Source organism: Phyllostomus hastatus, unplaced genomic scaffold, assembly GCF_019186645.2.
Source record: "Phyllostomus hastatus isolate PE091 unplaced genomic scaffold, TTU_PhHast_1.1 phas_scaffold_345, whole genome shotgun sequence".
Classification (NCBI taxonomy): domain Eukaryota; kingdom Metazoa; phylum Chordata; class Mammalia; order Chiroptera; family Phyllostomidae; genus Phyllostomus; species Phyllostomus hastatus.
Genome location: NW_025334024.1, coordinates 24,345,216 through 24,596,712, shown reverse-complemented (window position 1 = coordinate 24,596,712; position 251,497 = coordinate 24,345,216). Strand labels below are relative to the sequence as shown.

The window sequence follows — 251,497 nt, the reverse complement described above, 5'->3', positions numbered from 1 at the left end:
CTCACTGAAGCCTGCGGAGCGGCCATCCGGCGGTTCCTAGGAAGCTTCTCCATGGCAACACGAGAAAACAGAAGGCTGATCACTGGAGCGGACCGTGACCTTGGTTTCTGAGTTCTGAAGGCAGGCGGCTGGAGTGTCTCTGGTGGTCTTCACCTTGAGGTATTTCAGAAGGGCCCCTGGGCATCTCGGATTTTCAGGAATTCCACATAGATTTCTGGAATACTTAGCACATACATAAGTATAACTAACATAGCCCCAGCTGGTGTGGCTCAGTGGATTCAGCACAGGCCTGCAAACCAAAGGGTCACCAGTTCGATTCCCAGTCAGGGCACCTGCCTGGATTGCCAGCCAGGTCCCCGGTGAGGGGGTGGGAGAGGCAACCACACATTGATGTTTCTCTCTCTCCCTTCCCCTCTCTAAAAATAAAATCTTAATAAATACAATGTAATTATTTCCTTATTTTGCAAAGCTTCCCGTGTAACTTTAGCATATTAAATAGGCCTAATTATTTCGGTACCTCTCTTTAGGAAGGAGAGAAACAAATCTCCTGAGATGTCCCAGGGGCCCTCCTGAAATACCTCCAGGTTATTTCCAGGTTAAGACTCTATTTATCATTTAAATTTTGGGAAGTTTGCCAAAACAAGTCAGAAGGTTTGGACATTTGACTAAACAGGATCGTAAGTCAATGTGAAGCAATACTTAGTTATCCGTTTAACCAAAGTGGCGGGAGATTTCATACACAAACACAGAAGTTTGCATAAATGTTTGCATGGCTCAGTTCTTACTGTCGAGGTGGTTAAGCAATCAAGGACGTGATTAAGGCAACGTAAAACAAAATTATTTTGATAAAACACAGAGTCTTTGCTTCCTGGGCGGAAGCCCTTTTCCTGGTATCAGTAGCAGGCCAAGAAGTTCTCGTTAACAGTGGGGAACCACGGGGAACCACCAAGCATTTGCATTGGCTGGCTTTGTTATTTGACTTCACTTTTTTTTAAGATTTTATTTCTTTTTAGAGAGGGAAGGGAGGGAGAAAGAGAGAGAGAGAGAGAAACATCAATGTGCGGTTGATGGGGGTCAAGGCCTGCAACCCAGGCATGTACCCTGACTGGGAATTGAACCTGCGATACTTTGGATCGCAGCCCGAGCTCAATCCACTGAGTACGCCAGCCAGGTGACTTCACTTTTAAAATTTATTTCAGTCTCACTCAGCCTGACCTCACGTAAAACTTCCTGTGGCGAGATTCCATTGTCATCGGCTTTCCACCACTTTCTGGGACCCACCTGGAACACACTCTTGTTCTCACATCCACTCAAAAAATGACCGGGACAAAATCGCTTCCCTCCCCTTCACAAAAACGCATCTCCGAATCTCGTACCATGCCAAGGCCCCTTCACCGTCTTGGGTGGAAAAAGCTAATTCATTTTGGAGGAGGGGACCACCATTCGGCGAGGGGCCTGGCACCTGTCTCATAGCTACACGCGTGATTCCACTCTCCCCGGATGTCAGCTTGTGAGGATTACATTCCAAATTCCATGGGCCCAAAATAGGTCCAGGAAGGTGCTCCTGAGGACAGCTGACAAGTTTGCAGACTGGCCCACGCCCCACAAGGGCAGAGAGGGGCCCTTCAGACAGCGAACAGATGAGGCCTAAGATGCGGATGGTGTGTGTGGGGCGAGAGGGCGGGGGGTGGGAGCCATGGCAGAAATGTCAAAGCTTCCACAATGGTTACTGATGCAATATAGTAATGCACTGTGTTCTATTAACTCTTAGGAAAATATTGGTTTGGATCTTCCTTAACTTTTTAAAGGATTTTACTTATTTATTTTAGAGGGAGAGGAAGGGAGGGAGAAAGAGAGAAACATCGATTGATCAGCTGTGCTTCTCACATGCACCCAAACAGGGACCTGGCCCACAACCCAGGCATGTGCCCTGCCTGGGAATCAAACCAGCAACCTTTCAGTTTGTGGGGATGATGCCCAACCCACTGAGCCACACCAGTCGGGGCTGGATCTTTATTATTAAGCAATGATTAAATAGCTAAGAATGAACAAAAAAAATCCCCAAATTTCAGCTCAGGCCATAACTGTTTATTAAAGTCTTCATTTTCCAAGATTTTTTTAAAAGTCTTATTTCTATAGAAGAAACACTCCCCCAAATGAACTGATGGTCATACAAGTTTGGGGACCTCGGGTTCAGCCAGGTTCATGGGTTTCTTCCCTGGAGGACTTCCAGGGTCTCTAGTAGGGCGATGTATCTAAAGGGGGTGCGTGGCCGGGTCTGCAGTGCCCCCTGCAGTTACTGTGAACACCTCCCGGGCACTTGAAGTTAGAAGTGATGTTGTATGTAATAACAACGGAGATGAATATCCTCTACATCACCAAAAGGGAGGTGAGAAGCCACGCGCATCCGCAGACTGACAAGGGAGAGCTCGGAAACCAGAAATTGGAATCATCTGACAGGTGGATGATGCATGGGTCATCGGCCAGCAGTGATCACGGAATGCAGTGGATGGCTCGTCGAAACACGCGAGAAAAAACATGCTGCACAGAGACAGACTAGTTTCTGTGGAGAAGTAGGGACGGAATGGCCACCCCCTCTAGTGCGGAGTGCGCCGATTTACCATCCAAACCTGCTTTTATTGGGCTCGTTTTGCATAATAATTCAGGAAAAGTACAGTACTCACTAGGGGGAAGTAAGGAACCATAAAAAACAAGGAAGTCTGAGGGTCTATTTTGAGTCAGGGTCAAAGAGCTGTAAGACTTTGAGGAACAAACTAACTTCCTCCTTGGACCCCTCTCATTCAACTGAGAGCATTCTAAACAAAGAAGGTTTCACAGTAATTTACATGTTCTTTCTTAGGCCTGATCACCTGGGGAATCCGCCCTTTTCAGCACAGAGCTGCACCACCCTGTCATTGTTTCAGGCTTAGGTGGAGCATGGGAACTAAGGTAACCAAGAGACAAGGAGATTTTCTCCCAGACGAAGAGAACTCAGGCTTTGTCAAAGCCGAGGAGCGAGGGTCCATCACCCCCTTTTGCTGTAACCCCCAAAGTCCTTCTTTGGGGGGCCTCCCACGTGATCGTGCCTGTCTTAGATTGTTCCCCCCTTGGGGAATCTTACTCATCTTTGGCTAACTGACCAAGCTTTGGGGTTCAGTTATGAATGAAGCAGCAGAAGCAGCGCTCCTGCCAGGGAGATAAGCTTTTGTCTCCTTGCTGGCTTACAGTTCCAAGGGCGTTCCCTTAGCCTTAGCCTAGGCGGGGGTTTCAGCTTCTGATACCAGGCAGGGCAGTTCCCAACATGTGGAGACCTGGGTGTTGGCTGGCTGCTCATGGTATTTTCCCCTTGGAAAGAAAGAGACGGACAGTCCACTCGAGTCTTATTTGATCTGGATAAGCAGACAAGTCCTTGGCTGAGTGAATGGAAGTCTCACTTGAGTCATCAAAGCAGAGAATTACGCCTCCTCCATCGACACCCAGACTTAAGCCAGTTTACAGACTCAGAACTCCTTGGAGGAAGGGGGCTGGGTCCCCTTGAGGAAGGACTTACATCCCCTGGAACAAAATGTGTCTGGTAGTATATCTCCCAGCCTTCCCCCAAAAGAGCCTACAGCTTTTCACCAGGCGACTGTGCCCTTGGGAAAAGGAAGCAGTCTGGGGACTACTCGACGCTGGCTCTACACTGACATTAATTCTGGGAGACCCAGAACCTCACTGTGGTCCACCGGTCAGAGCAGAAACTTAAGGAGGTCAGATGATCGATGGCCTTTTAGCTCAGGGTCATCCCTCACGGAGTCCGGTGGTCCCTGAGCACATCCTATAGGTGGGCATGTCCCCAGTTCCAGAATCCATCACTGGAATAGACAGACTCAGCAATGGGCAGGACGCCCACACTTGTCTCCTGACCTGTGCAGTGAGGGGCGGCATTATGGTGTCAAAAGGCCCATGGAAGTCACTAGAATTGCCTCTACGCAGGAAAATAGTCCATCAAAAGCAGTGCCCCATCTCTGGAGGATCTGCTGAGATCAGTGCCACCAACAAGAACTGGAAAGATTCAGGGGTGGTGACTCCCACACCTCCATTCACCTCTCCTCTCTGGCCCGTGCAGAAGATGGTCGGATCTCGGAGAACGATGGTGGATGATCATACAGGTGTGTGCCCGCCAGCCCGGGCCTTCCTTGGCTTCTGGCAGCATCATCCCGACATCTGCCTCCACCTTCCCATGGCCTCCTGCCCTCTCTCTGTGTGTGTCTGTGTCTTCCCAGGGCCTTATAAGGACACCAGGCATTTTATTGACTCCCACAAAGAATCTCCTTTCCAAATAAGGCCACGTTCTGAGGTTCTGCGATGGACATAAATTTTGGGAAACACAATTTGGTGCATGGGAGGGGGGAACAATTCCACCGAGAAACACAGTCATGATTGCATTGAACTGGAAGCTGAGGCTGCCACCTGGCCACTTTGAACTTGTCAACAGGCAAAGAAGGGCATTCCTCTGTTGGCTGGGGTGACTCTCGGGAGGAGACGGGGCTGCTGCCATACAATGAAGATGAGGAAGAGGATGTTTGAAATGCAGGAGAACCCCCAGGATGCCACTTAGTCCACCCATACCCTGTGATTAAAGTCAGTGCAAAACCACAACACGCCCATTAAGGCAGGCTGACTCGGCCCAGGCTTCTCAGGAATGAAGGTTTGGGTCACCCCACCAGGTGGACAGCCATGACCAGCTGAGACGTTTGCTGAGGGCATGGGATGGGCAGTGGAAGAGGATCGTTATAAAAACCTGCAACAGCCTCATGACCAGCTACAGAAACAAGGGCTGTCACGGTCCTGAACATGTCTTCCTTGTTGGTCACGCGTGTTTGCACCCAAACCTGTAATATGCACGAACATTAAAGCGAATGTCTTTATTTTCCTTCCTCGCTTCTCTCCTTAGCCCTTAACCTACAAGGAATGAGTGGTGCTTAACTTTACATCAGAGGATTTAAGCTGCAGGAGCACAGGGAGAAGAGTGACCACCACCGTCCTCGCCTGGGAGAAGGGCCAGCGTGGTCGGGACCACACGCGGGAGGGACAGCTGCTTCACCGGAGCTGGGGGCGTGACCTCGGGCTCGTCTGGACCTGGAGACAGAGGGTGGTGTAGGAACCTGTGCAGGGAGCCAGCCGAGGGGTCAAAGGGCGCCCTGAGGAGGTTGAGTCCATGAGCCAGCGTGGCTGGGCCCGGTTGTGCAATCAGACGACACGGTGCTGCTGGGAAGGGACTTGGCAGGTGTGATTCGTCCACCATCAGTGGACTTCCAATAAAGGGGCTCGTGTTTGATAGTCCGAGCAGACTTCACCTGGCCAGCAGAAAGATCTGCAGAGCAGCAGCAGGCTTTCCCTGAGGGAGGAGCTGTCGCACCCATGGGCTGCAGCACCAGCTTCCCAAGACGCCCCCATCCCACCTACCTGGCCTACGACCTCAGACCTGCCTAGCCAGCCTCTGCAGCCAGATAGGCCTGCTGCTGAAATCAATGAACAAACAAACAATAAATAACAGCTCCTATTGGTTCTGTTTCTCTGGTAGGACCCTGACTGGGGTCAGGGGTCAGGGCTCTCTCTGTGTTCCCTGAGCACAGCCATCTCACCTGCACCAGAGTGAGGCCCAGTCTAACCCCTCGTCCCAGAGAGCCTGAGCCGTGGCCGAGGCTGGGGTAGGGGGCTGGCCCCAGGCCCGCAGCCCCTCCCCACTGCCCTATGCCCTGGTGAACCAGGACGCCACGAAGGTGATCCAGACCACCTTCTGGCACACCAGCTCCCCAGATTTCAAGGGCTGTGATGACCTTTGGCCAAGTCCAGTACGTTCTGCACAAGTGAGTCAGGCCAAGGGTGTGGACAACCTGGGGGTTGGGGAGACGTAGCCCGAGACTTGGCCCAACCCCCAGAGAGGGAGGGCAGCCCAGAGAACTCAGGCCTGTCCAGCTGACTTGGTACCAGGGGCAGAAGGCTGATACAGCTGTCCCACCCTGCCCCCAGCCACGCTTCTTCAACCTACTGCCCCTCCTCCCAAAGTGCCCTGTGGGCATTTATTGAAGTACATTGACCTCTCCAACAGCCCCAGTGAGAGTCAGGCCGAGGAAGGGCCCTTTCCTGCTGTCCTAGGCAGAGGGTGTCTTCCTGGGGGCAAAAGGAGGCAGGATGGAGAGACCTCTTGGCAAAATGGGTCTCCTGGCTGGACCCGGGCTGAGGGTGTGCTAAGGGTCAGGCACTTCATAAACAACGTCTCATTGTATATTCACCACACCCCCTAATATCCCTGCTCGTAAAACGAGGAAGCAGGAGCTCAGAGAGGTTAAGCAGGCTGGAGGTCGCACAGCGAGGAAGGCTCGGGTTCAAACCCCGGCTTAGCTCAGAGCTTGGCTCCTGGAACAAGCCCACCCTTGGGGCCCCTCCTGCTGCACGGGAGTCTGGATATCTTTCTGAAGCCCCAGGGGTTTGGAAGACACCGTTTAGGGGCCTTATATTTGTCTTAAAAACAGCTTTTTTCTCTCCAAACCCCACGCCCCCTACCTCCCTGCCCACCCACCCCCAAACCAGGCTCAACACAGGTGAATCCTGCTTTACACAGACAACCAGGTCCTGGAGTGGGTGTAATGTTTTATCACCACTAGAGGGCGCTGGGGACACCAAAATGCTGCTTTCCCTCCAGGGCCTCTCAGGTTCAGCAGGGCTGTCCCAGCCCCTCATTCTCTGTGTGAACTTGGGCTTCAGTTTCCACCTCTGTATAACGAGGATAAAGCCATCCTAGACCTAAGGCACGGAAGTCAGAGATGGCAAGTCGCCTGAAGAAGTTAAAAGAGATATCTTGAATGAACCTTCAATACTTCTCTAAGACCAGACGGTCATGGAATAGATTTAACTACCGCATAGCTGTTGTCCAAAACGGGCATGGCAGGAATAGGGATACAATTTGACTGGCCATGACTGGTGATCAGTGACGCCGAGTAATGGCTGCAGTGAGGATTCCCTACAGCATCCTCTCAAGAGGGAACGGAACAGAATTGAGCGGAACCGAAAGTGGGGAGGGGAGGCACAGCTGGATTCCTGTTGCTGGGTACAGTCTGTCGCAGAGGGACACGGTCTGGGACAAATCCCAGCTCCGGGGCCGCCTTTTAGGCCTCGTTGGTGCTCGGAGCCATCCTGCCTCTGTCCGGTGGGCACAGCCACGGCGGCTGCTCGCGGGGTGGCTGTGAGGACCAGACCAGGGAATGCATGCAAGCTCTCCGCACAGTGCCGGGCACGTGGCAGCTGCTTTCATTGTGTCTCACTCTGCAGTCTGAGGCTGCACCCGGAGCGTGCCTGCGACTCACCAGTCTCCTGCCTCCTGGCCTCCAGTCTCTGCCCTCCGGGCCCAGCTCCCAGGGTCCTTGCTGAGTTAGATTCACCTCTGATCGTGCCCCTGTGGTGCAGACCCTCCCTCGTGCCCACCCCCGAGACCCGAGTCCTGATTGCTCACTTGCACCCAGGGCCTGGCTGAGCCCACCCTCCTCAGTGGAGGAGCCCCCCACTGAGCTCCTCTAAGCTGCCACTGGCCTTGCTCAGCTCTCACAGACCCTCCACCCAGTGCAGTCAACTCCCCCAGTGACCTTCAGGTCAACACACAGCTGAAGGCGTGTCCTGCTCCCTCTGGGGAGGCAGGGAGGCCTGACTCCAGGCTCCGGTGTCAGCAGAGAGCAAAGGTTGTGCCAAGGGAGACTCACCCTGGGACACTTGCTGGAGGAAGGGGGCCCAGAGCTGACTAAGCTCCTGGCTGGCCTGGGCAACCCCTGGGCACTGCCTGGAGGCCAAGGCCGCCCTGTCATGCTGAAGGACTCTGCAGCCTGGGACTCTGGCAGTGTGTAACCCGATGTCCCAGCTGCTACGTACGTTTCCATAAGCTGTTCCTGCACCTCCAGGGCAGTGTGAGTAAGTGCACCATCACTGTGGCCGCCTTTTCTGCTTGTGCCCCAACCTATTAGCTGAGCCCCAGGAGTGTGCAAGGGTGGTATTTCCTCTGCCCCTCCCGAGTCGAACCCCGACAGGACATGCCTGTGGGCAGCCAAGGCTGGGGGTTGATGATTTCACCGACCCCACCCCTTTGCCTTAAAGGCGGGGAAAAGTCGCCACTAACAGCTACTGAGAAACTGCTGTGTGCAGAGCACTTGCCCAAGCCCTCCGTGTGAATTCATGATTTAACCCTCATAACCCAACCCTAGGAGGTAGATTTTGTTATTACCCCATTGTTACATCTGGGCAAACTGAGGCACAGAGAGGTTATGCAGGAAAGAATTGCTACTGGCACCCCAGGCATCACACGAGTTGGTGATTAAAATTCCTAGCCCAAGCTAAGCAACTTCCTGGGGACACATAGCTTGCCACAGACAGGTTCCTTGGTGGTCACAGCCTCCGCATGCTCTGCCCACTGGCAGCGATGTCCACCAGGCACTCCTCGGTGCACAGGTCCAGTAAGGACCCATGGTCCTCCTCCACCTCCAATAAACCCTTGCCCTTTCTGGGGGAGCCTCCCTCCGGTCAACTCACTTCCCCACCCACTGCAATGAGGTCTTCAGTCCTTCTCTCGCATCCTCCAATTTCCAGCTGCCGCCTCCTGTCAATCTCCCACCTCCTTCCCCACAAACAGCCTTGCCCCCTACTTCCCGGAGAGCTGGCCAGTGCCATCAGCAGCACCCCTCCCCCGTCTTCCTGCTCCCAGTCCTGCCGACCCACCCACCTTCCTGCTGTCTGTCTCCTGTCCTAATAGGGGATGGCCCTTCTTCCCTTATGAACCGCAGACCTATCCTTTCTAGATGCCCGTGGATTCAGCTCTGTCAATGCCTCTCTCCTTCCAGGTCCACAGCCTAGAATTAGGCACGCCCTTAACCTTCTCTTCTCCCTCATCCCTATTATGGAGCCCTGTCCATTTTGTGTCCTCAATATTTCTTGAGTGGGCACACTTTTCTGTCTCTCCATTTCCATCCTAGGCCAGGCTGCCATGACCTCTTGTGGGGACCCATCTACAGCTTGCTGGTGGGTCTCTGCACCCAGACATCCCCTGCCGTCTGTTCCCCACAGCAGCCCCAAGAAGCAAATCTGATCGTTCATGTGTCTGCTTAAAACTCATCAAGGCTAAAGGCAGTCAGAATAAAGGCAAAATCCTCTGGCACGGGCTCTGGGTCCTGCATTTTCTGGTCCCCGTCTACCTCCCAACCTACATGTTTCGGACCCAGCGTAATCGTGCAGCTTACAGGTTGATATCTTCCATCAGCTCTGCACATTTCTCAGTCGACACCTCTCCAATTATTGCCCCTCCTCTATCCGGGCTATTCTGGACTTCTTGAATTTCCATTGGACATATGTTTGGCCTTCTCATACCACCTTCTACATCTCTTAGTTTTTCTGTCCTAGTTGTTAAGGTGGTCGGCGATGCGGGCTGTGAAAGAATTCACAAAGAGAAGAAAGCACAAAGAGTGAAAGCTTTCATTTTTACTTTCCCAAGGGAGGGAAAGGGCTAGCTTCTGAGAAATGCACCAGCACCTGCCCCGATGGGTTGGGATGCTGAGCTTTTATTAGGCGATTGGCTGGTTCCCAAGCAGGATGTTGCAGTGGGTCTCATATCGGCTGAAACTTGTTTCAATGTTATCTTCGGGAGCTGGGTCTGAGCCTGGTCATTGTGCACTGATATGTCCTGTTTTGTAAGTTCCCAGAGCCTCTGTGCCTTCAGAGCGCTTGCAGTAATTTCCTAGCCCTGAGGATCAAGGCTCATACAACAATCAGGGTCAGTCACGCCTTACGGGACCCAGCCAGCTCCGGCAAAGAGGGCCTGAAAAGGGGGCTTTTGCCTGTTATTCCCTTCTCTGGTTTTTGAGATGGCTTCATTCTCAAATGACCTGACCCGGTCTGGTTCTGGGGAGTAGGGATGAAGGTCCCTTCTTCTGGAACTGCTTCCTGTGGACTATGGCCATGGAGGTGTCCCTGCCTGTGGATCTGAGTATGGATCATTGAGAGGGAGAGGGTGGAACTGGACAGCCCAGAAGGCGAGAGCTGTAGCCGTGGGCCATTTATGAAAGGAGTCTCCTAGAGCTTGGATGCTTGTTTGGATGGAAGACATAAGGCATCTTAGGAGACATGGCCCAAAAGTGACAATAAACAGAAAAGCTACAGTAGTATCTAGGAAAGGAGTCCTCCAAGAAAACCAGGACCAGATATTGGCCTTAAAGTCCCAAAAAGGGAGAGGCGGAGCGGCAGTTAAATTCTGCGTGGCTGACACTGCATCAGTAGCTCTCAGCAATGCCAAGTAAAAGGATGAAAGAAGAAAGGATAGAATAGCTTGGGAGGAAACTAGAAAAATTAGGATTTAACTCAGTTTGTGGGTGACAAATGGACACAGCACTTCCACTGAAACACGATATCTCTCCTGGAAATCACCCTCACTCTGTCAAAGAGATTGCATTAAGTGCAGTTTCCGTTTGGACTGATTATCCGCACGAACACAGCAGGAAGAGTAGTCGATCGCGCAGGCTCTTTCAGATCTGCTTTGCTGGGATTTTACAAGGAACCTTGAATTGAGCTTTCGTCAGCCTCTCGGGGCAAAGAAGCCAAGCCACGCAGCTGCCACTTGGCTTCGCCTGAAACACCTACTAGTTTGGGCGCATTCCTCAAGTTCTTGAAGTTCCCCAAAATGTCCTCAGGTTCCTTAATTGCCACCTTTCAGGAAAGCGACCTTCATTCCTTACCGGGAAAGACCGCCAGGAACCACGGGACCAAGCAATGTACCCTGCAGACCATTTCTCCAAGAGGCTCTTATTGGCTCCAAAAATCGGTCTCAATTCCTTAAGGCTTTCTGGTGACATCCAGAGTCCAGGCGTGACTCTTTCGATGATGACATTCCAGACGAAGACTTGGGTAATAAAGCCACATTTGGAGACTGGCACTACTATAAAGAGAACAGATTCTTATTGGATTTATGCAGACAAACAGATTGCCAGGAAAATACTACTCCCTTGTTAAAAGTTGCTGAATTCTGGAGGGATTAGGCAGGGAGAAGAATATAAATGTCTTAATATTGCTGACGAGGGCATAATTTGCAAGTTATTCTAGGGAAAAAAGTTTGCCCTGGAAAAGTTATATCTGGACAACAAAAAGATTTGCAATTAGCAATATTTTGAATCAGCTTTTGTTTGTTTTGATTATTAGCCTGTATTTCCAGGAATCCCATTTTTCCTGAGGGGTCCATAAATCTTCATTTACTCCAAATACATGACCTGCTTAGATACCTGTAATTTAACGTAAGTCCGAGTTCTTGTCCTGAACCTTCCCAAAGATACATTTGCAAGTGCGTTAGAGTAACGCAATGACTGTTTATAAATGCCCGCATTTAAAATGACAGGGTTATAGATTTGATTATAATGCAATTGCTAAAGAACTTTGCTTCTTTGTAAGATACGGCATTGCCAAGATAACAGTTTCTTGGTGAGGAATAATTACTATGAAATGACATAAAAGAACAATATGAAGCCCATAGTTTTGGATTTAACACACCATCTCAGTATCTATGCAGACCAAACAGGAGGTGAGATTTCAAAACACTGTGCAGGGCTTACCGGAAGTGTGCGTGCCGAACACCGGAAACAAGGCGTAAACTCCATTGTGGGGGCCACAAACGCCCGGATCGCCACTGATCGACGCCCCCACAGGGAACCCCCGGCTTGTCCGGTGTCGCTGACCAGCCGGGACCCCTGGGAATTTCCTGTTTGAACTTGGCTTTAAGTTTTTGCAAGTTTCTTCCTAAGGTAAGTTGGAATTTCTAGAAAATCGATTTTGATAGAAACATATGCCTGCAAACAGAGGATAGTTATCACTATTCTGTTTGGCAAAGCTTCCCATGTAACTGTGAGCATATTAAATAGGCCTGATTCGCTCAAAAACGTCTCTTTTATAACGAGGGAGAATAAATCCTTGAGTCATTCCAGGGGCCCACTGGCACAACCCGAAGTCATTTCTCGGGTAAAAGTTCTTTTTAAAATGTAAATGTCGGGAAGGTTCTCAAACAAGCTTAACTAAAAGATTATAACAAAACCTTGTTCTAAAACAAATATGTATATGTAATTTTTGTAATGACCCTAAAAGACATTAATCAAACTTAGAACTGGTTTTAATGTCAAATATCTTGTCCGGAACATAGGACCCTGCTTAATTTATATAAGCACTTACTATCTCGGGCCAATCAAATATCGCCCCCTCGTCCTGCCACCCGGGAGCAGAAAACGCACCGCACGCACTACACGGACACACATGTCAGTGAAGTCCACACGCATGAAGACTGAACCCATAACGACCACACGTAATTTTTGTAGAGAAAGCACAAGACTTTCCTCATTTGCTTTGGACCGCTCTGAAGAAGACTGGGAAAGGGGACGGGAGGTCCTGAATACCAGCAAGGAGCCCCCCAGGGATTCTCAGTAACGAGCGAGCCTTCAGATCTATTTGCCAGTGGAAGACATGGAGAAAGTCTTGGCTCCGATCCAAAGAGTCCGCCGCAGGCGAGAGCCTGGGCGGGGCGGCTTGGCCCCTCAAAGGTCAGGAACCTGGAACAGGAGGTAAGTTTCCCAGCTGGAGAGGACCGGGAGTTACAGTGGCGTCAACAACTCTGGGTGCCACGCCCGGCATCAGAGAGTATCACCGGAGAGCAGGTAGGTGGGGGCGGGAGCATGGGAGCCTCACTGAGGTGTTTTGTTTTTTTTTTCTTTACAAATTTAAAACCTTCACCACCTGCACAAACCTTTCTGCAACCTTCACACACTTTTTCTCCATTCAGAAATAACTGTCTTTACAGCGATTCGCTTTCCATCCGTGTCCTTCGAACTTGCATCCTCGTGCCTTAAGCCTTCTATTACAGAAACCAAACAATTTCTTTCCATCTTCATGTGCATTTTTAGCTTTTAAAAACCTCAGTTGCCAACGATGAAAAGTAAGCAACCGGCCTTCCCTAGGCTGACTGGTATGGACACATTTCCTGACCTTTGGAAACACAGACCCCTCTCTCTACGGGCAAACACACTCTCACTTTCAAGGAACACGCCTCCAACAAAGCCCAGGACATTAATGGATCTGCAGCTCCAAACCCACTGTACAGCCTCCTGGTGATAAAAAGCCAAAAGCAGGTGAACTGAACGCTTGTAATCAATGTTTCAGTATTTCCTGCTATTTCAAAATGCCTAGATATTCAATAACTTATCAGAATTAGAAAGGAGTAGATGGAGTAAATTAAATGGATTTGCTCAGATACAGCTAAGGTTTTCCCCCTCTCGATAAGAATGATCTCCCCCAGATTTGTATTACCAAAGATGGCCTAGACAGCAGTTCTTGAAGAAGTCCAGATGTGTGCATTTCAAAAACGTAGGGAAAGAAAAGCAAGCTTCTCCCAGAAGGACTTTCGTGTCATCAGGCGAAGGGGCGGAGAAGAGGCCTCAGGTCGAAATGCCACTTTTCTCTGCCTTGAGTGGAAGGCCCCACCGTTCCCACGACCTGGCAGCTTCCAGGTCTGAAGGGGGAGGATGCAGAATGTTTTACAGTCTGGGGCCAGGTGGGGGCGGTGAGAGTTTCTCCCTCTCTGTACCCTTTTTTTCATTCAACCTGTGGGCACATGGGGCCAAGCTTAATTCCCAAGGGGAGTTGAGCGCAGGGCGTGGGTTAAGCAGGTGGGGAATGGCGGCACCCTCCGCCCCCCTGCTGGGGCGTATTGATGAAAAGGGTGTGGCCTTGAGGGATCAGAGCGCCGCTCTGTTGGGAAACAAGTACAGCGTTTATTCCATCAGGAGATGGGCACTAGTGGTGGTGGTGGTAGAGTGAGGCAAATTCGAACAAAAAGGCACAGTTAGGAGAAAGAGGCCTGGGATCATCCCTGGAATCCCTGCGGAAGATTAAAATCGTGTCTGCTCCTGAGAACGAAACCTAAGGAGCAGGTCGAGTTGGCGACAGTACAGGTCAAGACGGAGGATAGTATTAAAGTTAAGAGATGCGTTCATGGGCCAGACTTCCCGGTCCCCAGTTTGTATGGAGGCCAGGCGGTGCTGCAATAGAAAACCGAGCACTTGGGCTTGAGGTTGTAAGTCCCAGAGCCTTCAAGTGCCGATGTGGACATCCCACTGGGGAGTCCTGGGGCGGGGCGGACGGAGTGTTGCCCATGGTAACCGGGAAGGCCATCTCAAGGTCCAGAACAAACTCCAGGTGGGCGGGGTAAGGTTTGAGAAGGACGTCGCCAACTCCAACGACCTGGAGGTCAGAGGCCAGAGCCGAGAGTCCTGGAGCCCACGGGCAGACCGAGCACCAGGTTCCCTCCCAGAGCCAGACATCCCTGGACCAAACCAGCAGGGAGACATTTGGAGGCATCCGTCCCTCCCAGCCGAAACCCTGCGGAAGTGACAGACCCAGGACCCGGGTTTTACATGAGGACAGTGAGAGGAGCAGATAAGCTATCACTTTCGATGGGATGTTGTCTTCCCAAGATTGGCCTCGAGCAGGAGTGAGAAGGAGGCTGCCCGCAGAGTTCAGAGAGATGGGGAAGGATTAGAATCCTCCCTCTGAACCTCGCAGAGACAGGGTTGGGGGCTTAGCCCGGGTCGAGCTTCCGCTGCCCACTGCCCCCCTAGTTGCACGTCTCAGGAAGCCGGAGGAGGGGGAGGCATACAGAAGGTCCCCTTACGGGCCACCAACAGGTTAGGGTGGTCAGTGGCATGCACTGTGAAAGATTTCACAAAGAGAAGAAAGTGCAGAGCGTGAAAGCTTTCACTTTTACTTTCCCAAGGGAGAGAAAGGGCTAGCTTCTGAGAAATGCACCAGCACCTGCCCCGATGGGTTGGGATGCTGAGCTTTTATTAGGCGATTGGCTGGTTCCCGAGCAGGATGTTGCAGTTGGTCTCGTATGGGCTGCAACTTGCTTCGATGTTATCTGTGTGGGAGCTGGGACTGGGCTTGCGCTTGCACTGGTACGTCCTGTTTTGTAAGTTCCCGGAGCCTCTGTGCCTTCAGGGAGCTTCCTGTGATTTTTTCCAGCCCTGAGGATAAAGGCTCATACAACAATCAGGGTCAGTCATGCCTTCTGGGACGCAGCCAGCTCTGGCAAAGAGGGCCTGAAAGGGGATTTTTGACTGATTAATAGTTTCTATCTCTTTATGTTTCTGCTAAGTTCTGAATAGTCTCTTCAACTATCTCTTTCAATTCACTCATGCTTCTTATAGCTGTGTCTAATCTATTTACTCATTCTCTGAATTTTTTTTCATTTTAATATCAATAACTTTTCTAGAAATTCTATTTCTTTTCAAATGTAACCATTCTCCCCTGCCCCGCCTGGAGTCCCGTATTTCATTAGGACTCTATTTCTTTAATCATTGAAAGATCAGTCCCTGCCCTGGCTGGCATGGATCAGAGGACTGAGTGCCGGCTTCTGAACCAAAGGTTCTCTGGTACGATTCCCAGTCAGGGCACATACCCAAGTTGCAGGCCACGTTCCCCAGTAGGGGGCGCTTGAGAGGCAACCACACATTGATGTTTCTCTCCCTCTCTTTCTCCCTTCCTTCCCCTCTCTCTAAAAATAAATAAACAAAATCTTTTTTTAAAAAAAAAAGAGTTCCTTTGCTGTTTCTGACAGGTCGTTCTAGCGGATCCTTGGGGTGCTTGTTCTCTTATTGGCTGTGTGTGTTAGACCCCTCACATGGTGGATGGTTTCCTTGCGTGGTTTGTGGTTTTTGGTTACTTGGGAGCTTGTCTTCAGGGGCATTTGTTTTGTCTGCAAACAGACCCTGGTTTCTGGGTCCCCTCCGTTTCCCCAGAGGACGGTTTTGCACGTACTCCCACCAGGAAACCCGGGGTTGCACCCCGTCCGCCTCGGAACGCGCAGGGTTCGGTTTCAGCCTCCGCCCAGGAAGCCATGCACTGCGCCGCCGCCGCTGCCGCCGCCGGCGGTGTGCGCAAACACTTCAGAGCTGCCTGCCTGTACGGGGGCGTGGCTTTTCACTCGATACCACCCCGGCAACAGTGCTTGTGACTTCCTTTGGTGGGTAAAGTTTACACTCTCTTGAACTGAGGGGAGATATTTTCATCCCTTCTCCCCCTCTCAGTCTTCCGTTCCGAGGCCGCGAGAACCCCGGGCCGGCGTGGCTGGATCCCACATCCTGGGCGCCATCTCTCTCCGGACCACTGTGCTTACAGCTTGGGCTCTCGGTTCCCTCTTGCCTCCAGCATCTGGGATCGTCCCTTTCTTAAATAAAGCCTTACATTTTAAAGCAGCCACTGGATCAATTTATTTTATTTTATTTTATTTTTTAGAGAGAGGTGAGGGGAGGGAGAAAGAGAGGGAAAGAAATATTAATGTGTGGTTGCCCCTCATGTGTCCCCTCCTGGGGACCTGGTCCACCCACAACCCAGGCATGTGCCCTGACTGGGAATCGAACCAGCGACCCTTTGATTCACAGGCCAGCACTCAATCCACTGAGCCACACCAGCCAGGGCCACTGGGTCAATCATTTGATGGAGAGAGGTGTCCTTGAGCCCATCCCAACACTCTACTCATGGGGGGCTTTGCTGAGCAGCCCAGGCCACCTTCGGCCACACTCCTCACCCCCTGGCTGCCCGCCCCTTTCCTGTTCTGTCCCCGCTCCCTCCACGGGGCCTTGGCACAGGCCCAGAATGCTTTCCCTCTCCCTTCCTGTGTCTGATTCCTCCTCATTCTCTGGGCAAGCCTTCCTCCCCTCCCCCCAGCTAGGTTAGATCCCCTCTCCAGGGTTCCCAAACCGTAGCCTGGGGCATCTCTCCTTTAAGTGCTTCTCAGGTGCCCTGGCTGGCATGGCTCCGTGGATTGAACGCAGGCCTGATGTAAGGGTTTGCCAGTTTGATTCCCGGTCACGGCACATGCCTGGGTTGCGGGCCAGGTCCTCAGTTGGGGGCGAGCCAAGAGACAACCTATCCATGTTAATCTCCCTCTCTTTCTCCCTCCCTTCTCTTCTCTCTAAAAGTAAATAAATAAGTAAACCTTTAACAAAATAAATAAATAAGGTGCTCCTCAGTGGCCATTTCACATCTACCTCTGGGATTATCTGAGAGACACTGAGCTTCCGAAAGGTAGAGACCACGTGTCCGGCTCTCAGCTCTACCCTGCTCCTGCCCACCCAGGGCGGGAGCCCGTCAGTGTTCCATGGCCATCAGTGTGTCAAAGAAACAGCAGCAGCTTCGGAGCTCTGCGTGGGGTAGATCCTGGTCTAAGCTCTTTCTCTCATTCGGTCTTCACTATTAGCTACGAGGTAGGTGCCCTTATCATCCCCGTTGCGCAGATGAAGGAGGTGAGGCCCAGAAGGCTCAGTAGGGGCGTCCTTACCGTGCCCTGACTGGTGGGCAGGGTGAGGGATTTCTTCGCTCTCACACAGATGAGCAAGCCAAGGGCCACTGCCCTGGATTGAGTGTCGGCCTGTGAGCCCCTCAAAGGGTCACTAGTTTGATTCCCAGTCAGGGCACGGGCCTGCACTGCAGACCAGGTCCCCAATAGGGGGCACAGGAGAAGCAGCAACAACCACACACTGATGTTTCTCTCCCTCTCTTTCTCCCTCCCTTCCTCTTTCTCTAAAAATAAACAAATAAAATATTTTTTTTAAATTTTATTTGTTTATTTTTAGAGGGGAAGGGAGGGAGATAGACAGAGAGAGAGAGAAACATCAATGTGCGGTTGCTGGGGGTCATGGCCTGCAATCCAGGCATGTACCCTGGCTGGGAATCAAACCTGGGACACTTTGGTTCCCAGTCCATGCTCAATCCACTGAGCTATGCCAGCCAGGGCTAATATCTTTTTTTTTTTTTTAAGGAAAAAAAAAAAACAACAAACAAGGGCCAGAGAGGGCAAGAGTCACACCCAGGTCACAAGGAAATTGAGGGTGGGGTGGGACCTAGGGCTGGAACCTCAGAGCTGCTTCCTCTTTTCCTAGCCCTGGAATCCCAGAATTGGCCCTGTTCCTCCAATGGCAGTGGCCACAGCTGCTCTGAGGGCTGCCTGTCCTGGCCATGGGACCCCCCTCCTCTCCTGCCCTGTCTCCCACGGCTTTTCCTCGGCTTCCTCCCCAGCCAGGCCCGAGTACCTGTCCACTGCCTCGAGATGCCTACGATCTCCTGTCAGGACAAAGGCTGCCGTGGTCCCTTCTCCCTTGATGACGGCGGGAAAGCTGTTTCACTTTCAGGGTGTCCCCTGGAGGTGCCTGCCTAGAAGACCTTCCCAGCAGACAGACTTGTCCACAGGTGCATTCGCCCTCTGCAGGAGGGGAGCTCCATGTCATTGTGCAGATGCCACAGGCCAGGGAGGGAGGCTGTGGGAAGGCTTTGAAAGGGCAGCTGGACCACTGGCCATTGGGGACTGCCATCAACCCCCTCCTGGGGGTGACGTCTCACCTTTCTCCTTGTCCCCCTGGTCCCCTTTGTTCCATCACTTCCTCATCTCTGCCTGTTTCCCTTGTCTGACTTGGGCAAGTTCCTGCACCTTTCTCCCCTCTGGGCCTCAGTTTGCTCATCTGCAAAATGGGGTAATACTCGCACCTGTATATGTAGGGTTAGACTGAGGATCAGATGAGATGCACCAGTAGGTAGGGTCTGGCACCAGGTAGAGGGCCCAGAGCTGCGTTAATGAGACCCACTACTGTCCCCTCCTTTCATTGTAGAGAGCAGCACAGGACAGGACACAGGGCTCCTGGGTACTCAGTGTCCTCCGCCGCACAGCCAGCATGTGCACTTACCCCATCCTGTCCCACCTCCCCTTCCTCTCCAAGGGGGCGGGAGAGCTAAATTCAGCCCCGGTCGCCCTGACCCCATCCCACAAGCGCGCCCGCCCCGGGTGAGCCAACCCTTAACCGCTTCAGTTTGGCGTGTATGAGAGGGTCCTGCGCCCAGCCGCGTCCCTTGGGGCTGTCTCTGGATCCCACAACGGTCACCAAACCCCAGGAGGCCCCGACGCGCTGGCTGGTGCCCGAATCCCCACCCCCGCGGGCGGACTGGCACTTTGAATCCACGTGATTTCCCGGCAGCAGCAGCCGGCTCCAGGCGCAGGGCTAGCTGTGTGGCTGGAGGTGCCTACTTTCAGTTTCGTGTAGAGCGCGGCGCGGTGAGGAGCGCAGCTGGTGAGGCTGGTGAGTGCGGGCAGAGGCCGAGGGCGCGGCAGTCCGCGGGGCGGGAGGGTCGAGTGGTTGCGCAGTCGGGGTGCGAATGCCGAAGCGAGTGGGGAAGAGGGCATGCGGGGGGCTCTGGAGTGGGAGGGAGGTCCCGGTGGCCATCGGGTGAGGTGACCAGGTGGGTGGCCAGCTAGACACGGACGGAACTGACGGGACAGACAGAACTGACAGGAGACACAGGGACGCCGGTTGATGGGACTGACGGATACCCACACCAGCGGGACCCGACCGACGTCCCGATCTCCGTTTGGGCAGAGGGGAATCCCATGGCCGGGGCAGTGCGCCGCTTGCTGCCCCGCGGAGTTCGGGGAATGAGTTACGAGCAGGGAGGACAGCGGTCGAGGTGACCCAGGGCGCAGTCCATCCGCCGCCGCGCCCCCTTGCCGTCCCTGCCTCCCCACCCTCAAAAGCTCCTGTCACTCCCTGGAGCGTCAGCTTTTAATCGCTTTCTAAAGAGTTACAGACGTAACACTGCTCATTATGCACAATGCAGACTTTTTTTAGCCTAAAAAGCTTTTTTTTTTTTTTTTTTAATGGACAATTCTAAACGTATGCAAAAGTAGGAGGAATACGGGCGGGCAGAGCCGCAGGTATTTGCTGGGATGGATGTGACTGAAACACTGGACCAACGGCCACACTTCAGCCGTCACCCAACCGGGACCGCCCGGCTTCCTCTCCACCACGCCTTGTTTTTAACTGAATGGAATACACACATCAGAGCATCTCCACCGAGATGTTTCAGAATGCACTGAGAGATGAGCCCTTTTAAAAACGAAACCGTCGGCATGCTTTAAATATTTTAACAATAATTCCTTCACGTCGAACTGTCCAGGCTATTTCTAATGAGTGTTCGAACCTTGTCAGTAATAGGCGAATGCGTGCTCATCATTTCGTTACTTGCGTTGTGCACTTCCATGCACACGCTTTTTATTTTTGAAAGCCATTTTTCTCTCTTGGGAGGCCAGGACCTGGAATTTGCTGGGGTGGCCATTTGGCACCTGCATGGTAGGTGGAGAGAGGGGGCTCTCAGCACCTTGTATTTGCTGGGTGATGGTGGACTCACTACCCCACACCTCAGAGATATTTCGGTCTGGTTCCAGACCACTACAATAAAGCAAATGTCTCCATAAAGCAAGTCACACACCAGTTTTGGTTTCCCAGTGCATACAAAGGTTAGGTTCACACTATACTGTAGTCTATGACACGGACAATAGTATTATGTCTTAAAAAAATCAATGTACAAGTGTCGCAGGTTCAATTCCCAGTCAGGCCACATACCTGGGTTGCAGGCCATGGCCCCCAGCAACCGCACATTGATGTTTCTCTCTCTCTCTCTCTCTTTCTCCCTCCCTTCCCTCTCTAAAAATAAATAAATAAAATCTAAAAAAAATCAATGTACATACCTTAATTAAACAATACTTGAGCCCTGATGGGTGTGGCTCAGTTGGTTGGGCATCCTCCCACAGGGCGGGGGCATCATTGGTTTGGTTCCCAGTCGGGGAGCATGCCAGGTTGCAGGTCCCCTCCCTGGGAGGTGGCTCATCAGTGCTTCTCTGGTACATCCATATTTCTCTCCCTCTCTTTCTCCCTCCCTTCCCCTCTCTCGAAAAATAAATAAAAATCCATTGTAAAAAAGTACTTGAGCCCTGGGTGGTAAGGCTCAGCTGGTTGGAGCATCGTCCCATAAACCAAACGGTGGCAGGTTCGATTCCCGGTCAAGGCACATGCCTAGGTTGCAGGTTCAGTCCCGGCTAGGGGAGGTCAGAGTGTGCACGAGAGGCAACTGATCCAGTTTCTTGCATTTATCTTTTTCTCCTTCACTTTCTCCCTCCCTTCCCCACTCTCTAGCATGTCCTCAGGTGAGAATTAAAAAAACAAAACAAAACAGAAAACTTGACTGCTAAAAATGCTATGTGCCCTTGGCGGGCAGTGACCTTATTGCTGGGGGAGGGGCTTGCTTTGATGTTGGTGACAACGCAGGATCTTTGCCTTGGGATGAAAAAGGAAGCGCGGGAGACAAGGCATGACCGTATTTCATCGCTCGGAGCCTCACTTTCTGTCCGTAGAATGGGGGTTGATAGTATGTCCAGCAAAGCGCATTTCGTGGGTTGCGAGAGGTGAGTGTGAGGTGCGCCCAGCACACGGGCAATCGTAAGTGCCGCGTGAGCACAGTGGGCCCTTGATGGAGGCGAGGGAGCCGAAGGGCAAGTTCTTGGTGAGTCTCACGCTCAGCTGAGCCTGCTGCTCGGTCACATACGGAGGTGACTGGGTGTATGCAGGGCCAGGTCAGTCCCCTCGCACCCCAACACAAATACCCCAGCCCTGCCCTGCCTCGCCCCTCTGAGGAAAGGGCAGCAGAACTGCTTAGTAGGTCTCTTCCCATCTGTTGTGGATTAAATCTGTGTCCCTGGAAAAGACGTGTTGAAGTCCCAACCCCCGGAGCCTCAGAATGTGGCTTTGTGTGGAAATAGGGTCTCAGCCAATGTGACTAGTTAAGGCAAGGTCCTACCGGAGCAGGTAGGCGGGCCCTTAATTCAGTACGGCTCCTGTCTGCCAGAGGGAAAGGTAGATATGAAGACAGAGACGTTCAGGAAGGATGCCACCTGACCCCGGAGGCAGCGGTGGGAATGAGGTGTCTGCAAGCCAAGAACTGCAGGAATTGCTGGCGCCCAGGAGAAGCCAGCAGAGGCCAGGGAGGGCCCTTCCCTAGAGCCTTCACAGGCACCAGGGCTCTGCCATCACCTTGACTTCAGACTTCTGGCCGGCCTCCATGAGGCAATATGTTTCCGTCACTTTATTGCATCCGGTTTTATGGTCCTTTGTTACAGCCGCGACAAAGCTAGGCCCCACTGACTCACCATCCTGGACTCTCCTCTGCCTTCCGCACAGAGCTGTCCTACCGACTAAGCAAATTAATACCAGTGCTGATTCTTTGTGAAAACTTCTCGTGGGTGTTCTGAGGATGTGAACTACTGGTTTTCTTTGCTGGGTTTATTGTCTGAGTGTTGGCTGGCTGGTGACGCAAACGTTACCTTGGCTGAAACTCGGTCTGCAAGATGTCAATGTAAGAAATGTCTAGACCTGTAGAGAATTTGGGGGTTTTTTTTTTGAGCCAAACCAACAACAGTTGCTGGAAGCAAAATCTCAGTGAACTGAGAAAATGCTCCGAAGCTTTTGCAGCCTATTTTATGTCCTAAAATCAAAGGAGCAGATGGTAGGAGGGTTACGTGAACTCCACTGGTGGTAGATTAGGGAGGTAGGAGAAAGCCAAGGGGGAAACCTCTGGGGTTGAATAAAAAGTGAAACAGAGAGACAAATACCTCTTTGACATTGGTGGGTGCGGGATGGTTAATATACACAGCGCGTAGTCCTGGTTGGTGTGGCTCAGTTGGTTGGTGTGCCCTCCCGTAGACCGAAAGGTCTGGAGTTCAATTCCCAGTCAGGGCACACACCCAAGTTGTGGGTTCGATCCTTGGTTGGGGCACGTTCAAGAAAACAGCATATTGATGTTTCTTACCCTTTCTCTCTCTCTCTAAGAAGCAATGGGAAAAAATGTCCTTGGGTGAAAATAAAAAATGAGCGTATGATTTTTATATGTGTCTTTAAGGAAAACATACAGGAGTAGATTTGCAAGGTCAAGGGAAATACACAGTTTGAACTTTGATAAAATAGGAAATTAGCCTCCTAAAGTGTTGTACTAATTTTCACTCCACACCCTTCCCAACAAACTTTTTGCCTTATCAAACTTTTCCATATTTGCCATCTGGGAGATGAATAATGGTATCTGTTTTTTCCCTGTTTCTCTTCCCATGAGAGATGTTGGGCATCTTTTAAAATATTTAAGGGTCGCTCATAGTGCCTTTTCCATAAACTGTTCATATCCTTTGTCCACTTTTCCATTGGGTTGTTGGTCTTTTTCCTATTGAGCTGTGAAAGCACTTTCTATATTAAGAAATTAGCTCTTTGTCTGTAATGTAAGCACACCGTCATTTTTAGTGGCTGCTTTGTTGTCCAGAGAATGGCTGAACCACCTTCACCTTTGTTAAACATTTAGATGACTTCTTGGTTTTCCTGTTTTGTATAAAAAACAAGATGTGACTTCTCACTTCCCTCTCTTGGCAGCTCCTCTCAGGGAAGGAATTCTTTTTGGGAAAAGATCTCGATAGGGTTGGGGTGGGTGTGGCCGGTGTGCAAAGTGGTCGGCAGGAACCAGGATTTTTCTCGGGGGGCACAACTCTTCAGTGACCAAGTGTGTGGGATGAGGGGCTATATTTGCTCCTAAAAGGAAGGGAGGAGGGGGAGAAGGGGAGCGAGGCTAGACCACACAGGGAGGAGACCCCCTAAAACTTCTCGGTGGAAGGATGGCCAAAGGGCAGCTTCAGTCCAGTGCGGCCCCTGCTCCATGGGAAGCGGGTCCGGGCAACCCAGACCCCACTGGGGCTCCGCCCTGCAGTCATTTACCTGCTCCATCTGCTCCGTTTCTTCAACATGACAAGCCCTGTGACCAGAGCTGGCAACAGCTGGGAGCTTGACAAAGTCCCCACCCCCTGGAGCCGAAGTGCCAATAGCAGCAGACAGAAACAAGTACAGCGAGATGTGTGGTAAACATCAGGTGGTGGGGACGCCCTGAAGAAAGACCAGGTGGGAAGCAGGGGAGGGGACAGGTGGAGGGAGAGGTCAGGCCTTGCCTTCTGCTGGGAAAATGGGGGGCTGCTGGAAAAGGGAGCCGTGCACCGTGATGGTGCCTGGAGAAAGAGGGAGCCAGGCAGAGGCGATGGGAAAAAAGAGGAGGGGAGGGGGCAGTGGAAAAAGGGGAGGAGGAGAGGTAGGGGAGTGTGAGGAGGAAGGTGAGGACTGGTGACTTCCTGTGACTGAATAGTTTGCATGTAATTTAACTAAAGGCTGGAGGAGACCACACCTTCGCCTTCACAACCCCCCAGCCCTCCCCTTCGGGGAGGTCTGTCCCCGGGGGCCACGGTGTTTCAGGCGACCCCGGCATCTGAGTCAGTTTATCCGTGCCAGGAAAGGTGGGGCCACCCTGCAGACTGCCAACACGGGGAATGTCCCCATAGCTAGAGCTTTGCTCACATTCTGCATGGTTTCCTTCTGCTGGGTTCTCAATGACTGTGTGTGTGTGTGGACTTCTAAAGGGATAGGGGGACGTTACTTTTATCCCTCTGTTGTTGTAAAACACACGCAACATGAAATCTCCCGTCCTCACCCCTTCGAAGTGTACAAGGCAGTGGTATCCCATTCGTTTGCACTGCGGTGCGGCCATCACTGCCACCCGCCCCTGCAGTCCTCTGCACCTTGTACAACTGAGACTCGGTGCCCGTTGGGCAATTATTCCCCGTTATTCCTCCCCACCCCTAGACCCTGGTAACCACTGTTCTACCTTCTGTCTGTATGGATTTGGCTGCGTTAAGTTCCTCACGGAAGTGCACTCACGCAGGGCGTGTCTTCCTTTGGCTGGCTTATCTCACTCAGCATGATGTCCCCAGTGTGCATCCGTGCGTGCTGCAGCCTGGGTGAGGATTTCCTTCCCCTTCAAGGCTGGATAAATGTCCTTGGAGTGCGTGTACTTCAATTCGCGCACCTGTCCCCTCCTCGATGGGCACTGGCGCTGCTCCCGTGTTCTACCTGTTGTGGATAATGACACTATGCCACGAGTGTGTAAATCCCTCTCTACGACCCTGCTTCCAGTCTCTGGGGTCTGATGACTGAAGCAGTGGAATTGCTGGATCCTATCCTAACCCTATTTTTAATTTTTTGAGGAGACCCCATACTGTTTTTCACAGCGGCTGCGCTGTTTGGCTTTCCCACCAGCAGCGCACAAGGCATCCAGTTTCTCCACACCCACGCCAACAGTTGTTTTCTGGTTGTTGTTGTTTTTTATAATAGCTTTGCTAATGGGTGTGAGGTGGTATCTTATTGTAGTTTTTGATTCACATTCCCCTAATGATTCGTGATATTGAGCATCTTTGTATGTATTTATCGACCATTCATATACCTTCTTTGGAGAAATGTCTGTTCAAGTCCTTTGCCCATTTTCGAGTCGCCTGTGTGATGTTTTGTTGGCAACTTTTAGGAGTCCTCTGTGTATTCTGGATGTTAATCCCTTATCAGACGTTTGTTTTGCAAGTATTCTCTCCCATTCTGTGGGTTGCCTTTTTAGTCTGTAAATAGTGTCTTTTGATCTACACATTTTTAAATGTTCGTGGAGTCCAATTTTTCTGTTTATTTATGTTTGTCGTCTGCGCCTTTGGTGTCATTGCTAAGAAATCACAGCCGGATCCAGTGCCATGAGCTTTCCTTCTGTGTTTGCTTCTGATGAGAGTTTGATCGTTGTAATTCCTACAGTAAGATTCTTGATCCATTTTGAGTTCGTTTTTGTGTGTGGTACTAGGGTCCGACTTCACTGTTTTGCATGGGGATGTCCAGTTTCCCCAACACTGTTTGTTGAAAAAAGTGTTCTTTCTCCATTAAAAGGTCTTAATGCCCTTTCAAAACTCATTTGACTATATATGTGAGAGTTTATTTCTGGGCTGTCTGTCCTGTTCCATTGGTCTTTATGTCTGTCTTTATGTCAATACCACACTGTTTTGTAGTTGCATTCTGTTACTTTGGTGAATTAATTTATTAGTTCTAAAAGGTTATTTGTGTGTGTATGTCGTCTTTAGGGTTTTCAACGCATAAGATCATATCATCTGCAAACGGATAATTTTACTTCTCTCTTTCCAATTTGGAGGCCTTTTATTTCATTTTCTTGCCTAACTGCTGTGGCTAGAACTTCCAGTACTGTCTTTAGTACAAACAGGGAAAGTAGGCATCCTTGCCTTGTTACTGATCTTAGAGGAAAAGTTTCCGGTTTTTCTCACCGTTGACTAGAGTGCTGTGGGTTTTTCATGTATGGCTTTTCTCATGCAGAAATAGCTTCTTTCTATTTCTAGTTGTTTGCATGTTCTTACTGTGAAAGTGTGTTGACTTTGTCAAATGCTTTTCCTGCATCAACGGAGATGATCGTGTAGATGTTTCCCTTCATGTTGTCGGTGTGATGTATCTCATTGACCAGTTTTCATATGTCCATCCATCTTTGCATTCCAGGAATAAATCCCAGTTAGTCATGGTATATCATTTTTTTCCCATAGGATGCTGATTTCATTTGATGAGTATTTTTGGGGGGATTGTTTCATCAATGATCATAAAGGATATTGGTCTGTAGTTTTTTTCTGTAGTGTCTTTGTCTGGCTTTGGTATCAGGGTAATATTAGCCTTCCAGAATGAGTTAGGAAGTGTGCCTCCTCTTCAATTTAGAAACAATTTAAGAAGGATTGGTATTAGCCCTGTTTTAAATGTTTGGTGGAATTTACCAGTGAAGCTATCAGGTGTGGGACTTTTTTTATTGTTGCTGTTGGGACCTTTTCAGTTGATGATTCATCTACTTATTAGTAATAGGTCTATTTTCTTCTTCTTTGTCATATGGTGTGGGTAGATTTCATGTTTCTAGGATTTTGTCCATTTCTTCTGGGTTATTCAGTTTCTTGTAATCCTTTTTATTTCCATAGTTGATAGTAATGCCCCCACTTTTGTTTCTGATTTTAGTAATTTGAGTTTTCTCTCTTTTCTCTTAGTTCATCTAGCTAAAGGTTTGTCAGTTTTGTCAATGTTTTGAAGAACCAACTTTGGGTTTCATGGACTTTTTTTTTCTAATTTTATATTCTCCATTTCATTTATCTCTAATCTTAATTTCCTTCCTTCTGTTAGCTTTGGATTTAGTTTGTTCTTCTTTTTAGTTTGTTCTTCTTTTTTAGTTCCTTAAGTTGTAAAGTTAGGTGGTTGATTTGTTTTTTAATGTAAGCATTTATAGCTATAAATTTTCTTATCTTTTTGTTTTTCTTATAAATTAGTTTTGCTGGGTCTTTTAAAAATTTTATTTATTTACTTTTTGGAGAGAGGGGGAGGAAGGGAGAAAGAGAGGTAGAGAAACATCACTATGCAAGAGATACATCGATCAGTTGCCTCTTGCATGCCCCCAACAGGGGACCCAGCCTGAAACCCAGGCATGTGCCCTGACTGGGAATTGAACCGGTAACTTTTCAGTTCACAGGCTGGTACTCAATCCACTGAGCCACACCAGCCAGGGCTAAATGCTCTTGTCTTTTAACGTAAACATTTATTTATAGTTATCCATTTTCTCTTTGGCATTGCTTTCATTGTGTCCCCTAAGTTTCGGTGTGTTGTGTTTTTATTTTCATTCTTCTCTAAGTACTTTCTAATTCTCCTTGTGATTTTGTCTTTGATCTATTGGTTGTGTAAAAGCATGTTCTTTAATTTCTACACTTTTGTGAGTTTTTCCATTTTTTTATGTTATTGATTTCTAACTTCATCCCACTGTAGTCAGAGAAGATACTTTGTATGATGTCTCTGTTTCACAATCTATTGAGACTTCATTCGGGGCCTAACATGTGGTCTATCTTAGAAATGCCCCGTGTGCACTTGCGAAGAATGTGCCCGTCATCGACGGTGGGTGGAATATTCTGTCTATGTCTGCTGGATCTAATTGGCGTACTGTGTCGTGTCCTCTACTCCCTTGCTGTCCTGTTTTGTTGTTCGTCCACTACTGTGCGTCAGTATTGAAGCCTCCAACTACTATTGTAAAACTCCCCCTTCAATCTTGTCACATTTTTGTCTGTCGTTAGGTGTGTAAATGTTTATAATCGGCCCATCTTCTCGCTGTATAGGACCTTTTACTAATGCATAACATCCTGCGTCTCCTTTAAACTTTCGTTTTTATTTAGAAGGTATTCTGTCCGATAGTTGTGTGGCCACTCCTGCTCTCCTTTGGTTGCCATTTGCACGGAATATCTTTTTCCGCCTTTTTCTTTTCAACCTGTTTTGGTCTTTAAATCTCAAGTGAGGCTCTGGTAGACAGCACAGAGTTGGGTTATGTGGTTTTATGTGTTCTGCCAGTCTGAAAGTTTAATGCATTTAAATTCAAAGTAATTACTGATAGGAGGGGCTTCTGCCATTTTGCCATTTGTTTTCTATATATTCTATAGCTCATTTTTTTGCATTTCTGTCTTCTTTTATGCTTTGTTAACTTTTAAAAAAGGATTTTATTTATTTGTTTTTAGAGAGAGGAGAAGGGAAGGAGAAAGAGAGAGAGAAACACCATGTGAGAGGTTGCCTCTCACATGGCCCCCACCAGGGACCCGGCCCACAACCCAGGCATGTGCCCCGACTTGGAATCGAACTGGCGACCCTTTGGTTTGCAGCCCACGCTCAGTCCACTGAGCTACACCAGCCAGGGCCTTAATTAACTTTTTATAGTGACGTGTTTAACTTCCTTCTTAATTTTCTTTTGTGCATATTCTATAGCTATTTTCTTTATGGTTACCATGGGGATTACACTTAGCATCTTGAAGTTATGACATTCTAATTTGAATTTATAGCAGCTTAACTTCAATAACATGCAAAAATTGCTCCTTTGCAGCTCCGTGCCCACTCCTCTCAGTGGCTGGTGTCACAGAATTACATCTTTATATATCAAGTGCTCAAAACATAAACTAACAATTGCTTTAAATGCAATAATTGCTCCTAATTTATGTAAAAACAAGATTTCAACTTATGAGCCAAACTTACGGGAATACTAGCTTCTATGCTAATAATTGTTTTTCTTTACATGTATCGGCCTCTTAAATCCTGTAGACAACAAAAAGCACAGTTACAAACCATTGTTACAATCATACTAGCTTTTATAATTGCCTGGGCACTTGCCTTTACGGAGATCTTTGTTTTTCTGTAGGGCTTTGAGGTACGGTTTAGCGCCCCGTCATTTCGCCCTGCCTTCCTCCGGCATTTCTTGCAGGGCAGGTGTAGTGGCCCCAGACTCCCTCGGCTTTTATCTATCTGGGGGGGGTCTTGATTTCTCCCTCACTTTTGAAGGACAGTTTTGCCAACATATGTCCCTTTGTTGACAACTTTTTTCTTTTAGCTCTTTGCCTTTATTGGCCCACTGCCTCCTGGCCTCCAAAGTCTCTGCTGAGACATTTGCAGGCAATCTTGTTGAGGACCCATCATGAGATGCTTTGCTCTCTCCCACCGCTTTCAACACCTGCTCTTTGTCTTTGTCCTTTGAAAGTCTGCTCAGAGTGCGTCTTGCTCGGTGTGGGTCCCTTGAGTTAATCATACCTGGGGTTTGTTGCGCTTCTTAGATTTATATTCATTGCTTTCAACAAGTTGGAGAAGTTTTTAGTCATTATTCTCTCAAATATTCCCTCTGCCCATTTCTCTCTGCCCTCCTGTGGCTCCCACAGTGCAAATCCTGATCTGTTTAACCGTGTTCCGGAGGCCCCGTTCACAATCCTTCAGTCTTTCCCTTTCTGTTCTCCAGCCTCCATAATTTCCATTGTCCTCGCTCAAGTGTCCCTGGTTCTTTCTTCCACCCCCTAAATCTGTGTTTGAATCCCTCTGGTAAATTTTTCATTTCAACCATAGTACTTCGCAGCTCCAGAATTTCTTTCTTTCTTTTTTTTAGTTTTCTATCTCTTTACTGATCTGTCCATTTTGCTCGCACATCATTTTTTTTACTTTCTCCACATCTTCCTTTAGTTTTTTGAGCATTTTAAAGACAATTATTTTAAAGATTTTATCTACTATGTTGTTGCGCGTGGGTCACCGGCCAGCAGTGACCACGGAACACTGTGGATGGCTCGACGATAAACACGCGAGAAAAAACACACATGCACAGAGACAAACTAGTTTCTGTGGGGAAGTAGGGACGAAATGGCCACCCCCCCTAGTGGGGAGCGCGCTGATTTACCGTCCATACCTGCTTTTATTAGGCTCATTTTGCATAATAATTCAGGTAAAGTACAGTACTCATTAGGGGAAGTAAGGAACTATAGAAAACAAAGAACTCTGCCGGTCTATTGAGTTGGGGGGTCAAAGAGCTGTAAGACTGAGGAACAAACTAACTTCCTCCTAAGACCCTTCTCATTCAACTGAGAGCATTCTAAACAAAGAAGGTTTCACAGTAATTTACATGTTCTTTCTTAGGCCTGATCACCCCAGGGAACCCGCACTTCTCAGTACCGAGCTGCACCACCCTGTCATTGTTTCAGGCTTAGGTGGAGCAAGGGAACTAGGTAACCAAGAGATAAGGAGATTTTCTTCCAGACGCTGAGAACTCAGGCTATGTCAAAGCCAAGGAGCGAGAGTCCATCACCCCCTTTTGCTGCAGCCCCCCAAGTCCTTCTTTTGGGGGGCCTCCCAAAGTGATCGTGCCTGTCTTAGGTCGTTCCCCCCGTGGGGAATCTTACCCGTCTTTGGCTAACCGACCAAGCTTTTTGGGGTTCAGTTATGAATAAAGCAGCAGAAGCAGCATTCCTGCCAGGGAGATAAGCTTTTATCTCCTTGCTGGCTTACAGTTCCAAGGGCGTTCCCTTAGCCTTAGCTAGGCGGGGGTTTCAGCCTCTGATACCAGTCAGGGCGGTTCCCAACATCTCCCCCTTTTTTAGTTTTTGAAATCAATTGTGGTCGTTAAGCCTGTGAAACCTACTTTTGCTGTTTTCGAATGCAAATCAGAAAAAAAGCAACATCTACATACATCATAAGGCAATAATAGAAATATAAAGCAGAAACTAAATTCTATGGGTTGTGAATACCTAAATTTCTAAATTCAGTGCAAGAAAACATAATAAGGGAAAAACAAAAGTAATAGGTCTGATTACATTTCAATCTTTGTGAGAAATCACATAGATATCAGGAAAGGCAAATCACATGGCAGTTTGAGCATAATGCAAGCCTGACTTCTTACAGGAGGATTTCTTAACAGGTGCAGTTCTGCGCACCGACTCATCACCTACTTTGTTACATGGGTGTTGAGTTTTAATTTTACGTCTGCCAGAGTGGTTTCTCATACCTTCTCCCCTGTTTTCAGTTAGGACTGCTAAGGGTTCCATAAAGGTGGCTACCTGCTGGTCCCTGATATGACCCTGGGAAAACAATTTGCAAATACACCGAAGTACACAAATTAATATCACAATCAGTAAACAACCAACAGCTCCAAAAACCCAAATTCTCAAATTAATTCCATCAAACCATGTTTTAGGATTTAGCCAATTAATATTTTCATTAAGGGCTCGAAAAATGTCCTGTTTGGTTAAACGTTGAATGTCCTGCAGCTGATGATGTAACTCCAACTGCAATTTATCAATTTGTCCTTTTAAGTTAGTGGAGAAAGCTCCCCTCAAGCGATGTTGTATATCAGTCCAAGTATGTTGGCTGGAATTCCACTGTAGCGGTGTGACACACAGTCTGGAGAAACCAGGGTCACAGGTTAGGTGTTGACGAGTCACGAGAGCGTCCTGGCGTTCGCCAATCCAGTCCAGTACTGATTCAACTGCAGAAAGGCGGGTCAGGATCTCCTGATCTATTTGAGCCTGTTGGACTAATTCTAAAGTAGCACTGATTAAACAATAAGTGCAACCAGGTGTTAACAAACTGTCGGACTCATAAAGAGGGCAGTGCATTGTTAAATGCTATAATGCCATTTGGATTCATTCATTTTTTGGTCACATTCTGGAGATGACAGATTTGGAAAGAGTTGGAAGGCACAATTAAATCATAACCACTATTAACGACTGGTCTTGTTAGATTTATGCAAAGAAACCTTATGTCATCATTCACTCCTTTAGAATGCCAAATTCTGGAGGGATCAGGTAGGGAGAAAAAATATAAAGTGTGAAGGAAAATCCTTTTCCTTCTGATATCTACCAGGCTTCTTAAAACTTTCACTTCCACAGACCTTCTGAAACATTCACAAACTCTCTATTCTTTTTCATACACTTTCTGATATCCACCAAGATTGCATCTCCATGCCTTATACCTTCCATCACTAACACACACCACATAATTCTTTCTTAAAACGTTTACTTCCAAAGACTTTCTGCAACATTCACAAACCTTCTAATCTTTCTTTCATACCCCTTCTGATATTCACCAAGATTGCATTTCCATGCCTTATACCTTCAATTATTAACTAACATCACATAACTTCTTTCCTAAAACTTTTACTTTTCCATTTATCTTTACAGTTTCCCATTTACATTCCTACAGTGTGAAGTTTCAACCTTCCCTGGAATCCTCAATTTCCTTTTCAGAGCAGATACAGAGTAAAATCCATCCTTCTCTGTGGGGGTGAAGGTGGGGCCTCCGTGATCTGCTCACTCAATTTGCACACCGTTTCACTGTCAGAATCAGATTCCTCATCAACAGTCTAGCTCTGTTTTCTTTGTCCAAATGAACTCAAGAGAATCCCTGACAAGCCTCCAGATTACAAAGGTGTGTACACCAATAGATATACCACTGTTTTGCAAAGATTTCAACCTTTCACCCACTTTTTCCCAAACATCAATGTCTAACGTCCCTCTATCAGGAAATAAAGGACAATATTTTCTTATGGATTGCAAAAGCTGAACCAGATGCTTTTCTTTCACCTTATATTTTGCTTCTTTAAGAACTTGTTGTAATATACGCAGAAAAGCTTTCTGCCCTTTATATAAGTTACAACCTATGTTTACCTTCCTTTTTTTTTTAAAGAAAAAGCTTCCTTTTACTTATTTTTAATTGGCCAAAACAAATCACCTGATTACTTTTTTCAAGGCAAATCTTTTTTTTCCCCAAACTTGAGAATTAAATTACCATTTACCCAATTACAGGCGGTTGTGAAGAGAGAAACGACCTAGAAAAGAAGGACCTACTTCCCTGAAAATTCAACGCATCCTACGGCATTCCCAAGAAAGAGTACGGGGTTGTTGGCCCTTACCTGGGATGGTTGCGTGCAAATCCACCTGAAGTTGATGTGTTGTCCACAGCGATGGCTCGTAGCCGCTGGTTCCAAGTGGTCTCGAACGGGGTCCCACCTCTGGTCCCGAATCGCTGCCCCACGTTGGGCGCCAGCTGTTGCGCGTGGGTCACCGGCCAGCAGTGACCACGGGACACTGTGGATGGCTCGACGATAAACACGCGAGAAAAAACACACATGCACAGAGACAAACTAGTTTCTGTGGGGAAGTAGGGACGAAATGGCCACCCCCCCAGTGGGGAGCGCGCTGATTTACCGTCCATACCTGCTTTTATTAGGCTCATTTTGCATAATAATTCAGGTAAAGTACAGTACTCATTAGGGGAAGTAAGGAACAATAGAAAACAAAGAACTCTGCCGGTCTATTGAGTTGGGGGGTCAAAGAGCTGTAAGACTGAGGAACAAACTAACTTCCTCCTAAGACCCTTCTCATTCAACTGAGAGCATTCTAAACAAAGAAGGTTTCACAGTAATTTACATGTTGTTTCTTAGGCCTGATCACCCCGGGGAACCCGCACTTCTCAGTACCGAGCTGCACCACCCTGTCATTGTTTCAGGCTTAGGTGGAGCAAGGGAACTAGGTAACCAAGAGATAAGGAGATTTTCTTCCAGACGCTGAGAACTCAGGCTATGTCAAAGCCAAGGAGCGAGAGTCCATCACCCCCCTTTTGCTGCAGCCCCCCAAGTCCTTCTTTTGGGGGGGGCCTCCCAAAAGTGATCGTGCCTGGCTTAGGTCGTTCCCCCCGTGGGGAATCTTACCCGTCTTTGGCTAACCGACCAAGCTTTTTGGGGTTCAGTTATGAATAAAGCAGCAGAAGCAGCATTCCTGCCAGGGAGATAAGCTTTTATCTCCTTGCTGGCTTACAGTTCCAAGGGTGTTCCCTTAGCCTTAGCTAGGCGGGGGTTTCAGCCTCTGATACCAGTCAGGGCGGTTCCCAACACTATGTTGGCTGCTAAGTCTTTTTCAGAGACAGGTTCTGTTGAGTTATTTTTTTCCCTTTGAATGGGCCACACTTTTCCATTTCTTTGTATGTCTTGTAATTTTGTTGTTGTTGTTGGACCCTGGACATGTGAATTTAATAATATGGTAGCTCTGGAATCTGATTCTCTCCCTTCCTCAGCGTTGCTGCTTTTGTAAAATATTGTTGTGGGTTTGTTTTTTTATTGTTGTATATTGTACCTGTGCCACAGATCAGCCTGAGGTGTAGAGGTAATGTCTTCCTATGCCTTTTCTGAGCCGTGTTTGGGGGGGTGTGCCGTCGCTTTCTGATCTCCCTGATATGTGCGGTTGTTTTTGAGTGTCCCCGTCTTTGTTGTCTGGCTCCTGGAAGGGACAAAGTGAAGAAGGAAGGAGGAAGTGGGACACTCACAGACCCTTTTAGTTTCCTGGAAGTCACTTTACCTGGAGGGGGCGGGGCCTGCGACAGAGGAGGTCGGTGTGACAACGATGACATCCTGCCTCTCTGTCTGCTCCTCCGAGAACACGAGCAGCCATCGGCACTCAGAGCACACGACGCCAACATTGGGAAGTCAGCGTCCTTTGTGCCCACGCCCGCCCCTCCGAGCTGTGTGCGAGCTGCTGCGGCACATGTGCTGCCCAGCTGCCCGCCCCGAGGCTGGAGGGTGGGGCCTGGGGGACTGCTACTCCACCAAGAACTGAAGTGACTGGGATGAGTCACGGTCTAAGCCTTCTCCCAGAGACTGCGAGCCTTCAACAGACAGCTCCAAAACAGTTATACCAGAGAGAGAGTCTGCCAGTGACGTTCCCGTCCAAGAGGGAGGCAGATTTCTAGTCGTTTCCACTCCTCCACCTTCCCCATATCCTCTCCTGGACGTTTACTTCTCAAGTGTTTGAGACCATGTCGTTAAGTTCATCTCTTAGAAGGACTGTCCAGACGCAGAGGCTGCAGGCAGCCGGGAAGCATCCTGATTCCCTCTCGCCCATCTCCTGGGGGAGAGATGGAGCCTGTACCAGCCCCAGGCCCCACACCCCTAGGAACCCCTGGCCTTGGCGACTGCTTCTGCCCGTCACGGGGAAGTGGAGGGAACATTCACACCTTGGGAACTGGTTCTCCGAGGCCCTCACATCACATCACAGTGTCTTGCTTGATGAGAGAAATAGCTTGCCATTATGTGTGTTTCTTGGGAGTCTTGTGGACAGCGTTCGCTGAAGTTGAATCATAGAGATAGTCCGTTGCCTCTTCTCAGTTCTGTTTCATCCTTCCTGGTTAGTCAAGGAGAAAGCGCTGATGTCCCCAACGCCTCTCACATTCTCGTTTCGACCGCGGGGCCCCAGGCTTGCAGTCAGAGCCCCGGGAAGGGGGCAGCACCCAATTCCAGCTCGACAGCTTCACTCCGTTTTGTCTTCCTTGGGTTGCTCTTCGGAGTTACCTTTCACTCCTGGGGGATGATACTGTAGAAACCAACCTTAAAAGTGAAAGGACTGCTAGAAAAATTTTAAGAAAGTGATATTCTGATTCTCAGATAAGGCAAAAATATTCTCAGGCATGGGTAAGAAGCCTTGGAAATTATCCTCCTCCCCCTAAAGGGTGAGACGGTGGGGAAACTTCGTGTTGCATACTTCTGCAACGTTTCAAACTTTTCCAGTGAGCCCAGAGTATGTTTTATAAGCAGAAAAATAATGAGCATCGATGCAGACGATCATTTACTTTGGAAAGACCGCTTGCTGATGGTGGTGGGGCGCTTCAGGTGGAAAGGGCTCAGCCTCTGGGCTCAGTCTCAGTGTGAGGCCCGTGCTTTGCTTCTTGGCTTCTCGGAGTCCGTTGATCCCTCTTGGAAAGGAGGAAACACCTGCCTTGGAAGGTTCTCTAGGGCCCACTGAAGAAAGGCGGGTGGAATGCTGCGGCACGATGCCCAGTCCACGCTAATAGCTCCGTGTCCCCCATGGTGCCGTGCGCGCGCGATAGGCATTAATGTCTCCAGTTCTCATCGGACCTTGTGAAGTAGATGCAGAATCATCGCCCCCACTTGGGGAGACGAGGAGACTGTGGTACAGAGAGGTTAAGTAACTTGCCCTAGGTTGCACAGCATTAACTGTTGAATCGGGATTTGAACCCAAGCCTCCTGACGCCGGGGGCTCTTTTATCAGCTCTACAGACCCCTGTGAGATAGACTCGCTTGACACACAAGTAAATGGTGGCTCAGAGAGGGTAGGGACTCGCCTGGCATCACCCAGCAAGTCGGTTTGGGGCAGTGGGGTTCGGAGCCCAGGCCCTAACCTAACAACCAACCCCCTAAACCCCCTCTCCCCCAAGTCTTTGTCCTGGCCATGTTCGATGTGTCTGGGCACTGTTGGTCACCATGGGAGAAATGCTTCAGGTGACCCGCCCCGGAAGCAAAACTCCTCTTTTAAACTTCAGAGAGCCCAGCCTTCTGGTCATCGATCTTCTGTCTTCTTTCACTTAAAAAAACGTATCCATTTGAAACCACCTGAGTCATATAGGACTACTGTATTTTGCCGTGTGTAACATACTCTGTGTGTAATGTGCACCCACGTTTTTGGCCTGAACTTTCAGGGGAAAAAAGTCTTTCGTTTTAATTTTTTAATTCAAATATTTATTTCTTTATATTTAGAAACAAAACTGATGATCGTTTCCAGGGTATTATTTTGTGGGTGGATATTGTTATTGCTTTCTAGAGTTACACTTTAAATGCATAAGTATAGATAAAACATTTATTTATATATATATATATATATGGAATTAGCACTACCTATGTACAATGTGCCTCCTTATTTTTCCCTCCAAAATTTGGGCAAAAAAGTATACGTTATATGCAGCAAAAGATGGTAAATCCCCTTGCAAAAGGCAAACCACTGTGTACGTAAGGTTTTCAGATTCTCCCTCACTGCTCCCCGCCTCAGGTTCCTTTCCCAGTCTGAGTAACCAGTTCGGTGCATTGCCTTCCAGAACGTGGGGCCTTCGTGTAATAAAAATGATACTTACATCAGGCCTACTCACTGCCTGGCCCTGTGTGCGCACTGTACATGTAGTAACCCATGTTAGCCCCGTGACGGCCTTGCGAGGTGGAGGCTGTTATGACCCTATTTTACAGATGAGACTGTTAAGGCCCCGACAGGTTGCGTGACTCGCCTGATGCCACGGAGCCTGTGGACGGGGGAAGGTTAGTCCCAAACCCAGACAGCCTAGCACTGCAGTTCACGTCTTTAACCTCTATGCCATTAAAGACAGTTTAGGATAGACCCGTGAGAAGAAATGGGGAGTGGTGTTTGTTTAACGCTTGTTTTTAAGATCAGTGATATATTCTGTGAGTCGTTACGCAACGCGTCTTGTTTACTCAATAACACATCCTGAAGGGCCAGGTGTCCCAACACAATCAGTGGCCTCGTGCCCATAACCCGCTGGTGTGGCTGCACCAAACTTTGTGGGGATGTGGATTGGCCAGACACGGCGACAGGATGTCCTTATCTGGTGCTCCGTGTGGCTCCCCATGTGGCTTTCTGTCGAGCACTTTGTTTGTGGGGTCAAAGAGGAGGTGCGCTGTGCATATATGGACTTCACTGCTGATTGGCCCTTCAAAGCGGGCCGACCCAGTGCCAGGCCGTGAACCTGCATTTCAGGACCCAACTTCTCTCCTGTGCGCCTGGAGCCGCCTTCCACTACCTGCCCACCACGTGTCCCCCTGAACTTCAGAACCAGCACAAGAATCCCCCGGGTTTCCTCAGCTACGTGGGTGAGAAAGAGGGGTTTTCTGGCCCTTAGTTTCATTTTCGGTTTTCTGTGGGCGTGGGCGTGCTGAGCCTGGACCTCTGTTTGAAGAGTTGGCAGACCCACGGAGATGGGGCACAGGTGCCGGGGCAGAGGCCAGAGGTGGAGGAGGCCTTGAAACTCAGCGAGGGGGGTCAACAAGTGTTAGTCATGGGGAAATACCCTCAAGCTGTCTTCTAAACATGGCCTTCCTGGTGGCCTTTCCATCCATGGCCTCTCAGAGGAAAAGAATCGCTTGGCTCCTGTTCGCTGGGGAATCAGAGGTCCCGGTGTGCAAGTGCCCATGGAGGCAGCCTCTTCCCACCAGGAGTGCAGCGGCAGGTGTCCTGGCCTCACAGTGGCCTGGGAAGCTTCCAGAAGTACTGATGCCTTTGTTCTGTACTCAGGGGCTGCGCGGTGATTGGGCCAGGGGCAGCTCATCGGAATATTTTAAAGACGCCCCCGTGGTTCCCAGCGTGGTTCCAAAGTGCAGATCCCCCGGGCAGCAGCCCCTGGAGGCCCAGGACTGCGCCAGGTGGGAGCCTTGTCACAGAGGCCTCGCCAGTCTCTTCCTGTGGGTGCTGGGCCCAGACTGGCAGGGCCGTGCGGGACAGGCAAGGCCACTAGCTGTCCACCTGCTGTCCTAGGCAGCCAGTCCAGGGCTGGCTCCAGGGCCCTCGCCCCAGAGGAAGGTGCATCTGGAAACCCTAGAGGGTCCTTGGGTGGGAAGTCCAGGCCCTTCCAGCGGGGAGGTGGCTGTGGGAAAGGAGGAGATTTCGTGATGAAGGCTGGGACCCGGGTTCCCAGTTTGCAGGGACAAGGAGAGAGAGGCCTTGGTGGGTTCGGAACACGGCCCACCCAGGCCCAGGCCTGAGGCCCAGAGCTCGCTCCCCGGAGCACCTTCCGCCCCGAGATGGCTTCGAGGTGAGGAGATGTTTGTTCAGCTCCCAGCCCTACGACTCTCAGGCTGGCGACGTCGGCGGGTCCCCTGAATGCTGGGTGCCTCAGTGTCTGCGTCAGTAAAGCACTGTGACCATGCATTTCAAGTCCTACAGGACTCTGCCATTGTGAGCGACAGTCACCCCTTACATCATGGTCCCCCGTGGACGTGTGTGGTGTCCAGGACCCCTCTTGCCTGCTCCATCAGCTTTTGTGGGTGAGGGCGGAGATAGCCGCTAACGTCTCCCTGAAGGGGCACCCATGGGGCCCCACGAAAGGAGGCGGTTTCTGAGGTGCGCTGCAGTGACCTCCTAGGGGGAGCCTGCTGGGTTGGCTGGCCCTGCCTTTGCTACTCATTCGTGGAGAATGCCAGAGAGGCCTTCCCCTCACACGGCCTCAGTCTCCCCACCTGTAAAATGGACCTGGCGTGGACCCCACAGTCAGGACCCTCCCAGCTCTGCAGCTCTGTCCCCCTTTGCCTCTAGACTCAGGAGCCCCGCAAAGACTCAGACTGTGACCAGTGACCCCAGGGAAGGTGGAGACTGTGACCTCTCTGTGGCCAGCCCCAGGGGGGCTCGGCGTGGAGGATTCTGCCAGGACCTGGGGGCTTAGCAGGCGCTGGTCCGCCCCAAGTTTTCAGGCCTGGCCTGCTGCCTTGGCCCTGAGAAAACAACTTCAATGGCACTTTCTCTGCCTTTAGAGATATTTCTGTTCAAGTGTCTGTTGTGGCTGTGGAGTGCCTTTCTTATCTTCCCCACCAGCAACCATATCCTTTCCGGCCCTGGGGTTAGTGCCTCCGTATTTCTGTCCCTCTTTCCCAATGCCTGTCCTCGGTGGCTCTTGTCTGTCCCTCTTTCCCAATGCCTGTCCTCGGTGGCCCTTGTCTGCCCCTCTTGCCCAATGCCTGACCTCGGTGGCTTCTGTCGCCCTGGCCCGGGAGCCCACGGCAGAACTCGGGGTCTGCCATGGGGACAGGGCTTCCGGCCTCCCACAGACTCTCCTCAGCCTGACACCCCCTGGCCCTTACCCAGAACAGGTAAGGCCAGTGGTGCCCCCCTTGGAGAAATGAGGAAACAGGTCCCAACAAGCCTGGGGACCTGTTCACACCTGTCTCTCCTTACCGCAAAGCCTCATGGGGGCTCCCCCTTAATCCAAGCCTGGAGAGTCAGAAAGAGGAAAGAGCCAAAGGGACAGTGGCCAGAAGTCTGTGACTTGAGTCGTATTGTCTCCTCCATCCCTCTCTTCCTTCTGTGTGCCCTGAGCCAGGGGCCGGGCCTCCTTTGGGAACAAAAACGCCACCGGTGATGACAGCTAACGGGTCCTGAGCTTTCCTTGAGTGCCGGCCCCGTCAGGGCTTTCGCTTTCACATATCTGAGGGCATCACAGAATCTCATCTCCCATCCGCCAACATCCTTACCACCTAGAGGTTACTATCACCCCCAGAGCAGACACTGTGGGCACTCCCTCTTGCGTCTGCTACATCCACGATCCGCCATAGGTGGAGACAGTAATGGCTGCACCTTCCCCACAGGATTACCCTTGGCTGACAGTAGTTGCCTCTGACACCCCTCCCTCCTCCACCCACTGGGCGATACCCATAGCCAGTGACTGGCAGGTGTGAGACATAATCCCCCAGTCCTCTTGCTGCTGGGCAGGACAAACTCTTAAGTGAGATAGACGAGGCCACTACGTGGCCACCTGCTGTCCTAGCCAGGCCAGGACTGGCCTGGTACATCTGGGAACCCTAGAGGGTCCTTGGGTAGAAAGCCCTTTGGTTCACACTCCAGAGCTCCCTGTGGGTCAGGCTGAACCCAGACTGTTCCTGAAGCCACATCCTTGCTTAGCTGCTTCTTCCGCCCTATCCTGCCTCCCTCACCCCTCAATGGATAACTTTTATAGACACACCCGTCCTGGGCTCTGCCTGTAGGGCCTGACCTAGGACACCCCCAGTCTACAGATGAGGATGCTGAGGTACCAAGGGATAAAGTAGCCTGGTGGGGGTTCCGCAGCTGGTAACTAGGACAGATGCAGACCCAGCGCCCGGGGCCGGGGGGTCCACTCTCATCCAGAGTCAGACGCTGCCCCTGCCCTCCCAGTGTCCCCAGCCTGCTGAGGGGTGGTGGTCTGCCCAGAGGAAGTGACAATGCAGAGTGGCAAGACCTCCCTACACTGGGGAAGAGAAAGGAGATAGCACTACGGAGTGACGCCCCACTGTGAGCCTGGCTGGGTTGGGACGGCAGCCTGGAAGACTTCCCTGAGAAGGGAGGAGGCGTTCGCAAGGTGGGACAGAAAGGGAAGGGCATTTGAGGCAGAGAAAGGTCCTTGAGCAAGGCAGGGTGTTGTGAAAGGACCAGAGGACCAGGGGTGGGGCTGGGAGTGCGGTCACAGCCATGGCCACAGCCACGGCCATGGCCATGGGGGTGTGAGGGCCAGCGGGGGCCAGGAGCCGGGCGGCAAGGACCATTTCTGCATGCATCCTTCGAACCTTTCTCGGACACCTGCTTTGTGGAAGTCATAGGAACGTGGCGTGACTTTCCCTTGGAGGTGATGGGAAGCAGAGAGGATGTATAGAGAGAAATGAGGTGAGACCAGAGCAGAGTCATAGAGACAACAGGGCCAGGAGTGTATATGCATGTGTGTGCACGCGCTTTCCTACCTGTGTGCATGCACACGTGAGCATGGGTGCATGTGTGCAGGCGTGTGGGCTGGAGGCGGAGGCTCCCCAGACAAAGGGAACAGCCAGGGCAAAGGCCTGGGGCTGCAGTGAGGGAATGGCCTGAGTTCTCCATGCCCCTCTGACCTCCAGCCAGTAAGCACCTCCAGGGAGCAGGAAGGAGTCCCCGAGAGCACAGGGTGGGAGGGAGCTTCCATGCAGACCCTCAGTGAGACCGCCGCCCAGACAGGGCCGGCAGACTCGCCCCTGCCCTTCTCCCCCTCGCAGGCTGGACCTGGTGGGGCGACACCACTGGACTGCAGCGAATCCGCCCGCCCGGGCTCCCTTTGGGCGCCGAGCGTGTGGCCCTAGGCAGTGCACCGCCACCCTCGGAGCTGCCCGTGGACACACAGGCGATGGCAATTGGTAGAGGGAACAGTTCGGATGGAAGGCCAGGGACCGTGTGCTAAGAACATTCTTGACAAAATGAGCAATTTTCTTAGAAAAAAAATATCAATTGGCCAAGTTAAAAATAAATGGAAAACAACCTCCACAATGAGAGGAATTTGAAAGTTACCAAGTTTGACTTTTTAAAAAAAACTGTTCCAACATCTTCCTAGTGTGGAGAAAATCTTTGGCTCTCATGCAAGGTGAGACGAGGCGTTTCCTAGAGACAAAGGTATGTGGTGTGGTCCACGCTTGAACTTGATGATCTGACCCCCCCCACCCCGTCCCCCCAGAGGATGTGGGGCCAGGGCAGAGGAAGGGAGACCAGTTCTCCCGGGGCAGGAATCTGGGTGAGAGATGCCGGTGCCGGTCTAGGCGGCAGCGGTGGAGGAAGTGAGGTTCTGTGACACCCTGGGAAAAACCAGGCCGCTTTTGGCCTGAGCCCCGGGAAGCACGAGGCCCCCCTGTGCCGAAATGAGGAAGGTGAGGGCAGGAGCTGGCACTTCAGAGGGGAGACCGGGCACCCAGGCCCAGCCAGGGCTGGTCTTGGAAATTCTATTTTTTAAAAGGTTTTAGTTATTTACTTTTAGAGAGGAGAGGGAGGGAGAAAGAGGGAGAGAAACATCAATGTGTGGTTGCCTTTCACGCAACCCCTCCCCACTAGGGTTGGGTGGACCTTGCCCGCAACCCAGGCATGTGCCCTGGCTGGGAATTGAACCGGCAACCCTTTGGTTTGCAGGCCGACACTCAGTCCACTGAGCCACCCCAGCCAGGGCGGGACTTGGAAATTTTAAACGCACACCAGGCATCCAAGAGGAGCCGTTGTGAGAATGAAAATAGATAAAGTCCAAAGGCTCGTGCCTGCCATTCAGCAAATATTCACTGCATTCTCTGTTCAACTGTTTCAACCTCGGTGCCCGTGAAAATGGAGTTCTGTCTCCACAACACACATAAAAACATTCAGCTGAATCGTAGAATAAAATATGGCCTCCAGATGCATGAACTGTGAGCTGGAAGCGTCAGCCTCTGCCTGTCACACTCGCCTCCCTCCCTGCCTTCCCGAGTCCGCGCTAACGCCGTCGGTCACGCTGCCCACGGGACTTCCCTCTCCGCGAGGCCTCGCTGGTGCTTTCTTGTGCTGACTCACCGTCATGCACGCCTCGTAAGGACGTGTTGGGGGCATGTCTGTTCTGTGTATTAATGTAAATGTTCTTGTGTGTGTGTGTTTTTTTTTAATCCAAACACCCCCGTGAAGAAGTTTGAATGGTACACGGTGGTCCAAAAGGGCAGTGTAAAGGGCTGTCCTTTGCCTGTGTCCCCAGGTCCCCTCTCCAGACAATCTTGTCACCAATTTCTCAAGTTGCCCTAGAGTTGGTCTTTATGTATGCAAGGGCACACTCACACAGACACACGCACGCACACGTAAACACAGGCTGCAGTCTTCAACATTTGGATTGACTTACGAGAATACACTGGAACTTTTTCCACTGAGCACAGTGTTTTCGTGGTTCACGCCTGTGGCTGAGTAATATTCCATGGTGTGGAGCTACGGAAACGGAGCTCCTCGTGACGCTGGTTACACTGAGTTTTGCGTCCCAGCCTAAGGTGGAAAGACCCCCTGAGGAACGCTGGGAAGGACCACGAAGAGCGCAATTAGCCTCAGCAGGGTCCGGGCCCTTTACATGCTGCTGGTGAAGCTGACTGCGGCCTGCTCGGGTGTGGTCTGACGCTGGTCACTGGCTGCGTCAGTTCTGGGCCCTCTCAGGTGGGACTCTGGCGCAGCCCCGTGTCAGACGCTGCCTGGGAGTGGCCCGGGGCGACCTGTGTGGGGCTGCAGAGCGACCCACGGTGTGTGGCTGCGTCTGCTGGGCCTGGGTGTGCGCGGGAAGGATCAAGCTTCGTGCCCACGCTGGCTTTTACCAGCACCAGGGGTGGGGTCAGCATAAGTCCCTGGGAAACCTGCAGTCCGCCTCCACCCGTCTCCACCCGTCTCCACCTGCCCCCGCCTGCCCCCACCGCCCGCGGCCTGTGGGGCTCAGTCACTGAAACAGTGGCGTGAGGTAGGACCACTCAGCAACATCCCAGGTCACACCAAGTCTAGCTGCCACCTGCCAGGTGCTTGTGTACCTTTGCGGTGGGGCGGGGCCTCAGAGAGCCGTCAGCAGGGGTTATCGGGCCCTAACAGGCCCAGGTGTGTGCGTGTGACGGGAAGGCTCTGCACCTGTCCTGTCAGGAGTGCTATGGAAAAATGGCCCCGGTCCTAGAGCCGCACAACTCAGTCTGTCCTGGATTCGGCCCAGACCTCCACCAGGAGCCCCGAGGGGGGCGGGGCCAGCAGATCTCCCACGGTGGGGCGGCCAGCAAGTGAAGCTTTATCTCGATGGGCTCCTAACTCTCCTCTCTTCTTCTGTTAGAGTTTGACAACTGCGTTGAAAGAAAGGTCATCAGTGCCCTCGGTACCTGTCCAACAGAACCTTTCTTTTTTATCTCTAACTGCAGTACTGGTCTCTGTTGTGTTCAGATCTGCCCAGTTGAGGTGGATTTATCTCAAGTTCTGGAACTTGGTAGTTACCTTCCCCGTACGTCTCGGGTACACAGCCGGCGCACGTCCTGGTCTTCAGCCTTTCTTCTCCTTCCGCGTACTGTCTGGCCATCCTTTTTCTCGTGCGTTCCGAGGTGTCAGGCGGCAGTCCCTAAGGTTGTGCTCTGCACGTGCGTGTGCCGCAGCACCGATCACTGTGCTCAGGGCAGGCAGGCAGGCAGCGGTCGGTGCCTCTGGGTTTTCTCTTTCCAAACAACGTTGAGTCTCCGTTCTTTAAAACCTACTTCCTAATGTGATTAGACTGAGACTCGCAAACCCTAAGCTTTCCAGTTTTATTGGGAAAGGCAGGCGGCAGCTGAGGTGAGGGTTACGCCAGTTCCTCCCAGCAAAGGAGCTGTAGCGAGTCGGCCGTGTTCGAAGGGCACGCGGGGACACCACGAGTCCCTGGAAGGTGCGTGTCCGAGTTGGAGGAAGAAAAGGGGGAGGAAAAGGGACCTCCCCTGGGCCAGGCGTGGCAGGCAGGCGGGGACCCCAGGGAGGGCGAGCAGGGCCCCGCCCAGGGGCGAGAGGAGCTGGGGTCGGGAAGAACGGGTCTGTGCGCGAAGGCCAGGGGACGTTCCGGGGTCACGTGTCCGGCGAGGGGTCTGCCCAGGCGGGGAGGGGCTGGTGCCTCCCTACAGCATTCCTCTTGGACTCTGGAGCACAGGACAGAGCACCCTGTCTCCTCTCTCCTCAGGGGCCTGCCCCGCGGGAACAATGTGCAGATTCAGCTCGATGCGCAGAAACAGGACTGGCCCGGCCGCCCACGAGACCCTCTCCATGACACCCTAGAACACCTATGATGAACCGGGAAGCCAAGTAGGTGACCTTTCCCCTTTGCCTCTCCTGTTTCTCCCATCACTCCCCGCCCACCCCCGGTGCAGATGTAACCCCAGTGGGCTGTCCCCAGCACGACAAACCTGCCCTTGGCTGCCATTCAGCCTGAGGGTGGAAGTCATTGACACAGAAGGTCTGCAAGGGCCTGAGATGGCATCCAATCTACCCATTTCATAGATGGTGTAACTGAAGCCCCAAGTGTCTTAGCCAAAGCACATTCCGTTGACGTTTCCAATGTCAAGGGGGCAGGGAGGGAGATGCAGTCCTACCGAGGGCCCGGAGAGGAGGAAGGGAATGAGAATTAGCTACAGAGCGGGGGCAGATTGCAGCCTCCTAGGTTCGGGGCCTCGGGGCTGTCTACTGTAGCCGCACCTCCAAGGCTGCTTCCCACAGGAGCCTCAATGACTCCCGTTTTCTCCCAGGAAGCTTGCCCTTCAAGGGCTCAACGTGTCCACCGCAAGGGGCTCAAGCCCCAGTGGGGGAAAGAAAGGCATTGTGTTAGGCTGGCAGGAGGGGCAACTTCAGGATCAAGAACCTCAGAAATTATATCCTCCAAGGCACTCCTTATGCCGCCTGGCACTTGCTGTCCGGAGTGGTTTCTTCATGGGCAGCAGGGACTTTGGCCACGGCAGCCCGGGACGGAAGCCCCAGGCCATGGCCACCTGCCATTGCCCGGATCACACCAAGGTCAGGGACTCCGCCCTGGTCTGCTACCACCGAGGTCTCCAGGGCCTTGGGAATTTGCTGCCTCAGGCTGAGAAGTCTCAGTTCTGAGCCTGGCTCTGCCATGGACATGCAGTGGGACCTTGGGCACGTCCTTTACTCTTCAGTGGCCTTGGTGTTTCCACATGCTCAGTGGGGAGGGGTGATCCCCGCCTGCCCCACGGATGTGAGTGGACTTCACCAATTCTAAAGTGCTGTGCCTGAGCAAGGAGTTATTTTTATTAGTCTGGTTGGGGAGGGATGGCCAGAGGGGGGTTGGTCGGGGGGACACATGCCCAGCAGGCCTCTGCTAGGGTCAAGGGAACAGCTAGGGTCTGAACCCCAAGACACATTGTCCGTGCCCCCGCCTCCGGGGGTCAATAAGGTTGGCTCCTGGTGGGCCTCTCAGCCTTTTCAGAGTTAGAAGTAAGTGGAGGTCTCTGGAGTGAGGATTCAGTGAGGCACGTAAAGCACTTAGAACAGTGCCCAACACATAGTCAGTGCTTTCTGAGTGTTTGCTGCAGTTATTAAGGAAATAGTACCAGAAGGTACATTTGGAAAATTTTTAGCATATTTCTTTATATGACAACCAACCAGTTAGTCAACTAATCTCCACTTCCTGGACATTCGGGCGGTTTCCAGTTTTTAAGTGGTATAAATATTCTCGCAGTACGCAGCACTGTGGTGAACATTTGATGTCCCTCCGTGATTGTCTCCTAAGGCTGGAATGCCAGAAATGGAGTCGCTGAGTCAAGGGGACTGCACACTTTTAGGCCCCTGCTGTGTGAGTGTCTGCACCTTGTTCTGGAACTCCTGCCAGCAAGCTGTTTGAGAGTTACAGTTTAGAAGGGGAGAATTTGCCTAAATTTGCGGAGAGAGAAGAGGGTTTGCATTGGCTAGGATCAGATTTTACTGTGAGTAGCAGAAAGCCATAAATAGTAGTGCTTTAAACAGAAAATAGAAATGTATTTCCATGTCGTGTCATACAAGTTCCATGTCAGAGAGTCCAGGGCAGGTGGAAAGCGTTACCCTCCATCTCCCTAAGCCCTGGCTTCCACCTCGTGATCCAGTATGGCTGCCCGAGGTTCAGCCATCACATCAACATTCCAGCCGACAGGAAGAAGTAAAAAAGGATATACAACACTTCCACTGACATCCCATTGGCCAAAACTTAATGACATCTCACTGCAAGGGAGACTGGGAAATAGCCTATTCCAGCTAAGCAAGGAATATTCAGGGGTTCCAGTACTAAAGAAGAAAGGGAGAGTGAAGTTAGGGGGACAGATAGATCAGCTCGGACAGAGAGCATCACAAGAGGGTCCATGGAAACATAATGAGTAAAGCATTCTTGGGCACCGTCCACGGGGAACGAACTAGACCATTTCAGAGCCAGCACACAGGCGCAGTTGGGAGAAGGGGACGGATGCTGAAGAAGGAGGTTGATCTCTGGGACTGACCCCGGGGCAAAGGCTTTGGGGCTCCACAGAGAGGCCGCTTGTCTGCCTACTCTCCGCCCCTCCGATGTGTGTGGGCGGAGTTCTGTACTGTGCCCTTTGGCTTCCCCCCAGCTTAGGTGTCCCACTGCTCACCTGTCCCCCAGTTCACCTGTCCCCAGCTCACCTGCCCCCAGCTCTCCTGTTCCCTCCAGCTCACCTGCCCACCCTGTCCCTACAGGGTCAGCTCCTCATGGATCCCATTAGCTTCCATCTGGACACCAGGGACCAGTGGGTTTGTCTCGCGAGGCTGCTCAGCAATGACCCCGAATGGCTGAGTGCCAAGGTGAAGTTCTTCCTCCCCAACACGGACCTGGGCTCCGGGAATGAGGCCCTAGACCTCCGAAAGAGGGTCCTCCTGCAACTCAGGGAGCTGCACGCGCAAGGTCCGGCCACCTGGCAGGCGTTCATCCACTGTGTGTGCATGGAGCTGGAGGTGCCCCTGGAGCTGGAGGTGCTGCTGCTGAGCACTTGGGGCCACGAAGGAGGCGGTAAGGGCATGCGTGAGAGGTGCGGACAGGCCCCGGGAAAGCGGGGGCCCACCTGAGTCACACCGAGAAGGCATGGCTCAGCCAGGATCAAAATGCCCTGTTTCTGGACACTTCCCAGAGCGAATTTCCTAAAGCTGCCACATCGGCAGGAGACCAGGGCAACTCCCTCCACCTGTACCACCCCAGTTGCCCGGGGAGGCAAGAGGCAAGAAGAGAAAGGGTGGGTGGTGGGTGACTCCTTCCAGCCAGGAAATTCCAAACAGCCCATAATACCCAAGAGGTTTCTTCTTGCGACGTGGTCAGAAGCAGTCCCAGGGAGAAACCTCACACCTGTACTGACGGGCAGGCAGACTGAATCTGTTCAGGGCAGTGGGTGTTTCTTGGGCCCCTTCTGTTTACACAGCACCATGGGGACACGGTGAGAACTCACTCCACAACTGCACCTCAAGGCAGCGTGCAGGAAATGCAAGGGGCTCTCCAGTGCACAAACACGAGCATGTGCACACACATGCATAAACATGCGACACACACATGCCTGTTTGGGTGCAAATCTACATGCATGCGTGTGTACATACATGTGTACACACGCATGCATACATTTGAGCACCTGGCTGCTTTCTCGGCCCACCTCCAGCTGCGCCCCCCACAGGCCGCTGAGGGTAAACTTTACTTCTCCCTTGCTGGGGGACCCATGCTTTGGGGTGAGCCCTGAGCCCCGAAGACCGGAGCTGGTCCCAGCGCATCCCAGCGGTGTGTGATGTCCTCCCCTCTCTCACACAGGGTTTCTCAGTCCCTTGGAAACTGGCGAAGACAGTGAACCTGAGCCTCGGCTCAGCCACGGTGAGGCCCTGGGTTGGGGAGCAGGAGGCGGGTGGTGAGCAAGTTCCCACATCAGACCTGGAGGAGGCTGGTGGGGACCCGTCACAGCCATGTCCCATAAACCCTCCTCCTCATCCCCCGATCCTTTTGCGCTTGTCCGCTGCCCCTCACCATGGCTCCCACCTCCTCCCCTTCTCTGCCCCTCAAGGCTGTGGCCTGCCCCAGGGGTCTAGCCTGGAGCCTCCTGGGAGAGCTTAAATTGACGGTTCCTTCACTCTGCCAGAATCCTCCATTTGGCCTCACCTGGGGAAGCCTGGTCCCACTTTCCTGTCCCCAGGCCTCGGGGCCTCAGGCTGCAGCCCCACTGACTGTGGTCCCTCGCTGTTTGGACAGCTGGGTCCTGACAGGCCGTGCGCTGCTGGCCACGCCCAGGGAGCCTCCAGCGGTTTTCTGCTGGAGCATAGAGGGGCCCCCGACCAAATGCGGACCACCTCACCGATTCTTGGGCCACAGCCCGTTCTCAGAACATTTCATTCTTTTTACTGCAGCAACATACACACAACAGAAAATTTGCCACCTTACCCATTTTTGAGTGCACAGTTCAGTGGTATTAAGTGCACCCTTGCACCGCTGTGCAGCCTGCGGTTGATCACCACTACCCGCCTCCAGAGAACTCTTTTCTTCTGGTAAAACTGAAACTCCGTCCCCGTCCAACGGCAACCCCCCTCTCCCCCTTCCCCTCGCCCCTGGTGACCGCCACCTTGCTCTGCGTCTTTCTGGTTTTGACGACTCTAACTGCCTCGTGTAAGTGGAGTCATTTTGCGACTGGCTTATTTCACTCAGCCGGTACTCAGGGTTCATCCCTGTGGTGGTGTGTGTCAGAATTCTCTTCTTTTTTTTTAAAAAAATTATTTATTTATTTTTAGAGAGAGAAGGGAGGGAGAAAGAGAGAGAGAGAGAAACATCAATGTGCGGTTGCTGGGGGTCATGGCCTGCAACCCAGGCATGTACCCTGACTGGGAATCGAACCTGCAACACTTTGGTTCGCAGCCCGCACTCAATCCACTGAGCTGCGCCAGCCAGGGCTTGAGAATTCTCTTCCTTTTTAAAGCTGGTACTCCATCATGTGGAGAGACCACAGTTTACTTGTTTAGCCATTGATGGGCAGACGCTTGGCTCACTCCCATGTTTTAACTGTTATGAGTAACACTGCTATGAACTTGGGTGAACAGCTGTTTCTTAAAGACCCTGCTTCCAAGTCTTTTGTGTATGTACCTAGAACCCAGGGTCTTATGGCTGTCCCATTTTTAATTTTTGGAGACACCTCCATACTGCTTTCCACAGCAGCTGCCCCGTTTTACATTCCTGCAGCAGCACACAAATGCCCCAAGTTCTCCACATCCTCGCCAACACTTACTACTTTCTGTTTTTAGTAATAGTAACCATCCCAATGGGTGTGAGGTGGCCTCTCACTGTAGTTTTGGTTTGCCTTTCCCTAGAGATTGGTGATGCTGAACATCTTTTCATGTGCTTATTGACCATTTGTATGTTTTCTTTGGAGAGATGTCTGTTCAAATCCTTCGCCCATTTTTTAATCTGCTTGATTGGTTTTATGTTGTTGTTGAGTTTTAGGAGTTCTCTATATGTTCCAGATATTAATCCCTTCTCGGATATACATTTTGCAAAATATTTTCTCCCATTCTGTGGGTTGCCTTTTTACTCTGTTGATAGTGGCTTTTGATGCACAAAATTTTTATTTTATTTTATTTCATTTTATTTTATTTTTTTAAATTTTATTTCTTTTTTAGAGAGGGGGAGAAAGAGAAAGAGGGAAATAATGATGTGTGAAAGAAATATCTATTGGTTGCCTCTCACATGCCCCCAGCTGGGGACCTAGCCTGCAACCCAGGCATGTGCCCTGACTGGGAATCAAACTGGCGACCTTACAGTTCACAGGCTGGTGCTCCATCCACTGAGCCACACCAGCCAGGGCTGATGCACAAAATTTTTAAATTTTTATGAAATCCAAATCGCCTATTTTTTCTTTAGTTGCCTGTGCCTTTAGTGTCCTACTCAAGAAATCGTTGTTAAATTCCCACATAGTGAAGTTTTTGTCCTATGTTTTCTTCTAAGAGGTTTATTGTTTTAGGTATTCCATTTAAGTCCTTGGCTCATTTTGAGTGACTTTTTGCATATGGTGTTAGGTAAGAGTTCAATTTTATTCATTTGCCTGTGGATATCCAGTTTTCCATTTATCAAAAAAAAAAAAACCCAAAAATGGTCATTTTCCCATTGAAATGGCCTTGACACCCTTGTCAAAAAAAAAACAACAACATTTACATACAAAGGTTTGTTTCTAGGTGCTCTATTTTATCAGGTTGTATGACTGTCTTAATGCCAATACACACTGTTTTGATTACTGTAGCTTTGTACTAAGTTTTTAAACCAGGACATGTAAGTTCTCTGGCTTTGTTCTTCTTTCTCAAGAGTGTTTTGGCTATTTAGGGTGCCTTGATATTCCATGTGAATTTCAGGATGGGATTTTCTATTTCTGGGAAAAAAGTCACTGGGATTGTGGTAAGGTTGCATCTGCATGGAGTCTGCAGCTCACTTTGGGTGGCGTTGATGTTTTAACAGTATTAAGTCTTCCGATCCATGAACCTGAGATCTGTTTCCATTTACTTATGCCTTTTTAAATTTCTTTAAGTAGTGTTTTGTCATCTTTGTTATATGAATCTTTCACCTCCTTGGTTAAGTTGATTCCTGGTATTTTATTCTTTTCGATGCTGTTGTAAGTGGAATTATTCTGGTTATTTCCTTTTCAGATTGTTCGTTGTTTGTGTATAGAAATGCAACTGTTTTTTTGCAGGTTGTATTCTGCTACTTCGCTGAATTCATTTATTAACTCTAAAAGAACTTTCTTTGGTGGAGTCTCTAGGGTTTTCTAAGTGTAAGATCCTGTCACCTGTAAACAGATCATTTTACTTCTCCCATTTGTTTCCTTTTCTTGCCTAATTGCTAGAACTTCCAGTTCTGTGTTGAACAAAAGTGGTGGAAGTGGGCATCTTTGTCTTGTTCCTGCTCTTAGAGGAAGAAAAGCTTTCAGTCTTTCTCCATGGAGTGTGATGTTAGCTGTGAGTTTAGACCTTTTATTTCTGTAGACGCATCAACTTTTTACTTACAGCCGTGCATGGTAGTAACATCAGGCTTTAACAGAAAATAGCCACCCCATAATCCCAGCTCCCCAACAACTCAATACTGTTCGCCCTGGTCCCCGGTGCCTTCTGGCACTTACCACTGGGCTGCCTTCACTTGGCTCCTGAGTGTGGATATACCTGCCTGCCTGCCTGTTTGTGGAAGGGAGCCCCTCAGAGGTCCTGGGGACCTCCTCAGCCCCAAAACCTCACCCCTTACTCTTTCCTTTATGTCTTCCAGGCCTCAAGCGGCCTCACCAGAGCTGCGGGTCCTCACCCCTCCTGAAGCATTCCAGGAAGCAGTACCTAGGTGTGTACTGAGGTGGGGAGGGACTTGAACCGAACACAGGGTTTGGCTTGCCTTGGGGCCAAGACACAGATCCTGGACACTGTTCCCTGATGACAAGCCTCCAGGGGCCTAGTGACCCTCCTATCCCAAGCTGCCATGCCTGAAGGATTGAACGTCCTGGGTGGGCACAGGAGCGGGTAGTAGGCAGAGGAACGGGCTGAGTCTGGCAAGGAGGGCCTCTCCTTCAAGCCACGAGGGGGCTTCTCCGGAGATAGTTCAGCGGAAGGAGCTGGAAGCATCCCAGCAAGTGACAGCTTTATTACGGAGCCTCCTCCAGGGACCTCTCTGCATACGCTTAGTGTTGAGTGGGCCCAAGGGAGGTGACCCTCACAACCTCATGCCTGGGCCCTCCTTGGCCACTTTAGGGGTGAGCAGGGTACCAGGGAGACCCCCCCCCACACACATACACACACAAAGCAGAAGCCCTTGGGACCCATGGGGGGACATGGAGGCTGCTGAGCACTGGCCGGGCCAGGGGAAGTAGGAGAGACAGAACTTCTCTCATTTCCCACCAGTTGTCCATAAGAGTCTTTGCTCTCTGCCAGTTGTCCCACCAGCTGGGAAACCCAACACCCATGGGGATAGCCAAAGGATTCACAGGCAGTCAGAAGATTCACACGGATATAAAACAGACTACCACCTCGGGTCCCCCGGCAGGGCTCCTGGGTCCCCCAGCAGTGTCCCCAGTCCTTTCCCTGGGCCACCTGAGGTCTCCCAATGACTCAGCATTTCAAAAGTCATCCCCTGGAACAGTAGGGGCCCAGCTCCCAGGAGCACCGTCACAGTTCCCACCGTTCTGATTGGTCAGTGCCTGCACTCACAGGTTGTTAGCCCTCGTCCCTGGACGTTGCAGAACTGAAATACTGGGGAGGAACCCATATTACTCAGATGTCCCAGGGGAGGTTGTTCTTCTGATCAGAAGTACCCCTTTTCCCTTCTGCATCTTGTTAAAAACTTTACACCACCTATGTCTTTGCAAAGCAAAGAAAACCGTGATCCACACTTCCCCGCCAGACATCCTGTTTAAATGGCTGCCAGAGACTCCGCTTCTGCAGAAACAACTCCTCCCTGGGATTTGGGTGGCACACGAGTCCCCATGTGCTCTTGCCAGCCCCCCTCCGCATATACACAGCCAAGGCTGCAGACTCCCAATAGCCAGGACTGGGGCGGGGAGGCTGGGGGCTGGGGAGGTCTCCTGCCCTCACGCCATCTTCCTGCCCCCAGCAGAGTTGGCCAGGAGGTACCTACAGCTGCTGAGGACGTCCGCCCAGCAGCGCTGTGACGGCAAGCTCCCCGGGCCAGGGCAGCCCCTCGCCTTCCACCAGGCCTACATCCCCACGATCCTGCAGTGGGGCCGGGCCACCGCACCCTTCAACACTCAGGAGGGGGCCTCCATGGGGAGCCCCAGGGCAGAAGACGGCATGGACGTGAGCCTCCAGGACCTGTTCAACACCAGGACTGACAAGGGCCCGAGGGTGACGGTGCTCCTGGGGAAGGCCGGCATGGGCAAGACCACCCTGACCCGCTGGCTCTGCCAGAGGTGGGCCGACGGCCAGCTGGACCGCTTCCAGGCCCTGTTCCTTTTCGAGTTCCGCCAGCTCAACCTGATCACGAGCGTCCTGACGCTGCCTCAGCTCCTGTTCGACGTGTACCTAAGCCCCGAGGCGGGCTCCGACGCTGTCTTCCAGTACCTGGAGGAGAACGCCAGCGGGGTGCTGCTCATCTTTGACGGGCTGGAGGAAGCCCTGCATCCCTGCTCCGGCAGGGCTGGCCCCAAGGCCCCAGGCCCGGCCCTTGCCCTCTTCTCCGGCCTCTGCCGAGGGACGCTGCTGCCCGGCTGCAGGATCATGGCCACCTCCCGTCCAGGGAAGCTGCCGGACTGCCTGCCCACGGAGGCCGCCACGATCCACATGTGGGGCTTTGACGGGCCTCGGGTGGAGGAGTACGTGGGCCGCTTCTTCGGCACCGAGCCGCTGCAGGAGGCGGCCCTGGAGGAGCTGCGGGCCAACGGGCGTCTCCGGCGCATGTGCGCGGTGCCCGCCCTGTGCCGAGTCACCTGCCTCTGCCTCCGCCACCTGCTCCCGGGCCTGTCTCCGGGCCAGTCCGAGGCCCTCCTGCCCACCGTGACTCAGAGCTACGTGCAGATGGTGCTCGCCCTCAGTCCCCACGGGCCCCGGGCTACCGACTCCCTGATGGGCCTTGCGGAGGTGGCCCTGGAGGCCCTGGAGATAGGGAAGGTGATCTTCTCTGCCACAGACATTCCTCCATCCGTGATGGCCTTCGGGGCTGCCCTGGGCCTGCTGACCTCCTTCAATGTCTGCACGGGCCCCAGGCAGCAGCAGATAGGCTATGCCTTCACCCACCTCAGCCTGCAGGAGTTCTTCGCTGCCCTGCACCTGATGGTCAGCCCCAGCGTGGAGAAGAGCGTGCTCGCCCGCCACGTCACCCTCAACTCTCGCTGGGTGCTGCGGACCAAGGCGAGACTGGGGCTCTTAGACCACGTCCCCACCTTCCTGGCGGGCCTGGCATCCCGTGCCTGCCGACCCTTCCTCAACCACCTGACGCAGCGGGGCGAGGCGTGGGTGGCCTCCAGGCAGGCCGAAGTCCTACAGGCACTGAAGAAGCTGGCCACCCGCAGGCTCACGGGGCCGAAGGTTATAGAGCTGTGTCACTGTGTGGGTGAGACGCAGGAGCCTGAGCTGGCCAGCCTCACCGCCCGCAGCCTCCCCTACGACCTTCCCTTCCACAACTTCCTGCTGACCTACACCGACTTGGCTGCCCTGACCAACATCCTGGAGCACAGGGATGCCCCCATCCACCTGGCCTTTGAGGGCTGTCCCCTGGAGCCCTGCTGCCCTGAGGCCCTGGCAGGCTGTGGGCAGGTGGAGAATCTCAGGTGAGAGGAAGGGCAGGGCAGGACCGGGGAGGGAACTGGACTCGTGGGCATGTGGGGCCAGCCAGTCTGGCAGCCCCCTGCTTGGAGGCTGAATAAGAATCTTGAGTATCAGAGTAGACAGGCCCTTCCATCCCTCCCTTAGCCCGGGACGCAGCGAGGGAGCGCCGTGCCTCGCCAGGACCCCTGAGGTCCAAGCTGGCTCTCCTCCTGTCACGGCGTCTGGACCACCAGTGCTCCTCTCTCCGTCATGGGCTGGGGCCTGTGGTTCAGGCTGTGCTGCCGGGGGCTGGGTGACTCCGGGCAGATGATTCCACCTCTCAGTCTGAGTTTCTTCCTCCTGAAAATGAGTCAGTCATAATGCCTACTTCCTAGGGCTGCTGTGAAATGAGGCACGAAAAACTCTTTTTAGCACACCCCTGGCACACAGCAAAGGCTCAGTATGTGTACTGGCTGGAGAAGAGGCTAAGCTGCAGGAACAGAGAACCTCCCACCCCCCTCCCGAAACGCAGTGGATTAAATAAGGGAGCGTTTCCTTTCACTCTCACGGGAGACTCAGAGTCCAGGCCAGAGGGGATGGCTCAGCTCCAAGCGGTCACGCAAGGACCTGGCTCCTTCCCTCATTGCTCCGTCATCTTCTTGGGTGCATTGGTGTGCATGGTCAGAGCTGACTCATGGGCACATCTGTGCTCTGGCCTGGGCGGGGCAGGGGGGGGTAGGAAAAGAGAAAGCATGCATTAGACAAGCCCAGTCCCAGAAATAGGGTGCATCTGTCCGCTCGCATTCCAGTGGTGAGAACGTGGTCATTTGGCCACACTGAGCCACAAACGATGGCTGGGAAATGCCGTCCCTTGCTGGGAAACCGCGTTCCCAGTTGTAGCTCCGTGTATGGAGGATGGGTATTGGTGGACAGTTAGCAGTCTCTGCCATGACATGTATTCGTTACGACTGCATCCATTTCAACAACAGCAACAACAACTACTACTATTAACGTGACTGGGTTCAGTTCCTTCTGTCGGAGATAGGTGGGTCATGACCTCCAGCCCTGCCCAGCACTGATCACTTGCCGCCTTGCCTCTTCCTGTGGCAGCTTTAAGAGCAGGAGGTGTGGGGATGCCTTCGCCGAAGCCCTCTCCAGGAGCTTGCCAACAATGAGGAGCCTGAAGAAGCTGGGGTGAGCCAGGACTTGGAACCGAGAGGGAGCCTCAGCCGGGGGTGCCGGGACCCTCTTTCCTTCCCTCAACCCCACACAGGGCGGATTTGGGGCCTACCCCCACTTCCCATCCCCATTTCCCCCCTCCATCTTTGCTTGCCCTGCAGGTTAGCAGGAAGTAAGATCACTGCCCGAGGCATCCAGCACCTGGTTCAGGCTTTGCCCCTCTGTCCGTACCTGGAAGAGGTCAGGTGAGTGGTGTCCAGCAGGGCTCACTGGCTGCGGGAAGAGGTCACTGCTCAGGTCTTGCATGTCCTGTGGGGTCTGGACAGTAGGTCTTCAGTGCAGCTCAGAAAGAGGGGAGGCATCAGCCCAAGAACAAGCTGGGGCTGGACCCTAAAGACCCCAAAGAAGTACCTGTGTCATCCAATATTTGGGGCCATTTTGAAGGAACTTGAGTTGTGAGGCCCCCTCTCCCCTGCCTGTGACCCCGGGAGGAGGGATGGCAGTGTGCAGGCAGGTGTTGGCACTGTGGGACACACACATGCGTGAGATGTATGCATACTTCTGCATGCATCACATACGTGTCTGGGCATGCGCTTGTCTGCTCACAAGTGTATGCCTGCCCCACGTGCATGCACATCTTAGCTGTGCATATGTGCGGCACACACGTGTGCACGCACACTTAGATCCACGTGCACATCTAAGTGCATAGGCCCAAACATACTCCTGCCCCGTGTCTGTGATGAGTGGCCCAAGGAGGGTGGGGCCAGGGCACCTCCCCAGCAGCTCCCTGGCAGAACCACGCAAGCTGGCACCTTTGTGAGATTTAGAAAAGGCACCCCTTCATCCCAGCAGGTGCAGCCCTGCACTGGGGTGCACCTCTTGCTTAGCGGGGCATCAGCTGGGCCCCGGTCCCCTCTGCCCCCTCTGCTGAGAGTCTTCGTGTGTGATTACTCTGCGTGGTGGAAGAGAAGATTAAGGTTGTGCCCAATAATTAGAAAAGTGAAGGTCAACAAGTTCCGTTTTTCCAAACACTTTTTCTGACCAGAGTGATCACATACAAGGTGCCCTTGAGCTCCTCAGTTCTTCTGTCCCTCCAGCTTAGGAACCCAGGCGGGGCTGGGCTGTGGACCCCATCTGGCTGGTGAGGAACGTGAGGTCAGGAAGGAATGCCTTTGGCCCGGGGCTCTGGGGAGTCCGGGCCAGAGCTGAGGCTGAAAGTGGCCTCTGCCGAACTCCAGTCTAGACTGCTCACCACCTGGGAGCCAAAAAGCCCTGCCGATGAACTTGGGCCTCAGGCGCATCCCAGTTGTGTCCCCAAGAGCAAGGTCTGCTGGGTCTCCTCGTCCCACCTCATGAGCCTTCAGCCCCACATCTGGATCCCTTGAGCCACCAGACAGGAACCCCCCGTAGGGACTGGACAAGAACAGACATGAGGCCAGCAGAGGGCCTCTCCTTCTAGTTGGACGTGTTGGATACCGTGGAACCGGTCACCAGCTCATGCTGGGCCCCACCTTCTGTCCCCCCCGCCCCATGAGGGTGGCCATGCCTGTCACCCACCGACTGGAGCTTCTAAGTGCCCCTCCCCCAGGACTGAGGGACTTGGCCTCCCTGCAGCTTTCAGGACAACCAGCTCAAGGACCAGGAGGTGCTGCAAATCGTGGAGGTCCTCCCTGCCCTGCCACGGCTCCAGAAGCTCGAGTAAGCGGCCCTTCCACCCGAGCCCCTGCCTGAGTCACCCTCCAACCTGGGAGAGAGAGAGCAAAGCTCTGGGCCCCATGGGATAGGGGATTCACTTCTGATGCCTTTGCCGCAATCATTCAGCCTGAGCCAGAACAACATCTCCGTAGAGACCCTACTGTGCTTGACCAAAGCGGCGGTCACGTGCCGGACTATCAGGACGCTGCACGTCAGGTGAGCAGAAGGATTGGGCGCCTGACGCTCAGGGCCTTCAGAAGAGGGGGGAGGAGAAAGAGGAGCCCCCTAGTCTGCAAGACGGACCTGCGTGAGTCTGTTTCACTCACTTCAGTGTGTCCAGAGCCTCACTCAGGCCTGGCACCTGGTGCTCAATAAGCAGTGAATGAATAGACAGAAGGACAGGCTGACAGACGAGGAAGGAATGACTCCACAAATCTAGGAAGCATGGGCGTGGCCCGAGGAATGCGGCTGCGTATTGCTCTCCATGGTGCTGAACTGTTTTGGGTCCTGGGGTTACGTGCTGTGCCTCCCAGTCCTAAAACACAGCCACTCCTAAAAATCTCTCCCAGTTGCTCATTGTTATTATCTTGTAAAAGTTGTTTTCCTGGCTTTTTGAGGCACTCGGGATTCATCACGCAAGGACACAGTCACTATTTTATGTGTCTGATCTGGAACACTTTTTCCAGTTCTGTTCTGCTGTCAATCACAAAATCAGCCTTCTCTGGTCGTTGGGGGCAGCAAGGGGTGCGTGGGCTGGGGGTGCCACGCTGGTTTCCAGCCCACGGGTTTCACGGCTCAGTGTTTGGCCCTGCAGGAAGACGGAGCTCATCATCCTTCTGTCCCCACCAGCAGAGGCGGCTGCAGAGCCACGTGGGTAAGAAGGGAGGGAGGGGCGGGTCTGGACTCGTCCTGAGATGTGATCTTGCTTCAGGAGGTCGTGGGGAAGGGTGGCCGGGGGAGCTCGGGAGAGCTGCAGCGTGGGGGTTCTCCTCACTGCTGCGGCCCCGAGAAGCGAGTGACTTCTCAGAGCTGGCGAAGGACGTGAGCTTCCTGCAGCATCTCTGGGCCACATCGGGCCCCTGTGCGAGGGAGCACCCCCAGAAGTCTCACAGACCCTTGGACTGGGGGCAGAGGGAGGCATGAAGATACAGTTACAGTGGTATTACTATGTGCGGGAGAGTCTTCCACCTGAAGAAAAGGGGGGGAGGCAATTATGATACTTACATCTTGGAGCTGTTCTGAGAATTAAGTGACATAATACATGTAAAGTTCTTAGAGCACTCATGGCACCCAGCTGGCACTCAGGTGCGGGCTAGTCCGGCAGTGCGTGGACCCCAGCTCGGCCAGTCCTGGATGGGCAAAGAAAGGGAGGCTGGCTTTCCGTGAAAGACCGTTCCACCCGTGCCTGCCCACCCCACGCCCAGCTCAGACTCGGAGGCAGGTGACGTTGTGTGTCCTGGAGCACGTCCTCTCCCTACTCTGAGCCTCGGTTTCCCCACCCATACGATGAGTCAGTAGGACCACTGACTGTCTAGTGAGGTGATACCCACCCAGTAGCCCCTAGCTACACGTGGCTGTTTAAGTTGATATCACTTAACATTAAGTACAATGGACATTGCAGCCCATCAGTCACATTAGCCACATTTCACATGCTCCGTGGCCAGAGGCGGCTAATGGCTGTGGTAATGGGTGGCACAGTTGTAGAAACATATAACTTATATAACTTGTAGCTCAGTATATAGAAACCTCCACCGTCGCTGGAAGTTCTGTGGGATGGCACTAATCTCCAGGTCTGTGAAAACCTGGGTCACAGTGTCCCAGCCTCTCTACAGCCCCCAGCCCGCCCCTGGCCCCATGGAAGAGAGCCTGGCGTTGCGGTGGCTTTTCACAGCCTGACCCACGTACAGTCCCTGCTCCTGACCTTCTGAACCCCAGACGGTGCGTCTACAGAGACCATCGCCCCTTCCCCAACAGCACTGTGCCTGTGGTGGACACTCGATCACATGTCACCCCATTCAGTCCTCCATCACTCCATGCATCAGATACTGCCACTCATTCTAGAGCAGAGGAAACGGAGGCTCAGAGGGGTGGCGTGACTTGCCCGAGGCCACACAGCTACAGATGGCCAAGCCAGAATTTGAATAAAGGTTTCATTTGACTTCAAACCTTTGGCTCCTGCTGCTTTGCTGAATGATGCCTTCAGCACCTTCAAGCAACCGTCTTTGTTACTCATTCTTGGTGGGTCGTGCTAAGGAGTCTTCAGCCCCTAGAGGCCAACGGCAGAGCTTGGACTCCTGAGCCCGGGCCAGTGCTGGGTTTGTTTTTGCCAGATCCCCAGAGCTGCAGGGAAATGCCAGCCAGAGCAGAGAGGCTCAGAGGAGAAGCCTGACCCTCAGGTACCGCAGCGGGATCTATTGCCTTAAGGGGAGGGATGTGACCGGGTGGAGGGTCCCTTCCCAGGGGACGCACAGCAGGAGCAGGGAGGACAAAGGGAAAAGCAGGTGAGGGGCAGGGAAAGGACACAAATTGCCCGCCCTGGCCTGAACAGGGAGCATCTGGCATAACAAGAACATAATTAACCATAATTTAATGGGCCCCTGCTTTGTGCTGGGCACTGTGGTATTTTACACCCATTACCTCCTGGTTACTCCTGAAAATTCCGCAAAGTATGCATGTTATTCCCACTTGACAGAGGAGGAGACTGAGTCTCAGGTGAAGCGCCCCATCCAAGGTCCCCCAGTTACCGAGAAGCAGGGCCGGCATTAGCCAGCCGGTCTGGCAGCCTCCTGGCTCCCCCGGCTCCCGTGCCTAGCAGCGGGGCTAGGAGACAGAGGAGGCGCCCTGTAGTTCTTGCCCTGAACCCCTCCGGCCCCGCCCGCCCCAGGCTGCAGGAGTGTCAGCTGACCGTTTTTGATGTGGAGATGCTCATAGCCCAGCTCCAGGAAGGCCCCCGCCTGGACGAAGTAGAGTGAGTATCTTGGGAGGCTCTGGGGCAGGAGATGGGAGGAGAAGGCGGCGGGGTGGGGTACAGGAAAGGCCTCGGCTTGGGGTGGATGGTGTGGGGACGGCGCCTCACCAAGAACCGGAGGGAATCAGACCATCACAAGAGCTACTGCATTTTAGCGCCTGCCCTGTGCCAAGCGCATTTACATGCACCCTCTCCTGCAATCCTCCCACCTCTAGGGCTTAAGTGCCACGATTGTGCACATTTTATAGAGGAGGAAGTTGAGCCACAGACAGGGACGTTTACTCAAAGTCACACAGCTAGGGCGAGTGCAGGCCCGGGTTCAAGTTCAAACAGTCTCACTCCAGGCCTCATCCTCATGACCACTGTCACTGAGACTGGCAAAGCAGAAACCTCACCACACCTACATCTGTCTTCCCAACCATAGCCCCTGGGGTCCCCTCACCCTGTGCTCCTCCCAGACTGCAGTGAGACGGCCTCTTTTCTGGCTGGAGAAATTCCCATGATGCCCCGCTCCCGGGCGGAGCCTTTGAGAGAAGGGCTTGGAGGTGGGTGGAGGTCCTGTGATGTCACCGGGAGGGACCCCTGCCAGGACCACCCAGGAGTCAAACGGCTGTGAGGGTGGGGTGATGGAATGCCAGCGTGTGTTTGGAGGGGAGGGGCCCCACCCCAAGTTACCATGGGTGGGTGCAAGCGGCTTCGCCGACTAAAGCCTAGTTATATACCCCGGCCCGGCCCACCGGGAGAACCAAGACAAGATTAGAAAAGGTGGGTTTACCCAGCTCACATGCTTCCACCCTCATGGCCGCCGCCAGCCAGCCCCTGCCGCCCCCCCCCCCCCCCCCCCGTGCTGTCACCCACAGCCAGGGCCCCATCACCCACCTGGGTATGTGGGCCAGCCCCCTCTCGGCTCCACCCACCCCACACCCAGTCCATCATCCTCAGCCGACCTGCGCCCTCCACAGCTCTCCAAACCGACCTCTTCCCGTCCACACCCCCAGCCCACACCGCCCTCCTCCGTCACCTGGATGACCCACCAGCCCCCTCCCTGGGCTCCCTGCTGACTCCCTGGCCACCTCTACCCGGTACGGTGTCAACTGCGTTTCACTGCTCCCTGTCCCCTTCCCTCCCTCCCGCTGCTCCAGGCAAAGGCCCGATCCTAAAATCTCATGGGACCCAGAACCTGCTCCCAACCCCCCAAACCCCACCTGGCCCCGCCCCCCCCTCAGTCCTCCACCCAGATGTCCCGGCTCCCTCACAGGTCCTCACCATGCCTTCACCCTGTTCCTGTGACCCACCCCTCCCACCCCTTGCCTGCTGAGCTCCTAGTTTTTCTAGCAAGCAGCTCAGACATCAGGGGAGCCTTCCCTGATCCCAGACCCTAGTCACAGGCCCCTCTCACCATGGAGTTTACCACAGGCAGTGATTATGTAGGCTGCAGCGGAAGGAAATGGTTGTGGGTGGGGCCTTGACGTCAGGCTGCCTGGGTTCGAATCCCAGGTCCACCTTTGAGCAAGTGCCCTCACCAGTCTGTGCTTCAGTTTACTCCGTGAGATGAGGAGAATGCTGGTGCCTACCTCACGGGGTGGTTGCCAGGATTGAAAATCTAATCGTTGCAGAAGCACCTGGGACAGCATCCAGCAGGCCTTAGGCTGTCTTTCAATGTTCGTTGTTAGGGAGGTTCACTAACCGGAAGGATGCTTTGCTAAGTCAGTGAGGGGCCGCCTGTGCGCCCAGGGTTGAGGGGGGACCCACCCCAGCAGCCCAGGAAAGCGGTCTCCTCTGTCTCAGCCTCTCAGGGAACCAGCTGGGGAACAAAGGCTGTCAACTCGTGGTGCAGGCCGCCTCCCAGCGGCGCGTCGCCCGGAGGCTGGAGTGAGTGCCGCCCGCCCTCTGTTGGGTCACAGGAGGGCCCTGGAGAGTCCCCGCCGGCCCCTGCCTCCTCTGAGCCCCGTGCCCACCGTCACCCAGGGAGCTGCCCCCACCACCCCTCCTTACCCCCAACTCCAGCGACCTGGGGGTGACTCACCACGCATCGCTTTTGCCTCTGGCATGAGCCACTTAGTCCCCATTATTAAAACCCCATGGCCTGTGTTCCAGCTGGTTTTTACAACTGCCTGGGGTGGGGGGGTGGCGCATGGGATGCAGGGTGGGGGTGTGTTGCATCGAGGCAACAGTGGGGTGTTGGATTGGGATGTTGGGGTGGGGAGCGGTGTGGTAGGGTGGGGGCGCAGAGTTGGGGTGAAAGGGTGGGTGGTGGGGGTGAGCTGTTGGATGTGCGGTGGGGTTGCGTGGGGTGCAGTGGGGTGCTGCTTGGGTGGATGCGTGGGGGTCTCAGCCCCAAGTGGGGGCTGGGGTGGGGGCGTGTTGAGGTGGGGTCGCTGGTTTGTGGGCTTGGCTCTGTGCTGAAATCCCGGCCCTGTCACTGAGGAGCTTTGTGCCCCGGGGAGAGGAACGTGACGTCTCTGAGCCTCGGTCTCCCCTTGTGTTAATTGCGCTTTGAATGGTGGTTCTCTTACACGCCAGGAAACCGAGGCTCAGAGAGGCGAAACCAGTGAGTAGGTTCTTGTCGCTCCAGCTGGAGAACCTTATCCTCTGAGCGGGGCAAGGGAGCCAGGCATCTCTTGGCTCACCCGCGTGGGCCAGAATCCTTTGAGACCCCCCCACCCCCGGTTGAGCACCCAGGACATGTCAGGAATGAAGCCATCCAGCTGCTGAGCCAGGAGGAGGGGGCTGGAGCTGCCCGGGGCTGGAGACTTCAGCCGCCTGCTGATGGCTGCCCCCTCCCCACCTCCCCACAGCCTCAGCAACAACGGGCTCTCGGTGGATGGGATACACGGCGTGCTGAGTGCCCTGAGCACGTGCCGGACCCTGGCAGACCTGCACATCAGGTGAGCACGCAGCGGGCACCCGTCACCCAGCCCCACCTCCAGCCCGGGGCGCCCGGCTCCCCCACCCGCCTCAGTCCTGGCTGCCCCCAGAGGGCAGAACGGGCTGAGGCCACGGTGCAGCTGCAGCGTTAGCGTGGAATGGTATTTAAAGGGCACGTAAATGCTGGAACTCGTCACGTTTATAATAAAGCTTCTCAAACACACTCAGAGCTGGGGAAGAACAGTCTAACAGAACATCCTGTTCCCACCAATAACTATCAACATTTCGTTGCTCTTGCTGCGTCTACCCCTCGGAAACCTAACTTTTAGGAGAGAGTTTGCCATTTTAACCCCAGTTTTTAAGAAAAAAAAAAGAAAGAAAGAACATTCACTGCATTAAAAAACAAAGATGTGAAGGACCCACTCCCAAATGTCGTCAGTGGTCGTTGAATGTGGGAGAGATCGTGGGTGATTTTCCTTCGTGTTCCTTTTACTTTTCTGTATTTTCTAAGTTCTCCGTGGCCATGAAGTATGACTTTTTTAATTAATTAATTAATTTATTTATTTATTTTTAGAGAGGGAAGGGAGGGAGAAAGAGAGAGAGAAACATCAATGTGCAGTTGCTGGGGGCCGTGGCCTGCAACCCAGGCATGTACCCTGACTGGGAATTGAACCTGCAATGCTTTGGTTCGCAGCCCGAGCTCAATCCACTGAGCTACGCCAGCCAGGGCGAAGGATGACTTTTGTCATGAGAAAAGTATATACGTAACGTTTGGTTTGCAAGGCGAGGTTAGGGATGCGCGGCTGTGAGCTGCAGCCTCGTGTGGATTCCCCTGACCTGGCAGTGACCTCGCCCTGCTGGGTGAGCACCTTCCACCGAGGGTGCCACCCATGGGTGCCACCAGTGGGCACAGGCAGAGATTCCGTTTGAGGCCCAAACCAGAGAGACTACAGACTAAAGTCTTCTTTCAAGGACTTGTCAGGAAACGAGGGCTGATGAGTCTGTGAAATCTCTGTGGAGGAAAGACTTCGGGCTCCCGGAAGCTCCGAGGAAGTCGGGGGAGGGTCTGGGGGAAGGACCGCAGCTCAAGGCTTGGGGACGGCACCTTGGAGGTCCCTCCAGGCTGAGCTGAAACATGACACGGAGCAGCAGGGACCCCATAAGCCTCTTGCTTCCTCCCTCTTTTCTCTCTGCAGCCTCAAGCACAAAACCGTGGTCCTCACGTTTGCCCCAGCGCTGGAGCAGCAGAAGGTGACCCAGAAGAGGTAGGGCCTCAGTGCTGTCCCGCCCCACCCTGGCCCAGTGCCACCCTCTCCCTGGCCCCCCAAGCTGCGCAGTGCCACTCAACTGCCAGGGGACCTTGGCAAAGTCACAGAGGCTCTGCCAGCCAGCAGGCTTAGAGGGGGGTGCAGCCCTATGGGGAGGGTCAAAGGGCAAACCGCTGCCCCATTTCCCTGGTGGAGCCTGAGTGAGCCCTGTGATTCAGGGTGGGGGGCACTCTGGGGCAGGGGTGGAGCGGCCAGAGAGGACAAGGCCCTTTGGCCTGAACCCACAGGGCCGCCTGGCCTATGCACTGATTTTGGTCAGAACTTCTGGCTGCCTTAGTCACAAGGACCCTTTAGAGAGTGTTGGCCTCCTCCAAGGTGCCTTCCTGGATTGCCCCAGCCCAGCACACAGGTAGAGACTCAGCCCTTTGCTCCTCAGTGTCCACCTGCAAGGTCTTCTGTAGCGTCTGAGCTTTCGGAGACTTGCTTGAAGCTGAAGCTGACGTCTCTGAAGGCACTGAGGAGGAGGAGGAGGAGGATGGGGTTAATGATGCTAACAGCCAAGGTGAACTGAGTGCGTACTAACTGAGCACCAAGCACCAGACTGAGAGCATTCGCATACACGCTCCCAGTAAGCGCCTAAGCGATTTGCCCCAGTTACGCAGCCAGCAAGCAGAGAAGCCCGCTTGGAGCCAAGGTCTGGCTCTCTCCAGGCCCGTGTACAGATTGGATGGTGGGGAGCGAGGCTGAGGATGCACTTTGGAGACAGCGGGCGAGGCGTTTGCTCAGCCAGCCTGGCCTTGCTGTGTGTCTCCCCAGGTGTCTCCCTGCCATGTTTCCTGACACCCTCACGTTCCCGATGCCCTCTGAGCTGACCCCGTGCTCCCCAAGGGTCAGGTACAGTGATGACCTGCAGGGCTCGGGTGTGGGTCCAGCCTCCTCCCTTCCTCTGCACAAAGCCTGTCCCCAGCCCCCAGCCAGGAGGTGTTCCCTGGAGGACCCGACCTGCTGTGCCCAGCAGCCGGGGCCTGGCTTCCCGGCCTCTCACCTCTCCTGCCCAGCCCACCACAGGTGGGGCTCACAAGGCAGCCCCCGCACTCACCTTCCTTACCCGGTGACCCCGTCCCCTTAGTGCCCCCAACCTCCGGTCGCTGAGGGGTTGTGGGAACTCTGGATGGAGAGGATGGGGAGCTTGCAGCCCCTTCTTTTCAGATCCTGGGTCCTGGGCTTGGAGGTTCAGCTCGGCCCCCCAGGGCACTCATCGGTACTGGCCCTCTCTCTTACTCTCTGTCCCTCTGTGGCTCCCTCCCAGTCTGACTATCTCTCTCAGTCCTCATCCGTCTCATTTTCCGTGGCCCTTGTCTCATTGTCTGTCTGCCTTCCTCTGGCACCATGTGTGTGTGCATTTGAATGTGCATCTGTCTGCTCTCTTCTCCCTGTCCCCCCCCCCCACCCCCGACACCTTGGGTCTGTCCATCCTGGTCTCTCTGTCTGTGTCTCTGACTCTCTGGTTCTTCTCTGCCTGTGGGTTGTGACCATCAGTGTGTTGTGTGTTGGACTCTCTTTGTCTGTCTGAGTGCCAGATGCGTCCCAGCCCTCTCCTGCAAGCCTTGCCCTCTGCCTGTGTGTCTGGGGCGGCGGCTGTGGCCTCCGCCGGGCAGGGCGTGGCTGCAGGGCTGTGGTTCTGTCCTCTGCAGGCTGGTGCACTGCGGTTTGCAAGCTGAGCACCTAGAGCAGCTCCTCGCCGAGCTGAAAGAAAGCTGCTGCTGGGGCCACCTCGAGTGAGTGGCTGCTCCTGGGCTAATCAGCTTGTGGGTGTCGTCGGGTTTGGTTTTGAAGATTTAGATCAGCGGTTCTTTTCCTGCTGCAGTCCGGAACCCCCTAAAGAGTATGGTGAAAGTCCTGCCTCTCCCCACTAGATGAAGGTCCTTCTCGTTTGACTCCCTCTGAAGCCCCTCCCTGACCCCCTCGGGGTCACACACTTTGGGATAAAGACCCTGGGGGAGACCCCAGCGGACCCAGAGCGACCTGCTAAGATCTGGCCTGGCAGCCCAGTTTCAGGAGGAGAGGAGAGATGGTGTAGGGTGGAGAGACAGAGCTCCTGCCCGTCCCCACCCCTCCCTCCACTAACCTGTTCTCCCTCTGCCCCCCTCCCAGCTTATCAGGTAATGCTCTGGGGGACCAAGGTGTGGACCAGCTGTTGTGGTGTCTCCCAACACTGGGCTCGCTGCAGTCCTTGAAGTGAGTAAGGCCTGGGCAACGCCTCTGAGGCTCGTCCTCCTCAGAAGGAGGGGATGTTTCCGGGGGGCGGGGTGGGGGGGGCATTCCTCCTGTGTCTTCCCATCTCACTCTGTCCTGAGGTTGTGCCCAAGATTAAACAAGAAAACTGGCCTACTCCCTGACTCTTGCTCGGTGCTCAGTAAGGGGTGTGATTCTCATTAAAATAGAGACTCAAAGATCCAGCTTCTGATGTAAGGTCTCCCTTCTGGAACCTGCCTCTAGGAGGCCCCGGTTGCCTGGGGCAAGGCGGGCGTGGTGGGGAGCAGGAGCTGATGAGTGGAAAGGCTGGCAGCCATCCTAGCCCTCGGGTGCAGGGCGGGGCTGTTTGATAAGGAGTGAGCTGGCTGACAGGCAGGCAGGGCGGGTTCAGACCGCACAGGACATGCAGGCAGGGCGCCCAGGGCGTCTGGAGGGCGCTGAGCACCTGGCAGAGACAGGGGAGATCTTCAGCGTGGGAGGGGGACTCTGGTAGGAGCCCCCAGACTCTGCCTGAGCAGGCAGACCGGAGTTCCTGGGCCCTGTGGCTTTGGTCCCCACATCCCTTCCCCACCCCCCTTCTGGGACAGAGTGAGAGGAGCTGCGGGGAGAGGCCACAGGCCCTGGGTTTCCTGTGTGGCCTCAGGCAGGTTCCAGCAGCTCTCCGAGCCCCTGCCAGCCAGTTAACCCGTGACCTGTGCAGGGGGTGGATTTCGTCTGCAGCCTTAGGATGAGGGCTGTGGCCCGAGGGCCCTTCCTGCTGAACAGTCTCACTGGGATCCTGGGAAGGAAGGGAGGTTGCCTCAGTGCAGGGGACCTGGACCTGGGTGGCGGGGAGGGCCTCACCCCTGCAGGCAAATTACATGCTGATTGCAGCAAACCCCCACGTGATCTTCTCGGTATTGTGAACTCCTGGTTTGACTCAGGGCCTGTGAGCCTCTGCAGTCACGGACCAGGACCCCCGTCCTGAAGACTGTGTCATTGGCGAATCAAAACCATCATGACAGACTGACAGATTAGGAAGGAAAGGAACTCCTTTGTTCCTGCTTTTTGAGCAAGAGGCCCCTCCATTTTCTTTTGTCCCTGGGCACCACCCCTCCTAAAAGTGTTCCCCACATTCATCACCGACAGAGGGAACCGCTGGGTTCTAATCTCAGCTCTGTCACCAGTATGTCTTGTAACTGAGGGCACCACCTGGCTGCCATATGGGCCTCAGTTTCCCTGTCGGTAGAGTTGGAAGAGGCCCTCTGACCATCCAGAATTCAGTGAGTTCCATCGTCTGGAGTCAGGGGCAGCCCTCCCCCCAACCCCGGTGCTCTGACCACAGACAGGGGGTTTCTGAAAGTCCTGGGCGGCCCTGTAACACCACCCCTGCGATTCTGCAGTCTCAGCGAGAACGGCTTGTCTCTGGACACCGTGTTCAGCTTGGCCTGGTGCTTCTCTTCTGTGCAGTGGGTGCACCACCTGGACATCAGGTGAGTGCGCCTCTGGGCCCCCCTCAGTTCCCGCCACACCCCCCACCCCGCCCCATCTGCTGCATTCACGGTGGAGCATCCTCACGGCCTGCGGGATGCCCAGTCGGTGCACGTGTGATGGGTGTCTGCTGAATGAACGGATGAATGGATGGATGGATGGGTGGAGCCCCAGAGACACTCAGATTCCTCCATGAGACACAACCCATTGACCCTCTTACTCACTGTCTGGATTGTTCTGGGCCACTTTGAAGAAAGCTGGGAGCTCCCTTGTGCCCACTGAATGCTCAGGGACCTGCTTTCATTGTGGGGTCCCTGGAGCTGACAAGACTGCAGAAGGGAAAAGGCCCCCAGCCCCACAGCTCCGGGACACCTGGTGCGGATCGTCCACACTTTCACAGGAAGCCATTCCTCGCCCTCCCCTCCCAAGAGTGGGAGGTGTGATGGTAGACACGGGTTCAAGCCCGGGCTCAGCCCTGCCCTGCAGTGTGGCTTTGAGTTGCTCGCTGAGCCTCTCCCACCTCAGTTTCCTCATCTGTGAAATGGGGATAAGGATACTTCTTTCTCTCACAGTGGTAGCGTGAGAGGCAAAGGAGGTCATGTCGCTGGCATGCGCTGCACATGCCATAGGACACGTGGTGGTTGTCAGTAGAGTTCTAGTGGCATGTGCTGGGAACACGGTCCTCCCCCAGGCCCCCTGGCCCTGGCCAGTCTGCTCTCTTGCCCCTTCCTGGGAAGCGGGCTCCTCGCCTCCTCTCTAATGGCTGCCTCCTCTCTGCCTGCAGCTTCGACAGCCAACAGGTCATCTTGAGAGGTGACGGAAGAACCAGGTGAGGACGGAGAGCTCCGAGGGGGAGGTGGGCTCCCCTCTCCCTGTGGTCCCCATTTCCTGCAAGAGCCCCCCACCCCAGGCCCACTGCCAGCTCTCGAGTAAGCTGCACCCCCTCATATGAATGTGCAGTGATCAGCTGCCTTAAATCTCTCTTGGAAGAAGCCAGTGCAGACGGGGGGGGGGGGAGGGGTGGGTGCTCGATGCCACAGCAGAGCAGGTGCTCACAGGGGGCGGCTCTGTGAACAGGAAGAAGGAACACTGGGTCCTGCCCCTCGGGGACTTTTGCAGACCTCGGGCTTCATGTGACTCGCTGACCTTTCCCGCTCTGAGGCTCGTGTTGCAAAAACCGTTGATGCTCTGCAGAAGTTTCCATATCGCTGTTGTAAACAACGAACAATAGTTAGTTTTCCGCAGATGTCCCCGGCTGCCCCCTAGTGGGGCACCCCAGTTTCCTGTGCGAGGTTGGCAGACGTAGGAGCCCCCTAAGGTGGGGCTGGCTGGGCTGACGTGACAGGGGACAGACGGCATCGCCGTGCCCGGTGGCTGGCTGGAACCAGGGAGGGCCCAGGGCTGGGGTGACCTTACTTCCTGGTCTAGGGTCTCTATTTCAGGGGACCCTCTGGGTTTTGGGGGCCAAAAGATTGGAGGTTCAGGGAGATAAAAGTCATGGAAAGGCCACATCGGTGATCAGATCCAGGAGGGGCTCTGTCCTGGCTCCCCCTAACCTGGCCAGGCGCCTCCTCCCTGGACAGGTGTAAGCTGCTGTTTTTCTCGCTGTGGCTTCCCTGCCCTCGGCCTCAGTTTCCCCATCTGTACAGTGAGGGGTTTGATTGTCATGAGGGTTCCTTCCAGCCCTGACTGCTGAGTCTCGTCTTCCAATATGGATGATTTGAACTTCCTTCTCAAAAGGTTTCCCCGCACTCCAAGGGACCTGTCGGCTAGTGGGCTTTCGCTAGTGTTCCCAGCCAGAGCCCAGCCCTCGGGGTTCGGTCGGCCCTGCACCCCCAGGAGCTTCTGGTACCGTCTTACTCACTTCCTGTTTTGGGGTGACCACCATGGGGTGGGGGCTCAGGGAGTGAGGAGAGCCTGGGGGAGGGGTAGACTGGGGACCGGGAGAGAGCGGGAAGAAAAGCTGAAAGAAGGGGAAAGGAAGGGACTGAGTGTGAGCACCACGGCGCCAGACACCCGGAGCTGGCTGTCGGCGTTCCGATCTCCCCGAAGACCCCTGGCTTTGCCATGAGGGGCTGTGCAACCCTGGCTGGGCGCCTCCCCTCTCCTGGCCTCGATTTCCTCCCCAAGCTGGGGTTGTCCCCAGGGGGCATGGGTGTCCGGGCAGGTTGGCCAGATCTCACAGGGGCCCAGAGGAGTGAAAACTTGACTGTTGGGGCCGGAGCCTATTCAGGGAGCGTGGGGGCGCGTGAGGCCGTGGAAAAGGGGTTCCACTGTTGGCCTCAGAGAGTGGGAGGCACTGAGGGCTTTTGGCCCCAGAGAGGCCCGGCCGGGTTTGCACTGTTGAAAGAGGAGACCCAGGCAGGGCGGAGAGGGATGGCGGGGAGACAAGTAGGGAAAGCCAGAGGGTGCTGATGTGGCCAGGGGAGGTGCCGCAGTGGCCCGGACTCCGAGGGCAGGACTCGGTGGGGAGCCCTTAGGGGAGGAGGAGGGTAGCTGGACACTCAGAGGTTCAGACTTCGGGGAGCGGGGGCTCTGGGGGACTTGGGGGTGGAGAGTGTGGCCGGTTGGGGAGCAGCCTGCAGCCTGGGGAGCAGCGTTCTTGGGAGGAGGGGAGAGCCCTCTCTGAGCCCCTGCTCTGCCCGCCTGACTCTTCGCAGCCTCAGAGAGTGTCAGCTGGAACCCCCGAGCCTCACCAGGCTCTGTCAGACTCTGGAGGAGTGCCCAGGACCCCTGGAAGTCAAGTAAGTAAGGAGGGCGCAGCCCCAGAGGGCACAGCGCAGGCATCTGCGCAGTGACCTGGGGAGTGCGGGGCCCGGGAGGGCAGTGTTTCCATTAGAACCCAGGTGAGTCCTTTCTGTCCCACCAGACCCATAGCCCCGCCCCACGGGAGCTCCCTGCCCATCAATAGAAGCCTCGCTGATCTTGGTAGCCCAGCTCCTTGCTGCTCCTGCTCAGAGAGGCTGTGCCGGGCCTGGGGCTACACCTCCCCCACTTGCTCAACTCAGGGCACCCGGGGGCTCCATCGGCCCCTCCATGCCTGGGGCCCCACCCTGTCTGGCACCCACCTGGGCCTATCACTTCTGAAGGCCCCACCTTGGGGCATCCCCCTTTGGGTGACCGGCACCCCCACCCAGAACCTCTGGGGCTGTGACCAAAGCCAGGACTCAAAACTAGGCGTCCTGGCTGAGTCGCCCTCACACAGGGAACTTTGGACTTGAACTCACTGGGCCTCGCTGGGCCCTGTAAATGGGACAGTCAGCCTTTCCTTTTGCTGTCATCATTGTAGTTTTATTCCCGTAATTACCTTAAGATAAAGAAACACAAGACAAGCCTGCCTCACCTACACAACCCCTTCCACTCATCAACGTCGCCATTGTCCTCGTGACCTGCTGCTCCCGGTCGGTCCGCACACCCAGCTGTCACCCCTTGGTGCTCACGGACCAGCCGACTTCTACCGACTTACTTCCCATCGCACCAAATGTGTTTTTCCATTTTGCTAGTCCCTCCCCTGCCCCCACCCCTCACCCCGTGATTTCCAGCTCCGACCTCAAATGCCCTCTGGGCCTTGTAACAGGCTTCTGGACTTGCACAAAACCGTTCCCGTTAGAATAGTTTCAGACGTGATTTACAGAAAAGTGGCAAAGCTGGTCCTGAGAGCCCCCTCACTCGGTCGTCCCTGTGTGTTGACACTGCCCGTTAACACGGTCCGTCGGTCGCAGCTGGGAACCCAGCCCTGGCGCGGGACTGCTGACTGCACTCCGGGCTCCTTTCGGATTTCACCAGTGTCCCCGCCAAGGCTCTGTTTCTCACCCCGAGTCCCATCCGGGTCCCACTCACGTCCAGTCGCCTGCTCTTTGCCTCCTGGGGCCTGTGACGGTTTCTCAGTCTTTCCTTGTCATTTGTGACCCTGGCAGTTTTGAGGAGTCCTGGTCGGGTGTTTCGTTCAATGTCCCTCAGAACGTGTTTGATGTCTCCCCGAGCTTTGACTGGGGGTTGTGGGTCTGGAGCCAGAAACACACAGAGGCAAAGTGCCCCCTCCTCCCCTCCCCCAAAGGTGTGTGCTATGGACTTGACTTATCACGGCGGACCTTGACCTTGATGGTCAGATTTTATTTCTGTACAGTTACCTTTTCATTAAAAAATACTTCCATTGTGGAGACTATCAAGTAAACGCATGTATAAAATCAGGGAGAATGCCGTTGTGGAGACTTGGTTTCCCCCCGACCTGCCTCAATAACTTCTCTCTCCATGGCCCCAACACACACCCGTGCACACGCCCGTGCACATGCTCGCACACGCACGCACCCGCACACGTCATTTTGAAGCAATTCCAAGGCGCCTTATAATTTCCTCTGTAGATATTCAGTGTGCCCAGCTAAAAGACCAGCGCTCTGGTTTTTAACCCACCACAAAGCCAGTATCATTGCAGAACAGCGAGAGCTCATCCAGCCGGTGCTCGCAGAGCCACATTCTAGACGCCGGGAACTGCGGGGGGAAATACGGGCTACCTTGTTATGCATGGTGCCGTCTGGGAGCAGGGGACGCTGAGCTCAAGAGCAGAATGGCTTTCGGTGGCCTGTGGGTTCCAGAGTCTATGAGACAACCCATAAGACACAAAAGGTGAGGGGTTTGCGGTTGTGCTGGGAGCTGATTGGTCAGTGGAGGTGGTGAGTCATTTCTTTGGGTCCTGAGGACAGCTTTGAGGTCTTTTCCAGTGTCCCCCATGTCCGATCTCCTGGGAGGGGAGCTGGGGGTCTGCCTGCTCCACCTTAGGGTTCAAGGAGCTGAGCTGTAACTTAGTGGAGATGATCTCTTTAGCCTGATTATTTCCCAGGTCACGGCCACCGTCTTCCGCCGCCTCAGGGGCTGCTGGTTATCCAAGGAAAAGGTTAGGGCTCTTAGAGGCCGAAGGAGAGGCCATTTCTCGAGCTGGGATTCAGTCCCAACTCAGTCTAAGTCATCAGGACCCTGCAGCAGCCACGTCATGTTATGTCGAACCCAAACCATCAGGTCCCCTGTCGGTGTCTCATTGCGCCTGATTGTGTGTTTCTTACCCCATGTTCACTTTTTGATGCAAACCCTCCACGGTGCACACGCGCCGCAAATCATTCAGCCGCACCTCCCCTCCCCCGCCCCCCAACATCAGCCCCAGAATCTGGCTAGACATCCAGGCTGCTTCCCGTACTTTCGGTTTTGGTTTCTGTTTTGGTTTGGTTTCTTGGTTTTGGGGGTTTTGGTTTTGTTTTGTTTTGTTTTGTTTTGTTTGGCGCTACAGCTAGTGCTGCTAAAAAGCCCTCTTCCCAGAAGTCGGGGAAAACTGATGGGTCATAACACAGCACTTCCCCCACGTACAGGACCTTCCTTCTCCTCCGGCCTCCTCCGTGGTGACTCCAGTTCCCGGTGTTCTGAGGGGATGTTTAGGCCGCAACCCTGGCGTGGGGTCCGTTTCTGGAAGGCTCTGGCTGCACGGCCAAGCTCCCAGCTGTCCCCAGGGCTTCCGCACCTGACTCAGATGTTGTGTTTCACAGATTGTCCGGCGTGGCCCTGAGCGACGAGAGCCTGGAAACCCTGCTGTGGCACCTGCCGAGGCTCCCCCAGCTGAGCCTCCTGCAGTAAGACTGTCTTCCCCATTTTTCCGTGCACTGCAAAGCCGTCCCCTCCCTCCCTTTACCTGTCACAGCTGGGAGCCTGAGCTGCTGACTGCTTCCTGCTCTTCCCCCACCCCGTACCAACTTTTCGGGGGAGTGATCGGACCCCTCTGAGCCTCAGTTTCCTCATCTGATAAATGGGATTAGCACTCCCCAACCCCTCCCCCAGGGATGGGGCTCTAACGAGACAGGTGGGCTGTCATACTCCCCTCCCCGCCCACGGAAAAGTCACCTGCTCCTAGAAAGGGACTTCACGCCTGTGGGTCCTGTGTAGCCACGCACTGTTTGTAAAAGGTCACCACCCAACGTGGTAAACGGGGAATTGAACAGCATCCCTAAAGTCTTTAAAATTCGACTTTGTAATTTCAGCTCAGGCTGGTTAGAATTTAGAAAGGATTGGCTTTAAATCTTCTAGTGGGGGACGAGGGGAAGCTACAGCTGAGATGGAAAAATACAAGAGGAAATGAAATTGTATCGTTGATCACAGCCATACGGGTTCTGATGCTAAGGATCTCCGGGACTCCCGGGGCGGCTCCTGTTCCAGCCAGGGTCCCCACGGTCCCTGAGTCCCGCGCGGAGGGAAGCGGGAGGCGGTGACCTCCCAGAGGTGGGCACGTGCGGCAGAGCTCACGCCCAGCCCCAGGGCACAGCCCCTCCGGCCCCACCCTGCCAGGGGAGAACCCGTCAGGAAGGGCTGCTTTGGACACAGAAGGTGGCGGGTTAAAATGGACAGGAGCAAAGCCTCAGGCCAGAGAGGGACTTCCCGACGCCCCGGTCACACGGCATCTAGTCTGGAACGGTGCGGCCGGCCCGCCTGCCGCCGAGACTCGCACTTTGTGTTCCTCAGTCCAGAGCGCGTGTGCGCTGCTGCGAGCCTGGCTCTGTTCGGGGTGCTGGAGACGCAGTGGGGGGCAGGGGACCAATGCTACTGCCTGCACCTAGTGAGGAAAGGTCTGGGAGGCTGCGAAACATCCTGCAGGGCAGCTCCCTGCAGCATCGAGTTATCCAGCCCCCAATCTCAGCGGTGCTGAGGCCAGGAAACCGCTCTGAGCGCTGATGCACCCTACCTCCCAGCATGACCCGCCTATCAAGTCTGGGCCCAGGGGAGAAACAGTGTGTTAGCACCCAGGGGTGTCGGCTAGGCCAGGGGCGTCCGGTCTTTTGGTGTCTCTGGGCCACACTGGAAGAAGAAGAGTTGTCTTGGGTCACACATTGAATACACTGTGACATGTAATAACAACAAAAAATCTCATCATGTTTTAAGTAAATGTATGGTTTTGTGTTGGGCCGCAAGCAGCCCACGGACCGCAAGTTGGACACCCTGGCTAGGCAGTGCCTACACTCGATGTCATTAAATCGTCCCGACACCTGTAGAGGAAGGGGTACTATGAGTGGGGTCCTGCTGGCCAGGTAGGGAAACCGAGGCTCAGAGAGCTTAAATGACTCACGCAAGGACACACAGCCAGTAAGCAGAGCTGGCTCTCAAGCCCAAGTCTGTGTGACCCCAAGTCCCTGTGTGTCCCTCCCTAGTCCCTGCCTTCTTCCTGTTGCTATGCTGACCCGCCCCCTGGTTCCTTCCCCGCCAGCCTAGCCAAAGGCCTTGCCCACGGATCTTGCTTGACTCCAACTTGCTGACTTAGGGTCCTGCCCCTTTCCTTCTCAGGCTGAGCCAGACACCTCTGTCCCCAGGGAGCCCCGTCCTGCTGGCTGACCTCTTCAGCCTGTGCCCACAAGTTCAGAAGGTGGACCTCAGGTGGGCATTGCCCTGGGACAGCTGGGCTAGTCTTGGAGGGTTGTGCCTGAGGTCGGGAGGTGTGAGGGGTGAGATGCAGGCAGTAGGACCCAAGCAGAGGCTCGGCTCCTGCAGGAGGGGTACCTCCTGGGGGCATGCTGAGGCCGTGGTCAAGAGTGGCTGACCCAGGTGCTGTGTGCTGCAGGTCTTTGCAGGAGGTGACCCTGACCTTCAAGTCCAGCAAGGAGCAGAAAGGCGGGTGCTGTGGGTAAGTGCCCCGGGGCCATGCCCCAGCAGCCGGTGGGTAGCAGGCACCAGTCGACCTGCCTGATAGGACAGACAGCAGAGGATCTGCAGGGTGTTCCCCCAGAAGGACTTGCGAGGGGACCTGATTTCTCCCGCGTGAAGAAGCAGGGGTCCAGAGAGGCCTGGCCTTTATCAAGGGACACATCAGACTGGACCAGAAGCAAGAACTCGAGAAAAAGGACTTCACAACCTGCCCTCCAGGCTTTAAGTCCCAGCTCCAGGGCCCTGGCTGGGCAGCTCGGTTGGGTCGAGCATCATCCTAATGCACCAAGGTTGCAGGTTTGATCCCAGGTCAGGGCACATATGACAACCCATGAATGCATAAGTAAGTGGAACAACAAATCTCTCTCTCTCTCTCTCTCAAATCAATATATAAATACAACTGAAGAATGTTTTTAAAAACCCCAGCCCCACGAGGACCTGGCACTGGGGCCAGTTTCCGAAACCTCTCTGGTCCTCAGCGTCTGCAGCAGGAGTGGGGAGGCCCCCACCTCGGGCATCCGCAAGGACTGGACGAGCGGATGCTAAGTGAGGCGTGAGTGTCCGAGGCCCGAGTGGCCCTCCCCTGCTGACTCCTGGACCAGCCGGGGCTCTGTGGTTGTCCCCGTGAGAAGGGGCAGGCCTTGTGCTGGGGGCAGGGTGATGGTGCGGAATGGTGACCTCTGAATGCAGAGGTAACATTCTTGGTAACTATTTGATGTCAGTGGCTCCCCAAGAGGCCTTGGACCAGAGCCTCCTGAGCTGTGAAATAATAAACAGCAGAGCTAATATTTGCTGATCATCTGCAAGGCACCACTCTTGTTTTTTGAATTATGATTGATTTGAAAGAGAGAAAGAAACATCAATTTGTTGTTCCACTTATTCATTTATTGTATGTTCCCAGGACCGGGGATTGAACCTGCAACCTTGATGAATCAAGGCAATGATGCTCTAACCAACTGAGCTACCCGGCCAGGGCTGCAAGGCACGGTTCTGAGCCTTATGCTCATCACCTCACGGCTGTGACCGCTGTGCCCGTCACGTGTGGTAAGGGGTGCAGCTGGGGACTGGAGCCCAGGCCACCCTGCAGCACTCCTAGCCCAGGGCAGACAGACTATTTTGGTAAAGGGTTAGATTATACATATTTGGGGGTTTGTGGGCCACGCAGTCTGTCACAGCTACGCTACTGCTGTGACCAAAAAGCGGCACAGGCAGTTCATCAGCAACGGGGTGGCCGCATGCCAGCCTCACTGTGGATCGGACACTGAGACTTGAATGTCATATCATGTTTGTGTCATGAACTACCATTCTTTTGATTTTTTTCCTCAACCTTTTGAAAACGGAAAAATCATCCTTAGTTTGCAAGCCACATCAAAACAGGTGGCCTTAGCTGCAGTTTGGGGACCCCCATCCTTGCCCGACACTACCCTGGCTTCTAGAATGTCTTGGCCGTTTCTAAGTCAGCGGTTTCCAAAGAGTAGGACAGAGGGTAGGCCGACTTCGCCGGGTCCTTGCTGAGGCCTCTGGTCCCTCCGTCTGACTAAGGCCAAGAAGAGGTTCCCGAGAGGGTTGGTGGGTCTTTAACGCCCAGCGGTGAGCTCCCGCCCTGAGAGCGAGCGAGCCCTCTGCAGGTGTGAGTGTGCACCTGGCCGGGACTTAATGACTTGCGGTCGAGGTCTGTCTGTGGCATGCGATGCCGGTTTCCCACCGGCGTAAGTGACACAGGGTTTCCATGCACAATGCATGAATCAAATAGAAAGAATGAGGTCCTTTAAAATCAGGAAGTAAAAATAGCATAAAGGGGAATTTAAGGCTGTGGGAAAAACTGTGAAGGACAGTAACGGCTAAAAGTTTGAAATACTAATTTTAGAAACATCCTGATTTTAAGATTTTTTTTTTCCAGTAACTGGCGGGTCACGACCTCGCCCTTTGCCTTAGTGTATGGCCTCATTTTAGGCCTTTCAAGGGCAGATTCACCGTTCCTTTGAATTCTGAAATCAATTGCTCTCTGTGAGAGCAGACCTCGCCCTGTTCCCCCACCCCCACCCCGCCCCACCCCTGTCTGTTCATTAAAATGACCCCCAGAGCTGTGTTCTCCAGCTGGAGCCTGAGTCCGCCACCTGGGGACCGTCGCCCCTAGAGTTCCTGGTTCAGTGGGTCTGGGCTGCATTCCCAGGCTTTACATCTTCACAAGTTCCTCCTTGGAGAGCCGCCTCCCCAGAGGGCACGTGGGCAGGTGGGGGAGCAGGTGGGACCTCCTGTAGGGGAGGTGCAAGCGTTGGCTGCTAGATATTCCAGAGAGTCCAAGCGTGGGTGAGCCCACACCCGGCAGGAACCGGGGCTGGGCAGGTCTGGGAGGCTTTGCGTCCCAGCCTGTTCCCCCTCCTCCAGCAGGTTCACGGGCTGCGGCCTCAGCCAGGACCACGTGGAGACACTGTGCTGGTTTCTGAGGAAGTGTGAGGACCTCAGCCAGCTGGAGTAAGTGGTGGTGGGTGGAGGGGGAGAGCAGGCACAGAAGTTTGGGAGCACGCACCTGGAGGGCACTGGAGGGTGGTGTGTGTGTGTGTGTGTGTGTCTCCATGTGTGTGTGCACTCAGCACTTCTCGGGACCAGCTATCGGGGTGCCCGGGACTCTGGATCACATCCTAAAAGTTCCCCTGCACCCATTTTGTCCCTCCCAACCCCTCACTCCTGCCCCGGTGGAGCTAACTCAGAGCATGCCCTCGATCCCTCAACAAGGGCCCCAGGAGCTCCTTGGCCTCACGTTGGTCAAGGCATTCAAGACAATGGAGCTCTACTACTGGCTGATGGGCACTCACAGGAAGGATCCACCAGCTTGCCTGGCAGGGGGTAGAAAGCACCAAATGCCTCAGCCTGCGGAGGGTTCGGGAGCCAGCTAGGTGGGGACCCACCATTGAGAGGTGTGGCCAGTCTTGGTACCATTGAGAGGTGTGGCCAGTCTTGGGTGCCCATACAGTATAGCCCACGCACGGGCAGAAAAATACTAATAATGGCTAACACCTGTGGAGCACTTGCTCCACTGTTCTAAGTGGATATTCTTTTATCCTTAGACATTCTTCCATCCTTCCAACGGACCTGGGCACTATCACCCCCATTTTATACGTGGGCGAGCTGAGGTGCAGAGAGTTGAAGGACTTGTCCAAGGTCACACAGCTAGTACAGTGCAGTCTTTCCAGAGCTGTTAGGAGTTCAGCTTAGGACTTATTAGAGTTCAAGAGAGCTGTATACAGAAAAAAAATTTTTTAAATTAAATTCCTGCCATGACGTGGCCAAGAAGAGAAACAGGGCTGATGGAATCATGTATTTTAAGGAAAGAGGAATAAGCAATGTGTCTTCGAGTTTTTGTGTGTTTTTTCTAAGATCTTATTTATTTATTTTTAGACAGAGGGGAAGGAAGGGAGAAAGAAAGGGAGAGAAACATCCATGTGTGATTGCCTCTCATGTGCCCCCTGCTGGGGACCTGGCCTACAACCCAGGCATGTGCCCTGACTGGGAATTGAACGGGCGACCCTTTGGTTCCCAGGCCAACACTCAACCCACTAAGCCACATCAACCAGGGCCTGTGTGTGTGTTGTTTTTTTTTCTTCATTGTAGAGATACTTTTTCTTATGTTAAAGATTATTAAGGGGCTTCATGAGACAAACTAGTATTTACAGTTCCTCAGGAAAAGGCAAAATAAACAAGCCTCAAAAGTATCATCATCAGAAACAATATGCATTCAAAGACGCAGGACAAAAATCAGCTATTCCAGAGCCCGCTGATCATATTGTTTCTGAACTGGTGAAAACCGCAACATTACAACGATGGGAAGTGAGAAAGTGTTCAAGTGCCATTTCTGACACCGTATCCCAAATCGAAAGAGGAACTCTGCTGGGCAAACTCGTGCCCGAGCCTCTCTTTCCTAAACTGATTCTTGATCCTCAATGGCCGCTCCCAGCGGACGCAGGCCAAGGGCGTAGTGAGAGCTGGGTGGTTTTTCTCTAAGTCTTGCAGCCCGCCGGAGCCCTGGGGGCAGCCGGCAGGTGCGGAAGGGAAAGATGAGGACTGGTTAACTGGAGTGCTGGGGGTGGGGGTGGCGGTGGGCGTGGTGACGCCAGCAGTGAGGACGCGATGAAGCTGGTGGCGATGGGTGACGCCGGCACACCGGCAGTGCTGACTGGTGGTGGTGACATGAAGGTGATGACGAGAGTGCCGCGGGGGCAGAGTGATGTAAGCAGAGGGAAGACCCCCATGGGGGAGACCCAGCTGACCGCCAGCCGCCCCCTCTTACCTCCTGCAGCCTCTCTGCCAACCAGCTGGGTGATGACGGGCTCAGGTGCCTCCTGAAGTGGCTGCCACAGCTGCGCATCTCCGGTTCACTCAAGTAAGTGACAGGGAGCCTCAGGGACAGCACGGGACAGCAAAGAGGAGGACTCCCGGGGGCCAAGAGCATGAGCTGTGAGGGATCTTTTGAGACATCCCTGGAGAACTGCAGAGGACAAAGACTGGGGAGGTGAAAGGGGGGATTCTTTTTTTTTTTAGACGGGAGGGAAAAGAAGGGGGAGAAAAACATCCATGTGCAATTGGCTGCCTTTTGAATGCCCCCTACCGGGGTCCTGGTCGGCAACCCAGGCATGTGCCCTGACCGGGAATCAAACTGGTGACCTTCCAGTCCACAGGCTGGTGCTCAATCCACTGAGCCACACCAGCAAGGGGACCAAAGGGGTGATTGTTATCTTGATGCCTCCCCACCTTCGGCCCATTCCTCCTCCTCTCATTGCCTACCTTGGGGAGAGCCCCGACCAGGCAACCAGGAGAGGCTGCGACTAAAGCCTGATGACTCCAGCTGCCTCCAGGCAGGGAGACCGTTCCTAAGCAGCTGAGGCATGAGCTTAGCTGTGTCAGCTCCTGTTGCACCCTGAATCTCCTCTGATCAGACCCACGGGTCACAGATTTGGAGATGTTCCCACCACAGGAGGGTCCTCCAAAAGTCATCCGCACTCTCGCCCGATCCCTCAGTACCCGGGAGGCGGGCCGCCAGAGCCAGGATACAACCCACTGCGAGGCGGCTCAGCTGGGTGCTCTGTGTGGGCTGAGCTGCCAGCCTGGCCTCCCCAGTGGCCTGTCCCCGACCACAGGGACAGCAGGCACAGAGGGGGCAGCTCTTGAGGACTCGGGGCCTGGTGTCTCTCTTGCCCCGCTGGCCTCTCTCTCTCTCTCTGGACCTCCATGTCACCACGGGCAGCATGAACGCTTGGACAGGGAGATGACAGCTGGAGGAGGGACACGGGGGCTGGGAAGGGATCCACAGAGGTGCTGCCCACACACCCCACCCTGAACCTTGTCTCCCTTCCAGTCTGAGTGGCAACAGCATGTCCCAGGAAAGCGCCCTGTGCCTGTTGGAGACACTCCCTTCCTGCGCACGTGTCCGGGAGGCCACCATGAAGTAAGCCGAGGGTGGCGCCGCTTGCTGGTGGTGGGGAAGCAAGACCCCCACTCTTGGTGGCCTCCGTCGGTGTGACTTGGGCCAGCCTGAGTGTCATAGTTCACTCTGAGACCCGCGTGCCATGGGAGGAGGACCGGGGAGGCCCCGGGTGGGAAGGCCAGCTTTTAGTGTGCTCACGGGATGGGTTGAAGGTCTCTGCTGGTCGGCAAGGGCTTGCCCCCGAGCCCCAGCCCCTTTCTCTCGGGCACCCCCTGGCCCCTGGAGCCTGAGGGTACCGGCAGACCCCTGGCTTCCCCACACCCTTCTCTCTGCAGCCTGGGCTCGGAGCAGAGCTTCTGGGTCCACTTCTCCCCACAGAAGGAGACTGAGAAGACACTGAGGTAATTGCTGGTCTGGGGTGCAGGGGGCGGGGGGGCAGGGAGTGGAGGGGTGGGGACACAGGAGGCTGACCCTGTGGAGGCTCCATGCCCACTGCCCCTCACCTGCTCCCCAGACCCCACACTTCCAGCCCCAAGGCGGGGCCTTCACACTGCATTTGAGTCTCCTCCCCACATCCTGACTCTAAGTCTGGGGGCTCCTGCGTATCACGGTTCCGAGCTTGGACGCTGCGTCACCTGAGCGTAAATCCCAGCTCCACCACTTACCCACTGTGTGGCTTTGGACAAGTGACTTAACCTCTCTGTTTTCAGGTCCTCATCTGTAAAATGGGGATAACAGTAGGACCACCCGCCTTAGGGTCACTGTGAGGATGGAATGAGTTAAAATGTACAAAGTTCTTGCAAAGGGCCTGGTTCATCTGAGTGCTATACCAGCTATTATTTTTATTTATTATTATTACCCCACAGTAGCCTTGGGCTCTGTCTCTCACCACCACTGCACTGGGTCAGCTCCTCTCTCTGTCTGACCTCGGCTGTGACCGTGGCCTCCAAACTGGCCCACTGCCCCCAGCCAGGCCCCCTCCAGCCGTTCGCCCCACAGCCCCTGGGGGCATCTCCCCAGCACACGCATCCCACCTGCCGCTCCACTGCCCCAAGCCCTTCAGGCAGGGGCTCCCCATGGCCCCAAGATAAAGTTCAAATCCTTCAGCCTGGTCGTCTCCCTCGCAGTCTGATTTGACTGTCATGTCATCGTTCTTCCTCACCCCTACACCATGCCTGTGCACGCAACACCCCACCCCACACCGCACAGGCGCACAGCACACACACCAAACACACAAACCGCACACAACACACAGGCATCCATACACACCAACCCCCATGCACACACGTGATATACACCCACACCACACAATTTGCACACCACACAATTTGCACACCACACACGCACAATTCCCATACCACACACACGCTACACACCCACACCACACACAGCACACACGCATACCATCCGCACAGCACACATTCAGCCACAAGGGGTGTTGCTCCTCGCTCGCAGCCTCCTGCAGCTCCCCTGCCCCCGGCACTCGGCCCGACAGGCTCGCTCCTGCCTTTCCTGGGAAGAAATGCCCCCCAGTCCTTTAAGACCCAAATGTCAGCTCCTCCTGCAGAGCCCCAGGGGCCCCTGTCTGTCTGAATGAACCGTCCACGGACAGCGGCCCAGGGCCTGTCTGCGGGCCCCGCGGAGCCGGCACCTGGGGGCAGGGCCGCAGGAGAATCCCAGGCTCTCCTCCCTCCAAGGGAGCCTGGCGCGAAGTGCGAGTTGGGGGTGGTCGTGGGTTCGGGGCCGGGGTCAGGCCGAGCTGGACTGAAACCCAGCTCTGCCTCTCCTCTGACCGGCTCCGGGTCCCCGGATGAGCCCGTTGCTCTGCCAGTAAACGAAGCTGTTGGAGCTCAGTGAGATTCTACGGGTCAGGCGGGCTCGCCTTGCTCACCTGCGAGGCTGGCGCAGGGCCCGGCCTGCAGTCTGGGCTCAGTACGTGCCTCCTCCGCGCGCTTCCTTCGAGGCCGGGCCCTCCAGAAAGACAGGAAGCTCCCAGGGCAGGAGCTGCACCGTTGGCCTTTTCTCAGGCCCCTGTCCGGGCCTTTGCACTCAGTTGGGGCCCCCTACGTCCTGGGGGCGCGGACTGGGAGGAAGGAGGACTGCGGCCTGGACAGGCCCCACCCAGGCTCTGCCCTCCTCCGCCCTCAGGCTGACCGAGTGCACCTTCAGACCCGAGCACATGACCAGACTGGCCGCGGGCCTGAGTAAGGCCTGGCAGCTGATGCAGCTCGAGTGAGTGACCGGGCCCAGCCCTCGGGGCAGCTGAGGGGCGGGGCTCCCTCCCGGAGCAGAGCCACCGCTAAGACCTGTGTCTGTCCCCAGGCTGATCCGGTGCTGCCTGAGCCAGGACAACCTCGCTCTCCTCCTGAGCCTGGTGAGGCCAGAGGGACTGCTCAGCCTCAGGTAGCGTCCTCCTCTGGGCCCCTGGGGGCAGGGCGGGGGGCAGGGGTGGGCTCTGGAGTGTGGGTTCCCCCTGGGTAGAGGCCCTGGCCACTTCCTGCACCCAGAGCCCTGCCACCTGGTCACAGAGCGGACCCTGCCCCTTCATCCCAGAGACCCCCCCCCCCGCCCCCAGGCACTCAGAGAAGCCCCGCTCTTCAGGGCGGGGCCTAGGCTGGGGGACTGGGAAGGACAGAACTCCAGGGGACGCCCAGCTGAGGTCCAGAGTGACACCCGCAAACACCATGTTTGCTTGCGTCTTCACTGTGGTCGTTTTGTCTAAAACTTCCAGGAAAAGAGAGAAGAGAACCAAAAAGTAGAATCGTTTTTGAAAATTCCTGTTCCCATCACCTAGGGTTGACGATGGTTCATATTTTTCCAAATTGGCTTCGCTTGCCCAGTTTTGGCTGAAGGTCTCATAAAATATCGCTCAAATATTTCACCATGAATCTTTAAAAAATAAGGACATTTTCTACATAAGCACAGTTCAACGAGGGCCCCCTGCAAAACTCAGTAGCAATTCCTCAGTGTCGTGTACTCCCCGGTCCAATCGAAAATGTCCCTTGGTACCCACAGGGGACAGGTGGCCTGTTGGACCCAGGATCCAGTCAAGGTTCACACTTGCATGGGGTGGGGGAGGGGGGTGGCTCGCAGGACTCTTCCTCTGTGTCCCATCCCCCCCACCCCCCACCCCGCCCCCAAGTTCCTCTTCCACGTCAGCGGCCTGCCGACCAAACCGGCCTGCCGTGCCGCACGCTGGCCCGCGCTCCGGCCCTGTCTGGCGGCCCCGTCCATGTCACCGAGCCCGCCCCTCTAACCCCTGGCTGTCCTGGAGCTGGGAGGGGGCGGAAAGGCTGGCTGTGCTTCAGTTACGTGTTCGTGTCAGAACCAGAAGCTTCGGGTCCAGTGCTGGTCCCTTCTCACTGCGGCCTGGGACGAGGCACACCAAGTCTGCTTGCTCCCCAAATAACGTTTTTTTTAAAAATCGTGGTGTAATACAGTAACATAAAACTGGCCACCTTAGCCGTTTTTAAGTGTGCATTCAATTAATTCAGTGATGTTGAGGACACTCAACCAGTCTCCAGAACTGAAACTGCAAAGCTGAAACTCCGCCCCCACTAAACAGTGCCCCATCCTGTCCCCTCCCCCAGCCCCCAGCCCCCCGCAGCCACCACCCTCCTTTCTGTCCCTGTGGCTGTGATGGCCCTGGGAACCTCACGGAAGTGCACCTGTGCGGTATTGGTCACTTCGTGACCGGCTTTTCCCACTCAGCAGGCTGGGCGGGCGTAGGGTTCGGCCGTGTGGTAGCCTGTGTCCGTTTTCTTTCTATTTAGGGCTGCCTAACAGTCCACGTGTGGGCAGACCGCATTTTGTTTACCACTCAGCCACGAGGGACACTGGGGTAGCTGCCACTTTTTGGCTTTTGTGAATAAGGCTGCTGTGAACATAGACGGGCAAATAGCTCTCTGTGTCTCTGCTTTCAGTTCTTTTGGGTCTGTACCCGGAATTGCTGGATCACCCAAAGTGACATGTTAAAACACACCTTTTCTTACTCTAAAAATAATGTATGTTACTTGTAGACATTTGTGGAAAAGTCCGTAAGAGCCTAAGAAGAAAATAGGACTTTATTTACAATATACAATATAACTTCAGAAGTAGGAATATTTTAAACAGCTCTTTCCGTGCATCTAAGTTAATGAATACACATTTAGAAAGTCCAGAAAATATCGAAAACTGAAGAGGAAATAAAATAAAATCCATCATGAGAATGCCACCATCCATCTAAACAGCTGCCATTAACATTTAATATGTTTTCCTCTCTTCTCTCTTTTTCTCCCCATATATATGTTTAAAGTGTTCCCTTTTTCAAATAGGAGATTGGAATCATCTTTTATACAGTTTTATTTCCTTCTCTTCGCGGTGTAACATTGTGCAGACCTTTCGTTTAATCTAAAAAGTAGTATTAAAGAAATAACATTTTGCTGTTTGGATTGTTGCCATAACTACTGGAATGGGAATGTTCATTTCATGTTATGCTTATGCCTGGTTGTATAATTTTATAGTTTTAAGATAAGCCACTCCCCCCCCGCCCCCCGCCAAAGCCTCTAGCACTCCCTCAGCACTCTCCGCCCTCCCACCGCTTCTGGGGTGGGGGGGCCTTCATCTGTGTCCGCTCCCGTGACAGGGTGGAGGAGCCGTGGATGGCCAGAGCGGGGCTGCTGGCCCTGTGCCGAGTCTGCGCCCAGACCTTAGGCAGCATCACCGAGATAAGGTGAGTCCAAGGAGGGGGCCCCTTGGAGCTCTTCGCCTTCTCGTGACCATCGGGACCTGCCCTCCTCTACACATCAGTCTCTTGTCCTGTGAGATCTCTGGGTCCCCAAGATGGCAGGTGCTCCAGGGACACATGGGACGGGGACACATGCTTGTTGAGGCTCGTGCAGCAGTCAGGCTGCGGGGCCGGAAAGAGGCGGGCAAAGGGCTGCTGGATGCCAGGGACCTGGCTGGGCCCCCACGCTGGTTGCCTGGAAGCGGCCCCTGGGTTACAGGAACACAGAGCATCGTGGCTCCGTGTCTGGGAGTGACGGGATCTGGGAGCTCAGGCCCAGCCGACCGGGCAGCCTGGATTCCAGCTCAGCCGACTCCGGGCGCTGCTGCGGGCCTCACGCCAGCTACCCCCTCCCTCCTCAGTATCTCCGAGACCCAGCAGCAGCTCTGCATCCAGCTGAGATTTCCTTGGCAAGAGAGCCCAGAGGCCATGGCCCTCAGGTGAGACCCAGTACCGGGGGCTCCAAGGGAGTGCCTGGCGATGGGGTGGGGACCGCTGCTTCTGAGCACCATTCCTCGTGCCCCTGCTCAGAGTCCTCGGATGCCCCAAGTCCCTACAGGACCTTGAGGTCTGGTTTCATCCGCCTCCCCACACAGTCCATCCCTACCCTGAGCCCCAGGCTCAGCCCCAGTCCTCCCTACCAGCATGCAGTTCCTCAAAGACCACCTCGCCCCTGTGGACCTCAGGGCCTTTGCAGAGGCTGTTCCCTGCCCAGAACGTTCTCTCCTCTCTTCCCCTCTCTCGCCTCCTTCAGTTGGCTAACTGCCCCTCATCCTTCAGGTCTCGGGTTAAATACTACCCCCTCAGGAAGGCCCCTCCAAACCCCAAGACTTGGTCAAGTCCTCCCTTTGGGAGGAACTCAGTCCTGCAGTATGCATTCTGGGAGACAGACCACAGCTGGGTCTCAGCCCCAGCTCCCCTCCCGGGCCAGGTGCCCGTAGGCAGCGGACAACCTGCACGGCCAGGCCAGCTCCCCGGCTGCACCTCTCCTGCACAGCACTCCCGTAGTTGAATAGTACATCTAGTGCATCGTGGGGCTGTGTTTGGTTAGCATTCACAAACCCCCTGAAGGTAGTCTCCGCAGGCAGGGCCCGAGTCCCTGATGCCGACTCGGCTGTGTGCAGAATGCTGCCTCCCCCTCCCCCTCCAGGCTGGCTCACTGTGACCTCGGCCTCGATACCTGCCACAACCGTCTCGTCAGGCGGCTCATGCACACGTGCTTCTCGCTGGAGCGGCTCAGGTCAGCACCCCGAAACTGTCTTCTCGGGTCCGCCCCAGTGCCCACTTCAGGCCACACATGGGAGGCTGGCCAGGCCAGCATGGGGGTGAGCAGAGCCGGGGGCAGTGCCAGACCCTGGCATTCTTCCCTGTGCGGGAGAGAATTGCGCTTGGCCAGTGGGGACAGCTCTGGGGTGGCACACGGGAGCCCTGTCCCTCCGGCAGCTCTCGGGTGGTCCTGCACCCTTTCTTGGCCTCCCCACCTCGAAGCAATTGATGATCCCGGAGGCCATCCACCCTGATCCTCTGGAATGTGCTTGGCTCTTTCCAGCTTGTCCCAGGTAAACCTCTGCACGGCCAACTCCCAGCTGCTGCAAAGCTTGCTGTCCTTGAGGCTGAGGAAATTCCGGTAGGCAGACAAGACTGTCACTCGGGCCCACACCACCCCGCCCCGCCCCCACTAACCAGTTCTCCCGCCTGAGCTCAGGAACTGCGAGTCCAAACCCTGTGGGCTGGGACCCCAGCTCAGCCCCAGAGAGGCATCGGGGGTGTGCTCATAGACATGGTCACATGGCAAGAAAGTAATTCCCTTTTTCACGTCCTTCCTTTCTCTTCTTTTTCTTTATTATTTGGAAAGAATCACAACCTAATAGAAAAGTTACAAGAAGACTGAGAACTTCCATATATCATTTCCCTAAATTTATCCTCTGTCAACATTTTTCCCCCATTTGTTCTTTTCTTCCCTCCCTCCCGCCTCCCTCAGCCCTCCCCTCCTTTCTCTCCCTCTTTCTTCGATGCCCCTTCACCCCTTCATATTGCAGTGGGTTTCCCAAGAGCAAGGACACTCCCTCCCATATTCCAGTGAAGGCATAACATTGAGGACACTCAACACCAGTTACACTTCTATTGTCTAAACTACAGTTGAGAGCCTGGTGTTGCCAGTTGTCGCAACAATGTGGTTCCTGGCATTTCCCCCCTCCAGCCCTGGACTCCATCCAGGGTCACACACTGCATTTCGCTGTCCTCTCTCTTTCGGCACCCTCCCCTAGCTTCGGAGCAGGTCCTCCGTCCTTCCCTGCCTTTCACGATATTGTCATGACATTTACACGTCAGTTACTTTGTAAACCGTCCTTCTGCTCCTGGGTGTCTGGTGTCTTCCTCCCACTGAAGTTCAGGTTCTGCATCTTGGGCAGGACTATCACAGATGCACTACTGTGTTCTGCTCAGCATGTCACCTCCGGAGGCACACGGACGTCTGTGTGTCCCCTTCCTGGGGATGTTAACTGTGGTCACCTGGAGAAGGCAGTTTCTGCCAGGTTTCTTCAGTTGCCAAGCTGCAGCTTTCTTTTCCCTTTCTAATTAACACGTCGCTTTCATGGAAACACTTTAAGACTGTGTAAACATCCTGTTCTTCCTCAAACGTTCACCCACGGAGTGTTGGAATGTTGGCATTCGTTGGGAAGCTCTTGCCTGAAATCAGCTACAGGATGATGGCTGCAAAATGGAGCTTTTCTAGCTTTGGGTTCTGTGTTAATCCGACTGGCTGCCAGTGCATCTGTAGCAGCTCTCCAGGACTCGCTACTTTTTTCACTGTTCACATAAAGGCGCAGAGCTCCTGGAACATGACAGTAACCAGCCAGGCTTTACTGGCAATGCCCGATTATGGGGCATCAGTGGTAAAGTGGCCACTGGAATGACCAAGGTGCAGGAAAATGCTGAGCTAGCCCATGCTCCTGTCTCCAAGCTACATCTTGACTTAATGGTCCCCACGGTGGGAGAGATTTATGAAAGAAAGGAAGGCCCCCCCCAGTGCCCCCCAAGAACCGCTCCCCACCCACTTCCCTGCCCTCTACCATGATACTCAGAGCTCCTGCCTGACCTGCTGCCCTTTGACCCCCACCAGGCTGGCCTCCAGCTGTGTGAGCCCGGAGGGTCGGGCCAACCTAGTAATTGGTCTGAGCCGCTGTCACCAACTGGAGGAGCTGGAGTGAGTCTTGGGGTGGAGGGGGCTGGGGGTGGGGAGGACAGAGGGGCTTTGGGAGGCTGGGGGTAGATGTCAGTGGGTCACTTTTCTCCCTGACGGAGCCCAGCCGCTGTGGGCGTGGCCTGGGGAAGGCTGAATGTTGTGTCCTTGGCCCCGGCGTTACCAGTCCTTCAGAGTGACCCTGGGCAGACAGCAGTGCCTCTCCAGGCCCTCCCCTTCTCTGCCCAGGGTGGCCGAGGGCATCGGGGTACAGGGAGAGCTCAGGAGAGAAAAGATCACTGTGTTGGGGGGGTGCTCTTGTGCCCCCGGCTCTGCCTTCCTCTTTTGTAGCCGCATCCAAAGCACCATTTCTTAGCTGGGTCTATTGTGACTGCTGTGTCCCCCTCCTCAAGGGCCCCGCAGCCCCACTGTTGGAGCCAGGAGTGCCCCCCGGAAGCCTGGACAGGAGGGGTGGTCTAGGATCAGCTCCAGGGGCTGGGCAGGCCTGTCTAACCCTCCCCTCATGCTTGGTCCCCGACAGCTTGTCGAACAGTCAGCTGGGCGAGGAGGTGCTGAAGGGAGCCCTGGAAAACAAGCGCCATCTGAAGAGGCTCGAGTAAGTGGTGTGGTTAATATGGGGGGGGGGTGGTGCGGCGGAGGGGGGCGGGGCGCGGAACGCTGTTGGGAGCATGTCTAGGAACCTTTGCATCTTCTGTGAACACAAACTGTGCAAGGTCTGCCCTGGCCAGGGTGGCTCTGTTGGTTGGAGTGTCGCCCCGTCACCAAAAGGTTGCGGGTTTGATTCCCGGTCCGGGCACGCGCCTGGGTTGTGGGCACAATCCTGGGCCCTGGTGTGCACAGTCCCCATTACAGGCACACGCAATCCCGGTCCAGGTGCCTGCCGGAGGCAGCCCACCCATGCCTCTCTCTCCCCCTTCCTCTCTCCCTTCCTGTCTGAAAGCAATGAACAAAAGTGTCCTTGCGTGAGGATGGATAAAATAATAATAATAATAATAATAATAACAATAATAACAACAACTGTGCAACCCCTGAATGGACCCCGGTGAGCTGAACGCCCTCCTTTTCTCTCCCTTACCTGGTTCTGGGCGCTATCAAAATGCTTGGTCCCAGCAAACAGAATACTCACTCCAACCCACCCAAGCCAGAAACGTATTGGCTCACGTCACCAAAAATGACAAGGCAACTGACTTCAGGTTTGGCTCGATCCAGCTCTCCATCGTGACTGCAGCCTCAGGCAGGCCGTCCTGCTGCTACAGGCCTGCTTTCCTCCCGCTCCGGGCAGAGGGAGCACCTTTCGTCCAGAACCTGCCTCGGAGGCCCCAGGTTGAGTCTCGGGTCACATGCCCATTCCTAACTCAGTCTCCGTGGCTCTGAGCTCAGTGCATTCTGATTGGCCACATCTGGGTCACGGGCTCACTCGGTGCTCTGGGCTTAGTAGGCCGCGGTATTTCAGGCTGCTGTTAACAACCCAAGGAAACAGAATCTGGGCAGAAAACACACCCACAGATGTCCGCTGCCGTTTGCCCACCATCGTTTTTCCAGGTTAACTGTCATCTATCATTTGGAGTCCCCAGATTCTTAGAAACAGCAGAAACAGCCTCGGTCTAGAGGACAGCTCCCCGCCTTGCACAGACTTAGGAGCATCTAGATGGAACGCTTAACGGGGCATCTTCTGCTTTTAATCTCCACGGTCTTCTGGTGACCAAAAATACACACAGTTTCTAAAAAGTTCCGTCATGGCAGAAATATGAAACACAGGGCGTGGACTCCCCTGAGAGCGACGCCCCCGGGGAAACTTCCGTGAAAGAGCAGTTGGTGAACTTTCCTCCAGAACTGTTGTATTTGATTTGAATGCAGTTTAAAAATAGCCTTCTGCCTTGGTGCCGACTAACAGTGACATTCTGCCACTTCGGCCCTCTTGGTCCCAGGGATGGGGGCGCGGCATGAGGGAGACCTTTGGCCTCAAGGTTCCCTTGTCTTCCCGCCCAACTGTTCCTTTGGCTTCCCCACTCTGTGCCTGCCCCTCTGCTCAGCCTTCCCACCTTCTGGAAGCTTTTATTTGGAGGGTTGGAGGCCCAGTGAGGTCATTCATGGGTTGGGTTCCTTCGAGAGTGTGACGGATAGGCATTCAGCTGGGCCCCTGAGCCAGGGCCCGGAGCTAGAGGGGCTGCCCCGTCCAGCTTCATCTGTGCCACTGCTGGGTGGCTCCGCCCTGACAAGCAGTTCCCCTCACACCCTGCCACCTGTCCCTCCGAAGTGAAATGGTGAGGGGCGTGGACCCTGGTTAGGCGCCGCCCCACCTGGGTTCTGTTAGAAGTGCCCGTGAGAGAGAGCAGGAGGAGCGGGATGGTCTGCCCCAAGTGCCTTTATTTGACGCTGCAGTGCAGGGGGACTGAGTCCGGGTGGGCGAGGGGCGGGGGTCCTGGGGGAACAGGGGAGGGGTTAGTCTCTTGTTCTTGTGGGCGGTTGCCTCAGGCTTTCTGGATGGGAGTCAGGACCAGGGGTCAGGTGAAGGGCCGGGCCGCTCCCCGGGGCAGGAAGGTCGGTCTGACCACCAGCCACTGCGGCTGGCGCCAGGTGCCCACCGTGTGAGATGGGAGAGAGCTCCGATTAAGTCTCGAGTTACGGAGCGAGTCGGGACACCTGAGCCATGGAGAGTGTGGCGGGTCGGAAAACCGGCCGGACCCTTCAGGTTCAGTGCTTGGTGGGGCGACTGCCTGTCCCGCTTCGCCCGGGGCGGAAAGTCCCACGTTCCAGAACACCTTCCGTTCCCAGCAAACCAGGACAGTTGTCCCCTTTCAGCGCTACCCCTTACTGTTGGGAGCTTGGGCAAGTCACTTCACCTCTCTGTGCTTTTCTCCGTGTTTTAACTTGGGGGATGATCGCTGTACCTGTCTCCTAGGGTGGTCGTGAGCATGAAGTGCGATGAGCACATGTTATGAAACAGGGCCTGGCGCAGAGCTCACACCAGACAAGTAGGGGCTGTTACTGTTATGACTTTCTTCTCCTGCCCAGGCTGGGGGCCTGGAGGACGGGGGCCCCATGAGTAACACCATGTTGGGGCCCAGGAATGGGAGTCCTGCAACCTCGGGTTCTGTTTCTGATGCCGACACGTTGTGTGTGTGACCTTGAAGGAGCTTTGTAACTGCCTGAGCCTCAGTGTTCCCTGCCTGTGAAATGGGGGCGATGACAGACCCACCTGTCCAGAGGGCCCCGAGCGCAGGGCTCGGCCCCGAGGGTATGCTGGATGTGTGGTCGCTGTGGTTCCCGATCAGGAGCTGGGCCCAGTGCGACTCAGAAATAGCACTGCCGCTGGGAGGGCCTTCGGAATGATCCGCGCAGAGGAACGGTGTTTAGGTTCCCCAGGGCAGTTTTGCCGCGCATGAGTCCTTCTCACTGGGTAGACAGCAGTGTCCGTCCTGGCGGTCCCTGGGCATCGCCGGGCACTGAGGCCTCAGGTGACTGCCCTGGACGGGCCTCGCTCTGCACCTGGGGCCTGACCCCAGCGATGCCAAGTCTCCTCTGGCCTCTCCTCCTGCAGCCTCAGCCACTTCCCGCTGGAAAATTCCACCCTGACTGTGCTCACTCAAGCACTGCGCCACATGACCCATCTGCAGAGCCTCTGGTGAGTGACTGTGTGACCCCATGGGAGTGAGTGGGAGGACCCAGCTCTGTCGGGACCCCTGCCCCAGGAAGCACTGGGGCACCTCCCTGAGGACCCCCTGTGCTCCTGTCTTTGGGACATCCCCATGTCCTGCCAGGTGGGTGCCACAGCTCTTGCCCCTGAATGCCACCAGCTTCCTCCTGGCTACAGAAGTGACCCTGGGGGGTTGGGGCCAAGTCCTAGAGCAATGTCTCATGTGCAGGGTTCACCCTGGCTCTGGCTCACACTTCTGATTGGTTCTGTGGGTCAGGGTTGCCTAGATCCTGCGTCTCTAATGCATTCCCACGCCAAAAAAAAAAAAAGTTTCCAATATGTAAAAAAAAAAAAGTATAATTTTTATTCATTTATACCGAACAGCCAGCCATTGTGTTAGCTGTTGTCATTTTTTTATTTGACAATCTAAGGGAAAAAAATAGGTCACTGCCCCTGCCTATATAGTCAGGTAGTGCATGTTTTAAAAATCCTTGCAGCCCTGACTGGTGTGGTTCGATGGACTGAGTGTCAGCCCATGAGCTGAAAGGCTGCTGGTTCGATTCCCCATCAGGGCACATGCCTGGGTTGTGGGCTAGGTCCCCCAGTGTGGAGCATGCAAGAGGCAACCAGCCCATGTTTCTCTCCCTCTCTCTCCCTTGCTCCCTGTTTCTAAAAATAAATAAATAAATTCTTTTTTTTTATTTTTAGAGAGAGGGGAAGGGAAGGAGAAAGAGAGGGACAGAAACATCAATGTGTGCTTGCCTCTTGTGCGCCCCACACTAGGGACCTGACCCACAACCCAGGCATGTCCCCTGACTGGGAATCGAACCTGCAATGCTTTGGTGCGCAGGCCAGCACTCAGTCCACCGAGCTACACCAGCCAGGGCAATAAATAAAATCTTTAAAACAATTTTCGTTTGAGGCACACCAGATGAAAACCGCTGGTCCAGACTCAGAGCTGACGACCTCGACAGTGTCCCCCTGTGCCCCTGGCCACTTTGATAACCAAATATCACATACTCTTTTCATGTGACTTTTCAAACTGTAAAACATGATAACTAAAAACAAACCCAATCAGGACACACAAGGCATTGCTTTGTTTTCATCCGAGTCCCACCCCCGCCCCACAGTGGGGTGGAGTGCTTAGGAAATGAGGTCAGAGGGTTTGGGGGAGCATGGCATGAGGGAGCAGGTCATTTCACCCATAACCTAACTGAGCAGAAGGCAGTTGGCTAAAGTTGAACTTGCAAAAGGAAACAGCCCTCCGATGAGTATTTAACGTGGGCTAGGCTCGCATCGGCTTTAGTTTTCCCCACTCAACAGAGGCAGGCTCCGTTGGGGCTCAAAAGGGACAATCCCTGGGTTTCGGGGGAAGCCCACTGCTTGCACAGATTAGAAAAAGACGCCTGGGGACGAGACACCCTTTACCTGAACTGCGGGGCCCAAGGGCAACTGGCGTTCCGCCGGGCTGGCCGGGCGACCCCTGACCAACATGTGGCCTCGGCTCCCGGGCCAGCGGCCCTGAGCTTGCACTTCCGCCAGGCCTGGGAATCACTGAGACTCTTTAAACTAGCCCCAGCTCCTCCCCAGGCCTCTGTTTTCTCACCTGGACATTGGGGACAGTCGTGCGCACCTTGCCTGTCCTCCTTCCCCCCGAAGTTCTATGACGGACGGACGTACAGGCTTTGCAAGCTGTAGCGTTCTTAGCACGGCACCCGAGAAGCCCTTCGCTCCTGACGAGGGCCTCTCGCCTCTTCCCTGCTTCTCCAGCCTCAGTGGGAATGGCATTGATGACAGCGGCTGCTACCACCTTTCCATGGCTCTCGGATATGCCACCAGCTTGGAAGAACTGAGGTGAGTTGTCTGTCCCTCCCCACCCCAGACCCAAGACAGCTTGGGTGGGGGAAGATGACCACAGCAAGGGGCTTCTTGAAGACATTCGTCACTGATTAGTGACACTCGTCCCCTTCGCCCACTCCTACGCTGTGTAGCCCCAGACGCAGAACCTTGGGAGACACGAGGATAGGAGGTGAGGGTGTCGGCTGCAGCAGGAGGGACTTAGGGCACACAGACATCAGGCAGAACATCTCAAGAGTTTGGAGTCGTCACCCGACACAGTGTGAGGGGACTTGATCCGCACGAGCCCAGGCCCTTCTCTAGACGCCAGCCTCTCCCTGGTCTGGGAAGGGGATGTGGACCAGATGAGACGGGGGCAGGCAGGCTGGTGGTTCCAGTCCTGCTGTCCTCTCTCCAAGCTTGAGCCACAACCAGATCGGAGACAGTGGTGCCCACCACGTAGCCGACATCCTGCCCATGCTGCCTGAGCTCCGGAAGATCGAGTGAGTGGCCAGCCCCACCAACCGACAGGGGCCCTCTGTGGCCACCCCTGGTCTGGGGAGACGCTGGCTTTTGCCTCAGGCAGCTGCCATTCCTCCCTTACCTTCAGTGCCCAGCCCCTGCCCCTCTCCGGGCTTTTCTGCCCCATCAGGCTGGGAGGTGGGTGGCGGGGATGCTGTGTCCTAGGGCCCGAGCAGCCGTGAGGGGTGGGGAAAACGGGGGTCCAGGATCTGACGTCTGCCCCTTCCTCAGCCTCTCAGCGAATGGCATTGGCCCGAGAGGGGGAGAGCGGTTGGCAGAGTCCCTCGCCTATTGCGAGCACCTGGAGGAGCTGATGTGAGTGTCCCCCACAGCCCAGCTGGCACAGGGCAAGGGTCTGGAGGGGCCAGCCTGGTGCTCAGCCTCCGCCCCTGTCTCCCTCCAGGCTCAGCCGCAACCCCCTGGAGGACCTCACAGTCCGGAGGCTGGCCCGGAGGCTGCCCCGGCATCTGAGAGTCCTACAGTGAGTGTCCCCTCCCTGTGGTGTGTGCAGGGCTAGCTGGGTGGGGTCTCTCCGGAGCGCTTGGGGGTCAAGAGGCCCTTCGGTCGCGCTGCCCTGGCTTTGGGCAAACAAGCATGTTCTGGGGCTAGCTGCCCCCTCTCCCGCCTGCTCCTGCCCTGCCTCTGGTGTGTGGGGCAGGAAGATCAGGAGCCCCAGCCCAGTCCCGGCTCGGCCAACCAGCCCCTGTGTGCCCATGGCCAAGGTCCTGCCCTCGGAGTCGCAGTTTCCTCGTCTGTAGCAGGATTACAATGATCCCAGCTCAGCGTGCCCTGATCCGGTCTCTGAGGGGGAGCGAGCGAGCCTCGCCCTTTGCCGGGGCTGGAGGAACGTGCCACGCAGCATGGCCCTGGCACTTTAACAGTTGGCAGCCCTGGTCTCATCGGAGCCTTCGCAGCAGCCCTGTGGGGCCAGGGCTTCTAGCTGCTGCATGTCCAGGCAGCAGAACTGAAGGCCGGAGAGGTGTGCAGGGCTTGCCTTACTAACACATGGAAGAGCCAGGCCTTGAACTTGGGATCTCGGACTCTGAAGCCAGGGCCCCTGATCCCCCATGGGTGGGTCAGGCCCTGGGTGGGTAGGGAAGAGGCTTGGGATGGCCATTACCCAGAGACCATCTAAGCAAGCTCTAGCAGTACAGCCTGAGACAAGGCTGTGAGTCTGGGATCCAGCCCCCCACCCCCCACATCTGCTTCCCCAAGACTCCTCTCACCATCTCCCCTCTCCCCAGCCTGCGGTCCAGCCGTCTGGGCCCCTTGGGGACACTGAGCCTGGGCCAGGCCCTGGATGGATGCCCACACTTGGAAGAGATCAGGTGAGTAGGAGCGGTGGACCCTGGGGTGCGGGGTGAACCGGGAGCGTTGACGGGGGGGTGGCGGGGGGCCTCTGCTCACAGGTGTCTCTCTGCCCTGCAGCCTGGCGGAGAACAACCTGGCCAGACAGGTGCTGCACCTCCGTCTGAGGCTCCCGCTGCTCAGGCAGATCGAGTAAGCGGCCTCCCCCCTACCCGGGGAGCTGGGGCTGAGGGTGGAGGGCCCGCACTCCTCGACACTCACAGTAGGGGGACAGGGCCCCCCCGCGAGGCGGGGAGGGGGGCTCGGGAGGAGCCCTGGCCTCAGGAACCTCCCTCCGACCCCCTCCCCTCCCCCTCCCCTAGCCTGGTTTCCTGCGAGATCGACGACCAGGCTGCCAGGCCCCTCACCACCCGCTTCGAGCTCTGCCCGGCCCTGGAGGAGATCCTGTGAGTTCTGGCGTCCGCGGCTGGGCCACAGCCTGCTGCTCGGCCGGGCACCCGTCCCTGGCTCCCAGGGGTCCTCCCGCTTCTAAGTGGGGAAGGCCATCCTTGCGGAAGTGTCCCCTCGAGGAAGTGTTGACACTTGGGCTGCGAGGGAAGCTGGGCCAAGTCATTCAGCCTCTCGCCTGTGTCCCCACCTGGGGGGTAGCAGGAGGGGACCTGGACCAGACAGTCTCTAAAGGCCCTTTGCCCCTGACCTTCCCTTTGAGGGTGGCTGGATAGACCACCTCGCCTGCTTTATGGAACTTTGATTTACAAAGCACCCGTTGGTTGTGAAGGACGGCAGAAGCCAGCAGGCCCCGACCTGCCCACTGGCCTTGCTCCCGACCCCCTGCCCTTGGCAATGAAATACGCCCAACCTTGGGGCCTTGCCGCATGGCCTCATGGGTAAACTAGCCCAGGACCTTGGCTACTGTACAGGAGAAAAACGTGATTTCCTAAAGCACAGGGCACGGTGATTATAAAATTCTAGGTTTGCGCCCTAAAGATTTTAATGCTTCTCATGACTTGACACCAAAGAGAAAGTCTCCCATCAGTGCCAACTCTTCTTGAACAGCTAACACTGCTGAGTCTCCCTTTTTGGCCAGCAGGGGGCGGCCCACAGGCTCGGCAGCTTAGGGAGGATGCAGGTTCCAGCGAGAAGTCAATACTGTAGTTTGCCCTGAGCTTATTATCCTTGTAACCACCTTCTCCTTCAGGCCCTCCCCATAGGCTTTCTGTTGGCAGTAGCGATAAATGTTTCCTAAGATCAATTTCTTAAAGTTAAAAACCAGGAGGGAAGGGAGAGCCGATTTAAGGGAAAATATGAAACAGACGATGATATAAGAGGTGCGTGGGTGGGACACAAGTCACGACGGAGGCAGCCGCAGGGCGCAACTGTGATGACCCTGTTTCCGCAAACTGAGGGTTCCGAGCTCCCGGGAGACGCAGGCCCTACGCTGTCGGGGTTCTTGAGGGGCGATCAGCTTGGCAACAGCTTGGGAGCCCCCTGCCCGCCCTGAGGAGTCTTCGGGGCACACCAGCACCCCATCGGGAACCACCCCCTCCCCGTTGGCCCCAGCCCTCCCCACCTGCCACCTTGTCTCCACCCGTGCCCCTCCCTGCCCTCCTCGGGCTGACCCCGGCCCCTGCCCCGCAGGCTGTCCTGGAATCTGCTTGGAGACGAGGCGGCCGCCGCGCTGGCCCAGGTCCTGCCTCGGATGGAGCGGCTGAAGAGAGTGGAGTATGAGGGGCACCTCATTGTTGGGGGCCTGGGCCGGGGCAGGGGGCGGGGACAGGGGGGCTAGGCCTGGGGAAAGCCATGAGGCCGCCGGGTCAGGCCCGTGCCTCGTGGGAAGCCCTCCTTGACCCGCTCGCTGCCCTTCTCTCCAAGTCGCTGCCCAGCTTGGCTCTCCCCCGGGGCCCTGCCTGCTGCTTGCCTGTTGTACTGAGTCTGTTGGGTTCTCAAGCATCCTGGCCCAGGGAGGGACCTCGGGAAGCCTCCCCCACCTCACGCCAGTCTCTGTCTTCCCCTTCCGCTGCGGTGCGTCGGGAAGCCTGGAGAAGAACCGGATCACAGCGCACGGAGCCGGGCTCCTGGCTGAAGGGCTGGCACAGACCTCTGGCATCCAAGTCATCCGGTAACGGGCTTGCAGGGGCAGGAATGGTGGGTGGGAGACCTCACCGACCCTTACAAAGGGTGCGGGGACGCCCTGTAGACAGAGGCAGGGCCGGGGCTGGGGACAATCAATGAGACTTGAACGCCCCCACTGAGAATGTGGCAGCAGGGGGACCCCAGCAGACGGGTCACACCCCAGCTCTGCCGTCTGCCGACTGTGTGATGCTGCATCAATAACTGAACTTCTCTGAGCCTCAACGTCCTCATCTGTGAAATGGGGGTACGGAGAGTATTCCCCTCGGAGAGCTGCTGTGAGGACTAAGCGGCTGTGTAAAGCGCTGTGTGCATTCCCTGCCACACAGGTGGCGCCCGCCACAGCAGCCTTCACCAGAGGCACCCCACGCGGCCTCGCGGCTGAGGGGCACGTGCACACGGTGGGCGTGTCAGGCTTCCAGCAGATAGCGGTGTAGTGTTTGCTCTGTAAAAATCAATGTGCGGTGACAATGTCAGACGACAGAAGTCAAGCATCTTCAGGAAGGGGAACCTTTCCCCTGTTTGGCAATGTGTCATGGGAGTGGGACCGGCTGCGTCTCTGGCTGTCAGGGAAGGAGAGGGAGTGGAAGAAGTCGGGTGGGGGTGGGGAACGCCACCTCCGCAGGGCAGCCCTGCGGGTAACTCCGGGCACAGCTCCTCCCCTGGGGCCCTGGCCTCCCGGTCTGCAGACAGGACTGAGGGCAGAGACGAGAGGATGAGCGCTGAGTGTCCGTGTGTCCGTCCCGCAGGCTCTGGAATAACCACATCTCGCCCGATGAGGCCCAGCGTCTGCAGAGCCGTGAGCCCAGGCTGGACTTTGCTTTCTTCCCCAACCAGCCGCAGGCTCCTCAGGGTCCTTGATGTGGCCACCGCAAGACACTTTGAATCCAGCCAAGTGATGCCAACTTCCCTCCGCCAGTTCGGAGGGCTCGGAAGGAGCCTCAGCTGGGTGCCCCTGCACCCGGCCCCAGGACGGAGGGACACGTCTGTCCAGTCACAGTATCCAGAGAGGAGTTTTCTGGGGAACAGGAGCCTGGAACAGCCAGTAGACCATCCCACACTCCAGGGGACAGGCGTGGCCAATACGGACAGGCGGCACGATGAGCGTGTGCGTGATGTGATGCGTGGCACGGAAGGCCACATGTGGCAGAATCCCATGTGACAGTTCATGGAGCTTGCAGCGTGGCCTGTAGTTCAGTGTCACGCACGAGTCCTAGCACCACAGGTGGCAGGACGTACCTAACAAATGTCCATGTCGTGTGACAGGTGGCTGGCCAGGGGCCCTCGGGCTGGTCCGAGATCTAATTTATTACTTTTTTAAAACCAGGTATGTATGTATATATAGATTGCATTTCCAGGCAGCTAAGCCAGAGAATGTCTTCCACCCAGAACTGGGATGGGGAACGTGTCTGACCCCGGCCCGGCCCGGTGGCCCGAGGGCCAGGCCTCTGGGCCAAGCTGGGGACTCAGCCACGAGGCTGGTGGATGAGTCCCCTCCTGCCTCGAGCCTCAGTTTGCCCGTCTGTAAGCCAGTGCCCCCTCCCCTTACATGCTGGCCTGCAAGGACTGTGGGTGCAGGACCAGGGAGAGCCAGCTCGGCCTGGGGAGCGGATGGGCCCAGCCTGCCCTGTGTACGGGACGAGGCTGGTGTGAGGGCAAGGGGTGGGCCCTGCCGAGACCGCCAGGCGAGGCCATGGGGCACAGCCACTACCTCAGGGCACCCGGGAGAGCACCCGGGGCTCCCAGTGTTGTTGTTATTCCCAGGAGGGCACAGGGGTGTCCCTGCCACGTACACTCTAAGTCAAGTGTGACCAATAAACGTGTGGTTTCCCAGCCTCTGGTCTGAGTCTGGCGTGTCCCACCGAATCACCAAATCCGACAAGGTTCGACATGGTTCACTCCCTGCCCTGGGTCCCAGAGGGCAGAGCAGACCTCGGAGCAAGGACCAGGAGTCAGGAGACAGGGGGTCAAGGCCGTGCTCGGTCCCTGTGTGGTCATGTGATCACGAGCAAGTCATCTCCTCTGGACCTCACCTCCCCCGTGAGGATGTTCTAGAAGCTCACTGTGTTAGAAGCCTTCTTTCTTTGACTGCGTTTTATTTAAACTCTTTTTCTGAATTGTCAGTATTTAAAATTGAGAACTTTTACATAAAAATCCAGACTTTCAGCTTCCCTTAGGGGCTAGTCCAGCATTCCCACCCAAGGGTACCCTGCTGGACTACTGTGACTGTGCCCTTTGGATGTGGCAGAGACCCCTCAGTTTTCCGCAGTCCCCGCCACTCCCCAATGTATCCCCATTTGCTGCTTGCCTTGTTCTTGCGAAAGGCTGGAAACCTCTGGCTCAGGTTTCCACTGGCAGGTGGGGCATTAGAAACGTGACTTTGAAAAGTCAGATGGGCACAGGATGGACTATGACGCGACCCCTTGTTGCCTGTTTTCGAAGCCAGTGTTACTTCTGTACAGGAGTTAGTAACAGTCCCCAGCCCCCAGGACTGTTGGAGGGGCAGGGAAGCAAGGTATGCAGAGTCCCTGGGATGAAGAGGTAGCTTACAGGCTAGTGCCCCTCTCCCCCCACTCCTCTAGGGTTCAATATCAGGTGAGATGGAGAGATGCTTGAAATGACAGGAGAACAGCACCCCCTCCTGGTCACCTGCCTGCCGATCGCAGGGACGCCTTCCTCCAAAGCCGCTGGGCATTGTGAAAAGTGGGCAGGGAACGTGCAGCTGCTACACGGCACCACTGGAGGGCAGGCTGGCCCACTGGCAATTCCTGAGATAACTTCTTTTGCCTTTGGACCCAGCGGGAAGTTAGGAGGTGATGACACCGGTGTTCCCACCTGGCCTAGGACCCTGGGATGTCGCAGCCTGCTAATGGCTCACCTGGGAGGCGCAGCCTTCACCTTTGCCAGCCTCCACGTTGTCCCTGATTCCCTGCCAAGCGTGAGGACAGAGTCCTCTGGCCGAGTGCCAAGCACCCACACCTGTGCTGGGCCACCCTTACAGGGTCAGGGGCAAGACACACCTGGTACCGAGACCATCAGCCTGGTCTCGGGAAAGGGGATGGGCAGGTAGGAGATCCACGAAGTTCACCCGGAGCCCAAAATCCTCTCTCCGCTTCCCGGAAAACGATGCCCAGAGGACCACCGTGGGCCCTCTGCGTGCACCCTCATGCCGAGGGGGGCTGTGCCCCTCCTCCTGTTCGTGCCCGAGACTGGAGAGTGAGCCCCTCGAAGCCTGACAGTGCCGTGTCCGGGGAGTCCCGGCCGAGGAAGGAACACAGCACCACCCGGAAGCTCCAGGCCAGGGGACGAGCACGGTCTGCAGGGCTCAGGGACGTTCTTTTGAGTTTGCTGCTTATTCGTTTCCCGTTTCCCCGTCTCTTCTTCCCCTCCTCCCCCTCTGCCCACGTTCTAACCCCCCGGGGAAGCTTTCAGCAGCTTCCCTGGGAAACCCACAGCATGGGCCGCGCTGCGGCGCTGGCAGGGCCGCCGCAGATCAGTGCGCAATCACCTCGTCCGCGTCATTAGGAACCTGCCGCTCCTGACCCCGCCCGCTTGGAGGCCTGGACTGTTTTTCTCTCGAACACGGATGGGGTCCAGCCTCCCTGCTCCCTGCCTCTGCAAAGTAGCCCTTCGCGTCTTCTCCCTAGGAATGGGATCGGCCCGGGAAGTCGCCATGCCTCTCAGCAAGGCTGGGATGAGCTCATTTTGCTACTTTCTCACTTGGCCTCCACCCTGTGGTTTCACAGGTGGAGTGCCCACCTTTACACACGTGCTTCTCAGACCATCAGAGTGTACTTACGGAAACTACATAAGGCATGGCGTGGAATCATCTAGGGTTCTCGTTAACATGCAGATTCTGGCTCAGCAGGGCAGGCGCTGGGGTGGGGCCCCGGGAGTCTGCATTTCTAAGAAGCCCCCAGCCGTGTCCCTGCTGCCGGACCACACCTAACCTGGTGAGACTGGAGACTGGCGAGCGGATCTCAGCCCTGACCTGGGGAGCTTCTGAAAATACCTTTTTAAAAATGGAGTATTTAGAGAGCTTCCTGGGCGATGCTGAGGTGCAGGCAAGGATGGAGACTCGCCGCCTCCAGGGGGCGTGCTGGCTGGAAGAGGCTAGGCAAGCGCTGGCACCCACACGGAGAATTCTGTCCTGAAGTTGCTGGCGCCCCTCGCTCCGTCCCCAGATGAGGACTACGACCCAGAGACTGCTCCTACCCTGCCCAAAGGCGCACAGCTAGGACGTGGTAGTGCCAGGAATCAAGTCTGGGTCTTTGCGACCTTTACCCCCCAATGCCCCCCAGCTGCCCCGCCCCAGTTTTTACTGAGATATAATCGACATGGACCACTGTGTAAGTGGTATGACTTCCACATACTGTGAAATCATTGTCACAATCAGTTAGCATCGTCTCATACGGGCACACACAAAAAAGGAAAACATTTCTTCCACGAGATGAGGAGTCTTAGGATCTACTCTCTTCCCTTCCAAATTGTGAGACTTGTCCCTGCCCCGCCCCTCCCCCCCCAGCAGCCCCAGTCCCCTCACCTGTACGGAGAGCGGGTGAGCGAAACAGGACAAGGCACAAGGACCTACTTTTTCCAGCTCAAAGATGGCCTTCCGGTTACTCTCCGTGCTTCCCCAGGGGGGCTTCTGAACCCCCCCACCTGCCTTGCTTGGTTGTAGTTCACCGCCTGCGATGACTTCCGCTAGACCCACAGCCGCACCCTGAGCGACACTCTCCCGTTTCCACAAACGAGGCAACGGAGGCCCGGAGAGGAACCAGACTTGCCTGGGGTCACACAGCCAGTGCTTCCTGGAGCTCGGATTCCAGCCCCGGAGCAAGGAGGAAGGGAGGATGTTGGGGTGGTCCAGGCTGGGGACCCAGCTGGTTCGTGGGTCGGCGTGCTCCTGAGAGAGCAGGGTGCTGGGGAAGGTGGGAGCCCTGTGTGTCCTTCCTGGCCCTGCTTCTGGCCCCAGCTTCACCCCTGAACCAGTAAGGCCAGGACTAAGGGTGGCAGCCTTAGACAAAGCCAGACACACCCTTGCGACACCACGGAGCTTCCCGGAAAAGACCTTGCAGCAGCTGGTGGGGTCAAGACCCTCCCAAGGTGGGGCTCAGGAAGCGCCCCCCTGCCTCCAAAAGCTGGTCTTCCTCGAATCCCCTCCCCGCCCCAGCCAGCCCAGGCAGCACCCCCCCCACCCATGTGTCCCCCAGCCCTCAGAGCCGAAGCCCTTCCTCACCCTCGGCCCTTGGATGCTGCCCCCCCCGCCCCGTACTGCTCCTCCCGCACAAGCCCTAACTCTGCCTGGCCACCCAGAAGCCGGCCTCTGCCCTGCGGAGGAGGCCACAGAAGAGGAGCCTTCAAGACCAGAGCACAGGCCAAGGGGGGGGGGGGGCTGCAGATTGAGTGGCTGGGCTGGGCACAGGACCCCACCCCCACCCATGGATGCCGAGAGCAAGGTTCGGGCTGACGGAGGTGTCTGGGACTGGCCAGAGGGGCCAGGGCGGCCTGGGCACCTGGAAGAGGGCCTGCTGGCACTGGAGAGACTTGCCCCCCTGGAACTCAAAAACAGCAGTGACGACGTTGGAGCCCGGTGCTCCGTCACACCTGGTGCCAGCTAGCCACACCAGTTGGGACCCCACTGGATTCCCACAGTCATCCGTGAAGCAGGCACTAAATCTACCGTTTCCTGTTACGGAGGAGGAAACCAGGGCCCAGAGGACTGTGTGGGCTCATCCAGGCAGGAACTGGAGGGGCTGGGATTCAAACCCTGGGCCGTGAGTCAGTGCCTGAGGTTGGGCGCTGGAATCAGCTGTGCCGGCTCTAACTGGGGGGGGTCCAGATCCTTGAGGGGACGTTGCCATCACTGATCTGACTCCTTATTAACCCTTGTGGCAGGTGGCATCTTCCAAAACAGCCACCACAGTATCTCCCTTCCCACGATGTGATACTCCTCTCACCCAGAGGCGGCAGGGTCTCTGGAGTGGGGACAACAGCAGAAGTGACCGTCTGTGACTTGCGAAGCTAGGTCCACCGGCTTCCTCCACCTGGTTCTCCTGGCACGCGCACAGCGGGGACCCGGGGGCTGCCGGGCTAGGAGGGAGCCTGGGCCAAGGGAGCAGTCACAAGTACGCGTTCCAGCTGCCATCCGGCACCAAGGGCCAGACACGTGCGAGAAAACCTCCCAGGTGCCCCCAGCCCCTGTCATCACCTGGCTGCAACTGTTGGAGGCAGCCCTGAGTAAGAGCTGCCCTCGCAGGCCCCGGCTGGCCCCCACAACCGGGGCAGTTAACATGGTTTGGGGTGGTGTGGGAGCCATAACCAGATCGCCCTCCACCATTGCCCCACCCACACCCCGGAGGCCAGCCAGCGCCCGGTCCCCAGGCGGTGCTCCTTCCAGTGCCTTTCATTCACCGGCACGCCAGAGTGTGCCGGCGGCGCTGGCTATTCTGATCTGTTTGTCCAGACGGCCAGGGCTGTGGCAATAAATATCCAGGCAGCAGGTGCTTTACGCGAGCACGCACACACACAGAGGCCTATTTAGGGAAGTTCAGGCCGCCCGCGGGTGCAGAGAGATCTCTCCCAGGGCTCACCCTGCAACGTCCTGCAGGAGCGGCTGTGTGTCGGGGGCAGGGTGCGGAACCGGCTCGCGGTGGACACTTGGACCTACGCCACAGACCCCTGGGCTCCCCCGACCCCTGACTTCCTCTGAGGCAGCTTTACGGAGATGTAATTCACACACTGCAGCGTTCACCCCTTCCAAGGATCCGAGTCCATTTTAGAACACTTTACATCACCCCCCCGGAGAAGCCCGGGACCAACAGCACTCACTCCCCGTTCTCCCCTCCTGCCCCGGGCAGCCCGTCATCGGCCTCCCGCCTCCGTGGCTGTGTCTGGTGTGGACGGCTCACAGGAGTGGAATCAGACACCACGGGGGCTCCTGCGACCGGCTTCTGCCTTGCACTCAGCATGAGGTCTTCCAAGTTCATCCCTCTGCGTGTCCATCGGACCTTTCTGTGGCTGAATGCGGTTCCACTGCACGGCCAGAGCGCATCAGCCGAGGGACCCTTGAGTTGCTTCCACTTTTTGGCTCTTTTAAGTCATTCTGCAACGGACCTTCAGGCCCAAGTCTTTTTGTGTGGACATGTTTCCATCTCCCTTGGGTAGGTCCCCAGGAGTGGAACTGCTGGAAGCCCCGGCCTTTATACTCGGTGCCCGTGGCCAGGGGTCTTCTTGCCCCTGGGGCAGGCCCGACTCCCTCATCCCCGGGTCTCCTGGAGGAAGGCTCCCTGAGGCCCAGGGCTGAGCTGGGCCTTCTGGGCCACCCCACCTCCCACCTTTGAACTTTTCATCCAGTCATAGGATTGCCTGGGTCATGGTCTTACCACCCCCCCCCCCACCGTGGGAGGGGTGGGGGGAGGTGAGCAACTCGAGGGGAGGGTGCCTACTTGGGCTCCCCATCATGCATCTCAGTGCCTGGTCCTCCTGCTTCGGCGGGAGGAGAGGAGAGAGGTTCCGGGGGCCAGGCGAGGCCCTGGAGGGAAAGGCTGGCGCTGGGGCTGAGAACACCTACACATCGGTTTGCCCCATAACTGGGCCGAGGGCTTTGCAGACTTCAGGGGGAGGCAAGACAGGAGAGCGCTTGTCGAAAGGCAGCACAGAAGGAGGGCAGGCAGGCAGGCAGGCAGAGAAGGAAGCTCAGCACCCTGGGGCTCTCTAGTGGCCGCCCCTCTAAGGCAGCAAAGTGCCTGTGACTCAGACGCGAAGGCAGTGGGCAGTGTGCGTCTCCAGGTTAACCCGCACCTGCCTGACACGCAACACCCACAACCCAGGCGCTGTGAGCTGGCCCTCCGAGGGCAGGGCCCAGGGCTTCGCACGTGGCCTTGTGGTCTCGACAGCTTCCTCCCCCACAATCTGGTGAAATGGGGCTCGGTTGCCTGTGACACTGAATTGGGGGGGAGGGTAGACCACATACCCCCAAAGGGCCTACAGCGTGAACGGCCGGGCTGCAGCTGCGGCTGCAGCCGCATTGTTAAATGGATGCGTTTTCTAGGGTGAGAAGGCCTTCGAAGGAGGGGTTTTCAGCGCGGCGGGGGGGGGGGGGCGGGGAGAGGGCCTCAAGGACCCGCCTAATTGCCCTCTGGGTGACAAGCTCCAGGTGCTGTTCAAACTGTCTTTATCTTATTTGTCAGAGAAATATGTGTCATCTTCCCAGCCTCTGGCAGCAAGAAAACGCCGAGCTCTTTTGCTATAGATAAAGGGAGCGAGAAAAGGCGAGCCCTGCGGTCCTAGCGCTGCCCAGTGCCGCCCGGCACTGAGCCCGGCGGTGTGTCCCCGAGGGCGCGGCGCGGAGCCCATCGGCCCTTGGGGTCGAGGCGGCAGGCGGCGCTCTGGGAACCCCGCAGGCCCGGGCTGAGCCCACCCCTCGGTTCCCGCGTCGGCAGCCCCGAGCTCACGGCGCTCGGCCCTCGGCCGTGCCGAGGCTCCGGCGACGCCGGCCTGGGGAGGGTGCGAAGCAGCGGTTCCGGGGTTCCGACCCTCGGAGTCCCAGCCCGGTACGATCGGACCCTCGGATTCCGGCCTCCAACATTCCGACCCCGCGGTGCCAAGAGCACGGAGTGCCAGGGCGCGCCCGCCGCGGGCGGGGAAAGGCGGGCAGCGGGCGGGACAGTGCCCCTGCCACGCCCGTTGGGAGCGCTCGCCCCTCCAGGAAGCGCGCGCCTCGCCTCCCCACTTCCCTCCCCACACCCGCCCCTCCTCGATCGGGGGGAGGAGCCCGAGCCGCCGCCGTCGCCCGCCTGCCCGGCCCCGGAGGAGGACCGGACCCCGAGCGGCTCGGAGCGCCCGCGAGCTGGCCCTGGCCGCGCGGGCAGCGCCCTGAGCCCGTCCCGCGCCCGCGGGCCCGGCCGAGCAGGGGAGCGCCCGGGGATGCCCCGGCGGCCCGGAGCACCGGCAGCCGCAGCCGCGCGGTGAAGGCAGCGGCGCCCCCGGGACCCGCGGTGAGTGGGGCCCGGGAGGGCCAGGGGCGGGCGGGGCGCCCTGGCGCGAGCGCTCAAGTTCGGCCTTGGGGCTTACGTTCTGGCGGGTTGGAAGGAAGCTGGGTTCCGCCTCCGGGGGCTGCGGCGCCCCAAGCCCCCGCCACCCGCGCTCACCCTGACTCCGGCGCTGGGGTGACTCAGCTCCGACCCGGCCACTCGGGGGCGCTCCGGCTTCACCCGGACTGCCGAGGGGTAGGGAGGGGCAGGGGGCGGGAGTTGGGTTGCGCCCTCGGGGGATCTCAGCCCAGCTGTTTTAGGGACCCTCCTACCTCCCCGGGGAGTCTAGGGGCGTCCGGAGGCCCGAGTCCTCGCCACGGTCGCAGCTGCTGAAGACTCCAGGTCGGGCTGGCTCCTGACGGGCGCGGGCCCCTCTCCTCGTCCCATACCGGCTTCCAAATCCCCAGCCCCAGGGAGCTGCCCGAGAGCCAGCTCCTAGCCCCGGAAGGTGGAGCCAAGAGAGGGAGTGGAGCTTGCAGCTTACCAGAAGTCGGAGTGTGTTTGCAAACTAGTTTTTTCGCCAGAGCTGTCTGGCACCTGTCTGTTTGGGGGCGGGGAAGGGGCACATGGAGAGAGAGAGCAATGCTCTTCCTTCCTTCCTGCGCCCCTCCCCCTCCCCTCCCAGCACTGCTCCTCTGAACGGAGAGGGGTCTTACCTCTTCCCTTCTCTTCCCGTTCCACCCTGCGGCCTCCCCCTTCCCACCCCCTTCCGCGAGCCCCCCCCCGGGGAAGGGTCGCCTTCAAAGCGGGCTGTGCTTTGCCCTGGGTCACAGGTGGCACTGGAGCCCAGGGCTCTGGTAGCCAGTTGGGGGCTCCTGTTGCCTGTGACCCCCAGCCCTGTTTTGTACTGGGGGTATCGACCAGGGCGAGGGATCTGGGAGAATCTGGGGGGCCCTTTGTTTGCTTGCCTAGGGGTGTGGGCTGTCACCAGGGGGGCGGGGGGCCTTTTCTGTTTCTTGGAGCACTCACAGCTTCAGTAATGGGGGGGAAGGGGCCCAGCTGTCACCTTCCAGGCCAGCTCTGATGGGAGCTTTGGGAGACCCCCATCTGAACACCCACCCAGCAGTGCCTGCCCCCCGACCTGGGGCCTCCTCCCCTCTGAGCTCCCCTGTTTGGATCTATAAAATGGGCCAATGGTCCCAGGCTCGTGCGGGGCCGCTGGGAGCAAACAGAGAGGAGAAGCTGTACTGCAATCCCGCTGGCACAGGGCCCGGTGACCCAGTGAGCGCTGGCGCTGCCCCAGGTGGGCAGGCGACGGAGCTGGCCGAGTCCGGGGGTCACCCAGGCAGCTTCCTCACGGAAAGAACGTGCGGCGAAGAATGTCGTCACGTGGGTTCTCCCGGACCTCTGCCACTTCCCATCCGTGTCCCCGTCACCCCTTGGGCTCCGGGTTTTTTCCATCTTTGCAATGAAGCAAAGCACAACCCAGTGCCGTTTAGGGGGCTGCCGGGAGGGTGGAACTGGGGGCACGGGGGGCAGGTGTTCTGCAAAGTGGGGTGCCCTTCGTGAACGGCAAATGGGGTGTCTGGTGGTGTTCCACGGGACCCTCCTCCCCAAGGCCGTGAGAATGAAAATCTCAGGGACATAAGAGGGTGGGGGTGGGGGGGAGACCCTCAGTTGCTTTGCCCACAAAGCGGTGAGAACGATACTCTCTGCCTCTATAATGTTCTAGGTGGTCGAGGTGGTCTGAGGATTCAACTCGAGGGCACGCCCCTGCCGTGACCGGTCCGTGATAAGCGCTCGTCGACCCTTGACCTCTGGTGCCGCATTCATGGGAACGTCAGTGTTCCCGATGGGGCGACTGCATTTAGGATCCCTTCTGGGACTTCCTCAGGCCAACCCGCCCCTGCCGCTCCCGCCTCCTCCCTGGGGAGAGGAGCCTCCGGACCCGGAACCCCGCGTGGGACTTGTGGGCTGTTCCAGGGGCAGGGTCCAGAGCGGGAAGGTGCTACCGGCCCCTGGAGATCCGGGGGGATGGTCGTTCCAGTGGGTGCCCTCCTCCCCCCTCCTTGGGCTGGCCTCTCGGGGCTCCAAGGAGTGGCAGGTGACAGAGAGCACTCTCTAAGGATTCCCTCGCTCCTGTCAGAACGGGGACGTGTGTCCCAGGAAGGGTCCCCTCTGCCTGGTGGAGGTCTCCCCAGAGTCTCCACCTCCCACCCTGACAGGGGCCGCTGAGCTGGGACTGTCATTTCAGGGGTCCAGCCCCCTCCCCTTTGGGGAAGACAGCTTCAGACAGAGGGCGGGTTCCCTGCAGGGCTGCCCGGGCCCCTGCAGGACGAGGGGTTGGAAGCCCCAGCCCCCTGGGATCCTGGTGGGCAGCAGCTACAGAAGGCAGCGGTCTTGTCCCACTCGTACCCCCACCCTCCCCACCTGGAACGGGGAGTACAGGGTCGAGGGGAGGGGTGCGTGGCTGCTTCCTGCCATTCCACTGAGCCTGAGCACTGGGTCGGGGTCCGAGGCACCTCCTGGCTCTCAGCCCGGGGTCCTGCCCCCTCACCGGGCCACCCCGCCTCCATGCCATGGTGGGCTCGAGTGTGCTGGCCTGTCCACGCCTTCCCCCTCCAGGGCCCGAGGTGAGACTCGCCACCCACCCACCCCTCACTCGTGATCACATCGATGTGCCGAATCTCTCCCGGGGCATTAGCCACGCGCTGCTGTCATCTTGTTTGTTCTTCTGGGTGTCGGCTTGTCTTCTGTCCTCCTGCTCAAGGGGCGTCAGCTGCCCGAGCGGGTGGGGACGGCGTCCATCTGGTTCCCGGCTCTGCCCGGCTCTGGGGCTGGGGCTCAGTAGCTGTGAGTGCAGGGACCGGCTCCGCCCCTCCTGTCGGATGGGTCCGTGAGACTGCGTGACGGTGGGTGGCAGAATCATGGGTTTGCCCTTTCGGGTCTCTGGTGCGAGGGGACCCTCAGAGGGCAGGGGGTTCGCCGACGGAGAAGGGACAGGTGTGGCCTGGGGGACCAGGAGAGGCATGTGTCTGGAAGAAGGTGGCATCCACCTGGCAATGAAGGACTCGGGGCTGGGGGTCATAGAGGGTGGGGTGTCACCCGCTGTCATCCCCTGCCTGCCCGGTGGACAGAGGTGTCCTGGGGAGAATCCCCCGTTCCCCGTGTGACTCAGTCTCTTAACTCCTCGGAGCGCAGATTCTTCAACTCGAAAGTGGGGCTCTCTGGGCCAGGGGCTCCTCCCCCCGCCGCTGTCCTGGGGGGGGGGCTCGGAAGGTGGCAGCTGTGAGAGGGCTCGCCCACAGAAGAGGGCCACGCACAGCCGTCTCAGCTCCCCTTCCACCTGCGGCTCTGGGTCCCCGCCTCCCGGGGAGGGTCCCCTCCCCGTGCAGTCGCCGGCGGTCACTCATCGAACAGTTGAGCAGCTTCTCCGGGCTCGGGGCTGCGAGGAGGGTGCAGCCGCGGAGTCCTGAGTGGAGTGGGGGGCAAGGAGAGACTAGCAAGTGACCGAGAGGCAGGAAAACTGCAGACGGGAGGATGCCGCAAAGAGAAGGAGGCAGGCCCAGTGGCTCTGGTGGGAAGGTGATGCGGTGAGGGTCTCCTGACCCTCCTGAGGGAGGTCGGGGGGGCCTCCTGGGGAGGAGACGGTGAGGTTCATGCTGGGATGCTCCCCTGTGGCCTTGCTGTCTCCTTCCCAGCTGCGTGTCAGCCCACCTGGTGCCCGGCAGCCGCAGGAGCGGATGGTGAGGGAGGGAGGAGAGCCCTGGGGCAAGGATACAGCATGTGCAAAGGTCCTGAGGTGGGAGCATGCCTAGTGACCCCAGGGCCCCGTTCTCCCCACAACGCAGCTCTGTCTCCTTCAGGGGCTCATGCGTCTGGTGAGGATCTGGGGGCACCTGGCCTGCCCCTGTGCCCTGGCCTTCCGTCCTCATGACACGAAAGACGATGACGTTCAACCCCTCCCTCCCGCTGGGCCCCAACAATCTTCCCAAGTCACCTCCCTGTGGCCTCGGGGGAGGGGAGCGGTGGGTCAGTTTCCCAGGGCTGCTGTGACCAAGGATCACCACCCGATGGTTTAAAACAGCAGTTCTGGAGGCTAGAAGCCCAGGTTCAAGGTGCTGGCAGGGCCACGTTCCCTCTAAAGCCTTGAGGGACAGGTGCTTCCCCGAGTCTTCCAGTCGCCGCAGGCCTCCCTTACCCTGTGGCAGCGCCATTCCAGTCCCTGCCTCCCTCCGGTGGCCGTCGTCCCTCTGTGTCTTCACACTGTCCTTCCATAAGGACACCAGGCGTGTCGGATGAGGGCCCGCCCTACTCCAGGGTGACCGCATCTTAACCGGTTACGTCTGCAGCTCCCCAGTTTCCAAACAGCATCCCGTTCTGAGGTTCCGGGGGTTAGGGTTTCAATATATCTTTTTGGGGGGGCACAACAGAGCCCCTAACAGGCAGAGGACATCACCTCTCTGTGCCTCAGTTCCCCGCTCTGTGACAGGGGGCCATACGCAAGGGGCCCGAGTGCTGGGTTGCAGGGAGACGGAAAGGGAGCGATGCAGACCTCCGGGCGGGGCCGGGCCGGGCTCGCAGGAAGCATCCTGGGAGCTGCGGCCGGGAGCTGAAGAGCGGATGCACGGTGATGTCCTCGGCGGGAGGACTTGCCCAGCAGGGCCTGCGTTCCTGGGTGTGGGCTCTGCCTGGGTGCTGTCTGGATGAGAGGGGGTGGTGAGTGCCTCTTTGGGGGAACAGGGTGCAATCCGGGTGGCCAGCACATGGCCGGGGGGGCCGTTAACAAAAGGCGGGGAGACCCCATCGGCAGGGAGGTGTGAGCTGAGGGAACCATGGCAGGACCCCAGGGGGCATTCAGGCACTGGGCGGGTCCAGAGGACTTTCAGGACTTATTAGCCCAGAGATGCTGGACAGGAGCCTGGGGCTGGGCGCCAGAGCAGCCAAGGGAAGACAGCGACATTTGTCAAGTCCCCAAGGCTGGAAGGGCCAAGCCTTGACCGGCAGGAAAGTGGGTGCAGAGAAAGGAGAAGGGGCTTGTGGGAGTTCACATGGAGTTGGGAGCCCCTGTGCCCTAGTCTTCCCCGTGGAAGTCCCCTGGGCAGGTGTGGGCCCCGCAGGGTAGGGCCCCAGGGCTGTGTCCCAGCCCCTGAGGCTGCCCCATAGGCCTCCTTTGAATAAAGCCAGGTTGGGACAACTTCGGCCCGTGGTCACTGTCGCCATGCCGTCCACCCTCCATTAGCCTGGCCCGCCCTCTGAGACTGGCCAGACCCACCCCAAGGTCCCTGAAGTACTTACCGGCTCCCAGAGCACCTCCACACCCAGCCCCATGGTGCTTCCTGGGAAGCTGGAGGGCAGGGCATCACCAGCGCTGCTTCCCCACTTTGCGAGTGAGGGCGCCGGGGCTAGAAGGGAGGCCCTGGCAGAAGCAGGACAGAACCCTGCGCTCCGGGGAGCCCCCTCCCCCAGGGGCAGAGCCTAGGGGTCAGAAGGGGGCCACGGAGAAGAGCCTCCCTCTGGGTGTGGTGTGGTGTGGTGGAGGCGGGGGGCTCGGGGCCATCTGGGTCAGCTCCCGCGGTAGCCTCCTCGCCCTGCTGTCTGCGTCTATATTTATCCCCATAATGGCCTGGCTGCCTGTCGGGAGTGCAGTGTCTTCCGCGCCTCGGCTAAGGTGGAGAAGTGATTTGTGTGGAGATGCCACCCCCTACCTGGATGACAGCCTCAGCCCGTTGGCCGCGCACGGCCTGGCAGGAGCCGGCTGCAGTAAGTGAAGTGTGCAGGGGGCCCAGGGAGCCTGAGCAGCTCGGGGCTCCACCCCCCCGCCCCAAGCTCTCGGAGAACCAGGGCTGTGGGAGGCCGGGGTGCTGGGGCTGTGGTCGGAGTGGGTGTGTGTGGCTGGAAGGGGGAGCCTGACCAATGCTAAAACCTTTCAGCTCAAGAGATTCCAAGAACCTACGATTCCAAAATCCCAGGATTCCCAAACGCTGGGATTCGGTGAATCTGTGCTCCCAGGCTGCTGGGAGCCTTTGCCCTTCCCGCTCCCTCACTTTCCACAAGCAGTGGTCCAGCCCCCGTCCACCGCCTCTCTGTGCTGGGAACAAGGGAGATGAAAGTAAGATTCGGTCTCACCTTTTAAAAAAATATATTTTGCCCTGGCTGGTGTAGTCCAGTGGACTGAGCACAGGCCTGTGAACCAAAGGATTGCCGGTTCGATTCCCGGTCAGGGCACATGCCTGGGTTGCAGGCCAGGTCCCGAGTAGGGGGCATGCCAGAAGCAACCACACATTGATGTTTCTCTCCCTCTCTTTCTTCCTCCCTTCCCCTCTCTCTACAATAAATAATTAAAACCTTTAAATATATATATATAATTTATTTACTTTTTAGAGAGACAGGAAGGGAGGGAGAAGGAGAGGGAGAGAACATTAATCATTTGCCTCTCATATGCACCCTGACCGGGGACTGAACCTGCAACCCAGGCATGTGCCTTGACTGGGAATCGAACTGGCGACCTTCCGTTTTGCGGGACAGCCCCCCAGCCAACTGGGCTTGTCAGTCCCCTCTTCAAGCTCAAGTGTGGGTGACGTTTCCTAAGCCAGTTGTTACGGTGTGGTGACCACGTAAATAACCGGGGCTCAGGAGGGGCTTTGCAGTCCCCGCGTCGTTTCGAACATTTCATCAAAGCGGGACGTGTCAAGCGGAGCCGACTTCCCGCGGGCGCAGCTAGCTAACCGCTCTCGGGGCAGGAACGTCTGTGTGGGCGGCACGCAGGCGGAGAAGCGGGAACACGCCCCCGGGCGGGTCTGCGAGGAGCGGACGGCCGCGGCGATGGCTGATTTCGTGTGTCGGCTGGGCTAGGTGATGGTAACCAGTTGTTTGGTTAAACACCCGTCTGGTGTTGCTGCGCAGGTATTTTTTCAATAAGATGAACGTTTAATCAGTACACTCTGGGCCCTGGCCGGGTAGCTTGCCCCGAACACCCGAGGCTGCGAGTTCAATCCCTGATCCGGGCACATACAGGAAGCAACCAATGAGTGCATAAATAAGTGGAATAGCACATCGATGTTTCTCTCTCGCAAATCAATCAAAAAAAAAAAAGCAGGAGACTTTTATTAAAACAGATTACTCTCCATTATGTGGGTGGGGCCCATCCGGTTCGCTGACAGCCTTACGAGCAAAGACGAGGGTTTCTCCGAGAAGGAATTCGGTACAGAAACCTCGCTCAGGGTCCAGGCGGCCCGGCCTGCCCTGCGGATTTCGGGGTCAAGACCGGGCTATCGACTGTCACCTGCATGTCCAGCCTTCCGCCTCGCCCCAGAGATGTCCGACTTGCCGGGCCCCAGTCACCAGAACCAGTTCCTTAGAAGAAACCTTTCTCTGTGCGTTCGTAGACGACCCATGGTTGCTGTTTCCTCCGGAGAACCCTGACTAGTACGGTTGCCATTTGTCTCCCGGGATCTTCTCCGGGATCTTCTTCCTCCAGGAAATGTAGTGGGGGGGCAGGTAACTCAGGTCTGGGCTCATTCAGAGCATCCCAGCACTGCAGGCCTTGGGGCCAGGGGGCCGGGCGTCTGGTTGGCCGAGGGTTCGGGTTAGCGGACGGCTGCTGTCTAGGGCAGAGGCTGTGCGTGCAGAGTCTGCGGGGCCGTGTGTGCTTTGGAGCCCACTGCAGGGTCGCCAGCAGGCTCGTTCACACACGGGCTGGCACGCGATGCTCCAGGGACTCAGACCAAGCAGGTCTGTTGGGGGGCCCAGGAGGCCGCATTTCTAAGCAAGCCCCCGGGAGAGGCTGAGGCCGCCCCTCTGCGAGCTGTGAGAGCCTAGGGTCGCCCCCGAGCCTCTGCTGTGGGTGGTGAGCCCCTCGGAGCAGGTTGTGTGGAATAGGACCCAGAGGCCCTGAACGTCCTGGAGGCCACAGCCCAGGAGAGAAGCGCCTTGGAGTGTGGGTGTGGGTCTGGGTCCGTCACTCCCTCCCTGGCCCCCTGGCCAGCACCTCGGTCTCCCTGAGAAAGGGAGCCCGGGGCCACCAATTTCAACCAGCTTAAACTCCTTGCCCCCTTTACACAGACCACAAAACTTCACATGTCTCCCGAGGTGTTGGCCTGTGCAGCTGGAACAGAGGGAGCGGGGGGAAGGTGGCCTGAGGCGGGGTCAGGCCAGGCAGGGCCCTGGGCCGGAGCCTGGCTGGGCATAAGGCGGTGGGCGTGGGGGCTGAGGACAATGCCGGCTGCAGCCCGGAGGTGGAATCGGCAGCAGCAGTGGGGTGTTGGGGGTGGGGAGGGAAGGAAAGAGAAAGGTCAAGGCTGATGGGTTCTCAGGTTTCTGGCTAAACCAGAATATTCTAGACCTGGGGTTCAGGGCCAGAGTCTCTGCATCCCGCCCTGCCTAAATGACAAGACGTCTTATAAGCTGGGACCTGTGGACCCTGGCGGGGCTGAAGCTTGTGTCTCGTGCATTGCTGTTCATTGCCGGGTGCTCAGGAGTGTTCGTGGAATGAATGAACAGTGGATGAAGAGGATCCCTAAGCCCCGCCTTCTCTTTGCCTCAGTTAACCCATCTGTAAAAGAGACCACAGGTTTTGCTTCCCTGCCTCCCAGCCCCTTCCCTGTGGGTCTGGTCGCCCCAGAAAGCCTGTGCACATCCAGACCCCCCCAGATGCTCAAGTGGGCCCCGACTCCTGCACCCATCTCCAGCCCGAAACCTCAAATTACCTGTGGGGTGGGCACAGCACCCAGGAGCCTTCTCATCTCGCCCAGATGCGCATGGCAGGCCCATCCCTCCCTTAATGACACCTTGCCGGCCTGCCCTCTTTGCTGGAGTAGGAGGGGAGGGGGCCCGGCCCAGCCTGAGCTGTGGTTTCTTTTTCCATTGCGTCAGGCCACGGGGTCTGGCCCGCCCACCCGCCTGGTGCTGGGCTGGCACAGAGGGGCCCATTCCAACCAGGCCCGCCCCAACTCAGGACACCATGTGCTCCCCATTTCGGGGATCCAGAGGCTTCCGGCCGGAGGGTGAGTTGGGGCTGGGGGACCTGCCCCGAGCTGGGAGGAGTGCCCCTTCCCTGCCCACCCTTTGCTCGCTGTAGCTGGGGCCCGTGAGCCGGCCCAGGTGGAGGGGCAGTCTGCTCTGAGCAGCGCAGCCCAGCCCAGCCCAGCCCGACCCTCCCCTGGCCCTCCTGCCCACACCCTCGGCCGGGCCCCGGCCAGGGAGGGGTGGGAGGACAGTGCGGGGACCCAGGCGAGTGACGATGGCGACTTGGACTGGGGGAGAGTGGGGGCGGGGAGAAGTGGCCCAGAGTGTTCACGTGAGAGCATGCCTTTGCATCTGTGGTCTGGGGACATGTGTGTACGGTACATGTGACCATACACATGTACATGCACAAGGAAGTGTATGCACCTGAGTGTGTGTACCTGACCGTGAAAGCAGACCCGTCTGACTCGGCAGCAGGGGGCACAGGGGCCCAGGTGGCATCTCACATGTCATGAAGGGGCCGTGAGGTGGAGAGGCGGTGGGTGAGCTGGAATGCACCCCATCAGTGATGATGGGACATGCAGGAGTGGAGACAGGGTGACCCTAGGGAAACTGGTGACCTTGGGCGCTCAGAGACCCTCTTTGCCTCAGGCTTCCCTTGGCCTAGCTGGCCCCCCAGCTGTCCCCACCATGCTCAGCAGCTCCACCCCCCCCATCCTGGCAGAAAGCTGTGCATCAGCCTGGGAGTCCAGAGACGCCATTCACACCCTGCCTCTGCTGCTTCCTGGCCGTGGCACCTCGGGCAGGTGACTTCTGCCCCCTCGGCCTCAGCTTCTGCATCTGTAAAATGGGGGCGACTGTCATGCCCCCACCCCACCTCCGGGTGGCTGTGAGCATAAGCAGGCATTCTCTCAGCCACACGGCAAGATGTCCCTTCGGGACACTGCTGTCCCCAACACTCCTGAGGGTCACACTCACCTGGCCCCAACCTGGCACGGCCACCCAGCTGCTCTCAGTGACAGGGAGGCCACTCTCCAGCCCCTCCATGGAAACTCATTTTTGCATGACAAGAATAAATTTTGCAGGCAAATTGTAGTGCTGCCCTGCAGCTCTGGGCTTGTGTGATTATAATGAGGTTCTAGGGACAGACGGCAGGAGGGAGGGGCTGAGCGCCAGCTTCGTCACTGTCCAGATCCCCTTCTTGCCAGGCGTGCCCTGAGCCGCTCTCTGGAGGGCCGAGGGGCCTCTGGCACCTGCCCCACACTCTCTTGCAGACCAGTGCCTGTGACTTCTCTGGGAGAGGCTGGCACGCAGGGAGTGGCCAGTGGCCAGGCTCGGAGGGAGGGATAGAGGGCCCAGCATGGCCACAGTGGCTTGGTCCTCACGGCCTGGATGCCAGCCGCCTTCCTACCGGCCTCCCCGCTGCTTCTGTTTAGCCTGACAACCCCCTCTCTCCGCCAGACGGGAGTCTGAGCTGAGCCTGGACGGTCCTCTTGCTGCAGGAGCCCAGCCCTGGCGTGGTGCTCAGGACCTAGAGACGCTCAGTAAACTCTCTAGAGTAATGAACGCGCCTCTGTGTCTCCCGGTGGAGAATGGGGTGATGATAGCGTCGGCCCCGCGATACTGGATAAGGATTGGACACTGCGCAGGTCACATGCTCAGTTCACACTCAGGGCTCTCGGGAGCACAGTCACTAGGATTCGTCGTCCCAAAGGGAACACCCTCCCCTCCCCTTCCTCCTCTGGGGCAGGCAGGGCCCGCTACCCACTCAACGGGGAGGGGACAATATGTTAGCCTCCTTGGTGGGACCTGGCCTTCGTAGGTAAGTGTTTGGGGCTGGACTTGTCCACCTGGTGATGGGCTTGCTCCACACGGGCCAGTGGAAATCAGATCCGGTCACAGGAGTCTCTCAGACTGTGTCGCGATGGCTCACGGGCGGACGAGGAAGCTAAGGCGGAGAGAGCCAGAGGGCTTGGCCCTCGCCGTGTGCAGCAAGATGGGTGTATTCCACCCTCGGTCCAAATGAACACTCGGAGGAAAACGGAGCTGCTCAAAGAAGGCAATGCCAGTGATTAGCCTGGACAGGGTCCAGGGCAGGAAATTTTGGGAGGCTGTGTGCCTATGACAGGGAAAACTCTATGTTGAGGATAGGGACCACATTCAGGCAGGATCCGAGTGAAATAGAGGGTTTATCATTCATTGATTTGTACAGTCATGCTTCTTTTATTCAAATATATCCCGAGTGCCTCCTGTGCGCCAGTCACATGCTTAGGGCAGGGATACAGAATAAACAAGATAGACGATGAAAAAGGTGAAGTTTTGGATACGTTGTCAGAAGTGAGCTTCCTAGTGGCCAAAGCAATGAGGGAAACTTGAACAGTTACAAGCGCCAGTGTAGCCATAAGATGCCAACATGTTAACTACTCAGGAGAAGCCCAGGTTTTCCTGGCAAGTGAAGGTCAGGGACACCCATGTCCACTGTGATTTGTTGCTGGTCCGACTGGGGCAACTTGGACCTGTGTGTAGCTCCCAGGTAAAGATGGACCAAAGCAGAGAATCCCTTCGAAGACAAACCAAACACATTGACCAGAGCCTCCTTGTGTCGGCATTTTCCGGGTTCTCCGTTCTCCAGTCTTTTGCCCTCGTTGTTCCCTGCTCCCCCCGCCTCCCCCCACACCCCTTTCCTCTCCCTGCCCGCATCCCGAAGGTCGGATGGTGTGGCAGGTGTCTGCTCCCTCTCTGACCTCAGCTCCTGTCCCTCCTGCAGACTGCCAGGAACTGCTGCCGCCTCCACCGCCAACCCCCATGGCCTACATCCCGGGCGGGGGCGCCCCAGCAGCAGGGGTGGCCCCCGTGGGCTCCCAGTACTGCGTGTGCAAGGTGGAGCTGTCCGTGAGTGGCCAGAACCTGCTGGACCGGGACGTCACGTCCAAGTCCGATCCCTTCTGTGTCCTCTTCACAGAGAACGGTGGCAGGTGGATTGAGGTGAGGCCCCTCCATGGGTGGCTGGTTGCGGGGGGTGGGGTGGCTGGGTGCTGGAGAGGAGCGGCGCTGGGGCCCCGGGGCCTCCAGGCCCTTGGAGGTAAGTGGAGTGTGGGCTGGGGACTACTGAGAAAATTGTTACTCTTAAAATTACTGCAACTAATGATATATTTGTGTTTATGTATTTATCATTATAATTCATAGATTTAGATTCATAAATATGCAATTTTGTATTTATTGTTTTATATCACATTTTCAATTATTATAGCATATAGTTAAAACCTCCGAGTTTTACAAAATGGTTGCTTCCACTGTTCAATGACTGTCCCCACTCACACCTAAGCAGATACACAGTCAGTGGAGGACAGACAGGGACCCAGGGGCCTGCTGGACCAAGGCCCAGTTCTGTCCCTCCCTGCTGTGTGGCCTTGGGCAAGTGGCTGTCCCTCTCTGAGACAGTCTCATCTGTGCAATGAAGATTTTTTCCCCCGTGCCTACCTTGGGGAGCCCAGAGCTGGGTATTTCGGTGGGACCACAGCCACGGACTTGTGAACTGGAAAACTTTGGCCTGAGAACTGGGCGGTGAGGAGCTCGAGGGAGGGTATGGAAAAGTCCAAATGGTAAAGACTTTCCAGTTTTAAAAATTGCTTTGTTCCTATTCCCAAAAGGGACTATATTCATTGGAGTAAATTTAGAAAAGCCAGATAAACCCCAAGAATAAAACCAGAATGTTTGGGTGTCAGGGAGAACCTGCCTGTCAGGGAGAACCTCTGTTCGCAGTTCGGTGTCCAGCCTTCCAGGGAGTTCTAGATGCTTGTAGATTTTCCAAAGTATGTATCGACTTGTCATCGTAATTAAGTGGGCCACAGTGGAGATCGCACTGAACAGACTGCGGTTTACAAAGATCCCCCACAGATGTTGGCTCCTTATGATGATGCCAGGGAAATGGTGCTGAGATTGTTGACCCATTTTCCAGAGGGGCACCTGGGGCCCAGGGTGGGGAGGGACTTCTGTGTGTCCTCCAGGGCTTTGGGGATCCCACCAGCAGTGAGAGTGGGATGTGGGGGGCAGTCGGGGACTCCTGGGGTGGTGTTCAGGCTGGGGGCCAGTGTGTCTGGGGCGCTCTGTGCCCTCTGCCTGGTCTCCGGAACCCCTGCCTGCCCGTCGGGGAATGGGGTCCCCTCCACTGCCCCCCACCCCCACTCATGGCACTTCCTCCATGCTCCCTGACCACCTCCCTCCCACCGAGGCAGGCCACACTGGCTGAAAGTAGCCCCCGGAGGAAGACCTGTCCCTGCGGCTCCGGCCCTTGGAAATGGACTGAGTGGGAGGGAGAATCAACACAGCCCGGGCCCCAAAATAGACAGTCACCCCGACTCCGTGGTTTGGGGCCTCCGTGTGGACAGGCCAGGAGGCAGGGATCCTGTCCCAGCCCCACCACGGACCCACAGCAGTGGGTTTCCACAGTGGGTGGGGCTTTGGGGGACTGCACCGCTCCAGGTCTGACATTCCAGGGTTCTATATAAGGTGCAAACATCTGTCTCCGGAGGGGCGGGAAGCCCGCGCCCGCTCCTCCCCCCGAGGACCCCTCCTTTCTGTTTCCTCTCTCAGCTTCCACGTAAAATGTGGTTTTTAAAAAAGGATTCTCCCAAAATAAAAAGAATAAAAACCACACAGAGTCAAATGCCTTCACTGTACAGAAGTGGCGACTGAAGGCCTGATGGTAAAAGGGACTTGTCCTCTGTCAGCTAGGCAGGGACAGGGCCCGAACTCTCATCCTGACCCCCGGGTATGAAGCCAGGGCCAAAGGGTTAAGAGCGTGGGTGCTGGAGTTAGAGCTGGGTTCAGATCTAGGCCCTGCCCCTCCGGCTGTTCCACCTTGGGTGAGTCGCTTAACCTCTCTGTGCTTCAGTGCCCTCCTCTGTGAGCCGAGGGCAATGGCTGCGGCAGCCATCCAGCTAACCGCCCAAGTGGCTGGTTCAGAGGGCGTTCAGCGAGTTGGCAGAGTGATTTGCGGCCGCCGGAGAAGGGGGGCGCCAGCCCGACTCTGACCCCGGTTTCCCTGCCCCTTTGCCAGTACGATAGGACAGAAACTGCTGTCAACAACCTCAATCCGGCATTCTCCAAGAAGTTCGTCCTCGACTACCACTTTGAGGAAGTGCAGAAGCTCAAGTTCGCCCTGTTCGACCAGGACAAGTCCAGCACACAGCTCGAGGAGCACGATTTCCTGGGCCAGTTCTCCTGCAGCCTGGGCGTGGTAAGCCGCGGCCCCTCCAGGTGGGCGGGGCGAGGCAGAACCCCGCCCCCAGGCGTCACCCAGCTCCCTAGGACAGGGCAGTCCCTTGGGGAAGGCTGCCGCCAGCTTTCCCCAGGCCCAGGGTTCCTGGCCGGCTCCTGAGGAGGCGTCACAAATACAGACAACCCCGGGGGGCAGCAGGCGAAGCCTGCCCAAGGTAGCCCCACAGCAATGGGCGCCCCACGTGGTCAGAGCTGCTGGCTGTTGGAAGTAATCAAGTGCGGTCTTGACTTCCTGGGGTGGGAGGATCTGGCCAGCAACCAAGACACCCATGGTAGTGCTACTTCGTGGCTGGCTCGCTGTGTGACCTTGGGCAACTTCCTTTGCCTCTCTGGGCCACACCTCCCCATCTAGCTCCTTCCTTGGTGAGCTCCTGGGGGTTGGGAGGTGGCAGGGCTAGGAGCCTCTGACACTCGTCCCAATCGTCCTGTATGGCTGTGGGCCCTGGGCCAAGCCCGAACCCCTTCTGGGCCTCAGTTTCCCCATATTTCACTGGGGAATAATGATGACTGCCCACCCTGGAGGGATGGTGAGGGAATAAAATGAGAAATGCTTTGCGAGGTACCCGTGGAGCCTGAAATGCCCTGGGCCTGCCAAGAGATGATGCTCAGTGAAAAAAGCAAGGGTCCAGCAGTTGTGTAAGAGATGGCGTGCGTCCAGGGTCCCCGCTGACCCGTGTGTCCACACCCTCCAAAGGTAACCGAGGAGAGAGTCCAAGGAGGCTGAGGAGGCAAGGGCCGGGAGCTGACAAGGCAGGGAAACCTAGCAGGATCTGACGCCAGCGGCCAGCCGGAGCTGGACACCCCTCCCCCGGAGGGAGGGGCAGGGCAGGAAGTGGCTTTGGCAGGGCCTGGCCAGAGCCGTGGCCCTGCTGACCAGGCCTCTGGACTGCCGCTGCGGCCCATGACCAGGAACAAAGCTTCTGCCAAACCACAGCCCGGCCTCTTTCTTTCCCTCCTGCTCTCCTGGTTCCTGCTGGCGTCCCCGCTGGCTGAGTTCCCACAAGCGAGAGGACAGGGGAGCCGGGTGCTGCGTCCCCAGTGGCACAGAGGAGGAGGAGAAGAAGGGCAGGGAGAGGACCGGCGAGAAAGACCAGCGTGGGGGGAGTGGGGACATGCTCCTGCGGGCACAAAGAAACACTGGCATTTCCCCCAAGGAACAGAGGACGGGCTGGCCCATGGCGGCTGTGGGAATGGGGGGTACAGACGTGGTGGGAAGGCGACTTGGAGGTGCGGCCCACTCTTCCTTTCTGTGTCGTATTGATCACCAAAGCCTGTGTGAATGTATTTCCTATGCAGATCCGTGAAAGTCTGCAGGGAACTCAGGGCCTGAGCCTCTCCCTCCGAGGAGGGTGGGGTCTGTGGATGGCTTGGGGGGGGGGGCTGTTTCAAGGGCCTTTCCCCGAGGGCAGCCAGGTCAGCGGGAGCGGGACTGCTGGGGCTGCGGGACCGCCGGGGCTGCGTCCCAGCGGCCGACCTCTCTGGGCCTCGCGGCGGCAGGCACCCCGTGGGGTTAGCGACAGCGGCTGTCTGCCTCCCACGAGGATCAGGCCGGGGGAGGCTTAGCGCGCGCCTGGCATGGAGCAGCGTGCTGTGGGTGGTGTCTCTGGGGCCTTTTTCCTCCATGCCCACCCTCACGGAGCTGCTCTCCCTCAGATCGTCTCCAGCAAGAAGATCACTCGGCCCCTGCTGCTGATGAATGACAAGCCGGCGGGGAAGGGCTTGATTACGGTACTGCCCCCTCCTCCGCACCCCCTCTGCACCCCCTCCGCTTCTGCCCGCTGCCCTCCCCCATCAATGGGTCCTTCCCTGGCAGATAATCATCAGCTTTGTGTGGAGTAAAAAGACCCAACTTACAACTTAGCAACAGGTCTCTTAGCAACCGGCGCCTAGCTCCACATAGGATGCGTTTGGGAGCCTCCGAGCTGGGGGTAGGGGGTTGTTAGCGAACCCCACCGCCCCTTACTCCTGGGACAGGCGCGTTCCTACTTGTCTCTGGAGGCCAGAGCCCTCCCAGCGTGCTCTTCGCGTACTGGCCCCTGCCTGTCCTCCGTGGGGGGTCTTTCAGGAGCGCGCTCGCTCGGAGCAGGCGACCGCTGCAGTGCACAGTGCCGCGGCGATGCGCACTGATTGCCGAGATGCGCAGTGATTCTTGGCGGTGCTCAGTGATTCTTGAGATGCACAGAACACCCCTTTGCGCGGGTGAGCTCCTCGGTCCTGAGGTTTCAAGAAGGCCGAGAAACCCAGTTTTGCAGATAAGGGCGCGGAAGCCCAGGGAGGAGATGCCCTAGGGCAGTTCAGCTAGTGAGACTCTCTGTCCGATTATCCCCTTACACGGCCTGGGTGATTCTGGGCACCAGCCTCACTGGAGGGAGGAGGGCCCCACCTGTGTGTGTTCAAACGGTGTCCCTCCGCTGATCCGGAACTTTCCTGGCTCCCTGGAGCCTCGTAGTCAAGGCTGTGAGGGAGCCGGCGGTCCCCACCTGGCTTTCCTGCTCCAGCGGTTTTATCCCTTCCCGTACACGCCCTGGGTTCAAGGCCAACTGAATTCTTAGCACACCTTGCACATACCCTAGGCCCTTAGCCACCGTTCTGCCACCTGGAATGTCCTCTCCGAGCCTGCCCCCACCTCTCAGAGTTCAGAACCTCCCCATCACCTGGCCTTCATTAGCCAGCTCCCCTCCACCTGGAAGCCAGCGCAGACGGACCCCCCCCCCCCACCAGCCTGATAGGCTGTTAACCCTATCATTTCCACCACTGAGGCTCTGGGCCTCAGTTCTTTCCTCTGCGAAATGGGTGCAACAGCAGGTCCCACCCACAGGGTTGGTGCGCCTGTCTCAGCTGGAGGAGAGGATGGGAGACAGGCGTCCAAGGTGTCCGTGGTTCTGGGGGTCCCACAGCGTGTTTGGTGAGGCCAGCCTAGAGGTGTGGGGGAGGGGAAGCCCTAGCCAAGAGGGGACCCAGCCCACTGTGTTGCTGTGGGTCAGGGGGCCTTCCCTGCCACTCTCTGGGGACAGGGAGAGAGAAAGTACTGGAGAGGGCAGATGGCGGTCCCAGGGAGACCCAGCTGGCCCATCGCTGGCTGGCTGGAGCCAGGGGGCTGTGTGGCCGATGGGGAAGACATGGAGGACAGATGACAGTGTGAGCTGATGAGACAGCAGAGGAAACTCAGGTGGCTCCTGTCCCTGCCCTGGGCCTCAGTTTCCCTAGCCACACAGTGAAGGTGCTGGAATTCCTGATACCTTGGTGTTTAGAGGTGGCTGTGCTCTCCGGGTCTGCAGTGGGAGCCTGCGGGGGCCTGTCAGGGGGCTCCCTGGCCCAGAACCTCTCCCCGGGGCTCAAGACCGCCCCTCACGTCCAGTCCCTGCTTTATTTCCTCTCCCCTCTTCTCTTGAGCCACGTGGGGTCACTTTTTGATTGCTCATATCCAGATGGGTTACCCCAGTTTTCAGAAGATGGAAGCTGAAGTTTGGGGAAGACGAGAGACTCCTTCAAGGTCACCTGGCACTATCCCACCCTTCCCTCACCCCTCCCAGCCCTGCAGAATGGACTCCCAGGCCCCCTGTGCCCGCTCGGCCTGGCAGGGGCCAGGGGGATCTAAAGAGCAGGCCCGACCCCTCCCATGCCTCTGCCCCCGCAGGTTGCCGCCCAGGAGCTGTCGGACAACCGGGTCATCACGCTGAGCCTGGCGGGCAGGAAGTTGGACAAGAAGGTGAGTGGGCAGAAGAGGGGGGTCTCCCCCAGGAAGCACTGTCCCTCCCCGACTCAGGGTTGTGTGGCCTAGCCTTGGAACTCCTGGCCACCACTGTCCTCCCCCCCCTCCCCCCACCAAAGACAAGCCCATAGCACAGGGCTGTCTCAGCCACCCCAACTTAGGATCTTTTCACCATTGAGGTGGTGAGTTTCTCATCACTTAGAAGTATTCAAGACACAGCTCCTTGTCAAGACCCACTCCTTGGGACTCACTTCGTGTAAATGCAGTAACCTACGGGCTGTGTCACAGCCCCAGACCCCCTGATCTCGCCCCTTTCACTGTCCCCACCCTCGATTCCGCTTCAGCCAAAGCAGCCTCCTCCACGTGCCAGGATTGCACCAGGCACCCTCCTGCCTCAGGACCTTTGCACCTGCTGTTCCCTCAGCCTACGATGTTCTTTTCCCTGATATCCTGCCCCTCCTGCTTTACTTGCCCCCTTCATACTAATCACTGCCCTGTATACATTACTTATCGACTTACTTATTCTGTTTCCCCACTTAATTATAGACTCTTTAGAGTGTCACTGTTTTTAAACTTACAGAAACGGATTTTTTTTTACTTTTTAAAGATTTTTATTTATTTATTTTTAGAGAGGGGAAGGGAGGGAGAAAGAAAGAGAGAGAGAGACATCAATGTGCGGTTGCTGGGGGGTCATGGCCTGCAACCCAGGCATGTACCCTGACTGGGAGTCGAACCTGTGACACTTTGGTTCACAGCCCGCGCTCAATCCACTGAACTATGCCAGCCAGGGCAGAAATGGATTTTAAAAGGACATCATGTCCCTTCCGTAAGGTGCTTGGGAGAATTGCCATTTTTTCAGATTCCCACTAAAATAAGTTAGGGTCCCCCTGTCCTGCTGGAGGCCTCCCCCCGCCCTGGGCACAGTCACCGTTTTGAAGTCCTACCTGGTCTAAGGTGCGGGCACTGTGCTCCTGCAGGCTGCAGGCCTCAGGGTCTCAGGGTATAAGCTGCAATAACCCCAGTAACCCCAGGCTGGGCCGGTTTCTCGGGGGGAGGCAGCTGGTCCCAAGAGGTGCAGCAGCTCCCGGCTGCTCAATGACCCCCCGCATCAGCTGAGGGGAGAGGGGCCAGGCCTGCTCTGCCCATGGCTCCTGCCCCGACACGGGGTTGGGGAGGCCGTGGGCCACACCTCCCGCCATCTGAGTCTGGCGCTGTGCCCTCCTCACCTCCATCCTCCTGCTTCCCCAGGACCTCTTTGGAAAGTCAGACCCGTTTCTCGAGTTTTATAAGCCCGGACACGATGGCAAGTGGATGCTGGTCCACAGGACTGAGGTGGGTGTGCGGGGGGCCTGGGGGTCTGCGAGCCAGTTGTTTGGCCGGTGAGCCGCCCCCAGCGGCTCAGGATGGGGCGGTGCAGTCACAGCCACGGAGTGAAATGTGATGGCACCTAAAGGACCCCTTCCCCCTGCCACAGGGTTGCTCGCTTTTGTCCTCAGAGGTGGGGCTGTGGGTCTCTCCATCTTGCCACCCCCTGTCCCCATTGGGCTGACCTGGCCTGGGGCCTGAGCTCTCCCTTGCCCCGCACCGTCCCGCAGGTGATCAAGTACACGCTGGACCCTGTGTGGAAACCGTTCACTGTGCCACTGGTGTCCCTGTGTGATGGGGACATGGAGAAGCCCATCCAGGTGAGGGGGCCCTGGGGGCCCTGCTCCCCACTCTGCCAGCTCAACCTTCCCGTCCACCCCGGGCTTCCAATGAGGGGGGGTGCCCTAGCAAAGCTCTTGATTTTTATTAAGACGGAAAGGAACCCCATCTGGGGGCAGGGTGGGAGACCAGGATCCTCGTCCCCGGTCTGCCCGACCGCCTGAGTGGCCCGGGCAGGGAGGCCAGTTCTATGAGCCCCCTCTGTACAGCAGAGTGGTGTCCGGTCTCCCTGAGGCCTGTGGCGCTACTAGGTAGGATGGTGGGTGTGGAAACCCCGGGAGAGACTGAGTGCCGCTGTGCTGGGGATGAAGATGACTCGCCTCCAGTTGCCCTCAGTCCTCAGGGGCATGTCTGGTAGCAGCTGGGGTGGGACAAGGCAGCTAGGCCAGGACCCCCAGACAGGGTCCCCCAGGCAACCTAGGTTCCAGTTCTGTGTCCCCTGCTGCCACTGTGAGACTTCAGGCAAGTGCTTCCCTCCTTCTTAGGGCTTTGGTCTACCTGTCAGCAGAATGGGTACAGTAATCCCTGCCTTCCTCCTACGAGTGTCAGCGGCTAAGTTAGCACGTGAAGCTAGGACTTTTTTGTGCCCGTCTCAGGGAAAGAAGTCTAGGGAGGGCTCCGGGCCTCGGCCTGTGAAGCCTGGTGGGCCACCACCCAAGACAGATACGGAGCCGAGTGACAGCGTGAGAGGAGTGGAGCTTCCTGCCCCTGAGGGTCCGGCCTCCATTGCTGGGTGGCACACTTTCCAGCAATCATGGAAGGCTTCCTACAGGAGGAGGCAGTTTGGGTGCTAACAGCATCATCCCAGGCCACTGAGGCAGGTGCTGGGGGGAGAGAGAGGCAGCACCACCAGAAGCAGATGGGGGGGTTTGCTCAGAGAGCTGAGGGGCTGGGGAGCTCCTCTTTGGGGGGCAGCTCTAGGGTGACTTCACCGGCCCCACCCCAGGTCATGTGCTACGACTATGACAATGATGGGGGCCATGACTTCATCGGCGAGTTCCAGACCTCGGTGTCACAGATGTGTGAGGCTCGGGATGGTGTCCCGGTAAGATTGGCGCGTGTGTGTGTGACCCCAAGACCTCAGCAGTGGACGGGGAAGGGGCACAGGCTTTTGAATCAGGCAGACTGGGGCTGAAATTTCATTTCTCTGGCTTTGTGAACTCGAGTGGGATATCCAGTCTCTCTGAGCCTCAGTTTCCCCATCTGTCACATGTAGGTGGAGGAGTAGAGTGGGAATTAAATGAGATGATACGGGTAAAGATGATACATAGTGAGCACTCAGGAGTGTCCGTGCCACTCGCCCCGAGACACCATGCCCCGGGTGACAGTTCTGGGTTCATTAGTGGATATGACATGGATGTGTTGTTTCGGAGTCAGAGATAGATGCAGCTTCTCCTCCCTTGGAGAGCCACAGCTTGGTGTGAGCCCGGGTAGCAGGACCCATTTCTGGGCATGGACATCCAGGAAGGCTTCCTGAAGGAGGCATGCTGCCCCTAGTCAATGCTATGGGGAGGATTCTGGAGTCCAGGGGAGCACCAGTCCTCATGCAGACCCTGAGGTGAGCTTCTTCTCCTTCTCCCATGTTGCACAGCTGGAGTTCGAGTGCATCAACCCCAAGAAGCAGAGGAAAAAGAAGAACTACAAAAACTCGGGCATTATTATCCTACGATCCTGTAAGGTGAGCCAGTGGGGAGTGGGCGAGGCACAGGGCAGGGCCAGCGAGGCCTGGGTTCCAGTCCTGGTTCTGCCGATCCTGGTCCTGGAGCTTCCCCTGTGTGAGCCTCAGTTTCCTCGTCTGCAGAATGGGGCTGTCAGTGGGGGTTAGTCTCATATCATGCCCCCACGTGGAGGTCATGGGGGACACGAGATGACCTTCCAGAGCCCCTCGTAGTGGGAGGGTACCTGTGAGGAGGTGCTGCTTCCCGTACCGGCAGCTTGCACATGGTATGTTTGGCGCCCAAGGGGCAAAGGGTGCCGGGCCGGGGCACCTTGTCCTCTGGCAGTGACATCAGTGAGGGCCCAAAGTAACTGTGACTCCCATGGCATAGCTGGGGTCCCTGAGGCTCAGAAAGGCGATGAGGTTCACTCCATCAGACGCTGAGCTGAGGTCAGAGGCCAGGCCCCCTGGCTGACTGGTAGCCAGGCGTCTTTGGGAATTGGAGGGTGGTAAAGAGGACACCCCCGGCCAGAACGGCCAGAGGCCGAGCAGTTCTGCGTGAGCCCCAGCTGGAGGGCCCCAGCCCCGCCCCTCGTCCTCGTCTGGGGGCGGGGCCATCGAGCCCCGGTTTACAGGAACGTTCACACGGGAGGTCGCAGCACAGAAACGCTGCGTGACTGTCAGGCTGTCAGCTGGCGGCATCACGGTTAGGGGTCCCTGTTTCTGAGACTTCTGTCACTCACACACCCGCCTTCCATGATTTTTGGCGCCTGTCGTCTCACCTTTTCGTCCTCGGCCCCTCCTCCTCCCCGTCACTTTCGTTTTTCATTTTGTACTTAAACGCACTTACGTTGAAAGGGACCCTTGCAGCTCTCCCAGAAGGGGAAGGCCAGCATCCTTTGCCAAAAGGGGGCAAAGAGCAGCAAAACGAGGTCTAGCGGTTTTATGAATGTATAGGGGAAGGCCTCGGGCGGCCGTGGGGGCGTCCCCTATACGGTGGAGGCCGGCAAGAGCTAGAGCGGCTCCTGCCGGGATCAGGACTTGAGGCCCCTGTGGGGGACTGGTCGGTGTAACCGACGCTGGGTCCTGGGACCTCCCTGCCCTCATCACACGTCTGTATCTGTGGGGGGCTGGGGGGCCCACCCACCCACGGGGAACCGATGCTGTGAGCGTTTTGTTTTAGAGAGATCGGGGTCTTGTTTTTATCAGATCCGATTCCGTCATCTGCCCTTTTTGGTCTCTTGGACCCTGCTAAGGTTTCAGGGTGCAGAGCAACAGCGCCCCAAAGGTCCTCCGTGGAGAGTGTGGCCAAGCAGGGGGGGCCTGGCCCTCAGGGACAGGGCAGGGACTCACTAACTCCTGCTTCCTGGCCTCCTTGCAGATAAACCGGGACTACTCCTTCCTGGACTACATCCTGGGAGGCTGCCAGCTCATGTTCACTGTAAGGCGCTCCCCGCCCCCCAGTGGGACCCTCCCGGAGGGTTCGGGCGGGGACTGGGGGCTGGGGCCAGAGGGAGGGTGTGTCGGACAGGGGCAGGCGGGGCTCAGCTGCCCAGCACCGGGTTCCCTGGCTCCAGGCCTTCAGAGGGAAAAAGCCAGCTTCCTCCCCGCCGGCCGAGGGCCTTCCTGACTCAACTGCTCCCCCAGTGCCTGCTCACTGGTCTCCTGCCACGCCAGTCCCCACTGTTCCCCCCACAAACCAGCTCCGCTCTGTCTTAGGCCTTTACATTTGCTCTTCCGTCTGCCTAGAACACTCCCCCCTGCAGCCTTCCGGTGCCTGCCGCCCTGCTGCCCTGCCGCCCTGCCGCCCTGCCGCCCTGTGGGCTGGGCCACAGGGTTCGCCTTGTTGGGGAGCTCTTTCCCGATGCCTCCCATTCGCCTTGTCACCTCTCTGATCTGATTATTTTTGGAGCAGTTGCCACTCTGAAATGACCCCGTTTGTCCCACCCCCTGGGCTGGGAGAGCCCTAAGGGCGGGCTTTGTTGTGCGCGGCTCTGGCTCCGACCACAGCACACCCCACAGTGCCCGCACGGAGCAGACCTCAGGGAGTGTGGTCAAAAGGGGACTCGTTCCTCTGCCGGTGGGGGCCTGGCGCGTGCGCCCGGCAGGCTTTTGCCCCGGTCATCGCGTCTCCTGTCCCTCACCCCAAGGGGAGCCTCAGGCCCTGGGGAGAGCCTGCTGGGGTCCCCCGTGTTCTGCCCACCTCCCCACCTCACCCCACGGCTCCCCAGTGCCAACCACCTCTGGACCCACGAGGACTGGCGCTCAGCTGCTGGACTCCGTGGGGCCGGGGGCTTGGCCCTGCTGACCTCTGACACATGGGTCACCACTGCCCCCCTCCCTCAGAGAGGCTGGGTCATCCTGTGCCCCCTGCACATGCGTGTTCATCCAGCAAAGGGATCACCTCCTGCGTGCCAGACTCCAGGCTCTGGTCCTGCAGGGCTCCCTCAAAGACTAAGGCCTGCCACCCTGACCTCAGGGAGCTGACCCACCCCGCAGCCACTGAGTTCTGAGGTGCCCCCCTCTCCCCTCGGCCTCCTGACCCTGCCCTGCTGGAGTCTTGCCCGCCCCCCTGCCACCCCTCCAGGGTCTGGGCTAGGGTTCTGTCCAGGCCGAGAGCAGGAAGAGCCGGGTCCCTGGCCACTGTCAGCCCCAGTCCCTGTGGCGCATCTGTGCCCACCTGGGCACCTGTGCTGGGTGCCCTGTGCCCAGCCCCGGCCCCTCGGGGGCCTGCATCTTGCCTACTGTGAGCATCTGGTTGCACTGGGGTGGGGGGCACTGCCCTATCTGGCAGCCCCCGCCTCCCAGGCCCCTTCGTGGTCGGAGGGATGAGGAGGAGGTGGCTCGGGGTGGGGCAGGGTGTCTGGGAAGGCAGCACCTGAATCGGCCCGAAGGACGGAGGAGAGTCCCCTTGGAGACAGACGGTCTGTCCACTCTTAGGTGGACGGGACCTCATGATAAAGGCCCGGCAACGGGAGCAGATGAGTGTGGGTGGGGACAGTGAGGGGGGAGGAATTCGGGGCTGTGAGCTGGCTCTGAATCACATCTGGGGGACAGGCTTGTGCTCAGGCTGCAGCGAGCCCCAGGGGGCACTGGAGCCAGAGGGCCGATGCAGTCCCGGCAGCCTCTCTGCTCCCTGTGGGTGAGGGAGGGGACCGAGGTCTTTGGCCACACTGGGTGGTCTGTCTTTCCCCCCCACCCTGCAGGTTGGGATAGACTTCACAGCCTCCAACGGGAATCCCCTGGACCCCTCCTCTTTGCACTACATCAACCCCATGGGCACCAACGAGTACCTGTCGGCCATCTGGGCTGTCGGGCAGATCATTCAGGACTACGACAGGTGAGCCCGGGGAGGGGCTCTGGAGGCCAGCTCGGGCTGCAGCCGACTCAGCTGAGACGTGGCGTCGGCTTCAGGGGGGAAGATGGGGAAGAAATCACTGGAGTTGCAAGAGACCAGTTCACGGATGAGGCAGCAGCAAAGAGAGGGACCCTGGGGAATCGGGGAGACCCACAGAGAGAGGGGCCCTTTGAACTGGGCCTCAGAGGATGAGTAAGAGCTTGCTATAGGGAACATATTGAGAGGTATCTCAAGATGGGGCCCACAGGATTGCAGTTGGAGTGTCGGGGTGCCCTGTATGTTTGGGGACAGCAGGTGGCCAGCGGCCAGGGCTGGGAGAACAGGGCTGGGAGGGAGGGAGGCAGGTGGAAGGAGGTGAGACTGGGCTCCAGGGCTGGGTGAGGAAGGGCCTTGAATGCCAGCCGGTGTAGGAGAACTTTCCCCAGCCGTAAAAGGAAGCTTGAGCCAGCCAGTACGTGTCACCCCCATCGTGACTGGTTTGGTGGCTGCATGAGGTCCCAGTTTGGGAAAGATCTAGAAGCGGGACCCCGACCCGCTGGTCAGAAGCTCTGTGTCTGCCACAAGTGTTGGTGGGCTCCAGCCACCCCAGGCGCCCAGAGGTGGGTTTGGGGTCAGTAGAGCATTTGAACGGAGCTTTCCTGGAGGCAGCGACTTTTTTCTTTCTGTCCTTGGGGGTGGGCAAGGCAGAGGGGCGCCCCTGGGTAGGGAGCCTGAGCAGGGTGAGCGGGGTGGCTGGAGGTGTCTGTCCGGTTGTCTCACAGTGGTTTTTCTCTGTCTCTTATCAGTGATAAGATGTTTCCGGCTTTAGGGTTTGGGGCGCAGTTACCCCCAGACTGGAAGGTGAGTGAAGCCAGGCAGTTTCCTCTCGGCCAGGACGGGCTGTGTGTGTGTGTGTGTGTGTGTGTGTGTGTGTGTGTGTGTGTGTTTCCAGAATCCCCTTTGGGAAGGTCTGGTGCTGGGGCCCCGTTGCTGAGCTTCTCCCAAACCCACACTCACGTCTGGACCCGAACCCCGTGCTGGCACCGGAGCTGTAACACGGAGCAGGACTTGGGTACCGGTATGCATGTCCGGTGGGGAAGACGAGGAGGATTCCAGGTTTAGCAAATAAAAATACAGGCCACCCACTGAATTTCAGATGAACACATTTTTTAAGTATAAGTATGTCTTAAATATTGCCTGGGATATACTTATACTAAAATACCCATTGTTTATCTGAAATTCAAATTTAACTGGATATCTGTATTCTGTCTGGCAACGCACAATACAACAGGCAGGGTCGTCAGGGCTGAGATGGGGCAGCAGGGGCCAGAGGACGGCCCCACCCCAGCCCGGGGGTATCAGGGAAGGCTTCCTAGAGGAGGCATAGTAGTGTACGCCAAGAGGGGAAGGGAAAGGAGGAACTTGCAGAGCGACTGGAGGTGGCAATGGGGCAGGGAGTGTGGTGGAGAGAACAGCCCGTGCCAAGCCTGGGAGGCAGAGGAAGCAGGGCCAGTTGGAGAAACAGAAGGGAGGTGGGCGCACTGGACTCTCGTGGAAGCTGGGCAGGACGGGAAGATCCCAGAGGGGTAGGGGCGAGCCATGCCGGGCCTCACACGCACGTTCAAGAGCAATGCGGGCCACCGCACAGTCCCCTTGGAGAGTTAGAATCCAGCTGGTATTCCTGAAGGCCCACCCTGGCCACCGAGTGGGGACTGGCCGGGGTCAGGGTGGGCGGCGGGATGGAGGGATGCAGAGCAGGGACCATGTCCATTTTACAGGTGAGAGGACAGGTCCAAGGTCATGTTTATAAGGGGGGGCCTTGATTTCAGCTGGGCAGATGGACTGTGGGGTTTATTCTCGGAATTGGCTGCCTCTCCCAGGAGAAACCTGGGGGAGTGGGCACGGGGCTCCTCACCCTGCGGGTCTGTCTCAGCCAGCGCCCCCTCCTGTCAGCCTTGCTGCGCTGCATGCTGTTTCCAGAGGGAGCCTTCCCTTCCCATCCTCCCGAGGGAGGAGGAGTTTCAACCCAGGATTTCAGAGCGGCTGTGGGACCTGCTGGCCTGCGTGTGGTAGGGGGCAGGGTCCTGCAGGACCCAAATGGTGCCACAGGGAGAGTGGGCAGGGAGGGCTGGTGCTGGCAGGCCCAGCAGGGGCCTGTTGCTAGGACACAGCCAGCTTTCAAAGAACTCTGGTCCAGTGAGATGTTCTCTTGCGCAGAAGCCTCCTTGGAAATGTCACAGGGCAACTCTGGGGAGACCGGGGCTTGGCCAGGCTGGAGTGTCCGGCGCTGTCTGGAGGGACGCAGGAACCAGGCTAGGAGAGGACAGATAACTCGGCGCCACCTCCCATGTCTGGCCCCTCCCAGCCCCTCCCGGCCCCTCATTCTAACTCACCTGGCTCCGGCCATGGAGCCGTCTTCCCTCCCTTCGCACCCCAGGGCCTTTGCACGTGGCCTTCCTCCAGCCTGTGGCTCCCTTTCCCTCACTTCCCACACCGCTTCTTAAGGAGGCGTCACCCTCCCCCCACCCCACCCCGGGCCTCCCAGGGGACCCTCCTCCCTGCCAAGCACCGTCCTCACAGAAGCCTGGTCCCTTCGGGGTGTGGGGTTGGCCTATTTGTTGTCTCCCTGTGGGACTCAGGGCGCAGGGTGGCCACCCAGTATCCTTCTCGCCGCACCCCTTGCTCCCGGCATGCGCTTGGCGTGCATGTCTGTTCACAGTGGATTTGGGGGCCTAGAGGCCTGAGCAGCCAGAGATGTTGGCTCTCTGAGGGCAGGAAGCTGGAAGGAGCTAGAAGGACCCTGGGACCAGCTGCCTGCCCCTGGGGCCTCCGTCCGGCCCTGCCCTGCCTGGGCTGTGGCTGAGGGAGGCAGAAAGCGTGTCCCTGAGGGGATGGCGTGAAGGCTTGGCCTTCAAAATGAGCCCAAGTTAGTCAGAGGAAGAGAGAGAGCGAGCAGAGGAAGGTCTGGGGTGGAGAAGAACACGGTTTATGACTCTCCTCACTTTACAGACGGGGAAACTGAGGCTTACGGGGGACAGTCCCTCTGGGGCCAGCTTCCTCGGAGCCTCCCTCTGGCGTCCTGCCCCTGCCAGGGCCATGGGGAGCAGTGCTTTAAGTAACTCACTGAGCAGGGGCCAGGCAGGGCCACGTGGGGTGAACGGGGACCACTGAGTGGCACAGGCCATGCAGGGAGCCCCAGGACAAAGACCTGTGGCCAGCCGGTCCCCAGGGGCCCCTGATCAGCTCGGGGTGGCCTCCAGGAAGCCGTTCTGTTTCGTGGCATTTTCCAGGCAAACCAGGGCCACAGGCACGAGAGGGGGCTGTCCACAGGCAGCATGGATACTGCCTGTCCCCCAGATCTGCTCCTGGCTCTGCCCATATGACCGAGGCATTCCTTGGCCCTCTCTGAACCTCAGTTTTGTCATCTGTGAAATGGGGCTGGTGGAGTAGGCAACCCGAGAGGCCGAGGGGTGGAGGGTGGCCCCCCACAGCCCCATGCACTTGAGCCCAGGCCTGGCCCTCCCCAAAGAGGGGAAAGCAGCGGGGAATGAGGAGGCTGGGTGGCGGAGAAGGGGAAATAGTAATCTGTCCCTATCAGGAGGGGGCTTTTCCCCCTTGGTCTCTAGAATCTCCTAAAATCTGATTTTGCAGGAAACGATTGGCCCACAGGAGGCCTGTTTCCCTGGCAACCATTTTTCTCTCTCAGCCCCCTCCCTACAAGCCCCCTCTAAATCTCTACAGAGGCTCATGACGTTGCCACGGCAACGAGGACCTCCGGCCCCTACACCTGGAGCCCAGACTGGGGACAGGGCGAAGGGGGCCCCTGGGCGGGGTCGGGGCCCAAGACGGGCATGGGGGGGGGTGCTGGCTCCACGCCAGGCACTGAGGGCTGAGGGAACAAAGAGCGGAGCCGCCCGGTTCCCTGGTCCAGGGAGGGCGTCTCCTACTCGGGCCAGCTGCCACCCACAGGACAGCACTAGGGTGAGCTCCGCGAGCCCAGTCCGTCTCCTCTCGGCCCAGGAGGGCTCCCCAAGGTCTGGGGCCCAACTCTGTCTTGAGGCATGAGGGGCCTGGGTCCCTGGCCCGTTCCGCTCCGTGGGCTCGGCACCTGGGCCCCCCTCTCTGGGCCTCGGTTTGTGTGTGTTTGTGGGGCGGGGACGCCGGCCTACCGGCACCTCCAGAGCGGTGCCTCAGAGCCAAAGCGTCTGTCTGGGGTTGTCGGCGCCCAGACTGAAGCTCTCCCGTGGCCTGGGCCTCTTCGCCCTCCTGACGTAACACCCTTGGGGGCAGGAACACCTTCCGAGGGGAGTGGGTTCTCGGAACGTAGATCAGGAGGCAGCCTGACCTGGGTTCCGGCCCCAGCTCTGCCCTTTGGTAAATGTGAGACCATGAGAACATTCTAGTATGTTCTGTGTCTCAGTGTCATCATCTAAAAAATGGGGTAATAATAGGTCTTCCCCCATTGGCTGTTGCAAGGAGTGAGGGTATGCTTACAAAGCACGAACAGGAGGCGTGGCCCGCGGTGGGCAAGGGGGCTGAGTGGGGAGTTTGGCTGTGAGGTGGGGGAAGGAGAGTGAGGAGGTCCCCCAGCTGAGCTCTGGCCTCCCTGAGGCCCCAGGTTCTGTACCACCCCAGTCCTACGTGCAGCCCCGAAAGGGGGTCAGTTATTGGTCCCTGTGGGTTCCCGGACTGTCGTGGGTCCGGTGGTGTCCAGGATTGTGCGGCTCAGCCTTTGATGAAGGGAACTCCAGTTACAGCCCCAACTACAGTGAGAGCTGGTGACCGAGGGGCATCTCTGTCCCACTTTGGGGCTCTCGGTGTGGGGCGAGGGGCCACAGGCAGCCCCGAGTGGGCGGGCTGCTGTGGAAGGCTCTCGGTCGGTCCTCTCTGTGTGGGTCAGACCCCGCAGTGGAGGTAAAAGTGGATGTGGGGGTATCCACAGCCCTGACCTTGCTGGGGCGGGGGGGGGGGTGAGTAAAGAGCCAGGTGCCCCAGAGGGAGCCTGGGCCTGGCAGGTGGGTGGCCTGGGAGCAGGTTTGGGGCCAGGAAGCTGCCGGCTGAGCATTTTCTCTGCACTTCAGGTGTCCCACGAGTTTGCCATCAACTTCAACCCCACCAACCCCTTCTGCTCAGGTGAGTGTCGCGCGGACCTGCACCTGCCCTGGGCTTGCACCAGGGCAACTCCCTGGGCGGAGGGAGGGAAGAGGACAGGTTTCTGTACCTTTCTCCTCTCCCCTCCTCCTCACGCTTTCCCAGCACCACAGCTAGGGGAAGGGTTGGAGGTTGGAGTCAGGCGGCCGTATGTTCCTGGCTAGCTGCTGCCCTCTCCTGGCTGTGTGACCTTGGAGAGATCACTGCCCCTCTCTGAGCCTTTGCCTTCTTCTCACCTGCCCTAGGGAGATGTGACACCTGCTTAGCTCACATCCCTGGGGTCAGGTGAGAATTAAGGGAAGCATTGGCAGGAAGCCCTGTGTAGACCATGAGGAGGCGAGGGGGGCAAATGGCACACCTGCCTCTCACTTCTACCTGCTCTGCGGGGAGTGCCCCGCCCAGCCCCACCCCACTCTGCCTTTGACTGACAGCTGTGGCATCCCAGGGTTGAGGGTGTCTGGGGCAGGGGAGGCGGAAGGGGCGGGTCATGGGCGTGGTCTCTGCTCCCCCTCCTACCTGAAAAAGCCTTAGAGGATATCCAACCCCCCTAGAGTTGGTTAAGAAAGTGCTGGAAGAGGAAAAGGGGCTCCAGGTGGGTGTGGACGAGGGTGGTCCCTGCCACCATGGGACCTTTCAGCGCAGGCTTCGGCTTGGGCAAGCCGTCCACCTTCCTCGGGGACCCTCCGAGCTGGGTCTGGTTTGTACTGGGAAGGGAAATGCACCAAGGCGCCGACTTGGGGACGATGCTGTGACTCAGAAGCCATCTGTTGGCAAGAAATGTGACCCTGCAAGCCTGCTGGGGACTCATGCCGGGTTTGGAGCGGGTCTCCAGAGATGTCTGTCCAAGTTCACATGAGTCAACCTCATTTCCAGCCAGAGGCCTTCTGGAGAGGACCACAGGGCAGGCGGATATTCTCAGGCTCAGAATGGCGGCTGTTTACAGAGCACCTACTGTGTGCAGGGGCCGTGCCAGCGTCTTGGTCCCCCTCACAAGCCTGGGCAAAAGCCATAACGTGTCCAGAACGGACTCCAGGTGACCACCCAAGGCCCTTTTCCAAGCCTGCTGGACCCCTTCCCGCCACCTGCGCCAGAGTAGATGGTCAGACCTGTGAACTGACAAGGAAACGGGCTCAGAAAGATCAGGTCTGCCGCAGGTCCCACTGCTAAGAAGTTGAAAGGCAAGATTCGAACTCAGGTCTATCTGACTTCGTATTCAGGGCTCTTCACCTCCCACGCCCCACCCCCGGCTCTGCTCTGTGGGAGCTCCTGGCAGGGGCGTTTGGGGTGAGCCTGAAATGATGCTGTTGGCAGCGGGCGCGGGTCCGGGAGGACCAGGCTGACCTCGACTCTTGTCTCCGAGGCAGGCGTGGACGGCATCGCCCAGGCATACTCGGCTTGCTTGCCCCACATCCGCTTCTACGGCCCCACCAATTTCTCTCCCATCATCAACCACGTGGCCCGGTTTGCAGCCCAGGCCATGCAGCAGCCCACGGCCACGGTGAGTAGGCGGCCACCAGTGTGGACCTGCAGGATGGGGTGGCACTGGCTGGGCCCGCCCTGCCTGTCACAGGGGAGGGCCAGACTGAGGCGCATCCTTCCATCCCGCCCCGCCCCCACGGGGCTGGCTAGCTGGCTCTTACGCCTTCCTTTGTTCTAAAATCCTAGATGCCTCTCTGTGGCTCAGTCTACCTGCAGGTGTGATGGGGACTTGGACCAGGCTCAGCCTGATTAGTCCTGGCCTGTGGGAGCACAGAGCAGAGGGAGACTCAGCAGTTCCATGCATGCGTGGTAGGAAGTAGGGCTGCGACCCGTGGGAGGTGCCTCCCCAGGGCAGAGGGTGCAGGTGGAAGCCAGGGGGCCGGTCCCCAAAGCTCTAAAGCTGACCCTCTGAGCCCCTAGTTCCAGTAGTACATGCAGCCCTTGCCTTGCACCGAGGACTGTGGAACTGTCTGGCCGGCCGGGTGTTCAGGGATGCCGCTGTGGCTGGAGCCTGGCCTGGCCTGCGGCTGCCAGGGCTGCCAGGGCTGCCGCGGGCATCTGGAATGTTCAGCCAGCAGCCACGTCCTGGGCTTCTGCAGCCCTGGTCCTCTCCCGCCCTCCAGCCCCAGGCCTGACGCTAGTGTTGGGGGTCACGGAGGGGCCACCATGACTACCTCCCTCACCAACCACCAACACCCGCCCTGACTCTGCAATATGAGTCTCCCCCAGGGCAGGGGGCCTGGCCGCATTGGGACCGCCCCGAGGAGGCAGGCACCTGCCCCAGGGGCAGCGCAAGGAGTAGCACTTTCTGGCACTTCCCAGGCAGGAGCCCTGGGGGGGAGGGGTGGGACCTGCACTGGGACCGAGGAGACTGTCTGATTCCCACCTGACCCGCACTCCTCGATGAGGCCCTGCCCCCTCTCTGGGCTTGCCCTGCCCCTCTCTGGCTCCCCCTCAGATGGAAGGAAGGGGTCACTGCAGGGGGTCACTGCAGGAGTGTCGGCCTCCAGAACACCCACCAAGTTCACCTGCCTCCCTGTTGCCACGGGCAGCATCGCCCCCCACTGCCCACCACAGCCGCTCTTGCCCCTAGTGTCCGTTCATTGCCAGGAGGCCTTTCCGTAGCTCTCCCCAGCCTCTCCCTCCCTCAGAGACCCCCTCCTGTCCCTCAAACACGCCGAGCATGCTCCCCGCACAGGGCCTTCGCCCTGCCTCCGCCCACCTGGAGCTGCTTCCCTGGCCTGCCTGCATGGCTCTGTCCCACCCCTCAGTGTCCCTTCAAACGCTGCCCCTGCCTTCGTTGACAACCCCACCCCCAGTCTCCTGACTGCTCTGTGTGATCCCGCCCGACCCGACCACAACGGCGACATCTCCCCCACACTCCCCGAGTCTCCTGTCTACTGCGCGTCTGCCCGCTGGACTCTCGGCCCCATGGACTGGGCTGTGTCTGTGTGGTCTCCATTGCCCCCCGCTGGATCTGATGAGTTCCACGGCAGGCACTCCTCGTGCCCTGGAAGGGGCGGACTGTGGGCTGTGCGCTGTGCGCTGTACCCTGTGCAGGGAGGTGGGAGGAGTGACTCAGCCAGGGCCTGTCCCCAAGGGAAAGGGGCCTGGTCCCTGGAGAGGTGGACATTGGCAGTTGGCAGGTGGTGGCAAAAATAGGAGGGGGGAAATTATGAGAGAGGACACCAGGGCTGGCTGGGGAGGGCAGGACAGCAGGACATGGTCTGGTCGTTGGGAGGCAGCAGAGGGCCTGTGGGGAAGGGGACTCTGGGGTCAGGCTCCCAGCGTTTGAATCCTGCCCTTTCCCCTTGCTCACTGTGTGACATGGGGAAGTCACTTAACCTCTCTGAGCCTCAGCTGCGCCCCGTCTGCAGCCAGAATACTAACATACCTACTGCTGCGAGGGGGTGGTGTTGAGAAGCAAGTTCCCGGAAGAGGCCCGCCCAACAGAGGCCAGGGACCCGCAGGAGGGAAGTCGGTGCTCGGGGGTCAGCTGTGGTGCAAGGCGGTCCTGGTCCTTCCTGCTGCGGGGACATGATCTGCTCTAGTCCCTGCCCTGTGGTGGCAGCTGAGGGCCCAGGACGAGCCCCTCCCAGCTCGGAGCCTGTTTCCTTCGTGCGAGGGGAGAAGGGGAGCCCCAGGGGTTCTGTGAGCATCTGGGGCAGCCTCAATGGGACACAGTCGGAGAAAGGCCAGGGAGTGGCTCTTTCTAAAATTCCTGGGGGTTTGGCTGGAGTTGTTAGGACACCTGCAGCCGGCCGGGCCACCGTCCCTCCCAGACTGTTATCGCCTGAGCCAGCTTTCAAAGCAACGGAAAAAAGACCTGCATTCTTGGGCGGAGAATAGGAGGCAGGAGCGGGCATGGAGCCAGCACCCCTCCCGGGCCCTTTGGCCCGGCAGGACAGGGCGGGGGACGGTGTCCTGGAGAGGAGAGGCGGGCCCCGCCTGCCAGGTCCTTCGTGTGCTGGGCAAGCCCAGGAAGGAGTCTTTGTGTTCTTGGGGGACGGCGGAGGGTCCCCAGAGGGAAGACCAACCGAGTCCTGTCCGGTCCTGATCCTCTCGACACCCCAGCCACGTTGTCGAGACCTGGTCCTCCCAACCTGGAGAGACGGCTTCCTCCTGTCGCTCCCCACCTAGCTCGGGCCATCTCCCAGCATCAGGAGTGGGACCAGGGAGTCTCTGTCGTCCCTGCTTACACGATGTCCAAGAACAGACACGACAGGTCTCCGCCTCCTGCCTGTACTCTGTCCCACACCTCACCGGGCACCACATGCGGAGGAGGTGGGCTGTGTGGTGGTTCATCCCCACACGCTGAACCCTGCAAACCTGGTTCAGACCCCAGCTGTGCCACCTCATGGCTGTGTGACCCATGGCAGGTTGCTTAAGCTCTCTGAACCTGTTTCCTCGCCCGAACGGTGCGGGCGATGGGACACCGTGCCTAAGAGAAGCATGGCGAGAGGGTTCAACCAAATATGCACGTCAGCCGCTCAGCACAGTGCCTGACACACGAAGCGTTCGGTGAATGTGGGCGGCCTCGTCTTCTGGGGACCCCTCTTGGGCCAGCACTTGGTGATGCTGAGTACACTCAGGCCCCAGGTAAAAGAAAAGGATCAGTGGATGCACGGATGCTTTTATGCAGCTGCTCTGGGGGGAGCACTCGCGTGGCCTCACCCTCCCGGGCCCAGACATATGCCCATGCATGCACGCCCACGGGCAGGAAACAGACAGCAGGTGGTAGGAAGCATCTCTCCAGGCAGGGCTCTACTCTCCATTCATTCACACGCCACAGCTTCACTGAGAATACTTCTGTGCGGCACTGGGGGTGGGGGTGGGGGGCGCTCGGATGCACTGGATGAGGCCTCGGTCCGCCCAGAGCCCGCAGTCTAGCAGGGAGCCAGGCTGGGAAGCAGCAGCTGGGGTGTGACTAAAGCTGTGGTGGCAGAAGTACAGCATCATAAAGGTGGCCCCTCACCCAGACCGACGGCTTGGGGGGGCTTCTTGGAAAAGGGGATGGTCAAGCTGAGCCTCGGACGATGCTTTGCAAGGCCGGGGGCGTGCCCGTGCACGTGTGAACATGCGTGCGTGCATGCGTGTGTGGATCGTCCCAGGCAGAGGCCACAGCGTCTGCAGAGACCTGGAGGCATGGCGTGTGGGCCAGAGTGGAGGAGAGTGTGAAGTTAGAGGACAGAACTGGGGGCAGACGAGGTGGAAAGGCCAGCCAGCTCCCAGAGGGCTGTGAGCGCCAGTGAGGAATCTGGGTGTTCTCTTGAGGGCAGGGAAACCACTGAAGAGAATTGGGAGGTGCTGGGGGGGCCACGGGGTTCCTATCATGGTGCCTTCATCATCCCCTCTGCTCTGGGCTGGCCCCTAGGTGTCTGGTGTTCCGGCCGAGGGGAAGCTGGGAAGCAGCCGGGCCCCTTGGGATCTGCCCGCGGCTCCTGCTCCCAGGGTCTTCGGCAACCGACTTCTCAGAAATGAGCCAGGGAGTGAGTGCAGCCACCCCAGACTCTGCCTGGAACTGCTTTGGTCAAGTCAGTTTCTTAGAAATCAAATCACAACACTAAATGGATTAGTGGCTATTTAGAGTCTCAGAAAGCTGGAGAATCTCTGGTCCAGGCAAAAGGTGCAAGGCCAGCCTGGAAACGTGATGGGAGTTGGGGTCTGGGGTTTCACCTCATAGGGATGTAGCGCTCCATTCCTGGAGCACAGACGGGGTACCAGGCCCAGGAGATGGGGCAGAGGGTGCAAGGGGCTAGCTACTCCGAGGAGCGCTCAGAGTGGGAGCTGGCGGGAGAGGACTGTCCCGAGGAGGAGCCCTCCCCACCGGCAATGCTGGCAGTATTAGCAGAGCTCAGCACTGGGGAGAGAGAGCCTTCATGTCTGCTGAGGGTGGATGGGGGGCGAGATGCTCAGGTGGGTCTTGGCACTGTGGCCGGGCAGGGGGGGCCTGGCAGAAGGAAGTGAGCCAGGAAGGGCTCATGTGGAGGCAGAAGTCTTGGGGCAGAGCACAGGGCTGTCCTGGGGCAGCTGGGCCCGTCCCACCCCCTCCTGCCCGATCCCGCCCTTCGTCCTCCCCTTCCACAGCTCCCTCCCAGGTCCCTTCTGCACTGGCTTGGGGGTGGGGCTGTGGACCCCTGGGGTTGTGATGAACCTCGGTGGCTCCTGGACAACCCTGCCTCTGCACCACGATGGGCCAGGAGCCCGGGACTTGTCAGCTGCACTCCCATTGCCGAGACTGATGACCCCGAGCTGAAGCCAAACACATGATGAGTGTGGGTATGGAGGCTGGCTGGTTGGCACACAGGAGCCAGGTTCAAGTCCGGTGCCGCGGCTCTGGACCCTGCCCTGGGCTGCTGTCCAGGACATTCTGGCCTCCTGACACTGGGGTGCTGGGTGCGAGGGTGCAGGCCCCATTACGGGAGAGACAACTGCCACAGAGGAGGACATTGTGGAGAGGGCGCCAACTCTGGAGTCAGCTAGGCTTGGTTTAGAATCAAGGCTGGGCCGTCCCAGCTGGGAGGCCTGAAGCAAGCCACTTCCCCGGGCTCAGCCCATCTCATCTCCAGAAGGAGAATCGCAGGGTGAGGGTGACCAGGAGGGCCTGTGTGGTCACTGTGTGTCAGCAGGGACTTCGTCGCCCTGTTCATTGGTGCCCACAGTTCAGCAGCACCCCAGGCCTTGTCTGCGCCCACCGCCCCGGGGAAGAAGGCCCCAGGGCTCTGAGCGGTGGGGGGGCCCAGGCCTGTGCACTGCAGTGCGGAGGTGTGGCTGATGGAATGGGGAGAGTCCAGAGGGCCTGGAGGGGTGGGTCTCCCGGGGAGACCACCTGGGCTGGGAGGGGCTTGGAGGCCAGGCCCACCCGTTCTCTTCCTCATGGCCAGGCCTCTCAGTGCCTGCCTTCCTGCCAGCCTAGGCGCTCTGGAATATTCCTGGTGGGATGGAAGCACCCCACTTAGGGAAGGGGTGCTGGGATGGTGGCAAGGTATGTGGGGACAAGGGCCTTGAGTCCCCGTCAATCCCAGGGATGGGTGGGGGGGGCGTGCTGGCTGCAGCAGCCCTCCACTGCAGGGATTCAGGCTGCCATCTCCATAGCAACAGGTATCCCCAGCCAAGGGATTGATCTCTTAAAGGCACAGCACAGGAGCCAGCCTACGGCTGCCAGGAGGGGGGTTAGGATCGTGGGGTCCCTGCCTCCATGTGACTCACCAGCCTCCTTCCTTCCAGTTTGTGCTTGGGGGACAAGCGGAAGAGCCAGGCACCCTCGGGGGCTGAATTTGCATCCTCTTTAGGTCCCTCAGGGAGCGAACGGGTGAGAAGGTAGCCAAATGTTGGCATGGGGGCCGACTTGGGCCTGCCCTCCATGACCTTGACTGGTTTGGGCCCCCGTTTCCTCCCCTGCAAACCGTAAGGGTCAGAGGAGAAGGCGAGAGCTCTACACGGAATATTGGGGGCACAAGAGCTTTTGGAATCATCATGGATGGAGATAACCGGGCTCCCCCCAAAAGGGGCGGGAGGATACTGAGGACAGAGCCGAGTTGCAGACAAGGTCTCAGCCAGCCTGGAGCCCCAGGGTCCCCGTCCACAGCTCACAGCTCACTTGGTGAGCTTTCCTGATTCCACTCACCCCCGCCTTCCAAGTCCAGACTATAGCCACCTATTACTCACGTGAATTATTCAGGGTTTTTTTTTTACTTACATAATTTGGTACAGAAACTTTATAGCCCACCGTAAGTGAATCATTATCCCTTGCCGCGGAGAGGAACAATAAAAGCAAACATGTAGGAAACCGCACGATGGCATTCAGGTCCAGCTGGAGAGCATTGTCCCTGAAGCTCTGAGCCTCCTGCCTTCTCTCCGTGCAAATAACGAGCTTAGCAGGCGGTCGAGGCGGCACAGGCGCTCCGGCGCACACCGAGACTGCCGCCTGGGCACAGTGTGCAGAATAAAGACCGCTGCAGAACACCCCCTTCCCACCGTGACTCAGTGCCGTGCCGTCTGCCGTGTGACCCAAGTCTGCTTCCCAGCAGCCCGCAGCCCCCGCAGCCTGGGCCTCGGGGACCTGCCGAGCTCCCGAGAGGTGTCTCAGTGCAGCTGTGCTCGTGGGATGAGCAGGGGCACAGGCCCCCGCGTGAGGGCGGACAGGACAGAGGGCCTCTGCTGTGCGGGGTCTCAGCCAGCACGGTCTTCCTCTTCCTCACCGGCCACCAGCCGGCCCGCTAGGAATGCAGCTGCCCAGTAGCCAACGAGCCTCGGCCACCGGGCAGGCGCGTTCTCTTTGGGGTGCTCGGGGGACATGCCGCTGCCACTTCACAGATGAAGGGACTGAGGCAGAGAGAGAGAGAGTCAGAGACCCACAGTGCGGCGGCTGGCAGAGCCAGGGCTCATGTCCTAGGCTCTCGGCCGGGCAGTCGGAGGTGACACACAGGGTGCGAGGGCCAGGGCAGTTTCCGCTCTGGCCGAGGCCGGGTCAGGGTGCACCCAGCGGCCAGGGTGCTGTGGGGGGTGGCCAGGATTTGGCTACAGCTGGAGAAGGAGCCACCTTCCTCCCAGGGTCAGAGGGCTTTAAGGAGCTGGAGGAGGAGGAAGGGGGGCCAGGGGCCTCGGGGCCCTGCTGAGCGCCCTCTGACCTCCTCCCTGCAGCAGTACTTCATCCTCCTCATCATCACGGATGGCGTCATCAGTGACATGGAGGAGACGCGGCACGCCGTGGTGCAGGCTTCCAAGCTGCCCATGTCCATCATCATCGTGGGCGTGGGCAACGCCGACTTCGCCGCCATGGAGTTCCTGGACGGGGACAGCCGCGTGCTGCGCTCCCACACCGGGGAGGAGGCGGCCCGCGACATCGTGCAGTTCGTGCCCTTCCGGGAGTTCCGCAACGTGAGTGTGGCCCGGCCCGGGCCGGGGGGGTGGGGGGTGGGGGGGCGACCTCACAGGGCCCCGGGAGCCATGACAATGACCAAGGACGAGGGCCTTGGGACTGTCCGCAGTCCTGGGCTCCTCTGCCCTCAGCTGCCCCAGACCAGACCGTGTGACAGGGTGAGCACTCGCTCCAGCGAGGGGGTGGGACACAGAGGCGGTGCCCAGTCCAGATCAGGGCTCCAGGCAGGGGTTCCCTGAGGGCCAGGCCTCTAGCTGACCGGAAGTCAGGTATCTGTCAGGCCAAGGTCTTCAGGGGACAGAGGGATGAGAGTAGAGGCCTAGAGGTGAGACGGGCTTTCCTCGTCGTCACAGCTCACCCGGCCTCCCCACTTCACGGGTGGAGAGCCAGGACCGCGCTAGGATGGCCGCCTCTCCCTAAGGGCCTCTGCAGGCAGGACCAGCTCCTGCAGATGGCTCTGTTCCTACGTGCAGGGACCCCGAGTCTGCTCGAGGGAGGCTGTGGCTGGCTTCCTGGCTGCCTCCCTGGTGGCTGGGCCCGTGGAGAGTCCCGGAGGGAGCACAGCCTCTCAGGTGCCAGCCCCGTGCTGTCAGCTTGGGGCCTTCTCTTTGGCCAGAGGCACCCTGTGTGGCCTTGGACAAGTCCTTGACCTCTGTGGGCCCCAGTTCTCTCAGTCCTAAGAGCCCCTCCAGGTGCTCTAGCTCAGCAAGTCCCAGCAAGAACCAACCACTGTTTTGTAGCCAGTTGCCCTCACGTCTCTGCCCAGTCCCCTCTGGTTTGCCTGAGGTGGTTCAGTTCCTCCCTCTGGAGCAGGAGCTGAGGACAAATGCCAGGCATGGACCACCCTTTGTTCCCGCCGACATTGACCGAGCACCTCCCTGGCTGGGCGTGCAGCAGCGAACCAGACAGTCACAGCTCGTTTACGCCAGCCGAGAGGGTGCTCGGGAGATGTCTGCCAGACGAGGGGGCCGGGCAGCTTGCCTCCCACCGGCTCTTGTTCCGGAGAGCCCCCCACAGGCAAATCCTTCCTAAAATGTTACTCTCGGGCATCCCAAGTGCTCACGGTAATGGTTATACTTAGCCTAAAGGACGGCACTAATAGTGGCCCTCGGACCTGGATGGGGACGGGGGTGGGGGGTATCAGTTTCAGACAGACGCTATCCCCCAGGGACACCTCCGGGAGCAGCTCTCTGGGAATGGTGCCCCTCGCAACTGCTGCCCAGTAACCCCTGTTCTCTCCTCTCCAAACCCCACCCTCCGCCCTGCAGGCAGCGAAAGAGACCCTGGCCAAGGCTGTGCTGGCGGAGCTGCCCCAACAAGTCGTGCAGTATTTCAAGCATAAAAACCTGCCCCCCTCCCACTCGGAGCCCGCCTGAGCGCCAGCCCCCGCAGTGCAGCAGCAGCAGCAGCAGCATGCCGGCGGGCCCCCCCCTCCCCCCCAGGAACACGCGTGCTCACCCTGCTTCCTTAGGGGTGGCCTTTTTTTTTTTTTTAATGATCCACATGTTTATTTTTTACAATCGGACCTCCACCCCCAAGTTCCCCAGCCCAGCTGGGCTTCCTTTGTTGGAGTCGGCTCACGATGCTTCCGGGCCAAACTGGCTTCCTCTCCTCCTGTCCCCGCCACTCTTAATCATTGAATGTACTTTGTATAATTTTCGTGGAATAATTATTGTTATTAAAGAGAATAAAATTTTTACAATCGTAACTAGCTGCCGACTCTGAGAGGAGCGTGTCTCTCTCTGGTGCACTCTCTCTGCGTCGCAGCCTGCGCCTAATTCCTGCTCTGTTTTCGGTGCCGTGACCGTGTCCTATTTTTATACTTTATACTCAGGGCAACAAAGGGGTCTCAGACGTCCGTGTCAGCTCTGTCCTCAGCTGGGACCTCGTGGGCTCACCAGTTGGGACATGAACATGAAAACCCCTGCCCCCCAGCAAGCCCGTGAGGCTGGTGCCATCCCTTGGGGACCCGCATTCCACACACACAGTGATCGTCCTGTTAAACTGGCACAGAACCGGGCGCAGTGAACACACGTGCCCAATAAGTGCTTGGGAGTGGACAGAACGCATAGGCCTCGGCGGCGACTGGAGGTGTTCTGGCCCCTGCAGAGCCCATGCCAGTGTCTCTGCCGCCCCCACACACCGGCCCAGCCGGTCCAACCGGATCACTGCCCTTCCTCCTCTTGGTCCATGCTCTGTCCCTGTGCTCTGACCCTCCTCGCACGCGCACACACACAGCCGTCGCTGCCACCCGCCTGCCTCCCCTACAGGTCTCCCCGACACTGGGGTCTGCCCTGCAGTCGGCTGTGCGTACAGACTCCCTGGCCTCGGACGCTGGCAAGGCTGCTTCCGTCCCTGCTGACAGCAGCCACTGGCTTCCACTGCGTGCCCCTCTCTGGGCTCGGGCCCAGCTCCGTGAGGAACCAGCCAAGAGACCAGTCTCCTCTGAAGCCCCAGCCGCCCTCTCAGTTCCCTCCCTCCTCCATGTGACACACCTTCCCCTCCTTTATCCTACCCCCCGGCCCCTCCCCCACCCCCTGCCCGCGGGAGCTCCAGGCAGCCCCTTCGCCACAGGCTTGTGGAGACCCAGTGACAACGGGCACTTGTGTTCAGCACTGTCTCCCGCCCCGCTCCGTGTCCAGGTGCATCTTGATGAACCCTCTCAACAGCCTGTCGGTGACCACCGCGGAGACGCGGAAACGAGCAGAGAAGCGAATCGGATCTGCTGGAGGCAGGCTCCAGAGCCCACTCTGGTCCCACTGCCTCCAACGTCCTCCCTCGACCCTGCGCCTTCTGCTCAAGCAGGTCTGTCTGTCCTTCCTCTCTGCCGAGACTGGGCAGTCACTCACCGTGACCTCCTCTCCCAGGTAATTCTCACTAGTGGCTTTCTGTACCTGGACGGTGCATGAGGCAGACTCCTACCTGGTGGCCTCCAGGGCCAGTGTGTGTCTGGTAGGAGTGAGTGAGAGGTATCTTCATCTTAAGTTTGTTTTTTTCACCTTAAGTTTTCAGTGCACCTGCTGATTCTGTACCAACCGACAGTCAGCTGAGATACCCTCTAGGGACGCCTTCTCTTCTCCTGAGAGGGCTGCGGGGCTGCCGGGAGCCCTGCTTCCCTCCCCGAGGCCCTCTGGGAAATCACACCGAGGTCTCCTTTGTGTTTTTCCGGAGGGGCTCTGGATGGCAGCTGAGCCACATACCCATGGCCAGGCATCCGAGCCAAGGCACCGCGTGTGCCTGAGCAATGAACATTTAGCGAAGAGGGAAGCACACAGAACAAGCTGGCGGTTGGAGCTCTGACAACCACAGCTGACCCTCATCCTGTCGGTGGTGTGGCCGCAACCCAGGAGAGCCGGTGGGACGGGGAAAACCCTGCCCTCCATCACCACTAAGGGAAGCCCCGGACACCCCGCCCCGACGCCAGGGAGGCCGACGCCAACAGTATTGACGCGGGTGCCTGCTGCCCCCTGGGCGCTGTGGGCCAGCCCCACCGCCAGGGGCTGGCCGACCTCCATTCTCGCTCACCCTTGCTGGGCAGTTGGTGTCGCTGTCGCACTGACTGAGGAGGAAACAGGCCTGGAGTGGGTGAGGACCTTGCTCAAGCGACCCAGCGAGTGAACGTCTGGCTCCGAGCTCACAGCCACTACGGTGTATCCACGGAGGGGGGACCAGGCTGATTGCCAGGGAGAAGCAGGGGTAACACCCTCGACAAATGAAGCTGCTCTCTCGGGTGGAAAGGAGGCAGCCAGAGGGGAAGGACCTTTGCGGTGGACGGTGAAAAAAGGGCACGGGACGAGCCTGAGTCACTCCCAGTTAGGAGCTCGACTTTCAGCCCAGAATGCTCCTGGAAAAAGCTCGGGTGCTCTCCCTATCCCTGCCCCAAATTAGAAGAGCCAGCTGTCTCTCCTCCCGGGTGCTGGGGCAGCATGCATACACAGGTCGCCAGCCACCCAGTAGGTCTAGTCACAGCAGCATCCCTGCTCACAGAATGGACGGACACGGATGCTCTGGAGTGCATGCTCTCCGTTGTCCCCACCGAGGCGGGCGACACGCCGAAGGTCGATGGCTATCAGGAGGCGGTCAGGAGCACCCGGTGCGACACCAACTAGATAATCCGAACAGAGCTGCCGCCGCAGGACTCCTGAGGGGCGACCTTTCTCCCTCGAGCAGTTGAAGAGCTGTGCGGGCATCACTCAGGACGGTGTGAGCAGGCTTAAAGAAACCCACGCAACTTTGTGTCCACCCCCACTGCCTAGTTCTGAAACCCCAGGTGTCCAGTAAGGCGGGAGCGCTGCGTTTCAGGGTTTCAACAGGGTTTCCTTCCTGCCCTGGTTTCCCTTCGTTGGGTCTCAGTCATGTGGTCCACGGCGGCTGTTTGCCAGGGCTGCTCATCCGCTGCGCAGACCAGGTCCTGCTTCGCCCTCGTGGCTTCTGCAGAGCCCGTGTTCCGGCTCCCGCGCCCCACTCCGACAGGCACCAAGGAACACAGCGAAATGATCGCCCGTGACGCTCCGCCTCGCCCGGGACCCCGTGAGCAGGAACTGCCGTCCGAGGAGCCGCAGCCTCCCACACACGGCCGCTGCTACGGTCGATGGGGAGGGAGGAGGGGGCACAGACACAGACTCGGTGTAGGAAAAGCTAGATCTGGTTGTGAGCCTGGAAAGCAAGCCTCTCTTCAAGTCCTGCACCCCTTGGTCAGCTCCGTCCAACATCGGCAGGGCGTGAGGTGTGGGGAGGGCCTCCTGAGAGCCGGACCGCCCCAACAGGGCAGCCCTGACGCCGCGGTCTGCCTCCCGAGGCGATCTGAGGTTCGCTGCGGGGACGCCCTGTCACAGCGTGGGCACACTCGCAGGGACGGGGAAGCGGAGGAGCAGCAGGTGCCGGCCTGGTCTTACCTACGTGTCTCGTTCGTGACAGTGGAGCCGACGCGCCTGTCCTGACAGTCAGGAGCGATTAGCACAGAGTCGTCCTGAAAAGGAGGAAGGACCGCAGGGCCACAGTCGGGGGTGAAGGGAAGTCACCGTCTGCCAGCGGCCGGCAGGATGGCGCTGCACGGGAGGGGAGAGGGGCGGGCTGGCCGAGATCCAGGGGCCCCTCTGCCCACGCAGCTCCTCTGCCTGCCAGCGTCTCAGTGTCAACACCTCCCGCGCGTGTGCCTCCCTCCGTCTCACACCCGAGGGGGCGGAAACGACTGATGCAGGCACCCAGGGGAGGGGAGAGCCGCCCAGGCCCGTTCTCCTGAGGCAGGGCGGCGGCCTACGGTCATTGAAGCCCATGGCCACCTCTGCCCTCGAGGCCCCCAGACCTGGCCCTTCCGTCCCTCCCTCCCTCCCACTGCGAGACACAGAGGTGGGCGGTACCTCTAGGACCTGGCTGCCCCCAGCCTCGGAGCTGCTCCCGGTGGGGTGGGAAGGGAAGAGAGCGGGGAAACGGGGAGCAGGAGAGAAGAGAAGATAAAAGAAGAGGAAAGGATTAGGGCAGTACTGTAAGCTAAAAACAGCTTCCGTAGTTGGAAGCCACAACCGTGAAGGTGTCACCCAGAGAGGACCCTGACAGGGTTCTGAGTGCGGTCAGAGCACGCAGGTGCGCCGAGCTGGTTTTCGGCATCCAAGACCCCGGGCTGCCAAAAACAAGCCGCCTCGTCCCCATCCCTGCTAGCGCTTCTGGTTCCCGGCTCTGAGGAAACCAGGCCTGCGTGCGCCTCTCTGGGGTTTAGGGTCCGAAACGGGACTAGCTACCGGGAGGAGACGGACTCAGTTTTCCAGGGGTGAGGACGCGCTTCACGCGGAATGACGAGCGTTACGTGACACCCCTGCAGATGCAGTTTTTAATCTGAGTCACGCAACATCCAGAACCGGTTAGTCCCCGGGGAGTGCGCCAGGCCAGCTCCCGGGGCCGCCCTCTCCCGCCGGGTTTCCACAGCGCAGTGTCACCAAACCGCGTGCTCATCTAGAACGGGATGTTTAAAGTCACATCTGCCCGAGAGTGGTGGCCCTTGCTTCCCTGTGCTGTTGGAAAAGGAAAAAACAAACAAACAAACCAAAAAACCCAAGAAAACAACATAACCCAAACCCGGTGCAAGCCCACAGTCCCACCTTCCCCGGGCATTTTTAGTGGAGCTTCTGCCGGCCCCGACCCCCACGTCAGTGAGGAGAAAGGCAGAGGGACAGGTCTGGGCATCTGCGCTGGAGTGGAGGAACCAGACGCAGGTGGCGCCACAGGCGGATGCCGGCACGTTGTTTAGACGAGGTTAAAAACGTCCCGGTGTGCACAGGGGACAGGCAAACAGTTCTCGGAGGGAGGTGATGCCTGCAGGCAGATGCGCCACCCAGTCCCCTCCCAGGGAGGGGCTCCCTGCGGCGAGGACTCGGGAGCTAGGGGGCCTCGAGGAAGGTGTTGGTTCGGAAGATGGAGGAGACGATCTTGCCGGTGGCATTGATGGTGCCTTCGCTGTCAGAGCTGGACTCGGAGTCGCTACTTCCCGAGTAGGCGCCCAGGCCCGGGAGGATGCCGATACAGACCGCAGCGGAGGGGCAGTGGATGGAGGGACTGCTCAGGGACGTGCTTCCGAGAGACACGCAGGACGGGGCCTCTGCAAAGGAGGAGGGAGGACTGTCACTTCACCACCCTCTTCCAAAGTCGATGGCCCACTTTCCCTGTGCTGGGCGCCGGGCGCCGTGCTGAGGGCTTCCCGCTGGGAGCAGCCCTGCGTGGGCAGCAGCCCCGTCACCCCACCAGCTCACAGCCGTGGTCCTCTTCTACAAGCGAGGAAACGGAATCCCAGTCGGAGAGCATTTTAAGACCATGCAGAGCGTCACCAAGCAGGCTGAGGCTCCTTTGCCCCAGGACACCCAGTTACACTGCCACCTTCGTTCGTGACAGAAAGCCTCAGTCCAGAAAACACAGGACCTAAAGGTTAAGGGGAAGTTAAGAGCTCTACTCCCTTCCTTCCTTCTACCTGTTTCCAGCCTCATTTAACCGCCACAACCTGCCATGCGTTATCCCCGCTCTGACCGACAAGCGAGGTCAAATGACCTGCTAGAGTTAAAGGCCACTTAGAGTAGAAAATGGTAAACTGAATCTGAATCAAAAAATAATGTACTAAATTGACTCCTGCTCCCGTACGATCCCCGGTCAGGGCATGTGCTTGGGTGGCGGGCCAGTCCTGGGCACATGCGAGAGATGTTTCTCTCCCTCTTGTTCTCCTTTCCTTCCCCCCGTCTAAGAATAAACAAAATCTTTCTTAAAAACTTAGGGAGGGACAGTCCCACACGTCTCTGTAACCAATACAGGGCACCCCTGTATTGACAGCCAGGAGGGCGGTGGAGGACCGGGCAGCCCCAACGGTGACGGGGGCTGCCCCCCCGCAAGCCCAGGTCTGCTGCGGGCAAGGGCAGCCTCCTCAGCCTCCCCCGGGCACACGGTGTGGGGCCCAGCACCGAGGGGCCGTGGTCGCGCCGTGTGAGTGAGAACTCGGGGCAGTGCGGTGCACACACTCTACTGAGTCTCATTGCCAACGGCGAAAGTTATTTTAGGCGAGATGGGGAGAGAGGTGTATGAAAATTGTGGACAAACATCAAACTGTTTGCCGTTTATTACTTGAGCATTCTCTGTATTATTGAGTCACATATACAGTGATACTTCCAGTATTGTTAGAAAAATGCGGTTGTTTAAAAAAAAAAAACAACCTGGTATCTTATAAGGGTAGGAGTCAGTGACTTAGAACAATAATTTATGTGAGGCTGCTCAGTGAGATATGACATTTTATTGGGTATTTCAATGGCGAATTTCTTAGACCGAAAGAAGGATCGAGTTCAGGGTGCCTGTGGAGGCCTAAGCTGGCCTGTGGGAAGGATGGCAATCAGCCACAGACACGCAACCAAAAATCTGGACCTCTGGGGCATCAGCAGAGTTTAAGCCAAAAGACCAAATCTCCCAGCTGTCTAGGCGGTTTCAAGAAAGAAGAGACTGCGAGTCTGACAAATTTCATTCCAAAAGCAGCCAACTGTCCAGAGAGAACAAAGCGGTGCCCTCTGATCTCACCCATTTGGTGAAGTTTCCTGCCAAGTGCTGCATTTGCGGGACCACATTGTCATGCCAAATGAATGCTGAAAATTACTAACAGAGAACGTTCTGGGGACTCATGCAGATGCGTGACTTGCGAGTAGATGGGGCCAACTCGTGCCTTCACTGGCTCTGCGCACAGTGCAAGCCCAGAGCCTCCAGCCGGGAAGCCTGAATCTCCTCCACTGGGGCCGCAGAGCTGTCTGCTGGGGGACCAGAGGGGCAAATCCTGCTACCGCCGAGGACGAGACTCGGAAGCAACGCACAGGAGATATTCTTCCTGTGTGGCCTTAGCCCCTAACAAGAGGACATGCCTCGCTCAGTTTCTGTTGTAAGAATGTAAGAAGGGGAAAGAAGAGGAGATTCACAATGTCAAAAGAGACCGCTGTGAAACACGTGTCTGCCTCAATGCAAAGACCCCACACCAGTTTTCCTTTCCACTGATTCTCGCACATGGTTCCCACCTGGGAACAAGCACCAGCTGCAGAGCTCCCGATTCACAGGTTGGAATGTTTAAGGTGAAGTGGTATATATGCGTGTGTACACAAACACACGGTAAATACTTATTCTACGCAAGCAGTTTAGCGAGTTTCCTACGTATCACAAACACATCACTGAAATGGAATCCTAGAGTGCTGATGGGAACGGAAACTGGGGTTAACTTCTCTGCAGGGCGATTTGGCAACACCTACCTGAATTACAAATGTGTATCTTTCTGACCCGATGATTCCAAATATTTACCCCGATATATACTTGTGAATGTAACAGTGACGCGTGTGTAGGGTTGTTTGATGCAACACCGTGACAGAGAAAGAATGGAAACGATCTGAACGCTCATCAGTGAAAAACAGGGTAAACGTACTACGGTACAACCACATCATGGCACACTGCAGCCCTAAGGAGGGATGGAGAGGCTCCTCTCACGCAGATGTGCCACGCCCCCCCGAGTGCCGTAAGAGAGCTAAGCAGTGGACGAGAGAGCAGGCTGGTGAGAACAATGACGACGAGAGGAAGTACAGAAACACAAGACACGAAGTATTCCTGCCAAAACACCAGCGTGGCTCGATCACGCGCGAGGCCTAATTCCCACGTCACAGGAAGCACAGGATGTAAAGGAGCGCCGTGGGGATGCAGGCAGCAAGATCTGGAGCGCGAGAAACTCCACGGGACGAGGACGCAGCTTCCTCACAAACAAAGTGCAAATGAAACGAAAACTAAACTAAAAAAGGAAGACGTCTGAGTTAAACGAGACTTAAAAGACATACTGTGTCGTGTTAAGATGCCATAAGATGGCAGCATTCCCAAATTGATCTGTAGATCTGAGCAATCCCTGTCCCCAGCTGCCTTGGTTACAGAAACTGACAAGTTGATCCCCAAATTCATATGGAAATGCAGGGGACCCGGAGAAGGAACAGAGCTGGAGGGCTCACACTTCCAAAGCTGTAGTGACCCAGACCGTGGCGACGGCAGTAAGGACAGCCATACATAAAACAGTGGAAGGGAGAGAGTCCAGAAACAAGCTCACGTTTGGTCACTGACTTTCAACAGAAGCGCCACGACAACTTGGTGGGGGCAGAACAGTCTTTTCAACAGATGGTGCTGGGCCAACTGGACATTCGCACAGAATGAAAGTGGACCCCTTCCTCACACACATATAAATATTAACTCAAGCCCTGGCTCGTGTGGCTCAGTGGGTTGAGCACCAGTCTGCAACCCAGAGGGTCGCCAGTTCGATTCCCAGTCAGGGCATATGCCTGGGTATGCCCTGACTGGGCCAGGTCCCCAGTAGGGGGCACGCAAGAGGCAGCCACACTTTGATGTTTCCCTCCCTCTCTTTCTCCCTCCCTCCCCCTCTGTCTAAAAATAAATAAATAACATCTTTAAAAAAAAGTAATTATGGATGAAACAATTTCATGTTGAGGATTTGCCTCAGAATACCACAGTGGGAAGGCAATAATGAGACCAGATACATGTTATAAATTGTAGAAGCTATGTGATGGGGTTCATTATACTATCATTTAAACATCTGAATGTTTTAAGTTATCTATATTTTTTAAAAAGAATGTATTTGTAATTGCTTGTACCTACAGAGAACAGCTCTGGACGGATACATAAGAAATGTATGATACTGTTTCCCTCTGGAAAGGAGAACTGGACGGAAGAGGGTACACAGGTGGAAGAGTTTACACAGGGAGACTCTTCACTGAATGTTCCTTTTTAAAAGCGGATTCTACAGCAAAAAGGCGTCAGCAACAGCTGACCATTACTGGTGCTCGGTAGATGCGTATTTTAAAATATCTTTTTTTTAGAGGGAGAGAGAGAGAAACGTAAACCGTTTTATAGATGACCCGCTGAGCTCAGCTCTGACTGTCGATCCCGCAGGGAGGCAGGGGCAGAACTGAAAGCACTCCTGAATTTCTCATTCTTGCTCCAGCCCCCAGGACCCAGCTCACCTTCACGTAGAACTCTGCCACTTACACGGTGCCAGACTGGGTCACACAAAAGCACCCACCAAAGAAAGTGTACTCCTGGGAACTGTATTAAAACTGGGCTCAATCCAACCCAACCAGCAGCGCGAGCCAGGCATTCTACCTCTCTCTGGTAGCCAGCGGGGGGAAATGAAGAAACTCGACATTTGGGGAAAACAGAGAAAAGTCCTTTGTCAGACGCAGAGATGTGACGAGGGCCCTGGCTCTGGCAGCGCTCCCAGGGAGCACACTGCCATCGTCAGCACCGCGGGTTTCCCACGTAACACCGTGCAGGGCAGCGGACGTGCCCCCGGGTGCGAATCCTGCTGGGTGAAAACCTTTCGGGAAATCAAGTTTAAGTAGGCTTGTTAGACACACACGCACTCACTCATAGTCACAGCGCCTTCCAGTCTTCTACTGTGGCCACGCGCACTGTAAGTAAGGAACGAAATGAAGGCTGTCACCCACCTGGATTCTTGTCATCTGGGTCAGGGTCCGATTTCAGTCTTTTTACACTGTTGCCACTCTCTGAGCTGTAACAAAAAAACACGGTGATGTGAGCTAAATCCGATCCTGGGATCAAAGCCTTGAGAATCAGGAGCTCCAATAACCACTTACATGGATCTTGGGTAGCCTTGCAGAACAGAAACAATCTGAAATAAAACGGCTTCATTGCAAAGTCTCCTTCTAGCTGTATCATTAGGTATAAAGACAATTTAAACCCCTGAGCAGTTCAAGAGGTAAACCATTATATGCTCAACCGTTACCTAAACTTTTGATTCTTTGTTGTCCTATCATTCATCTTGGTTAAAACCATGGATGGATTTCAAGAATATCTGGTCATGATCATAAATGACAAAAATCTAGTTATTAAAGATCAAAGGAAACGTCTTTAGCGACATGCTAGAGATTCTGAAAGTCTATCAAAAAGACCTTCACCAAAGAACACCTATGCCCCGACTGGTGAGGCTCAGCGGGCTGGGGGGGTGCTGGGCCGAGTGGGAGGTTGCCCATCCAGTCCCTGTGAGGGTGCGGCTGTCAGGGCGCACCAGAGTGCGAGTTCAGTTCCCCGTCGAGGTGTGTGCAAGAGGCAACCGACTGACGTTTCTCTCCCTTCCCCTCCCTCTAAAAAGAAAGTCTTTTTAAAATTACAAAAATAACTAAATGAAAGAACGTCTAAACAATGTACTTCAATGAGGAAGGGAATAATCTCAGAAGGAAAGGATGGTGGGCGGGGGAAGGGGGGTGCAACCCTGACAAATACGAATATAAATCTGAACAAATGTTGTCTCTATAAAAAAAAATAACATCTAATTTGTGGTGTTAAACACGACCATGCTAAAGTGGTAAGCAGCAGTAGCATGTAAGAAAGGAAGAAGGTGATTGTAGCTAAAAGTCCTAAGGTCAGTGTATAATTTTGTAGGGAAGTAAGGTAGCTATTTACTTTAGGTTTTGCTAAGTATGCCTGGTCGGTTGTAAGGTTGGCCATCAAAAGAACAGAAATAGAATACTTAAATCCAAACTAGCAAAAGAAAAGAAAATGAATAAAATATTTTTAATCTTAATTTTTCTAAAAAGCAAGAAAAAACTCTTCTAAGACAAATAACATTAAGATAGTAAAAACTGTATAAAAATCCTAATAAATCCAATCTACCAGTAAAAGGAGATCAACAGACTAGATTTTTTTATTCTTGTATTATTTATTAATTATTGCATTATTTTCTGTAGGAACAAATGTAAACCTACATTGTTTTTTAAATATATTTTGATTATGCTATTGTAGTTGTCCCATTTTCTCCTCTGCCCTGCACACCCCCTCCCACTCACATTCCCCCTCTTTAGTTCATGTCCATGGGTTGTACATGTAAGTTCTTTGGCTTCTGCATTTCCTATACTATTCTTAACCTCCTCCTGTCTATTTCCTACCTATCATTTATGCTACTGATTCTCTGTATCTTTTCCTCCTCTCTCCCCATCCACTCCCCCGCTGCTAACCCTCCATGTGACCTCCATTTCTGTGGTTCTGTCCCTGTTCTAAGTTGTTTGCTTAGTTTGTTTTTGTTTTGGGTTCAGTTGTTAATAATTGTGAGTTTGCTGTCATTTTATTGTTCATATTTCTTATCTTCTTTTTCTTAGATTAAGTCCCTTTAACATTTCACATAATAAGGGCTTGGTGATGATGAACTCCTTTAACTTGACTTTATCCGGGAAGCACTTTATCTGCCCTTCCATTCTCAACAATAGCTTTGCTGGATAGAGCAATCTTGGATGTAGGTCCTTGCCTTTCATGACTTGGAATACTTCTTTCCAGTCCCTTCTTGCCTGCAAGGTTTCTTTTGAGAAATCAGCTGACAGTCTTATGGGCATTCCTTTGTAGATAACCGTCTCCTTTGCTCTTGCTGCTTTTAAGATTCTCTCCTTATCTTTAATCTTGGCTGATGTAATTATGATGTGCCTTGGTGTGTTCCTCCTTAGTCCATCTTCTTTGGGACACTCTGAGCTTCCTGGACTTCCTGGAAGTCTATTTCCTTTGCCAGATTGGGGAAGCTTTCCTTCATTATTTGTTCAAATAAATTTTCAACTTCTTGTTCTTCCTCTTCTCCTTCTGGTACCCCTATGATTCAGATGTTGGAATGTTTAAAGCTGTCCTGGAGGTTCCTAAGCCTCTCCTCATTTTTTAAAATTCTTTTCTTCATTCTGTTCTGGTTCAATGTTTCTTTCTTCCTTCTGGTCCAAACCATTGATTTGAGTCCCAGTTTCCTTCCCGTCACTGTTGGTTCCCTGTACATTTTCCTTTATTTCACTTTTCACAGTTTTCATTTTTTCCTCTAATTTGTGGCCATATTCAACCAATTCTGTGAGCATCCTGATTAGCAGGGTTTTGAACTGTGCATCTATAGGTTGTCTATCTCTTCATCGCTTAGTTATATTTTTTCTGGAGCTTTGATCTGTTCTTTCATTTGGGCCATTTTGTTTGTTGGCGCACCTGTTACGCATGAGGGGCGGAACCTTAGGTGCTCACCTGGGCGGGGCCACCCATGTCGCTGGGTTGTGACGCTGTACGCGGGGCAGGGTCGAAGAGGGAACAATGGTGCTTGCTCCGCTTTCTTCCGGGTACCGATCACTTCCCCTGCTCCCCACCAGCGAAGTGGGCCCCTCTGGTGCTGCTCCCAGGTGGGTGGGCCTGCGGACGTTCTAGGACCCTGCGGGTCTCTCCAACGAGCTCTCCGGTGAGGGTGGGAGTTTCTGCCGCTGCCGCCACAGCCCCCACAGGTGTTTTTGGTCAGAGGTCTGAGGCTTTGTTTCCGGCGCTGGGGCCCGGGGTTGCGGGTCTGACTCGCTCCCCAGTTGTTCCTCCCGGTTTCTCCGCACGTGGATGTGGGACGGCCCAGTCCTCCAGCCGCCGCCTTGTCGCAAGTCCTCTCCCTCCAGCTGCCCGTCTCCGCCCCTCCTACCGGTCTGGGTGAGTGTTTTTTCTTTAATTCCTTGGTTGTTGGACTTCCATACAGGTTGATTTTCTGCCAGTTCTGGTTGTTTTTTGTTTTTAAATTTGTTGTTGTCCTGCTTTTGATTGTGCGAGGAGGCACAGTGTGTCTACCTGTACCTCTATCTTGGCCGGAAGTCCTGTCTAAATTTTCAATCAGATACTTATGATGTGTATCTAAAAAAATGAGACAATTACAGATAGAGCAACCATCAGAAAAAAAAATACTAACAAATTAGCTAACGCACTTGAAATGAGACAAAATGGATGAATTCCCAGAAAATTTAACCAAATATAATTGACTCAAAAAGGTATGAATAAACTTAAACACTCCTATAATCACAAATTTTAAAAGGAGGGATCAAAATGATTTTACACAGGAGTTCTCCCAAATTTATTTTCATAAAAGAGAACTCTCCTATATTACACAAACTCCTCCAGAGAACAGAAAAAGAACACCCCCTAATCATTTTGTGAAAACAGTTTTAATCTTCATGTCAAAATCAGATAAAACTGGGGAGTGGGTTGGGGAATATGAAACAGCCTCACTCAAGAATATATATTCAACAACATTCAACAACCGATACAAAATATTAGTAGAACAAGCCAGTGGCGTTAAGAAAAATCATGAGATATCACTGCCAAGCTGGGTTTCTCACAGGAATGCAACATTAGACAAACCCTATAAATTTAATTGTTCACTGTTAACAGAGTAAAGAAAAAAATTATTTTCAAATCAAAAGCAGAAAAAATTAGACAAAATTTGAAGTCCATGACTACACACACACACAAAAACACCTCTTATCAAACTAGGAACAGAACTTCTTTAACTTGCCAAAGGATATCTGAAAAAAGCAAGCGATAAAAGTTCATCTTAGTGTGAAAAACTTACTAACATTATGTTTAAAATTAGAGCTAAAACAAGAATGCGCAGATTTGTTTCTAACATTTCACTTGTAATTCTAGCTAGCGAGGTAAGATAAGAAAAAGGAATTAAAAGATATAAGGAAGAGAATAAAATTGTCATTATTCAAGGATGGTAACTCTGCGTAGAAATTTCAAAAGAATCTGCTGATAAATTATTATAGTTAATAAAAGTTACTAAAGAGTTATTATTAAAGTTAGTAAGAACTAGTGGCTGGATGTAAATACTCCATCGACTGTGTTTTTACACACCAGCAACAAAAATATACATAAGTATTTAGGAATAAATTTAATTAAAAAATGTGCACAACTTTTTTGAAAACTAACCATTAAGACTTTATAGAATGACATTAAAGCAAACCAATAAATGTGGATGCATGCCATGGACAGGAAGACGCAAATCCATAACGATCTGTTCTCTCCATACATTTAACAAGCAATTTAGTAACATTTCAATAAAATCCCAATAAGATTTTTCAAGAACTTAAATCTAAAATTTATATGGAAGAACAAAGTAGCCAAAAATAGAAATGACACCTCTGGGAAGAATGTAAGGGGACTCACCCTACCAGACATCAAGGTTTACTAAAAGCTACAATAATCACACAGAATGATCCTGGTCCAACAGACCCAAGGACAAGGAAAAAAAAAAGAACCCTCAAACAACCCAAGTATGTATGGAAACTTGTGACACAAATACATATGGGAACTTGTTCTAAGACATTAAAGGTCACTGGAGGAAAAAAGGGTGTATTTAGTAAATGCTGCTAGAAAATGTGCTTTTTGTTTGAAGAAAAAATTGAAATGGGATCCCTACCTCATGCCCTTCACAAAAATCCGTTAGAGAAAGATTAAAGACTAACATGTGAAAGATAAAACTCTAAAACTTTTAGAAGAAAAACTCTCTAATGACCTCAGGGTAGGAAGAAATTTCTTGAACAAAATATAAAATGCTCTAACCACAAAAAAAAATACTGATACAGCTGACCACCTTCAGATGGTACAAACTCGCAGTTATAAAATAAGTCTTGAGGATGCAATATACCGATATGGTGACTACAGTTAATTACACTGTATTGAAAGTCTGAAAGTTGCTAAGGGAGTAGATCTTCGAAGGTGTCATCACAGGAAAAAAAATTTTGTGACTGTGCGTGGTGACGGATGTTAACCAGACTTGATTATAGACTCCCAGACCTCCCTCCAAACTTACCGCGCCAGAACTAGCGGGAGGCCTGGAAGCCACACTGACAAACTCCCAGGTGATTCTGATAAACCCGGGCTGGACACATGAGCAACTCCTGCCCAGGAGACTAATTTATCACCTTGCAACACAAAACAGTACAAAATGTAGTTTCAAAACTTAAAGCGGTTACATGCACGCCACCCAGTAAGCTAATACAGGGTCTCTCTGAGAGGTATCACACCCATTGTGCTAGCAGCAAGACTCCGTGGAGGTACCTAACTGCCCACCTAGAGAGCCCTTTGCCCTTTGTCGGCGCAGTCCTGAAAGCTTAGGTGAAAGCCGGCCTTCCTCAGGCTGCTGATTCCCCTCCCTCCTGCCGCTCTACCACGAGAACATTTTCACATGTAAACAGTGTTCCCGGCAGCGTCTGCAGCAGGTGGGTGGTGTGCCAAACCACAAGGCTGCACCAGCACGCTCCCTCCCTTCAAACACGTGGCTGGGTGACAATACACCATATTGATTTTCCTAATAGACTGCACTTACGAACTGGACATCATTTTGTCCACGGTTTGGTGGTCAAACTGAAATGGCCAGACTTAACCACTTCGGTGCCAGTTCAGGATTGGAAAGGGAGGAGCAAACATAACAAAGGACTCACCAAAATCTCCGACCACTGCTGCCACCCCCACATCAATCAAGCAGAGCCCAGGCAGGTCTGTGGCCCTGTCATAGCTGCCGCGTTCTTACAGGCCACAGCGCCTTTGCAGCAGCTGCCCCGCCCCCTCCCGTCTGTCTGCCCGGCAGAGCCCTGGTCATCCCCCCCCCACCCCCTCCTTCCTACTGCCTTCCCTCACTTCCCCAGCAGGGGCACCCACGCGCCCTCCAGGCCGGGGTGCTTCCTCCTCCCTGGTCTGTGTTCGTCTGCACCCCACACAAGTGCTTTCCTAGAACTCGCTACCCCGTTTGCTGGAAACATAAATGCTCAGATATCGAACCCCTGCTCCTATTATTTTGTGACCTTGGATGAAGGCGTGCTCAATCCCTCAAATTCTCCATCCCCTCATCTGATAACAGTTCTTTTGTCTTTCACTGACTTGTTGAGAGGAATAAATGAGATCACGCGCAAAAAGCACTTAACACAATGCCTGGCGCACAGCGGGTGCCCAGCGAAGAGCAGCTATTATCATGCTGAACGAGGAGTCAGGCGGAGAGCTGGGTCCAGGGCTCCAGGCGATACCACATTTGGCAGGGGGGAGCAAACCTCACGGAGGCCTACGCTCAGGCAACGTTGCTCTGGCTACCGTTACAAGTGGCATTTTGGAGCACCTGGTCACAAGGAGGTTTAAGTAGCGCGACTGCCGACTGACCTCTTGTGCTTCACGGCTCCTGCCAACAGCTTTGCCTGGGAGAACTTGCTCTTGGTTTCTAGGGGTTTCGCGGCCACTTTCTTCTCCGCTTCCTTCTTGTTTTCTGGAGAAATGCCAACTTTGTGGAGATTACTGTGAGTTACAGGTTAAGGGCTAAACTAATCCAAAAGAAAAGCTGTGGCAGAACAATGATAAACCGAGAGAAGGCACACAAACGTAATCCACGAGCACTCTGGTTCTGCCATGTAACGCTTAGCCTACTGATAAAAAAAAATAAGCGCCCTCCCCTTTTTATTCTGCCAGCCAAATCCAGCTGATTCAAGAGAAACGAAACACAGGAAGGTGGCAAATCAAGCACAAAATAATACAGACAAGCACACTTCCTCCCTCTAATTTTCCATGAACCTGACTACGGCCTTAAAGCCTGCTATTACCAAACACACAGTCAATACCACGCTCCTTAGGAAACACGCAGATCTTAAGGAATGTAAATGCAACAGAAAAAAAAATACAGCTTCCCTAAAAACGTTTGCTCCCCACCTTCAGGGTAAAATCAAGTTTTGCCGAATGTCCTATGACTATTAACAGCATTCCCTCTTAGGGTGAAAACTCACTCCGGCTCTGCTGGAGCAAGGCAACGTCAAAACCACTCAAGGCTCATTAACAAACAGTCAGCGTGCCCACCGCTGTCGCCACCGCACACTCCTGGCTCAAGCTCACTGGACGCGGACCTCCCGAGGCCCAGGAGCCAGTTTCAAATATTCACTCCCAGAGATTTTAACGAGAAACCCCTGTGCGTATTCAACACAGGAACCAAAAAGTTGTTTTCGAATCATAACCAGTTCACTTGTTACATCACTTTTTTGTGTGTGCCTAATTCAATCTCCGCTTCCAAGGTTTGTCACTTCCTTTTGTTCTCCCCCGCCCCCCTCCCCGAGACTCCTCCCCACCTTCCCTTTCATTCTCTCAACCCATTATGCAATGGACGGGTTTTCCAACCGGGAGCTGTGCCTTATTCAAGATGCGGTAGTGTCCGTCTGGGACAACAGTGACACCTAGTGCCCAAGGAATCCGAGAGGCATGCATTATCAACCTCAAGAGGTGGGTGTGGGGTGCACTGTCTAGGCTGTTTATGTGCCCTTAAGCAGTGCAGAAAATGGGGTATCAGAAATAAGGCAAGTCTCGTCTGACCACTCTTTACGCACCATCTCTGTTCCCAGGAACACCAGTCACCTTGAACACTCGCGGTGCCTGACCGGGACTCTGTCTAATGCTCAGTACGGCTGAGTTTCATTGATTTAATGTTTTTAGGGTCACATGGAAACAGATATTGTGTTAACGCTAAATGTTCATTGTTTAAAGACTAAAAATGAAAGAAACAGATTTTATCTGCCTAGTACAGAATGCCCAACACTGAGTAGGCTGTGATTTTTACCTGCAACTCTGTCATGAAGGGATAGAAACTCAAAGAAAATTCTTAATATTAAATATTAAAAAATGAAACAAATTGGAAACAACACAACAAAAGTATACATGTATTTATAATACCAAGACACACATAAAAACCAAAACTTAATTTTGTATTCTTTCAAAGTGAAGAAAAATGACCCACCTTTTCTTCTGGGGGAGAGAGGAAGATGGGAGGAAGGTGGTAATCATGTTATTTTTGATCCATACCCAAAGCGTATTTTTCTCTTTAAGTCCCTCTCCCCTAAAACGCTTCAAATACCACACACACACACACACACACACACACACACACACACACCTCAAAACTATCAGGGAATTCATTAAAAGGCATTCATTTTTTTGAAATTGGTTTTTAACACACATAATATGCTAAATACTGGTTCACCTGAAGGGAAAAAAAGTTCTGTTGTCTATATGGCACAAACCACGGCTTATTTGTAGTCACAAGCATCACAGTACGAAATGTATCCCATTATAATAATCAGTGAAAGCCAATAACCAGCTCGGGTTCAGAGCTTTCACAAACAAACTTCAATTCCCCTCTCAACACGTCTCTGGCTACATGCACCCTTGGGATTAGTGCATTTTACATCAGTGAGCGGCAAGGCTTGCTTTTCTTCAGCTTTTCTACACAGTCCGAACTTTCCAAGTTTCCAGTGAAAGCCAGTGCCCCTGGGGCCTCTTCAGTGTGGCCGTGAGGTCACCAGGACAGGAAAGCTCCTTTGGCCTCCTCGCTCCTGCACCGTTCACCCTTCCCTCTGAACTGGAAACCCAGAGACCTCGCACACCCACGCCACGGCCCACACTGCTCTCCGGAATGCTGCGTCGGGAGGCAATGTCTTATTTGCCAGCCTGCCAAATTAAGCACATAAAACAAGACAATTCAAGTGGGGATCGTAATTACTCTATTTCCTTAGAGGAAAAAGCCTGGTGCCTGAAACAGTGCAATCCATGCATCTGCGCTCCCTGCAAACACCAATGTGTACTGTTATTCAGGGGTCAGCAGAGGGGGGCTTCAGAGCAGTCGGTCTCAGTCCTACAGTTGGGATGAGGTGTAACTTTCCATCAGCTCCTACCTTGACATTACACCAGAAAGCCACTAGGAGAACTGGGACTGAAGCCAGGTCTTTTGCTGCCGGTTAAGAGAGGTTTTGTGGCACCATGCCGCCACCTTATTTCAATCACCACCGCCTTGGTTTAAACCAAATCCCTATGAATCTTTGCACACTTTTCCCCATGTAACTCCTTAATGGAACCTACTGTACACCCCCTGCAAAAAGAAAAAAAAACACACACAGTGTCACATCGATCTTGGAAGAGAAGCCTGTTCAGACACACTAGTCAAGTCATTCAACATATAAGCTTGAAATATTCCAATGAGATTTTTCATAGGGGGAAACATGCTAGGGGGGCTCCACTGCCCTCTCCTATGCGTCCTTCTTGACTTTACCCACGTGTGTACCGAGAAACTACTACACGCCACGTGCTGGGAAATCAGCGGTGACCAAGCCCATGTTCTTGCGGAGCTGACGTCACATTCCAGCAGGAAAGAGGCAAACAAACCGGGACTTTCGAGTAGTGACAAGTGCTCTTAAAAATGGCATTAACAGACGGTGATGGCAGGGGTGCAGTTTTCCGTGGGTGCTTAGGGAAAGTCTGTATGAGGAAGGGGGATAGGAACCAAGACCCAAGTGCCGTGAAAGGCAGCCCTGTAAAGCCTGAGGGCCGAGCACTCTTGGCTGACGAAAGAGTGCAGCCCGGCGAGAGGGAAACACAAAGAAGGCCAGTGGCTGGGGGACAGTGACCACGAGGAGGAGTAAGTTCAAGGTGCAGTGGGGAGGTGGGCTGGCCTAAGTAATGCAGAGCCCCCTACAGGGCCTGGTAAAAAATGTAGACTTAATTCCAAATGCAACAGAAGGCCACTAGTGTTTCAAACAGGGAAGTGACAAGATCCCATGTATGTTTTCAAAAGTTCCCTTCGACTCTATCTGGAGAAGGGTTTGCTGGGGACAAGAGCAGAAGCAGAGACTAAGCAGATGGCCGCAGAAGTGCAGAGAAGAGTCTATGACTACTGCAACGGCAATCCAGACCGGTCTGGAGTACACTGTGGAGGTCAGTTCGGAGCCAGGCACCAGAGGTGTAAGGAGCACCATCACTGAGACCAAAAGGCCAGAGAAAGAAGAGGTGTGGGGAGGGGGTGCAGCGCGATGAGCATGGGGCAGAGAGGCACGGAACCGAGAATTTTGATTTAGTCAAGTCACCTTTGGGAAGCCTATTAGGACACTCAAGCGGATATTAAAAAGGCAATATGGAGCTGAAGCAAAGTCATCTTTGCTGCTTTCTCTGCCCTTCTACAGGGACAGACCTAGCTGTACCTGTAGGGAAGGTTGCTAAGGACACACGAGACCTGTGAAATGTTTTCTTTCAGAACTCAGAAGACAGTTCCCCCCTGGATGAGGTACACTGCATAGCCCCTGTGTCAGAGTCTAATCTCGCAAGGCAGGAGCACCCTGGTACTGGCCATGAGGGTTTAGGGCTTCAGTTAATCCTAAAGGATCTGGACTTTTGATTGCAACGGATTCTTACATGCAACGGAACTCCGTAAATCACTGCCAGCTAGCTATTTAGAGTCATGGAAACACCCCTGCTGAATGGGCACTTGGAGATCACCAGGTAGAAGACCTCCATTCTGTGTATAGAGCAACTACAACCACAGATGTTGGTGGGAAAACTGACACCTCAGAGACTTCTTTCAAAATACAAAGGATATTCTGTATTCCTTCAGTTCTTTCAGCTCTTCTTCCCTTCGCTGCTTTTCTATTAATTCCTGCTGCCGAGAAACCTCATCAAGGAAGTTGGTCTCGTCTTCATCCAAGCCTCTCACCATGTTTTCTGAGGAAATAATTAAACAAGGAACACTGAGCAGGCTGAAGGGAAAATACAGTCAGATAAAATCTTTCCTTCTCCTTTTTCTAAACGGCAGGTCCTTGAGGGGATTAGAAGAAGGAATTTGTAAACGCCATGGCTTCTGATTAGATAACACGGCATAAAATCAAGGCATTTCTCCCATTACTAGATATTAGCATAGAATTAAAATGGGTGTCTTGAGCTCTAAACAAAAATGTTCAACGTGGTCTAGAAGGCAGAAGTTTGTCTCTTTTCCAGCAAATAAGCATTTAGAGACTAAATAGTCAAGATAATTCCATGGCTATTTAGAAAAACGTTCATCAAGAAGGCCCTGCAGAGACCCGCGGGCGCCATGGTCTCCGAAGCTCACTGAATTTGAACTGCTCCTCGTACTCCTGCTGCTTCCTGTCTTTCTGCTCCTGCAGCCTCTCGTACAGGGACCGCGGGTCGTAAACCTCCTCTGGACACTCTGAAGGGAAGAGAAACGGGGAGAGAGAAAGGGGGGTGAGGGGAATACACACTTTATAACTCTTTCTTATTATTTTGGAATCACGGAGGACTTTAAAGATCAAGTCAAGTCCCTGCATGATCTGAGGGCAAGGATAACACAAGAACAGCACGAAGTCCACAGCCTCCCTTTGGACCTCAGAGCCAAATGTCAATGCCAACAGGGCCCATGGCCTGAGGCAGTTCACTGGATGAGGGGCCAGCCCAAACCGGACCTAGCAGCAGCATCCTCAGTCGTTGAGGTCCTGCACCCACATGTCTAGACAGAACAGACTAGCAGAACCGCTGCGGTTCTAGAAGACGGTGCAGTGGAGCTCCAAGGGCAGGCGCAGGAGCACCCTGGCTGTGCTCCCAGGGCCGGGGCCTAGCTCCGGCTCCCTCGCCCCGTGAGCCTCCACCCCAAAGAGAGGACACTGACACCTGCTCTGCAGGGCTGCTGTGAGGACAGCCTGCGTACCTTCTGGATCTTCAGGTTTTCGAACTTTCTCCCATTCTTCTTGCCTCCTTTTGCGCCGCTCATCTAGTTCTGCCTCGGTCACAAATCTCTTTTTGATGACAAGGTTACCATCATCCCCTCCATCCATAGTGGAACAATCAGTCTGTGGAAAACAGACAGAGCATTTCAAGTGAGAATTGCAATTAAAATCCTAAAGAGAAACAAGAAGATTCAGCTGTGTCTCACCCAGCAATGGACTACCTCAAAATTCCCTTTGACCTTGCATTGAAGAAACCCAAGCAGTTCCATTCATAGGTCACTGACGCAAGCACATGATGACACTCCCCCAACGTATGAAGCAGTTTCCTTACCGCCATGTCACCCACAAAGTCAGCTAGGGGATGTGGAATGATTCTCATCACACACTGTTCCACACCACACCTTACATTGCAAATATTCCTCTGTCCTCTAATCTAGACAGACTGCCCTCCTGGACACATTCTTCCCAGTTCACACCCTCATTTATTTCTGTAACACCTGGCATTGTTCCTTCTTGAAATTCCTGTTTCAGGGACATCACACGACCTCGACTCACCTGTTCTTGTTTCCAAGTAGGTTCAGAATGAAGAAGCTCAGGCATTTAGGGAGCTTCTCAGGGAGCCTTAGAAGACCGAGTCTGGTCTGTACAGCAGGAAAGTGATACGCCAAGAGGCACGCAAACCATGAATGGGGAACCCAGATCCCTCAGATTCTACACTATTTCAACTGCCTCCTTCTTCACCTCTTTCCTGACCTCCCTCCCTGTAACTTCCATACCTGTGCCACTTAAGGCTCTGTCCCAGCCCTTCTCCCTTCTCACTCCCGCGATGCCTCAACCACTTTATGTGCATCCCGAGGCAGGAGACTCCCAAATCCCAGTACGTGTATGTACCTCTGTCTGACCCTCTCTTCTGAAAGGCGGGGGGAAAGGAAATAAAGGCAGAGGACTGTGCATTGCTCCTTTTAAACAGAACTTCTCTGCTTTTCTTTGCTGGTGTCTTCCCTTGTGAAGAACTGTTACGTGCCATTCACAGCATTACATGCTCACAAGGAAGCACGTATTCTGCCCCACTGGCACATCCTGTCAGTGTCCCTCTCAAGACGATCCCTAACAGCCAAAATAAGAACTCTCTACTGGTAGCACAAAAATAAAGTAGCAACCATTTACTGAGTGCTACCATGTACTGAATACTTGTTATGTATATCACCTCATTTATACTCAGCTGACCCTACAGAGGAAGACACCGAGGCCCAGAGAAGTTAGGTCACCTGTCCAAGGTGGTGAAGGTGGTGAATGGCAGAGCTGAGAATCAAAGCCAGGCCCGACATCAAAAATTCCTACCTCCTTCCCCACAGCCCTCCCCAGGCACCACGGATCCTGCCTGAAACGCATGTGTTAATTTCAGCTCTTGCCCTGCATCAAACTCCAGTGCTGAGAATGTCCTTGCCGAGTTTCTATGTAATAAAGATGAAAAAGCTGAGAAAATAAATCCAAACATTCAGAACAAGAGGAGAGTCTCAGCCTAAGTTCTACTGTTGCTGAAGTTCAGTTCAGTGTAACAATAGAGAATTTAAAAATTTCCTAGAAAGAAAACCAAGTTAACCGACAGAACCTAGTGCCCCCACCGAGGCCTACTGATTGGACTCTTCCGATTCGGCATCACTCAGTGTCTCCTCCCAGACGCCCGTTACAGAAGCAGAACTGTTCGGTCTCTGTGCACATGCCAAACATCCAATTTCTGCAGAATGGCCGCTTGTAAAACAGGAGCCAGCAATTTCTTAAACGTCCCTGGCAGAGGCGATGTCAGCTACGTAGGGCTCTAAATGGATGGGAGACATGCTGGACGCTCAATTTCCCCCTTTCTTGCCCTCTGCTAGCTGTAGCTCTCCTTCCTCACCCCGTGTCGGCAGTCTGGTTTCTCCCCCTCACCCTTATTTCCTAGTAACAACTCAGAGTGGAACGAGTCCTTTACGCCCACCTAATCTGATTCTCCACCAGGTATCTGGGGATTTTCATCCAGAACCTACCTTCATTCACCTTAACAAAACTCCCTGAAACTCGGGGACAAAGCCTTTAGGATATCTGTAGCTGAGGGTCTCAATCTGAAATGGAAACTCTAGTGCGGTGACTTTCAACTGGCGTGCAGCGGCAGGCCCACCGGTGTGCCGCAGAGTTTTTCGTTTTGCGGACAATACCCGATCCACTGAGCCACAGTGGTCAGGCCTGAGCTGCAGAAATTTTAAAACATGCAATATCTGACTATTTAATTAGGGGCACTGGCCTCTTTTCCCTTAGGTTGTCAAATAAAAAAATGACAATAGTCAACACAAAAATAACTGACCAGTGTGAATGAGTCAAATTATACCTATTTTTTTGTGTGAGATCAGCAAAAAATATATTTTTTGATGTGCCGCAGCATTTCAGCAATTAGTTTATTGTGTGCTATGGGATTAAAAGGTTGAAAATTGCTGCTCTAGAGAAATAAGGATCTTCCCAAGATTTCTCACCTTTGAAAAAAGGCAAATTGATGGAATTCCAAGAACTTCTTACTCTCTTTTTCATCAATCTTTTCCCCATAAGTGTTAGAATTCAACTTTTACCCAAAGAGTTAAATCTATGCTACCCATCTGCCACACACAGGGACAAAATCAGGAATCACAGTTGGTTCATGAAAACAAGGCAGAAGCTCATTAAAAAAAGAAAACTTAAAGACAATGGCTTTAGAATTTGACAGACGTTCTGCTACTCCTCAGCCCTCAGTGGGTTGGTTTCCTGAAAACACAGTCAAAACTAATGAATATTTATAGAAGTTTGCTCTTTACACCTAATATTACCAGCCTGACATTGTCTTGATGCCAAAATAAAGCTAATTATAATAAACGTGTGAGTTTAAAAGAGACAAGACTACATGCAGACGGCTGTATCCATCTCTCTTTTCACTTGCACTTCCTCCGTAGGTCCTCATTCCCTGGCGCATCAACTGTGGTCCGCCCCTTGCCTCCAGTGGCTCCCTGGCCAATTAACTCGGTCATCTGCTGTGTTTGGAGAAGTCACAGACAGGGAATATTCTTTCTCCACAAATATGCAGGCCTTTTCAGAATTCAAAATGTCACTGTCAATAAATACTGCCAAGGAGTACGGTTAACTTCGCACCTTTCACTACAACCCAGTATAATCCAACTAAATACACTGCAAGTACCTTGCGCTGCAGTCTTCTCACCAAGAGGGAGGACAGGTGATGATAAAGAGCACAGAAGACTCTAAAATCAAGAGACTGGAGTTCGAAACCTGATCCGGCCACCTACCAGCTGTACGGCCCTGGGCAAGTCACTTAACTCCTCTGAGCCTTGGTTCCCTCATCCATACTGCACTGGCCAGTGGACTAAAATAGCACTGCACGACATAAATCTCTGGTGAGGATAAACAAGGTAATTGGTGTAAAGCACTTCACACCGTGTTTGACACACACTTCAAAATGCTCTGAAAGGTCTGCATTACCACGAAGCACTGTGCTAAGCTCTGGACAGGTTGTGTGAGAGAGAGAAATACTGTCTGCACTCAAGAAGTGGGGGAGACATAAATAAATCAGGGACATAAACAGTCATGACACCTGAAGTGGGAAAGGGACCACACCAAACCGAGAGACGTTAGAAGAATGTCCGTGTATAAATAATTGGGCGAGTCTGTATTTTCCCTTTAGTGCGGTTCTCTAGTGTACCGTTTACTAGTTCAATTTAAACAAACTCAGCACTGTGCTGAACGGTGAACTGTGTCCAGCACTGTGCAAATCCTATGGTGTGCATAAAGGAAATAAACTTTTAAGAGGCAGCACTCCTGAACTAGCTAAAACCAGACACCATTGCAGACAACGAGTCCCCCAGGTGAAGAGCGCTGGTAAGCGGCAGTAGTGAAGGCCGTGAACACGGACCGACCTGGCCAAACACCTGCGCCCCTTTCTCCTCCTCCTCCTCTCATCCCACCGGTCACCCGGTCCTGCTGTTCCCACCGCACCGTGACCTCTTTTTAATCCACCCGCTCCTTTCTTCTTCCTTCTTTTTCTTTCTTTCTTTTTTTTTTTTTTTTAAGAGAAGAGCCCTTTCCTGTCTCATCTCTCCTTTTCAGGGCTGCCTGCTGCACGGACCACTACAGTGGCGCCCCATCAGTGTCCCTGTTTCCGGTGCAGCCCCTGTTACCACAGCCATTTGTTTACGCCTCCACTACAGCACTCGTCCTTCCGCTCTGCCATCTACGACGGTTCCAACAGCTCCTTGTATCCACGGTGCCTATTCACCCAGTGGCTGGTATACATTAGGCATGGAATAAGTACTCATGGAATAAACCAACCATGAAGAGGATTGGAGGACTTGAAGCAGGGAGGAGTGGTCTCACATAAATATTCCTAGGCACTGTTTGATCTAAGTTACAGAGAATGGTAGACATTAAATAAGTACTTGCTGAGTCTTCCACGTCCCATGGGAAAGTCTACTCAAGCACCATACAATTTGAACAGTAGGAAACACAAGACCAAAAATTAAATCACTTTACTACATAATTGATGTCTTCTTCAGGACTAACTCTCACTACTTTCCTTTAATTTCAACTAACTAAAAAATGCTCTCTAAACTCATTAATAAGAATTTACAACACAAAGCATTTTTTTTTTGAAGAGTCCAATATTCATTCTCTGTTTATTCTGCAATAGAGAGGTGATGAGTACCTACAACTCATTTACCTCCTTCTGGAAATGAGAGAAAAATGAGAAGTTAATTAAAGTGTTTATTTCTAATTCCTACTGCCTAGCTAAATTTTCACAAGTCTCTTATTGCTCTCTTTGTTTGCTATAATAATTCAAAACAAAACATAAATAAACAAACAACTAGGGTCCTGGGAATCTAACTATGAAGATTCATGTAGGAATACTTTCTTTGTCCTCATTGTATTTAATTTTAGAAAGAATGCTATCAACTTTTCTTTACTCGTATAACTTTTTTTTTCAAGGCAACCCGAGTTAAATTATCAAACTAAACATTACATTATTTTTAAAAGAATTATTTAAGTTCTCCAAATAGGGAATTCACGGAAACCTGAAACCGTATCAAAATCCTTTTGTCCAAACTTAAAAGTTTCAAACTGATACAAATAAAGAACATAGTTTTCACATTTGCGAGATAGCCAAAAAAACAAAGTTCTTATATTTCAAGCCAAAGTAACTGTAATACAGTGCTCTCCTGTGTTTGGACTGGAGACTGTGGTGTTTCATTTCCAGGTTGCTGGGGCAGAAACAGGCTTGGTGTGTTACATAGCATGCGACACAAGTTTTAAGATACCAAGTTTACACCTCTGCCTCCAAAATAACTGCTGTGGCTGCAATGAGAAATTATTCCACCTAGCTAGCGCCATGATACAAGTCAATGAGATCTGGTTTCCTACGGAATTAAGTTTTGTAACGGCAGACTACTTCACGTTCGTTGTACAGCACTGACCACTGCTTCTTCCCAAGGCTGACCTTAGACGGACTGAAGTGTGAGAACACACCGGGGAAACTCTGTGTCAGTGTGTTCTAAGGCTTCTCTCTTCGGGCAGCAAAAGCAACAGGCCCGTACACTTTCCCTTTGTCAGTAGATATAGTTAAATGCTGCTCTTTCTACATTTCTACCCTGATGTTCCAGTCACATGGGATTTCAAAAGACAGGACAGCAACTAAGAGGAATGTTCCATCTGGCAAACTCAACTATATTCCAAATAAAGACTGCTTTCTGGCCAGAAGGCTCTTCCGCCAGCTACAGTCATTTAGATCAAGCCAATTTTCCCTACATTATCAACTTAGGAGAATGACTAACACTGTTAGCATTTATTACTAGACAAAGTAATCCTCAATCTTCTAACAATGAGGCTTATTTAACATCCCCCAGTACCAAGGGGAACTAAAAGAACCTCAAAAATGCAGGTACGGCATACCAATTTAATTCATATTGAAAATGTTTATATGAAAAACAATTGGTAGTAACCTTCTGGTTGTCTAGGCACCTAAAAAAAACTCATGCAATAAAAAGTTGTGTGTTTTTTTTTAAATCTATATATGCATTTATCTTCCCATGAGAACTGAGTCTTACTATACATGCATTTGCCTTGAATTCATCTATACGCACTGGAAGAGAAAGAGAACTTAAATACTGGCTCCCTTAGCCAGTCCTCAGTTCCCCAGTTCATGCGGGCCTGTCAGAGAATAAACACTCCCCTCACCATGTACAATTCTAATAGTAGTTGTAGTTGTCACATATTGTGACTCCTAAATGCAAACCAACTACTTCATCCGCGGCTCACAGGAAGAAAAACAGCATCTGTTCCAAAGCAGGAGGAAATCCTGGCCACGTGGGAATTTTGCCGTGCCGGGATACCTACATCCAACGTGGTGCTTCCCGAAGAGATTTGCGAGGGTAGCCTTGATTATTTTGCCATCTGGGCTGGCTATGGCAACTAACCCACACTAAATCATACCTCCCCACCTCCAGGCTGTATGTAACGCCTTTTTAAGACCGTATTTTCTGAAAAATAAATAAAGGCTTGGTGTTACACAAGCATACAGAAGGCCAACTAACTCATTCAGTTGTATTTCTGAAGTAAATCTTACAAGGGGCATATTACGCTCAAGGCACAGGGCCTGGCACTACCCTGGCACTCAGCCATCTAACACATGAGGAAACTGTTCAGTAAGAGATGAGGTCGGCACGTGAGCACGTTAGAAAAGAGGAGTAAGATTAAATGCTGTAAGAGAATAGAAGCTAAGGAGTTCAGAAAAGGAAAACTGAAAAAAAGCATCAGAGAAGCTTAATTTTGATAGCCACGACACTGCCATGAAAAGCCGTGTAAGTTTTAGTCATACAAAAAAAAAACAAACCAAAAAAAAACAACCAACAATCTTTAACTCAGGATTGACTGGAATGACAAATTTCACGTTCCAAAATCAAAATGAAAGGAAGGGTACCATCATTTACAGAAATAGTGGGTGAGGTTATTGAGACCAACCCTATACTTCTGTAATAAAATTAGTAATAATAAAATAACTGGAGGAAATTTTAAAAATAATTCTTAAACAGAAAAGCTAACAAGACAGTTCTGAGAACCATCCCTGACCGGGGACAGGACCTGCAGCTTGCCATAGCAGGACGGTGCTCTAACCACCTGAGCTACCCCACTGGGGCTGTTCAAAGAAACAAGCACCAAGCCTCAAAGTTTATAGCAGCGAACAAAGAAGCTGTACAACAGCGGTATAGCACATTGGAAAAGAACCAAACAGAACCTCATGAACTAAAAAGATGCAGTAACCAAATTTAAGACTTCAATGGATGAGTTTAATAACACATTAGAAATAGGTTAGAGAATTAACGAAGCAGAAATTATCCAGAATGGAGAATTACAAAAGAGAACAGAGGGAAAAGGCCTGTGTTAAACCAGCAAAGAAGGAAGATAAAAACAATGGGGCAGAAGCAATATATGGATAAGCAAAGACCGAGGCTTTTACCAAACGAATCACAGACACTAAACCACAAACTCAACAACTTGAACGAACATCAAATAAATCTGACAAAAACAAATCCGTAGTTGGATATTTCATAGCAAAAATGCAGAAAACCAAATATAAAGACTGAACAATCAAGCATCCTCTAGTACGAAGTGAAACAGATCACATTCAGGAATGAAACAGATTCCAAAGGTGCGCCACAGTGAGCACCCTGAAACTGTTTAATTCAGCTCACAAAGGCCTAATTCCACTGCGGATGAGCCTATGGTGGAACCAGGCATTCACATTACTTCATTTACCAGATACGTGGTTTTTAGTTTCTGAAGCAGCAACTTGACTCGAACTGAACATCAACATTCTTAGAAGGTCAAAGGAAAGACTGCTGGCCAGGCACATGGTCTGGAGGCAAGTCTTTCCGAGAGCTGCAAAGAATGTGCCTGCTGGCACGTAAGGCACCAAGGCTTCAGATGAGGACCATTGGGAGGCCTCCACTTTCAGACCCTTCCAAAGTGTTAACAGCTCATCCTCAAGCTCTATTTGAAAGACTATAAAAGATTATTTACCTTAGTTCAATTGTTGGATCAAAGAGGAGTCTACACAATGATTCCTTGTCAAGAGTTCAGAAGCCATTTTATAGGGTCTCTCTTCACACATCAGTAAACCAAACATCTGAAGAATCGACAAATCTTACCTCGCAGCTGGTACCCACGAGGTCATGGGGAATTCTGACCCCCCAGGCCGACGCCTGGTTTCCTGGGTCCCACTCCACACCTACTCAGTCAGACTATCCGGGGATGGGGTCCGAGAATCTGCATTTTAAAGGGGCCGCAGAAGATCGTGTTTTCTACGAGTTAAGAACCACTGCTAAGTCCGAACAGGTATCCTCCTTTCCCCCCGTGCGGACGTTGGCATTCACAGGGGCCACCAACTCTCCAACAAGGTGCTTCAACTCTCGGTCTTTGTTTCCCAAGTTTTCCGCAAAACGAGTACGCTACGGCAATGGGTACATGGTACAGAATGAAATGTGCTTTCCATCTTACACTTACTTACGTGCTGTGATTCAACCATTTCCAACCAGGCATCCCCACATCTCCTGGGTAGCCTGGAGCCGTCCCAAGACCTCTGGAATTGGAGCCCGCTCCTCGCCAGGAGCCTCGGTGGCCCCACCTAGCAGAAGAGGTGTAGGGAAGCCGGCAAGAAGCCTGAAGTCCTCATTCTGCTGGAAAGAGTCTGGTAGCCTCCCGATTCAACCCGAGGGCCATCCCGTGGGCTCCCTCGGCACCCCCCCCCCCGCCACCTCAGGCTGGGCCCGGCAAGCCTAAGGCCCTGGGGACTAAGAACACTGGGCGAGTACACGGACTGAGAACAGGCCTGGCCTTCAACCTCAAGTCAGACGCAGCCCCCCATCTCCTCAGCGAAGAAGCTGGAGTCCAGGTTTCACCGCCTACCCACGGAAGGCCCAGGCCACACTCACCTACCGACGCGCGGGAGGCGAGACACCCTCTCCTCGGTAGCGCCCACCCCGAACTGCTACCGCAAACGCCGCTCGATCTTTAGAAAAAAAGGAAGAATAAGAAAACAGTCTTTGCGTTTGTATTCCTTTTGACCCTTCAGGGCTTCCTGTTCCTCACCGCCACAACAAAAGTCCGCCCCGCTTCCGGTGGCGTAACCCAATCCGCACCTCTGTTTCCCCCAGGAGTCCGATGGAAATCCGGTGCCCAGAAAGCTGGCGGGAGACCCTCGATTGGACCATTCACACCTCAGCCGGGATTGGCCAGCTCGCGCCTGGGGGGCGGGCCGGGCCATGAGATCACGTGATAACATCCGGGACTGGTGATTGGTTGTCAGGGAGAGGGATTGCCACCGCGGAAGGGGCGTTTCCTAGGGGACTGTCGGTGGGTTGGGGCAGTACGAAGCAGGGGTGGGCCCTGCGCGTAATGGCAGCGCCGTGGCCTCGCGTCCATCTTTACCGCTCTCTCGGACCTGTCACAAAGGAGTCGCGCCGCCGCTGCCTCCCCCTCTCTCGAGTGGATCCTGGAGCTGGAGAAAGTCAGTGCCGCAGCCCAGCCGCCGTGCTCCGGGAAGCCCCTGGGGACGGGGTTGGGGGGGGAGTCCGAGGGCAGGGGACATCGGTAAGGGAGGGGACAGTCCCCTGAGCTTGCGGTGGGGAACCTGACTGGTGTCAGGGGAGGCTCCGGGAAGGGGCCCGGGATGGGTAGCGTTCAGCAAAGCCTGGGAAACGTCCTGAGGTTCTCCACGGAGGCCCGCGCTGAAGGCGCCTGAAGATGTTCCTGGAAGAGGGTGTTCTCGCTTTAGGGGGTTCTAGACGGGAGATTCTCGGGGGTTGTCCTTCTGAGAAGGCCGCAGCTAAAGCGGCCCAGGTGAGAGGCAGGTAGCTCTCGGGAGGCTCCTGATATTTAGGAAAGCTCTGGGCGGTGTCCAGGGCGGAAAGGTAGATGGGAGGATGCTTTGGGAGGGTTCCCTTTTGTGGAGTTGGAGGCTTAGGTGGCACGGGTGGGAAGCCGACATTTCCCCGGGAGACATGAAAATGCCTCGGGGTAGAGGGATATCTTGGAGAGAGGGGATAGGAGTTGGGAGCCAGAGCCAGCGGATTCCCGTGCTCCGGAGGCCCGATGTGGAACATGGTGAAGGGCCTTGAGCAGAGGGGATAGCAGGGTGGTTCTGGGAGGAAGAGACCTCCATCCATAGGAAATTCCCGGTGAGGAATAGTGAGAGGGTAGCAGGACTGGCGAGACTGTTCTCTCTGGAGACCGACCCCGTGTGTTGAAACATAGAATTCAGTTGCTTCTGGGCTTAGGGCTGGTGGGCTGGAGGAAGTCCACCCCACCAACACTCCCTGCGTGCCTCCAGATCAGGCTTTTGCCCTTCCGGACTGACTGCCTCAGTTTCCCTGTCTTTGGGGAGGGAAATCAAGGCAGGGATGGTCCTCTGAGACTGCAGTTCTGTCCTTTCTGAGTGAGGTTGATCTTCGGGCATTGTACTTTGAACTTTGAAGGGCTGAAAGTGTCTGTTATTGACAAAGTAGAGTCCGGCAGTTGTCCCAGCACCTCAGCGGCTTGTCCTTAGACAAGTGACTTAACCAACGTGGGTCTCGCCTGTGAAAAAGCGCCGTATGGAAAGTACCCTCCAAATTACAAGCTGTGTGAAAGTGAAGTACTGTGATTCTACCACCCAACGGCTGTTAGGGGATAAAAGTGGAGGCACTTCATCTAAACACTAAAACAGTATGTCGATGTAAGGGGTCGGCGTTAACAGTGGTTGTTGGTCCCATTTCGAGTGCTGGGAGCCATGTTAGACTGAAAAAGCCCCAAGGTTCACAGCTGTTTACGTCATTTTATGGTCTGAACCCATGGGTTCAGCCCCTGCCTAGATTGGGGTGGAGGGATTTCCAGTTTTTGCTCTGGGGGGGGGGGGGTTAATTTGAAATTCTGATGGGCTGGAAGGAGGTAGCACTATAATATAATGTTGCCCTTTGGGAAGTTTTTCCCTGGCAACTGAAGTTTTCCTCCAAATAATTTCATCTCGATAATATAAACTACCTCTCCTTTGTATGCATATGGCCTTGTGTACGGGCAGTGATATCTTTCTTCCTCCCTCAGCTGTGATTTTGTACAGAAGACCTCCTTTTTTCTCCATGAATTATGCCTTCCTATAGCAGTTCCAAACTACAGATTAGCATTGGCTTTTGAATTCCTCTTCCACGTGGTTTTTCACCATCTGTGGAGCTGGCTCTTCCTGAGATGACATCTTGCTTTGTAGCGTCCTCTGTGAGGTTATAAAGATGCTTGTGTCCAGGTATGACATTTTTCTGATGTTTGGTTAGTGGCATTTATTAGAGCTGGTTTTCCAAATATTAGGTAATTTATGATGTTTGAAATTTGGTGTTTTGTTTTGTTTTAAACAAAAAGCTGATTTTTATTTCCTGTTTTTCTAATCTTATATTTCATGGGTCTTTTAAAAAAAAAAATCACTGTGGTGATTTTGTGAGCTTTCTCATTTCCCAGGATTCATGTTGTCCTGACCTACTGCTTAATGTCTGTGACCTGCTTTTCGCTGTTTCCCCAAACCCTTCATTATTTCTGTACTCCATGATTATTTTTAAATTATTGATTATAGGAAGTGTGCCAGCATATGCTATGTGGGCTTTTTCTGCTTTGTCAGCAAAATGTTCCCTTAGTAAATTGGCTAAGAATCAAGAGGAAATAAAAACATTTCCCCTATTCTATAGTGAATAGGGGGAAACAAGAACTCTGAAGTATGTTTTGGCAAGAGAATAAAAAAAAATTGTTGTGTGTTCCCAAAGTGCATTTGCAACAGCTTATTTCAACTCATGAGCTTAGTTTAGTCTCAAGAATTGCCTGTACATTCCCTTATAATGAAGTAATTTGTTATCATGAACTGAGACGTCACTTTGAATCCTTTAAAATACAGCTCTCCCTTCAATACTCTAACAGCTATATAGTTTGAGAAATTATTAGGAATTCTTGAGGATGGCAATCACTATTACGCTAGTCTAAATCAGAGATTTTCTGTTGTGTGGTGGGGGACCCTTGTAAAGGAGGGCGTGAGAGCCACAGCGGAACCAGTTCTCTCTTTCACAAGAGTTACTTGCGGGTAGTAAACTACCAGCTTAGCTTCTTTCAAATATTTGACATTTTCAAGGCATTTACCATTGAATTTGGATAGTTCTTTTTCCCTGGTATTCAAATTAGGAAATCAAAAACAGAATACTCAGGAAGTAGTAAATGCCAAAACTTGGGCCACAGCCTTTAGGAGACTTAATAACTTTCAAGAGTGTAAAAGAATGTTTTCCCTTTGGTTTATCTATTCAATAAATCAGCTTTTGAAATAGTTTTCTTGCCAATATTCCTGATTAGGAAAAAAGTACATATTTGTTATTTTACTCTCAGTGTCCATTCTAAAAGGGAATGCTCTCTGGTTAAATGTGTTTAAAAAAGAAAACCTTTTAACTGTAGATAACTGTGTGATATATACAAGGCTAAATGAGGTAAAGTTAATCTTATCAATAGTGGTGGGCTCTTAGAGAATATTCCCCTTTCTCTCTAAGCTTTTGAAAACTAGGAATGCATTTGAGATAGCAAAGAATTGATGCATTCCTTAAGTTGGTTAAGGAATGAACCCTGCTGGTACCTTTCCTGCTGCTTGAAATTATGGCTTCCAGGCATAATTTTATGGGTTCTGTCCACATCAAATAGAAGGTTTGAAACACCTTGCTTGGCCAGTTTATTATGACCTCATAGTTGAGTGTTTCAGTGTGAGCCATTTTTACCTCTTCTTCCTTCTGAAGAACTTCGTTTCCTCAGCTGTGCTCCCTCGACGCACTGATCCCCACACTGATCCCCAGCGTCATGCTCCTGCCTTGCCCCGCCTTGTGGGAAGTGCAGCTCCTTTTCTTCATCCTTATTGCTTCATGGTTATTCATATTTAACATATGCCCAAGGGCTACTGATTCACAACCTGCCAAGTGAATTATTAAGGATTACTGAAACATGGTATTCATCAACCAAAACTAGCACGTTCGAGTTGACTGTTGTCCGACACCGCCTTCTCCCAGGGAGTCTCTCCTGAGACATTGGGCGCAGTGCAGAGCTGGGTCATGTGCAGACCGGGACTCCTGCAGTCACTGGGAAGGGTGCCGACGTTCCCCTGTGCTTCCTCTCGTGGTTTTTGTTTGTTCTGTTCTTCGTGGGAGTTACTATTAGCTTCTTTATCAGCTTAGTTTATGGGCTTCTGGTTAACCTTTCACTGTGGTCAGGGTATTCGTACCAATAATATTTTGGCTTATAATTTGAGACATGAGTGTGTTGCAGTGAAAATATAAATCCTCCACACCCCTGTGGTCATGCTGAGATACCGTGACCTGAAAACTTGCTTGTACAGAAACACTTGATGTTACTAGGTTCCTTTTGCACTGGAAGAATGGTGGAGTGAGAGGCCTCCCCCTAAGGGGGTGGACCGCGCTGCATCCACAGGCTTGTCTGGCGTGTGTGCCGTTATGCGTGGGACCCTCAGTGTCTTGTCCGTTGCTGTCCTTCATCTCGTTGCCAAGAGCACGAGAGACCTATTTTTCTTTTTCTTTTATTTCTTGAATTTATTGGAGTGACTGGTTAATAAAATTGTATAGATTTCAGGAGTACAATTCTATTATATAATAGACCATTGGCATTATGTAATTGTATGGCATGGGTTTTTTAAAACATTTTATTTATTTACTGTTAGAGAGAGGGAGAGAAAACATCAGTGTGTGGTCGCTTCTCACTTGCACCCCAACTGGGGACCCGGCCTGCAACCCAGGCACGTGCCCTTACTGGGAATCGAAGCGGCAACCCTTTGGTTCCCTGGCCCACACTCAGTCCAGTGAGCCACACCAGCCAGGGCTAATTGTACGGTGTGCTCACCACACCAAGTCAAGTCTCCTTCCGTCACCATTTACAGGGACGTTTTTGCACCTTTGCTCAGTGCCTGACATATAAGCATTGGGTTCATATTTATTGAAGGATGTTGTCTTACTTTTTCAAAGTGATCAATATTTTGGAAACACTCTATTTTTACAGATTTGAGACTAAATTCACTTAAAGTAGTCATTGAATAGCTTTGAAGTTCTGGGTATGCCACTGTCATCCAGTGCTTTCAGACACCATATTAAGTAGATCTCGTTCAGGGATGTGTCGCTGTTCGTGCTGTTTATACATTTTGTTCGCTTCTCTTAACAGTAAAGAATTTTCTATAATGGAAAAACTCATATCCTTCAGATTTCTGAATCACAGGGTTAGATGACACATCTGCGTGATTTCCTATTATTCTGTCTCCCGGGGCAAAAATCCCAAATCATTCGGAGTACCACATTTGGTTTTCTCCTTTGCGCTGCAGCCATCATTAACGCTTACCTCAGTTCTTCCGTAGCGTTTCCTGTTTGGGGCCAACGCAGATTTTCAGTCTTTGGGACCAGGCAGGGATTATTTACTTCTCTTGTGTGTGCGTGTGTGTGTGTTTTAACTATTATTTGCGTCTGGAATTTTTTTACTCCATCCCTGCCCTAAATTTTATTTTTGAATACATTTTTTTTAATGCTGAAAGAATTACCCTTTTTCCTTTGCACTGTTTTAGGTCTGGCTGTGTTCTGTAATGAATTCTCCCCTAAGTCTCTCCTAACCACGGACACCACCGCTACAGGGTTAGAAAGCTCTCAATGTTTTAGGGGAACCTTTTCCAGATACTCCTTCCCTAATGGTTCAACCAGAAAAATTAACTATTTTCCCCTCCAGTGTGTACTTTCTTACACCAGCCTCAGTGCATACAACAAGTATCAGGATCGCCCAGTGCTTTTCCCAGACAACCGAAAGGTTACAATTCAGGAGGTAACACTACGTTGTATGACTTAAGCTTCACGTGGGCAGTGCCACTGCAGGTAGATAATTTTGGACACCTGGATGACATGTAAAACTATCAGAGCTGCCTTTCCTTTTGGGAAGAAAAATAAAGTTCCAGCCAAATAATACCAAATAATCTTACTGACTTCTAAGTTTTTCCCTTTTGAACACAAACTTCAGTAAGAAAATTATGGTCTTTAGGGCATCTTGCATTGTATTTTAAAAGCTAATATATTTCCGGATGAGGTTTTCTGTCTTGACAGGGTTTGAGTTAGAGATGTATGCATGTGACAAAGTCCTGCACGTGCACATGTAACGCTTGTGCATTTCATTATATGAGGGAGGACCCCTCCCCCAAAAACCCCAGAATTATCTTCTGGAGGGCAGGCCCCTCGTAGTACACGATTCCTCCGTTAGGTGAGTGACCTGCGAACCCATCTGTATCAGTGTACACCCTCCCTGTTTTCCCGATCTCGACTTGAGAGACTTTTTTTGTTTCCCCGGATGAAAAAATATCCTCAAAGGGAAACATTTTGCCAATGTGGAAGAGGTGAAACAAAAAAACAAGCAGACGCACTGAAAGACATCAAAATTGACACGTTCACAAACTGTTTTCAGAGGTGGAAAAAACATCTCCAATAGGTGCATTGCATCAGATGGAGAGAGTCCTTTGAAGGTGACAGAAGTTTAGACATGTAAGAATAAAATGCATACTTTTTAAAATAAATTCCTGGTTTGGGGAGGTTCCCCTCATATGCAAATCTAACTTCTAAAAAAATACGTTGAGCCCTGACTGCTGTGGCCCCGTTGGTTGGGGTCGTCCCGCAGAGTGAAAAGCCTCCGTCCGTTCCCAGTCAGGGCACAGCCCTGCGGGGTAGGTTTCGTCCCTGGTTGGGGCACGTAGGAGAGGCAACCGATCCATGTTTCTCTCCCTCTCTTCCTCCCTCCCTTCCCCTCTCTCTAACAAAGTAAATAGATAAAATCTTTAAAAAATATATTGAAGTTCAGTTAGTAATATGTATGCTGAATTATTTAGGGGGAAGCATACTGATGCCTGCAATTAACTTTGAAATGCATCAAAAAAGCTAGATGGACTGATGATGGGTAGAGATGGATACATACGTGATAAAGCAAGTATTGCTATAATATGTAATAATAAAAATGTTATTACCGTAGTGTTAATGACAAAATCCAGGTGGTATGTAGGTGTCCACTGTAAAACTCAGGTTTGCTGTGTGTGTGAAATTTTTCATAATAACATGGGTCTGGGGTAGTAAACGTGAGGGGAGCAGTTTTCCCTTCTAGTCCTGTCTCAGGGGAAAACCCAAAACGCTTTCTACCGAGAGAAAAATCGTTAAAATTCCCGGTGCCTCGTGTATGGTGGGTTTCCCTGCCGTGTGCTCAGCCTTGAGCGGTGAGGCGTGCGGGTCGGGGAGAACACCGCGTCCCTCCCATGACAGCGTGCGAGCCCACGCGGCGAAGACGCGGCGAAGAGGGCAGCATCGGTCCTCCTGTGGCCGAAGTTCGTTTTTTCTGGCCTGCGGTCATTCTTTTAGCCAGCCTGCCCTGTCTTGGCAGCATAATCCCAGAGTCTTCTTTTCAGAGAAGAGGAAGTGTTCTTAGTGTCCCCGAGCTGTATTATGATTGAACGCAAGCAAATATTTGAAGAGACGAAGAATTGATTCCTGGACCGTTTGTTAGAGAGGATGAGACTTGGCCAGATGTCTCCTGTGGTGAGCCGTGCCTGACGGTGGAGGCCTGTGTTTTGACTGCAAGAACTCGTTGCTTTAACACAAAACTTACTGAGAGAACAAGTTTGATTTCTCCCCCTCAGAGCCGCTTTGAAAACTGTATAAAATATAAAAATCTAATAAATCACAAATGATATAGAAATGGAAGAATAGTCTTTATCTTTAAAAAAGGAATCAAAATTAGTGTTACCACTCTTCAGAGAAATAGATTTGCAGAGGAAATATTTGATTATAACTATGCTCTTGCAGAAAAAAAGCTAGGAGTGGTATAATGATTTAAACAGCATTGCCACTTAGATGGTGAGAAGTCTTTCTACCAAGCGGTGGCATCCAGTGGTGTCATCGTCATTAACACAGTCGATAATTGCCACATTGGTTGATGGTTGCCATAGCTGCAGATTTAACAGTTGCATATGTTTACGTTTTTAGATTAGCTTAAGTTCTTTGGTCTCCAAGTGGACTTGACTGACCATCTACTGCTAAGTAGTCTTCAATGTCAAGGCGAGGGATGTAGTATTACATAGTTACGTGATCTCTAGCCTCATCCACTTTCTCTCCCATTCAGCCCGTCCACCCTTGGATGACATGATCCAAGGGCAGAGCACCGTGTGGGTTCATGGTGTTGCTTCACAGAGTAGGTCTGGTGAGAAGCATCGGGAGCTGTTCTGTCCGTCGCGTTGGTACACTCTGTACACGGTCACTGACGGGTGGCGCTGTGCTCTCCCAGGCATTTTGGCTGACCATTCCAAACACAGTTGCAGTTCACTTTCCTGGAAAGGAAGATTGACTGTTCTGACCCCAGGAGAACCACCGTGAGTGTTGCAGTTTGCCCTGCCTGCTGTGCCAGCTTCTCTACGGCAGAGTGGTTTCCAGGCCCGGCCACCATCAGGAGCACCTGGGGAGCTTCTGCGAAAACGCTTGCTTGGATCTGATTCTGGCTATTTGGAGTGGAACCGGGAATTTGCATTTGAAGGAGTAACTAAGGGATTCTAATGCTCATCACCTGTAGGATGAAGTTGCACTCCCTTCCAAGGCTCTTTGTCTGAAAGCATAGATACATGAGGATTTCAGTACCGGGGTAGGTGAGCTCTATGACAGATCAGCTGTTTAGTCATCTTAGTGCTCTGAAGTCAGGTCTTACTGTAGAGTCCCCACCTCCCAGATTATTTTCTTACCTCTGATCAGCCAGGTGCTCGTTTTACACTAACACCTTGCATTTTGGGACCCCGCGTAAGTATCCGGCACTGTGCCACGTGTTCTACAAGCACTATTCATGTCATCCTCACAGTGGTGCTGTGAGGTGCTCAGGACTGTCACTGTCTCCCTGTCGTGAAGTGTGTCTGTAGTCAGGGCAGTTGACACGCAGGGTGGGCGGTGAACATGGCAGGGCTGGGAGCTGTGCCCACTCTTCCTGACTGCGGGCCCCTCCGCCGTGCTTTCAGGGGCCTCTGGCGCCCTGCACAGCATCTGCGGGCTGGGCGTCACTGTCCGAAAACAGAGCACCTTGGAAAGTGGGTGAGTAATGCTTTCGGAGCGAGACAAAACAAAGCTATCTAAAGCGTAATTGTTTAACGTCATTGCTCAGTGTTTCACCTAAAGAATTCACGATTCGTTCTCAGAAGAGAGTCAGGAGTGACAACCACGTCCGGGTGAAGAGCTACACACATTTGTTCGTGCCGGATAAGTCACAAAGCTCGTGCTCTGTTATTTATGGGCTCTGCCTTTGGCGTAACCCGCAAGAATGTTCTGTATGCTCATTTCAGAAATTTTAAACAGATAACAGCTCATTTTTTCCTTGTACGTTTTACAGCATTATCTTTGCAATGCCTCACAGCTTCTCCCACCTCATTAACCTCTTCTTTACACGTGATCTTTACAGCTAGTCTTCAAGAAAGAAAGTCTTTGTTTTGAAAATGTTTGAAAACCTTTTTTTAAACTCAGTTTCCTTCTCTGACAAATTTTGTAGTTGACATCATTTTCTGAGTGGTTTTAAAGAAAATGAGTTGGAAGCAGTCAGTTTGAACCATACTTGAGTTCAGTTCGGAAATAGGGAGGAAATACTTAATTTCTGTCTTCCAAATGTAGTCAGGTTTTTAAAAATGTGTGTGTGTGTTGGATATCTTCCATTTACTTTGAAGCTCTACTAAGTGGAAGTTTGCATAGATTAATTCTGTATCGGTTTTTAAGCCTTAGCAAAAAATTGTGGGATAGAATAAAGTTTTAAAATATGAGATCCAGCAGACTTTTTAACTCACTGCTTTTCTCATATGCATTCCTGGCTCTGGTTCTTTTTTAATTATTCCGAACAGCTTTACAGGTTAAACTGTAACTTCATGGGATCCTCTGCTCCCCTTCAAGGCTTTGTTTTCTGGGTCCTAACTTCACCTCGACACTCTCAAATCACTGCCGGTTTATTTTTAGTGCCTGAGTGGCCTCTCTTCCTCAGGTACGTCTTCCCCAATTGAATGCGTCTGGTGGGACCGAATCTGCTGTTTTCATACCATGCCCACCCGACTTCTGTGCTGATTGTGGAGAGGCCCTGGGGCTGCAGCGAAGCCCGCGGAATCGCGCTCCGCTCTGGGAGCTCGGATACCACGGAGCACTTTGGGGCGAGACAGTTCTCCCCCGGGAGAGGCAGCTTTCCCTGATAGATTCCCTTGTACGGAATTCTGGACCACTCTCTTCCGTCGTCCCCAGAGAATTACTTGGTTTGGCCACAGACTTTTATAGCATAGTGGTTAAGGGACACTGATCCTCCAGAGTGTGTGTGCCTTTACAGCCTCGGATGGCATGAGGTACGTACATTGCATCGTGGTATAGGCACAGGTATTGTTACGGGAGAAAAGCAAGTCACAGCACAAGAGTTAGGGCATCGCCCTACTTGCCAGCACTGTAAGTACACAACAGTGGGTGCGGGAATGCACACGTGAAACTTGCAAAGCGGATTGCCTCCGGGAAAGGAGTGGGTGAGGAGGGAAGGGTTTCAGGCGACAGCACAACAGAGGCTTTCGTTATCTGGAGACACATGCAGCGTTTAGGTCTCAAAATGAATGTATGTTCATTTTTGTTTTCACTTTTAAAAAGTAGCAGATAAAGTTTTTAAATACAATACTTTATATTAAGAAGGTGCTCTACTGGCCCATCAGCTAGGCTACCACCTAGTGGCAGGCCTGCCAGAAAACCGCGGGGTTTTTACCTCCTCTCATCTGAATGGTTCCAGCTGCGTCCCCTCGTCTGCCCTCTCCAGGAGAAGGGCCAGCGCATCGCTTCTTGAATGTTGCCTTTTGGTCTCGCTCCGAAACCAGCATCATTTATAAGATCAATAGGAATTTATACCAGGGACCCTTTCAAAGAGTCACTTTGGATTTCTGTCTGCCGCCCTTTTAAGCATTGAAACCTCTTGGATATCTGGTTCTGAAGGGCACCGTATATCCTGGCTCCTGCATTAATGGGACTGGTATTACTTCGGTCTTTGCTGGTTCAGAATGTGCTCTCGTTCAAAAAGCTATTTCCAGCCTAGTCCTTACATCATGCTCCTACCTATATTTCAGTCAGAGCCTTTTAAGGTCAACCTCCAGATTTTGAGGACAGCCTGTTTTGGGGGAACCCAGAACATTTGTGGTATTCACTCAGCATTGCTGTCCTGGTGTCTGGAGGGAAGTACTGTCTGTCTGCCCTCTCTCCTCTCTCCTCCCATCCTATGTTAACCCATCCTATCTCCTCCCCTCCCCTGTCCCTCCCTATATATCTATTTTTCATCAGCCCCCCATAAGCAATAATTAAACTGGGCAAATATTTAAAAGAATTTGCTGCAGATCTATCTAAAATAATGGAAGTAATTTTTCCCTTGCTTCTAATCCCACCAAATTATGTGTTCAATTTCTGTCTATTCCTAAGCCATTGCTCACAGTATTGGAGGATTTCACTGTGAACAGCCAAGTGCTGGGTAGAGACTATACACTAGTCTCCATTCCTTGTGTGTCTGTTTGCGTTCTCACGGGCCCCAGTGTCCAGGTTTCAGCATGATTTTTTACTTTCTGCTGCCAGCCCCAGGTCAGCCTCCTGCTTCTACATCTTGACTTCTTTCTAGACTTAACCAGATTTCTCAGCTTAATGAAGAGCTGGTTCTGTCATTAGGGTTTTTGATGATAAACACACTGTGTGGGATGAGGCTGGCTACCTACGGATTTTTGGAGGACGGGGCTGTGCCTCGTCCTCCCATTGCTAGGGCAGTGCCTGGCGCGAGCTGCTTGTCAGTGTTTTCGGTGATAATTGGTGCATCCTTATCCTTAACTTTGTAGCAGATGTGTTGTGCAACAAACTGATCATTGTGAAAATGTAACCTTGTGATAAATACTGGCCTTTCCCCAAGACAATCTTGCTTAGATAACAGAAAAACTTTGTTACTACTATTGTGATTTCTGGAAGTTCTCGAGAGCCTCCACGGGAAACCTCTGCAGTTTGGATAATTTAAGTGGAACATTTTATCCTTTTATTCTTCTTGATATCAAACGGATGCTATCACAATTGTATCATAACTTTTTAAACAACAAATCTCTATAATTAGTTTATTTGAAACACTACATTTCTCATACATGTGAATTAAGAAAGGAGACACTTCTTTTTGTTTTGTCCACAAAAGGAATTCCTGAACACCTGCACACTTCCCCCCAATGTATCAGTAGTTCTGTGCAGATAGAACCACACATATGTTTTTTTTAAAAAATCAGTGGGAAGTCCTGTGGTTTACAAGGATATGGTTTAGCAGTCAACTTTATAATATAATTATAAAAGGAATTGGTGATTGTTAATTCTCTTATGCAGAGATACCTCTCTATGTCAGAAATCTATAAAAATAACCAAAGATAAGTCTTCATTTGTAATCTTACCGTCTATAAAATCAAACTCGGAAAGTTTGAGCAATTGAATAGCCAAGAACCTTTGATTCATTTTCTTCTTGGGTTTGTTTGTTTGTTTGTTTGTTTTCCTTTTAGGACTGTTGCTGGATGACCAGGATTCCCTGTAACTGATAATGTTGGAGATCAACTCTGCAACTTGCATCAACATCCAGTTGTTACAAGCAAGTAGGATGCCAGTGTCTCAGCTCCGGGTTATGAAAACAGTACTTGGAAAACTGAAAACTATCTAAATGATTGTCTTTGGTTGGGCCGTGTTCTTAGCAAGCAGAAGCCTCGGCCAGGGTCTGCTGTTGACTCTTGAGGAGCACATAGCCCACTTGCTGGGGACCCGAAGTGCCACCGCTGCCATGGGTAACTCCTGTATCTGCCGAGACGACAGTGGAGCGGAAGACAGTGTTGACAACCAGCAGCAGCAGGCCGAGAACAGCGCCGTGCCCACTGCCGACACGAGGAACCAACCCCGGGACCCTGTCCGGCCACCGAGGAGGGGCCGAGGACCACATGAGCCAAGGAGAAAGAAACAAAACGTGGACGGACTGGTGCTGGACACACTGGCGGTCATACGAACTCTCGTAGACAAGTAAGTATGTGCTCACCGCCGCCTCCCGGGTAGTGACCGGCAGCCTGCCGGGCACCGTAACTCTTGGGCCCTCCAGTTCAGAGCTGGTATTCACCAAGCCTTGCGCTCCCGGGGCAAGGGGCAGTGTTCTGCTTCTCTGGTGGCAGGGTGCACTTCACAGCTTGGTGTTTTTACTGCCCGACACCTCCTCCTGTCTGGAAATGTCCGAACGCTCGTGGAGCAGAAAGCGCTAATTAACCTGTGGTCTTTATTAGGGCACATAGTGAGTCAGGAGTGAGTTTGTATCGCCGGCTGCCGTAGGAAGCAGTCCCATGAGGACTCACCCTGCGCTTGTCGGCCTGTCCACTCCGCTGACCAGCGCTGCCGGGGGGGGCCGTTTCCCCAGGAGCGCGGCTACGTGCGGCCTCTGTTGGCGGCACAGGAGCCCGGGTCGAGGAGCTTTCCCCTCTTCACTTTTTTGTCTCCCTGCTCGGCCCTCTCAGACTCGCCTGGCGAGCGTGTAAGCCGAAACTGCAGGACACACCTGTACCTGTCCTGTTTTCTGCTTTGCTTTGTCTGACTCTTGAATTCAAAATCCCAGATTGAATAACAGTGAAATTAAAGGGCATTGTTCAAGCTGAACCGTACAGCTCAGTAGTCGGGAGCAAAAGTTTTTGAGCTCCGATGGGCTAAGGTTCAAGTTGTGACCCAGCCCTTTAACTGGCTACATGACACGGGGCAAGTTACTTCTGTAAGGCTCAGATTCCTCAGCTTTAAAAGGGGAGTAATAAAAAATATTTAGAATAAAAGGGCTATAATACATTTCTTACAGGTATTATCATGAGACAGTGATTAAGTTTTATCTGTGTTCTTTTTGCTTCAAGCTCTGCTAGTAAATTTAAATATCTAAGTAGTTAATCACATTTTTCTTTTTTTATAGATTTTATTTATTTATTTTTAGAGAGGGGGGAGGAGAGAGAGAGGGAGAGAAACATCAATGTACAAGAAATATTTCGATTGGTTGCCTCTCACATGCCCCAAACTGGGGACCCAGTCTGCAACCCAGGCCTGCGCCCTGACCGGGAACCAAACCTGCAGCTTTTCCGTCCACAGGCCAGCGCTCAGTCCACAGAGCCACGCCAGCCAGGGTGATGATCACATTTTTAGAATGTGGTTTTGCTTAGTTCCTCTGAAATTATTGCATACAGCAAAGTACACCTGTGAGTATTATTCTGAGGGGGGGGTTCCCTCATAGAAATAAATTTGTTTTGCACATCTCTCCATCTGTTGGAGGAGGGTGGTTCTCACAAACGCTCTCCACAGCCAGATCAGAAATGCCTTCCAAAGTTTATTAAAGCCAGCCTGTGCCGCAGGTCTGGTTTCTGAATGCTTTAGTGCAACCCTACTCTGTTTGTAGGAAATACCTATTGAATAAATCTGTGCCATTTAACATCCCCTAAACTCAAGTGAGGGGCGAGAAGCTGCTACGGTGAAATTTGAAAAATACCATAAAATTGTAGAGAAAAGTTGTCCTTCTCAAATAAGGAAATAAACCATAGGCAATGGTGTCTAGCCCATTGGAAAAACAGATACAGAGCAGACTTTGCCATGTATTTTAAAAAGTGTGTCAGGGAGCGTGGGGGCAAGATAGAACTGTATTTCCAAGCTTCAGGAAAATGTTACACATTGCAAGTGCACTTGTTGATAAAGCACAGAATTCGCTCACATGAGGCAAGTGGTGTGCGTTTGAATAGGAGGGCAACTTCCACCCTAAACCTGTTGTACTGAATTGTAGCTACTAACTCTTCCGAGACCGGAAACACAGGCAGATGCAGAACAAGTGTGCAGTGCCGTGCTGGAGAATAGAACGGCCGAACAGGGTCCAGACCGCCTGTAAACACAGTTATGTAGCTGTTTTTTCAGAAACTACTGAAGGAGAAGAATTTCATAACCTATAAAGTTCATAAGGCTTTTTAAACCTGACATGAAACATAGACAGACTTATAAGATCACCCCCAGAGGGATGTCTGCGTGTATCGTTCTCCTTGTTACTCAGGAAAGGACGGCATTCATCTGACGGGAGAGTTGCCGCAGGAACTACGCTTTAAATGCACTTATTTTAAAGTCATTTTAAAGTTCCGTTATTTGCATTTTTGGGGTAGTGACTTTATCCTCGTATTGTTAATGATATTAATGTTAACTGTTCTCATGTGATTTAGAACTTTAATTTGCAGACTCCTCCTGATGGAAATTTCCCCCCTCACTGTGTGTATGTGTTCTCCCTCGTCACTCATATTCTCTCTCTCTCTCTCCCCCTGTTGGACCTGTTCCTTCTGCTGTTGTCCCCATCTGGGTCCCAGGGACCTTCCGGGTGTGACTGAACCTGAAATTGATGCTTCTGAGTCCTCATCCCCCATACCAAGCCCAGGCCTTGCTGCAGGGCTGTCTGTCTCTGCTTGGGTTTTTTTTTTTTTTTCTACTAGAAACATGTGTCTTTATACAGGCTATAGCTCAGACTGCCATCCATAATTTTTTCAGCTCCTTTGACTGAGAGGGGCCCGCCCCAGCCTCACTTAGTGTAGTGAGTCTGCTCCATCCCATACGCAGGTGGTGTTTGGTCCCCGTACCTGCCTTGCGGGCACACAGCTCCTGGTCCGCCCTGTCTCGTTCCTGGCCCAGGGCCCTGCTGTCCTGTGGCTCTCGCGCCTGCCTCCCCCCAGAAGTTTCTGCTCCGTTTCTTTTCCACAAAGAAGTTTTCTTTTTTTTTTTTAATGTGGGGATACATGTGCCCTTCAGATATACCTGTATAGAGTTGAGGTGCTCATATTCCTTATTATTGGTTGCTGTCCCTGTCATCTTTTTTATTATTTTCCCCCAATTTCATTATCCTCTTTGCCACCTACCTCCAAATATCAGCGGGTGACCATTCCGTGAACTTAAGTTGTGTTCTTCCAACCTGCCTGTCGTATGCTTGTTTCTGTCTAGGAAGTTTACATAGAGTGTGTTTTGTGCTCTGTAGAAAACATACGTAACTGATATCGTGATGTAAATCTCTTTTTAACTTCTCTCCGCATTTCGTTCGAGGACTGTGCTGACGTGTCTAAAGCCGCAGCTGCTCTGGCCGCTGCAGTGTGTGCCTCCGTGTGCCTGCAGGTGCCGTGGTGCGCTCTCCCCTCGTCTGGTGGTGCTCCCTTAGGGTGCTTCCAGATTTCCGTCCCTACAGGTAGCGCCGCAGCAAATAGCCTCCGGTGCCTCATGACCTGTGCCATAGTTTCTCTGGAATTGTTGGGTGTGTGTGTATTTAATTTTACTATTGCCAGATTGCTCTCCAGAAGTGTTTTTATCTGTCGGTTATATGGCTTAAAACAGTTCTTTTAAATAAGAATTTCCCCTTATTATGAAAAGACACAGGATGTGGATAACCAGTACCTAAGGAGTCCCTGGAAGGAATTCAGTAACTCCCGTGTCACAAGGTTATTCTGGGGATTAAATAATTGAAGACAATAGTTTTTAGGGTTTTTATCATGGTAAAACAGAGAGCCACAATATGTGAACGAATACATGGTAGATATATTCTATTCCGTCAGTAATTAAGTGTATCACTGTCTGATGGAAAGTATTTCTTTCATTGTTGAAACTTCCCTAAAGCACTCAGGACTCCCAGGATCACAGTTTGAAAACCCACTGAATCAAGGTACCTTAATGCCCTTTAAGAATATTAAATAGCTCCTCGATTAGTTGTGGTCTCTTTTCCTTCTAACACCATGTTTTGAAGCCTGAGCAGATAGTGACACTTTCCCAGGAGAACCCTTAAAGATAAAGTTGTTTGGTAGGCCCTTGCCCGTAGGTGCTGGGCCGAGATCGCTGTCTCCCTCCCTGATGTTTCTCTGCGGTGAGTATGAGGAAGATGAGGCTGACTCCCCTGGCCTGTCTCGGTTGGCACGGGCCCTCTAGAGACAAAGCCGAACACAGGCCAAGGTTTCTACCTTGGGTCCCGCGCTTCTACTTCAGCCCGTGTGGCCGTCCCTCCGTGTGCCCCCTGCCCGTCTGGCTGTGGGCCGTGCGGGCAGCGGGCGGGCGGGCGGGCGGGCGGCCTGGGAGTGAGCGCGTGTGGTGTGCGTCTGCCCCGGCAGGTCCCAGCACTGGTTGTCCCTTCCAGCTCTTTCTCTGCGTTGCCTGCGTATTTGTCTTTCCACCCCACACAGCGCAAACTTGTGTTTGAAATGTCATTTCTTATTTCTTCAAGTTTGACGCCTTGAATGTTTGTTTTTCAGTGATCAGGAGCCTCCCTATTCCATGATTACCTTGCACGAAATGGCTGAAACAGGTATTTTTAAAGATTTTTTTAAAAACTACTTCCTACTAAATTCATGAGTATGAAGAATTGTGATCACTTTTTTAAAATAAAAGATTCCAAAAATACTTAACATACATGACAAAGAAAAAAATCTCTTTAGTTTATGGAAATTTCCTATACAGAGGGTAAGAAATGTGTATTGCATCCTGAGTTTGTAGCTGCACCTCTCAGTAATAGTTTCATCTCACTGAAATCATTACCAGAAAAATTCCTTAGTGTTGACAGACCCGTGACCATAACTTTCCTAGAGTGGGAAGGATAATTTTTTATCCTTCAATTTCCTAAGTGTAATTCTAAAAATAGAGCCAACTGCTTCAGAACCTACTCTTCTCAGTGAACTCCTATGTCATAAATAAAATGCCAAAAACTATTTTTATCATATTTTGAGAACCCAGGACCATAGCTTGAATTTTCTCCAAATAAAAACGCCCAGAAATCACCAGACCCCTGGAAATTCCCGTTCTTTGCCTCCACCATAGCTCCTAGGATGGCTGGCAATGTCCATGCCACATGTTAGCTGCTTGAAAGTTACAGGCCGAAGGCCAGCAGCGTTTCTGTTTCAATGTGAAGTCATCTTATGTTGTGAGATACGTTTTCACACTTGGGAAACAGTGGCCCCAGTGTGTAACCCTCTGGATTTGCTCTCAGATGAGGGCTGGCTGGACGTCGTGCAGTCGCTGATCCGGGTGATTCCGCTGGAGGACCCGCTGGGGCCGGCCGTCATCACGCTGTTGCTGGACGAGTGTCCGCTGCCCACTAAGGTGCGTCGGTCTTGATCTGTCACGAAACTGTCATCTGTGCTCAAACACAAGATGAGCGGCCACAGAGAGTGTATGATACGTTGCGTTTCCTCTCTATGCATTTGGGGTCTGTTTTCTTCAATATTAACTTCATTATGTAAACTTGGTTTTTTATTACTGACGAAGTATCGCCTCCTCGCCTCCTCCTATCAATAGCTTACTATAAAGCTTTGGTTTAAATTTTTAAAAATGTTAAAAATGGAAGCATTTATATATAAAATACAAGCTTTGTTTGGAAACCTAGAAGAGAGTATTTAGTTGCTGAGCTAATTTTCTTATCTTTAAACAGTTCCCTTGTAATAAAAATTTTTACACATTCTCTATTCAGAAAAAAACTTATACTGAAAGCACTTTCGAGTCTTACCCAAACATAGATGTATAACCTTGATTATCCCTTACGTAGAACAAAAGTCTCAAACTTTCATCACTTTAAGTCCATAAATTCCATGGAAACCTTTCTTAAAAGTGTTGGATTCTTGTGTCTTTCGTTTGTGTAAGCCTCAGACATTGAGGCCCAACACACAGAAACAGTACGGACAGAAGGGGAAAGTCCTGGGCCCCGTCCCTGATGAACTGGCTGTTTGCTAGGCTTCCAAGAGGTTTGTTTCTGTTTTAATTTGCCTCAGAAACTCTGGTGAGGTTTGTTCTTGGTAAAAAAAAAAAATTTAAGTAAACTTTTTACTTCAACAGCACTAGGCCCAATCATTCTAAATTATAGTGGTGTTTGGGTAGATTGTGTCTACCGAAATGGTTTAACGATTTTATGACTCAAGAGTACATAGCATGTATTTGGTATAACTGATACACTTGGAATGAAATGGAGTTTAGCAGTTTATGGGAGACAACTTTCAGGTTAATCAAATACCATTTCCCATCAGTAATGGTATTATTGGGTGCATTATATCATTTTTGTACAGTTGTTCTGAGTTAACACCTGATTATAGATTTTGTCTGGGAGAATTACCTTGGGGGAAAAACTAAGTAGTGCATTTGTCAAATCCGCTTGTTCGTTTTTGTTTCTAGGATGCACTCCAGAAATTGACCGAAATTCTCAATTTAAATGGAGAAGTAGCTTGCCAGGACTCGGGTCACCCTGCCAGACACAGGAACATATCTGCCGTCCTGGGCTGCCTGGCCGAGAAACTAGCAGGTAGCTCCGGGAAGCCCCAGCGAGGGAGGGCTCGGGCTGCTCCACATTGGGGAAGGACTGCACCGGAAGCAGGTCCGGGCTCCTCTGGCCCCCCGAAATTAAGGGACAGGGATAACTCAGAAGCCACAGAGGACAGTGCAGTCTAATTAAGCTTTGAGGATTTTTCAGAGGGAAATTTAAAAGAAAATGTGTTTATTGGCTTTAAAATTAAAAATAGGAGAAAAGGCTGAACTCAGTATAAGAAAGATTATCTGTGTACGTATGTAATATACATATATACATGCATGTTGTAAAGTTTAGGTAACGGAGACAAAGGTGGAGGGAAGAGGAAAGGGGATTTTAAATCGGAGCAGTTACGGAGAAGAGAAGCAGATAGTTAACTTGTTTACGAGTAGAACCCCGTTTGGAAAAGTTAGCATTAGGTGCAGCTGAACAGCTCAGCTAGTTCCGTCGTGCATGGTGGAAGGAACGGTGGGTGAGCAACCAGAACAGCTGGGTGCTGGTTCGCACTCTGCCATGTGCCGCCCCCACCCCTTGCCCTGGAGTAAGTCACCTCACTCGCAGGCTCGGTTGCTCACCTGCGACACGGGGACAGTACTAGTCCCCACCTCAGAGCGGGAGGCTCAGATGAGATAATGCCCAGGAGAGTGCTTCGTGAGAGTCCTACCCAAACAGGTTCAGTGGTATTAGCTCCTGATTACAAATCACCCGGCGCATTTAATTATATCCGGCATTCGTTGCATCTGTCTAGGTCCCGCCAGCATAGGTTTACTGAGCCCAGGAATCCTGGAATATCTGCTGCAGTGTCTGGTAAGTGGGCCATCAAAGCCAGTTCTTCATTCTTAGTTGTTTCGAACTGTGCGTTTTTCTCAAATTGCCAGCCTCGCCGTTGGCACAGAGGACGGAATCAGTTACAAATTTTATTTGCAGGTGTTCCCTGAGTGTTTTTTCCCTCCTATGTTAGAAAAAAAATGAGGGTGGGATGGCAGTTTATGACGAGCAATAGCAGCTGGGTTGCCATAGCAGCCCGGTTTTGAATTTAGTTATAAGGTAGCGGCTGTGACCGACTCATGTGTCTTTGGGGTCTGCCAAGTGGTAGTAGGGACCCCCCCCAGTGGGGACAAAACTACATGGCCTCCCAAGCCAGGAAGCCATCGGGTCAGATTTCTAGTGTATATAAATCTCCCTCCCTCCTTCCCTCCCCCATCACTATTGCTCTTAAAACTGTCGAGGTTGAGGGTTTGCTGTGTTGTCGGGGAAGCTCGAGGCTGCCATGGCGCTGCCGTCGGGTCTCCCACTGCTGGACTGCACTCTGGACTGGTCTGTGGTTTTTTAAGTTGTGTTCGCAGGCCTAGGGAGCACTGGCCTTCTGCAGAATCCGAAAGACCTTCTATTTCAGTACCTACGTGATACGTGATACGTACTTAAAGCACCTGACGCTGTTAGGAAGCCACTCCGGGGACCAGTGATTTTGCACTCAAGAAGTTGAGTTGAGGGAACAAGGCCACCCAGACAGTACAGCGAGCCTTCATTTTACGGCAGGGTGTGATCAAGGGCAAAATCGCTTCCTTCAGACGGAGAGCTGCAAGAGTTCTGAGAAGGCGACTGGGGGTGGGAGGTGCGGGCTGGGCGAGTCCTGGGACAGACTGTCCTGGTGAGGGTGGGGCCTCAGCTGAGTCATGCCATAGGGGACGGTTTGATGGTCACACAGGGAGGAGGAGGTGGGTTCTGGGCTGAGGGCACATCCCTGGCAGAAGCCCAGAGATAAACATGAGCACGCTCCTGGCATATTACATAGAAGGAATCGTCTGATCAGAAGATAGCGTTCCGAGACGTGAGGACGTGTTTGCCAGAGGGGAGGGCCGAGGGCCTGGAAAGCCAGACAGTGGGACTGAGAATGGATAGGGCGAGAAGCTGGGGACGGGCTTTGCAGCAGGGCAGGGGGTCGGTGGCTCTATGAGCTGTGCAGAACCTACTCGGGCTCCAGGGAGTGAGCGGAACTGACGGGCGCCCTCTGCAGACTCCGCACGCGGCTGTGCGAGAGGATGGCTGTGAGACAGACGCGGTGCTGGGCAGGCAGACCTTTCTCTCTGTGTGAACGCATGTGACGTGCACTTGAATGTTACTAAAGAGCTCACTCACTGCTCTCTCCACCTGCCATCAGCATCGTGGGGTTCCTTTCAGAGAACAGAGGGAAGACTAAGCCATTAGTTGTGAATTGCATTATTTTAGAACATGGTAGTGATGAATTATTCCTTTTAGGGCGCTGAATAAAAAGTCATTTTTTGCTACAATTCTGTTTCTCTTTGGCTTGCTTAAATGAATGTAAGAATCAGCATTATTTTATTTAATGAAGCCCTAACATAAATGTTACTGAGTAAAATAGCAGTGCATTTAACCACATACTTTTGAAGTTTCCGAATCTAAGTGAACCCAGTAAACTCAAGAAAATAATGTAAGACTTGAAGAGATTCAATCTCGGTTTTTCATTACTAACAATATTAGCAAATGGATAATCGAGGACTCGAATGAGTAAAACTTTTCTGACTGTTCCCACAAAAATCTAGCACCCACCGGGGAAGAAGAGGAAGTCGGTAACTTGCCTCCTCTGCAGGGGGACGATGTTTTCATTTTTTGTTTTTTTATCTTTTGTTGTCTTGCAGAAGCTACAGGCCCACCCCACAGTCATGCTTTTTGCACTTATCGCACTGGAAAAGTTTGCACAGACAAGTAGGTATAGTGACTCCTTGCACTAATGATCTTACATATCGGGTGTTAAAAATCGTATTTTCCTTGGTTACTGGCGGGTTTACTGTGGGAGCCCCACCAGATGCACATGCGTCCTGTCTCCGTCTGTGTAGGCGCCTTGAGGCCAGAGAGATGTAACAGGGACAAAGGCGAGAGTTTTCTCACCTGGGAACCCAAACTTGGTAACAGTGATTACCCCCTTTTTATAGCTAAAAATTTAGTGAGAGGTTGCTACTTTCTAGAAAATATCAGAGCTCTTGCGCTGTGTCAGTATTCTAGTTTCCAAGTTACCTCTCCTCACTGCTTGCCACCACTAACCTGCCCAGCAAATCATCTGACCTTTTCAGGGCTCACTCGAGGTCTGTCTTTGCAAACAGGTGAAAACAAGTTGACCATCTCCGAATCCAGTATTAGTGACCGGCTTGTCACGTTGGAGTCCTGGGCCGACGATCCTGAGTACCTGAAGCGTCAGGTCGGCTTTTGTGCCCAGTGGAGCTTGGACAATCTCTGTGAGTCGTTGTCTCTCACCGAAATGCCCGTCCCACCCCCAGCCCACTTCTGGTGCAGGGTCACTGTCTCCAGTGTGCAGCTGTGAGCGGGGCTCCTTCCTTCGAGGTCCTCTGTGTGCTGGGCGGGCGGGGTGGCTGCACTCTCGCACCAGAGCATTCTGTGGGCCCTTCGGACAACAATTACATGGAATGCTTCTGATTCCAGCACTCTCCCATTCAAAAACTTACTGCTACCCTGTCTCCCGCTGCATCAAGGCTGTTAATCAGATGGCCCTGTGCAATCAGCTATTCCCAGTACCACTGTCTCCTCCTGCTCTACAGAGAGGTCCCCATCGTGCCTGCCTCTGGGCCCGTTCCCTCACTTTACTCTTCTTCCCGTCCCACCTTTGCTCTTCGGAACTCCAGAATGTCTGACCTGCACAACAGGGGTTGCTCCTGACTTTCTCCTCCAAGGGCTACTACAATAAAACCGTTCCACCCCCGTGTCCTCACTCCGCATTCATTCACAGTGAGCACTGTGCCGGGGCACCGTTGGACACTTGACCCCCAGCTGCTGCTGCTGCAGCATTGTGGGGCTGGCTGGGTGCGCAGCCTGTGTCCTGCCAGTTAAAGAATAACTCTGAAAAAGCACGATTCAGATTGTTGTATGCAAAACTCAGACAGACCTCTTTTGATTGCATTTTTGCTTTATTGCGTTTCTCGGAGAATTGCATTTTTTGCAAATTGGAGGTGATGCCAGCAAAAAAGATTACAACTCACTGAAGACTCAGATGATGGTTAGCATTTTTTTAGCAATTAAGTATTTTTTAATGAAGGTACATACATTGTTTTTTTAGACATAATACTGTTGTACACTTAGTGGACTATATAGTATAGTATAAACAAATTTTATACGCACTAGGGAACCAAAAACTCCGTGTGGCCGACTTTATTGCTCCCTTCGTGCAGTGTCTCGAACAGAACCCACAGTTTCTCTGAGTCCCACCTGTGGTGGGTACAGGGAGCAAAAGCACAGACCCGGCAATGCCGTCTTTCCTGGTGTTTGCTTGACTCACATGGTCCTGCGGCCACAAAGCCAGGGTTATAAGTCTCGCCACCAGCTCTGCCATTTACGAGTGCCTGCACTTCTGAACAAGAGTGACATTTAGCTATAACACTGACTTCCTCCCCACAGCAGCCTGCCTTAGACACATGACCATTTTTCCTTTTGCAGTTTTGAAAGAAGGTAGACAGCTGACCTACGAGAAAGTGGACTTGAAGAACATTAGGGCCATGCTGAATAGCAATGATGTCAGCGAGTACCTGAAGATCTCACCGCATGGCTTGGAGGTAAAGCTCCTGCAGATGGACCGTTAGAGGTGGGGGTGGGAGGGGAATCTTGCTCTCGTTTTCATGCCCCGGTTCTGAACAGAAGCAGTTTCCTTCAGAGGAGATGGAAGTGTATTTCCTACTCGAAGAGTAGTTAGAGGGACAAGAGGCAGGAGACAGGTTGAGGGTATCCTTTCCTTCTGTATCCCACAGGGTGCTGTACATGTAAGCAGCACTGTAATATTTATTGACTAGGTTAAATGTGTCTATTTTTAATCTCTGCCGTCTTATTCAGCTAAAGGTAAAAAGACTAGTATTTCCAAAAGAGCCCCTTCTTTTTTAAATCCCTGCATGGCCAATTGTATTTGGACCAGTGCTTCCACTCCTTCCTGCACGTTGGAAATGCTTCTGGGGTTGCGGGGAAGGTCGGTGAGAGAGCTGCTTCTGTGCGGGAAGGTGCCGTAAGGCACTAGACACATCAGGATTAGAGGGCTGTTTGAAGAGCAGCTGCAAACAGCTTTTTGGTCTTACATATTACCAAGCGTTCTATGTACTTCTCTGCTTTCAGTTATTTTTAGGTACCACATCTTATACCCTCAAATACCCTCCTTTCCCGCCACCAACACCAAGGACAGGTCAAGGCAATGTTTATGCATTTGTGAAAGATTCTCTTTGAGAGCAAAGCTCTGGAAGTATTTAGACATGAAGTCAGGAGCCTTCCCTGATGGCTACTGCAGCCATCTTTAAGGCCTTCCCACCCTGTTAGAGTTCCCAGGAAAGGACAGTGTACTATGGCGGGTGCCTCGTTCAGCGTTGCACTGATGTCACTGCGGGTGCGCTGAGCAGACCGCCAGCGGCCTCCATAAGGAGAAAGCGCGGTCAGCCTCCCGAGCGGTTGGTCCCCCCTCAACCCCCCCGCGGTCTTCGGGCATTGATGGTGGACTGTCGCGCCCTCTGGTTTTGCCAGGCTCGCTGTGATGCCTCCTCTTTTGAGAGTGTGCGGTGCACCTTTTGTGTGGACGCGGGGGTGTGGTACTACGAGGTCACCGTGGTCACTTCTGGCGTCATGCAGATCGGCTGGGCCACGCGCGACAGCAAGTTTCTCAACCACGTGAGTACCCCGGAGAACTGTGCCCCTGGGCGGGGCGGCGGTTTGGGCTGAGTGGGTGGAGGATGCTGATTCTTCGGGTAGGTTTGCGCAACAATTGTTTCTCGGGCTGATCCAGGCGGTGCCAAACCCCTCACAGTGGCTTCCGGAACTGATTCAGAGGGAGAAAGACGAGTGGAACTGCCCCTCAGCTTTTTCTCTCTTGCGTTTTAAGTTCGTGGTGATTTTCCACCTAGAGGCTGGCCGTGTCCTTGGTCCGCTCTGCTCCGGCCCCAGCCACGTCGTTGGCTCGGTTTTTACATGGGGACCGGGGATCATTTTTAACTTACGCTTAGGTTTTAAGGACTATGTCAGATTTTCTTCCCTCCATTAAGTACGAAGTGTAGGCTTCTCTTACTTGACTCACCTTGTAGCTACTGGGCACACTGTTTTCAGTATTCAGTGTTTACCTGTCACTGCGGACGGTGGTGGTACAGAAGGGAAGCTGAGCCCAGCAGAGCAGGCTGGGCGGGGCCACCACCACTTGAGTGTGAGAGGCTGGGGTTCTTCCCTTCCCTGCGGATGTTGCACCCTCCCGAGGCCCAGTCTCATCGCCTTCCTCCTGTTACCCAAATTATAAGCTGCTTGGAGTTAATCTGGTTTGATCAGGAATATTTTGGGGATTTGTGATTTTTACCCTTTGAGCTGGGAAGAGCCCCTTGGATTATTTTGTTAACCTAAACAAGTTCCCATCCCAAATGTAAGGCCCCGGGACGGGTTTTAGAAGTGACCCAACGAAACCAAACTAAGGTTGCCCGCCATGAGCACATGAGCACAGTGCAAAACGGGCCCTTTCAGGGAGGCTCCGTAGCCTCCCGGAATCACCTGTGCATCTTGCTAACCTCCTTGCTGGAGCGAGGCAGGTTGGAGGGAGGAGGCCAGTGCACCGGTCAGGCCCGGACTCTTGGCCAGCAGGGAGAACCGGGCCCCAGTGTGCCGTCACTTTTGTTGGGAACCTTCCCTGACGCAGGACCTCCTTGTCAACTGGACCTCATTCAGCCCTGGAAGCTTGGGGCTTCTGCGGGGCACCTTGTAGGCAGAAGTAAGTGGGGCCAGAGAACAATGCTAGTCAGTCTCTTAGTTTCCAACCTGGCAACAGATATAGAGCAGATAGTATCCATTACACTGAGAGCCTGCCCCAAATGATGTCCTAAAGATGATTTTTTAGGACTAAGAAAAAAAAGTTTAGCCCTGGCTGGTGTGACTCAGTTGGTCAGAGCGTCATCCCATAGGCCAAAAGGTCATAGGTTCGATTCCCAGGCAGGGCACATACCCAGGTTGCAGGTTCGATCCCCAGTCCAGGTGCATATGACAAGGTGACCAATTGATATTTCTCCCTCACACTGATGTTCCCCTCTCTCCCTCTCCCTCCCAAGGCAATGAAAAAAATCTCAGGTGAAGATTAAAAAAAATCCTAATTTCCAGAGCACCTTCATTTTACAGTCTGTCATCTGATTCTCCCAATTTTCATTTTACAGATGAGAAAACTGAGAGCAGGACATAAAGAACCTAGGACCAGAATCAGTTGCCTTCCTGTTCTACAGTAGTTCTTTTCTTTGCAATTGAAATAGGGAGCATCTCAGAGAATTGTCTAATCTCCTCATCCCAGAAAAAGTTACTCAAGAATTAGAAGAGATGTGGATTCCTTTAGGGAGGAAGCTTTGATATAAAATCCATCTCTCCTGATGTGGCGGCAAGCGCACTGGAGGTGTAGGTGTAGGGCACCTGCGGCGGAATGTTGCCGATATCTCTCTAAGCGATCGCTGAAGCTGGGTCATTTTATCTAATGGATGAAATTCACTTCTGCCATGTGGTTGCAGAAACTTTGGCTCCTCAAGTTAAGAGGCTTAAAATACTGCTTCCCTGCCTTCAAAACTGCTTGGTAGACTGTTAATTTCTTTCTTTAAAAAAAAAAAAAAACAGCACATTTTCCTGTGTTCCAAGTACTGGTCAATCCCCTGCTAGAAACTGATAAAGCCTGATTATATCTTTTTCCAAAAGTACAATATTAATGATGTTGTCATTCTTACAACTTTGATTCAAATGAACATTGTTCTGGTGATTCAGACTCTTTGCCTGTGCAGACAGGGTGTGGTTTTATGGAAGAAGTCATTCCTAGCATACACCCAGTTTCTAAATTTGAAGTCGGTCCACAATGCCTTTTTATTTTAGTTCTTACTGCCTGGGCTTCAGTTTTGAAAGAATGATCAAAGTGTTGAGCTTGGTAATCCGGCATTTAAATAAGAAACTTTAAGGATAAATCGTGGTCAGGCCCCTACAGACCAGTTTGTTTTGTTGTTTTGTATTTTTAGGGGGGGGTTTGGAGTAGTAAGTTCCCAAGGGCACATCTTGACTTGTCAGAAATATCTTTTGCCACTTCATGAGTGTTTACCTTATGGCCAGTTTTTCATATACTCGCCTCTGATCTTCAGAGAGTTGAGGAAGGTGGTATTCTCCTACTTAAAGATGAGAATGAAGTTGGGGGAAACTAATTTAGAAGCTCGCCCAAAGTCGCCTCGTTTCCAAGTGCTGAAGAAGTCAGACCCTGGTCAGGGTAACCCAAGGAACGCTCTGCCCCGGAGAAGCTGGCCCCGTTGTCCTCGACAGAAGACGAATGACTCGGAAGCCAGTCGGGTCTCCCAGACCCTTGAGGGCCTTGGGAACTGGACAGACAGGCTCCAGGGCTGAGAGACAGAATTAAGAGTCCGTGTTTCCAGGGCCACGGTGCCAGTGCTGTGTCAGTGCTGCCGCAACAAATCATTCAGAACCATCCCTCTGCCCCGGGTCCCTCTCACCACGCCAGGGGTCTGATGGGCGGGTCCGGGTGGCCAGGCCCAGGTCACATCTCACCCTGCTGCCTCCAGAGCAGGAGGCGGACCCTGTGTCTTCATTACATTCCCGTAACAGGAAGGGGTTGGGATGCTGGGCAGCGCAGGAAAAGGACAGTGTCCACCATGTGTGGGAGGGTTCAAAACTTTCCCTGAACGACAAGCTGTGGATAAACTTTCTTTTGTTTTGTTTGTTTTTAAGTAATGTTTCTAGTACTAAAATACATGACCAGAAACAGGCAGACCAAAATGTGTCACCCCAAGTACCAAGCTAGCTGCCCTGTTCTCTCCTTTACTTGTCTCGGCCAGTGGAAACCACGGTTAGTCCTGCTGGGAAGGTTTGGGGGGGTGTGGTCCACCGAGATTGCCCTCTGAGACGCAGGCTCAAGGCGGGCGTCAGAGTGCATCTCTGCTCGGCAGGGGCGCCGCTTCTCAGCCTGTAGAAGCTGCTCTGTGGTGCAAACTGTGCGAGCTCCCGCTTTGTCCCAGTGCCACTCGGGTGGGAAGTTTCCAGGCCTGGAGACACTGCATGGTGAAGTCCACTCTTCACAAGTCCTGGTGGCTAGCAGTCTCCTGGGGATTTCTTTCAGGTGTTCTGTTGCGGCTTGTGGGATATTAGAAAGTTTAGAAAAGAATTGCTTGCCTTTTGCCTACTTCCCAACACCCATAAAATAAAAAGTAGGTTCTTTACTTACTTGTTCAGGCTCTAAAAGGGATGGATAGCAAGGAGTTCTTTCCAGCAGACTGGTGAATTTCTCCCCTGCCTGAAGGCAGTTTACATGCAGGTTCATTTAACTCTTCAACAGTCTGAGCAGTGCATCCAGAGCAGCCGATTCGGCAGTCTCACTTCGGAGGACACGCATCCAGATTCAGTAGATTGTGTCCAAGAATCCACTACGTCACGTAGTGCACTTGTCGTGGAGTGTGTTAGAGCCTTTTTCCAGCCCGTGTCCTCACTGCATTGTTTATCTCACGGAATAAGCAGACCATCACGGGACCTGAAATCTTCCTTGGGTTTGGCCCACATTCTCGATGTCTTTCTCCATAAGAATCTTTCACCCTTGATCCTTGGAGATAGCAGATGTCTGATGTGCTGCTTCCTCTGTTTTTACAATCACTCAGAATGACTTAAGATTCTATCCACCTTTTAGATTCCATCCACCTTTTTCTAAACAAAATAATTGTGGAATAATTAAAAGGCAATACATAATACAAGAGGGCTCCGAGGGCCTGTATGCCGCTCAAACTGAGCTGGTCTCAGGGTAGCTACTAGCTGATCATCCATTGTAACCTTTGTCTTGTCTCCAGTCTTGAAATCTGTGAGCGCGTGGGGGTTTTAAAGTCCACTCCTAGAAGGGTGTTCACCCAGCCGCAGTGAAGTGGACCGCTCACGGTCCTTGGAATCCGAAGACTCCAAGGTCCAAACTGGACCCTTAGTAGTGTGTGGGTGGGCAAGCTGGCTCACCTCTCTGAGCCTTTATTTCCTCTTAAAACGGAGTCGCATGCCACCTGCCTCAAGGTAGTTAGTGAGGATCAAATGAACTCACGAATGTGAGACATGGCAGATACTTGTGGCTGAGGTCATTCTCCATTCACTTGGAACCAGATTCTGGGTCAGAACTTTGGTATCTTCCAAGAATACAGGCTCTCCCTTCACCAAAAAAAAACCCCTTAGAATTCAAGGCACAGGTTAATGGTTAAAAAAGACAGGCTCTCCCACAACCCAGCCCTGCTGACCGCCTGGACCCTGTCCCCCCAGGAAGGCTACGGCATCGGGGACGACGAGTACTCCTGCGCCTACGACGGCTGCCGGCAGCTGATCTGGTACAACGCCAGAAGCAAGCCTCACCTCCACCCGTGCTGGAAAGAAGGTATTCGTCCGCCTCTACCAGGAGCTTACCGACTGGCTTGTAAAGCACTGGTTATTGTGTGGGGCCGTAAGAGGTTTTAATGGAAGAATACTCAATGTGAAAAGGGTTAGTTAGCCGTCACCTCCCCTGCCATGGAGGTGAATGGTGATTCTCTGGGGGAGCCCTTCCTTTAGCGAAAACATCTCAGAGTCTGAAGTTCTTTATTTAGTGGGGAGTGACCCTGGTAAGGTTGACGTGAATTCTGGTTTCCTCTCTGGGTATATGTTTTGAATCAGAGCAGCCGTGGAGGTCTTGAGGAGACTGGCCGTGCGATGCCAGTTCAGCGAGGGTGTTTTCAGAGACCAGGTGGCTGTGGAACGGGCACCATCTGGTGGACACATTGTGGGCACCTCCAGTGCAGCCTCCAAAGACCGCTTAAGCCTTTCGGTCCTCGAACACGTCTGTGCAGCCTCGACTCCCCAGACATCAGGCTCAGGATGCCCCGGCTGCCGGAGCACTCAGTCATGGCTCTAGGGTTTTCTGCAGGAATGTATCTTAGCAACAGCATGATCTTTTTCACCTCATTCAATTTTTGTTCCCTCCAGTTTGCAGTATCCAAGGTGCCAGACCATGGAAACATTTATTAATGAAAGATTAAAGCAGCAGAGTTAGAGCCACACAGCTGGTCTGTTCAACACTTAGATCGGAGGATTTAAGGTTATTGAGTCTTTTCACCCCTGGCAAAATTCAGCGTGAACAGGCTTTGCCTGCCACAGCTCCACTGCATTGGAGGGTGGTATTCTCAGGGGGCTTCCTGGTGTCGTGCCCCCCTACCACCCCCGCACTGGCTCTGAAGACACACAGTCAAATGGTAGGGGGTGGAGCCTCTGGGAAGACTTTATTCCCAGCATTGGAGCTAGATAGGGGATGTGGCCCCGCCTCTTCCCCAAGCCCTCTCCTCTCTGTTTCCTGCCCCAGTCGGCATTATAAATGTCAACTGAATTTTCAGGCATGCTGAGAGAGCAGGGACAGCATCACTTGATGAACCAAACTGATAGTGTGGGAAAGGAAAAAACTGTAAAAGCCAGCGTAAGTCTGGCCACTTGAATGGCTTGCAGGTTCTTAAAAGCATATGAAACTTCACTTTAACAGAGGATAAGATAGGGGCACTGTCCACAAAGACTGTCTAGTTTGTTTTTCAAATAATTTTAAAAAGCATTACTGAAGTAATATGTTTATTATAAAAATTTGGAAAATAGGGGACAAAAGAAAAATGAAGCTAAGATCCCTTGTAATTCCTCCATTCAGATATTTATTTTAAGAAACTAAAAGTTTGGTGTAAATATACTATTATATAATTATACTATATTATTCAGTGCCTCAAGATTGGGTAGTTACATTTTAACCTCTTTAAATCGTTACTATAAGAATGTACCATAAACCACTCTGGGCTTCCTCAGGACAAATGCTTTAAGTGAAACCCCTCCTGCAAGGGGGGTAAAGAATTTCACTTTTCAAACCCTTTCGCTGCGTAACACCCGATCTGCCGCCACCCGCAGTGCGTGTCCATCTTCCGTGTCATCATTGCGTAATTCCGCGTGTTCACCTTCAACAATTTAAAAAGCAAAAGCTTCGTGCGTGAAGATGAATGCCACTGCTAAAAACGGGTTTTGGGGCAGTTGTTATCTTAGGGAGTTTTACATCTCAACCAAGAGGCAAAACAGCACGTGATTTTGATTTCACCGAATTTCACCGATCCCAAAATGCACATATCTTTTTTCACATTTTTAACATCTTTGAAATTGGGCCTGTCCTAGATTAATTGACAACACTTTCTTCTTAGCGCTACATGAAAGCACTGGTTGGGTGGGGCTCAGAGCAGTGCGGAAGGAACGGGGAAGGTGGGCGTGTTGACTCCGTGGCCACCACGAATGCAGGCTCAGTGCCGCGACATCAGAGCCCTGAGCCACGCAGCAGAACCCCATACTGTAACGGTGTTTTGCTCTACCCTGTAGGAGATACGGTAGGATTTCTGCTGGACTTGAATGAAAAGCAAATGATCTTCTTTTTAAATGGCAACCAGCTCCCTCCTGAGAAGCAAGTCTTTTCCTCTACTGTGTAAGTGGCTTTTCCCAGTAAGAAATTTGAGGAGATGCATGGAATGCACTTTTCTCCAGAATAAAGACTTTGTCCATTTGTATAGTCAGTTGCGATGAGAAACCATGTTATTTCAAGTTTGGGGACCTGTTCGATCATACCTAAAGCTGCCCCGAACTTTGACCAGAAAAGTAAGGGCAGGACACCCCTTGCTGGGACTGGATGGAGTGGCCCCAGTCTGTCTAGGTGGGGACACACAGCCCGCCACCCTCTCGGCTAGGGCACGGCCCGCTCCGACTTCTCAAAGCCGCTTGTGCGCGAGCTTCGCCGCGGATTGTCCTAACCTCTGCGTTCATTTTCCCTGTAGGTCCGGATTTTTTGCCGCAGCTAGTTTCATGTCATATCAACAGTGTGAGTTCAATTTTGGAGCAAAACCGTTCAAATATCCACCATCTATGAAATTTAGCACTTTTAATGACTACGCCTTCCTGACAGCTGAAGATAAAATCATTTTGCCAAGGTAAGGGGCCTGAGCCCGCCGTGCCCAGACCTTCGCATGTGTCCCATGAGAGGTTGCAAGTTTCTAGAGGCTTTTTCCCAACTTTCTACAAATAATCTGAAAAGCTGAGTAAATGGTGACTTCCCAGGAAATATGAATTACTAAAACACATCCCAGAAGAGTATAAAAAAAGCCATTGTTATAAAATTAATTGGAAGAAATTAAGCGCTATGTTCCCCAGAAGCGCCTGACCCAGGCGGTTTCACGCGGGATCGCCACCAGGCTGTTAGGTAACAGGCGACATCGCTGTCCTTTTAAGCGCGGCGGGCCCCAGGAAGGAAGACATTTCCAAACGGTGGTTGTGAGCTGAACGACATTGGTCATGAAACTCAGACAGTGGAACATGCACACACACGCCAGAAAGCCCTGCACACTAACTTCACTTGATATCAGTAAATCCTAAACATTGGGAAACTAAGTGCATCTTTTAACAGACTTGGGTCTGTGGAAACAGACTGCTTGTTGGGTTTCACTGCGTGGTACAGGTGTCAGCGCTGTTCCGCAGCCGTTAGGACAGCGGAGGCCGTCTTGGGTGAAATTTCACAGCCCTCCCTTGCCAGCAGCTGTGGTTGGCTCGGTCTCAGTGGACGGATGCCGCCTCCTTCCATGTGCAGTGCTTGTGGTCTGTCCCTTAGGCTGGGAAGGACTCCAGCTGCTTCCTGGTAACCGCTTCAAGTTGAACCTTGTTTCACAATGAGCCCAAGTTTATCATCTTTTAACAGAGCAGCTTCCTGGGCCTTTGTGAGGAAGAGTATTCTGTTACCAATGTCACCTGTATTATGTCAGTGATGAGTCTCTCCTGGCAGTGGAGGCGACCACACGGGCCCTGGTGTGGCCTGTGTTGGGCTGTTACACCCCTGAAGGCACCTGTGACGTAAGGTTGTGAACCTAGCCCCGGTGTCAGCTCAGACAGCAGGTGCGTCAGCAGCTGGGCTGCGCTTCCCCTCGGACTCAGTGCCCGCGGCCTGGGAGTGCCTCCGCAGTTTCCAGATGAACCAGAACATGTCACGCAGCGACAGCAGCGTTGTCTGCAGAAATAGCCCAAAAACAGAAGGGCCACTCACATCCCAGCTTAGGGACCTAAAGTTCACTCCTAGAACTTCCCTTTGACTTGTCTTGGCGCCTGACAGAGATTCCGAGCCCGATTTCCTCTCGCTGAAGGTCCGAAGCGACAGCTCTGTCACCTGCCACACCCCATCACTCTTCACGGAGCCCGTCTTCTCGCATGCGGCGCGTAAATCAGTCTGCCTTCTCACAAACACCGTGCAAGGCACGGTCAGTCCGCCGAGAGTCCCCTGCAGGCTTGCTGAAGTTACAGCGGCTTTGGCACTTAGTTAGCCACCCCGCGGGATCGAACTTTCCGAAAGTCAGATGGTAACGGGCATCCACTGTGGGCGAGTCCCCTTTTGTGGGCAACTTCTGGGTGCTCGCTGGGTGCCGTGTCGGGTCAGCGCCGACAGGGCGGCCTGCCTGGAGGGAGGGCAGAGTCACAGGCTGCACTGGATGTCGTTGTCTCCGAGAGTGACGCCAGGGCAGGCGTTGTCCGGAGCTGACTGAGTAACTTCCTTAATGCCAGCCTCGAGCTGCTACACTCCAGTTGAGCTTACTTACAGGTTGTGGCTTTCAGTGCTAACATGCCCGAGACTGTTTTCTGTGCTGTCAGTGTTTGCAGCCCGTGTCCCAAATTTCACATTCAGGGGTACTCCCGTGCTCGCCGGAATAGTGTTCCTTCCCGGCTTCAGCTGAGCAGGCTGTGGCCCTCTTGCTTCTTGGGATTTTGTCGACTGTCCTATATTACGCATGTTCTCTGTCTCCAGTATCTCTCCTTTTATTCATTCTTGTTTTCTTCTTCTTTGCCTTTTCACAATGGAAAACTTGACACACAAGAGAAAAGAAGAGGAAGAACACAGTGAGGCGCCGCATACCCGTCCAACTCTCAGCTACAGTAGTCGCCCTCCCCGGGCCGCCTGCTTCCCCAGCGGTCCTCCTCCATCTCTGTTAATAACCCCGTTACCGCTCCAGGTCCTGGGGCCATAACCCTGGCGTGTCCTTGACACCTTTCTGCCCTTCCCCTATCCCGTTCCGCAGCAAGTCTTCTGCGGGCTGTGTCTTCAGGTTACATCCCAGGTCCCATCATTGCCCCAGCCTCCATTTCCCCCTGGACTACTTTTGCCCTGCCATCCAGCTGGTCTCTCTGTTCCTGCCGTGACCCCCTTCAGTGTGTTCAGTAGAGCCTCCAGAATGATGGTGTTACAGTTTAAATCGGATCATGTGCTTCTCCGCTCAGAATATTAGTGGCTTGCCATTTCACTTAAGGCAAAAGCTTAAATCCATACGGTGACCTGCCATGCCCTACACAATGTGTCTCCTCCTCTCTGTTATGTCTCTGACTTCATCCCCTACCGTCTCCCATTTGTTTAGCTGCTGCTTCAGCCACCTGCCTCCCTGCTGCTTCTGAAACATACTCTAGTTTTATTTATTTACTTATTTTTACAGAGAGGGGAAGGGAGGAAGAGAAAGAGGGAGAGAAAACATCAATGCGCGTGAGAGAAACATCCATCAGTTGCCTCTGGCCTGCCCCTAAGCAGGGGCCTGGCCCCCAACCCAGGCATGTGTCCTGACTGGGAACTGAACCAACAACTTTATGGTTCGCAGGCTGGCACTCAATCCACTGAGCCACAGGGCTAAATGTCACCTTTTCTGGTGCACCCTCCTTATCGTCTTCCCCGCTTTGTTTTTCTTCATGCTAAAGCTCATCAGTGCTTAACACTCTGTACATGTCACTTTTTTATTTAGTTTATTGTCTGTGTCCCCCCACTAGTGTAAGCTTTCTGAAGGCAGAGGACATTGTCAGTCCTCTCTCTACTGCTGGGTCTCCAGGGCTGGGAACGGTGCCTGGCACGTAGGGAGGCCTTATGCACTTGAGTGAATGTTTCGTGTTCCTCTTGCCTGTCCGTCAGGGCTGGCCTTCGGCGGTGTGGTTCTGCCTTCCCATTCCAAACTGAGTGAAAACGCAAGGCTTCTAAGCTCAGAGTCTACGATGGGCAATTATAAAACCTAGTGAAATTGTATGAAAACTTACGGTTGTGCGTTTTTCTTGGGAAAGGCCCTATGCTTTTCATCAAATTCTCGGAGATGTGTGGCTTACACGGTTGAAAATTTGCTGGTAAAATGAAAAGAATGCTGGAGTTAGAACTAAAAGATCTGAACCTGGTTCCTGAGTCTGTTTGCGGCGTGTGACCTTGTGCAGATCAATCCCTTGAACCGTTGATACCGAGGGCGTGACCATGACGTCCTCATCCCAGTGGAACCCAGTGACTTCCAGCCTTGGCGAGAGTGAACTGTGTGTGAAAGCTACTGGACTGAGTTTAACGTACTTCCCATACTAGGATGCAAGAATGTCCAGATCTACAGAATATTTTAGGAGCTTTTAGCATTTATTTAAGCCAAACTGAGAGCATGCTCAGAAGCAAGATCTCAAGGGGTACAGGATAGTTCACATTTAACATTTCCAGTAAGTAGGGGTTGTACGTGGGCAACAGGTAACAGTGAGGAGTTTGAGGTGCGCCACCTAGTGGCCATGCCTCCCAAGGGTTTGGGGAAGATCACTCGAACATCTCCAAGGCTTGGAGTCCCAGGTGCCTAAGAACAGCGGACAGGGCTACTAAGTAAGGTAAAGGCTAACCTTTTACTGAGGAACTGATGGGCCCGTCATGTGACTACCTACCATGGCCCGCCCAGTTAGGAATCTGTGGTCCCTTTTGGTCACTACTTGTCAGGCCTGCTGAGCGTGTCAGGTCTGCTGTGTAGCCCCTTTCCTGTCCACGGCACAGAACAGTTTCAGAGCATTTCCCATGCCTCACTGCTCACGGGACCCACTCATTCGTTGACACGCCGTGTTTTCTCCTCAGGCACAGGCGCCTTGCTCTGTTGAAGCAAGTCAGCATCCGGGAGAACTGCTGCTCCCTGTGTTGTGACGAGGTGGCAGACACGCAGCTGAAGCCATGTGGGCACAGGTAAGAGGGTTTGTTTGAGAAGCTCCTGTTTCGTGCACTACCTTAAGCAGGGTTTCATCCTGTTCTTGAATTGCTTTGAGAGCGTTACCAAGAGTATTTAGAATGTTCATGGCAGTTCGTCAAGCGTATTTTATCTAAAGCGGGCTGAACGAGGAATCAGATTTGCCAAGTGTGCACGGCCGGCTTCCAGGCAGCACCTGAAACAGAAGCTGCCGCCCGACATGGAGGGCCTTCGGCTTCCCAGCACCGTGTGAACTGGGCCTTGCAACCGCCAGGTCGTTCTCATGTCACAAGGAGCTGTTTATGAGCTTCTTAGGCAACTCTTAGCCTTAGAGCTTCCTCATATATTTTTATTATTTATACTCCTAACCATTGAGAAGGCAGCGCCTCCCTGCCATCTAACCAAATTCCAGTTGTATGAGATAAGCTCAGAGGGCAGCCCCGACCCTACAGGACAGAGCGGCTAAATGCCAAGGCCGCACAAGAAGGCCGTCCCAGCCAGGGCTGGAACAGGGTTGGCGGTGGGCAGGCCCTGGCCTGGCCAGGTGTGTGCGCTGACGGTGTGTGGGCAGTGCCCGTGCCGATGTCCCAGGCCGGTTCCCCGTAACTCATCACGGCCCGAGCCCTGCCCTGCTCTTACTTTGACGTAGCTTTAGCCGCCAGGTCTCCTAGGGGTCCAGAGCCTGGAGTGATGGACGCCAGTTTGTCACCCTCAGGTATGTCTCAGCCCAGGCCCTTGACTCCGCTTCTGCTCGTCTGTTGTCTTGGAACGGGTTGTCATCTGACGGCTGCCAAGGGACAGGCATGCCATGTCCCGCATTCCACCCCACCTGTGCCAGTGTCTCTTTGAAAGGAAGGCCCCGCAGTGCCAGCTGTGGTTCTTCTTGGAATCCCCTCTGCAGCCCAGAATGCCCCACTTTGCGCCCCTGTGGGGGTTTCGTTATCAGGGCCTCACAGGCAGAGGCGGAGTTTAAGGGCTGGGTATCTCCATACCCTTTCTGATCTTTGGTCCGTAAGTATGGTAAGATCCCAGGCAGCAGGACCTGGTCTTACTCATCTTTGTGCTCTCTGGCCTTCTCAGTGTTTCTGCCCACAATAAGGCTCGTGAAAGAAGGCTGAAATCTAAACACTTAGAACCAGGTATCTTAGGTATGAGCATGGTATCCTTAATAGATAAATCCAAAACTGGTTGGAGGAGGAAATTTAAAAAATTATAAGAAAATTTAGTTCAACTTTTAGCAGCAACAGTTTAAAAGGATGGGGTGGAGGGTAGCAGTTCAAGAAAAGAAATCTGAATAAACTGAGTAACATGAACAGACCCTGAGAAGAGACTGAAAAATCCTGTATTCCGGTTACCACAGAAGAATTTGAGATAATGATCACCCCTGGAGGGTGTGGCTCGGTGGATTGAATGCCTTCCTGTGAACCAGAGGATCACCGGTTCAGCTCCCAGTCAGGGCACATGCCTGGGTTCTGGGCCAGGTCCCCAGTAGGGGGTGAGGAAGAGGCAACCACACATTGATGTTTCTCTCCCTCTCCTTCCCTTCCCCTCTCTAAAAGTAAATAAATAAAATCTAAAAACAAGCAAACAAAAAATCAAAGCTACCTTTGCCTTTCCCCACAATCACCAAGCCCAGATGTTCTCCCAGGTGAATCCCTCCAACTCTCAGGGAGTACATAGATCCTATTTAAACTTCTCCAGACCACAGAGAAAACAGGAACCATAGGAACCACCATATTCTTTTCACAAAGCCTCCAGGATGATCGTACCAAAAGCTAATAAAGGAAGCACCAAAAAAGAAAATTTAAACAAATCTAAAAATCTCAAATATTAGCAATAGGACCCAGCAACACAGTCGAGGGGGAGCTTATCTCAGGAACGCAAGGATGGTACCATACAGGAAGTCCGTTAGTGTAACGTACTTAAATAGGCCACCCAGGAGGTGCAGGGAATTAAGCGCTTTCTCAAAAAATGCTGCCAAGGCATTCATTAACATCAAATATCCATTCCAAATGGGTGAAATATTTCAAAACAAATGAATGGAAGGGAGAAAACCATATAAATAGGAATGCATGGATACTTCCTTAACAATATAAAGACATATGTGTCTCAACCAAATGCTAGCATCTTTGTAATGGTGACACACTGGAAGTACTCCAGCAGATGCTGGGGACGAGACCAGGATGCTTGCGGGCGGTGCCATGACCTGCATTCTGTAAGCTGAGGCAGTCAAGACAAGGGGGGAGGCGGGGAGACAGACAGGGAGGAGGAAAAGAATTGTTTGGAGATGATAGATTAAACACCTGGATTATCAGGAGAATTTGACTGAAAACCTGTTGAATACACTAGTTGGTTACAAAAAGCAGTAGCTCTTTTCTGTATGAACAGTAACCAGTTAGAACGTATAATTGAAGTTTCCTTTTACAATAGTCCCAAAAAGGCTGTCTGCGAATAGATACCAGGAAGTATGTGGCGAGTATGTGAAAAGCACGTTTAAATCACCGAGGAGGGAATAGGAGACTCAAATAAATAAATCCACTCTTGGCTGGGAAGACCTCTCAGTATTGGAAAGGCAACTGTTTTCCCTAAACCCTGAGTTTAATTTGGTCCATATAAAAAAGGCAACACGACTTTTTCTAGAAATAGAAACACCAATTTAAAAATTCACGTGATACTAAGGCCAGAAAAATTTTGTGTCTAGTTTTGTGGGTTTTTAGAAAATATTTTATTTATTTTTAGAGAGAGGGGGAGGGAGGGAAAAAGAGAGGGAGAGAAACATTGATGTGAGAGAGAAACACTGATCAGTTGCCTCTTGTTCACACCCCAATCGGGGACCAAACCCACAACCCAGGCATGTGCCCTGACCAGGAATCGAACTGGTGACCTTTCGCTTTGCAGAATGACACCTAGCCAACTGAGCCACACCAGTCAGGGCGGGTCAGAAAATTCTAAAAAAGAAGAGGTATGGAGGAGCACTACCCTACCTACTACATCTTAAGATATATTAAAACAAATGTTTATTGTTTGGTCCTAATATATGAACAAAATGAAAGAACAGCAGAACAGAGTAGAAACCCAGAAATAGAACTAACTACAAATGAAAATTTTAACATATGATAAAGATACAGTGTCAAATCTACGATAAAACATGGACTATTTGGCAAACGATATTGGGCTCAATGGCTAGCTGCCTGGGAAAAATAGTGTTGAACCTACATACTTATACACATCTGCACATGTACGCTGTGCCCATGGAGACTTCTGGAAGAATGTGCACGAGCTTCCTCGGGAGAGGAAGACCGGGGGTCAGAAATGGGAGGGAGACGTATTATTTATATAAGAACTTCTTTTGTTAGCCGCCAATTGTTGTTTGTCCCCCTAACAGCTTACTGGCGTTTCATACGGACTGAGTCGGGGGCAGGGGTCCTTTTGGAGCGCTACCCTAACTGGCATTTGTCTTTCTCCGCAGTGACCTGTGCATGAATTGTGCCTTGCAACTGGAGACCTGCCCGTTGTGTCGTAAGGAAATAGTGTCCAGAGTCAGACAGATCTCGCACATTTCATGACACACGTGAAGAGACATTACGGACTTATTTCTACTCAGTTCCAGCCAATGTTGAAAAGAAAAACAAAGGAAAAAAAAAAACCCATCTCTAATCAGTTGTACGCACATTGAAACTTATAGCCATGGCCAGATTTTATGCTAAAAACGGTAGTTTGTCAAAGACAAAATTCTCTTAGAACCCAACCCAACTCGCCAGCCCCGGGAAATCCCTTTCACGGCCGAGGAAAGCCGAGCGCTCGCGAGCACGAGCGCGAGCACGAGCGAGGCCTGCGGCCCTCCGTGGCCGCGATAGGGGAGCGCGCCCTCTGCAGCGCCGGCGCGCGCAGGAGTTCTCCCGGTCGGGTTCATTGGCTCGTTTAACACAGGATGTTTTGTCTCGTGTTCTAAAGTTTTATTTTGGACAGAAGGTCGTTACGGAGGAGTAAACGTTGCCGTTTCTGGGTTACGTGTGACCCCCCACTGGTCAGAGAGAGCGGCGTGGGAAGTGTGGATGTTGCACTGGAAGACTTGAATCTGTAAAGCTAGAGTCACATAGGTCAATACTACAGCAGCGCGGAGGGCCTCCGAGAAGGTGCACCGACCGCAGGAGAAACAAAACAAACCAGATTTTTGATATTTCAGTGATTCCAAAGAACATTCTAGTTTTTTTTAACTGCAGAACATTGGTGGTGTTTCCACACTCGTGGTGTTTCTATCCAATTTCAGTACCCACGTTTTGTGAGGGAAAATGTTTTAACATTGCAGGAGGAATTCTTAAACTAACTGCAATGGCTGACTGGAGAATATTTGGTATTTAGGGTATTTTTAAGGTACCATCAAATCAGGTTTTTGTTAAGAAAAAATTTTTTTTAATCAGTATTGTTTTTGGAAGTAATATCCTTTGAAACTCTTGAACGAATAGTCTCAGAAACTCTTTGAGGACAGCCTGAGAGCACGTATTCCTGTCATTTTAAATAAATCACATGGTTCTGAAGAGTGAATTCAATCATGGGTTGCCGACTATGTCTTCATCGAAAGTGTTCACCCCGCTCAGGGTCTCTGGTGAAGACCTTCAAGAGTTTGGTTTTTTCTCCCAGAAAATTGGAAGGTAGAATTGTAAATTCATAGAACTTATTTTATAATGGTGTACCTCAGCAGCTGCCTTTCAATTTATGCCAAGTCCTTACTGAGTTTATACTTGAATAGTAAATATGTCTCCTGAGTTTTACAATGTCTTAAACTCAATGCACATTTTTTTTTCTCCTTTTCCCACCCTTTCTTGTTTGTAGTTCTTTCCAATGTCCTCTCACAGAGCTGATTTCCTTCCTGGCTGTACTTGTTGGGGTGCTGGATTTTTTTCCATGTCTTTGTCTTCCATAAATTCAAATATATCTATAAATATATATATGTTTTCTCTAGCTCGTGGTGAACACAGTAATTTGCATTGGAGAAATAAAACATTCGTTGCCCTTTTTTACTAAGATTTCACAACTTTCATTGGTACCTGCTGCTGAAGTTCCAAGACAGCATCCTCTCAAGTTCAAGGGCTGCTTTCCCGAGCAGGGGAGAGTCCAGTAGTAGGAGCAAGAAGCAAGGTTAATCCCTTTTCATCCAGCAGATCTTTATTGAGCATCTAATACATTCTGGGCATTGTGCCAATACAGGATCCAAACAGGCTTGTTCGTGGAGCTTACATCTGGTCGTGGGAAGAGAGCAACATAATTATCACAATAAATTGTTAGTGCCTTGGAAGAAAAGAATGGGATGCTATGAGAGACAATGCGGAGACTCAGTTTAGATGGGGAGAAAGGGCAGAGGAAACCTCACTGAGAAAGTGATATGAGGACAGACTCGAAGAAGTAAGGACATGGCCAGGCAGAGAGACTGAGAACGGGCGTAGGTCCGGGTAGCTGCGTGAGCACCACACTGTGGGCAAAGGCCCTCACTCGGGATGAACGGTGCTCCGTGACTTTGGGATCTGATGGAAGGCCCCGTAGCTAGCAAGACAGGAACTGAGTGGGCTGAACTGTGTGCTCCATTGATGGAGAGAGCGGGGGATCGCTCACGGAGCCACGTGAAGGATTTCGTATTTTATCCTAAATTCGATAGAAAGCAAAGAAGTTTAAGCATACAGGTGCTTTGATAAATGTAATAGTTTCAAAGAATGGTTCTGGCTTCAATATGGAGACTGAGTTGGGGTGCGGGATAAAAGATGAACGACATATGGAAATAGACCTGTAGGGAGACTTGGAAGTAATTCATCTGAGAGGTGAAAGGAGTTTGCAAATCCAGCAAAGACAGAAAGTAAATGGAAATAGTAGGCGATCTGTCAACAAAGGAAAGTAGCTTTCCAGGAATCGGCTCTCAAACTTTGTCAGAGGGGCTACTTCTCCAGTTCTTCACTTCTAGACCATGAAAACAAGGGCTTCAATATTAAATTATTCAGGATGGAAGCAAAGTTGTCATCTTGGAGCTATTTCAAAGGGAAAGCTATTTACTCAACACAGAAGAGAAAGCTATCAAGCTATGTAGGAGAGAGTAAATAGCTCTATATTCTGCACAGCCTGTAAGCATTTTAACAGAAATTGAAAGCTAGGCTTTTACTGATGATATATTGTACCAGAGAGAACAAAATATCATTTATATTTTATGTTTTCCAGAAGTACCCCCAGGATTTCAGCAAAAAAAGTTTTTAATGAATTGCCACCTTTTTTTGAATGAGATTGATAAAGCGAGGTAAAGTCACAGGGCCATTTGCAGAATGCCAGGAAACAGTGATTCAGTCACAGAAATAATTTCACTAGCAGAAAATGACTTCTGCATGAATTACATCCACCTTGAATATGTATCCATGAACACACACACTCCTGCTAAGATCAGGTCTTCCATAGATTACATTTTTTGCTATTCACTTAAAACAATTAGTAATGCTAACCCAGAGGATTTAAGAAATAATTATTCATGGAAAACATTGAATAGAGTCAAGTAAATTTACTTTTCTCCAAAAAGGAGATACCATTCTGGAGTTTTGTTTTCTGGGTTGGTTGGTTTTTGTTTGTTTGTCCCCCGCCAGAAGAGTATCGTGTTCTAGTTTCTGGTGTGGTCTAACAACTCAGAGATTGGAGTTTAGCATGACGAGTAAAACAGGAATGAGCCTGGACCGCATGTTTCAGGCCCAGGATTCTCCTTATTGCAAGTACGCAAGTACTTCCCAGCCTTGGTTCCCTAATCTGTGAAATGGAAATGACAGTACTTCATTGCAGTTTTTCCCCATAGAGTTTCAGGTATTTCAAAAGGAGACCGTGTATTTGTAAATGTTCAGCGCCAGTACTTGGCACATGCCTGAGTTAAGTGGGTACCTATGATTATCTTTACCCCCATTTGTTTTTGTTTTTTAGATTTATTTTTAGAGAGGGGGAGGAAGGGAGAAAGAGGGAGAGAAGAAACATTGATGTGTGAGAGAAAACATCCATCAGTTGTCTCACACGCCCCCAACTGGGGACCCAGCCTGCAACCCAAGTACGTGCCCTGACTGGGAATTGAACTGGAGACCCTTCAGTTCACAGGCTGGCCCTCAGTCCTCTGAGCCACACCAGCCAGGGCATGTCCCCATTGGTTGGTATAGTTTGTTCTAATAGCCAGAGATGGTGAAGTGTACTAAAGTTGGTCACAAATTCTTTGATGTCCCTTCCCCTTAAATCGAGGTGGACTCTGTGCCTGCTTGATCAGTATAGTTCCATGGCTGTGATTCTGTGCCAAGTTTCTAGTCCCAGGCCCTTAAGTGACTGGAAGCTTCCACTTCCTGTCTCTTGAGGTAATTGCTCTTGGAACCAGCCACCACGGAATGAGGAAAACCAAGCAACCCTGGGAAGGCCTATTGTACATGGAAGGGAACTGAAACTCCTCCACCCCAGCCCTCTAACAAACATCCGCACTGAGCTCCCAGCCAAGAGCCAACACGGATGTTCCAGCCATGTGAGCAAGCTGGGAAGAGACTCCTCTAGTCCCATTCCACCTGCCCCAACTGATGCGGAATGGAACAGACAGAGCCAAGCTCTCCCTACCAAGTCCTGCCCAAACGGCAGATTGGTGAGCAAAATTGCTTTTAAGCCACCAAGCTTTTTGGGTGGCTTGTAACAGCCATAGGTAATCAGAATAGATGAAATTATCATTTTCTCCTTCCACTCTGATCCCATGCATGATTTAGCAACAGATAGGGTGGGCAAGTTCATTTAGTCCAAAAGAAGAGTGGTTTATACAGAAAGTAGGCCATGAGGAAATTTGCCGAGTTTGCTTTGAGCTGTGTGGCCAGTGCTGGACTTGAACAGAACTCAGTCCAGTTATTCGGCAGACCTTTTTAGATGCCTGTCTTCGACTGGGTGTTAAAGCAGAGTTAGTACCTCTGAGAATTGATCTCATCCTGGATACAATTGTGTCTTGATAACAATTGCCATACCTTAAATCCCTGCACCATGTGCCACACTTGGCCGAAAGGTGATATAATGCAGCCAAAGAGACACAATGCCCAGTGGTCTAATCAAGAGAAATCAACTCTCAGGAATCGTTTTTGGCAAATTTTAGCAAAAGTTTTCGGATTGCATTGTTCAAAGGGGGTCTGTCAACTTTCATCTCGTCCAATTAGCAAAGAAAACAGTTGCTGCAGAGTAGTCTTTATGATGTGAATATTTATGATGTTCCAGTATCCACTTTCCGTGAGGTAATTGCTCCTCCCGAGCCTGAAGCCGGTGTGCTTCCACGCGAGGGAATAACTGCCTTGCAGATCTGACGTCGGCAATTATCCGGTTCAAAAGCTCTCCAGAGATTTGCAATGTAGTGCTCTTAAAACCCGTTTTAAACTGGGTAATCCTCGTCTTAAATCTTGTAATTTGCAAATGAGGAAATTGAGGGCCTTGGCTTGGATTCCTTCTATAAAACGGGGGTGACGTGAGATTTAACCGCCGCACAGCCTGAAAACACGCCAACGAGCCCGTGGTGCTCGCTGGCGTGTCAGCTGCTTTCCCTCGCGACTCCATCCTTTTCCATCACTTCCGCTCCCTATCTTTTCCCCGCCCCTAGCGTCAGGCAACGCGTCTGTGATTGGTTGTCGCAAGCTGTGAGGCGGGGGGACGGGTTTGCGGTTACCATGGTGACAGGAGGCGGTGCGGCGCGTAGAGTTCGGTAACCGCCGCCAGGGCCTCGAGGCAGCTGCAGCAACTCGCGCAGAGGCCTGGCGGAGCAGAAAGGCCGGACTGGCGCGTGGTTAGGCCGCGACCCGGCTGTGGCCTGGGCGGCAAGGCCTCCCAAATGCCGCTTGGGTCTCTGCGGAGCAGAACGGAGGCTGGGCCTGGCCTGCGGGTTGGTTAAGAAGAGGCGGACGGGCGGCTCACCTGTGCGGGGTGGATGCGGCGGCAGCAGCGATGGACGCCCTAGAGGAGGAGAGCTTCGCGCTGTCTTCGTAAGTGACACCGTCCGGTCCGGGACAACCTGGCGCCTGGCCTCGGCCTGCGCCCTTTGGAGCGGGTGCCCTGGCGAAGTGGGGGACTGTCGAGGCTCCGCCCCAATTACCGGTGTCAATTCTGTCACTGTGGCACCCGCCGGCTTCAGGCTCCAGGCTCGGGAGGACGAGAGTGCGGGGCGGGTGTCACGCAATGATCAACGCCTCCATCGCAGCACCCCTCCCCCACTCCCTCCTCCAATCTTTCATCGTCAGCAGAACGTGGCGGCTTTGAGCTGCCCAGGCCGGACCACGGGTCAGAGAACCCACCACCACCAGGGACTCCTAGTGTAATTACCCCCCGCCCTGGCCAGGGTCTCGCAGGCTCCGGGTTCACGCTGGCAAACTGATAGTATGGGTTGATAGCGCAAATGCGTTGAGTACAACTCACAGGAAATACATGCGGAGGAGCCTTAACATGTTCTACGCGACCCTTTCCCCCCTTTATTTCAGATTTTCTCAAAAGTGAAGCCATTACATTCATCTAAGTGTCGCAACACGTTGTGTTTTATTCTGTTTGGAATTACTAGATTAGACAATAATCATTACAATTGTTGAAGCTGAGTGATAGGAAGTTTATTTTGCTGGGGCGGGGGTTCCCCTGCATGTTTGAAAATGTCCAAATAAATTTTTTTAAACGATTTGAAACAGCAGCTAATCCAGGCGTATTTTCCAGCTCCTCCGCCTCTGACGCAGAATTCGATGCTGTGGTTGGATACTTAGAGAACATTATCATGGGTAAGCCCCCTCGCCAGTGTGGCGCTGCGCATCAGTTCTTACACCCGAGCTTTTAAGGACACTCACATCAATTTGGGGAGCTAACTTTTTTAAAAGATTTTTTTTATTTTTTGAGAGGGGGGAAGCGGGGAGAAAGGGAGAGGAACATCTATATGAGGGAGAAATATTAATCCACTGCCTCTCACAAGCCCCCAGCCAGCCCCGAAACGTGGGGGGGAAGGAACCTGGCCCACTCCCCAGGCATGTGCCCTGAGGGGCAATCCAGCCAGAATGAGCCAGTGACCTTTCGACCTTTTGCTCTGTGGGAGGATGCTCAACCCACTGAGCCACACTGGTCAGGGCAGAGTTAATTTTTAAACGAGAGAAAACATCAAGCTGCATACAATTTTTAATGTAGCACAATGTAATAGTAAGCCTTAGTGCGTGCACCCTGGGACTCCTTAAAACAACTCATGTCCACAGATCCGGGAGTCAGGGCTTACTCGGAAAATCCAGCACCCAGAAGTTACGGGGCTCCTGGCAAAACTCCAAGAAATCTTTGACCTCCTTTATTTCAGAGACCATGAGCCACCTGGTTTTAACATTTTTATGACAGAAACTGCAGAATCATACCATAGTCATAGCACACATGTCCACGAAGAAATCAAGGTGTTGTACTTTAGCTGGATCTGCATTTCCTGTCTGTGGGTTCATTTCGGCATCCATAAGTTCTAAGTAGTAAGCAGTAAGTGGCTCCGAGGGTTTAAGACAACTCTGTGTGAGAGAGAAAAACTTACAGTCTAAGAAAATTTGTCTATTGACTTCCAAGTTTTCTGAGAATTAGGAAGAGGACACTTCCTTGGTGTTACTAGCAGTATTTCTTAGTGTGGTGTAGTCTGAAAATCACCAGCGCAGTTTTTGTATGTTTGGGTGCAGGAAAGGTCCGTGCCCTTAGCCCTGTAAATACAGACGTTTCACCGTTCAGCTGTGACCCTGAAGCTCTCATTCCCTGTGGGTCTGGGGATTGCAGGGAGCCTGAGGAATACTTGGAGTTCTGCCCTCTAGGGGTACCCTGTATGCTCTGGGAAAATGAACCTTCTGTAAACCCAGCGTGTTTACTCCAAAGTCTTTTCAGCTATTACAATTTCCTATTTTCTGACATTTAAGTGTTTGCTGTGAACTAATCTCTTTGCATGAATTCTCATGTAAATTCCACCTAGCCATCCTATATAACAGGAACTGTGATCACCCTTGTTTTCCAAGTGAAGAAACTGGAAATTAAGTAACGTGCCCAAGGTCACACAGTGCAAAGTGCCCGAGGTGGTGTTTGAACCCAGCCAGTCTAGCCTCTGTCGGAGCCCATGCATTTAACTCACTAAACTGTTTTCACCACCACTGCTGGATTTATGTTAGGATAAGAGAACCCTGTCGTTCCTTTGGGGAAGAGTAATGCGAGGGAGCTCCTAACCCGCCCTGTATGCCGTGTGTAAGACCGGCTGGGCCTCGGTGGTCATGGCTGCAGGCCACACAGCAGTGCGAAGGTACTCGGTGCCACCAACTGGGACACTTAAAATTAGTGCAATCTAATGTTGTGTATATTTCATTATTAAAATAGTAATTAAGTAGTATTAAAATAGTAATAATAGTAATAGTAAGACTATATCATACTGGTGTCCCATTTAACGCTTCCTTGAAACACCTTGAGCTTTCTCTCTCCTTGACACTGACCACTAAGAAACCGCTTCTGACTTACGATTCCCGACTATGTACACACCGCTATGGTTTCCAGTCTGCACCACAAAGAATCCCTCTCTTCACTGTGCTTCAGATGACGAGTTCCAGTTACTGCAGAGAAACTTCATGGAGAAGCACTACCAGGAGTTCGAAGACACGGAAGAGAATAAACTCACCTACACACCGATTTTTAATGAATATGTAAGTGGATTTCTATTTCTCTTACCAGAGGTTAGGGTTTTGTTAAATGTGAATTTACAGTGAAAAGATGCTGAAATTTGCCCTGACAGGTGTGGCTCGGTTGCTTGGCATTGTCCCGCAAACCAGCATGTCGCTGGTTCGCATCCTGGGCGGGGCGCACGCCTGAGTGGCAGGTTTGGGTCCCCGTCGGGGTGTGTGGGAGAAGCACCCAGTCCCTGTTTCTCTCTCTCTTCCTCCCTCCCTTCCCTTCTCTCTAAAAAATAAATAAAATCTTTTTAAAAGAAAGGTGCTGAAAGCCCTGGCTGGCGTAGCTCAGTGGATTGAGCGCGGGCTGGGAACCAAAGTGTCCCAGGTTCGATTCCCAGCCAGGGTATATTCCTGGGTTGCAGGCCATAACCCCCAGCAACCGCACATTGATATCTCTCTCTCTCTCTCTCTCTCTCTCTCTCTCTCTCTCTCTCTCTCTCTCTCCCCCCCTCTCTCTCCCCCTCTCTCTCTCTCTCTCTCTCTCTCTCTCTCTCTCTCTCTCCCCCTCTCTCTCCCCCTCTCTCTCTCTCTCTCTCTCTCTCTCTCTCTCTCCCACTCCCTCCCTTCCCTCCCTAAAAATAAATAGAATTTGGTTTAGTCCTCATCTCCTGTTGCTTTGCTCCACACAGCTTTTGGGGCTGTTTTTCAAACGTTTGATTTTACCAGCTTCTATTTTAAAAGATGTTTGGCTTTATCACAGTCCTGCTTTCAGTTACTGTGCGTGGGGTCACCATACCTCGCCTTTATATACTTTTGACCTTTTGACTTTCACACGCTGTTTCTCCTAATCCAGTCGGGTAAGGACAACTTAGGTAAAAGTGAAAACCAAGGTGGCAAAACTGAAGCTAGAGTCCAGGAACGTCGGTTCCCGACCCTGGGGTCTTTCCGCTCTGCTGAGGTCTGGGGCTGCCTCCCGGTGTGACCTCCCCCCATCCGAGGATGGCCGTGGGCCTGCAGGACTCTCTCTCCTGATGCAGAAGCTTGGCAGAGTTGCGCAGGCTTCTCAAGCCAAGCCTCAGCTCACAAGGGCCCTGTGAGCGCCTCTAAGCACAGGCTTCTGTCTGTGCTCTTTCTGCACGAACTCCCCCTGCCCGGGATGAACAGTCCCTTCACCTCACTCCTTCCTTCCTGCCACGGGGTGGGAGCCCCGCCGCTGTCCCTGCTGACCCGAGAGCATCTGTGTTGTTTCGTGTAACGACCCGCCAGTGCCTCTCCCTCGGCGGGCCCGGCGAGTCCTCCTCCAGGACGGCAGCCGTGGTTCGGTTCTCTGTGGCATCCCCAGCACTCAACCCGGGGCCAGGTGCACGGAACAGGCTCTTAGTTCGGGCTTTGGGAAAGGAAGTCTGGTGGTCCGACAGAGGCCTTTCCCGCCGTTACAGATCTCCCTGGTAGAGAAGTACATCGAGGAACAGCTGCTGGAGCGGATTCCGGGGTTCAGCATGGCGGCCTTCACGACGACTTTACAGTGAGTGGGGCCCGACTCCGCGCTCCACCGTTCTCCGCCTTCCTCCTCCTCCCGCCTGGAAAAAAGGCCCCCTCTGGTGTTCCGTGCTCGAACATCAAGGCCGAGCGCTGAGCGCACTGGGCGGTTGGGTCCCGGGTAGGAGGGCCCCGAAACCTTTGAGCGGATCTCGAGGAGACAGTCTGTCCCACTGTTCACGCACAAACCAGCTCCCCCCCCCCCCGTCCCTTGCAGGCACCATAAAGACGAAGTGGCCGGCGACATATTCGACATGCTGCTCACCTTTACTGATTTTCTGGCTTTTAAAGAAATGTTTCTGGACTACAAAGCAGTAAGTCAGTTTTTTTTTCTGTTTTGTTGTTACGGAGTCACTCTTGCCCGTTGAGTTAGTCACGCTGAGCCGCTTGGAAAGCTCGAATAGAACCGTCGAACCCACCACCTCGGTGCCTCTCCCTGGGAGCCTGGCCAGCGGCAGCTGCTGGGCGTCCAGAGGGTGAGCTGCTGTCCCCCCGCAGGGACCCGGGACCCTTACTGGGGAATTGCATTCTCACGTTTTGGTGACACGGGTTCCAGAGACCTCTTAGGGTCCCTAAAAAATCAGAAGGACAAAACTAAAAGGCAGGCCTAATTCCACTTTGCCTTTCTTGTTAAACTGCAGGCTCTTACATGGGAAAATAAATGTTTCTCAGTGAAGAGAGGTGTGTTTTTTAAGACCGACCAGGTCCTATGCTGAGCAAAAGTGCAAATAACCACCCCCCACCCTGAACGCCTCCGCCCCCCGGGCCAGGGCTCTGAGCTACACGGGGCGGTTTTCTATTTCTTGCCTCATGAGGTTGTTTCTCTCCCTGTGTAGGAAAAAGAAGGCCGGGCACTGGACTTGAGCAGCGGATTAGTGGTGACGTCACTGTGCAAATCGTCCTGCCTGCCTGCGTCCCAGAACAGCCTGCGCCACTAGCCCCACCGCCGCCGGCAGGGGGACTGCCCTGGGCCTGGGCAGCCCAGTGGTTTCCTTCCTTCGGCTGAAGACGGAAGAACAGATCTTAGACCACCTCTGTTCTGCCACAACTCTTCACTAATGTGACAAGTATTGATGAGTAAAAAAAAAAAAAAATTACGTGACCCTCCCAGGACCCGTTTCTTCAGAAAAACCTGTGCTCAGCAACCCTGGTGGTACCCTCCCTAGGTGGACATCTCTCCCGGGGGCCGGAGTCGGGCCTGCCGCAGGTCCGCCCCCAGCGCCCCAGCGGGGCCTTCCCCACCATCGGCGGTGGGGCGGTGGGGTGTCTGCACGCAGGTCTCAGGCCTTCGCCTCCATGGGGCTCTCGCCGTGCGGGAGCTTCCCCCTCGGGCTGGACTCAAGCCAGCTGCCCGTCTTGAAGTCCCTGGAGCCGTGTCGTCACAGCGAGCCTCGGCCACAGGAACGAACCGAGAGATGTCCTTTGTGTCCTTTACCTGAAAGCTACATGTTCAAGTCCGTTTCTGGTCTTCCGTGTGCAGTCCCTGTGTCACCGAGTCTTCTGCTGGTCCCGAGGTAGTCCTCCTGTTTCTAGAACTCTCTTCTAAGCATTTTTGAAAAATATTTTTATACATCAATACTCAGGCTAACCTAGTGGCTATAATCTTGGAACTTCCACGATTACCCACTTCAAGATCAAAGTATTATATGCGTGTGCTCTTTAGTTGTTAGTCGTTAGCTCGGGGAGAGAGCAAGTGCTTTCTGCGCTGGCTCCCCCGTTCCCCCGGGCGCCAGGGAGCTCGCGCTCCTGCTGGAAGTGGGCTGCGGCTGTGCGTCCTCCTCTCCTTCCCCGGAGCATGCTGCGTGCTCGTGCAGGTTAGCTTTGACGTGTTCTGTGTAACGCGGTGCATTAGTCTTTCTGTTGGGGCGGGGTCTGCAGTTGCTTCTTCCGGTCAAAACTCTTCCTCCCAAGGCTTGGAAGAGCGAACAGTTCAGTTCCCAATGCGCACCTTAGACTTTTCTTTAAGTAAAAATAAAAGGCTGTACTGACCTTCCACTTGGCTGTTCTGGTTTTAAACGATGAGCTATGTACAGTCTGTTTTTTGTACAGATGTGGCGCTTACTGAATACATCTGCACTGTGAGTAAAATTCAAGGTGTTTTGCAAGAACCATGATTCTAAACGAGCTGTTTCTTTTCCTCACTGTAGCCGCTGCCGTGCCGTTGGCCTCACTTTGGTCCCTGAGGCCAAAGGCACCCAGAGCCAGCTCTCAAATGCCTCCTCCCCTGGGCTTGCCTTCCCTCGTCTTTCCACCAGTGGGCCTGCCCACGTGGGCGGGGCACGCTGGAGGCACTCACCCGTCGGTTCCCCTGGTTGAGAAAAGGCAGGTGGACAAGTCTAGAGATGAAATCATGAAAAAGGAATGAGAAGAAGGCAAATGGTTCTTTACACCATTTCCCACTCAGAGCAAAAAGCAAGCTTGTTGTAGTTTAGTGTTAGATGACAGGCTCTCCGACTAGTGAGAAGTCTCTGTCCCAATAGAAACGTGTGTCACCTGCCACGTGGGCTCCTGCTGCATGGGAGGGGGGAGCCCGGCATCCCACCGCAGCCCCAGGACATTGCTGCGTTCCCATTTCCTTCTCGCTGCAGGGGGGCTGTCCGCCCAGACCTCGGGGTCGAAGGGTCAGGGAGGCGCTGCCCTGAACCGAAGGGTGTTACCCAAACAAGCGTGTTTACATTTCCACCGAGCCAGGCCGTGTGTGAGGGTGTCTGCGACCTGTGAGACTCGCCTGGAATTTGTTCTCTCTCAAGCCTCAAGAGAAGATGAACTCTGATGGCTTGATCCTGGCCTGACTGATTCGTCATCCTGGGACATTCGAGGGTCAAGGAAATGCCATTAACATTTACACCAGGGCAACAGACGCGAGCTGGGACGGGCGCAGCCGACGCAGCAGCCCCTCCCTCCGTGAAGGAGCCGCGCGCCCACAGTGCTTTGAATCCGGTTACACGGAAGGACCGAGGGGGTGCCCAGGAACGCCTCTGACTCGTCCCTCGGAGCGCGCTGCTCTGTGGCAGCAGGGAGACAAGCTCAGGAGGGCCCCCGCCCGTTCCCCGTGCCGGCTGCTCATCGGTCAGGCAGGGCCCCTCGTCTCCGAGCGTCACACATGTGCCAGAAGGTGACACGACAGCAGCGTGAAGTTTCACGCGACGATGACCAGACCTGCCGAAACCTAAGACAGCTAAGGGATTCCTGTTACACCGAGACCCTCTGAGAATGAAGGGGATGCTGTCGAACTTACGCCAGGACACACGGCAGGAGCCAGACCCCGAGCGTAAGGAAGCGGGCAGGACGCCGGCTGGCCTGGCTTGGGCTGCAGGGAGTGCTGGCACTGCCCCATGCTGGACATACGGAACCTTCGTATCCTCTTACCCTGCCACTTCTTGGAGTTCATAAGCGCCCACAACCGTGACTCCACAGCACCTTTTCAAATACGTTCTTCCATCTTTATTTTTGTAAAAAAACAAAACATAACAAAACACAAAAAACCTGAAAACAACGGTCACCCCCAAGCACGTGACAGCTCACTGAGCGAGGTCCCGACCCCCCCCCTTCATGTCCCACGCGTCTCATCAGCGGTGTCAGGGGCGCAGTCGCACTGACGCTCGCTGTTCCCCAAGGGCCTTTGCAAAAAGGCCCTTTGAGACCGGTTTCCATCAAGGAGAAGCTGCTGAAAACCAGTCTGCTTTTAATAGGTGGTATGTCCAAGACACGGGAGAGAGAGACAGGGCTGTCAGAAACGTCTCCCAACAAGCGACCTGTAGGTCTGGGGGAGGGTCGGTCGGAACCGCGTTTCCAGGAGTCAGAACGGTCTCGCGAGCTTGCTCAGCGCGGCCGGAACAACGGCCGTGATGAGGACGCACACACGCTGCTCGTTAGGCTTATTCTACGGTGGGTCGGGGGCGGCGGGGCTGAGTCCTCGTTAGTGTGTTTAGTGCTGGTGAGAAAGCTGGGCCCCGCCTCGGATGGACGCCGAGGTCCTCTAAAGACAAAGCAGGGACCGTGAGCCCCGTATCCCCCGTCACCTTCTGCTGAATAAGGGGGAGGGGGAGGAGGAGGTGGCGGAGGTCTCGGCTGCTGGCCTCTTTCCAACCCACGCGCACGCAGACGCGGGCCGAGCCAGAGGGAGGAGGCTGGTTCCTTCAGCGTGCCGGCTGAGCCCAAGTCTGACGGTCAGCGAGGAGCAAGTGCAGTCCCTTCTGGGCCGAGCCGCACCGTGACCCGGCCACGGCCTTCAGCCCCCGGGTGGGCCTCGGCCCCGGGTGGTTCAGGCGTAGCCGCCGGCCATCTGGCTGGTGGCTGCGTTGCTGCCCACTCCTCGCCAGGCCTGGAAGCTGAAGAAAGCGCTCACTCCGTAGGCGATCATCACTAAACAGGCAAAGAACTGCAAGAGAAGAGAAGACACCAAAGCTCAGCCGTCCGTGGCATGGCGCGGGCAGGGGGGTGGTGACAGTGACACGGGACGGACAGCCTGGGACCGGTACGGTGAGACCTGGGGCCCCTCAGTGAGCCAGGGCCAGGTGCTCTGGCAGCCACACCGACCCCTCCTTGGCCTCCGCCCACTGCTGACCTGACGGTCTACTGGGGGACCATCGACCACCAGGCTGGGTGCGTGGTGAGGGCAACCGGACGACGTGCCATCCCGAGAGGCCGAGGGGCAGGAGCCACACGAGACTCACCAGGGAGTTTGTTTTTAAAAGGCAACATTCCAGGGCTACCCTAGGAGTTTTCTGGAATCTTCACACATGGCTGCGTTCAGAAGCCCTGAGTCCCGGTCTCAGTGCCCGAGTTCACCGATTTCAGAACCACCCTCACCGGGAAGACGGCAGAAACCCAAGTCCTGGTCTGGACCCTGCCCTGCCCTGGACTTGGCCGAGGCGTGTTACCTCTACGAGCCTCAGTTTCCCTGCCTGTCAGAAGGGCCTGGCGGTCCCTGTCCTGCGAGGCAGCGTCTGTGCCGGGTCTTGTTGGGGGGGGGGGCTGCCTGACCCAGAACCCAAGTTTGGGCTTCACAGGACAGCCTACGGGCCCCCCAGAAAGGTCTTCTCCGAAAGGGTTTAGCAGGTGCCCTTTTCAAGGCAGAGATGGGGGCAACCGTCTGTGACAGTTTCTTGGAGGAGGCGTATGACCCTAACTAAATCAGTGGGCCACGACCGACTGACAGCCAAGTTTGAAGGTTAACCCCAAACGTCCCTTCCCCCCGAGGTACTTCCCAGGCGCTGTGGTTCTTCAGGGCCTTTCTGTTGATCGGGGAAGACAGAGAGTGAGCTGGGCTCCCGTGGGGCCTGCCGAGGTTAGGAGGACTCGGCGGGGTGCGGGGGGGGGGGGGGTGTACGGCCCGCTGGCCCTGCCGGGGAAGCATACTCACCGAGGCGGCCGCACGCTGGTTGTAGGGCCGGGTGCCCTTCAGGGACGTCTGCTCGACCGAGGCGGAGCAGGTGATGAAGGCTGTGACGTACAGAACGGTGGCGCCCACGTTAAATATCATCAACTGGGGGGCGGGAGAAGGGAGAACTGGCTCAGGACACGAGACTCCCAGTAACTGGGACCTCCCGGTTCCCACCGGCACACGCCTTAGTGGTCAGGACGGGCTGACACCGGAGGATGGGGCTGGAGACACACGGGCCCTGCACATGCTCTGCTCCATGGAGGCCCTCGGAGCAGGGGCTGGGAAGGCCAAGGCTGAGGGGCGGGGAAACGATGGGAAGGCCGGCAGGGAGGGGGTCAGGGGCCACGACCCTCGCACCAGGTAGAGCCCGTTCCCCAAGGTGAGAGGCCTGCCCAGCCCGGCCCTGAGCGCACCAGCCAAGGAACAAAAGGGCACTCCTCCCCATCTGCTCAGGGCCAAGCCCAGGCCCCCCCTCTGGCTGCCATGGCCAGCCTTGGGGCGGGGTTGGGGGGTGGCCTCACCTCCCTCTCTGCCCCCAGTGGGAGGGACCTGTTGACCCTCTGGCCCACCCTAGGCTCAAGGCTGCACCTCAAACACCAGGGTCAGGACCCAGCAGGATCCGGAGCCAGACTGGCAGGGAGGACCCCAGCGAGCCGACAGCCAGGCCCGGAGCCAGTCAGTGGTCTTACCAGAGACCACACACCGGCGGCCCTCAGCATGCTGGGCTCCTGCCACAGATTAGTTTTTAAGTTGTCAATAATGTAAAATTAGATTTCACACGAAAGCCTGGAGATCTCATTAAGATCCTTCCGCCATAAAACACCAGAAGATTCGGCACCAGGGGGTGGTTTTCCCACTGCCAGCAGCTGGAGACGGGCAGAGGCAGCTCCCTGCAGGCCAACCCCCCTGCGGACCCACTTCACACATCCTGCCTGCCCTGGGGGGGGGGGTTGCAGCCCCCACCCTAGAAAAATCCCACTTGCCCACTCCCCTTCTAGAAGGTCCAGGAGACACAGCCCTGCCCCCACAGCCTGGGACAGAAGTCCCTGCCATCGGCAGCTGGGGCCGGAGACACCTGGGCCCCTCCACCCCCAGAGGCAGGGGGCGGGGGGCTGGACCCCAGCCTCGAAGTCAGCCCGCCCCTCCTCACCCCAGGATCTTCCCACCAAGCCCAGCACCGGCTGCCAAGGCCGCCTGGCTCCCGCCAGTGGTGTCAAGACCTAACAGACCCGTTCTGTCCCGAGGATGACTCACGTTTCCTCGGTTTAAAAAGTCATTGAATTCCAAACAATGCCGCCCAGTCCCAGCCCTGCTCGCCTTACAGTCATGTGCCTCTCCCTGCGCACGGAGCGCCTCAGACCCCAGCTGCAGGGGCTTTCCGGGTCAGAGAAGGGACGGCAGCGCTTTCTGCGTGCGGCCCGGGTACTTCCTCTGGATGCTTTCGGGCCTGAGGAGGCTGGTCTGGGCAAACCTGGGACGCCCCCCTCTCCAGGCTGCGGGGGCTTCCCCCTGCAGGTGGCGGGCAGAGGGCCCCGCTGCACTGGGGCACGTCCCGCATGCACCAGGCCCAGCCGGGGCGGTTCCTGCCCAGCCAGCCCAGCCTCCAGAGACCCTCTACAGCACAGGTTCCAACTCCAACTGCCCCCAAGACAAAAAATGTTTTCAAGATCCCGAATGGCTTCCGATGTCTTCCTCCAACAGCCCCTCACTTCCGCTCCCTTCCCGGGACAGAGTCAAGCCCGTGTCCTCCCTGGCTCACATTCCTGGTGCTCAGAAAGCCCGGACACCCAGCCACTTCTCGTTTCGGGAGGGTGACTCAGTCACAGCTAGCCCCCCATGTACCCCACCCCCGAGGCAGGGGCTCAGCCTGGAACCGTCCCAGCGCCCCCGCCGAGACTCACCACCAGTGGCCAGGGCACCCTGTACAACTTCATGTGCAGCTGAAACAGGTAGAGGACGAAGAAGACGATTGTCACCAGCCAGAGGAAGACAGCGACGAACATCACCCAGCCGTAGGCTGGGTACAGGTGGTGCGGGGTGTCGGCAATCAGGGCCCACACCAGCAGCCCCAGCACCTGGAGGGAGGGAACAGACAGGGGCGGAGTCAGCCAGAGCCCCCAGCACTCGGGCTGCAGGCCGCAGAGCAGGGTCCCCCGGCCCCGCGCCTTCGGGCTCCCGCACACTTCCACTTAGTGGAGAAATATCGTGCAGCTTCTCCTGCACAGCACTGCGTACCGAGCCCTTGCCCAGTAGCTCCCGTTCTGGGTCTCAGCTGAGATGTGGTGTGTTCCAGGTGCCCCACTCCTCCGACCTGGATTCCAGACCCCCTCTGGTGCTTGCGTGCCACCCCCGCCCCCGGCACCCACCCCGGGACCAGTGTTCTCTTTCCCCAGCCTGGGAGCTCCCCCGGGGCAGGACTGCCTCTCTCATGGCTGCCTCCAGGCACCCAGTCCAGGACCTGGGCGCTGCCAAGGGCTTCCTAAAAGCTGCTGAAAGAAAGATGAAGTCACTAGCACAGCTGAGGGACAGACAGACTCCCAGAGGCGGGAAAGCCAACAACCTATGTGTGTCCTCTGGGGAAGAGACACCTGGCACCCCCAACCCTGTCCATCCCACCTGCTCTGACTCTCCTAATTGCCCCTGTACACAGGTGTTACCAATCCTGCCTTGCAGGTGAAGCTGGAACTCAGAGAAGCCAAGCTGTCTGTGCCCCGTTCCCACGTGACGGCGTGGGCCCACACGTCCTGGCAGACGAACGTGTAGCTGCTAACAGCGTGGACTCCAGAGGCGACTGCCTGGTTTAAAATGCCCCTCCCCTCACCAGCCAAGTGACCCTGTGCTCGAGTCACAGGGCTGCGTTAGGGACCAGGAGGGGTTCACGGAGTCAATTGAGTGTGATGAAGCGTTCGCTTTTATGTTCCCAGCGGGTCTGCGGTGCCCGCCCCAGCCCTCCAGGCCACAGGGCGGTCTGCACAGCCCTCGAGGGGCCCCCTGGGGGAACACGGCGCGGTGGGCCCAGCGCAGGGCCAGCTCTGAGGCAGGGAGCTCAGGGGCTGCCCATGCAGGGCACACATGTGGCTGCCCTGGCTTCCCTTGCCCTCCCTCCACGGGGACATTCTCTGGAGTCCCTGGCCAGCGAGGCATGACTCGGGGCCGGCCACTGAGGGGAGGGAGGGGCTACCGTGGGGCTTTGGAAAAAGGCTCCACGGTGGATGAACACCCCCAGGAAGAGCACTCACTGTCCAAGCGTGAGGTACTACCGCTCACGTGACCTTGTCACCGCCCAAGATGAGCCAACTATCAGATCACAGAAAAGCCACTCAGGAGCAAGCCCCACCTCTGGCTGCTGGTTTTGGGGGACACAATGTTCCCCTGGCCACTCACACCAGCTGACGGGCTGTGGCGAGCTCCTGGAGCAGACACGAGAGAGCTGGCACGCACCCCAGGGCCCACACCTCAGAGGACAGCCAGGGCCGGGCACCTGCCAGACACCCCACCCGAAGCACCCCGCCCAAAGACCCAGAGGGGGGTTTCTGTGGAGGTCCCCCGGCCTGTGGGGTCAGGCCAAGAAAGACCTTAGCCGAGTGGCCCAGGAATCCAGCAGCCCCTCTGGCCACCTGTCTTCTCTCCTCTCCCTGCCCCTCCCCTGCAAGAGGCTAGGGAAGGCATGGCTTCTCTTCCTGCACCCCTTGGGAAGAGGGCACAGAGCCCTGGGTGTCGACTAGAACGCAGGCCCCGCGAGGAATCCTGGCTTGTTCATCGCTGGGTCTCCAGTGCCCAGCATGTAGTACCTGCTCAATACACACGTGCTCCGGAGCGGATGGGCCTCCATCTCCCTCGTCTGGAACGGGGTGGGCACCCCCGCACCCCCCGTGTGGGTGCTGTGTGCTAGGAGAGGAAGCAGGTGTGGACTGGTGAATCTGCCCGCCTGACCAGCACACACGGGCTGGCGGTGGCCTGGGTGGGGGGGCCCACTTTGCAGGTGAGGCAGGTGGCCCAGGGCGCAGAGCCTTGCCAGCTGTCCCATAAGCTGGGGACAGAGCCCTTATCAATTAAGACCAAGAGCCAGGGACATTAGGAGAGCCAAGGGGGTCTCAGCAGAGAGCCCCTCCCACTCCTTTGCCCCCATCCTTAGGATGCCCTGCCTGAAACAGGCTCTCATGAAGCAACATGTCCTGGACCCTCCCGTGTGACAACTGGGCAGGGCAGGGACAAATGATTCTCTTCTCCCTTAAAGCGGGCTCCTTCAGGGCCCACGCCATGGGGTTGCCGGGCTCCAGCGACCTGAAATGAAGTCATACAACGCGGTGAACTGAAAACTAAGAAAAGACCAACTCAGGTTTACACGAATGCACACCTATCAGCTACAGGCGTTAATACACATAGACGCAGTCACCGCCAGCACACAGGCCCCCAGCTCTGGGCCCCGCCTCGGGCAAGCTCCTCCCCTTTGACGTCATGGGTCCCCCACAGCGCCCCCATCAGTCGGTACTATTTACGATCCGCATCTCCCAAACAGCTCCGAGGGAAATGTGCTGGGGTTACTCACGGTCACCCATGGGTAAAGGGCAGGGCAGGACTTGAACCCCAATCTGTCCTCCTTGGGAACCCGGGCCCCTAAGAGTTCCTTAGTGATGTGTACAAAATGAGGACACTTAAGCTGGTGGCGCCGAGGGCCAGGCCCGCCGGCACACGGGCTCCCCCCAGTCCCGTCCCCGCGCCCGCCCTGCCCTCCCACCCAGCCCTGGTTTCCAGATGAAAGGGCGCACGCAGCCTCCGGGAGATGGAGCTGCTGGGCTGGCAGAGGGAATTTCTCGTTTTCCTTCTGGCCTCGCTGCCCTGGCCCGGGGCCCGGGGCACCACCTCGGTTTCTGCCCTAGAACAGGGAAGGTCCATTCCTCCCTCTGAACCAGACTGACCGGCTCCTCCCCACCCCTACCCCTCCCCCGCTCTGTCCCAGCCCCGAGAATCCAAAGGGGGCACCCCCACCCAGGGCTCCAAGGAGACTCCAGTCAAAAATGCAGGCCCCTTTTTTTTCTGAAAACGTCAAGGTTTCGGGTTAGGAGTGTTCCGTGTAAACGAGGACTGTCAAAAAAAACCCCACACACACCCATATATGCCCCAGGACCTTTGTGCCTCCAAAAGAATGTCTAAATTGGCTAACAGAGGGATTTTTGTTACAATCACCTGCGGGATCAGAGTGGCGAGAGATTCGGCACAAACACCAGACCAGGAGACATTCCATGGGCAGCGTGGGCCCCACGCCAGGGACGGGTGTCCTTAGGAGAGGGAGACCGGGCACCAAGACACACACGGAGACGCCGCGTGAGCGCAGAGGCAGAGGGCGGAGGGATCTGACTCCAAACCAAGGGACGCCGAGGGCCGCTGGCGGCCGCGGCAAGCTGGGAGAGAGGCGGGCGACAGGTTCTCCTTCGGGACCCGCAGTGGGAGCCAGCCCTGCGGACACCTCGATCTTGGACTCTCGGCCTCCGGAACTGGGAGAGAACACATTTCTGTTGTCTTCACACACACACACCCCCCCCCTTTGGGGGACTTTCATTATGGAGGCCCCGGCCCCAGGACCACACAGCTTCCTCAGCTACTCTGCGGCTGCCACCTGCAGGCCCCTGGGCACGCTGCTGGCCCGCTCTGCCTCAGCGTCCTGTCGCCAAAGTGTGCCGACCTCATGGGGTGGCTCCGAGCTGTGCCCAAAGACCTGCACAGGAGGGGGCAACCGCAGGTTTAGCAGGGTCACAGCTGTTCGCCTGGAAAAGCACCTGCAGGTGATGAGTGTGACCACAGCTTTATTAAACTCAAGAGCGTCCCAGGGCGCCTGTCAACCTACTTTTGTCCACCCCACGTATAAGGTGCTCAGACCAGCACCTAGCATGGACTTGACATTCAGTGCGTTTTCTACCTCCATTATCATTCTCAGAGGCGGGTGGGGGCGAGGCGAGGTTTCCAGTTCACTCTCCGAGTCTAGTGCCCTTGGGTCTCCCAGCGTGCACACCTCCTAAGGGTGTGAAGGAAGGGGAGCCGGGCAGATATTTACTGTATCTAAACTTAAGCACCAAGCACCGTGCCTGGAAGATAAGGGCCCTACACCAAGGTGGGTCCCACCCATCTGTCAGATAAGGCGGATGGACTTCTCCGAAGGGGACGCCCGGAAGTCCACCCAGCCCAACCGCAGGATGCTATACTCCTGACCCTCACAGGCTGAGGGCCCCTGGGCAGAACGTGTTACCCCTTTAGACCTCAGTGTTCCCCTCTGTGCAATGGGACCTCTCAGTGTTCCCCTCCGTGCAGTGTTCTCCAAGGCAGCCAGAACACCTAACTTTTCAAGAGGCACCAGGAATCTGACTTCCTATGTGAAATCCTCAGCTGTTTAAACACTAAAAATGAAACCAAATGTTTTAGAAAAGTGCAGGGGCCAGGCCCCGCCCGTCAGCCCCTAGGACTTCCTCTCCCGAGCGCACCATCTGGGAAACTGAGGCGCAGGCCAATGACGTGAACCCTCTCCCGGGGTTCCCCCTCCCAGGGACACATCTGGACATCTGAGGACACTCAGAACTTGGCTGGCCAGGCCCAGCCTCCACCCCCGCCCTGGCCCTTCTCCCTATAGTGAAAGGGACTTTATGGGGACAAAAAGCCACCTATTGTGTCACAGGAGACAAAGGCACAGGGGACAGAGGCTCCAGGCACCCGAGCTGGCCACAACAACTCCGCACGCCGCCCCCTCCCTGTGCAGAGGGTCAGGCTGCTCGGAATTCCCGCGCTGCAGACTCAGAACCTTAGAGTCACAGCGAGAGCAGGCTCTGAACCCCACAGGGCCTGGGGGTGCATCCCGCCACTCGGGCCTCGCTTTGCTTATCTGAAAAGAGGGCGTGAGTTACTCCCTCGAGTAAACCGCGTCCTTCAGTCACTGAGCAAACTCCGGAGGGCCACCCTGTGCCCGGGTCCAAGGCGACAGGGAGGCAGTGGCCAAGGTCCCCGCCCCCTGCAGCTTCCAGCGTCAGCCGTCACAGGGAAGGGAGTCATGTGGGTCACCTCCACGGCTTCCCAAAGACGGCCTTCGTCACATGGCCTGTTATTCCTGAGTCCCAGGATTCAGAGCTAGAGTTTGGAAATTCACAGAGATGGAAGAGGTTCCTACACAGCCTCCCCAACAACGCGGCCACCCCAGAGGTGGCCCGGCCCTCCACGCACCCTGCAGGTGAAGGAGCCCAGTGTCACTATTGTTCCTTCGTGGCCTCCCTCAGGACTCGAGAAACATCTCCCCAACAAGAAGCTCAAACAGTCTCTTCTGTGGGTGGGGCTGGAAACCAAGCAGGCCCCACCCACAGAAGGCCCCAGGGGTGAGAAGGGGGGGCCTTGCGTCACACCCCCAAGGCCTCCCCTGGCTCCCAGAGCAAGTGGCAGTGCCCCTCGGTGAGGTTCTAGAAGCTTAATCCTCACCCAGGGGACCTCCTCCTCTACCTCCCCCAGCCCCTCAGGAGTCTCCGGGCCCACCCCGCCTACCTGCAGCTCCAGACCCAGACGAGCCACACAGAGCCTTTCCAGGAAGGCCTGGCCCCCTGCAAAGGCCCAGGTCACGTCCAAGCCCAGCCCCCGCCTCGCTCAGCCCACCATGCCCATCGGTGCGTCCCTCCCGGAGCCTCCCTCCCTGAGCCTGACCCTCTCTCTGGACAGCACTAGGACCATTTTACAGTTGAGGAAGCCAAGGCACTTGGAAGATGAGGGCCTGACAGGGGAGTGCTGTGACCCAGCAGGTGGGGGAGCCGGGAGGACAGACCTCCGAATCCCAGGGTGGAAGGACACTCCCCTGGAGACTAATTGGTTTGGCGGGAGCACAGAGGCCCTGGAGGCCAGAACAGAGAGGGGCAAGGGCTGACCTCGAGCTCTGGGCGGAGGTGTTCTCAGCACCCCAGGCAGCCCCCATCAGCCCACCAGAGACAGCTGGCTGTTGGGAGCATGTGGAACCTCGTCAGCACTCCGAGAGACCTGCCCTCAGCCTGCTGGGGAACTGGGGTGCGGGGTGCTGATGTGAGAATCTTCTCTGTTCCCCGACTTCTTCCTGAGACCCTGGCTCTAGCCCTGACTGTGGCACAAATGCTCTGGGCGACCTTGAGTGAGATGAGCCCATCTTAACTTCAAGGAGGTCGGGTGACCCCTCTGCCAACTTCACACAGAGTGGCAGGTTATCTGGTGTGCGACAACCTCCCCTCCCCCCACCGCCCCCAGGAAAGCCCAGATCTGTTGCCTAGCAGCTCACCTAGCAGGCTGGGCCCTGCCTGACCTTTGGCACTTGCCCTCCTGCCCTCCCCTCTCTGTGAGACCCTGGGGTGCCACCCTGGCCTCTCCCCCTTGGGCAAACAGGAGGGACTGACCCAGCCCAACAGCAAGGACCTGTGAGTACCCAGGGTGGGGCTTACTGGGCTGCCCAGAAAATAGCCCTCCGCCCCAGTCAGGTTCCTGTTCACCGTGGGGACCAGGGCAGGACCCCCGCAGTTCCCCAGACCACCTCTGAGCAGGACATCGGGACCTGGTCCTCCCTGAATCCTGCCAAACGACTCACCAGCTAACAAGGGGCGACCAACATGGGGCCCTGCCAGGTGCCCAGAAACAGCAGCTGGCCACTGCATGCGGACAGCTCCATAGTCCTTACTGCCACCGCCACCGGCCTCCGCTGTGGGGCCGTGCGCCTCACCCTCTTTCCATGGCACATGGCTAAGAGAACAGCCCAAGGCCACCCAGCCGGTACCACCGAATTCGGGACTGTTGCTTGCCGCTTTGTGACCCTGGGAAACAGCCTCCCCCTCTCTGGGCCTGATGGACCTTCATGGGCCACCTTCCTAGCTTGTGCAGTGCCTACAAACTACCTGCACTATCTTCTACTCGATGTTCATTTACTTGAAAGATGTTTTGGTAACTTTATTTATTTTTGAAATACGTAATGCACATAGCACGGTGGGTAAGATGTGATATACCTCCCTTCCCCAGGGGCGGCCAAGAGTGGTTTCTCACGTGCCTCTCCAAAACCTGTGTAACACACATGCGCACGCGTCAGGCAAGACAGGTGCATGTGCATTTAGTCTGTGGGCCTCCCTCCCATCCGAGCGACAGTGACCTGAGCGCACAGTTCACCCGCTTTCCTTCAGTTAACTGTACAGGCTGGAGACTGCCCATCATCACACATGGAGCTGTCCTCCTGTTTCCTTTGCGTGGTAACGTCATGTTTTTGCTGCTGCACACATGTATCATTATTTAACCAGTCCTCACTGGCGAATGTATACACATCACACAAATGAGGCCATTATTTGAAAAGGAAACTTTTAAGTCACAAAACAGGTGGGGAACCTGCATTGTCTGCCACAACAGAGGCTGACTGTAACACTAAGTATCACAAACATGTAACAACAGCACCGCATCCTAGACAGACGCAGTTGTCCGCCAGGGTCCAGAGCACCCTATTTTTAAGAGGGGAGGGGCAACGGGAAGGTGTTAAAGGTGCCTTAGCACCAGCCTGAGGCTGTCCCCTCTGGTAGTCTTCCAGGAGTATGACCGACTGTGGGTGACGCGACACTCTCTCAGTTCTACACAGAACTGCTTTACTGCCTCTGAGTGAAGAAGTCCGAACTCTGAACCGAGTTCCAGAAACCAGAAGGAAAGAAAGAAGTTCAGCACCATAAAAACAAAACCCTGTGGGGCAAAAAAACACTGTGAGCAAAGTAAAAACTAGGAAACCAAACCAGGAAACCTGGCAAATCCTGGAGAGCTGGCGGCAACTGGTGACACACAGACCGCCAGCTCAGCCGACGGGGAAAGACCACACACAGACGAGGAAAGACAAACGGCTCTTCAACATATTTGAAAAAGGTCAGCCTCACTCGTTAAGAGAACCACAGAATAACGCTACAGTGACCCCCCATGTCGCCTGCTAGACTGGGCCACATGGTAAGGCCGTGGGGACGGGCACTCTAGGAGGTACCCTGGGGGCCGGGTGGGACCTCCATGGGGGCACTGGGCAATCTGTATCAAAATCACGAACACACACACCCAAGCCAGCGGTCCACTTCGGGGAACGTACTGCGCAGGCACTGTTAGCAGCTCGTGCAACAGCAGGAGGGAACCCCAAGTGTCCATCAACGCAGGGGCAGGTCTCCCCAGAGTCACCCCGCAGCCACGCAAGGGGCCCCTACAAAAGCCAGCACACTCCACACGCTGACACCAATGGACGGCCAGACACGTTTCTAAGTGAAAGGGTGTGGAAGGACATGGATGGACTGTATCTCTTGGGTGAAATGGAGGGGTGGGAATCTACAGCCGCATTTGCACAGACCTCCTTTTTTTTTTTTTAAGATTTTATTTATTTATTTTTAGGGAAGGAACGGGGGGGGGGAGAGGGAGAGAGAGAGAGAGAGAGAGAGAGAGACATCAATGTGCGGTTGCTGGGGGTTTTGGCCTGCAACCCAGGAATGTACCCTAGCTGGGAATCGAACCTGGGACACTTTGGTTCCCAGCCCGCGCTCAATCCATTGAGCTACGCCAGCCAGGGGGCAGACCTCCTTGAGGGCACATCGGGGACCCGGCCAGGTAGCTCAGTTGGTTAGAGCATCGTCCCTATACGCCACGGCTGAAGGTTTGATCCTGGGTCAGGGTGCGTCCAAGAATCAACTAATGTATTTATTAGTTGAGAAATCAGTGTTTCTCTCCCTCCTTTCTCTCTCTAAAATCAATAAATAAAACTTCGAAGGGAAAAAAAAAACGGTGCCTGGGAAACGAGGAAGAGTTTCGACTCTAACCGAAAGGGACGGATTTTTCCCCACTGTGCTCTGTCCCACTCCACTGGACTCCCAAGCGTTGTAAATATATTACTTATTAAAGAAACTAAGTAAATAAAGGATCAGGGAAAGGACACACACAGGGCGATGTGCGCTGACACAGAACATCTTCGGTGGACCCCCGAGGGGGAGAAAGCGTAGCTGGGCACACGGGGCCGCCCTCTGTGTTTTTTTGAGTGAGGACAGGGGTCCTGTGTGGAAATACTTCCCCACTGGCCCTGGGACACCACACGCGAGGGTGGCTGCCCTGCAGGCCTGGTCAGAGACCAGAAAGACTATATTTCCACCGACAACTCTTGGTCCCGTTTGAAGGTTTTGCGATAGGGCAGTCATTTTTTTTTTCAAACAATAAAATAATTTTTCAATGGGTCCATCAATAGCGAAATGGCTAAATAAGAGGGGGCTACCCTGACACTGTGGGGTACCCCTCAAGAGTGAGCAGGAGGGAGACAGCTCTGCACGGCATGAAGGGTCTGCTGGTGCATTGGGTGTGAGGAAAGCAACTTCCTGAACAAAGAATACAGAATAAAACCATCAATGTTTTATTTTGAACGGGCAGGATAAAGAACTGCAAGCACCCCAAAATGGCGGTCCCCTTGGGGAGAGGGGTTGGTGATCCAAGAATAACTTCAGCCTCATCTGTACAGGTTTTTATTTTTTAAGGAGAACGTGGTCTCATATTTATTATAAGTTAATTCCAAACAGTCAACACCCTCCCCGCAGCGGCGAGAGGGGAGGTGGGCGGGGCTAACAATATAAAGCCCTAGTTTGCTCGGTGTTGGAGGAAGTGTCCTGTGAACGCAGGGCCTGGAATGCTGCGCTCAGGACGAGGAACCCACAGATCTCAGAGGTAAGGAGAGCCCTAGGAGACCCCGGCACTGCGGTGCATTGCAACCAACCTCTGCGGACGCCTCTCAGACCTGAACAATCTCGTCTCGGCAGCCTCTTCTTGGAGGTCAGAATTGACCTTCAGGCCCCGCCCTGCCGAGAGGAACTGGCCTGCCCACTGGAGTGGAAGACACAGCCAGGATCACCAGGAGGAAGAACTTACTAAAACTCCCAAGTGCACCAGGAGGAGCAGGTCCCCTTGAGAGGGACTGAGCTCCCTGTCCCTGGAAGCATGCAAGCTCATGTTGAGCATGCACCAAAGGACCTCTGGTAGCAAGCATAAGGGCCCTAGGATTCTATGACCCTGTGAATCCTAAGTGCCCTCCATTCCAATGTACTCCGCGCCAAGCCCTTTGCAGGCATTATCTTCCATGGTCCTCACACCCCCACCAGTTTACAAACAAGGAAACTGAGGCTCTGGGAAATCAGGGAACTTTCCCAAGATCACACAGCCAGGAAGGGGCAGAGGCAGGATTTGAATCCAAGGCTCTCTGCTTCCAGGCCTGTGCTCCCACCAACCCTCTCAGCATCACCACGCTGGATCACTGTGATCCGATGCAGGCGAGGCCTCTGATCCACTTACTGACCTGCAAACTGGGAATGGTGTAGCAACCCCCGATCCCAGGAGGCAGAGGAAGGCTAGACGGTGCCCCAAGCACAACGGCTATATTAGCATTCAGCTTCTCCATCCTGGGCCTCGAGGGTGCTCCTGCATGAGCTCTGGTTGGTTCCGACCCTCCTTAGTGCCGCCTCCTTCCATGTACCCAGCCCTCCAGAGCCCACAGCTGTTGGGAAGCCCTCCTGAGTGGCCCTGGCTCCTGCTGGTCTCCCTTCCTGAAGTCCCTCCCCTTCCCCATCCCCCAAAACCAAACCAAAACCAAACAAACAAATTAACAACAAAAAAAAACAATAAAAACAGGAAGCATAGCTAAAGCCAGGCTCTGCATGCCCAGATCCGAGCGCCAACCCCAGCTCTGCCACCGCCACCCATGACCCTGGGCAAGTAAGTTTCTCACCCCCTCTGAGCCTGTTCCTCCATCATCTTTCTCCCCAGGACTTGGGGGAGGGTTTAAAAAATAAGAAACATATGGTCATGGCAGCCATTCTGTACTTACCCTATAAAGGCTTTGGGATGAGCCATAAGCACGAATAACTACACCCTCCACAACCTTCCCACACCCCCTGGCCACCCAAAGATCCGCAGCATCGAACCTCCACGTTTTTATAACCAAAAGAGTTGCCTCTAGGTCAAATTTGCCTACTTCTTTTATGAAGATGCTAGCTGCATAAATTCGTGTTTTCCTTTTTGCCCAGGCTGCTAGGAAGCTCAACAAAAGAGTAACAGCCTTAAACCTTCAAATTGCTATTACAATGATCTCTTTTCAGTTGTCTTTAAGTCAATTGCCCTCACTCCCACACCCCTACACACACCAACAACTTTAGAAAATGTATTCTTCTGTCTCATGTGGCTCAAAATCATAATCCGTCTAATGTTGTTTTTTTTTTTTAACTAGGTGAAATTGGGTTGGGCGGTGATAAATCAGTGAACACTGAGGTTGGTTCCTTAGGGCACATGTAACACCAAGCAAAGAGCACATCTTCTCTACCCCTCTCCTGTCAGCACGTTGGACCGCCTCACCAGGTCCTGGGGGACAGAGAGGTCTGGTGGAGCTTTAGCTCTCACTTCCCACGTCCCCCCTCCTCTCTGCAGCCCCTCCCTCGGCACCAGACCCTGGGCCTGGTGAGAGCTTAGCAGAGTGTGCCCGTGAAGAGCACGGGCCATGGAGCCCTGGCCAGGTGGCTCAGTTGGTTGGAGCGTTCTCTCCCGATGTGCCAAGGATGCGGGTTCGATCCCCAGTACATTCAATCAGTGCAGTACATAAGGGGAACAACAAGTCAACTCCTCATCTGTCCCTCCCTCCTTCTCTCTCCCCCCCAGGTGGGGGAGCACAGGCCAGAGAAGCCAGACCTCTTCAGACCCCTCAGGGCCCCTGCTCCCTATGGAGAGCTGGCCTCTGAGCCCCAGCTTCCTCACCCCTAAAAGGGGAATAGAAGAGGGCGCACAAAGCCCTTGGCAAAGGGCCTGGACCCCAGTGGGTTCCCAGAAGATGGTGGTACCCGCTGAGTGAACCCCCGTGTCTCAGACCCAGTTGGAACTGCCCGTTGCCAGAGAAACAGCTCAGAAGGCAGCTTCCCCCAGATGCAGATAAGGTGCAGGTGGTCTGCGCTCTGATGGGAGACCCTCATCCTCCGGGCCCCACAAGCCCTGCCACGGAGGGCAGAGGAAGACCACCTCCGTCCCAGCCGGTTCCTGGGAGTCTGGAGACTGAAGTGCCAATCTCCACCACTGGACTACGTTCTAGCCGGACCTCAGTGTCCCCATCTGTGTGATGGGACCCAACGGTGCAGGACAGAGACCCAGGCCTCCTCTGGAGGAAGCTCCCTAGGTCCTCGGGGGCACAGCAGGGTGCTCCTCTTATTCCAAATTCCTCTAATTCCACTTGTACCAACTCCTTGTTCAAATGCAAAGGGAGGGATGCCCAGCTCCTGTCTACCAGGGGCAAACCTCAGGGAATCCACCGACCGCCTCAGCCCTCAGCCCAGCGGAGACCCCTCTGCTGGTCCCAGACCCCGAAGGCTGCCAACGAACACCATCACCGTCTCTACGGCCACCCCAGAAACAAGTGCGGCAATTGCAGTCTCACCAGCCTGTGGGCTACTCCCCCCAACCTCCTTTCTGCTTTCAGTCCCCAGGCCTTGGCTCCCAGGATACCCTGCCCTTTGTAACTTTTTTTAATGTTTATTTATTGCTTTGAGGAGTGGGGAGAGGAAGGGGTGGGGAGAAAGAGAGAGTGGGAAACCTCGATTCGTTGTTCCACTTATTCATGCACTCATTGGTTGATTCCTGTGTGTGCCCAGACCGGGGTTGGAACCTGCAACCCTAAAGGCAAAGGTGCTCTAACCTAGTGGGCTACTGGGCTACCAGGCTGGGCAGGCTGAGCACCCTGAGCCACGAGCGCCCTTTCCCTACCAGGCCCCCGATTTCAGTGAAGTCCCTGCTCCAAAGCCACCTCTCCTCCCAGAGAATTCCTGGACTCAGAACTGACCTCCTTCTCCTCTGCCCTTGCACGCCCCAGGGCCTCAAGCTGCCTTCCTGCTCCCCGCTGCGCCTTTGCTACCACCCAGAGCCTTGCACTCGCCTCGCTGCAGATTTAACTTAGTCCCTAACCACACACCTCGCCTCCCTCCGCCACCCCTCCCCCATCTCCAAAACAACTCCAGGAGAAGAATTAAAAATGTAGATTTCTGGACTGCACTTCCTGAGATTCAAATTCCAATTCCACATTTTTTCCGGGGGTGGGGCCCAAGACTCTATCTCTTAAACAAACACTTTCGGGAGAATCTGAGGCTGGGGTATAGGGGGCGGGGGGGGGGGGCCGCCGGCGGGGAGAGGGGGGGCGGTGCGGCTCACAAGCAGAGAATTGAGAAATTCATAAATAGAGACAGCATTGACTCAGGAGGCAGAGGGACACCAAAAGGGAGACTTGTTCTCAGGGCACCCCCACCCCCTTCCAGACTGAGCCCTGCATCCTAGCTAGGACCCAGCGATGGGGGGAGGGCGGGAGAGGCCCTAAAGGAAAAGGGATCCTGGCCCACCTCCGAATCCCCCCAGTCCTCTGAAAATGGCCCAGGCCCTTGGTTGGGGGACAGCTTCCCACAGGGCCGGCCAGCCACCCAGCTTCCTGACTCGCAAGAGAGGGAACTCGACGCCCCCAGGCCCGTAATGAGTGTGTGGGGAGGGGGAGGGGTGTTCCCATCCGTCGGCCAGCAGCTAGGTCGCCAGAGGGTCGGAACACAGAGAAGTCTTACCCCTGGCTTCCCACGAGTCACTCCCCCCACCCCCCACCAGCGCTGGGCGCGGTGTCTCGGTCCGCCAGGCCGGCCAAACCGGCTGGAACCCGGCGGGTCACCCGGAGGAAGCCAGAAGGGCCCGGCTTCCGCGCCCGGTCCCATAGGGCCGAGCCTAGGTGCACGGACTGGATCGGATGTGCCCTCTGGATTAGACCAGGAGTGTCCTGGGGTGCAGCCCACGGGGAGCGCCAGCCGAGACTGGACTTCGATTTCAGCTGAGTCCTCTGGAGGGGTGGGGCATCGTCTTTGCAAAGACAGAGACCGAGTCCTCCACAGTGACAGGACTTATGGGAGCGCTTCTGAGGGTGGCCTCTGGTGACCACCTGGGGGGCTATTGGGGCGTTGGAGTGGGAACTCGGAACAGGGGTGCCGGGTGCGTGTGCTCGCAGGGACGGCAACGGGGACTTTCGGGGTGAGAGGGATCTCGGGGGGCATCGGCCCTACAGGTAGGAACGGCGTGTGGAGGCCCGTGTGATCCTGGGTTGGTGGTGTATAGGCTGCTGAGGAGGACCCCCGAACCCCGATCCCCCCGGAGCCCCCGCGCGCGCGCTCACCAGTTGCAGCAGCATGAGCGCGCCGAGGATGGAGCGCACGAAGCCCAGGTCCGGGCGCAGCGCCGAGACCGAGACGCCAGCGCCCTGCGCGGGGCTGCTGGTCCGCGTGCTCACTTTAGACGGGAACTCGGCCATCGCGGCTTCGTCGCCTCCGGGAGGTCGCTCCTGCAGCCGTCGCCGCCCCTCCCGCGGTGGGCACCGGCTCCTGCGCGGCTCCTTCCGGGGAACCCGGCTCCAGCCGCCGCGCCCCAAGGGATCGGAGAGGAGGGATCCAGGAGCAGCCAGGTGCAGCCGAGGCCCCAGCCCCGCCCTCGCCGCGGGACCCTCCCCTTTAACCCTTTGCTCGCCGCTGGCAGCTCCAGCCTGAGGGCAAATGAAGTCGCGTCTGTGTCTACTTTATAGACGGAAAAACCGAGGCCGCCTCAGTGAGACGGCTCGCCAGAGCCAGCCTAGGTGGCTGCGCGTTTCCGTCCTGGGGAAGGCCGCCTGCTGGGCATTTACACCGCTGCTCCACCCACGCCCTCCTAGCCGGTGCCAGCTACCGGCTCCCTCCTAGGTGTCTCTAAGGCGCCGGTGCCCTTTGGCCAGCCCTTGAGCCGCTCTTTGCTCTCTCCTTGAAGCGGGATCGGCATCCGGGGAGACCAGGCACCCTGCAGGGAAGGCTCTGTGTAACCGGTGGGTGCATGTGACTCAGGTGAGGTGCTTTTCCCGTATGAGCACACTGAGCAGGAACTTAGAAGATCTCCGAACCTCCGTTTCCTCGGTCCTAATGTAGCAAATGAAAGGGCCTGCCTCACAAAACAGAATAAAGGAAGCCCTTGGGACTCAGTGGGGCCAGGGTGTCACTCGGAAGGTGGGAAATGATGTTGGAGTTCCAGTTTCACTGCCCCACCCGCACCCTGAAACACGCAAGCACACCCCCTCCCCCTCAGGTCTTGTTGGCTCGCACAGATCACACTTGATCCATCAACCAGTGGCCGCTGAGGGCCTGCGGAACCTCAGGCCCTGGAACGAGCAGGGCACAAGCCACACAAGGCCTTCCTGGGTCCCATTTTCGTGTGGGGTGACAAGCAGTCAACTGGAGAGACAAAACTAACTTTGGATAAAGCCAAGGGCTATGACTAAGGTAAAATGGGGGAAGCGACAGGCCACGTTTAGACAGAGTGAGTGGTTGAAGAAGACCCCTCAGAGAAGGTGACGTGTATGCAGAGACCTGACTGAGAAGCAGGGACCTGCCCTGGGAGGATCTGGGGGAAGAAGTACGTGCAAAGGCCCTGCGGCGGGCAATCCTGGACCGTTTGGAAGATGGCT

At 54.1% G+C, this 251,497-nt stretch overlaps 6 protein-coding genes and 1 long non-coding RNA gene across 18 annotated transcripts; 4 read left to right on the top strand and 3 right to left on the bottom strand.

Moving 5' to 3' along the window:
• Window positions 1–18,892: 18,892 nt before the first annotated feature.
• On the top strand, window positions 18,893–101,219 carry NLRC5 (NLR family CARD domain containing 5). 4 transcript variants are annotated; one of them, XM_045818381.1, is made up of 49 exons: window positions 18,897–19,175; window positions 45,129–45,250; window positions 47,645–47,954; window positions 48,735–48,794; window positions 52,209–52,277; window positions 53,541–55,212; window positions 56,300–56,383; window positions 56,530–56,613; window positions 57,983–58,066; window positions 58,190–58,279; window positions 58,878–58,937; window positions 60,394–60,459; window positions 60,948–61,031; window positions 62,820–62,903; window positions 63,830–63,919; window positions 65,096–65,164; window positions 65,984–66,061; window positions 66,862–66,945; window positions 67,322–67,405; window positions 68,806–68,895; window positions 69,678–69,722; window positions 70,634–70,741; window positions 71,554–71,637; window positions 74,425–74,508; window positions 76,208–76,297; window positions 76,482–76,544; window positions 78,953–79,039; window positions 80,862–80,945; window positions 81,918–82,007; window positions 82,322–82,387; window positions 84,135–84,218; window positions 84,309–84,389; window positions 86,611–86,697; window positions 87,114–87,191; window positions 87,902–87,991; window positions 88,301–88,378; window positions 89,873–89,956; window positions 90,474–90,548; window positions 93,495–93,578; window positions 95,361–95,444; window positions 95,846–95,929; window positions 96,180–96,263; window positions 96,352–96,429; window positions 97,193–97,276; window positions 97,377–97,448; window positions 97,619–97,702; window positions 98,895–98,978; window positions 99,292–99,375; window positions 100,136–101,219. In XM_045818381.1, exons 3-49 carry the CDS (start codon window positions 47,657–47,659, stop codon window positions 100,245–100,247), a joined length of 5,622 nt encoding a protein of 1,873 aa, XP_045674337.1. In that variant the 5' UTR covers window positions 18,897–19,175; window positions 45,129–45,250; window positions 47,645–47,656; the 3' UTR covers window positions 100,248–101,219. The 4 variants fall into 4 exon arrangements, with proteins under 4 accessions (XP_045674340.1, XP_045674337.1, XP_045674339.1 ...); XM_045818383.1 differs by having other exon boundaries at window positions 18,898–19,175; window positions 53,544–55,212; XM_045818382.1 differs by lacking the exon at window positions 18,897–19,175 and adding an exon at window positions 37,778–37,797.
• On the bottom strand, window positions 79,046–84,124 carry LOC123805705. Its single transcript, XR_006783354.1, has 4 exons — window positions 83,878–84,124; window positions 82,652–82,704; window positions 80,853–81,066; window positions 79,046–79,802 (listed from the first exon to the last, which is right to left on the bottom strand). It is a non-coding gene; the product is annotated as an uncharacterized LOC123805705 (long non-coding RNA).
• A 6,914-nt stretch (window positions 101,220–108,133) lies between the features above and the next one.
• CPNE2 (copine 2) lies at window positions 108,134–148,737 on the top strand. 2 transcript variants are annotated; one of them, XM_045818942.1, is made up of 16 exons: window positions 108,134–108,385; window positions 120,093–120,310; window positions 122,385–122,564; window positions 124,259–124,333; window positions 126,243–126,314; window positions 127,566–127,649; window positions 127,913–128,002; window positions 128,968–129,066; window positions 129,613–129,699; window positions 131,060–131,119; window positions 132,885–133,018; window positions 133,822–133,876; window positions 138,097–138,148; window positions 139,531–139,664; window positions 146,789–147,025; window positions 148,295–148,737. In XM_045818942.1, exons 2-16 carry the CDS (start codon window positions 120,131–120,133, stop codon window positions 148,400–148,402), a joined length of 1,647 nt encoding a protein of 548 aa, XP_045674898.1. In that variant the 5' UTR covers window positions 108,134–108,385; window positions 120,093–120,130; the 3' UTR covers window positions 148,403–148,737. The 2 variants fall into 2 exon arrangements, with proteins under 2 accessions (XP_045674898.1, XP_045674899.1); XM_045818943.1 differs by lacking the exons at window positions 108,134–108,385; window positions 120,093–120,310; window positions 122,385–122,564 and adding an exon at window positions 123,606–123,832.
• Window positions 148,738–152,825: 4,088 nt separating this feature from the next.
• PSME3IP1 (proteasome activator subunit 3 interacting protein 1) lies at window positions 152,826–179,118 on the bottom strand. 6 transcript variants are annotated; one of them, XM_045818883.1, is made up of 9 exons: window positions 178,873–179,046; window positions 178,449–178,565; window positions 178,090–178,207; window positions 169,858–169,999; window positions 169,264–169,362; window positions 168,757–168,878; window positions 164,517–164,650; window positions 158,027–158,091; window positions 152,826–153,618 (listed from the first exon to the last, which is right to left on the bottom strand). In XM_045818883.1, the coding sequence occupies exons 4-9, from the start codon at window positions 169,982–169,984 to the stop codon at window positions 153,401–153,403; spliced, it is 765 nt and encodes a 254-aa protein (XP_045674839.1). In that variant the 5' UTR covers window positions 169,985–169,999; window positions 178,090–178,207; window positions 178,449–178,565; window positions 178,873–179,046; the 3' UTR covers window positions 152,826–153,400. The 6 variants fall into 6 exon arrangements, with proteins under 6 accessions (XP_045674839.1, XP_045674837.1, XP_045674836.1 ...); XM_045818881.1 differs by lacking the exons at window positions 178,090–178,207; window positions 178,449–178,565 and adding an exon at window positions 179,080–179,118 and having other exon boundaries at window positions 178,873–178,949; XM_045818880.1 differs by lacking the exons at window positions 178,090–178,207; window positions 178,449–178,565 and having other exon boundaries at window positions 178,873–178,949; window positions 179,030–179,083.
• Window positions 179,119–179,288: 170 nt separating this feature from the next.
• RSPRY1 (ring finger and SPRY domain containing 1) lies at window positions 179,289–220,430 on the top strand. 3 transcript variants are annotated; one of them, XM_045819102.1, is made up of 15 exons: window positions 179,289–179,447; window positions 191,556–192,060; window positions 196,314–196,366; window positions 197,045–197,157; window positions 198,220–198,346; window positions 199,098–199,156; window positions 201,010–201,076; window positions 201,472–201,603; window positions 202,817–202,932; window positions 203,879–204,022; window positions 208,646–208,757; window positions 210,752–210,854; window positions 211,201–211,353; window positions 215,304–215,408; window positions 218,879–220,430. In XM_045819102.1, the coding sequence occupies exons 2-15, from the start codon at window positions 191,711–191,713 to the stop codon at window positions 218,973–218,975; spliced, it is 1,731 nt and encodes a 576-aa protein (XP_045675058.1). In that variant the 5' UTR covers window positions 179,289–179,447; window positions 191,556–191,710; the 3' UTR covers window positions 218,976–220,430. The 3 variants fall into 3 exon arrangements, with proteins under 3 accessions (XP_045675058.1, XP_045675059.1, XP_045675060.1); XM_045819103.1 differs by having other exon boundaries at window positions 179,289–179,530; XM_045819104.1 differs by lacking the exon at window positions 179,289–179,447 and adding an exon at window positions 181,196–181,214.
• A 3,676-nt stretch (window positions 220,431–224,106) lies between these two features.
• Window positions 224,107–230,600, top strand: LOC123805857 (ADP ribosylation factor like GTPase 2 binding protein). Its single transcript, XM_045818655.1, has 6 exons — window positions 224,107–224,408; window positions 225,124–225,185; window positions 226,993–227,099; window positions 228,506–228,591; window positions 228,823–228,919; window positions 229,442–230,600. Exons 1-6 carry the CDS (start codon window positions 224,371–224,373, stop codon window positions 229,541–229,543), a joined length of 492 nt encoding a protein of 163 aa, XP_045674611.1. The 5' UTR covers window positions 224,107–224,370; the 3' UTR covers window positions 229,544–230,600.
• Window positions 230,601–232,026: 1,426 nt separating this feature from the next.
• LOC123805892 (plasmolipin) lies at window positions 232,027–250,600 on the bottom strand. The gene is made up of 4 exons (XM_045818738.1): window positions 250,187–250,600; window positions 235,893–236,066; window positions 233,971–234,093; window positions 232,027–232,986 (listed from the first exon to the last, which is right to left on the bottom strand). Exons 1-4 carry the CDS (start codon window positions 250,319–250,321, stop codon window positions 232,870–232,872), a joined length of 549 nt encoding a protein of 182 aa, XP_045674694.1. The 5' UTR covers window positions 250,322–250,600; the 3' UTR covers window positions 232,027–232,869.
• Between the last annotated feature and the right edge of the window lie 897 nt (window positions 250,601–251,497).

Bases quoted from the DNA above. Each gene is read 5' to 3' on its own strand.
- LOC123805857 (XM_045818655.1), top strand. From the start codon at position 224,371: ATGGACGCCCTAGAGGAGGAGAGCTTCGCGCTGTCTTC. The intron at 225,186-226,992 runs GTAAGCCCCCTC...ACTGTGCTTCAG, and splicing joins CTTAGAGAACATTATCATGG to ATGACGAGTTCCAGTTACTG. The intron at 227,100-228,505 runs GTAAGTGGATTT...CCGCCGTTACAG, and splicing joins CACCGATTTTTAATGAATAT to ATCTCCCTGGTAGAGAAGTA.
- CPNE2 (XM_045818942.1), top strand. From the start codon at position 120,131: ATGGCCTACATCCCGGGCGGGGGCGCCCCAGCAGCAGGGGTGGCCCCC. The intron at 131,120-132,884 runs GTAAGGCGCTCC...CCCACCCTGCAG, and splicing joins GCTGCCAGCTCATGTTCACT to GTTGGGATAGACTTCACAGC. The intron at 133,019-133,821 runs GTGAGCCCGGGG...GTCTCTTATCAG, and splicing joins ATCATTCAGGACTACGACAG to TGATAAGATGTTTCCGGCTT.
- NLRC5 (XM_045818381.1), top strand. From the start codon at position 47,657: ATGGATCCCATTAGCTTCCATCTGGACACCAGGGACCAGTGGGTTTGT. The intron at 61,032-62,819 runs GTGAGTATCTTG...CCTCTGTCTCAG, and splicing joins CCCCGCCTGGACGAAGTAGA to CCTCTCAGGGAACCAGCTGG. The intron at 76,298-76,481 runs GTGGGCATTGCC...TGTGTGCTGCAG, and splicing joins GTTCAGAAGGTGGACCTCAG to GTCTTTGCAGGAGGTGACCC.
- LOC123805892 (XM_045818738.1), bottom strand. From the start codon at position 250,321: ATGGCCGAGTTCCCGTCTAAAGTGAGCACGCGGACCAGCAGCCCCGCG. The intron at 234,094-235,892 runs GTGAGTCTCGGC...CCCGCCCCCCAG, and splicing joins GGGTGCCCTGGCCACTGGTG to TTGATGATATTTAACGTGGG. The intron at 232,987-233,970 runs GTGAGTATGCTT...CTTCTCTTGCAG, and splicing joins ACCAGCGTGCGGCCGCCTCG to TTCTTTGCCTGTTTAGTGAT.
- PSME3IP1 (XM_045818877.1), bottom strand. The intron at 169,363-169,857 runs GTACGCAGGCTG...TCTTCCCTTCAG, and splicing joins AAAACCTGAAGATCCAGAAG to AGTGTCCAGAGGAGGTTTAC. The intron at 164,651-168,756 runs ATATCCTTTGTA...CCTGTAACTCAC, and splicing joins AAGAACTGAAGGAATACAGA to AGTAATCTCCACAAAGTTGG.
- RSPRY1 (XM_045819102.1), top strand. From the start codon at position 191,711: ATGATTGTCTTTGGTTGGGCCGTGTTCTTAGCAAGCAGAAGCCTCGGC. The intron at 192,061-196,313 runs GTAAGTATGTGC...TTTGTTTTTCAG, and splicing joins ATACGAACTCTCGTAGACAA to TGATCAGGAGCCTCCCTATT. The intron at 215,409-218,878 runs GTAAGAGGGTTT...CTTTCTCCGCAG, and splicing joins CTGAAGCCATGTGGGCACAG to TGACCTGTGCATGAATTGTG.